This window comes from Scleropages formosus, chromosome 24 (assembly GCF_900964775.1).
Source record: "Scleropages formosus chromosome 24, fSclFor1.1, whole genome shotgun sequence".
In the NCBI taxonomy this organism is placed as follows: domain Eukaryota; kingdom Metazoa; phylum Chordata; class Actinopteri; order Osteoglossiformes; family Osteoglossidae; genus Scleropages; species Scleropages formosus.
This window is the reverse complement of record NC_041829.1, coordinates 13,317,198-13,586,728: the sequence shown is the minus strand read 5'-3', so window position 1 is coordinate 13,586,728 and position 269,531 is coordinate 13,317,198. Positions and strand designations below refer to the sequence as shown.

The following is a 269,531-nucleotide window of genomic DNA, read 5'->3' as shown; positions in this document are numbered from 1 at the left end:
GGAACTCGAAGGGGAAACGACGGGAAGAAAGCCGAAGGGGCGCTTAACCAGCCGCCGTTCGGGGCCCCACGCCGACGGGAAGATGTCATTGATTATCTTCTATCGGGCTCCCCGCTCATCTCAAGAATGCCATTAGTGTCACCGTAGGTGTCGGGTCCGTTGAGCAGATACATCACTTAATAAAGCAGAACACGGTGAGATTATCAAAATTTGGGGGCAGCCTGCTATGTAAAGTCATATAACTATAAGTGTGTCCAAAAAAACAAGACAGAGTTCTTCCATAAATCACCTTGCGGAGACACGAGCGCCGAGCACCAATCGTGAGTGTCATTTTACCAAAGGACGGGCTGTAGTATATGAAGGGGATGATTCAGTAATATGCTATTTGGGTAGATGCTATTGTAACTTGCACTACTGACTACTAGTTTGAGGTCATTAGACCCTCGTGTCCAGTTTTTCTCCAGATAAAAGCTGTTCTCGGTGCTTTCATAGCTAATTCAAAAGGCAATCAGTCTTAATGGGTGAATTTGAATTCAAAACAACCTTCATGTTATTAGATTTAATAAGGAGTTAAAAACACTTTATAAATTTAATTTTACAGTTTGGAAAAACAAGACGACGCATATTCTACACAAGATCCTATGCGTTTCAGAAATAGAGGACTATCGGATAAGCGATACCAAAAGGCTGTTATCTCCGGGTAGTTTTCTTATCCAAAATTACGGGGCACCTGCTTTTAATGTTTTTTTATTAAAAAATCTTGATGTACTCTGTCGGTAACTCTCTGTCAAAATGGCCTTTTATGCTGTGAGTTAGGAGCATATTACATGAATAACATTTTTTTTAAAAAAAATCAAGTAACTTGACATAGAGTTCACCTAATAATTCTAAAATTAAAAAATTATTCTAAAAATTAAAATTCCTTTGGAAATTAAAATGTTTTTAGAATCGTTTAACACTGAATCCCCTTCAGTACTGAAATTTAAAACGGATAAATAATATATTAGATGGCTCGACCCCGTTACGTACAAGACATTTCATAATAAAGAGCAAAGTTGAACGTCATTTATTTATTTTCGAAAATGACAAAAAACTGACGATATAAACCCCTCCAGACTGATGATAACCTGCAACTGTGTGCAAAAAACACACTACAATATCATAAATTGGTGCTGAATGTAAAGTATGTCCTCTTTTCCAAATAAAAGCACACACTCTTAACCAGAGCAGCTATATATTTAGCTTACACTTATTTAACGTTTACCCATTTATAGTACGGTATAAAGGTACAGCACCATCGCGCCTCTTGGAATTCGAACATGATACCGTGTCCGCTGATCACAAATCCAGCTAGTCACTCACTGTAAAATACACATTAGCTACGACACCATACTACAGGCATATTTTTTTAAATCCGGTGTGTAAGCAACTCTTTTGTCTAAATACGTTCAGATTTCTTTACCATTTTGCATTTCTCAGTCGCTGGCACCTTGTCGACAGGTTATCTAATTAAAAGAGAACTAACAAACATCCAAACGCAAGTGACAAATTGAAATAAAAAACTGACAACTACACTAACACCAGGCCCCATGTGAGTAAAGCCCTGAATGACAATCTCCATTTATTTTTGGCCCATGCGTAAGCAGATACCATCAACGTGACACATCTCGAACCAAAACGTACAGCACATAGCAAAATCTCCACTTTCTGAGGCCCGGCCCACGTGGAACACTTTCAGAAACACAAAACAAGTACGTCTTGCTTTTCTCCTACTTTTTGTTCACGTACACCCCAAAAAAATGCTTCTTTGAGTAATAGAAATAAGCATTTTTGTCTACATAAAACTGTCAGTCTATAACATTATCTAATTATAATGATTTAGCAAATCATACACAATACTGCGGAAGTAAAAATGGTGTGCGATTTGGCCATGTCATGTTGGCACAAAGCCTTCCACTGAGAGTGTTAAGTTATAAAGAGCTCCCTTGTCATAAGATCAGTTTTCTAGAAAATTCTCTGTACAGCTGGGAATGCCACTCGGGGGCACGGCTGCCCTCGAAAAAGAGGCACTGTTTATGTTATGCCAGGTTTAGGCAGGCATGTGTGAAACCATTACCAGGATTATCATTATTATTACATTAGTTAAGTTTACTTTCTGGGTAAGACTCAACATAATCTGTAATTAAACTGTTTTCCTCAGTTATGCTGCATTTACTGGCCGCGATAAGTATTTTGGTTTCCCGTTCTCTTGGTAATTACCCGAACTGCGCAAGGTGAGAATTAAATAGGTCTACATCCTTGTTTGTTGACCGTCAGCTTGGTCTCACACTCAACCCCATAAAACACACTTTAAAAAAAAAAAGCAACCGGCTCCTTCATACCTCCACATAAAATACTGGATTATAGAATCCATTTTTGCAACAGCGGCATCTGTTGACTGGACAACACATTGTTTTTAAAATTAAAAAAAAAAGCAAACATTACATAAAGCCTAAGCTCAGTAAATAAGTATATACTGAACCGCACCATTCGTCTTTAAGCAAATCAAAGGCATTTTAAAAGGTTCTATAAATGGCAGCTGCTAAGATTTTGCCAAAAAAAATCAATAACTCTAAAAAAAAAAAACTACACATAAGAGCAAATTTTGATTTAAAATGGAATAGGTGTCTTCCAGATTTTGTTGTGCAGAGTACAAAGATATGAAATATTAAGTAAAACATATCTACAATAAACTGGTTATAGTAAAGTCAAGGACTGCAGTACGTGTGCGCACTTTTAGATGGAGTCGCGCACTGGAAATATAAGAGGCCATAAATGTTCTCTCACTAGGTCATCATGGGAATGACAAGTTTATAGGTTTTCATGCACTTTGAAGAGAGACCACTGGACGAAGACAGAGACCCCAGTGTTGACTACTTGTACACGGCACCTGTTGGACAACAAATTAAGTTGTACGCAGATGACGATAAACTAGGACAGATTTATGTGCAGTTCATCAAAGTGGCCCCAAGCAATCGTGAGGAACATATCATCATTCAGGAGATTCGTTCCGAAACAGTAACGCGCGCGTTGGCCAAAAAAAACTTGCTAGGTCTGAAATTTGGTTTCGTTCATAAACGGACAAGTTATCAAATGACTTTCAGCAAACCAATACTTCATCTTACGTGTTTGACGAAAATCTTGCAGCGCCACCAGTATGCCTATGTGACACCCATTCACTTGTCGCTACCGTGAATGTCATCTGACGGAAAACGGCGAACGAACAAATTTGCAATAACTCTCAATTCCCACACAAGATAAAAATTACAATTTAAAAGCGAAGATATTTTAAATTACCGGATGCAAGCCTCTAATTTCAGCCACGTACATATAGTTTCTTTACCAGGGAAGCATTACATTGATGCCACTGTATTTCTCTATCTGGCCTTATCATAGTGATTGCTGGAATATAACAAAGTTGCAGAGCGTCAAGGCTCTCTGAAATATCTAGTTTTTTACTGTTGTTTTCCCTGTGAGTGAGCCAGGCCTTCAAGCTTGCAGTCACATGAATGACACCAACCAGAGGTTACAACTAAAAATAATAGCAGGCTCCATTATCTATCGAATGCCTTTTGATACTTAGTGTCATGTGTTTTGATAAAGCTGTTGGTATTTTGATTCCTTAAAATATTTTCCAAAGGACAGGCAGCGAAAACCAAAATGAGTCCTGTTCATTCCCTCCGCCCCACATTTAAGTAAAATTTTTAGGTATAAAACCAATTACCCCCTCAGTTGAGAAGGGCTTTCGTTCTAGACAGAAACAACCGCGGTGACATACCAGATGTCAGCAACAAATCTGTGCCACACTTATCAGCATTCTTTGGTTATTACCACTCTCTTTGGCTCTAATGAGGCCTACAGCGCCCATTTTTAAATTACACTGATGACACATAACAGTGTTTATGGCCTGAAAGGTCATTAGCGTAGGCCTCCAGAAAAAATAAATCAAATTTTGTGTACTGAATGCTGAACAGACTTGCTGAATGTAAGATAAAATCTCACAGATGCACTGTTAGTAATTTTCACCAAGTTAGCAAAATTTTATTCACAATGTCCATCACTTTGTTGGACACTGTGACTTGGATGTCAGAAATTCTACATTCAACATTCTGAAAGTTTAAAAGCCATGCAGAAGAGGACACTTTTATTCAAACTACATGATTTGGCATACAAAGTTTTTCTTTTTTGCCTCTGAAGTCTGACTGCAAAACTCATGTTTAATTTTTTTTAAATATTTTATTAAACTTGTCAAATTAAATTTAAATATCATAGTTTGTTTAAGAAGGTACTAAGTCAATTTTATCCCACAAAGGGCAGTAAGAACAACACGGGCTTAAACTGGCGTCACTAGTTTGTGATTTAGCGCCATCTATTGGTGGAACCGCTCAAAGTGTCCTTGAACCGTCGGTTTTCAATAAAACTACCACTCAACAGTTACTTTTTCATTTACATATAAAACGCAGAAGTTAAAATAGATAAAGTGACACAATCCTTTATTATAATTAGAGATTTTTTCTGAATAGATTTTTTTTTTTCCCCTCGAACCACATATAAATTATCTGCGGTCAAGAAGAACCACCTTTCACTTACACTGGCTGGTACTACAAAAATCAGTGTAAGACTTTTTATAACCAAACTGATATTTACATTAAATCATTATCTGACGAGCGTAACTTGATTATTTGTGGTCTTTTTTGAAGAGCTTTGATGATTTTCCTGTATCCACACTTACCTGACCACACACAGTGTCCGTTTAAAAACGTAATTTCCGCACATCACGGCTAAGAAAAAAAGAAGCCATGTTTCAGCACATCTAATACGGACCATTAATACTCCACAATTACAACAAAATTCTCACTCGGCATAAAATAACTTACTTGAAAACTTCCTTCAGCGCCCAACCACCTTCGCTTGGTCGAAGCGCGAAGAGGTCACCGCTCTCTCGCTCGCCCGCCCGCTTTACGCGTCTGCTTTAGTCGCGCGAACGTTTTAAAACGCGCTTCAGTTTGTAGCTGGAGCGAGCGCGCGCTCACTTACTCACGCGCCGCTGCAGCGCGAGCCCGACAGCGGACAGCTCAAAGCCGGCCTTGTCAACTGTTTTACGCTGGTAAAAACAGCAACACAAAATGTAAAAAGACAAAAACCCAGTTTCAAAACAAAGGCAGAACGTTAGGACAGTAATTTTAAGAATTTGTTTATTACAACAAGATAACATGAGATGAGAAGATACAGTTAGGTGTGCACTTTTGACTAGTTACATATATTTTTAATGTCTAAAACAGCGAAGGTAAGAAAGACAGTTAAAAGCAAATAGGAATAAGAGAACCATCTGCAAAAGGAAAAAATTCACAGAACAGAAAACTGGTCAGACAAGGCAAGGGCCGCTCTGCCACAGGTGAAATGGAGTTTGCTGTTCAAAAGAAAACACAAAAACCAAATTGCTTCAAAATGCCTCTGTGGAGGACTTTGTTAACTGTTCAGCTGCATTTTTAACGGCTCAGCTTCGGTCTAAATGGAGCCCTTTATTCCAAATATGCCTTTTTGTGCCAAAAGTCTTATTTCTTTGAGAAAAAACTTAAGCAGATGTTAGTGCTTTCAAATCTGCAAACGATATACGAACAACAAGCTACTGTCTTTCTGTCAAAAATCTGTACAACACATGCAGCAATATCGAAAAGGCAACAGTTGAACATTCTAAAAGAGTGATTACAAAATGATTTCAACAATAAACAACAAGCACAACATTATAGCCAGGAGCAAATAAGTAAAGATACCTCTGGGTGGTTTTCTTTGACACATGACTACATTTTACACCACTCCTCACCAGAGCCAATTACGTGTCAAACCTCTCAAGTTAGTTTCATTAAAACTCATATTTATTCCCATTTTATCAACTCAATATGAAAGCAACAAAAATTACTGGAAATAGGGAGCACTGGGGCACAAGAAAAATAACAGCCAATCGAGCTTGAAAGAGACAGACCAAGAGAAGAGCAGGAAGGTTATCCGTGAGTAGTGTCATCCTCCACAAAGTCCTTAGCCTGCTCTGCTGATATCACATCGATGTGGCTCACCTGCAAAAGAGCAAAACACATTCGCTTGCAGTGAGAGTAAACAACATTTTGACAATGAATAAACTGGAAATGCTCCTCACCTTGTTTCGGAACTTGACTCCATAAAACTTGTCGGCAGACTCCAGAAGCTCAGGTCTGAAAGTCGTCGTGATGAACTGCGCATGTCCAGCAAGTTCCACAATCATATCTGAAAGACAGGGGTTGCGGGGGGGTGTCATCTAAAATCCATTACATAGGACTACTTTAATGTAAGATCAGCTGCCCCAGACACTGTGCTAACCATGTCCTTCCATTTACTCCATCACCATAACAAGGGGTTCAAAGAGACTAATGGGAAGGGAAGAAAACCAGACGAGTAAATTACCAGATACTGCTTTCCTGTGCTGAGCATCCAGAGCCTGGTCAATCTCATCAAACAGGTAGAAGGGTGCGGGGTCGCACTTCTGAATGGCGAAGATGAGGGCCAGTGCCACTAGGGATTTCTGTCCCCCAGACAGCTGTTGCATCTCCCTCATCTCACCCTGCTTCCCAGTAAAGGACACCTGTGTATACACATGCACAATTATCACCCAAAAATGGGACAAAAACATCAATGGATACCTGACACTTGTACAGCAAACAAACTTCAGATACTGGAATAAACATTCTTTACAGACAAACTGAAAGCTTCTGAAGTGCTCAGGGCTTTTAGTGAAACAAGGTGGGCTTCACCTGAAGTGAGTCGCCCACAGGATTTAACATTAGCAGGTGTCTGAGGTACAGACAAAAAATGGAGTAAAATATGTTGGCAAAAATTAGGCTGAAGAAACTGGCTGTTGAAAAATTACTTCTGAATGGTAGTATGTCACTTGGTTAAACAAAAAATGAATGAAGTCAAAGTTGCAAGGAGGAACATCCCATACAGAAGCTCCATACCCTAATTCCTACTCCTGTGAACTGGTCAACAGAAGGCACACTGCTCTGAGACCCTGAGCCCCTCTCACTGTCTGCTCCACCCTCTCCCTCATCCTGCGACTGGTTCCCTTCAGCATCTCCTTTCTTCATCACCAGCGTGGCCTTGCCCCCAGGGACGAGCTTCTGAAACACCTCGCTAAAGTTCTTGGACACCTGCGTTTCAGGGGAAGACGCAAACAGGTAAGCGGTTAGGGATCCAAAGCTACAGGAGCTGATGTTATGCATAAACCAACCAACCTGCGCATCTCAAAGGGTGAGCTGCTGACCACTGCTTTGGTAAAAGTATATAACAAAGATCACAGTGAAACAAAATACAAGTCCTTATTAAGGATTACATTTACCAAAGGCATTTCCCTAATCAAAACATTTAGCTGAATGATTTTTACTGGATTAAATCTGTTTACCTGTTTAAAAGTCAGCTGTATGGCCTCATACTTCCGGAGCTCCAGAACATTCATCAACTCCATTATGGACTTATAGCCCCTATCCAGCTCATCTTGCCTCTTGATCAGCTTCTCCTTCTGTTCAGAGAAGTTGACGAACTGATCCAGGGCTTTCTTGTTTACATGGCTGTACTTCTTCAGTTCTGTGTTGCACTGCTCAAGCTTGCGGAACAGCTGAAAGAACAAGAACATCAACAATGATAAAGGGAACAACTTGCGGAAGATGCAGCTTCCAGACAATCCGAGGCATGTCCTAAACTGAGCGGTCTCACTCAACACCCCAGCAATCAAGGCAAGTTGTTCATTACCTGCTTGAGCGTGAGGGTCTGGTACTTCTCAAAGGCCTCTTGCGGGAGTGAGCCTAACTCCCGGATCTTTTTCATACACTCCTCCTTCTTCTTAAGCAACATGCCCTGTCGGTTGGTCATCTTCTCCAGCTCCTTGGTGTCATGGTTGATAGCATCGTTTTGCTCCTTCTCAATGTTTTTCCAGCGCTCCATGCTCTTCAGGTGTTCCTTGATCTCAATTTCTGTCTTGTCAATGAGGGAATCCAAGTCTGTGGACAGCAATTTACTGAACATTTACTTCACAAGAAACCCCATTAAGAGCTTGACATGAAAAAAAAAAGAAAAAAAAAAAAAAAGTTGGGAAATTGCCTTCTGAGCGAGCCATGGTATCCTTTATGCGCTTGTTGATTCCATCAAGTTCAGATGTTGTTGCTGTGAGCACAGTGCCTCCCTCTGTCTCCCTGAGCTCGTTCAGCTCCTGGATGGTGAAAAAGCCCAAGTTCATGGGAAACCCAGAGCAGCCAGACACAGAGGTAAAAGGACAGCAGAGCTGTAAAATGTCACAGTACAATAACACACCTGCTCAACTTGGTCCAAACGTTTCCGCAGGTTTTCATTGAGGTACGTCTCCACTCGGGTCATTATCCCCTCCAGCTTGATTCTTTCATTTAGTAACTGCCTGTTGTCCTAAAACAAGTGAAGAATAGCCATTAAAAATGTGTAAATTTGTGTGTTTCAGGGGAAGGTCTAAAAAAATAACAATGCCAAGTTTACAAAATAACACTGACAGCACAAGTGAGGGACACCAAACTGCCCTTATTCTAAAAATTCAAGTTAACACTTCTTCGGAAGTTACATAACGAGCATGAGTAATCACAGATCTGCAGCAATCTATACAAACAACCCACTACAGAGAAAAAAACCCCATGCACAACAGTGATACTGTTTAGGTTACACTACAGCGATGACGAATGAGAGGTTTGAACCATGAGAGGTCGAGCTGGAAATGTCTTGTACATCGTTAATAGGAACAGGCCACTTCTCTCCAAGGGGCTGCTACTACATATAATGGCAGTGTGCAATCAGCCATTGGGGTAAATACTTTCTATCTCTGAGCCTCCAAACCACTGCCACCATGCAAGCTCACCTGCTGCAGCTGACGGATTTCATCATTGAGGTCATCCACTCGCCGCTGGTCCTCCAGACTGAGCTGAGACAGAAGATCTGTGCCCAGCTCAGCCTTAAGAGACTCGCGCGTTGACTCCATGGCATGTAAGCTGGCCTCCAGGCTTTGTAAGCTCCGTTGCTGAAAGGAATGGAGACGTCATGAAAAAACTGTTAGTTTAGCTGGAACAGGAACCTGTACAATGTCCAAGCACTTGGGTTTGCACAGCTATAATCTCCTGAGATGCAGTAAAAAATGGTTTTCCCATTTATTTCTTTTCAGCAAGCCATGCAACCCATACACCCAAAAAAGGTATCGCTTAAAAGCAGAGTGCTCTATATATAGTGTGTTGAGGCTCAGAATTGTAGCTCGTAATTTGACAATTTTAAAAAAACATATGTCCTCTAGAGTGGACAAAAATGAATGACAGGGTCTTATGAGGATTATAAACTTAAGATTTCCATAGACTTGTAGGCAATGTAAGGTATTACCAAAGACAAACTTTGAATGCTTCAATGTATGCAAATATCCACATACCAAAATAGGTAGTTACAAATACTTGCTTAGCACGGCATCAGTTTCACACTTTGATAGGCACACAAATGTCTAATCTCTTAAATAGCACCAGTTAAAGGCTATTTAGGATGCATTCACTTCCAAGGTTACACTTTACCTTCGGCATGAATGTTTTCTCCGACTGTTGTCTCTTTTCTTTCAGCATCTTCATCTCTGACAGAATGCTGTCACGAGAGGCCTTGAATTTCCTCTGCTGTGTCTCAATCTGCTGCATTTGATTCATTAGCTGATCAATCTCGTTATTGATACGTTCAAGGTGCTAAGGAAGTCTAAAAAAAACCAATCACTTCAGTTTTTCAGGGCTAAAATGTGCAATGAAGCTTTTAAAATCATGTGTTTTTTGCATACCCAAAAGACATCCTACTCAATATGCAGCACTAAAATGTTTTTTTTTTGTTATGCATTTACTCTATTTGTGTGCAAATGACCTCAAAGCCATAATCAATTCAGTCATTGTGCAAACAAATGTAAAACACAAATGTAGGCACACAACAAACAGCAGTCAATCAAACAAGTACAAAAGGACAACACTTCTTGCTCTGGCTCCATGTGTGGAATTCTTTAGGTGAAGCAATGACCACCAATGCACCCGTTTATCTGAAAAGGCTTTAGCTGGCTAACAGAAGACAGAGATGTTTGACAGGTTTGCTATACCCCACCTGCTGAACGTGCATGCTTTCTACTATTCCTCTCCTAAAGCTCAGAAAAAAAAGGCCTGTCCATCAACGGCTAACAGCTGACCAAGCCAATGACTCACAAAGATGCCCTTTGTGACAGCTACTAATCCGATTTAACAGAAGGGACCCTGGCATTATCTGTGCCAGCCTCCTGCTCCACTATACTCAGGAGACTTAAAGCACTTTAAAGCCACTGTTCTCCCAATGGGCTGGGATGACACACTTGTCAACATTTTTTTCTTACTCCCTACAGTAACAGAAATCGTGACAGTTGCACACTGCAAGTGGAAAAGTTACAAAGAATGCAGCAAAGGATATGTTCAATGTTCCTGCGCAGATTTTCATTCAGCTTGGCCTCCAGCTCACCCAGCTCCTCTTCGGCCTTTCTCATGTCCTTCTGGAGCTCCAAACGAGACTTCCTGGTGTCGTAGTAGCCGCCTGTGAGGGCACCCCGGTGACTCACCTGGTCACCTACAGGGGAGGGGGGGGGGAAAAAAAAAAAAAAAAAAAAATCACATCACCTCCAGCCAAGTAGCAATAACGTGCAGAACTCTACCAGAAAGGTCAATTAGGCATTTGTTCTCACTGACTATGTAAGGAATTAATCCATTCTAACATCATGGATCAGGAGGTGGTGTAGTGATTAGAGACATTACCTTCCCCTCAAAGGGCCCACGTTCCAATCCCACTAACAGTGTAGTACCCTTTAGCAAGATTCTTTTCCTGAATTTCTCCAATAAAATAAACCAGCTGTATGAATGGATGACTTACTGTAAGCAGTTTAATATAAAAACCTGACATTGTATGTTGGTTTAGAGAAAAGAATCAGATAATTAATATAACATTTGTGATCATTTTAGTAACTATCACTTTGTTCACTGATCTTAAACAAAAAGACAAAGCGGAACTAATTCACACCTTCTAAAGTGATGCAATCCATAGTGAAAGCCCTGGCCAGCTGAGTTGAGACCTCCATGCTACGACAGATGAGAGTCTTTCCAAAAACATGCTTGAAAGCCTTATCAAATTTCGGATTGTACCGCAGTTTGCTGATCATCGGGATGGCATCCTGAAAACATTAATATCAGTTGGTTATGCTTTATTCACAAACCTGACTTTACAGGTCATTTGCAAAACCAGAAACCAGAATACTGGATAAACCCAACAAAAATTTTTTAGGAAGATGCAGCTATATTATAACAATGTGTGTTCTTTGCTCAACACCTTAATATGCACTAGATGCTTCTACTAAGCTGAGCCTATAATAATACTGACTGATAGCATGAGCAGCAAGTTAGCTATAACAATGAAGACAAACTCAGCCATATGAGAGAGAAGCAGACACCAGTGCTTTCACTGCTTGTAAGACCACCATATGCTATTCAGATGAAAAACAATTCAAATGAAAACTTCATAAAACAGACATGTTTAAGAAACCCAAGAGTAAGAAGAAAAGTCCTACGTTTGTCTCTGGGTAGGCTGTGTCTCGAACATCTAATTTGTTGAGTGGCAGGAAGGTAACCTCCCCTGGAAGGTTCATCTTATTAAACTCCATCAAGATTTTCGTGCTGACCTCATCAGTCTCCACAATGTGGTAAAACAACCTGAGCGTAAAACATAGCAGATATTTCTCAAATGCCATCAAGACCCCATCCCTGCCAAAAAAAAGACACACTTAAATTCTGGCCATCTTACCTGGTCCCTGCAGTCACCTCCACACAGGTGTAAAAAGCTGGTTCACACTCAAAATTGTTCATGACAATTCCATGGTAGCCATTGATGACATGCTGGTTAATTCCCTTCCTTCGAAAGTGCTCCAACACTTTGTTTATGCTGTCAATGCCATTCAAAATGGCCTACAATAACAAGAGGAAATCATTAATAGAGTATCAAATTGTTATCGATTAGCTTTGAATATGAATGACAAAAGCTTCATTCTCCACATCATTGAGTCATAATGCAAATCTGCAGTGGACCCTGAAACAATTACCAATTTCATTTGCATCTTTAAGGCACAGGAAAAAAATATAAGATCAAAAGAAAACTATTGGCTCTCAATTTAAAATAATTTCAAAATCATTTTTAAAATCATTATATATGTGTATGAATCATATTTAAAAACTTCCAGGCAAAAGAAGAGCAGTTTGGGGATTTTTCCATCAGAGTCATTACTTTAGACCCTAGTGGGAAGAGATATTTCTATCTGTGAATGCTGAACAGTTCATATTTTTAGAAATCTCATTCACTGAATCCTCTGGCACTGCTAAGAAGAGACAATTTTCTTTTGCAACATTCCTAACAACACCGTCATCACTTCCCAACTATTTACACCGAAGCCAGTAAAACTGTCTCAGATAGTGACGTCACCTAAATATAAACGTTACTCCTACAGCCATCAACACCAGCATCACTGCCGCCCCCACAACACAGCAGTAAGGAGAGGCTGACCTTTCCGGTGGCTGCCCGCAGGAGTTGCTGTTTCTTCTCCAAGTCCTCCCGCTTTGCTGCCAGTGCCTGCTGCTCCGCATTCTCCTCCCTCCACAAGTAGCTGGGGAGAGATGGGGAGGTCGGGACTGCAAGGTACAGCTGATGCACGCAATACTTGCCCCAATCCACAACACCCTCCGCTTTTTGCTTTACGTGCCAGTACAGATCCGTCATTTTTGACACCACCTCTGAATCCAACTAACTCAGTAGTCCCCCCTTGGAAAACCCACTTTTTTTTTTCCTTTTAAACTTTAACCAGCTCGCTGGGGGCATGTGCAGTCTGTTGTCCACCCCATGTGCCTTTCAGCATAATGTCAACATTTTATGCTCTGCACAGACCCACGTCAGACATTAAATGCCAGAAAATCATGAGCAAACAAGTAATCGTGAGATGTATTACTCAACAGAAAAAACACCCCCCCACCAGGGTGTTTAAGTCACTAAAACACAGTACCCATTTTATACACACTTACTTTCTCTCACTCTGAAGCTCATCCTTTTTATTCTTCACTTCATAATACTTCTTGTCCAGTTCCTCAACTCGAGTCTTCACCTCATTCAAATCTTGATCCAGTTTCTGAGGGGTCAAAAGGACCAAAAACAGAATTACCACACAAACAAGACAAACAAGCGTCATAACGGACATCATGTGCACACTCGACTCCTTTCGTACACTGTACTGTTCAAGGTTCCTCTCTTTGTTAGCCTCTGTGTCTTCGAGGTCTTTGTGGATGGCAGCAATCTGCCGTTTCTTGTCGTTGATAGCCTGGTCCAGAGATTTGAGCTCCTTCTTGATCCACTTGTCTCGTTCTTCCTTGGAGGTGAACTGGCTGCCACGTCCCTGTTTGGCATACAAGTCTGTCCTCTCCTGTGTAGCCTGGGCCAATCTGAGTGGAAGGAAAGTAAGAGCATGGGCTTATAAGAAACAATACACTCAATTGCACACTGTCCAGTCACAGACACATGGCCATTTACTCGATTCAAGGGCACTATGGATTGTAAGACGTACCCTAGGTTTAGAGAGCTATGTTCATGAAAAAAAAAGCAACACCACCACAGGAAATTAGAGAAATCTTGAAAATTTTTCCCTAATTATTACTGAAGCTATAAATAACTTAAAAGTTATATGTAACAATGCAGAAAGATGAAATTCAAAAAAAAGCTTATTCTTCAATTTATTTATTTCCTCCTCACTACTGGCCTGTGAACCTTCTTCACAGGCCGATTCTTCTGAATGACTACTGGATTCAGAATTGCTGATGTCACTGTCTTCCCACAAAATATCACCCTCTATGCCAAACTTAGGCTACATTTAACACATGGTACTGGGAGTGGACATAACTGAAGCAATAAATGGAGTGATGCACATCCAGCTATGTCAATGACCCTAAGATGCCATCAAAAATGTAAGTCGCATTCCGGTTTTCCAGTCATTAAAATTTGAGGAAAAAAAAAAAAGTGCAATCTTTGGATCGAGGAAATACAGCAATTCACAAAGCAAGACAGACAAAAATGTTACAGAAAAACAAAGACACTTTTCAGCAATTAGTTTTAAACAGAGGTAAAGAGCAATTCTGAGTTTGTTACAAATAATTTAACACAATCTTATCCTCAGCTCTTTTCTACACTTTACTGCAGTGACATTGATCCATATCTTGAAGCTATAAATACACACAAACATACACACACACACACACACACACAACCTTGCAATGCCTCTTTCTTCTCGCTCCTTCACGGTATTAAACTTCGGCTCAGTCTCTTGCAGCTCCTTCTGTTTCTCTTCTATTTTTTCCAGAAGTTTCTGCCTTTCCTTCAGCAGCCGTTTCTAATCAAACAAATCAGGACAAATAATCATGTGACATGTCTGGCAGAATTTTCAGGAAATTGTATTACTTGCACCAGTGTTGCAAAGGAGTTTATGCACCAAAAAAAAAGCATTAGAACAAACTGGAGGGATTGTTTAACTTTGCTTTTGATAAATAGATGCATGCAGCCAATCAGTGAATTCTCAGCTAAACAATTAAATGATATTTAACCATGAAAGCCAAATGACGTGTTTGTCTCACAGTCAGATGGCCAATTCCATCAGGTGGCAGAGATCCAATTTCCACAAACCTCCCTCATGCTCTACCACCATACCCATCCTATACAGCCTAGTTGTCTCCTCTGACAAGGCCCCACCAAAGAATGAAATAAATAAATATATGCAATGTGGCACAGTAATGGAGGGAATTCTGCCATCTCAGCGCACTTGATCCGGCGCCCAAGCGGCAATGACGCAGACAGAGGCTTCCGCACCCTCTGTTCGCTGTTCCCTGCCAGCTCATCCTGCAGGTCCTTGGCCTTCAGCTCCAGCTTGGTCCGCTGCTTGATCTGCTCCTGCCTCTCGGCACTCAGCTGCTCCTTTTCTTCCTTCATGGCCGAGATCTTAGACTTCAGCTCCCGGACAACACGCTCCGTTTCCTTTAGGAAAAGGGAGAGTGTAGTGGGGTAGAGAAAGCAGAGGAGTGAGGTTGTATAACATCTCCCGATGGACTGGGGTGGGTGGGGGTGCAAATACATTATCACAGAGCTACAATGACTACAGCCCCCTTGACTACAGCAGTGTATGGTAACGGTGGCCAATAATCATGCCTTTCTCAAAGTTTCATCACTTACCTCCACTTTATCCCTGGCATCCTGCTGGGCATCACGCAGCTGCCTTGATTTGTCCCCACAGGTCTCTCGCTTAGTGGACAGCTGGAAAACACAGAAGTGTGGACAAACTGGATTGTGCATTACAAAAAAAGGCAGCCCTGCGAAAGGAAATGGGCAACATTAGAAACCTACTTCACAACTTCCAAACCTAATAAGGGAAAGCCCTGCAATACCTCATCCAGCTTGGCACGCGTCTCATTCAGCTCTTGATTGTAGATGGTGTACTCCAGTGCCCTTCTCATCTTGTCCCACTTCTGGTACTGAGCCAGCTCCTCCTTCTCATCCTCCAAGGTGTGCAGGCGTTCCTCGATATACTTCAGAAGTTCATTGATTTTCTCCCGCTTCCCCTCTGACAGGAAAGGACCACCCACCAGGTAAGTCAGAGTCCACTCACCAAATACACTGGGATTTATGCAAAATTTATCACGACAAACAATTCTGCAAGCCCAAAAGATGCGTCCAAGAAATTAGTTTCCACTGCAGGATGTTATGGAAAGTTCTAAATTTAGAGTTGTCCAACAGAACAAGTGAACTGATTAAGTAAGGGCCAAGGACAACAATTCTGACCTTTCCAGTAATGCTGAGTTTCCATCAAGCACAGCATTTCTGTTTATGCCACATTTACCTGTTTCCTTCATGAGGGAGATGCTCTCCTCTTTGCGTTCGTCATACACCCGGGTCCCTGCAACTTCCCTCAGCAACTTCAGACGCTGAGAGTCAGGGGCCGTAGCCATTTGGTTGATCTGGAAGGAACAGCCATAAGGACATATCAGCAAAAATTACAGAAGTACAACTAATCAAATGATGCATCAGTTAATTTCTTAAAACAGAAACATGGTGAATGTAAATTGATTGAACAGAAATATTTACTGATCCCCTCACCTTTCCTTGCTTCACAATATAATACGGATTACTGCGGGAAAAGCCAGCACTTTCCAGGAGATTCATTACGTCATTTTTCCTAGAATAAAGACAGTTCAACTCACTAGTGTACTTGTCCCCTCTTTGGGAAAAAATAATTTTACATACATTCCATCTTACAGCTCTTCTTTCTCTGTATACCATCCTTTTATAATAAACTGGTGTCAAATAACCTTCACAATTTAACTCTCACAAAATTCCCATGTTCACTTACGTCACCATTTTCTTATCCAAGAAGTACTGGTCTTTTTTAGCTCCAATCACACGGCGCAAGGACACTTCTTCCTTGTCAATCTGACAGGAAATGCAATATTCCATGATTAAATCACAATGTATTTTATATTTCTGACTCCACATTCACAAGAGAAGGATGTATTCCTTATGCACATGAAGAGTTTAACGGTATAAAGGTATGTCATCGAAGTTTACCGGCAACCTGTTGTCAGAATTGTCAAATATAATTTCCACAAAAGCTGAGATGACACGGGGACCAGTTCCTTCCTAAAACAACGGGAAAAGTAAAACAGTTAATCACACACAGATGAAGAGCATCACAAAAAAAAAAAAAATGAAACTGAGACACCCAAACCACTCACATGGAGCAAGGCGAGTCTCTGCTCTGGCCGAAGGTGGCTGAACTCATCGCTGAGCACAAACTGAATGGCTGTGTGAATACAAAACCAAAGTTAGGCCTGGAAAGAACACAACACATTCAAACGTGACATGTATACACATACATTATAATAACAATCAGAGAAACATGTATGCATTTTTACATGCATATGAAGACATGCTGATATATGGGCACGGGTTCATATTTATAGTTAGAATTCATAAACTTCAAAGTTCATACTCACTGCTCATGCGTTTGACAAAAAAAAAGATAGTCTTAGACACCTAACACATACTCCAACTTCCTAACACAAAAAAGAGGAGCACTTACCATAGAAAAAATTACTTTTTCCTGATCCATTTCTGCCAACTGTTAATAGAAACAAAGAGGCCACAGAATGAGACTCAAAGTTTTTCATAAAGGTGAAAGGACACCTATGATACTTTGACTAAACTCACCAATAACATTGTGTTTCGGACTGAACGGATCTACGACCGTTTGATCCCGGTAACTTCGAAAACCCTGGATAATGACCTGTCAAACAAAATAAATAAACAGTTAAACAGACAGACACCCTAACCTTCATAAGAATGTGACAATAAATTCAATTTGCTTTCTCCATCAGGAACAACAGCCGGTTCAGTATTCAGGGCCATCACCACGCAGTATGAAGGTTCCCGGTTCAAGCTCACACACACGATGTCTTCGTTGATCAAGGCACTTGCCCTCAGTTGACATGGTAAAATTTGAATCCAATGCAAAAATGTGTAAATCATTACAAATATGATTAACTGCAGTAGCCCGAGACAGTGTGAGACAAAGGTTAAAAATATCAGAAAAAAAGATTTCAGGCTCATAATGAAATGGTACTGCCATGTCTAATATGAGGCATCATGCAATATACAGAATCATATTTAATGTTGAAAATAGCTCCCAAACTGAACCTGAACTAATTAGCACAAATTCTGATTATATCAAATAATATATATATATATATATATATATATATATAAATAATATCCCTTTTCGAATGCAGGCAAGATGCAATTGTCACGTAAAAACAAACAATTGACAATGAATAATATCAACATTGAGGGGCGTGATCATGAAGGGGAGACATTCATTGCAACCAAAGCTGTAAAACTACACAGTATGATCTAACAGGTCAAATTACACATGTTCAAAATCCACTAATTACATACAGATTAAGGGATATAAAAATATGCGGGGGGGGTCATTGACATTAAAGAGACTGCTTTTTTTTAATAGCCAAGTATCATAAGGGTCAATAATAACTACAATGTGATCTGATATACACGCTGAACATATATAAAAATAGAAACGTGGCAATAATTTACGTAGATTATGGAAATGTTGTACTTAAATTTCTGATTTTTTGTTAAACTCTTCTGGTCTTGAAGCGGGTCGTCCGTGAGTTTCCCAGCACACAACACACACACAGCAGCAGCAAAATTGCTAAGAGAGCTAGCACGCTACTTTATGAAAACTCGCCTTTCACAGTTTTTTCAATTTATACACCCCGTGTCTTTACTTGCAACTGTAAGCAATTTTAACAAGAAAGTATAATTTTCTGCGAATAATTCTCACATGATAATCTCCAGAGATAGCAGGCTTCGCTAGCTAGCTGGCTAGCTTGTTAGCTTACCTGCTTAATATACATGTCTGCGCGATGTTCCTCAAACCGGTATTTAGGAAAATCCCTCTTCCTCCACGAAAGGGAAGAGGGTGAAGTTATACACGTGGAGTTTTATTTAACTAAATGCAACACATTAATTTTTAAAATACCAGAAAATATTTTTCCAACTGCCGACACAAAAACAGGGACAAAATTCAAAATGGCGAAGGGGGCGTGGCTACACGACGTAAAAGAGACTTACCAAAACAAGGGTAACACCAACTTTCTAAGTATTTATCTCACGAACTGAATATACGCAAGAGTCTTTTAATCTTGTATTGATTCATTTCAAAATTTAATTGAATATATAAAGTTTAATAGTTCATGGTGGGAAATATAGCTGAGATTTGTGGACTTTGTATGATTTCTAGTAGACCCCTAATTGAAAAGTTGGTACGATCCAGGGGTAAGAAGTTAGGCGCCAAAGCTTACGGAGTGTGTTCTACTGTAACAGTCACCGGTCTAGCGGGACATTGCAAAAAAAAATGTGAGGTTATTGTATTACAAAAGTTGCATTTTTCTGCCATTTCCCTCGATCCATATTCTCGTTGTGGAAATTAAGACGTTAAAATACGGGTTTGGTCCCGTTTCGGCAGGTCCGTCCCGTCCGTATAAAAAATAATGCTCATTTGAATTAATAATAATAAATCAAATAATTATATTTAAAGTTGTTCCACAGAAAAATTACTTGTAAAAATTTGCGTTTGCGAGCTAGTCATTGTTTTAAAAACTACAACCTAATAATGACTAGAGTTTTTAGGAATTCATATAGACAGGTGTGAACCACATTTTTTTTTTTTTTTTTTTTTTTTAATTATGCTGTTTGATGATTGTAGGCCTATTTTTCCGCAACAGACGTATGGTTATACTCTTCAACATTTATTTCCGAAGAAAAATCTAATTCAGACATGCTGCACCAAGGAAGTTATACTGTAAAGTAAAACCTCGGTGCAGTAAGTAGGTAACAGACTAGGTTTCCTTTTGACTTTCATGTCTCTTTCTCTTAATGTAATGCATAAATTGCACTTTTGCTGAGATGTACGTCGCTTTGGACAAAAGCGTCTGCTAAATGAATAAATGGAAATGTAAAGCGGTGCTGACGCACAGTAAGTAAATGTGAATTGAACACCAGAATACACATGTGCCCTGTGTGGGATTTGACAGTTCTGATCAATCAATCAGTAGCTCATCACTCCATTCTCTCCATGGGTCCCTATCTCTACATTTATTCAATCAGCTGATGGTTTTCTCCAAAGCAACTAACGTTGAGCTAATTAAAATTATTTACCCATTTATAGAACTGGCTCATTTTACTAGAGCCATTTAGGGTAAGTACATTGCTCAAGGATACTACAGCTGGAAGTGAGACTCAAACCTGCAACCTTTGGGTCTAAAGACAGCAGCTCTAACCGCCATGTTACCAGCTGTCTTCGGAGAGCTAATCCAGGGTGCTGTCTTTCCGCCGGTCCATCCCAGGTGTTTGTGAGCTTTATGAGTCAATGTGTGCATGGAATGACAACAGGTTAGTCAGCAAGGTCTGCGGAAGGAGTGCTTTCGGCATAGGAGAGACCTCCTGTGTTTATGACCAGTGTGGAGGAGATGAGCCACACCCCATCGCCTGCGGCTCTTGTCGTTACTGCATAATTTACACATTAGACCTACCTCTTTGCTTCCCTAAAATGATTAGTGAATGTGCCATCTTTCCCATTTGCGCTTTGTATGGTTTTGTGGATGCCGTAGTCTATGCCCTGCATTTGCAAAAATTCACTTAATCTTTTTTTTAAACGATGTGGTAAGTTCCAGAAAACTCTCCACAAGTTACATAACGTGTGGAGTTAATGCAGACTACGAAAATTGTTACACCGTCATCATTGGTAATATTTCATGCAATAGCCCACCAAAATGAACAGAATAAAGCCCCAATCAGAAACCTCGTACAAAAATGTTTGTCTTTTATTACATTTGTGTTTTTTTTTTTTTTTTTTTTTGGAAGAGATACCAGGACAAACTTTGAAATTACCATTTTTTTTATTTGGCAAAATTGTGTTGACAATTCCACTGAAATGTTAATGAGAAAATAAATTAATGCCTGCCCAAATTCTCAACAGGCAAAGATCACAACATCAAGGTAAGGCAGATATTGCTGTTTTTACTAAAGAAACAAAAGGCAACGGAGTCCGTATGAACGTGTTAGAGTTCTTTGTCCTTAACCCTTTCATTCTTTATCTCAGTTTCTCCTTCAAGAAAATCCAGTTTCCCTGTTCTGAAAGTGTGGACATGAGATGAACGTCCTTCTTCAAGTATTCGGAGACCAACGGGATTCTGAGCGGCAACATTAAGGCAGCGCAGTTATGGGATTTAGCTTTAACTGGTGGACTGGTGACTGAAGGGGCCCAGGTGCCAGGAAGGCATTGGGAAGATTAAACACTGAGGATTCAAAGTTTTTGTTGAAGGTGAATGACACAGTCTCTTGGCCACAGGGGGTGGCAGCAGCAGGGGAGGAAAAGATTTCAGTTTCAAACTGGAGCAACTGGCCCATAAAGCCAAAGTTCGGAGAGATGAGTGTCCGCTTTTGCTTGATGAAGTCGAACGCTTCCTCGAGCTGCAGTCGCTTGGTTTTCATGATGTAGGCCATGCAAATGGTGGGTGACCTGGAGATACCGGCTTCGCAGTGGACGAGGACCTTCCCCCCAGCCTGCTTCACACCATCTGGAGGACAAAAGTGAGGGCTTTTGTGAGGACATTGCCACTTTGTACCCACCACCAGACACCCATTCACCTTTCACTTTCGTTTTCCTTGTTATGCATGTAGCAGCACATAACATGGCTGTCATGTTTGTGGCCCGAGTGCTGACATTTCCTTCTTGATCAACAGTTCCTGAGAGCCACCCACCTCCTACAGCCCTCCAGCAATCATGGAGTCATTTTCCATGACTGCCTGCGGTCCACCTACATCAGGCCTGACTCACTGCGTTCCAAAGGCAGCTTATCGACACCGTTCATCACTTCGAAGCTCTTTATCCCGGAACTGATTTGTACTTTGAGGATCTATCCAAGAGCAGCTAAGTAGGTGATAACTATCGTGACCTCAGCTCACAACCCTAGTACCACTTGACCAACTCCTGAGCCCTCCGTTGGCAAAGGCTACACAGCTAATGTCTCAGCAGCTACCTTATAAATATCGAGCAAAGTATTTCTTTCTGTGTGGAGCTAAATGTGATTCCCAGTGTTGGTTCACAGCTCCTGGACTGAGCCACACAGCTCAGAGATGCTCCATGTCACGTAAGGCCACCTCAGTGTGATTATCTTTTCTGTGTTAAGTCTATGAATAGTTCACATCCTATATTTGTTTCACTATTACTGGAGGTCCAAGTCTTTTTGCATTTCCTATTTTATTCCTTTGCCTATTTGTCTCTTGGCCAAATGTTCACCTGCAGAAGGTGAACAGCTATTGGCACCACCCAGTCCCGGGTCCCTGCAACTGCACTCAGCAATTAGGCACAGAAATTACTAGGCAGAGCCTCCTTCATTATGTCTGTTGTCTATACCTAGAAGTAGTAAATGGCTCTTTTCTTGGTTTGTAATATACCCCCTGCAAGTTAGGTAAGCATGGGACCTTTGCTTCCATTAGATCCACAGCAACATGAGGAAAAACTGATATTTGTAAAATTTGTATTTTTCTAATGGGGGGGTGCGGTGGCGCAGTGGGTTGGACCACAGTCCTGCTCTCCGGTGGGTCTGGGGTTCTAGTCCTGCTTGGGGTGCCTTGCGGCGGACTGGCGTCCCGTCCTGGGTGTGTCCCCTTCCCCCTCTGGCCTTACGCCCTGTGTTACCAGGTTAGGCTCCGCCTCCCCGTGACCCCATATGGGACAAGCGGTTCTGAAAACGTGTGTGTGTGTGTGTGTGTGTGTGTGTATTTTTCTAAGATGACTGTATCTAAATACTGACATGGAATCCAGGTGTAATTTTCTGAGCAGTACCATTGTATATTCGTGCTGCGATTTTATTAAATAAAAACACAGACAGTTTATTTCTTCATCCATCCCTCAGAATGAAACCACTCAGTACAAATAACCATGTGGAACTGACCAAAAAAAAAAAAAAAAAAAAGTTGTTACTTCAGCACAGTCTCCCTCTGAGCATACATCAAAGATTGAAAAATCAGAGTAAAATGGTTAAATAAACATTTTAGGCAGCATATATAAAATGTATACATTTAAAACTGGTTCTCAGTAAAAGCCAGAGCAAGAATACCTCAACAACTGGACACTCAAAGGCAAGACAGCTGGAGTCATATGTTTTTCTATGACTATACATTGCTGCAACAGTTTCTTCCAGAGCACTAAGACAGCTGTGGGGGTGGGGGGTGCTTACCGATAAATTCAATAGCCTCCTGGAAATGGGAGTGAATGTCTGCTGTATGACTGTCCTCCACCGGAATCCATTTGTAATTGAAGTGACCTTTGGATGGCTCCGTGTCTCTCCGGGACACATTGAGGAGGGCTGTGATGTGAAGGTCGCCGAGATAGTCCTGCCTGGAGGCATGGTAGGCACTACCGAGGTAGAGGAAAGGCAGGATTTCCACAGGCTTCCCCTGGACAACAAAGGAGGACAAAAAGGACTTAAGAGCCATTTTTAAAAGTTAAAAACCCTCCTTTTCTAGTCCTGTTCTTTATTACCGTTTGTACAGCAGAGAACAGCCAAAGAAAATTATGGCAGGAAGATTTTATTTCTAGCAAAATCTTTAAACAGTGATCTTTCACAATAATCATGGGTTGAGACTCAATCGCACAGAACAGATCAGTCATCCTTGAGACATGTAATGGAGAAACGCCGCACTCTCCAAGAACACATTCACACTGCACTCTTCTTCTGGCAAGACATATTCTGAAGATAACCTGGGTGGGTTGTGGGTATAGCGGCGATGGCAGTACTCGTGCGACGTAGACAGGTCAGTGAGCTTAATCCATTTACGGGGAAACAAAGAGCGAGGCTGTCGTTTCGGTGGAAGTGGAGAGCGGGTTGAATTTAGGACAAAGCTCAGACGCGACAGGTGCTTATGTGTGCGCTCAAAGCATCTTCAGATGAAGAGAAGCCTATGACTCACAGGGATGTGACATCACCTTATCCCTCCTGCTTTGAGCCAAAGTACAGAGTGGAAACTGTCAGTCGTACGCATATTATGTCACAGTACGAATTACACGCGGGCCAAGTAAACCAGGCAAATGCTGCGTATATTCATAATCCTGTAAAAATGCTTCCCGAATGTATTCAGAAGAATTTCCTGGGTGTGCCGTTTTTACCATTATTTACTTTCAATACATCCTTATTATGATTCCAAGGAGCTCCGACAGCCTACAGATAAACAAAACAGATCTACTAACTACAAACATGATTATTCATATTTTTTTGTTACTGATATTTTTCACACCCTCACAAATAAGGTTTCCATTGTTAGGGAGTGTAAATTTCCTTTCAAACTGAGATTTACATAACACGGACTATATGAAATATTTAATAAGTGTCAAGTGTTTTTCAGGCCTGAAGTTGGGAGGTTCTGTTCTTAAAGGTCAACCAGCTATGGGTGATGCACTATAAATCTTATTGTACATCATAGTTCCTGTTTAACGGGTAAGGTATTTATTCAGGTGTGAGAAAACTCCACAAAGTAATCAGCAATTTTTTTTCCCAGGCTGTAAATGTCAGTTATTTTAGAAATGCTGTACTCCAAAGTGTGTAAGAGATCACGCAGATGAGGAGTGGTGGGAGAGGAATTTGCTGCCAAAGGGGAAGTGGTCACACCGAAACTGGGCTGGACAGAGGAAGCGCCACGTCGCTCCTTTCCGTACCTGATCGTAATCTGGCGTGTGCTGGGCGCCGAGTTTCTCACACAGGTTCATCCCCACCATTTTTTCGCTTTCAGTACCGCTCTGCGGGAGGGGTTTCAACTCTGTGCAGAGTTCAGGGTACTGGGAGTGGAAGTTCTCATATCCTCCTGTGGAACGAAAGCACAGAAAAGGCCATTCAGTCCAGGCTCTTTAGTTGATAAGGCTCTGATTTGTTGTGCCGTTTCCCCTTATTATTACAACACAGAGAACACATTGTTGTGGCCGGTTTATCTCCCAGGCTGCGCAGTCATAACAGGATCCCAAGATCCAGAATGCGGCAAACACAGCTTGCAAAACCCACCTTAATCTCGTTTCTTAACATCTTAATTTTATTATCCGAATTCCCCTCCCCTGGCTTTCATTCGGCCCACGCCGATCAAAAAAAATGTGCAATTTCTGATGCTTAAATAGCTCCTGTGAAAAGAGCCATGGTAACACCCAGCAGAACAGCTCAGAAATACCCTCGGAGCTGAAATCCGAAATACTGCAGCTACAGACAGTCCTGGCAGCTGTGTGACCACAGTCCTCTCGGTCTGAGTCATCAGCACCACAAGTTCATCTCCTGCAGCTCAAACACGGGCTCCTTGTACACACTCTCCATGCGGTTGCCACAACAAGACCAGTTATCTCAGCGACCGACACCGTGATGCATCCCTCCCAGATTACTGTCCTGTCAAAACTCCAGTGAAAATATTAAATTCATGTCAGCTGTGGAGCCCTTGAGCAAAGCACTTACCCTGAGCCGATGCAGTAGAAACTGCACAGCCGTATCACAAATAAATAACTGCACAGTTGATTATTCGGCGTTATTACTTGCTTTGGACAAAGGTGCCCACAGAATAGGGAGATGTTAAAAAAATGTTGTTATTTAAAGTTTACCAACTACAGTAAAGGCATGATTCTAATCTTTATTTGGCCCAGTATACACATTTTAATTGTAACTTATTGCAAATGGCTCAGTATACTACAACAATTATGTCAATTAATAAGAAAGTTGCTTGATCAAGATCTCAGATTTAAGATGGACCAGTTTATTAATCATAATTGAAACAAATTATGACAAACCCACAGCCTGATCATACTCATGATGAATCTTTTTTGGTTAGGATCACTCCCTTGGTTTATGACAGAATCACTCAACTGGGTTAACTACTGGATTTTGATAAACCGCTTAAAGAGACCCTGACAAACGGGAATTACGAAAAGTAGGCGGGTGGTGATAATTATGAGAAAACTGACAGTTACGATGATGATGAGCTTGAGGACAAAACTAGCAAAGGGCGGATGCGCTCACCTTTGAGGAAGCAGATGTTGGTCCCGCTCGCCAGGTGCGACAGCGTGTTGATCACTATCTGCGCGATGCTGTCCTTCTTCAGCTTCTGCCAGTGGGGCGTCCGGTCGTCCAGCGCCACCACGGCCGAGATGCTGCCCTCGCGAAGGCGGTACTGCGCGCGCTCGTCCGGGATCACGAAGTGGAGCGGCACGGGACCGCCGCGCGACCTGCGCACCACCACCGAGTTCAGGTTCACGTTCACGGACCCTTTGATGCTCGAGTTTGTGAATGAAAAGTAGGGGCGACAATCCACAACGAGACAGCTCCCACGTTCCTTCCTTAGGATTTTTTTAAGACGGCGGCAGTCTATGCTTTTCACCTTCATATTGCCACTCGGTCCTCGGCGGATAATACTGCAAGTGAAGTAAAATGAATTTCACGCTGGTCGTGTGGGCCAGAACAACGGGACCGCGTAGCGCGAGCACGACTACATTTCCTCTAAGGGGATTCCGGCGTGGCAAGCTTTATATGAATGGAGCCTCCGGCTTATGACGTCACTGACCATATATGGACTCCGGCGGGGCGTGGTTCTAGCAACGCCCCGCCCCCTGCCCTCCTACTCCCCGCCCGCGTTTGAATCAACAATTAGTCATAACAAAACCTGCAGGTTTCATGGCGGTATCCCACAGTCTTTGCATTTCAAAGAAGTCCTGTATAACCGCTGCTTACTTAAAAAAAACAAACAAACAAAAAAAAACATTAATAATTGTGATGAGCAAGAGTGTAACTATCCATATAAACGGACAGTTTTGACACCCATTAGACAGATGACTATGACGTCAGGATTCTGACTATCACAGACATGTTTTAAAATTTATTCACAACAACGTCGAAATGTTTCAGCGGCACAAATATGTTTGATGGATTTTTAACAGTTTTCACCTTCTGTCTCTACGGACGGATGGATGGATGAATGGAGCTCCAGCCTGGCCTCCTCTTTAGGCTCCTGTTCCATTTCCGCACGTTGTAATCTGATAATGCGGTTTAAACAGGTTTACAAGGAGGACATTCTGCGGAAGTCCACCAGCACCAGCACGGGAATATCTCTCTTTAAAGTGGTTAAAGCACTGACACGGCTCATCGACTCTCTACAGCCGAACACGTTTGTTTCCTACATGAATTTGATTCTCTTTGAAGCGTATCTTTTTTTTTTCCCTAAACGATCGAATAATGAGCGAGAACATCGCAGTGCGACGCCTGTTCCATCCTGTCTGCGACGAAGTCCATCACGATGCTGCACCTTACTGTTCATGTACCTTACTGCATTTCGTATACCATTTCGCCCACTGCAGTTTTCGGGTTTCCCTCCAGGAGGGCTCGCGGCAGCGGATGATGACAAGAAAGAGCGGCACCTTGTAATACCAGGATTAAGAGCTGCAGGCCGCGTGCCACGGGGCTCGGGTTCAACTTAATCCCCGTGAATGACATCACTGTGGTGTGGGCAGGGGGCACCCATATGCTTCACCGTCGCCTTAAGGTCGCCGCACAAGACAAAAATGGAAGTGAGCCTTTAATATCCTGCATAATTACTTATTCATTATCACGTCATCACTATTGTGTAGGGATAACTACTTTACCCCTTTTTGTTTTGAGCTGAGGTGGTTAAAGTACGGAGAGATTTTTTTAATGGTCTGACACCTTTCTCTAAAGCAACTTACAATGTTAAGATAACTATAATTATTTACCCATTTATACCGCCGGGTAATTTTACTGGAGCAATTTATGGTAAGTACCTTGCTCAAGGCTACTACAGCTGGAGGTGGGATTCTAACCTCTGAGTCCAAAGGCAGCAGTGGTAAACCACGAAACTACCAGCTGCCCCTGACACGTCCCTGTAATGCAAAATGAGCCTTAATTCAAAATATACAGGGCTCCATTAATCAAACACTATCCTGTAATTGTGATACGCGATATAATATAATTATTAACGACTTCAGGCGCATTACTGGGTTTGCGCTTGTCTGCGTGTGTCTGGTAGACGAAGAAGTCTCGTCTTCTGGTTAGCGTTTCACAGACCGACATCCCACGCACATTTTGAAGTGCGTCCTGTTCAGAGGCAAGTTATTAGTAGTTGTGCGCTCACCACAAGCCTGAAGGTGTGGCTGTGTGACTAAACGCTGTCCTAGATGACTGTGCTGCCCGTTTGCCCTAGAACAGCTCACGTGAGACACGGCCTGCGCGAAAGAGCGAAATTCAACCTCACCGGTGCGGACAACGTTAAAACGCCGAAGAAAATTAAAAGCAAAGCCGAGAACGTGATTGGCGGTGAAGGGCGTTAGATGGTTTTCGAATACCCAGCGGACAGTATGACAGCTGGCCCTCTATCTGGAGTTCAATAAATGAGTGCTCTCGGCCTGCTGTAACCGCCTAGTGTAGGTAAACACAGCCGTATCTCCCTTGTACAGAATCCCCCACTTGGAGTATTCATGGTTCCTTGCCAACCAGTTTGGACCCACTGGTGGGTGCCTGACAGATGGTGCTTACATATCTCAGATGCAAGGAAAATACACAAACAACCACACACACACACACACACACACACGCACACACACTGAGGCCTGATTGGTCATGTGCTTTGGACTGAACGGTCTCACAAGATGTGTGCTGAGCGCACGCTAGGATTATATTTGCGCTGGAGGACCCTGTAACAGTGCAGAGAGGGCACGGGGATGATTTCCCTTTGTGGTGCATCACGGGGCAGCGCGTGTGTGTGTGTGTGTGTGTGTGTGATGAGCAGCTTCCTGGCTGAGCTGTACATTCCGCAGGCGTGTTCAGATTGAGAGGAGACACAATGGCGGTTCCCCTCTGCCTTTGCAGGTGCTTCCTGATGCAATGAATGTATGCAGAGAGGATGCTAAAATAGCCCCAGCATTTCCCAAGCAGATAAAGATTACTTGCCTCTCCGTGGTTATTGTCGGCCATTGCGTGGTTGAAGAAGAATTTCCAAATAATCTGAGGGACTGTACAGTCCAGGCAAAGCAAGACATGTAAAAAATTCCGGAATAATTCCTCCTGCGCCCTGTCATGGGCTATAGCTCCACCGAAGGTGTACCGTCTCACGCCCTGTGTTTCCGGGATAGGCTCCGCTGCGTTAGGACAAGCATTATTGGTAATGGATGGATGGATGAATGGAACATATCTCTATATACAGTATATAGATATGTATACTGTATATAGAGTAATAGAGTATGGGGGTGCGGTGGGTTGGTCCAGGTCCTGCTCTTCGGTGGGTCTGGGGTTCGAGTCCCACTTGGGGTGCCTTGTGACGGCCTGGCATCCCGTCCTGGGTGTGTCCCCTCCCCCTCCGGTCTTGCACCCTGTGTGCCGGGTTAGGCTCCGGTTCCCCGTGCCCCGTCTGGGGCGAGCAGGTTTGGGTGAGCCTTGCTCAGGGTTACTCCATCCATCCATCCATCCATCCACTGTATATAGAGTATATGTACATTTTGATACATGACAGTGTTCTCTGGACGAAAAAAAAACCCTGTTAACAACAGTAAATTCCAAGGTGAATTAACGCAGGACTGAGTCAACATATTTCCGAACGACACTTTTCCATATTGAAAAATAAAACAGAAAGAAATGTGTCTACACTCGCAGCCCCCAAGTCGCTGCAGGTGGTACGATCCTGTGCCCTGACTCACGGCCCATCCATGCCCACCACCGTCATTCCTATCCAATCTACTCATGAGACCACGCTGTCAAGAGCTGAGCCGTCAGCTGCGAACGGCAGAGCCACGGGGCAAGGCCGGGCTCCGAGGGCCCTCGTTTTCCCGTGATTCCAATCATTTGAAGCACATTAAGGTTGGGTCCCGGAGGGAGAGTGTAGCCAGGAAGGTCTAGTTAGGACTTTGCAGTTTGGAGGTGTCATCCCTGCTTCACACCCATAGCAGGTGGCTGACCGGTGCTCTAAAGTGGGGTGTTGCCAGCGTAAAAGTTTTTGTTCGTAGTCGGGTTATAGCCTCGTGTACGCTGCTTCTCAAGTGCTGACATCTTCTTCTCTCTCTCTTTCTCTCCACCTAACTGGGACACATGTTCTAGCGGTCTGACAATGGGACAGATTTACATTTATCTGATCCTTTTCTCCAAAGCAACTTACAAGGTTAAGCCACCTTCAATCACTTAGCCATTCGTACATGTGGGAAATTTTCACAGGAGCAATTTAGGGTAAGTACCTTGCTCAAGGGGACTTCAGCTGGGATTGGAAGCTGTGCTCTAACCACTATGCTACCAGGTTCCCCCCTGTTTCCACATATAATTGTATCTGGCATGCACTGTATGTGGTATGTTAACGTAATTATAGGTTGGAGATTTTTAATACAGTATATTGACATATTATACTAAATGATGGTCTGTTGATAATTCCGAAATCTTTCAAAGTACTGTCTCGGTTTTATTTATTTATTATTGACAATGTAGTAGTGTTTTGTAGTCAGGGTCTATGCTTGTTTTTCTCTTTACATATGCAGGATCTTAGTGATTAATTCTCTTCTGTAAAATAAAATTTTAATTTGATCTGAACCCATGGGTTCATATTGTTGTGGACAGTGGGCTAGACAATGGCTGTCACATTTGTTAACATACACACATACACACACTGCCTGACCTCTTGTCCAAGGTGGGGGTCACGGGCCAGAGCCTAACCTGGCAACACAGGGCGTAAGGCTGGAGAGGGAGGGGACACACCCAGGATGGGACGCCAGTCCATCGCAAGGCACCCCAAGCAGGACTCGAACCCCGGACCCACCGGAGAGCAAGACCCAATCCAACCCACTGCACCATTGCACCACCACACCCCTCCCCACATTTGTCAAGTTACTCCCAATTTTATTATTATAGTTTACAAGACATACTACTGGATATTTCCTTTGAGCTGTTTAGATGCCTTAATCAAGGGTACAATAGTAGGGACCCTCCTGAGTGCTGAGGTGTCCGAATTGAAGATGTCTTTAACCATCACAGTCCTTGGTGCTTAAAAAATGAATGTCATAACAAATTCTGCTGCTTCTGATTAATCTGTATGGAGCTGGCCTGTCCTTCTCCTGGAGTCAAAAAATACGTTAAAGCGAAATTGCCTGTAGTGTGTGTGTGTGTGTGTGTGTGTGTGTGTGTGTGTGTGTGTGTGTGTGTGTGTGTGTGTCTGATTGCTCCATGATAAACTGCTGTCCTCTGCCACATACCCTGTGCTTCCAGGCCAGGCTCTGGACCGCCTTGCACTGGACAAGCGGTAATGGATAACGGTTGGATGGGTGAGTTATTGAACTTTCATTAACACTGTGCTACAGCAGCTTAATCAAACTGATGTTTGCTGTCAGCACTGCGACACAAGTCAAACATGGGTTTTCTCTTTAAATTCGTTCCCGCACAATGCTGAACAGAGGGGTGTGGATGGAAACTCCCGCATGCTTCTCTTTACTGTCCTGTCAGCAGTGGAACCAAGGGCAGGCATTCGCCATGCGTCATACCTCCTCAAAACAAAACCTTCGTGGATCCGGGTCATTTGCCTCCTTTTCCCACCTCTTCACACGTTTCCATAGTAGTAAGACGAAGCAAAGGCTGCGAGGACGAATCCGTCGTCGTGATGATTTAAGTGAGCCGGAGAGGACTGAATGCGGTAAAGGAAAAACCTGGATGCAACATAACCCTCATATGATCATAGCTGGATCATTGACGGTAAACCAGGCTGTGTTTACCACAGGGTACAAGTGCATCATGGAAAGTACCAAAGTCTACTGTAAAACCTGGGGTTCTCCCTAAACAAGTGTGTCCAAACAAACAACACTAGTTAGTACTGTACATTAATGCGCTCCATTTACCAGCCACCTTTCTCTAACGTGAGGGCCTCACTCTAAGGTACAACGGTGCGAGAGCAGTTTCCAGCACTGGGTTTTCAGCTGCAAGGCAGCAGCTCTAACCTCTAGACTACCTGGTGCTTGAGGCTTTCATTATAAACACTTATCTAGACATCTGAGGTTATCTAGATGACCCTAACCATAACCCTAACCCTACCCCTACCCTTAACCATAACCCTAACATAATTTATTAAGAGTCTGCATCAATTTATTTGCTTGGCCCGAGTACCATCTGCTTATCCTCGAGTCACTTCTGTTTTTCCTGATTAAAAACTTAATTACAAGGTATTTTGAATTAGGAGAGTGCAAATAATTATATTTCTTTTCCAGTGAAACGATAACTCCTGTACATACATAGTCGTACATGAGACAAATCTAGAGATGGATTTACAGTATCAACGTACGTAGTTTTGAGCCATAACACAGGAACATTGTCACATGCTGCCTTCAGCCTGGGTCTCACGCTCACAGCTTCAGGTATTTATAGAATCCGGTAGATTGTTCGGCTCTGTTGTCAGGAAATTCCTTCTCTGGGCTCGGGTGCGAAGGGGAAGCTAACTTGGACCGCTCAGCTCACTTGTAATTTGAAAGAAAATAGAAAAGAGGCCAAACGTGTGCAGTCGCCCTCTCCCCACCCTGCGCGTACACAGTACCACCTGCCTCCCCCCCGCCTCGCCGCACGGCGGCTGACGTCTGAGCGCCCACCCACTCCCGGCATACGTCAAGGTGGGCTGCCGATTCGCTTTGGAAGTTTCCAGAAGCGTGGGTCACCGACACCAGCTAGTACGCTGCCATAAGGAGACTGCAAAGGATCAAGTAAAAGCACGGTTAATTCTCCACAGATGACCACGAGGTACAATGGTTGTGCAGCACACGTTCACACCGCGTTAACCCAACATCCTCTCGCTGAGGAAGCAGAAAGCCACGGCAAGGGCAGGTGACTGTGGCGCGAAAAGTACCATTTATTTACACAACTCACCCAGCAGCCTGTTGGTTAACACTTTTTTAGCTGCAATATCAGCAGCATCAATGACATTATATCCATTAATACGTAGTACAACAAAGCCAAGGTAATGAGCTCATAAAAAATACGACTCAGATTGGCCGCACCTTGAGATTTAACACGTTTCCCCAAACCTGCGGTGATGATGGAGTAGTGTCGGGTTTAGAGCTGCTGCCTTTGGATGCGGAGGTTGGAGGTTCAAATGCCCCCTCCTTGTGTAGTACCCTTGATCAAGACGCTCACCCAATTAGCCAGCTGTATAAATGGGAAAAGTTATTTTAAGGTGCTTTGGAGAAAAGTGTTTTTGTTCGGTGAATAAATAGACCGAGGAGTCGGATTCAGAAAGGAGAAGCTTGACCTCATTCGAAAATGTTCAGTATGATGAGAAGGACTGAAGTGCCGTAATATATTCAGGACGTTGCGTGTTATGCAGCTCATTTGCGTGACGGGGGTTTTGCAAGGGACGCGTTCGTCTCCGTACCGTCGGCCTTGTGCGACTTTTCGGCCGCGGCGTTCGTGCGTTTTCCGGCACATCTCGGCGTGCGAACGCACCGTCGCTCAACTCCCACACCTCGGGCCTCCCCCTAGTCGCCACGGGGACACCTGAGCGGAGAACCGTTTCCATCGCTGAGGTTCATCCTCAGCCACTGACCAAGCCCCAAAAAAAGAAATCAGGGCACCAAGTAAGAAACGATAACCCGATGAACAAAGAAGGGAAGAAATAAAAATAGGACAAGGGTGTTTATTTATTCCACGTCCCTGTTCTTACGTTAAAAAAGACAAGCAAGTGGGGCGTAAGAGGCGTAATTGCAGGTTTCTGGCCCATGAGTCGCTGCAGCAGCCAGTGCACACAAGGAGTTAATGTGGCGCTTGGCGGGAGGCCCTGGGGGGAGCACGCCTTTCTCTCGGATGGGCCGAGGATGTGAGTTTAGTCATCCCTGCTGTCATCTTACACCACCACCCCCCCCCACTTCCCCCCACCTCCCCACCTTACCACCTCCCGCTCATTCACCTGTGTGGGAGGCACAAAGCCAAATCCACTCAGCTGGAATCAAAGGCACAGCGGCCTGTCGCTTGCATCAGTCTCCCCCCTCCGCGATAACACACACGCACACGCGCACACAATCTGCAGAAATAGGTGGGGGAAAGCTTGGAGAGAAGAGAGGCTTCACAGAGGGTATGGAGGTTTCGGAGGATGCAATATAGCCTACGTCAAAAAGGTCTGAATGAAGCAGATCGCACGCAGTGTGAAACATGCACGAAGGGCTGTGTGACTGCTGGTAAGATCACCGATGCATCTGCGAAAATTATTTTATTATATTCATTGGTGAAATTGCCCTCTGAAGACATGCAGCCGAAAGGCGGGACTCCGCTGCAGTTTGATCGTTGGGTGAGAAGAGTACGGTCATCACACCTCGACCGTTCAAATTAATTTTAGCCAAGAACGTGGGGAGGGCTGTGAAAATGTGGCATCGCTTGAGACGCGCTTTTTTTTTTTTTTTTCTTTAAGGTTGCCCTGCCTGACTTCACCATGCCCTCTCTTAATGACGCCTCTGGAGAGCGTTGCCTGTGTAAGTGTGTGCGCATCTGTGAGTGTGTGTGTGCGTGTGCACTCGTGTGACTCATAGCCATTGCATTTCTGATCTCAGTTCCGTTTCGGGGGTGGGGGTGTGGCTAATGACTCTTTCCCCTGTGGGCACTGCTGCTCTGGGCTCCGGAGGAGAGAGCCTGTGGCGGGGGGGGGCTGATCTCGAGGAAGGCTGTGACAAAAGGAAGGTGACATTTCCTGTAACCTGACACTGCCCTGCTTGTTTCCAAAGCAGTAGAATCCGCACCGTTGAAGCCACTGCCGCCTTTACACTAATCATGCCTTCCCTGTATATTTACCTTTATATTAGAGAAACACGTCTTCCTGACTAATCTCATTTATGTTGAATATTAATTTAGTCATAGGTTATCAACGCCCACTTGTTTAATCCAGGGTCATGGTGGTCCGCAGCCTATTCTGGAGACATAGGGTGTGAGGGCAAGGTAGATCCTGGGCAGAACACCAGTCTATCACAGGCCAATTAGACATTCATTCCCTCACACACTGTCTGAAACCACTTGTCCTAAGTGGGGTTGTGGGGAACTGGAGCCTAACCTGGCAACACAGGGTGTAAGGCTGGAGGGGACACACCCAGGACGGGACGCCAGTCCATCGCAAGGCACCCCAAGCGGGACTCGAACCCCAGACCCACCAGAGAGTGGGACCCGGTCAATCCCGCCCCACATACCCACATAACATGGGCCAATTCTAGCGACCAATTCACCTGATTTTGTCAATATAAGTTTTCCACTGAGCCATTGAAACGATGAAATATATGACGATATAAATATCAGCACAGTATCTTCAAATCCTTGCATCCACTTAAATCCTTAAGAGCGAGTAAAAAGTCATCATATCAAGGATCTGCTGCTCCCCTGAGTCTTGGGCAGAGATCCCTGAGGGTAAGACAAACCGAATGCAGAAGGGCGTGAGTGGGCGCACACACGACACACAGCAGCAAGGAAAAAAACCCCGGTCATCCTGTTGGATCTCAGACGCAGGCTATCTAGGCCAAAGCCACCTCTCACAGAAGGGCAGGGAGAATAAAGGAGCAGGACCAACGTGATGGAGCACTGCTGATGGTCTCTGCTTGACACTGACAGCGGACTGATGCCTTGCTGCTGGTGGCAGCCTGTGTACCTTTAATACACTAATTTACCGTGAACGAGAGGGGAGACGGTCTCGCCGCCGCTCTATTCATTCTCACATCTTAAGGAAAGCATGGAAAAGATCTGGATGTGTGATTCAACCACTTCAAAGCAAATTGCAAGCCTGAGTCACATTGGAATATGAGTAACATCACAAAGACAACAGGGCTGGATGGCACTGCCCTGGACCAATCAGAGAGGGGCAGCAGGAGCTGCGGACCAATAGGATGACAGGGCCACTCCCACTGGGGGCGGAGACTTTTTAAAAACTTCACAGTCACGGGAGCAAGAAGAGGTGAGCATCATGTCACAAGCAGGCAAGACCCAGTCTGGGATGCTGCAGGACTCCAAGAACTTCAGTTCGACTGAGCCGGCTGGCGATATACAAGTGCAAACGTCTGCTAATTCAAGAGAACAGATTCCGTCCTTTTCTTGCCACTTATACCACCGGACGCACGTTTCAACCCTGTACCTCTGAGCAACAGGCACACATGAACTGCTGCACAACAGTCTGTGGTATAAATAGGCAAGTGTAACACGCAGCATAATGCACTAATTAAAGGTCTCACGGACAGCTTTATTCTATTAATTTTTCTTTATTTATTCATTTAGCGGACACTTTTTTACAAAGCAACTAAAGTGTTTTTAATGTTTGTATCCCGAGTTACTTTTCACCGCCTTAACTGTTCATATATCTGGACAGCTTTTACTGCAACAATTCATGGTTAATTATCTGAAGAAGGGGCACGAATTAAGTGATAAAAATTAGAATTTGTAAATTATATGTTAACGTACGGACAGTTCGCTGACACTTTTTTCCAAGGCAATTTGCAATGTTAAGCAAGTGTGAATTATATAGCCACTTATGCAGCTGGATAATTTAATGGGAGCAATTTGGCATAAGTACCTGGCTCAAGGGTACTACACGTAGGGCTGGGATTCAAACTTGCAACGTGTGGGCCTAAAGGACATGGTTCTAACCACTACTCTGCCAGCTGCTCATATATGTCTATCTACTGTATATCCATCTGCTTCTCCGCTGCATGATCACAGCGGTCCAGAGATCATCCTAGAAGCACAGGGCATGAGATAGGTTACAATACAGACTGGACAATAGCCCATCAAAGGGCAACTACATACGCACTCAGTCACTCACACCTGCATCTACATAATCATACACACATACTGTAGATATGCATACAGATAAACTTCATGCGATGAGATGGCAAAACGGATTAAGCCCAGAGCAGAGATTATACTTCGTCATGCAGAAACATACGCGCAGGCATCATCTTTATGTTTCGTATTTATCCGTAGATCCAAAGGTTACCCTGACTGGCTAGATACCAAGTCAACGCATGATGCTATTGTTCATCACACTGATCATAAGATAAAACACCTCCCACAACACAATGCTTTTCAAAAATAAATTACCACATGTATATATTTTTTCTTCACTGTGAGGACGAGAGCTCGCATGGTTCCAGTGAAAATCTTAAAGCGAAGCGAAGCTTGGCACTGTATGTCTGACTGCCAGCCAGAACTTCAGGGGCAGATCAGACAGATGGAGCGTTCTGCTCATCGCAGGGGTCTGGGTGGAGTTGGACCTCGTGCTGCCAAGGCACCCCCTGGTCTCGCACTCGGCTCCCCGCTCCCCCCGGTTTAACCCTCTTGCGACCGGGCTTTGCTCCTCCCTCGAGAAATGCGAGTGCAGATCCTCTGTGGAATGACGCCAGCATCCTCCCATCCGCCAATCACCGGCGGCAGCTGACTCCTCCGGCGCTGCGACGCCGCTGACGTCGCCAGCGTGGTCTAGATCGCTTTGAGTAAACGTGACGACATTTCCCTCGCAGCCACAGGAGGAACCATGGTGGGTAACTGGCAGTTCATCTGTAGCAGATAAACCCACACTCCCAGGGCCCTAGAAACTCACTGTGTTATTTATGAGTTTAAAATTAAGAGTTACAGCACATCACGCTGCTTGCGTTCTCGAGATAGCTAATTTTGCAACATGTGTCATGCGTCGTCGTGGGCTGCTGTGCCCTGGGGGGGGTTTCATGTCTGTGGGCTCCTTCTCAGTCTTTAATTAATTTCATAATTTGGAAAGAAAACAACTCCCCTGGGATTTTTGCAGGGCTCACCACACTTCTGACCATTTTTTCCCACGGATACCCCTAAAAAGCACGTCCTTTTTTCCTAAATGATAACTTTGATCCGAAAGCTGCGCGCTGGCACACAGGGAAAGCAAGCAGACCCCGAAGCTCCGTTACAACACAGCCGCCCATTCGCGATATAATGCAGGTCTGTTCATCTGCAGTCCTGGAAGGTCGAGTCCAGGAGGCGTTTTTATTCTAAAGAAGAATATAATTAAAACGACTTCATCTTAGTGTTGTAGCGAGGGCTGAAGCGCCTGCTGGACGTGGCTCTCCGGGGCAATATTTGAGTAGCTTCAATCCAGGAAAAGGTAAGGAAAGTTGAGAGGGAACCCATGGTCTTTGGATGATGGAGAAAATTTTTGAAAATCCAGCTAAGCTTTTAGCATTTAGTCTCTAATGGCAAAGATGGACTCGCCAACAAATGAGGTCCCATGTGCTGACTAACTACACTTATCCCTTAGGCTATATAAGGAGTCTCGTACAATAGTTTATGAAAATAGTCTTTTTACACACACTGTGCTTTTTATTCTCCGTAATAGCATTTTTATCCACTACATGGTCATTTTACTTCCACAACAGGTATTTCACTCTGCACAACCAGTATCAGACACGCCTGGTATCTCAAGCCCAGAGGTTTTCTGTCCCCGAATGGCGTCAGTCCACATGTTTTCTGGCGAAATCGTGTGTATTAACCTCAATGCTGTCCTGGAAACAGTGAACTCTAGTGTAAATAAAGTCTTAATCTAGCGCTCAAATAACGATCGGCCGGTGTCAAACGTTTCGTAGTGATGCTACACTGCATCTCTAAAGGCAGGGTGAAGAGCGTATGTGTGCTTTGCGGAGTGAAAGACATAGGCAGTGATCCTGTAAACTTTATTTTTTACATCTAAGCAACTGTGAGCTAAACTATTGAAATGTCTCCTTAGAAGGTTGAAAAGAAAGTGCAAAAGGCATTGGGAAAAGGCGAAAAAAGATCAATCGTAATCAAAAACATAACATTAACAGTTAGAACTCATACTTCTTGCTGATCTTTTTTTCCATTGTAAATAATGCTTATTCGATGCCCTCACAATGGGAATTTGCCCAGTGGGATGATTTTGCAGGAGGAACAAACCCGGTATCATTAGGGACAGGTGTATTTGCTTTTTTGAAGAACATGAAGAGACTCCACTTTTCCTCAACACCATAAGTGAGACATAAGTAAACGAAAGCTTCTTAACATCCCCCCCCCCCCCCCCCCCCTTGTCTTCCATCACTTTTCCCTCCCTGATTTGGAAGACCGTCTTATGATGCGATGCGGTCGTGCGTCAGGCTGCTTGCAGTCGGTCCCATTATCTGCTGTGACACTTAGACAGGACTAATAACGCCGCCCTCGTCCAGGCTGCCCAATTTCAGGTCATCTTTCCATTACGCGCAGTGACGGACCCATCACCGAGGTCACACCAGGAGCGCAACACAGGGACGGCGATAGCCGCTAACACATTCTCACCCAGCGACAAAGAGGAAGAGAGACCTGAGAGATCGAGGGAAAGTAAACATCCTCAGGCAGGAAAAATAATTAGCCCTTAGAAACCCGACTGCAACATCTCTTCACGCCGGTCTGCCTGGTTCTGCCATATAAGCGATAGCGGCCGGAGAGGAAGAGCGCAACAAAATTAGCGTTAACCGTCAGGCCAGTGAGTCATTTTGAAAAAGGTTTGCTCTTGTCTTCTGGGATTTCATCTTCCTGAGGTCACATCTGCAGTTCCTTTCCAAGAAACGACATGGTCAGCAGTAACCAGTTCCAACATGTCCACGACTTAGCGCAGCACAGCGTTTTACAGTAAAAGAGCCTGCGAGCCTCTGAATATGAAGGGTATCAATGACAGACAAACGAGCTCAAGTCTTTCCCTGCTTTTGATATTGTTATTGGCAAATTCACAGTGGTAAATGTGGACATTCTGCGACAGAAGGACCGGGGGACACGATACCATGACTTCACCGAAATGTCTCATGAACAGAGACGAGCGGTTATGTTTCATTATGCGCGGAGAGCTGCGCCGCGACGCTATGACACGGCTTTATTAATCACGAAATGAATGAACGGACCATGAGATTTAACTGGCTGACAAACGCAGCGGGTTCACGGGTCTTTGTCTAAAGATTTCGACGGCGATGACGACGACTATCATCATGACGTGAACACTATGTTTGCTAACAGATCACACTAACAAAACGCTGTTCGGTGACACGTCCCACCCTCTCAACACATTTCGCGGCGCACATGTCACAAAGCGGAGTAATGCACTACCCATATTTAGTTGCGCAAAACCGTGCTCAGACAATGCGGGTGTTGTAAGGGTCACCCTCGTTACTGGTCCGACCCCCAAAGCAGCACTTCCTGCCCGCCCGGGCGGCTCCAAGCGCCAGGCCTCTTCGCTTCCTCCCGGACAGGAAGCAGGAGTCACGTTGCGCGTTGGCCTCACAGGAAACTCGTAATGAAGCCCAAACAGACAAACACTCTGGATGTGCCAGTTGAGGTGATGTGTCAAGTCAAGCAATACTGCCAGCGTGTCCAACAAAGACCTGAAACGTTACCTGCGAAACTATGCGTTTCGAACCGCTAACTTCATACCTGTATGTATGGATGAGTGACCCAGTGTGAGTAATGTATCTAGCAGTGTAAGTCACCGCGGTGAATAAGGTGTGTGGGCTCATAACACTACATAGAGTTCGTTGGAAGTCGCTTTGGAGAAAAGCATCTGCTAAGTGAATAAAAGTAAATATAATACCCACTTTCTTTGTCCTTCGGTGTCTTTTCTGCATCAATGTAAAGTGTATTTCTTTGTTTCGCCTACCCCTCCCCTCCCCCTTCTTAAAGTAATTGCTCCCCTCCTTTTTTTAATAGTATTTCCTCCTTTTTTAGTATTTACTCCCTCTTTTACTGTAGTTATTGTATTTATTGTATTACTGTAGCTTTATTTATTGAAGTTTTAGAGTATTTATTGTGTACACGTTGTTTTTACGTTTGACTCTCTCAGCATCGCTCAAGAATTCCTATGTGCCCGGACCATGTGTACGTGTACAAATGGCAAATAAAGTTCTATTCTATTCTATTCTATTCTGTTTTGGACTGGAGATCGAAAAGAGACCTGTCATACAGAGCAGCAACATTAAAATTTCAGCCAACAGGTGATGTGAACTTTTATCACTCATGAATAGATGTTTTGGATGAGTTTTTTTTTTTAAATCAGAAATGTTAGGAGTGCATGTTCATAAGCGCCTCTGGTCATATCCTGTCATGCGTGAGCACGCATGTGGGCGAGGAGGCATTTTCCTTTAGTTTCTTGTCTCAAAGACATCAGAGTGAGAGTGAAACTGTTGGTTGAAAGTACTGTTTGTAAAACCGCTTGCACATCTGGGCATGACGGGCGGTAAATGTAAGAGGAAACGCGTAGATGTGTGGGAAACTCGCAATGGAACAGACGGCAGACACACACACACAAGCGTAGATACACGCCCAGACAGAGGTGCGCGTGCGCACACACACACACACACACACACACACACACACACACCCACACGCATAGAGAGTGAAACATACAGGACATGCATCTTAACCACAAAAAGAATGAAGGTGTCAGATGCCAGGCAGTAACAAGTCTGGTCATGTCACACTGTATGTAAAATTAATGTCAAAAGCATTGTAATAATTCAACTGCAGTGTGTGTGGAGCGGGGCAGTGACAAAATAAGGACATCAACTTGCAGAAGAGATGTCGTAAAGCAGTATCGAACCAGAGTGTGCCGTAATGAGGAAGTAAAGGCAAAAAATAGATTTCTAGAGAGAGGAAGGGCTTGAAAGTGTTGACAATAACATAAATAACCTTTCATGACCCAGAGCCAATGTGAAAGAAAGCTTGGTGTAGCACCAGTCTTGGGTCGTGATTAAGGCATGAGGTCCTGGATCTGGGTTCCATTATGCCCGTCGTTGTGTGACCCCAGGAACCCGTCAGGATCCCATGCGCTACGGGTGACGGGAGGGCACAGAACATGCGGGGGCCACGGGGGGTCTGGCCTGCAGCACTATTCCCATGTAATCACGCCCTGCCCGCCCCTGGGCAGCAGTGATAATCCAGAACCCATCTGCTCGCATTTACCCTCCCAGTCCGGACGGAAGACACCCCGATTCCCCGGTGTATAAAACATCGCATTTTACATTGGGGTCAATGAGTATAGCTGTCGGGAGCATGAAACGTTAAGACAGATTTCATGACGGATGTTGTTCTACTTTAACAGTCCTAATAATGGTAACAATATAAAGATGATGCATAGGAAGAAGAATTTATTGTTTACTCAACAGGAGCATTGTGCATTCCGGGTGTGGCAGAACGGAGCGGCGTTCGGTTGACGCCTCGGCGTGTCATCGGCCTGAAATGCCCGCCTTCCCCGCGCTTTGGCAGGAACTTGCTCTAAACGTGTGGCTCCGTGGCGTGGGAGCAGGTGTGCAGGTTCCAACGGGAGCTCCCAGGCCTCTGACTCAGCGGCGACCGGCGGCTCGCTGCGCTAACCCACCCCGACGCCATCGGAGACGGGTCATCGGACATCGCGAAATTGAGCCCCGACTCCCCCTCCCACCCCCGAGACAAATAAACAAGCAGGTCGGAAAGTGTGCCGTCCCTTATGAAGTCTATTCTGGGTTCCTGTCTTCTTGCGCGCATAACCTGGATGAAAGGGGTGCGGAGGAAGCCCACGCAGAACCCGAGGGCCCCCCTGCACACCGAATACCAACACATCCGAGTGTGTCACTCTGCGGTTGAGTCCACACATGAACGCAATGAATCTGCGAAGGCTGTCAAGATGACGCACGTCGCAAACAACCCCATCGCAGCTCAGCTGTGGCTTTAAAAAAGCGTATTGGTTGCGCCTTCCAGTTTGACTAATGCTACTGAGTGTGAAACAGCACTTTTGACACACTGAATATAATTACGCATCACGCACACTCCGTTATCTCATTTTTCCAAGACCGTGAATTCAGCACACACATGCGGCACTGTAAATGTAACAAAGGAAGCTCTGAGCAATGAGAGACATGAACCATAAAGTCATCTTTTGCTCCACATCTCTCAATATGTCACTCAGAATCACACTTGGAGCCACTTACAGTAGATAGAATGGCTACATACAGCATCTCCTGTCCATCGCAAAATTTTCAGCTGATGATGTACCGGGCAGTAGGTGGCGCACTGGTTATGGGTGCTGCCTTGCAATTGATGATCCCAAGTTCCAAATCCCTGCTTCTTGTACAGCACCCTTGATCAAAGTATGTATTTTTTATTAAAATAATGATTTCATAAGCAGAAATTACCCTGCTAAATAACTCAAATAATTGTAAGTAGCTAAATGAACGAGCCTAATATTATTAGATGCATTGGACAAAATAAATGAATAATAATGTATGTTATGGACATCAGTCGTTCACCATAATCGCAATATGAAAAGCAATAACATCAAATGCACGGTGTTCTACTGCTTTCTGGAAATATATTTCTGTGAAGACTGCTGTTCTGAATAGGGGTAAAAAAATTTTTTATTTGTTTTAAAATTTGTGTTAGTTAAGAAGAAATATTAGCAGAAAATGGACAGTTTATATCCCAGGAGGTGGTCTGCTATAGCACTCTAGAGTAAAGCACATAATCAGCACTGCCCAAATTAAGGAACCACAAATATAAATAGGTGAATATCATACTTGGATAAATGATATTACAATATTGATATAATACCACTGTACTGTTGTTCACATCCTGATACTGCTGTAGTACCCTTGATCAAGGTACTTACCCTGAAGTGATACGGTAAAAATTGTCCAGTGGGTAAATCGGTGTACCTAGTTACTTCACAAACCTAACATTGTAGGTCACCATGGATAAATGCCCCAGGTATATGAATAAATTGCATTTAAAAACCAGAACAACAACACAAAGAACTTCTGAACTGAATGCATATATTAAAATGTTAATAGTCCAATTTTAGCCACGACGCGCACATTCACGCGCTCACGTAGAAACACGTAGACAGACGCAGACACAGAGGTCTGTGGAATAACCGAGGGGCTGGAGTCACTCTGCTGAAAAACCTCACAGATGGTGCCTCTTGCTTGTGCAGCAGCTGTGACTCACACCAGCTCATCGCAAAGTCTGCACGTCCCCCTTGTGCCGAGCCATGCAACAGAATGGGGTCGACCGGAAATGCACCCTAATAAGCCCCCCGTTCCAGATGACAGCAGCCCGGAAGAAATAGGGCTTGGACCAAATGAGGCGATGGCACATGAGGCCCACTCGTCAGAGCAAACACAATCTATGTTTGGAAATGGGTCGACATCCTCTCCTAGGGGGAAATCACTGCACTACGCAAATATCCTGATGAGCGCCGGACACCGTGTCTCATGTCTAAGATGAACAGGTGTTCAGTGCATCTCCAGCAGCTAAACAGAGGTGTTGTGCAATGTGTGGGAAGAGCTTGTACGGTCAAAGCACAAAGGCTGCCATTAACAAGGCGTCCAAGGCCAGAAGAGACCCGCCTGGTTCCGGCGAGACATCTAGTGCCAATATGAATACAGGTGCTGAGTCGCTCCCTGGGTAGCTAACAGCACCAATACCAGCTCAAGTACTTGCGCCAGTTCAGGTCATCTAGCTAGGAAGAGTGTCCATCCATCCATCCAGCCATCCATCCATCCATCCATCCAGCCATCCATCCATCTATCCAGCCAGCCATCTATCCAGCCATCCATCCATCCATCCATCCAGCCATCCATCCATCTATCCAGCCAGCCATCCATCCAGCCATCCATCCAGCCATCCATCCATCCATCCAGCCATCCATCTCACGGCAATCACACATACACTTACACATACAAGCAATAAGAGGGCAATTTGGAGTCACCAAAGTGCACAACCAGTACAGTACATATCTTAGAGTACATACAGTATCTGTCATAGTGTAACGGAAGGAGCGGGCAACCTTGTATTCCAAGGACACAGGTTCAGATCCCACCTTCTACTGAAGTTCCCTCATCCCAAATCGCTCCAGTACAAATTACCTCGCTGTACGAATTGGTAAATCCTCATAAGCAGCTTAACGTCGTAAGTTGCCTGTGAGAAACGCATCAACGAAATAAGGCAATGCGAAGAGATTTTCCAGGACCTTTTCCCAAATCCAGTTTTTATGGCACAGGAAAGGGGTGACATTTTTCCATTTTTCACTGTACTTTTGGACTGCAATTCTTCAAAGCTGTTATTTAAATGTATTGCGGCTCTTTGGGTTCGGATGCGGCGAAGAAGGACGCACAAGCAGCGTTCATTAGGAACATTTATTGGAGCACCGACGCACAAGGAAATAACGCTCTCGGTTCGAGGACCCCTGTTCCTCAGCCTGCTTAGCACCCCTCAGGCTTTCTCCTCGTTCTCCTGCTCAAACCCACAGCAATGCGGGTCGTTACACTATTAATCGAAATGGAATGAAATATAAATGAAATAACAGGTTTTGATGCATCTCACTAGAAAGCAGTAACAAGAGCAGCAGGTAGCAGTCAGAGCTGCTGCTTTCGGACCCAGAGAACCAAGGTTTGAATCCCATATCCTGCCGTGGGACCCTTAATGAGCTGGCTGTGGAGGTACTCAAGTAAAAAATTACTCAGGGTGCACAGGTGGCCGAGGGGGTTGCAGTTGCGGTAGCGCAATGGGTTGGCCTGGGTCCTGCTCTCCCGTGGGTCTGGGGTTCGAGTCCCGCTTGGGGTGCCTTGCGATGGACTGGTGTCCCGTCCTGGGTGTGTCCCCCCTCTAGCCTTACGCCCCGAGTTGCTGGGTTAGGCTCTGGCTCCCCGTGACCCTGTAAGCGGTTCAGGAAGTGTGTGTGTGTGTGTGTGTGTACAGATGGGTAAATGACAGTAACTTGCTTCGGAGAGACTAGTCAGCTAAAGGAATATATATAAAGCCTTTCTCTAATCCTCCATCTGGTTCCACAGGGCCATATTTCAAGCAAAAGAGAGACGCATGAGAAGTGGAGCAAACATCTCCGCATAACGAACACAATCACACGCACATTTCCTTTCTCCTTCAGTTCATCTGCTTCGCATTTGAGAATGGATTTTTAACTTTAACCAAGACAAATCTGAATCGCCTTAAAGCAGCATCGGACAAAGGCACCAGCTGAGGGACTATGCAGTGATCGCGAACAATGTAGTCGGCGTTTGCGCTGTAATGCGAATATTGCGACTGGTAGAACGGGAAGTGGACAAGAACGTACGAATGGCCATCGTGAGGCATGTCAGGGAAAGTTGCAGCAAAGTAGGGGACTGAATGCTAGAGATGACTAAAGGCAAGTGACTCAAAGCTGAGGTCGGCAGCCCATGAGACAGCGATCGGAGCGCCAATCAAGACGGCACTTGTTGTTCTGAGGGATTGGAGGGGAGAAGGGCCCATATCCTGTCATGACGGGGCACGGTAATGGTGAATCACCTCTCCCTACCTGAGCACAGGCCACTGCGCTGCCTGAGGGCAGCGGCTGGACAGCAGAACCCTCCATCTGAGTTGAGGTGTGGCGGCTAGAGAGCTCTCAGAAACAAATTATCTGTATACACAAAGGGGAAGGATTTCTTTCATTTCAGTATTTTACATTATTGAGGTTCCATAAACATCCTTTCTTTAGCACTTTTCTCCAAAGCAACTTAGAATGAACTCTATGTAGTGTTATCAGCCCACACACCTTATTCACCGCGGTGACTTATACTGCTAGATACACTACTCACAATGGGTCACTCATCCATACATCAGTGGAACACACTCTCTCTGTCACTCACACACTATGGGTGAACCTGCACAGCATGTATTTGGAGTGTGGGAGGAAACCAGAGCACCCAGAGGAAACCCACACAGACAACATGCAAACTCCACACAGATTGAACAGGAATCGAACCCACATCCTCTCGCACCAACCAGGCAGTGAGACAGCAGCACTACTCGCTATGCCACCCTAGTATGCTCACAATAGTTGAGTAAGACAATAAGAATGTCTATGTAATATGTCCTGTGTACACAGTAAAATATATGGCTTACATAGACTACATAAGGAATACATAGATATTGTTGTTCTTTTGCTATGATGATATTTGAGAGGTTTATATAGACACTGTGACTAATGGGATTATTAGTCCATGCTAAAGGTTTTGGGAAAATATTTAAGCCTGTGCGTATTAATGAATCAACAGGTGCCTAAAACCCCAGGGAAGTGGTACTTTCCACTTTCACGCAGAACTGTGACATCAAAGTGAAATTACAACCGCAGCGTATGAAACCGAAAGCATGAAACATGACACGGCCTTCCTGGAAAACCCATTTAATGTTTTTACTGTGTTAGGTCACTGTTATAAAAGTAACCTGAAAGTAATGATGTGTATTGATATTGCCATTATTTAAATAATATTCATCACAGTCCTACAGAACTGAAACAACTTTTAGCAAATTCTTTCCTAATTCAATTTAGCAAATGCAGAAACTGTCAGTATTTGTCACTGATGACCCAGGTAAACTAACTGCGAACTTAGTGTTTTTTTTTTTTTTTTAAATATTAAATACTTGATGTGTGTGTATACATACATATATTATATGATTAAAGACTAAGGTTCATAGTATATAACATGTCTATACACACAAATAGATATATAATAAATGTGCGTGTGTGAAATTATTACAAAATAGTATTATAATTATGTTTATATACAGAATACATCATAACTCGGATTATTCTAGCAAGAGTTATTCTAGCTTTATTTCTTTCTTGAAAACATTACTGCAGGTGTCACACTACATTTTTGCATTATTATTACATTAATACATAGTCTAATGAGAAAGTAGACACTCCAGAATACATTTTCTGTTAATACTTTGTACAATTAACCCAATTCTCGAATTGACGACGCAAAACGATGGGCAGTGCACGCGCTCCACCTGCAGGACTCACGTGGGCGGCGCTTCCTGCTGTCCCTGCCGTGTAAGTGGTGGCAGGCGGTCACGTGGTAAATCACCATGACGTTTTCGCTAAGGGGATGGGCGACGTATGGGGGTACGACGTAGCACTCGTGAAACCTCGCGAGATCCCATCTCCGTCTAACGAGACTTCGCGGGGATCCGGTCAGGCGGCGTAGGGAACACCGAGTAAACACGGCGGTTGTCAGTGAAAAGCGGTGAGAAACAGAGCGCGCGCGACGTTTGGGGTTCAGTCAACAGACGGCTGCTGAGTTAAGGTAAGAAAATGTGTGAAAATGAGAGGCGTGAAGTGGGGCGAATGTTCAAAATGGCGACTTGTTCGTCGAGGCTCGGCGTAGCGCAGCGGCGGGCCTGTGACGGCCGCGCTGAAGAGCGGTGAGGTGAGGCCTGCGCGGGGCCTGAGTCCCACAAGGAGGACGGTGTTCCGTGAATCAGTACTCGGCGCGTGGAGGTTTCCCTCGTGTGGACCGCACCTGTCACGAGCCTGTAGTACAGGGGGGGCCTTGATGAAGTGGGCGGTGCGGGAGGAACGGGCCGAGAGCCGAACGGCTTCACACGGCTTCGTTCGCTTCATTCACTCGCTCACTCACTCACTGCGCGTTTTTCGTGCGGCGACGCGACGCGACGAGCGGAGCGCTGCCGTGATCCGCAGTGTGCGGAACGAACGCACTTTGACTTGGTTTAGTTAACTTGCGTTAAATAATTTCGTGATTCATTAGCGGTACATGATACGATGATAAATAAATGATTAATAGAAGATGATAAATAAAAAATCTCCATAGTTACTGTATCTGACGCCTGAGCCGGCGTGTCCCTGACAATGATGATGGTGACTTAGATGATAGTCCTTTCTTTCAATAACTTTTCCATTCCTAGATCTGAACAGTTTTTAGTGTAACAGTTCATGGTAAAGGTGTACTATAGCAGGGCGAGAATGTGAACAGGATGCCTTCGGAGGCTCTAACCGTTACGCCACCTGCTGGCCGTGCATCGGTGCCCTGTGTTGGACCGCAGGGGGACGGACTGTCGGTGTCTGACACCTCTGCGGACTGAAATGTGCGTAGAAGTGCAGCGTTGGACTTCGTAGTAATTTCATAGACTACTTTATAGCTGCGGTTTCCGGAATCCACGTGTCCTGTTTTTCCTGCAGATGTCCGACGATCTGGTGAAACAGCTGGCCAGCTACAAGGCTCAGCTGCAGCAGGTGGAAGCTGCCTTGTCCACCGACCCAGAGAACGATGACCTTCTTAAACTCCAGAAAGACTTACAGGTATGCATCACGTGGAATCGTTGATCCTTTTTTTCTTTCTCCTCGCTGAGCCAATTAGGGCTGCGCAGGTCCCGGGTTCTCCGGACGAAACGTCGGTCCATTGCGGGACGGTAGCACGTGTACGTTTACTTTTATTCATTTAGCCGACGCTTTTCTCCAAAGCGACTTACGATGTTAAGGTGCTTTCAGTTATTTACCTATTTATACTGTTGGGTAATTTTACTGGAGCAATTTAGGTTAAATACCCTGCTCAAGGGTACTACAGCCAGAGGTGGGATTTCAATGTGTGACCTTTTGGATCCAAAGGGAGCAGCTCTAACTACTACACTACCAGCTGTCCCTGTGTACACCTGTCCTTACACAGCAGGGTTAATTTGTTCCATTTGTTTTACTTGTTCTTTGCATTTTATTTTTCTCTGCCTTTCAGCCTTTCGCACAGTATTTTCAGTGTTTTGGGAGACATGTCGACCATTGGTGTTACAAACATTTGATATAAATAATGGGAAGATGCACTTGGGCTTAATATTAAGCAAACTAAGTTAAAAATGGTGTGTGTTTTTATGAGCTGTTCTAGTAGTTTTTTTTGTTGTATGGGAGCCCGTTATGTAAGAGGCGAGTTGTCTATAGTCTGTGGAAAAGCACTCAAGCAAGAATTTCATAGTACTTTGTACATTTACATTTATTCATTTAGCAGACACTTTTGTCCAAAGCGATGTACATCTCAGCACTTATGAAAATAAACCTTGAACTTGAGTGTACACACAATTATTATTAGAATTTCTCACACACACATGCATAGCCAGCGCAGGATTTGAGCCTGTGACCAGTTCCACAAGTGTGCCACTCAAGGGAGTAATCCAGTTAATTCTGCTTTAATTTTGCAGTAGGTACTGGTGAACAGGATTTTCCTTGCTGCTTTTACCATGGGGCCCTTAATAATGTGTGTTTTTACAGTTTTATAACAGAAATTACGGAGGTTTGCTTCTCTCGCAGGAAGTGATAGAGTTAACGAAGGACCTTCTATCAAGCCAGCCATCTGTGGCAACCACAAGTTCAGACAGCGCTGCTGTAGCCCCCGTGAGCCACTCGTGGGAGGTGGGAGACCACTGCATGGCTGTGTGGACTGAGGACGGACAGTAAGTGCTCAGACTGACCGCTGCCCTTTCTTACATTTCTCAGTATGATGGTAAGAGGCATATTACTGTTTTGTCTGATGTCTTCCGTCGATGGTTGACACGGGTGACCTGACTGTCGATGATGTTGAGGATAACTTTTTAAACACCTTATAGCACCACGTTATTCAGTTAGCAGTCAAGACCTTGACTTGTGAGATTTGCATGGGTTCAGAGGGAACACACACACACACACACACATGGATGGAGGAGGGTTCTTGATGATAGGTGTGGGAACCATTCTGTGTTAGCTGGTTCAATTCCAGCTTTTATGACTAGTTTTACATGTTGAAGTCTGCACTTCCATATAAATCAAGAGCTCAAATTTATCTCAGAACACTAAGGGGAGTAAAATGCTAAATTTGCTGTGTTGCTCGTTTGTAGTTTAAAAGTTGGGGACAAAATATGGATAGAAAAAAACAGGTGGAGTGTCGCACTCAACACTTAGAGCAGATCTGATCTTGGAAGTTTTTCCACAGCTCTCGTGTGTTACACCTGTACTCACCTGCTTACAGCCCTGATTCTTTGGCAGGTTGTACAAGGCAGAGATCGAGGAGATCGACAAAGAGAACGGCACCGCCGCCATCACGTTCCTGGGCTACGGCAACGCAGAAGTCATCCCCTTGCAGAACCTGAAGCCCGTGGAGCAAGGCAGCCACTCGGAAGAGAATGGCCTGAAATCCAAGTCCAGGTGAGGACACTTTCACAGCTCCAGGCATTGTTAAGAACAGCTGTTGGCTGGAATAGATTCATTTTATTCACAGGCAACATTAGGTGCACTGTCCAAGTTGTGATTTCAGTTAAGCGGTTGAGTGACTGATTTAAAAACAAAAAAAAACCCAAAACATTTAGTGGCCCCTGGACTGGAATCGCATGGAAAAAGAACAAGTGACACCTTTTGTTAGAGAGTTCTACTTTGCTCAATGTCTGCAGGAAGGCGCAGATAGCAGAGCTGAGGGAGTACAAGAAGAAGAAGGCTTTCAAAAAGGCGCAGAGGATGAAGGAACTGGAGCAGGAGCGCGAAGACCAGAAGTCCAAGTGGCAGCAGTTCAATAACAAAGCGTACTCGAAGAACAAGAAAGGCCAGGTGCGTAGCTGCTTGTTCTCTTGAAACTGCCACTCATATTACATACTGGACAATTCTCACGGGCCGGTGGGGGTGTAGTGGTTAGTACTTGCTATTATAGTACCCTTCATCAAAGTACTTACCATGAATTGACGTAGGAAAAATTAAACAGCTGTGTAAATTCAGTAGCGTGGTGCACAAGTCTTAACAAAAGTTGTCTTTGAGAAGCACTTCAGATCAAGGAGAAAAATTATCACTATTTATACCTTGAACTCATGCTTATTTTTTAAATTTGCAAGAGTGCCTATTTTCTATCGAATATGGCGTTAAAAAGGTGCTTTTGCTGTTGCAGGTAAAGAGGAGTATATTTGCGTCGCCAGAGAGCGTCAATGGAAAGGTTGGAGTGGGAACGTGCGGCATAGCGGACAAACCAATGACCCAGTATCAGGACACATCGAAATATAACGTGAGGCATCTCATGCCACAGTAACGGGGAGTCGGGTGCGATGCCACCGGTGCGCTCATGTTAACAGCGCTCTGCGTTAGTGAGATTAGCTGTAGGTGGCCCAGCTTTCTGTGCAAACGGGTTCACGCGAGGGGAATTGAAGCAGAAAAAAGTGGCTCGTGTGCGGGGAAAAGAGTCGTAATTTTTAACTATTATTTTTGTAAGTAAACATCCAGCCTAATAGAGGAAAAGGCAAAGCGATGCCTGAATACGTTTCGGCATTTTTGCTGGACACCCCCCCCCCCCCCCCCCCCCATTTTAGTGTCCAGTTTGAGGTCCAGGCTTAATGTGTCTCCTGGTGAGTCAGAACTCAACTGTATATTTGGGTTGATTATTGCAATAAACTGCAGAAAAGTTTCACAAACCCTGGAAGTAAAATTAAACAATTACACTTTCATAGTGGGTTTTTTTTTTTTTTTTAAATCAATACATCATATTCCAGTAACAACTGACAACCAGTTGGTTTTGGTCATCAGGATGTTCTTCAGCACATCATAAACTGGGTGCTTAGTTGAAAAATGTTCAGTCGTAGCTGTGTAAGGTAGATGGTAATGTTAGCTTCAGAACTATTTTTATGGTTTTGTTCTTGTATAATAAAGCAGAAACCCCATGCAAAGTAAGCATAATGAAATGCTATGTTCCATATTTGTTTTTTGTTGAAGGCACAGATTTTTACTAAATTAATGTTACTTTTAAGTTTTGTAAATTCACATTTTCTGAAATAAATGTTAAAATGTTCGCCTTTGTCTGCAAGCTGTCAGTATACAACAGTAAAAAGTGAAGCAAGAACAAAGTTGAGTTTCGTAATTGTCTCAACTTTCTTTGGTGCTTGAATGACACAGTAAAAGGATGTGTAGGAGACTGAATATGTTCAGTAGACAATTCCAGATAAATTAACATTTTTTTTTATCCAGTTTAGTATTTTAACATGTTAACTTTAACTAGCCATAGTTTCTAACTTTTGGTGCACAAATGACATTTTAGGGAATTGTGCACACCTGTCTTATATTTTCTCATGGATTCTGAAACTCAAACCCATGTTTAAAAGTTAGCTTTCATTTGTGTTCTTGTCAAATGTATAGGCTAACAAATTTCCCTGAAGACAGAACAAGTGATTCCCCCCCCCTTGAATTTAAACTGAAAACAGCAGGTGCACTTTGTAAGCATCATAGAAACAGTCCAATAGCTGGGATTCTGTAAAATGTTCTGAACAAAGTCCTGTATGTTTCAAAAGATGTTTGCCAGCACTTAAGGCCTCAGTGAAAAATGCAAAGTCTCAACTGCCAGTGAGTTGTTCTGAAGTTCAGCCCAAAAAATGAGCAACAGAACAGGGTTAATTACATGCAGCTGTTACCAGGCTGTATTGTTACACCGCAGTGCATTACTAGCCTCTTCGGCTCCAAGGCGCTGCAGGACATCTACGCCTGCCTAGTCCCTGCGGTGGTTAATACTGAACACACCACTGGTAAGTGTAGAGAAAAGATGAAATTAAGTTTAACAGCTCCCATCGGAGCGTAGTTATGAAATGCCGTTTAAACTGTGTACAAACCCCTCCCTTGCTCGGGTGGATTTGGTCCTTAATTTTCAATACGCTTCTCTTCACACCGAGGTCTCCACAAACAACCTGAATATTCTGTGGAAAAAGCAGCAATCCATCAAATACAGCTTATAACTATTAACTACAAACTATCAAAGAAGTTGCATCAAAACCCAAATAGACAAGAATGGCAGAAATTTAATAAAGTTGCCACAAAGATCACAATATATATATTAAATTGCATGAAGAGTTGTAATTTTTCCCTGTGTTGTTAATGCGTCTCTATATAGCACGTTGTGTAGTGTAACACACAAGGTGCTATGGAGAGACATATTAAAAATACGGGGGAGAATTACCACGTTTGCTGCCACAAGCAATTTTCCTCATCTTAATTTTAAACATACTATTTAATATTTCATTCATCTGATTCAGCCCATCACAGGCTAATCTTGTGTAGAAAATGTTTATTGTATTTTAAAATATATAAACGCTTACAGGTAGAACTATTAGATAATGTAGGTAGGACTAGACGCTGCTCTTTATGAAAGTACCCAAAGTCCATCACATTTTTCCATGCAAAGTGCTATTTTCACCAGCAGGTGGGAGCAGCGGAGCAGAGCGGCCCGGGGTGCTCAGCCCATGAATGTCCCATGACAACATGCTGGAAGATATTAGCAGTGTACAGTCCTGGAAACGCAGCAGACTACACTGAAAATACTTCCGCATTTTCATTTTGTACCGCAACTTAAATGCATGGACGGAAGTACGAAGGAGTAATTCTGAGTGCCGTTAGGTTTGCGGAGCAACGGCGCAGGAGAAGTGGAGCTGCCGATATGCGAGCGACAAGGAGAGCAGAGAGAGGAGTCAGGAGTGGAAAAGATTTATTTCAGCGACCCAACCTCCTCTGCCAGCGTCTATATCCCAAAGCTCATGCCACAGTAACACGGTAACTGATACTGGGCCGAGGAGGCTCCAAGACATAGACACGGTGCTGAGGGAACCATCAGAACAACGCTTCTTTAAAACAGGTTGTTCTCATAGTGCATTTGATAAAAGAAAAAATAAAATTCCAAATGACAAATTATACATGGGAAACAAAGGAAATCTGCCCAAAAACAATGGACTGTGTGGGAAGAGGCCTGAGCACACTATAGCACTGTCCTTTTAAGTCACCTTGGACAAAGGCATCAGCTAAATAACAAATAATAATAATTTGGGTTACTATCAAAAAAAGCTTCATTCAACATGGAAAATTATTTCCAATCAAAATCAATAATCGTAACAGTCCAAAGAGATGTTTTCAAGGTAATCATCGCAACAGGGCACCAAAGTCTCTCGTCTTACTGTGTTGATGAGGGATCATGTAACTCCTGCACCCTGAGCAGGACGACGGTCGGTTTCCACGAGTTAGTGGAGGCCCATTGTTCTAGAAGAGTCCGCCAACGATCCCACCCATCTGTGCTCAGTCACGGCCCGAAATGAGGCCTGTCCGAAAGGGCGGCTGTGAGATTCGCTTGGGGAGACATTTCAAAGGTCTGTCACATCAGCAACACATTATTATAGGAGGAAAAAAAAAATGCCTACATTATTCCAATTCATTAACAGTGAAAATTAAGTGTTACGGACAAATGAAAACAAACAGGAAAATAAGTTAATCTGTTTTGAGCAATGCTCTGTAAAGGGGTATGAGTTAAATAAATACTCATTTAAAAAAATTCTCATTAAAAAAACCCCAAATCTGGTGAAGTCTCTTCCACACACGACAGAACGCATCGGCTGCACGTTGAACTCAAAGGAGGGGAGGGGAAGTAAGGAAAGCCACGAGTGCATTTTGGGAAACCTCAAGCTGCAAGGTACAACTAGTGGAATGCTTCTCCTCTTGGAAATGAAAGCAAACAAAAAAGTGTAATAAATACGAGTGCCACTCAAATTCTGCAGTGATCAATAAAAGTCCTTTTCTAGCATTTTCTTCCTCGTGCTACGTCTTCGACTGAGGCGTTACTCCTCCTTTATGGCAATTACAGAAAGTGTGACTGTAACTGACGAACGCTTCAACCGGCAAAATTACCTAAGTAAAATATTGCCCGTGCCACAGACTGTCACTCTCAAGAGAATAAATCTTTCCAAAAATATAATTTAAAAATGCACAAACAAGACAAACGGCAAAAGAGGCAACACTTCTATCCATGGGTACTACTGATTTTTCTCCTTTTTTTAAATTTATTAAACTATTTTTTAAATTTTTTTTAAATTTTTTTTTTTTTTTTTTAAAGTATGTACAAAACGAGCAAGTTCACTTTGCTGTTGGACGGATGGACGGACACAGCCGCGTGCCTCTAGTAAAGGGAAAAAGAGCCAAAGTCGTCAAGACAAAATGACTACAAGTGTTATTGCTTCGGACGCACTGCTAGGAGGGACGCCTGCTGGACAAGGTCTCGTGGCACTGGCTCTGCTTATGGTAGCTGCGTGCTCGAACCCGCGTTACCCGGTTCCAGCAATTCAATGCACCAAACAACCCATTTTAATGGGAAGTGTGTGTGTGTATCTGTCTTCCTTCTCGACTCAGATGAGATGTCGCAGAACAGCCGCTCCAGACGCTTCTCGATCTGCTCGGCTGGGCGTGTTCCGCGTAGCACCGGTTCCTCTCGCTTCCGAGCACCGATTTAACTAATGAAACCAGGCTCAAGAGCCAAGGTGTGTCGACATGGCAAAGCTGAGCCGTGTTCCCACAAACTACGTGTCGAATTTCGGTTCCTTTTTCAGCAGAACGGGATGTGGCGCTGATGACCGGCTCAAAAAACCGAGTTCAGATCCCATTTGGATTCAAATTCTTGCATACCAAGAAAGTTTTAATCCAGAAACATGATTCAAATTAAACTAGATTTTTTTTTAAAAACAATCTCATGCCTCATTTCACATGAAAATGAGGGGTTTTCTTCCACATATGCACAATTCTGAAGATTGTACTGTTTTCTTAGTTTTTTCAGATTGATAGTTAAACCAAATGGTTCAAAAATAAACATGCAAACGATGTTTTGCATAAGCTCTAAAGACTAATTCATGAATTTGAAAAATGAAAGAACCCAAACTGCTGCTTAAAAAAAAATCCTTGCCACTGCCCCTGCGCTGCTTAAAGACAAAATGAAGAAGGGTGGCAAAGCTGCAAAAATCCGACTGGTTGGTGTCACAAAGGCCCGGTTCAGCAGGGATGGTCAAAGGAGGGTGTGAAGCTGGTTGTGTTGTGGTCACGCTGCGCGATGTAGGGGATGGGTTCTGCTTGGCTTGGACGTCCCCGGGCTGTGGACGCGACTCTCCTCCAAAGGCTGCCCCGCTGGCGGGGTTGTCGGAGGTGTGGGGCTGAGCCGGGGGGGCCTTCTAGGAGGAGGAGGAAAAGGCGAGTTTGATGCTGCAGCTGGAGTAGCCTTCGTCGCTGGCCACACTCTGCAGGCTGCTGTGGTCGTCCAGGTCGCTCGTGCTGGCTGTGCTCGCACTGTCCATCTCTCCGTTGGAGAATTCGGTGCTTTCCACGTCCACCTCGATCTCCTCTGTGGGACGCGACAGAAGCGCTTACAAGGTAACCCTTCGACTGCTGAAAACATTTAAACGCACAAGCTGCTGACTGGGGGTCTTGTGATGTTTTTTTCCGAAACGGCTCAACTGCGCATGTACTGCGGTGAGACGGCACATTTCTGACCAGCAGGTTGGGAGAATTTCCGTGTCTCGGCGGACACATTTAACTCAGCGCTCGCCCCAGTTGGGGTCACGGCCCTCTGGTGCCTATCCTGCAACCGCTGGCCCCAAGACTAGCAGGTACACCCTGGACGGGATGCCAGTCCACTCCAGGTAACTCCACAAACACACACGCTACAGGAAATTTACAACGTCCACTTAATCTCATGTCTTTGGAGTATGGGAGGAAACGGGAGCACCCAGCAGAAAGCCATGCAGACATGGGAAGAACATGCCAACTCCACACAAACTGAGCTAGATCGAAACCTACGTCCCAACTGCTCCGGTGCTGTGAGGTGGCAGGGCTACCTGCTGCACCACTGTGCCACCCAAACACATTTGTACGTGCCAAAGTGTTCCGAAAACGCCCATGGAGACAGTAGCGCTTTCTGCACACGTTCAGGGCAGCTATGAAAATGCTGATAATTCCATGTTCGGCCAACAGAAATGTTCACGGTGCGAATCACTAACCAGCGCTATTCATATAGCAAAGCTGTTCCCTGTGCCCCCGACAGTAAACACGCACACCGTAAAGGATGTTTGGGGGTTGGGGGGGGAGCTGCTCTCACCTTGGTCCGAGTCGGAGCGGTCGGAGCACAGGGCCGAGCCCACGCTGTTGATGCGCGTCCTCTCTGTGTCGCCCTGCAGCAGGTCCAGCTGCCTCTGCAGGTGCCTCTGTTCCCGCTCTAGGTGCTCCAGCTGGTGTCGGCTCTTCCGCTCCATCTCTTCAAGTTTCTGCGTAAAGGGGGAGGGGCAGAGCGCCTTAACAGTCTCCGCCTTTACAAAGGGTCTCACGGCTCGCGTTCAGGGTTAGTGCCGCTGAGCTCGAGCCGGAGCAGCCGCTCACTACTAAAACCTAGGAGAAGGGAGTCGCAGGCCACACGCCAGCACGCGCCACGCGTTTGGCACCCCGTCACCAAGAACCGAACGTAACGTTCCCCGCCGACTTTGGGAACGCTCGAGTATTTCTCCGTTTTCGCTTTTAAGTGCCCCTTCTGGAGAGGAGGTCTAAAAATAGCCACAGCAGCAGCCGGGAACTGACGGAGCGAGAGGGAGCCCAAGAAACGAACTCCCGTCGTTCTTCCAACTCCCCGAGCAACTCTCTGGCCACCTTCCGAGCAACCGCTGCGGTTTGCCATTTATAGTTAATAATCCCATGAACTGTGTTTCAAAGAGAGAGAAATGTCCTTAAATAACTGAAGCCAGTGCTGGGATGATGCAGCTGTGCCCGGAACATCTCTACCTGTAACTGGGACACATTTCAGCCTTGGTTAACAGCACAGCGATTTTTCAAACACGGCAACTACTAAATGCCCAAGAGCTCAAGTATTACTCCCAACTCCCCACCCCCACTCCGTTCTGCTGCACACGGGGCCGGGCGGGGCTCAGTTCTAGTCCCGTTTCATTATTCAGCTGCACTGAACATGGCTATAAATAGCTGCAGATTTAGAGGACTTCACAAGCAGTGATTGCTGACATTTCTGCGCGATGGCCGAGCCGTCGGGCTGGGGGGAGAGACAGGTTTCGGACAGAGTGGGCCAGCGACCGGGACCTTCAGCAGAACCACCACACAGCTACTAGTACATAGACTAATAACCTATTGTCTCCCTTTGGGGGGGGGGCCACTTGCTGGTTTATCTAAGCCCATTGACTGCATGGGTGCGTGTTCACAACTGAACTGACATGAACACGGTACTGAATCGCAGTACATCTGCATCATGTCGGTCTTAATCAGCGTGAGGAAGACCAGGAAAAGATGTACCCAGAGCGTGTGACACTGGATCTCACTACATTAATCTTGCCATGTTTGTCTCACGTCACGGCAGCACTTAGCAGCAGAGCAGTTCGAACCGTCACCTCCCACTTGAAGGTTCCAGGTTCAAATCCCACCTTCTACAGCCTTTATTAAAGTACTTACCCTGCTGTATAAATGCGTAAATCAGTGTAAATAGTTTAGCGCACAAACAGCACTGTACCACAGAGATTTGTGGTAATAATAATAACGGTAAAGTGGGTGTAGGTCCACGCCATACACACTGCTTATGGGGGAGATGTGTCATAATAATAATGGTAAAGCGGATGGTAGGTAAAGAGCACAAGGTTCCCTGTGCTGAAACACTGCGTGAACAAAACCTTGTTTTATATGAGAGGTAAACAAAATTCAGCGCTATATGAATGTGCAGCACTCCATACAGACTGTCATTCTAACCCCCCCGACCCTCAAGTTCCCCACCAGACTAACAGAACGCACTCGGTGCCCATCCAAGCATCCAGGTTTACCAGTGTCAGAGCTCACGCTGTTCTCCAGCATGGCGGCAGGTTCGAGGCCACAAGCTACCTTAATGTGTGCTTTGGCTTTGTTCAGTAGTCCCAGGGTCGTGTGCCGGTTGCAGTCTGGTCCCAGTGGTATAAGTGTCTTCAGTCGCTCCAGACACAGTCGCAGGTGAGCTCGTCTGCAACACAGCAAAAGCAGTGGCGCAGTCAGGACTCAGGCTCTGCACGAGGCCCTGCTACATTACAGATGTTCTCACGCGAAGAGCTGCATTAATAGAAGTGAGGAGGAACAGAACAAAAAAAAAAAAAAAAAAAAAGAGGACGAGACACCGAGAGCTCCACAGCACCCTCCTCTTGGCCTTGTTCTCCAGCAGCAGTGCAGGAGGGGACAGTGAAGAGTGACAACCCTCTTGTCCCTGGGACTGCGCTGGTGTTCAGGCTCCCTGCAGAGTGCTGTGTGCTCCCACCCTTTAGCGTGATTCGCATTTGGGAATACAAACACACATACAGACGCGCGCGCACATGCTTGTTGCCATCATTACGGTGCTATCGTGTCACTCTGTTGTGCCGTGTTGATAGGGACCTGCGTGTCTGGGTTCAGGATGAGTGAGCACACATCACCTCTTATCAGCTTGGCTTCCAGACACACACACACACACACACACACACACACACACACACACACACCCCCCCCCCCCATGGTGCCCAGCTCTGTGAATCTTGGTGATTAATCGCCTCCTTTTTCTCTGTGGGCACACACACAAGCATGTATGTGATTGTGACCCCATGACCGGCTGGTATGTTCCCAGCATTTCACGCTGCTTCTACTGATAAACATGACACACACACTGTGGGCCTCTTGTGCGTCGCCCCTTCCTGCAGATGGATGGACCCCCTTTCGCTGCTGATAACCCCTGATAACCTGGGACCCCCTGCTGACCTCAAACTCTCTCCCTCTTTTCAACCAATCATCAAACTCCTGAATTACTCTCACACATAAACAAACCAGTAAAACAGTTTACTGGATGCTTCCTCTTTCCTGCTGCTTCAAGGACAAAGTGTGGCCTTCTTCATGGCCCTTCCCTCAGAAGTTAAATCACTGAAGACTACTTGCCCTTCGCTGGTGTCAAAGTGATGTAATTTCTGACCCCGGTCCCAGGAGTCTGATAAGAACAGAGTAAAACAAAGCCAAAACAGGGTCATTATAGATCTCATTTCATTACTATAGTCCAGCAGCACAAATTGGAGATAAAAACCTTAGGGTGACAACACACACTTTCTCCTACAACAAACCCAAAAATGATCCCCTATTGCCCTCCACCCTGCAACAATGCAGATTTCCACATTATATCACGTTCTTGCTTCTCCGCTAGAGCAGCTGCGAAAAGCCGTGCGCCTCACACTCCACACTAGCCAAGGACCCAGCGTCCAGCACTAACCCCCTGCCCCACAGGGCCCCTCCGGACCACGGCCCTACTTCGTCCATCTGACTGAATGCCTAGCGGCAGACAAGAATTAAAGTTTCACTACCGCGGCGGGGGATGGGAAGGAGCATCGAGACAGTCGGCTCACTGGGACTTCCTCACACTCTCTCTCACACACACACACACACACACACACACACACGGCGCAGGCGGCCAGCGGCCTGTCCAACTGCGCTTTGCCAGTGAGTCGACAGAGGGTGAAACAATAATTCAGCACACGTGATTCCAGTGTGGTTTCTCCATCGCTGAGTAGCCTCCCTGCGCCCGACGATGCTGGAGTGGAACACCACCCCCCACCACGCGTACGAGAGATCCGAGACTCGACCCACCCCCACGCCGTGCTGCAGAGACAAAGCCGGGCGGCCGAGAGCAAGCCGCTGCGCGGGAGGCTTTGAAAGGCGCCCTTTGTCGGGGTCAGTGTGCCGTGTGCATCTTCACGCAGGCTGCCTCGCATCACAGGTTCCGCCATCGCTTTCATCTTCTAAGGGCGAGAGAAAGACCGCTGGGCTCGGCATGAAGCGCAACTACTCTGCCCGCGTGGCTTCGACGCTTCTTAAATCTGCATTCCAGAAAAGATCGTTACTCTTCGGACCTCATCTACTTTCCCCATTAACTGCACGCATGGAATGAGGAAACGACGGGCAGAGCTTGTCAAAAGCAGGGCACAATATTTCCTTCTTCCTTTTCCATCGCAGGAATGTCAGTTAACACTTCTCTATATTGTGTACTGACCAGAGTGCATCATCAGCACAGCGCATGAGAGAGGAGAGCAAAGGATGGTTTCGCAGGAGGCCCAACGTTCTGAATGAAAGCAAAGCACCATCCATGCAAGTAATTTGTGCGCTCCATTTCCAGGTGTGTGTAGAGCCTACAGGTATGTGATGAGGCTGCTCTTCACGCAGTTCAGAAGCACACAAACCTCATACTTGGCTGTGCCCCTGCTTGCAAAACCCCAATCACTTCCCCTCACAACTTGGTTCAGCTTTAGATTAAGTGAAAATAAAAGACTCAGGAGACCGACAGCAGAGCATCAATGCGGTACAAAACTTACCATCTGATTTTTGTGTCTCGCTCATCAAAAAAAAACACTCCTGGTTTATAAACAGAGAGGCGGAAATGGTGGAGCACCCTTGTATTCTTTCCCCTCTCCTACACGCTGAACACAATTCGCCGAGTTCTGCGTAACGCTGAACGCACACACACGACATACACTGTCACCATCTCTGTCTTTGACAGTTGGGCTCCCCAGTTGCACACATCTTACACACAATGGGCAGCGCTGTTCTATACCCAAGAGCCCACGGGCTCGTCACGCGGCAGGCCTGCAGCGTCCGCGCTCCGGTGCGCTTCGCGTTCATTGCTTCTATTCTGCACCCCTGTACTTGGGAGTGCCTCTTTGCAAATACCGTGTTCCTGCTGCTTTAACTTCTCAAATGTGCATGAAAATACAGCTGAGGTTAAGGATGGTTTGCCTGAACCCAAGCAACTGACAATATTAAATGTATAGCTATTTATACAGCTGGGTAGTGTTTTGTTTTTTTCTTTTCTTTTCAACAGCAGTGATCACTGCTATGTACCTTGATCAAGTGTGTTACAGCAGGAGTGTGGATTCACACCTGGATCCAAAGACGAACCGCTAAGCTCTCAACAGCCCCACGTCTTCCCTACTCGACGATATGAAATCAGAGGGCACATTACCCCAAACATGAGGAAGCCACAACATCGTTGTCGGAGAGGAACACGAGGACAGCAGGATATTCACCCTGAGGACGGGCTGGTTTAGGTGTGTTTAGGCACTCTTTCCTCCCCTTTGACACCGGTAAGCAGCCTCAGGAGAGCCGTGGGCCAAACTAGCAACCAGAAAACGTAAGCCACTCGATTCTGGAGAATAACCTTCCATTCCCCATTTACTGCCCGACTTATCGCACCAGCGGATGCCTGAAAGCAACTTCAGAAAAATGCAGATCTTTTGAAGGATAGGAACTGCAGTGGCGATCATCCATCAAACACAGAGCAGACCAAGAGAAGCCAGCGATCAGGGGATACCCCGACCGCAGCACCGAGGAATTCAAACAATGCGCCTGCAACTTTGTCTCGCGAGACCTTCTAACTCGACGTTGATTCGGAGGTAGGGCTGCCGTCAAGCTGAAAGGCCATAAAAAGCCGAACTACCTATGAACACAAAAGGATTTTATACTTTTGCAATTTCCAGTATGTCAAAAATGAGCACAAGGAAATGGATGAGCGAGATTTTTCTTCTCCCCAAAGATCCCCGGAATTTGATTCTAAAAAACATCCCACCCAGATGAGTTGTGGTAAAAGCATGGCGCAGTAATGTGCTTCAACAAACAAGTAATTATCGCCCCCGTGAAGCCAACTGCGCTGTGCGCGCAAACCGGTGCCGAGCCGCATGCCGATGCACAGCCCCGGTGTTGGGGTGCGTGGGGGATGGAGAGGGACAGGAGCTGACCGTCATGCCGCAATGTGGATTCACTTGACGTGCGAAAAGTCTTCGGTCCGATTTGCAATGGGGGGGCACACAAAGAGCAGACCCTCACCAGGCACCAACGCAATCAGCAGGAGACACCATGCTGAAGGGGGTGGGGGGGATAGTCACGTGTGTCGCCGCATCGTGTGATGTGTGGCATCCAGAATGTCAGAAATCTGCTTCTGATGGTTTTCCTGCCTCACCCGAGAATGAAAAAGCTCAGGATTAAAATCTTAAAAACCACGTCTCTGCCCAGAAATACATACATACAAACAAAGCCCGGTGCGAGCAGATGTGTGCTCTGCAGCGCCCCCGTCATTCCCTCCCCCACTGCCACTCCAGTACAGCCCACTGGTATCTAATGGCCATCTAATCCCTGCTTCCACTCGTCCCTATGTGGGTAACCAAGGCAACCTGTGGCAAACTCCAGGTCCCGGCACTCAGCCGGCGTGTCGCTGTGCGGCAGCGTATGGCAGATCAACGGGGAACATCCCAAGGACAAGGCAGATGCGCACGCGGTCCAAGTCTCTGGGCCGATCCGTTCTGGGGCACGGCTCCGTCGTCAGCGACCGCACCCGGAATCTTGGAGTCCCCTGACTCAGTCCAGAGCCTCGGGTTCCGATGTCTTCTCTGACTGCTCCACAACACCCGGGCCTTCAAGCTCATGCCGTGCTGCCAGGTTCCGGGAGATTAGTCCTGGTCCCCTCAGCGGGAACAAGCCCTGACACGTGTGCATGGCAGCAAAACATCAAATCCAGTAAGCCTCTTTTTCGAAGCCAATAAAAGCTTGCGAGGTGTCACGTTGTTGGGAACTAACGGTTCCTGTACACCAAGCAGTGTCACACCATCCAAAAGGCACTCCCCGCGGACACTGCAAGCTCCTTGGCGAACAATGTAGAAAGGGCTTTCTCCTCCTGTTCCTAAGCACGACTACCCCAGAGCTGGCGTAAGGGAATACGGCGTATTAGCAGGATGCTCCACAGAGACATCTACATGCATACGCTGTCTGTCTGCACCCCTCACAAACAGCCACTGTGGTCGCATGTATGCATATATCTCAAAGCCAACAAATAATGAGAACGCAAGCTTCAGGAACCATACGGGGCACGGTGAGCATGAGCCATCAAAATGTTGGCAGTTTTTTTCTTTTTTTTTTTTAAATTAAAAAAATAGGGTCTAGAAGCATGCCAGGAGGTGAATGTTACTGCAATGGTTACATAATTTGTTACTTTGGGGATTTAATACTGATAATCAGTGATGTAACAGTGTTGGGACAAAGTCACAATCAAAATATGGACAAACAGTTCAAAGAACCCAAAGGAGTGCATGTAAATATGACATATTCCTTCTCTTAATATAATGCATGAATTGTACTTTTGCTGAGATGTACGTCGCTTTAGACAAAAGTGTCTCCTAAATGAATAAATGTAAATGTAAATTAGATGGAGAAAAAAAAAAATAATGAAGGCTCTATGAAACAGTGCAGGTCCTGCAGAGCACACAGAGAACTTGTGGGTCCGAACCACATGAACCCGATCCCACACAAGCCAAAGGGTCTTCCAGAAATGCTGCTCCGGAGAAGGGCATCGGAGTGAGGCCTGCAATCCACACCAATGTGAGATCTGACATCTAACAGAGCTGCATGCAAGCAAATATTAAGAACATATGGGCAGCACTGCATGCAGCATCAAAAAACAGAATGGTTAATAAATTTAAACACATTCCACAGAGCAAAAGACTTCTACACATAGGATGCTTTTATCCTGGTGGAAGGAAAGGGTTGCACTGTGCAATTTTCAGGCCCACCATTAGCCAAGCTGGGGAGGGAGGGAGGGACTTAATAAATGTTTACGTTTACATTTATGTTGACACTTTTTCATTTAGCTGATGCTTTTCTCCAAAGTGACTTACAATGTTAAGGTTACAATTATTGCAAGCTTACAGTTATTTGTCCATTTATGCAGCTGGATAATTTTACTGGAGCAATTTAGGTTAAGTACCTTGCTCAAGGGTACTACAGCCAGAGATGAGATTCGAACCTACAATCTTTGGTTCCAAAAGCAGCAACTCTAACCACTAAGTACCAGATGTCCCTAAATAAATAAATAAATAAAGAAATAAATGCGGATGGAATATATTCCAAACATACTCATCTCTCCCTTGGAAGAGACGAGAGCCCTCCCTCTAGCTGCAAAATAATCCCACAGGGCACGATGGCTGCAGTGTCTTAACAGCAGAACTCCATCAAAAAAATTCGGAATTCTTCTGTGGCCATAACATACAAAATAATGTTTACGTTTTTAGATGTCGCTCCGTTATCGAATAAAAGGGCCATTCTGTACTTCTCCCTGATCCTAGAAATCTGTGCAAACTGGAAACAAACGGCAATCAGTTTAAGGGAACCTAGATATTCAATCCCATTACAACAGGCCATATCCTGCTTTGTAAAGTGAGCGCGTAGTCTTACGGGGGAATCCTGTGGGTGACCCGATTAATCTGTTTTAACAAGCCAGCACCCGTCGAACGGAACCCTGAGCCAAAGCAAGGGCTATAACACAGCAGGGAAATGGGGAGACGGCTGAAAACACCTGGATAACCTGGGCGACGACTCAAACCGCAAACAGGTAAGTACTTTGGTGTCCAATGGATAGCGGCACGGTGGGACAAAACGCAAAAAAAAAAACAAACACTGAACCTGCGCGTGCACAGCCCTCCCAACACGGTATCACTTCAAGAAGACTAAAGCACCTATTCTGATCGCCTGCGCTCTGCTTCACCACAAGCCACAATCAGCACACAATTTTCACAGCTTTACAACACATGGCTTGAGGAAAAAAAAACGCAAGCAAAAACTTCTAGCAAAGATTAATAAGATATTAAGATGATATACTGTCCGTTGCAAAGCAGAGCCCGGATTTCATGAGGCCGACATCTTGGGAAACATCAGCCATGGGCTCATCTTCTACTGAGCTGCGTATATATTGTAAGAACCCCCCCCCCCCCCCCCCCTTTAAAGATAGCAGCAGCCTTATCTTGCAAAGTCCTCGTCTTTGCATGTCTCGTGATCCAAGCCAACAGGGCAGCGGCGCCCGGGCCGGTGACACCCTCCGAATTCAAAAAAAAGCTGCTCTTATTTAGATCGAGGGGGCTGATGAGCATGAATTGGTTTCGCCCTGTGCACCACAGAAGGCTCATTCCGTAAAATGCAACAGCAGGCTTGCAGCAGCGTTTAAAACAGTGGCTCACTTCTCCTGTAAAGCGCTTGCGTTTGGTACGTAGCCTCTCTGATAGAGAAAACTGGTTAGTGCCATGTGCAATTGCCCGGGGAATGTATAGGCTCCGGACCACTGCAACCCTACACTGGACAAGCTGCGATCGACACTGGAATAACAGGACAGCTGGCACAACACTTCAGAGCCCCTGAAGAGGGTAAAGCTAAAACAGTCAACTAGTTGATTCAGCACAGAAAAGCTCAGGAGTCTCCCTGTAACCGAATCGCCCGAAAAAAGGTGACACTTGAGTGGGTCAGTGATGTCACCCCTCACCGAGTGACGTCGGGCCTAAGGGATCAAGCCTGAATGTCAAGGCTGCATTCCAAGGGTGGAACCAGAGTCACTCCACCCACTCTTATCATTTACAAACTGCAGGCATTCAGCGATAATTTCTGTCTGCAAAGTTCTCCTTAAAGGGTAAAATGCAAAAGGGGCAAAGGCAAAGTCTTTTTTAAACTATTTTCTCAAAACAAAACAGCATTTTGTATTTGTTTAATCAAAGGTCTTTTTAGATGCAGGAAAAGGAACAGACTAAAACAAGCATCAGTACACTAACAAGCTTATTGTTGTAGTCGAGAGAATTTTAAAATGCATTAAAATTATTTCAAATACAATGTGTTGAATCATATATCTGGGAAAAAAAATAGCACTGAAAAATATCTGTTATGCTCATCAAGTTTTACGGGAGGCCCACACCCATATATTTAAATTCGCCCATGCCCTGCAGACTAGGAAATGCCCCATGTTGGGCAAAATCGTCATTTAAGACCTGCTCCCGCTTGGGTTATATAACATGGTAAGGACATCTGAACTATTATCTCTGGTTTCATTTCTCTCTGGTTCTTGTGCACCTCCACCCCCAGCCATACTGTAACATGAAACCTTAGCAACGGCACCACCTCTGCACGACCCAATGGTGGCATGGCTGTTCGGCCAGGGAGGCGAGGCCTTTGGATTAGCAGAACCAGGCCACATTTTACTTGTACTTTCATAACCTGTTGCTGCAGAGATATCTGCCAAACACGGAGTCACACGTGGGTTCGTTCATCCCGCCCCGAGGCCCCACCGAAGTTCTTCAAACTTCAAGCGTGACATCTCGCATCAAGCGGAAGATCTCGGCTACAAGCACTAAGCCACTTTTCAGGAAAATCCAGCCAACTCACCTGTTCTTCTCTAGCTCATTGTGTGTGGACCTACAAGGGAAGAAAAAAAAAAAAAAATTCTCAATTTTTCAGTTCAAGAGCAGACTGCAAAAAAGAAGCACACAATAAGTTAGATTTGCACATCACACGTCGACACATTTGTGCTCTGATCTGATGAACGGTGCACAGAAAAGTGGGCCGGCGACGCATATTCGCCATGAAACAAGTTGACTGTGATGTGAAAGCCCCCTCCTGGGGCACGAGTAAGCAGCGAGGTGTAAACAAAGAGCAGCGAGTTGGCTGCTTCTCTACAAGCTGTGCTGTATGGAAACACAAAGAGAAATGAGCGCTCCCAACGGCTATGGAGACCGGGGCTCTCGCACCAGGGACCTGTTATTTCCCTTCACCAGTCTCTATTAATACCACCACCACCACCACCACCACCTCCTTCTCCTCCTCCTCCTGGTCCTCCCCTATCCATTTTTTGGCTGCTTCACATGACTGACCTGAAGGCCTGCTTTGTTATACAAAAAAGGATGTGCAAAGCAGCGACATGGACTGACTGACGTCTTTATCGTCTGCCGACCGTAACTGTGCGCACCTGATAGAGAATTACCGTAATCCAGCTCTCATTTTTTACCATTTGCAAAAAATATCTCCTCTGGCAACAATCCTCTTTTTAATTAAAGTAAACAAAATGCATGTGTGTATATGCTTTTCACACTAAGCTACATTTTATAATTATTTATTTATTTAATTTTTTTGGTTTTGGTAGTGGGCTCTTTGGTAGGTTTCTCAAGCTGCAGCATAGAGAGGGGATGACGTAGAAAAATGGGGAGGGATCCGGGTGTGAGCCCACCCCAACTGAGCTGGGCACCACCACGTCACCCTTTCTTTCCAGTCTGCGACTTCTCCCTTCCAAAATGAGCAACTACAAAGGCAGGACAGCACATTACTTATATATATATATATATATATTAAAAAAAAAGCGGATGCACTGGACAGCTATTTTAAAAAAAACCTTTTTACACAAAAACAGACAGAAGCAGGACAAGCCTGATGAGCTGTCTGAATTCCTCATGCACCACCATCGTGGAACACGGTAATCAGGAGCGGCGTGACTGGAGGAGGAGTGATAGAGATGGTCACCCAGAGCACCGGGCGGAAAAACACACCTCTTTTTCGGGGCTGAAATACGTATCCCAAAAGTGCCATTTCGCTACGAAATTCAACACAGTTAAGGCACAGATGATAGAAGTGGAAGACTGTGCCAATGTGCGGACAACTGGTATCACAGGACGTTCTACCACAAGGCCCTTGTTGACCCTAACCTAACTGTAGTACGCCTACGGAGCACAAAGTAGTCCCAAAACACACGTGCGTTCCCGTGTCATTATGCCAATCCCCGCAAAACCCGGTGACGTGCCCATTTTAATTATCACTCTTCGAAACCTTTACGAGCGCATCGTAAACATCTCTCTGAATTATTCACAACCGTGTGCTTCATTACGGCACGAGTGTTGCGACGTCATACTGCACCGTGGTAAAATGGACTGCAACTTAGAACAGCAGCATGGGAGGGTGGAGGACCGTGTGTTTACATGTGATTTTATAGACAAAGCACAAAAAAAAAAACAAAATGTCAGATTTATACAATTACACTAACATTCTGGTCTGAGACACTGCTGCTAGATCTGCCCCAGGAATTGTAATAACTAATTACTGCAATAATTGGTCAATGAAACATAAATGTCACTTTTATGCCTTATATGTCACTGGGGGCGCCATGTGGCATACGTACTGGTAACAGCTGACAGACTTCTATTAAAGGATCTGGGTTCGAATCCCAGTCCTGTCATACCCTTCATAATGTCTGTATCCTAAATTAACAAAGGAAAAATTACCCAGTCCTATAAACAGGTAAATCAGGGTAAGTAGCTTAGTGTATAAATTTCATGTTTTGAGTTGCTTTAGAGAAAAGCATCAGATAAATTAATCATTACTACTATCATTATTATTAGTAATAATAACAATAATGTAGCAATAATACATTTACTATTATTATTGTTGTTATTATTCATATTAATAATAATAAACAGCAGTTTCAATGCTACTTTCTCAGAGCTTATGATAAACACCACCAGGTCATAACCAAGCACTTTGAAGTAGCCTATCAAACACATTTGATCATTTTAGTAACTGACTCTGTACAAATCCTATCAATAACTCGTTAATAAAATGGGAAACTTCACCATTCTCAATGAACACAAAGTAAATGCATATCAGATCCTGCAGTTTGTTTTCATGTTACTGCTGAGTGTCCCACTACCCCACTATTAATATTGCTCACCATATTTATGGAAATATTTCTGATGGGTTTTTTTCCCACATTCAAAGCAATAGCAGAAGACCTAAATAAGAGAAGTCAAAGGTGTGTGTTGCATGGACAGAATAAAGATTGTGTGCTTTATGTACATTATTCCATACTTTCACCAGTTTTCTGTAGATTTTTCACCTGCTCTGTGTGTGTGTATTTCTTACCTGATACAGGTGTTTTTAGATAATCTGTGTTGTTCTTGAATTTTATACGTTTATTGTGTATTTCTATGTCCTGGTGTATGAGTTATGTATACTTTCTTCACCTGCTGTGTGTGCGTGTTTTGTATGTGTCTCACCTCTTGTATACATTTGGGTGTACGCTACATGTCCTTTGCATGGAGCGTGTGTACAGATTGTGTATTCTGTGTATATGGTGGCACAGCGAGTAGTGTCGCTCTCTCACAGTGCCGGGGTGATTTGAGAAGATGTGGGTTCAATCCCCACTCAGTCTGTGTGGAGTCTGCATGTTCTCCCCGTGTCTGTGTGGATTTCCTCCGGGTGCTCTGGTTTCCTCCCACAGTCCGAAAACATGCTATTCAGGTTCACCCACAGCGTGTGAGTGACAGAGAGAGTGTGTTCCACTGATGTACAGATGAGTATCCCAGTGTAAGCAGTGTATTAAGCACTGTAAGTCACCTTGGTGAATAAGGTGTGTGGGCTGATGACACTACATAGAGCTCATTGGAAGTTGCTTTGGAGAAAAGTGTCCGCTAAATAAATAAATGTACATGTCCCTCACTGTGTGTATGTTCAGTGTGTGTGTGTGTGTGTGTGTGTGTGTGTGTGTGTGTGTGTGTGTGTGTGTGTGTGTGTATTACCCACCTGCTGTGTGTGCTGCCCCCGCCACTGTGCCTCTTACTGCGCAGTTTACGCGGGTGTCTCAGGAGGCTCGCGCTCTGCACGGAGGGGAACGAGGACGCGTAGCCGTGCTCACACTCTGCACAGAAAGGGAGACAAACACACTCAGTACTGCCGCAATACCCCCCCCCCAAACACACACAAGCTGCAGAGAGAGGAGTAACACGGCTCTCAACAGGACCTGCGTGAAAACATATCAGTCGGAGACATCAAGTCCTGGGAGAAGTCAGTGTCAACGGAGGGGAGCCGTGTGTGGAAGCCTGTGTGTGTACGTGCGAGCCGTACCTCTGTCCTTCCTGTCCAGGTACTCGGCCGCCTCGAGCAGCCGCTGGATGTTAATGAGCTGCACGGCCATCATTGCTGCGGGAGCGAGCGAGCGAACGGAACGGTCGTCCCGACGACTTGGGAAATGCGGCTAATAAAAACCCGTACTATATTTCCTCATAAAATACAGGACAGTCACAATGTCATTGATTCCACGTTCTCCCTTATCTCTTCTTCTATGTACAGTACAGCTAAACAAGTAGAAAATATTCCTAGTACGTCGACGTCAGTTTTACTCAAGTTCAGTTCAGCTTTAAAAATATTTGAATAGCAAGATATTAAAATATTCAGTAAAATAATAGTTACATGTAGTTTTTTAAATAAACTCTTTATTTAATAATAAAAAAAGTGTATAAATGATATATAAAAAGCTTTTTCCCCCCCCCGAAAGCCCAAGTGCCTTCACCTCCCCGGACGCTGGCTCCACTCCTCCCCCAGTTTGTTTACCTGCTTCGCACAACCAAGGGGCGGAGCCAGGCCTCGGCACAAAGCTTTATGGGTTATGAAGTTTTTTCCTTTCAGCTATAAAAAGGAAACCGGGAGCAGGAGCCAGGCTTTATGGGAAATGGAGTATCATAGACGGTCCAGAGTTCCAGACAAGCATTAGTACAAATAACAAAGAAATAACCTCTTTCATTTTCAGGGTAATAATAAAAACAATAGTAGTAATAAAGGCAAGCACAGGATAGTTTAAAATGACTTTAAGAAATTGATACTATGTAGGCTACATACATTTGCACTGGATACAATAACACACCATGACATTTTTTGACTCTCAATGCTTTGTATTTTTGCAGTGCATTTATATTTATTTAGTAGAGGCTTTTTCTCTAAAGCAACTTACAAAGGATACCATATAGTGTTATCAGACCACACACTTTATTCACCAAGGTAACTTACACTGCTAGATACACTACTTACAATGGGACACTCATCCATACATCAGTGGAACACACGCTCTCTCACACACTATGGGGGAACCTGAACAGCATGTCTTTGGACTGTGGGAGGAAACCAGAGCACCCAGAGGAAACCCACGCAGACATGGGGAGAACATGCAAACTCCACACAGACAGACAGAGCAGGGATCGAACCCACATCCTCTCGCACCACCCAGTCCTGTGAGACAACAGCACTATTCACTGTGCTACCATATTTATATACACAGAATACACAATCTGGATCTGGATTAGTCAAATAAGCTTTGGCACGTAGGAGATATCATAACTTTATTCCTGGATCATGTACTGTTATTTTGCAATTTATATGCAGTAATTATATCTGTAACCGAGCGTTCGCACACATATCCATAACGTCAAACTTTTCAAAAAATTTACAACATGATGATGCATGCCCGAAATAACAATCACTTATAAAAGTTGTGAAGTTTAGTGCTGCAAAAATTTTTCGAACGGTCATATTTACGTCCAGGGGAAAAGCTCCTATTAAGAGCACATCCTACAAATCCCAGAAACCCCTAAAACTGCGCGGATTTTTGAACAAGCAGAAGCCAGGCTCAGCAACATATGACGTCACCAGTAACAGCCTGTTTTATTGGACTAGTATGCCAGTAAATACGGTCACCTTTCTTTTATTTATCCAATCACAACGTTGGAATGTGCTCCATGTGGAAACCATGTGAGTACTCCTGCAGAGACCAGGAAGTAGACTATTATTAATGCAGCGCTACGTGATTTCACATAATGTAATTAACGGTGGAATTTTATTATGGGCCTTAGATTTAAGTACATTGACCACGTTTCAGCAACATGCATTGCTACAGGTTATAGAAAGGGTTCGTTTAACACTTTGTTTACAATTGTATTTATTTATTCCTTTCAGCGACGATGACTGGTGAACAGTCTAGTCTTAGTCTGGACAAGCACAAACACGTCTCAGACGTCTGTGTGACTTCAAATGAGCGATTGAATAGAGATATGAGTTGCCGGGTTAGGCTCCGGTTCCCCGTGACCCCATATGGGACAAGCGGTTCTGAAAATGTGTGTGTGTGTGTGTGTATTTAAAACAGAAACGTGATGCACCTTTACTGCAGCACAGACCACGAGCCATTTTGTATCAGCTGAGAGAATGATTCCAGCAAATGTGGGATTTCAAGTCACGCTGCACATCTGAGCAATATTGAGAATCAAGGGCTTCAAAACTAAGAATGAATAAACAAACTCTTGCATTCCATTTCTCTTGTCCATCAGAGAAATACAATAAACAATAAAGCACTCGATGAGCTAGTCAGAATTGCATAGAGCTTTAAAGATGACCCCTCCATAAAACCCTCTATAAAGAAATGTTAATTGTTAAGCGTTAATTTATAATTTTGCAGGCAAGCAACAGTACTGATGGACAAAGGACAAATACACCCCTGAACGCTATTTTTCCAACACCTACAGGCCTTTTTTTTCTGGACAAACGACCTGATTCATGACCCCCAAGCTACAAATTCTTCTGTTTTACCCTGTGTTGCCATTTTTCAAACGCTTATATACCTAAATAATAATCTTTAGGCAGAGTGTTACACCCGTCCAGTGTCAAGCTTTTGTGCCAGCTGTCCCCATTCTTTTCAATCACTCCTGCAGCACGAGCAAAAATAGGTCAAAGTGCTAGAAGGAGGTTAATAAACTGCCACATCTTATAGGATTTCTCCCCTTTTTCACTGAAACACTGCCCCCCCCCCCCTTTCCATGAAATCACCTGCGCGGTGGTCACTCGTACCCTCATCTCCTGTTTGTTTTTGCAGAGCCTCTGCTCTACTAAGCGACAAATAAGATTAATTTTGATTTTAAAAAGGCATGCTTTTTGGGGGATTAATCTGATGTGCGTGTGTGTGAATTTGGGGGGTTGGGAGGTGAAAAAGACAGACTCATATAATTATATATATTATTCAGGAAGAGCTGGAGGACGTAATGATATTTCATGATTATGAGATCCCCCATGTGACACTCCGTACATTATTTTACTAAGGTATGCTTTTAGGTAGAAAACACACATATAAGATCCGATCGGGGATAAACCAACATGGACAGAGTACCTTAAAGGGACGCTTAAAAGCATTGCTTGTTTTAACTGAAATATAAAGCAAGGTAAGGAACGATCAGTGCTTTTTAACGCGAGGAGCACAGCAGTGAGCGGTGCGCGTTTTTCTTCGGGTTTTTCTATCGCAGCGCAGCGCCGTGTGTCGCACATCCATCCATGTGCTGCTGCTGCTGCTGCTCTGCCTACTAGTTGATGGAACTCCGTCCTTTGTTGTCTGAGTCTCTCCGAGTCCCACTCCTGTTTTCTCCCTTCTCTCTCTGTTTTGCGTGTGCGTGCGTGCGTCTGTGTGTGTGTCTGTCTGTGACTGTGTCTGTCGGGCGCGCGCCCCCACCCCCACTTACTGCCGTCCCTCCTATCGCTGTTCTCTATGAAGTCCGCGGCCTCGAGCAGGACCTGCACGTTCCGCAGGAAGGTGCCGAGCCGGTCAACGGCGGGTTCCACGCCGGGCTCCACGGCGCTGAAGACGTCATTGAAAGGACACCCGGGCATCCCTGCGAAGCGCTGCGGGTCCTCAGAGCCCCCGCACCCGGCCAGCGCGTCCCTCTGCGCCCTTTCGCTGCGCACCATCCTTATTCTGCGCGTCCGTGTTCGTCTTATCTCTTTTCTTATTATTGTCTCGTGCCAGAAGGTCCGCGACGAGCTTTTCTCCTGCGCGCTTCGCTTCGGAGGGGGGGCAATAAATGAATGAAAGATGCGGAGCGCGCGGGGACGGGGTCTGCCACGGACGCGCGCATGGTCCACGCACCCGCCGAGTGCATGCGCGTCTCTCTCTCTCTCTCTCTCTCTCTCTCTCTCTCTCTCTCTCGACAAGTGCAAAAATCCCGAGCATATTCACTTTGCAGTGCGCATATAGTCAATTCCTACCCGATTTATTTTATTTACGTAACACTTTATGTGTAATTACTGTTACTGCTGAAGACGAGGGCAGAACGACGTGTGACCATTTTTCAGCGCTACATATTTCGCATAGTTACCTGTGTGTGAGAAATGTGGGGCGCGAGCCCTCGCTTTCTCCACTTTCCTGACGAGAAAATGTTCCGCGCAATGTCGGCGCAACCATTATTTCAGCGGTTTGACCGCTCGAAGCTTCACTTTGGTCGGACGGGACGGGACGGGATGCGACGGTCGGTTGTGGAACCGAAGGCGCGTAGTAGGCGGGGCGGCGCGCGCCACTCACAGCGCTCCTCGGCGCGCGGCGCGGCCCCGCGCGGGCGGCGGATGCTTCAAAGGGACACCGGCGAGCCGCAGCGTTTTGATGTGAAGTTCACGCGGAGCTGGAAAGTTCAGCGCGCGAGGGAACCGTTGAAACGCTGGCCGGCGTCGCTGCGGAAGGAAGGAGAGCGGACCGCGGAGAGACCTCTGGGGCTCTCTCCAAAATAGTACATGATGATTTGCCAGAAAGACATACACAAAAGGTCTCCGGGAAGCCATCCAGTTTGTACTATATCTGTTAGCCAGCTCTTACATTTGTGTGTACTTAGTTTTGAGGTTCCAAACCACTGAGCCTTCCTTACGACTTTGAGTGCTTTGCCATTGGAGAATAGAGTGGATGTCGAGGAAAGATCGGAAAACACAGATCTAGGCCTTGAGGACATGGATGGAGTATCCGTGTCCTCCCGTAGCATTTCCCAAATGAATGTCCGTTTAAGGGGTTAAGAAAACACATGCCGGTCTTCCGTGCAACGGGCCCTGCAGACAACACAAGCCGCACCAAAGAAGACCACGTACCGCACCTTCCACAAATCCCAGTTGAAGTTTCCATGAGTGCTGGGGTCCATAGACAGTGAAGATGGATGAGGAAAAGGGGGGGGGGGGATTTATATCGGTACATAGATGTTCATTTTCCTGTTTTGAAACATCCACCTTTGTTCCTCAGTTTTTCCCCAATGTGGGATGGTCCAACACCACACACACAGTCTGAAACCACTCATCCCAAGTAGGGTCACAGCAAGCTGGAGCCTAACCCAGCAACACAGGGTACAAGGCTGGAGGGAGCAGGGACACACCCAGGACAGGACACCAGTCCATCACAACAAGGCAGGACTCGAACCATAGACCCACCAGAGAGCAGGACCTAGCCATGCCTGCTGCGCCACCACACTCCCCGTCAACACCACACACACACTTTCTGAACTGAAGACACAGGCTGAAGGGGAAGGGGACACACCTAGGACGGGACGCCAGTCCATCGCAAGGCACCCCAAGTGGGACTCAAACCCCAGACCCACCGGAGAGCAGAACCTGGTCCAACCCACTGCACCACCACCACACCACCACACCCCTTGCCGTCCAAAACCAGCAACATGTAAAAATGTTTATGGGCCCTTTGTAATGTGATGCTTCTTGTGTGATGTAAGAAATGCTATTAAACATTAAACTCTTGATTACATCATACATGGCTGTCCTGACATTTATTGGTATTTATAGAGCACTAAAGGTCACAGCACAGCCATCCGAAGCCTTTGAAAACATATGACCTCAGCATGTTTTACATTCTCTAGAATAAGCTGAAAAAGTTAAAAACAGAATTGCCACAGTTGTTAAATTACATATTAAAAACAAAGTGAGCTGTCAGTAAAGCACCATGCTTTCAAGCTCCAGAATACATCGAACTCATCAGAATGTGTAATCACTGGAAGGTTTTTGTACAAAATGTAATAATTCAGTAAGAATTCGATCATGTAGCACCCCCAAGTCTTTCTGCAGCCGATTTCAGATGAAACAACGTAATTCAGAACTGCGAAACTACTGGAAAATGATGTTATAATGGTGAAAGATATTTAACAACTGTGTGAAATGAGGGGTGGCAAGATGGCACAGCAGGTAGTGCTGGTGTCCCACAGCTCCACCTCACTCTGTGTGGAGTTTCTATGTTCTCCACGTGTCCTCGTGAGTTTCTTCTCACAGTGCAAAGAAGTGTATATCAGGTGGACTGGTGATGGACGTGTGTGTGTGTGTGTGTGTGTGTGTGTGTGTGTGTGTGTGTGTGTGTGTGTGTGTGTGTGTGTGTACCCTGCCTCATCTCCAATGCTTCTGGGATAGACTCTGGATCATCATGAACCTGAATTTAATAAGTGGTTGATGAAAACTGAAAAAAAAGGGTACAGACAAAACAGCTGGTTGTGTAGTGGTTAGAGCTGCTGCCTTTGGAGCCAAAGGTCATAGGTTTGATCCCCACCTCTGGCTGTGATACCCTTGAGCAAGGTACTTACCCTAAATTGCTTGTGTGAAATTACCCAGATAGGTAAAGAATGGTAAGTAGTTTTCATTTCCTATTCACTTAGCTTTTCTTTTCTCCAAAGTGACTTGTCACGTTAAGCAACTATTTACCCATTTATATACCTGGGCAATTTTACTGGAGCAAGGGTAAGTATCTTGCTCAAGGGTACTACAGAAGGAGGTGAGATTCGAACCTGCAACCTTCAGATTCAAATGTAGCATCTCCATATTTTATGCTTTGCTTGGGGGTCATTTTATCCATTGCAGAGTAAAGTGGAAACCAACGGCTGTATGGTCATTGTGGCGTGTTTGCCTAAACACGGTAGAAAAGGCAGATCAAACTTCGGACCAGCTGGTTCCAGGGGAAAGGGCAAGACGATTTCCTTTAGCAAGCCTCAAGAATGGTATTATTATTATTATTGCAGACTTTTTTGTCCAACCTAACGTGTATCCAAATGCAGCATGTACTTTTAGAGGAGCAATGACAATTTGTCATCATGTTTCCACTGAAAAACCACAGATACGCATGGATTGTATAATTCGAGTGTATTGCAAACCTGACGTATTGCTTTCTTTTTATGGCTTCTGCAGCTCACCGTGACACAACACCCACGCGATGGACCATAAAGCCCGCCGGGTGATAATTCTCCGAATTCCTCAGTAAACAGAGGGGGCCCACCAGTGTAGTTGTGTGTTTTGTAAGAACTGAACCAGATGTTTATCTGCCTGTAGTATCAGATGTTGCTCTGGCTGCTTTTGTGCGACGCACTTGTTTTTCACCCAAGGAAAACTTCCTGAGTGTTATCTTGGTCACGCTATTTTCGCTCCACGCCCTCCTCCCCCTTCCCTGGAAGGATACGTCCATCTGAAGTTCCCCTCCGCACCTCGAGGACCGCTGTCCCAGCTGTGTCGTTCACGCCAGACCAGACGCCCCCTGCCGCAGCCCGGAGGCTTCCGGAGACTTCTCAAAGACGAACGTCCGACCCGTCTCACGCGCTCCGGGTCGCGTTGGGTAGCCGACCCCTCCTGACCGCGGTCCTCCTCGCTTCGAGGCGCCCTTCGGCTTTCCTTTGACCATTGTTTAACTGCTCCCAAGGAGAGCCATCTGGTGACAATGGTGTTTAAAAAAAACGGCCCGACTGAATGCACGTCACCTCCTTTTAATTAGGGTGGAACGGTGAGCCAGGTTCCCCCCGGCCGCCCTTTCATTACCCACGGGCCCCAGCCCCGTGAGAGGTGCTGCGTCTCCCTGTCGAGGTGCTCGGGTCGCTCGCCCCCGGGCCTTGCCCCTCGATATCGAGCCGAGCCAAATGAGCGCCGCGGCTAATGGTGCTGTTACTGCCCTTCTAAATTAGAGGGGACGAGGAAAAGGGCGATTAGAGGGAGCGGCTTGGAGGAGCAAATGGCCTGATGGAGGTGACCTCAGCTCCCAAAAACGGTTTCCTGGGCAGCCCTTGCGTCTGGCGGCCTGGAGACACTGTAATACTTCCGTTTTGTCATCAAACGTTACCAAGGCGGGCGGGGGATGGGAACGACCCTTGCGTGTTTTTCACAGAAGCGTGCCGGAGGGCCGGGACCGGGACCGTGACCAGGACCGCACCCGCTTCCGGGGCTTCTCAGCCAGTCAGCCGCAGGCCTCCAGTTGGTGCGTCGTGTTGCACCTCTTTCTTTTCCCGTTCGTGCAGCTGGACTACGGCGTTCATGCTTTTGTTGATTTCCGGAACGAAAAATCAGAATAATTAATTTTATGCAAAGCATGTCCAAAAAATTATGAGTTAAGTGTGTGTGTGTGTAAGTGCAATAATGTTCTGATGTTGGCACTAGTGTACCATCAGCTGTTTCCTCTTGGTTTCCTGTCTCGTGTTCACGTTGTGCAGCGGCAGTGCAAGAATGACTGCCAAGCCTCCTCCCTCCTGCACAGCCCGCAATGAACCCTTGTTCTATCGACTCGCCGAGTACAGAAACTGTTCATTGCAGTAAATTGCCTTGTTTGTTTACCATTTTCTGCTCTTGTTTTTAACATACTCAGTGCTAACATATTGAATGTTCGTTACTGTCTACTGGACGTAAGGAAAACAGGATGAGTTTCTGAAACGAACTGCCTAGAAACAAACCCAATAATGGCCTCGTTTAGTGTTTAATAGTCATGAGGTGACTCACACGTGTGTATCTGGAGCGCCGTCTGATGGCGTAATGCACGTTTGTATTGTTTTCTGACAAACGCGTCTATTAAATGAATAAATGTAAACGTGAGTGTTTTATATTGTGCTGAAATCATATGAAGTCAGTGATAGTTACATAAGTGTTTTACAGCAGTTTAGTGATATTTGGGTTTTTGGATGGGCTGGGAATGCATCACTATTTTTCTACATTTAAAAGAATGGGAAATACATTTTCGGCATGTGAAATTTCAGTATCTGTACCATTTTTGGGAACGAACTGATCTCGTAAATCGAGGGAGCGCTGTGCTTTTCTTAACTGATATGAAAACTTTCAGGCCGCGGTCACTTTTTCACCCAGGGTTTCCGCGCAATGGCTTATTTCTGGTTCATGAAATACACACACACACTTTCTGAACCGCTTGTCCCATATGGGGTCACGGGGAGCCGGAGCCTAACCCGGCAACACAGGGCGTAAGGCCGGAGGGGGAGGGGACACACCCAGGACGGGACGCCAGTCTGTCGCAAGGCACCCCAAGCGGGACTTGAACCCCAGACCCACCGGAGAGCAGGACCCGGTCCAACCCGCTGCGCCACCGCACCCCCCTACTGGCTCATGAAATAATGGCAGTAAAATCAGTTATCTATTATCATCAGGTTCCATTTATCCACTGTTAAAACTTGGCGAGGACTAGAGGGTTAGTTATGTCCTCGTGCATAAAACCTCACAGCGCCGAGACTTTTTCACCTCTCTTTATGCATATACTGCAGCATTACCTACATGTACTAAAGTTACTGCTAATAACATTATCAGCAAAGGGCTGCTTTCGTGGCGCCTCCGTCTCCCCGGCCGCGGACGGAGGGCAGCGACGTCTGCTAAGCGGCCGCCTTTGCGAGGGTCCTCCCACTGACTCCATTACTCCCATTATGAGCGAGACTCCCAGTGTGCAAATCTCATTAGGGTAAGATGGCGCTCTGCGGGAGCACGGAGAGCCGCCTTCAGAGGCTCACGGCTTAAATATAGACCGGCGTTGCGCAGGATTGTCTGCGGGGTACGGCATACTCCCCCACCGTGCCCTGCGAGTGAGCGGAGTCCAGATGAACGGTCCAAATTATATGAGGACTTGTCATATGAAAGATTCCTTACGTAACAAACGTTCATAAGTACAGATGATACATTTCAGAGGTACAGAATGATGCAAAGGAAGCTCGTGCTCTTGGGTTTGCTGGCATTTCGTTTCTGCTGTTTGCTCGCCCTGCCTTTGAAAGCGCATTTCTCTCAGTAAGCTGGGTGTTAAATAACTGGAGCTCATGATCCGAGGGGTTGTAGGTTCGAGACCCAGACGTTTGTTAACGTGAACCGGTTTGGTTGAACACGCAGCTCGTTTCACAGGATCAAGAGCTATGCTGAGCTAAGGAAGAGAACGGTGAACACGAAGCTCCGGGGAAACCCTTAAATACAGTACCAATGAATGAGGCCAAATCACGGTGATGTCAGGGTTGCTTTCCACATCGTCGGTATGACATCATCGCGTTTGCTGGCTCTCGCCCGTCCGCTTGACCCTTGCGATGTTTTAATTAGCCTATTTAGCCGCAGAGGGCGAGGGAGCGATGCATCGTCCCCAACCCCCCCCCCCATTCAGATCAAACCACCCCTGCCCTGACAATTTGGCGCGAATTGGAAGGGGGGGGGTTCAGCCGCGACTAACAAACAGCTCAAAACCTGCTGGCGCGAACAACGAAACTGTCCGTCCCTGCTTTTTATTGATGGGAATTCGACGTTTCGGAAGCGATCCCCCGAAAAGCGGAAAACGTGTATTTCGGTGACGGCATCTGGATTCACAGCTGGAATTCCTCAGGTCACTGCTTCGCGCTTCCGTTATAGATGAGCCGCGTCGGGTCCAAACGGACTCTGGCGATACGAACATATCTTGAAAAACAGATGAGGATTGTGTAGCTGGGTTTGCCTTTCACTCCGTGCGTGCGCGGATGGGACGCCCTTTTACACAGGGCTCCTCTCGTTTGCGCACAGCGATGAGGCGTTTGGCGGATTCTTTCACAAGGACGCCGCCGGCCTGTCTGATTCCATCGGGCCGCAAGGCCCCGTTAATCCCGGAATCAATCTCGCTGTCGGGGCTTCTCGAGAACTACGCTTTTCACAGCACACACACACACACACAGAGAGAGAGAGAGGGGCGGGACGGGGTCGAGGATGATCCTGACCTAGAACTAGGTCTTGTATTCGTCCCACCGCCCTCCCCCACCCCAGACAATAAGGGGCGCTCCGTGCCACGTCCACCCCCTTGTCAGGGCTAACAGAGGGCCTCAGTCCACACGCGCGTCACTCGGCTCTCCTGCTCGACATCTGCGCGCTCTTCTCGAAGTCGTCCCTCTGGCCCCGGCGTGGCACTAACGCAACTTTAGGTGCGGCTTCTTCCCCCGGAGGGGCGCGGAGGGAATGGCGCTCCGCAGGGACCCGCACGCCGTTACCGTGGTAACGTTCCGGACGCGCGGAAGATGAGCGCGCGTTACCCGTGGTGTGCGTACCTGGGATAGAACGCGAGACGGAAGAGCGAGGTCGCGTCTCTTTCCCGCTGTCAGGCCGCGGTGCGGAAAGGACGGTAATCCGCCCGGCTGGTTCTCCAAGGATTCGTAATCCAGACGGGGGCGTGTGCTGCTGGGGGGAGTCCTGGCCGTGCGGATCGGTGGGGTTTCTCTGTGTGCGCGTGTGTGTGTGTGTGTGCGCGTCTAAAAGAAAGAAGTTTACATTCGATGGTGCGGCCGCACAGCTGCAGCAGAAATAAAAGGCGGCCGTGAATGGGGTTTATTTCTGAGCTCGACGTCCCGCCTTTGACCGCTTAATAAGTCATTTTCTCGCTGCAGAAAGGGAACGGCGGGCTGAAGGGACACCCCGTTTCGGGAGGGGGGCACTGCGCTGCGCGGGGGCCACTGCTCCAGACAAAGGGTGCAGATGGCTGGATGGCTGACTCGCCATCCCCCGCCCCCGCGCAGATGTGTGTGTGTGTTTGTGTGTGTGTGTGTGTGGGGGGGGGGGTGTCACGGCTCGCAACGGACGCCCCGCTGCAGAGCTTGTGTCAGCACCCTGCGAAGGGGTCAGCGCAGAGAGGCCCAGAGTGGGGCGCAGCGGCTGCCAAAGTCAGTTTTAGACCCTCTAACAGCACATATTGAACATAAATTAATATCACTATGGACCCTTCCTTCAGCACGTGTCACTTTCAAAAAGTATCAGTTTTATTTCATTCAACACTTCATTCACATTTACAACGGAGGCAGCAGGTGGCGGAGCGATGAAAGCCCTTGCGTTACAACTAAAGGCTCCCGGTTTAAATCCTGCTGTAGTTCCCTTGATCAAGACAAGAACATTTATTTATGTAGCAGATGTTTTTCTCCAAAGCAACTTCCAATGAACTCTAAGTAGTGTCATCAGTCCACACACCTTATTCACCACGGTGACTTACACTGCTAGATGCACTACTTACACTGGGTCACTCATCCATACATCAGTGGAACACACACACTCTCTCTCTATCACTCACACACTATGGGGGAACAACCTGAACAGCATGTCTTTGGACTGTGGGAGGAAACCAGAGCACCCAGAGGAAACCTACGTAGCAACAGGGAGAACACGCAGACTCCACACAGGCTGAGTGGGGATCGAACCCACAGCCTCTAACACCACCGAGGGGCTGAGACAGCAGCGCTACTCATTGTGCCACTCATACTATTAAGTACAGAAGAGAGCAAAGCTTTCTGCTTCATGGAAGCCCACAATCCTAAATCTTTACTTCCCGACATGATTACCTTTCACACCATATACCATGTAAGCATTTAAATTCATGCTATAATCAAGGATTCATAACCACGTTAAGTCACACTAGGGACGACTTATGCGGGGGCAGAGCAGCAGAGATGAGCTCTTCACGTTTGCGGAGCGGAAACGGGGTAAAGCCTCGTCCCCATTTACACACGCGAGTCGGGCTGCCTCTGCAACTTAGCAACCCCCCCCCGGCTCCATTCTTCCTGGGGGGGGGGCAAGCTGTCGGGGGCGAAAGGCCTGGGACTGTCTGAGGCTGTAATGCACGGGACTCCTGATGGGGAAATGTGCTCCGCTGGGAGGGGGGGCGATCGCCCGCCCAACGACTCCAGCCCGTCTCCATCAACGCATTGTCCCAACTCGTGTACAGCAGCACCACCACCCCCAGCTCGTCGCCATCGTGACCCCGGCAACCTATTAGCACCCAGAATCCCCCCCACCTCCATCTGTATCCCCACCCTGCTCTGTTACTTCTTAGAGGCTTTCTCAGAGGAGCTCATGTCTTCACCCCCCACCCCCATTGTCTGGACTCAATTGTTGCGCTCTGTTATGAGCTTGGGGGGAGGGGGGGCCTGTTGACATGGTGCACGGCTGCTCAGGCACGAAGTCCCAGCATGCCATCTGGCTCTCGGGCTCCTCCCCCACCCCGCCGGTCCTTCCTTCCTCCTCCACCCGGAAGATGGAGACGTGGAGGTCGGGAGCGAAACTATTTTCGCTGCTACAGGGTAAATTGCAGTTTCCCCCCCCCCTTTACTGTGGTAAGTTGACGCTGGGTGGGTGTCGGGGAGGACCATGGGGGACGCATCACCGTGGTTTCCCCATAACACCTAGTTTTGGTATAAAGGGACCTGTCAGCATCTTACTGCTGGAATACATTTGTGAGAATGACACAGTAGTTCTCCCACTCTGCCACTTTTAGAGGGTTTTGAAACAAATAATGCACTCGATTTTCTAGAGACACTGACAGAGGCCACATGGGAATGAAGACCATGGGCTCTGTTTTGGACTCAGTAATTGGAAACAGATTTCTTCTTCGCCCCCTAGGAGGTTGGTGTCATCCTGCAGGCCCAGCTAGCTGCAGTACCGCAGGGCACCTGAAGAGGCAGCAGAGCTGAGCGAGCGCCCATCTGGAGCTGCCGGGTCATTGTTCTGACACTCGCAGCAAGAGGTTGTCTGGCGAGCGGAAGGTCACACGTCCCGCCCACCCGCCCGCCCACCGTCGTAGGCGTGCACGGTTTCCCACGTACCGCTTCCGCTCCCAGAGCCACAGAAACTCCACCCACTGGGAATTAAACGGGGGATACAGGCTCCTATTTGGACAGATAAACCAAAATCAGGACAAAAAATATACCCAAAACTGATTATGTAGCCTTTGTGCATTAATACAACATGCTTAACGATCGCATATTTCGGACATTAATGTTCTTCTCGGAAGTTACGCATATCTACGCCCTTCGCCGCAATCGAACGGAAATCATACGTCCGCTCTTACCTAATTTGAGGAATGTACTAATGCAAAAATAGACCAAAGACCCTTTGTGTTCATACGCATTTAATATTTGAAGCTGTAGGACTACACAGTGCCATACTTGTATCACATTCATTTTTTACGCAGGTACCACACAGTTCAAATGCAACGAGAAGACATTCAGTTCCATTCACAGGTCTACGCACACACGTCTTTGCTGCAGGTGGGATTCAAACCAAGTGAACACTGCACCACGTTATTATTCTTCATGCACACTCGAGTGCTGAAAGAAGAGTGCGCTCCTGGATAAAAGAGAACTCAACAAATTGGAAATGCTGCCTGACACACTCCCACCCATTTTTTTTTTTTTCTTGCATATTTCATATATTGCCTCTGGGAGAGATCTGTTTCAAGGCACAGTGGCACCCTTTTGTGGTAATCCTCAGTCATAAAAAGGGCGGGAAAAAAAAATTGAGGGGAAAAAACGTCGGAGGGAAATGCACCATTTTTCCATTTGTTCACCTCACTGGTCAAAATGAATTAAAAAAATCCCATTGTTGTGGCAGATATTTCTGCTGTAGTTTAACCCCATCTTCAGGGCCACGGCCCACACTTCAATCCATCCGCCATGGGAGTGAACGGCATGGAAATGTAGATTTGATAAGCTAAGGCTGGGATTCAACCTTCCCCTCGCACCACATTATTGAAGTGACATTTTATTGGGGGGTGAATAAAATAAGTGTAACACCAGGGACAACAGGACCAGCAGACATGGTACCAGGTGGTGCTCAAGTTCAAGGGGGTCGCATGTGTCCCGGGATCTTATGGATCCCGGGCACGTACGTCAACACGTGACCTCAGAAAGCCCTGGAACGTGTCACGGCCCACGTACACATCACAACCGCAAAGGAACGTAATGCTGACGTGATCATACGTTTCCCTAACAGCACTTTTATTTGGCTGATTTCAAAAGTAACAGTCTGAGCCTCAAATGGACCCACAACCCTCTCCAACCCATAAGACTACGGATAAAATACAAATCTAGTAGCGCAACAATCAGATATAATTAATTCTTAACGTTAAACAACAGTTACTATAATGAAGGGATTTCAACTAAGGGGGCCCATTTATAGACTTTTCGAACAATGCTATGACAGAAGGAAAAATCATCCATGACATACGGTATAGAAAAGTTAACACTTATCCAGCCCCAAATTTTTGTGCTCCTGACCAACTGAAATAAAGGGGAAACGAAAAAGATTTGGTGCGGTTCGGCAAAACGCCTGAACACGCAAAAAAAAAAGAGTACCATTAGTTGAGTTCTCCTTCTGAGAGCAGCGCCTTTAACGTCACAGACTTTAAAATATCACTTTTTGTAAAATACAGATTTTATTTTGTGAATTTGCACAAATTAGCAATACATCTAGAAGCAACTCCATTATGTACCCATTTACATAGTTTCCACAGGTCACAGGTAAAAGCGCGGCTCAAACTCACATGCCAAAGCGGCCTTAGATAGGAAAAATAAAAAAAGTCGGGGGGAAAAAAAAAAAAAAGGGCCATTAGTCAAACAAGGTGCAAACATCAGAAGAGAAATCAAAGCCAAGCGCATTCAATTGGGAGCAGTTGACGCCCATAAATGGTTAATGGTTAAAAATCTAGTATTCAGGTAAAAACTAATTTTCAAAACATACTGTAATGCAAATGAAGAAAAAAATAAGTATGTATCAACACAAAACTGGTATGAAAATGTACAAGAGTTAAAACATGTTAGCAGAGGGTCTTCTCAGACAGAGGGAGCAGTTGTTGGGATGTCCCCCTTGAGAGAAGCTTGTGCCCTTGCGTAGCTTTCCACCGTCTCTTCAGTCCGGACCCGGCCCAACACGAAGCTACATGCCATTTACACGGCTTCAAATGCACCTCTTTCGTCACGTTTAATGCAAACACTTCACATTGCTGGTTGGGATATTAGTCTCTGGCAGCTCTGGAGGACGACGGACCAACTAGGCCCCGTGTCAGATTTCGCTCGAGGGCAATTTCTCCGTATTTTTTGCGACTCTCCAGGTTATCCAGAAACAAAAGAAAACACCAAGCTGCAGGTGCGATGAAATGGGTTCCTGTACATCCAAACCAATGTAAAAGCTGACAGAAGGGTTACTTTAGCAAGGGAATATCACGGGAAGGCAGGTGGGCAAGTGGGCGGGGCAGGAAGAACCACTAGGTCAAGGCCAAGAGAGCAACACGGGCGGCCTTATGGCGGACGCCATAGTGAGCCTACGGGGAACTTCTCAGGAGGATGGCCGATCGAGCCGAGGTTTGCCGCACGGCTAATTCGTGCGCGATGACGATGCCCAACGGGAAGCCGACAACCACGCAGGCAGAACCCGCGTGTCATGGAAAAGCATGGCTTAAAAAACTAAGAGCGTGGCAAGGTTCAGCTATTTACCACCATCGCGGCTCCGTTTCCAACGATCAGTTGTATTTTTGAAAATTTGTGCCTTTTATCAAAAATAAAAAGATCATGTGTTCTTATGCTGGGAAGCAAGTTTTTTTTTTTTTTTTTTTGCAAAATATTTAAATTACAAATATAAAATTTTATTGTAATGCACAAATGTATTCCATTACCCGGCACCTCACTTTCCAAAAACCTAACGGTGTATAACCATACCCTAACATACCATCTATGCTTCCTATCGCAAACCTTTTCCATCATTTCCTCCTTCATTTGGTGAAACATCTGCATGTACAGCTTTCTATATACCACAAAAAAGTGCAGCAAAATAAAATAAAAAATATAATTAAAAAATCTATAACCACTTTAGTTTTATATATCTGCTTTATATAGTTTTAGTAATCTGAGCTACAATGCCTTTTTTTAAAATCAACACTATATAGTTTGAGAAACCTAGCATCATTAATTCGTCAGCGGTATAAATTTAGTTTCTTGCAAAACATGCTTAACATCTGTATTCACGTCTCTGTAAAAGTATAGACTTGATTATAAAACAGTATGGACTAACAGAGTTGTGTTCGATTCATAAAAAAAATTTATTGTGATGACTCGAGAAAAAGTGAACAAAATCAAAAACGTTAAAGATCACGGTCACTAAAACGTGATTCCCCCCATTTTCTGTTTGGCAAAAAAAGGAAAAAAAAAAAGCTCCTAATTGAAAAACTGCTACATGGGTTTTTAATGAAAAAAAAAAAAAAAAGAATCAGTGCAGAAAGAGGAGATTGCGTGGATACGACGCAGGCAGGGCGTTCGGGGGTTCGGGTGGTTCGGCCTGCGGAGACCCAAGTGTAGTATAGACCCATTCATCTCGGGGGAAAAAGGAAAAAAAAAAAAAAAAACCCTGTTATCTACTACAAACAGTTTCCAGTGTGGCAGGCTGTTCAGCTGCAATCCGCTACGGACCAAGTGACCAAAACGTAAATGGAAGCAGGCCATAAAATAATAAAAAATAATAATAAAAAAATAAACAGTAATCGGGCTGAGTTTTCCGCAGTTAAACGCTGTGCAGTTAAATGCAACAGATGTGTGCCGTGTTCTCTCAGCTACGGCCGGCCGACGGCACAGCGGAGGCGCCACGGAGACGCCGAGGCCTCCCTCGCGCCCGGGGCTCGGCGGAGCGGCTGGAATTCGAGAGCCAGTTTTTTCAGGAAAATTCCTACGTGATTTTTTTTTTTTTTTTTTTTTTGGTTCACAAATTTCTATTCCTCCCAAAATACAAAAAACAAACAAACAAAAAAAAAAGGACAGGAAGAAACACAGCACCCCTGGATAGAGATGATATTAACCTCGCGATCGATTTTACGCTACGCGTTCCGTTTCTTTCCCAAATGTGCAGTGTCGTTTCTAACATAATAGTTGGTTTAACAAAGAAAAAGAAAGAAAGAAAAAAAAAACAGACAAGACAGTACAGACAATCTAGACCAACAGCTCATCTAGGCCTCAGCCTTTTCTTTCTTTTTGTTCTTCTTCAGGAAGGAAGGCGTGCGGAACTTCTTCTTCTTCTTGCTAGGCGACTTGGACGGGGAGCTCTCCGGGGAGAGGGCCTCCTCGATCTTCTCGCCACCCTTCACCGTAATCTCCACGCTCTCCGCGCTTGTGGTCAGCTGACTGATGCGCTTGCTCAGGTCGCCCTCGATGTCGTGCGGCTCATCCTTGCCGTTGAGCAGCGCACCCGTGTGGTTCTCTGCGGCGGGAAGACGGATTGCGGCGTCAACCTGTTGGGTCGCCTTATAATTGCACATCTCAACTACTTACAGTATGTATGAAGCTGGTCATTTGGAGAAAGGTGTAAAATCCCTTTTTGTTTGACTTACACGAATGTTTTAAACCTTAAAAACAAACTAATATAACACCGTGAGCGGAGAAAATGTGTTTCGCATTATAGCCGCTGTGGTCATTAAGAGAGAGGATTTCCAAAGTGAGACTCACGAAAGCGCCGATTCTCCCCGTCTTTCTCCTCCACGTTTCTCCTCCCACGTGCTCAAGACCACAGTGACATCAATCGCCCCCCTCAATAAACGCCCATAAAAACAAGAACTAACTCGAAAAGCTACTTTCAGGGGTTTTCGGCACGGAGAGGTAAGCATCTGACTTGCAAATAAAAATATTAACAGCCAAACATTAATCCGTAGCCAGAGGAAAAAGGCGAATTCCCTTTTTCCGCTAACAACAAAACACATTGGCTCCTCAGCTCACAAACTGCTTGCGATTAAAACTTAACTTTAAACTACCGAAAACAAAAACGTCACCTCTGCAAACTCCTAGGGAACGCAAACTCCTGATCTTGTTACTGTTCGCCGACACTCGGGAAAACCTAACGCCGGCTGTAAACGCCGTGGAAGCGAGTCGAACTGAACGAGTCGCGTACTATAACATTTGGGTGCACTTTACCCCCATCTACTGGCTGGATATGCAAATACAGATCATTTTTGCTCAGCAGAAGAAACATTGCATGAAACACAAATGTGAAAATGTTTGATTCAGAAGTCCATAACTCGAGAGGCGGTAAGAGAAGGAGCCAGCGCATCAGGTTAAGTCACAGGAACGTTAGTGCATCCTGGCATAACGCGTATGCGGGTCCTTCGTAGCCGTCCGCCCCGGACACAGAACACGACATTCCCTCTGGGGTGAACAGAACGGGAGCTCCGGGACTCCGACACGCACCACCTTCTCCGATACCTTCTTTAGCCGGAGTGGTTTGCGGCGTCTGAGTTTGCGACACAGACCGCGAGAGAGTGGAGCCGTCGTCGGAGGTTAGCTCGTGCTCGGCATCTGCGAGGGGGTGAGAGTTAAGTGACTGCACAAACACACAAAACACACGCACGCAATTAGAGGTCATGCGGAACAGCTTGCTTATGACACGCATTTCGAAGTGTTAGTCGGTCAAGGGGCACGCGTCACATTTAAGGACGGGGTTTGCAGTGGGTGTTACCGCTGTCAAGCCGCTCATCGCTACCGGTTATGCAGATGTCACGCCGCTCACCGCTAGCCTTACGTTAGCGGGTCACCTTCCCACCTCGACTCCATCGACGCCGTGTTGTATGACGTAACAGCCCATCAATTTGGTTGCCTTCTGAAAGATGTGAGGCTTTTGCACCTGGTATTTCTCTCCCTTCCTACGATGCACTGCACTTACACAATTCAACATTGGCGAGCAGTACTACCTGCAATATTAAAACGCTGTTTGGTTGGGGGATGATCTGACAGCTAGACTCTAGCAGTAATCGTTCAAAGCGGACGTCTGATACTTCCGCACGGTGGACGAAAATGGGCTGTTAGGAGGTGTGGGAGCCCATCGGGGGGGGTGGAATGGAAGTTCAAAGCGCTGCAGAGCTCTGCTTGATGGCATAAAACTGCTGAAGCAAAGGAAGGTTGGGCCCTTTGAGATGGAAGCCCAGACATCCGAGGACCCTGTCTGATGAAACCACACAGGCATTCCATGTCTGAGTGGAGAGTGAGATGTCGTAACACATTTCTGAAGGGGCGGGGTGGGGGGAGAGCCTTTCTTTCGCGCGTTAATAGTTACGCGGATCAGAAGAGGCTGCTGCGGAGCCGAGAAATGCAGCGTGCAGCAGTAACTCTCGGAGCGCTGTCGGAACAAAACCAACCCCCACCCTGCCCCCTGCACGTGTCTGAGAGCGGAGCCTTTAACCCACTGCCCTCCGCAGCTCATTGATCTCTGGTCGGAGGGCCGCTCCATCATGCAAGATAATTAAAATCGAGCGGGCTGCTGCGAGCGACAGGCAAGTGCGGCTCGGCCTCTTAAGGGATGCGCGAGTCGGTAAGGGCTCGGGGACGGGGCGCTGTAGCCCACGGAGCGGTGCTTCCCGGCGCCTTACCCTCGATGCCCAGCTGACGGCGTTCCACGCTCTTCTTGTATTGTTCTAGCTCCGTCTCAGACAGCTGGCTGAAGGGGTTGGGCGGAAGAGGCTCCATCTGGTCTTCATCGGGCGGCGGCACGAAGGGCTGGGGGGTAAGCAAAGATGCCGAAAGGGTCGGCGCGGCAACAACCGCGCAAACACGGCGTTACAATGCAATGCACCTGGTATCGGAGAGAAAGATCACCGCACATGTGGACGCAGACATGCAAGCGGGCAGAAAAGAGCACCGTTCTGTCCAGATACCAATAAAAACAGCGAGGATGCGACTGGCTTCAGTCAGACATCGCGGAACCAAAGTACTCGACTCCCTGCCACTCGTCGGATGTTACAGACGACCCTCTACAAAAAATTCCCGGCATACGCATTATTTACAGACGGCGCTTTTATTTGACGTCCGACATACGTAGTTTTTGATTTACGTAAGGGCTTGAACAGCGGTTTACTTGCATAAGTCAAGGCGTGTCTGTATTTACCGTTCCCCTCATTTTTTCCTGCCATTTTCAGTACCAGTCAGACGGCCCTAGCGCTGCTCTCTTGGGATCAGCTAAGCGAACTGGAGGCCTGCGCTCCATTCTGAACGAACCACGTAAGTTGGGTCCGCCGACGCCCGGGCGGCAAACTGTCTGCTCCGCAGGGGGCGCTACTCGCACCGGACCCAACGGAAGGCAAGTTAGCATCGAAGCAACAAGTATAAGGATCGCAAACATCTTTCAAAGGGGTGAATTTGCACATCGGTCTTGCCGGTGGCTGACGCATCGTTGACGGAGCACGGGTGCAACTCTCCAACTGTTATACACCATACACCTCGCCCTCCTCCCTGTGAAACGGGTTAAAAAATGGCTTCTCCGGGCCGCCGCAACAGTAAGTGAGTAATAACTCCCGCTTAACTGTTACGGAATATCGTTAACTACATCTCCGGGATGCGCTTCCGTCCAAATTAGCAAAGACTTAACTAATGACATTTTGCGGTAATTACATTTCACTGGAAAGACAGACACGCCACTTCAGCAAGGACCGCTGTACGTTGATCGCGCAGCGATGCGACGGCACAGCGGAATCCAGGGACGCGTGAACGAGGGACGCGCACGACAGCCCACACGAACGCCGCACCCAAGGAACAGGGTTCAATTACCTGAGCGTGGTCCTGACCCTAAATTAAGAGAAAATTAAGAGCAGGTGATGAAAATGGGAGAGAATGAGTCTCGTCCCTCATCTTCCGCAACCTTCTCCATCACTAAGGGCCGGCGCAGCGCAGCTCCGGTGTGTAACCAGCTCTGTTCGATGTTTGCTATGAGCGCCACACAGTGGTCTTTGGCAGTATTACAACAGCATCTTTCAGACCTCAGCATTTTTCGTCTCCTCTTTTTTGACATTTAACTTGTTCCAAAAGAGCACGCAAGCTCCGGACGTTATAAATATTTCATATTATGCTGATTTACGGTAAGCTGACGGTTTATCATTTGCTTAACACTGCTAGACTACTTTTACCGTAACAAAATACACCATAAAGATCTCCAAGAGGGTCTGTAGTAATGAGTCTTTGCATAGTGAGCATAATTTACAATTTAATAGGGCAGATCACACTTTCACTAACGGATGAAAAAAAGTTGGTTCAGGGGATTCTGAACAAATAGATTTGCTCCGATGCATGATGGAAAAATGAATGGATTCAGACCGTCTGACATGAAGAAATACTCACTGGCTTTTTGTCCACCACGATTCCAGCCAAGAGCTGAGACTGCGGTCCGGCCGTCATGAGGTCATATCTGTTCTGCTCCCTGATCTATAGCAGAGCAGAAAAAAACCAGAACAAAACCACTTTAACCAGATGACATTTGCTTTGACCATAAGTCGGGGTAGGAGCAGTCAGCCAGCCGCAAACTGAATCATTCAAAGCCCAATGTTTGCGGAGCATCATCCTGGCAGAAGAGAAGATGCCTAGAAATTATCAGAGTAACCGGTAAAGAACTGACAAGGACTTTACGCGGAAAGAAACTGCTTGAGGATAATAATCACAAATAAAGAACAGGGATGTCAACTGAAGCCTGCAGAACTCGCACCAGCCTCTTCATTATCAGTCATTACCGGGATCTATATTTAACACGCTGATCAATAGCTTCAGCACGGGTCAATGCCGGTTTGACCGCAGCGTTTCCACACAAACGGCACATTATATAAAACCCCAGTAGTGTGGGCACAACCCTGAGAGGTCACAGCAAATGTCCTATTGGGGTTTCGGTGCTCTGCGCCGTATGCATGCTTGCCGTATTTTCATATGGTGTCAAATGCAAAAGGAAAGACTGGTCGATCACCATGTGCCTGGATGTAGGACGAGTGCGTCTGCAGATAAGAACGTTGCCTGAAGTCACTTAACCTGAGCACAAACAGTCAATGCATCTTGTTCAGAAAAGAAACTCTGGACAGTTACACTGGACCTGGGTTGATGTGTGTAAACAGTGGGAAGTGAACCAGGGGCTGTATGAGTAGCAAAAAAAAAAAAAACACCACGTGCTTTCCGTCGCCTTCACGTCCAGAGTCGGAGTATGGGCGCGGTCACAGCACGGGCGGGACTCGTGACACTCACTCTGTTTCGCTTCTCCAGCACCTCGCTGGGATTCGTGTTCAGAGGAACGAACTGATTGGGGTCCTCGATCCTGATGGGCGTGCCGCTGCTGTTGCCGGAATCCTCGGACTTCATCCACTGCGAAACGACAGAAAACGGGAAAACTCACAAATACGTCCACGCGAGTTCCAGCCAATCTGCAAATATGCCAGCTGCCAAAAAAGAGTGCTTAGGGGACACAAGAGAGCAGGACCACATACACAGCTTTGAAGTGCAGTTTTGTCATGTTCCATAAGGTGGCAGTGTAGTGTACGAAAAAAAAAAGCGCACCCCACCCATGGAGCCTAGTTATGGGTTAGCATCACAAATCAAATTACATCATAAATGAGCTGCACAAACAAATTAATCAGACAAGACCGATGCTCCAGATGAGTCAGTACCACAGATGGAACAACGAGGTAACAGAGACAGGCCAACAGGGGGGAGGAGGGGAAAAAAAAAATAAAAAAATTCTTGTTAAAAATGAATTCGCTGCTGGAGAAAGTTTGTGTTGTAAGTCTGTGGAGAATTGCGTCACACCTCAGCATTATTCCTTCCCATTACTAAAAGATCTCAATTTAAAGACACGCTCAGATACCACTACAATACATATGTTGCCAAGTTTGTTCTTTTGCGTTGGACTGCATTAAGAGACCACGCAACCATACGCTGCATTTTAAAAATTAAGAAAGAATCACTGCAGGAAGGCCAGGTGGCACAGTGAGTAGTGCTGGTGCCTCAGCTCCTGGGGTTTCGAGTTTAGACGCCAATTCAAATCCAGCTTAGTCTGAGTGGGGTCTGCATGATCTTCCCTGTTTCTTTGGGTTTCTTATAGGTGCTCTGGTTTCCTCCCACAGTCCAAAGATGTTTCAGCCGAACGTGTGACTGAATGGATGTGCGCAATAGTTCTACATTGCTCAAGTGGTTTCCTTCAAAGGATGAAAATGTGTCACTGAGTTAATACAACTTATCCTTAATGAGAGGATCACAAACATGGTCCGGCGCTGGACTCGGAAACCATGTCCTTCTGAACCAGTTTGAAATGGTACGTGTATGTTTTGAAAGGAGTTACCCACAAATCAAGCTACATTATTTGGACCTCGAATGTTTAACATCAGGACTGAAAACACAAGAGATCAGATTGGACTGTGTGGAATGAGAGACCGTGAGCCTATAAAGATCTGCTTTCGTGGGCTTCGATGTTTAATCTGTTGAGTTCGGGTGGGTCATTGCACGGATACATCTCAAGTACTGGGAACATTTTTAGCCACCAAATGGACACGACCATCCGGCTGCCTTACTTTGGTCCGGGGGCTGCTGTCTTCGCTGCCAGGGCCCTCGGCCACGTTGACCTTGGTGTAGCTGTTGGGCGAGTTGAGCCAGCGGGTCTTCTCCCGCTGCTGCCTCTGGGCCAGAAGCCGCAGGGGAAGGCGAGCAGCCTCGTCGTCGTCCAACATGAAGGCTGTAACGGTGGCTGGGATCTCCACGTCGCTCTTGTGCCGCGGCTTCTCCCGCACAATGGGATGCCGATAGGCGTAGCCCGTTCGGTAGCCCTGGCGACCAGAGGAAGCTCGTCATACCTGGAACCTACCAAGAGTCCAATTTCCATCTCTCTTCTACCGCTGCATGCTTACACACACTGGTCCGAGTTAGCCGCTTCACTTTGGCCCACATGACTACTGCACTCAGGGCTACAACCACATTTTTAATGAAATCTATTCCCCACATTACTGCACTCTGAAAAATATCTAGCAACTCTAAAAAGTTATAACCATACAGAGCTAAAGATGTTCTCTAGGAGAACTAAAACGGAGCCTCGGCCAAATCCCTGACTGAGTGCAAAACCCTGGACAAAGTGTGTTGGATTGCGAAGCCCAACACCTAAAGAATACATTTACACTTAATCATCCAGCAGACATTCTCCTTCAAAGCAAAGTTCATTTTACAACAGACAGAGTTACAGATGCCGCTGTACGACTGTTGAACCGCAGTCGGTCTGTCTAATATCAGTGTTGTAGCCGCCACACACTGCGCAGGTAGTAGGAGATCTGGAGCGAAATGAGTCTGAAAGATGCGTTTTGAGACCCTACAGGAAAATTGAGTGGGATTCAGCAGTTCTGAGACAAAGATTACCATATTTATCACCGAATGTACGTAGGTAGCACTGAATGAGGTGGAAGATGACAACAGGAGCACTAGGGTGGGCACCCCGACTCGCTCCGAACCCGAATACCATCTGGAGATGTTTACTTTGAGCACAGAGATCAAGCGAACGGAGGGAGAGCATTGGAGGGGGAAAGAGTGCAGAAGTTTGGTTGACACCAACCTCCTCGAATTCACCACGCTCCGAGATTTATGTCAGAATTTCCCCGAAACCCAAAGATTCACTGTGACCCCACAGGAAAACTTCACCCTCACTAGACCAAAGGGACACAGGAAAGAGCGAAAGTTTAATTCCCCTTTATGCAACCAAGGCCACTGTGCAAACAGCTCCTGAGCCTTTGTTTTATAATCCAATTTCCTTATCAGATGCTTCTACCAAAACAACCACTGGGCTGAGGCAGCTGGATTATTTTCAGGGAGGGAATTCAGGTGAAGTGACACTTCAACATTTTGCCCAAGCTCTTGCCAATTACGCTCGCAATTGCTCAACACAGACAGGCCCGTTTACTCTCCTCAGACACACTAGTTATTAAAGTTTCAATCACCTAAATCACGGCTGTGGCTCCTTAACCACTGCCAACTCACCAGGTTGTCCAGCATCCTCATGAGGGACTCGAATTCCAACTCTCCCACCTTCCACTTGTTCTGGCTGCCCATGTTCACCCCAGCCAAGGCAACGCCGTGAGTCTTGGGCTTATGCTTCTCCATGTCCAGCACTATAAGATTGTCCATTCCTCCAGCACACGAGAAAGCGTTCACCTAAAGCAAAACACACAATAAAAACAAACGTGCATCAAACTCCTGGGGGTAGGGGTGGGACAGGAGGACATACCAAGGACAATATTACAGGATCAAAGGCCATATTCCCCAAATCTTGCTTTATGCTGATTTATAGAAATTAAATAGGCTTTGCATGGATTATTGTTTTGTTTGCTTCATGGCCAGGATGCAAAGAGCGATTCCGTACGCTTATTACACAGAGGAGGCCCCCCTCCTCCCAACGCACTTGTGTGCGATTTCCCCCACATTGACAAGCCACAGAATCCAATTAACCCACTTCAAACTAAAATGACTCGCGTCTTGCTGAATTTCACCGCAGAAAACGTTCATTGCCGCATTACGCAATAACTGTGCTGTTATATAAAAGAGGAAATCGCTACTTTCGATGTCTTTAAAATACGCGTTCTTCCGATTCACCAAGTCCAAAATGCAGAGATGCTGAAATTTTTGACAGTAAAAAGGAGTTTGACAGTTCATAATTAATGACACGCCACCGAAACGGAGAGAAGACGTGGCGATAAAAACACTGAGAAACACGAGTGGCGTGGCGGGCTTCAAGTAAATTAGCGAAGTACTTTCTCGCCGAGCGCTGCGTCAGAAACCGTTTCATACGTTTCTAATTCGCGTGCGTCAAACGCACGCGGTGTCATTTAAGAACGCCATCAATAGCTCACGGCCAAAGGGGGAAATGGTAACGGTCAAAGATTTTTAGAGCAGGGAGCAAATTCACGATTAAAAGTCAGACCTTGTTTTGTATCCGTGTAACTGCTGGTAAAAAGTACCTTTGTGAGAACACAGATTAACGTGCGGCGCAGAAACAAAAGCGAACGATCGGACGAAGTTGGTACGAAGGCAACGGTGTGCGAGTGTGCGTTACTCCTATGGAATGGCAGTGCACGGACAGGCCGCCCGTTTGTGACGATCGAAAGCACACGCGGACGGGAACGGTCCTCAAATTACGCCGGTATGACTCAACGCACCGCGAGGCTCTGTTTACGGTACGGTACACCTGCATGCAAATTCGCATCGTCGCCCAGGAAGACGACCAGCGTGACACATCTCTCAGTTTTACACTTCGTCCAGGTACACAGTTATTCCACGCACATCACCTAAGTATTATTCCTACAAACAGTGGTTCCTGTTTTGAAAGCTCAAAAGTGCAATGTTACCAGTTCTTTAACCGTTGCATCGCCTGCTGCGGTCAGAACTGTCTTATGCTACATTTAAGGAATGCTTAAGGTAACAGGTAAATGAAATGTAACCGAAGTACAACGTAGAACCAAATGAGTAAGAGTACAACGTTATATACGTTGGCTTCTTAATGTATGAACACAACTGGGACCAGACATCTGTTAACCATTTTCATCATTAAAGAATGTAATACCAAGACATTTTTACCCATGAAGTCAATAAAAAGTTAATAATACAGATGCCCCTTTACCCATTCATGAGTCTGGTTTTGTAGAGATCATAAACATAGCTATAATAAATAAAAACACTTAATTATGTATCATTTGAACTTCTGGCTATGTTAAAAGCTTTTTTAAAATTGTGACTTTCTGACACTGATTATTTAACACCGAGTGTTGACTGATTCATTCCATAAATGTGCAATTTTCCTCGTGCGGTTTCTCCGCGCCAACAGTGAGGAACGCCAGACGCAACCTGTAAACAACGTGCGAGTTTGTATAAAAGCAGCTGAATATCTCCAATCAGCGCTATTGTCTATCGGGGGCCTTGCGGGTAAACACGGATCATTTTCCCTCCTCTCCAGACAAAAAAAATGTTTCTAAAATCGGTTGGAAGAAATTGCTTTAAATGGTATGGCTCAAATGTTCAAAAATTCATCACTTAATTATATGCAAGACAAAGAGCCGCTGCCAGTTTATTTTCTGAAATGTAAATATTGCGTTACCTGGATTTCACAGGCATACTGAGCATTGTAGATGTAATGGAATGCCTCCTCGATGGTCTCGCCAAGTGCCACCACGCCGTGGTTCCTCAGGACCAGCACCTGCAAACACCCAGCGATCCCAGAAGAGGTTACAAACGTGGGCACTCCTTGAGATACCCGGTGAAGCCCTGGCATGGCACAGGGGCGGTACTTACCTTGGCAGAAGGACCAAGGGCTTTCTGCAGCTCAATGCGCTCCTCCTCCTCATCCAGAGAGCCGTGGTAGTTATAGTAGGCAATATCTCCAAGGATAAGAGCCTCCTGGGAGATGGGCAGGATGCCACATTTCATTGAGGAGACCTGCAGGCAAGGGGAAGAAAGAGCACGGTAACTACTGAGGGCACTCTGCACAAATGCAGCTTCGAACCAAACTTAAAAAAAGGCGGAACACAACAGGGGACGCTCAGCATCCTCGTCGGGGTCAAATACCAAACGAAGGATGAAGCTGAACTCAAAGCAATTATTTAAACTGGCCTATTTAGGGCTGTTTTACAGAAGTCTCAGTTCAAATCAAATCCCTCTCTCGCCTTCACAAATGCTCGTCAAAGGGAAGGCTTTCTGCACTCACGGCAGCTGCGGCGGGGGTGCGGATGTGGACGACGCATCGGACGTCGGGCCGCATAGAATAGATGGCCGCGTGGGGGCTGAACCCCGAGGGGTCAATTCTCAGGTTGGTGGAGCCCTGGTCGACGATGTCGCCGATGATGTTCACCTTCACCTGGGGGAGCAGAGCACAAAAAGGCATGGTGTCTACTTCCTGTAGCGTAAGCTACTTCCCCGTCAACAAGAACAGCCTCTGGAACCGTGCTAATATGAACCGCACGCGACCGTATGCAAAGCTAACATAACGAGCACAAGCGCCTTACAAAGCCAGCGGTGCAACGTGCACAAGTGTTAAAAGCCCTGATTTCTATTGAATCGATCCGAGTTAAGCTCCCGAGCCAAGTTTTACAACTACGGTGGCTTGGAACGGATCGGAAACCGCAACACGATTCCAGTTCCTTCGACACTTCAATACCTGCTGTCCAACATCTGAAAATGCAACATCATCGCAGCACAACAGCTTCGTTATTGTTGTAACCAATAAATAAGTTTTTTTTTTTTCTTTCAGAACCACTTGTCCCATATGGGGTCACGGGGAACCGGAGCCTACCTGGCAACACAGGGCGTAAGGCCGGAGAGGGAAGGGGACACACCCAGGACAGGACGCCAGTCCGCCGCAAGGCACCCCAAGCGGGATTCGAACCCCAGACCCACTGGAGAGTAGGATGGTGGTCCAACCCACTGCGCCACCGCACCCCCTCAATAAATAAGTTTGGCTGTTAATTTTTACCCGAAAATAAAACCCTCAGTGAAGAAGTTTTCCTAAAACACCCGCACCAACTCCGTGCTGCTGTGTGGGTAACAGAAACCCCAAAAGGGGTAAAATCAGTAATTGTGCAAGAGAGGGGGAGAAAGCACAGTCAATGTCATTAGCTTGTATTTGCTCTTGTCCCCCTTGGAGTGGATGTAATAGTACTGTGCATCTGGCCTCCTTTCTCTGACAGCTGCCGAAAAGCTTCACCGCTCAATTATTCTCCGATTTTCAGTTACTTTCCCTCCTAATCAATTGCTCCAAATAGCTTCCCGCTGCCCCCTGACTGAGCCACAATTCATCTTGCCGATAGCGGAGGTTAGAAAATTCACTAAAAGCATTACCGATGGCAGACTGACAGCGGCAGGAAAAGAATACATTTAAAAATACATTTTTTAAAAACAGTAAAAATGGGGGACCCTTTAAGGGTTGCCTCACTGCACGGTCACGGTCTTCATAAGTCAGCATCTGCAAATGGTGTCGGTGAAAGACTCCACCGAGGCGCAACGTGAACGGCCACAGATGAAGCATAGTACTAGTGTTGGGGCGTGTAAGGGCGGGTCAGGAAAAGTGAGGTTTTTTTATGAAAAAAGCTCTCTGGTTAACATAAGAATCAGTTGTATTCTTTTTATTAAAAAAAAAAAAAAAAAAACGAGAGATGAACGGACTTGTAACATGGGATAGCCTCTAATTTTGGCTCCGCTCCGAAGTCCCACAATTTTTAGACTATCCCCCATATTGGTTTTAAGTAACTAAAACTGAAAGATTTCAACACGCCTTGTTCCAAGGACTATCCAAATTTTTTTTCCCCTCAAAAATCTCTTGGAGGAAGACAATAACTAAAAGAGTCCCCAGTAAAAAAGACCGATACAGAGCACGTAATCAAAGATTGTCGTCAGGGGACACATATCAGTCTTCCGACGAAGAGGAAGAGATGGGGACTCGGGCCATCCATTCTGCTGCCAACCGTAGCTGCTCACCTCCAACGGTCGATTTGGTACTTTGGATGAAAGAGATAAAGCGCTAAATCCTATCTGGTTGGAGAAATGTGGAAGTGGTATGGAAGCTAAACTCGCAAAGTTGGACGACCTTAGCGCTGACCTCAAAAAAGTCTCATCCTCCATGGCAGCTACGGAAATAAAACTCACCCACTTAACCAAATACACTACCAGCACTGAACATGGGATCTCTGCTTCGGAGGAGACGGCTGAAATAAGTGCTGTCTCAATAGTTGTTCTGCAGTGAAAAATGGAGCTGCAACATGCAAAACTGGACAAAGTGGAATATAAAAACCATCTTAATTTGGAAACTGGAGGACTAAAGGAGAACATGAAGGGAAACACCCTTCTCATATGATTTCCACAGCAGGAACTACATTCCTGGATGGCGCTGCTGGCCAATTTGTCTCTCATTGAGCTTGATTTCAACTCCCGATTCCCAGCATGCGCTCTCACCCCTTATACCAGGTCCACCAGTTCAAGGACCTGTCATCTACCACCACATTTTTGGCTAATATGAAAGACAGACTGGGTCATTCAAGTTCTTGACTGAACTCAGTTTTTTTCCTTTTCTATTTTTACTCTTGTCTCCATTCTGAGCTCTGTGTCTTTGCTGATTTCTTGTTTAATTATGAACTTTCGACTAGGATGTGGCACAATGAGTAGTGCTGCTATCTCACAGTGCCTGGGTGGTGGGAGAGAATGTGGGTTCAATCCCCACTCAGCCTGTGTGGAATTTGCATATTCTCTCTGTGTCTATATTGGTTTCCTCCCACAATCCAAAGACATACAGTTCAGGTTCCCCCATAGTGTGTGAGTTTCACTGATATATGAGTGAATGAGGTGTGTGGGCTGGCAACACTAGAGAGCATTGAGTATAAGTTGCTTTGGAGAAAAGCATCTGCTAAGTGAATTCATTTGGCTGAGACTTTTCTCCAAAGCAACTTAGAACATTAAGGTTACAATTATCTCATGCTTACAATCATTTACCCATTTATACAGCTGGGCAATTTTACTGGAGCAATTTTAGAGTAAGTACCTTGCTCAAGGGTAGTACAGCCGGAGATGGGGATCGAACCTGCGACCTTGGGGTCCAAAAGCAGCAGCTTTAACCACCACACTAGCAGCTATTCCTAAATGTAATGAATAAATGTAAATGTGGTGGTTTATACTTTATATTTTACCTAAGGTAGGCTCTGGAGAGAAGGTGCAGTCAGGAATGCTTGGTTAGGTAATATACCTCCTTAACATCTGTGCGACAGCAGCAGCAAAGGGCTGGTTGACAGTTTGAAGGGAGGATGTGGGGGCCTGACACATTTTTCCTCTTTGTTAAAAGGATGGTTTTGGTCTCTATGCTTCCTGCTTCACTGGGTCATGTGTTATAGTTTTTGAAAATGATTACCTGGGACATCACCAGTAATAAGTAGAATGGTTTGCCCAGCCCTCTGAAATGAAAGAAGTCTTCTCAGTGACTAGCAGAAACTGATCAAGCCTTGTTATCCTCATTTCCTTCAGCGTTTTTAAAATCAATCAAGTCTCCATCTGGACCAAGGAGAAGGCGTTTCCGTTGCACCAGGTGTCTTATTCACCTTACAACACAGTTGGAATGACAGGCAGCAGATATCAACCCACCCAACTGAGCCCACGAAGACTTCTCGCATGTCACGCTGAGAGTGGCTTGGACGATCTTGAAATACACACTCTGCTCATAATGCTGTTTATGGCTATTTGAGGATAAAAGACATTCATACTAGTTTTCACAAAAAAAAAAAAACCAAACAAAACCTCGAGGAAAACTTCATAAAAAAGCACTCATTCTTCTTGTTAAAGTGATGAAATAGTGGAAAGACAGAAAAAAGCAAAACTATATTTCTTCCTGCCCAGAGGATAGCGCGTTAAAAGAAGCAACCACAAAGTAGCTTTAATTTTCTTATTCGTTTCCTTTGACATATCTGAAAATAAATGCTGGAAGGATGTGGTTCTCCTGAGGATGTCACACCTTCCTACGAGCTGACTCTGCAAATGAAGTAAATACAGGTAACTCCCAAGCAGCAAAAAATAGATGGGATAGCTGGTAGTGTAATAGTTAAAGCTGCTGCCTTTAAACCCAAAGGTTGCAGGTTCAAATCTCACCTCTAGCTGTATTACCCTTGAGCAAGTTACTTACCCTAAACTGATCCAACAAGAATTACCCAGCTGTATAAATGGGTAAATAATTATAAATCCTGGCTCAGCAACTTTCCCAGCTGGTAGTGTAGTGGCTTGAGCTACTGCCTTTGGGTCCAAAAGTCACAGGTTTGATCCCCACCTCTGGCTGTAGTACCCTTGAGCAAGGTACTTACCCCAAATTACTCCAGTAACATTATCCAGCTATATAAATGGGTAGATGATTGTAACCTTAACACTGTAAGTCACTTTGGAGAAAAGTGTCCAATACATGTAGGTATCAGAATGCATAAAATGGGGAAAAAAGGGAGTAAAATTAATGTTTCTCAGAAGCATTCTTTGCCCAACATTTCAGTCATGTCTGAGTGTGCACACGCTTACCGAAAGCATGAATTTTAGTTAATTCAAGTGTACTTTCAGTCGGACTTCACTAACACTGCTGATTAACTGCAGCGCAAGCGCTGCTGCAGCATGACCATGTCTGCTCCAGGTGCTCTGAAGCCCTGCCCCCCCAAAAAAACCAAAAAACAAACAAAAAAAAAAGGTCGCAGGGCTACGCTGCTGCAGAAATTGCAGTGGCTTGACTGCGCTTACCAGGTTTGCTGCCGTCGCTTCAGCAAAAGACAAGCCCCTGGGGATGATGAGAATATGGTCCTGCTCTTTGCTGACCCGAACCTTATACAGGGAAAGGAGGGAGAAAAAAAATAAAAGCTAAGGTTCAAGAAAAGAAGCATATGTGCTCACATCACCAGGCCCATTGCTGGAAGGAAATGCATCACCACTTTGACTGAAGCAGGAACACCAGCTGCACCATTTCCCGTCCGTATCTCTTTACAAAGATGTAGTTCAATCTACGGAGCACATCCTTTGGTACCGAATGTCAGTTGTTGGAGAAAATCGGATTACGAACAAAATGAGGCGCAGATGGTAAGATGGTGTCAGCCAACGGGACGAAAGCAGCGATTTTTCAATTTCCACGGAACGCTGGTGTGCGTTTCGAGGTTGAAAACCAGCCCTGGGGGGTGCAGGTGATGGCAGGCGGGCTTACTGTGATGTATGAGCTGGCGAAGTGGGCCCAGCTGAAGAGATCCACCAGCCGATAGAGACTGGCCAGTTTACAGCGCATCTGCTTCTCGCCCTTGGCCAGTGTGGATGACTCCACACCGAACATATCGTTGATTGGCGTGACCATCCCCATGCCTTCGGGAGACAGATGTTACAAATGGAGAGGGGGGTAAAAAAAAACATCAGGAGTTGTTTCAACTTTTTAAACCTTCAGGAAAGAAATCCTCTGGTTCCAACAATATCTCCACTGAGAGGAAGTACCGTCTTGGACAGCAAACAGCATACTGGCTAAGCACAGGGAGTTCTGACCTCAACATTGCTGGATTCAGTTCCAGGAGTTGAACACTACATACGCAAATTCCTCTAGTGCAATACCAAGATGGTGAAATGTGCCAACTTCTAAGTCATTTTGGATAAAACACGTATTTTAACATTATGTCAAGCCGACGATCAAGCCGATTGGCTCAAGAGTACCGCATGGCAGCAGGGGTTGAAACTAAGGACCTTAGACTCCAAGTTGACAGCTCTAACCACTTTGCCGTCAAGGTACAAGTAGATTGTAGACTGTTTAGACTCGTAGGTCCAGTGTAGTTAAGAAGCCCTACATTGAACTTTCATGTGTGGCAGGTCTGTGCTTTCCAGCTGCTGTTAACATGGTTAAAACATGTGGTTTGTGCTCTTCTGAAGGATGTCCCATTAAACTGTCTAGAGAGAGAACGTAACCTATCCACGTATAACTCCGAACTCCACACCCGATTTACACCACGACTCTCACAAGCTGACGAAAACCATATACATGAAAGAAGAAAAACGAGGACAATGAACCTCCACTGCGGTTTTAAATGGAGAAATCCGTCGGGTAAAAATATGAGCAGTGAGGTCATGTGGCTAAATGTTTACTAGATGGATTTCTTCAGTCAAAAACAAGAAGACAATTACAAAATCGCAATGGTTATTTAGCACACATAGAGCACACAGCCTAAATTATTCTAAAGCTACTCCAGAAAGTCTTCTAGTAACTGTAGATACATTTATTTTATTTAAATAAACCTTTTCGGCGCTGCTCACAATAGAAATCTATATCCTTTCTCATGCAGCAATACCGATATGGCACATGTCACTTTGTCAAAAACAGATTTTTAGGTGCAGAGTGTTGAATTTCAGCCGAACCTGAGTGAGGAGTAGGGCCGTAGAATTACAGTCCCATAAATCATCTTATGTTCCACATTCCGATGTCATGATTGGAAACACATTTTTACAGGAGGAACCTGAAGTCAACAAAGGAATAAGCATGCGGGCAGAACTTTTTTTTTTTTTTTTTAAATATCTGTGTTTATACGCAGAGTTCTTTTGTCTACCAGAGCAACGAAACAAAACACAACAAAGTGTGTTTGTGTGGAAGCATCTCCACAGTGACAGTGACACTTACTGAGGGGGGAGGAGGAGAAGCCGGCTACGGAGCTGGCCATGAAGAAGTCGGCAATCTGTCGCAGGGCCAGCAGGCCCGTTGGGTTATTTCCCTTCTTCATCTGCTCTTGGATGAGACCCTCCAGCTCATCCTTAAAGGCCTGTGAAGCAAAAAACGGAGAAGTATGGTTATAAACACATATCCCGGACCGATAAATATCTCCTGGATCGCCATTTCTAAGTTGGCCTGTAGATCTGATGTGCCTAGTACAGCCCTCAGAGTAGCTTCCAATGTATGGTCTGGCCTGCACAGCCTGCGTATCAGACAGGGAAAAGCCTTCTCACCTAAAAGAGCCGACATCCGTTGCATTGCTTAGGGCAACTGAGGGCGCATTAAGACTGTTTTGTGACCGAGTGTGCGCTGTAATCTTCTGCGTGTGCACAATGTAGTACCTCTACAGTGCCCATCAAACTGGACTTTTCTCCGAAAGTGTACTACTACACCGGGCACATGTGCAGGGCGGATAGACAGTCTGAACTCTGTCAGCTCACTGGAAATGAAGGGCTCGATGAAAAACCCATCCGGTTGTTTGAAAAGCGTGGGCAAATCTGGGTATTACCGAAGTGATACTTCTATCTGAAGGGGCATTACCAAGCCAGTCAATCCCTAGCCTTTAAATGCTTAAATAGATGCTTGCCTTGGGGAACTGTGTGATTTGGGAAGGAGGGTGTGAGGCAGTAAGTGTGGGAGGACTGAACCTGGTGGAGAGATAGTGAAGGAATGCCAGCACAAAAAGCCAACACACCACTGGGAGATAAGCATCGCTCTCTTAAAGGGATGGTAAGCATTTTACAATTTGGGTAAAGGACACTTGAGGGATGACCTGTCAATGGCAGTTATAGTTGTTGTTTGCTGCTGTCCCTGACGTTTTGGTGAAGTGGTTTCGTACTTTGAATCCTCAACAGCAAATCCAATGATGGGGGTAGGAAACTGTAGAGCTTGTGGTCACGGAACTCCCTACAGATTTCTGCAAACTAAAACCCACCATAAGCTTTCAACTTTGAAGGACTCCAGAATTTCCCACCAAATAGGCATAATCACCTTATATGGCTTGTTCCGAGTACACATAGTCATCTTTCATTAAGAGGATTTGTACAACAGTGCCTAAAGGTCATGGACCCTCTACAGCTTATTATACTTGCAAGCGTTTTTGCAATTTATGGAACTAGACTATGTTTAAATAAAGGGACAGGTTGAAACGGTTAACTTAAATTTCTATACTGACAATTTGCCGTGTAATTTTTAATTTGGCCATTTCTGACAAATTCAGGAAGTCCTCAGTTTATCTCAGAATTAATGAATCATGACTGCAAGCTCTCCAACCAGATGGATGATGGAATTGCATCCAGAGAACAACGATCACACTGACCATTTCAACGTCCATCTCACAATGACCCTTTTCTATAAACAACATATTTATAGCAGGGATTGGGAGCCCAAAGTAATAAATCAGTTAGTAAAACTTCAGAATCCGGACACAGAGGCCAACATGCAGCTTTTTTTTTTTTTCTCAGCAGAGTGGATGTTTGAAAGCCCCAAAGGCACGGAAAATTTGCTAATGGCTGATCTGTGCTTGGACACAACACTGCGATTGTTAGTTATTAATAATGATTTACAAATCCATAACACTGTACTTAATTAGATATCTTTATTTTCAAAGATGATTTGTTAATCTCCATTCAAGGTGCCTTAAGACAATGATTCATCCAGTTATACAGCAGGTATCCTTATTATATCAATTCAGGGTAAGTACCACAATCAATGGTACAAAAGCAAGACAGATTTAAACTAAGGACTTCAGGATTGAAAAGCGACACCTTTAACAACTACACTACCTACCGTTGAATTTATTTATTCATCACACACTTAAAAATGTATTTGTATCCATGCATTAGCGTTGTAATTACCTAAACTGACATTTGACACAATGTAATCAAGCTACTGTACTTTGTTGAAAAATTATAACCCCGCCTATGCAGATCTAGTGAGGAAGAGGAAAAAAACTACACCTATAGCTTTAGGAGCTATTTCTGGGTGTTGTTTTGAAACAGCAGTTTTTAAAGCATGACGACTGTCTTCCAAGCATGGCATTGCCACCATGCATGAACAACGATAGAGGAAATCCAGTTATTTACACTTTCACAGTTTCAGAAAACAACATTCAATCCACCGCACAAGCAAAAGAAACAATACACGACAAATATATGCGAGTTACTTTTAGAGACGGCAGTCCAGCAATCCAGGCATTATTAAGCCACATGCTGGGCTTTATCACCATCTACACCATTCACAGGACTGAAAGCCAGATATTATGATTACCCACATAACTTCAGTTAAAAGCCAGGATTGTGCAACAGAAGATAAGGAGTAGCACTACTCCGGACAGACATTTTCATGCAAAACACATGCAAAATTCTCTCCTTCCTTGGTAGGCGGGGTTATGATATTTCACCAAAGTTCTCTTATTCACTAACTGTTGCTACTCTTACGACATGTTTGAAGTGAAGTGGCTGGGGTGGTGTGGGCAAAGGAGCCAAGTTCAGGCCAATATGGACCAACTGGGTGTGGGGGTGGGGGTGGGGTTGGTAAACTGGACTGAGCCCAGGCTATACTGTAAACCTGTCTGGGATGCACTATAAATCACATGCTTCACCCTCTTCCCCGTGCCTCCCGCCCCTTCCAAATTCACCACTCTCAGCACCCTGCTGAAACCCAACCTGATAGTGCTGTGCCCACCAAATACCCCCCCCGGTGCACTGCAGAATATACACCAAGACATCTTCGAGTCATTTCGGTGTGTGCACAGCGAGATCATCCATGCGGAAAAGATACCGTACCACTCCCTTCATGCGAGGACAACTCTGACTATGGATCCATGCGCCATCTTTCCCGGCTGATGCTTACACGTCCATGAGAGAATCTGCCTTCCAAGCAGATTACACACAAATATTTCGGCAGACAAGATGCAATTTTAATATTTCAAGGAAACATCACATAGCGGCGCAGACCATCCACCAACCACCGTGTGCACAAATGTCTTTACGTCACCACTGCCATATTAGCTCACCTTTGCTAAACAAACATACAAAAGACAAAATTACACACTCAAATTGACAAACATTTCTATTTCTCTGCTTACCTAGAAACACAACTAAAATCCTGTATAAATTTGGTAGCAGAGTAATTATTTTTATAGCAATAAGTACTACTTAGTTGAACTGAGCAGAACTAATCTTTCGAAATTTAAAGGGCTACATATTTTATATTGGATGCGTTCTCCAGATTTGGTTCTGTAGTCATATATGCTAGGTTTATTAATAAACAGGAGTCCATATCAAGTTTTATAGCTCTCTTGTCATAATACAGTATAACATTTAGACTATGAAAAGGGTGGGGAAATCACTCAGTGGCTCAGAGTGGTCCGTTCAATGTTCTGCTCAAAGTCAGACCGCAAATGAACGGCTACAGAAATGTCTTGCATTCTAAGTACAAGTCTCGGTGTCGCATGCCTACCTATTTTAAATAGTTTAGCTATTTAAAAACGACAAGCCAAATTTGTTCTAGAACATCTCAAGTTTTCATGGGCACCTGTTTTTCTGGAGTTTATATCAATGAGCAAAACCAGTGTTTGATTCTTTCATGAGCGGTGTCAAAATTCCCGATGATTAAAACTCTTTGTACCGACTGTAACAGAAAATAATGATTAATACCCTTTTAATTTTAATGGGGGCAGCCGGTAGTGTAGCCGTTAGAGGCGTTGACTTTGGACCCAAAGCTCTCAAGGTTCAAAACTTTCCTCTGGCTACAGAACCCTTGAGCAAGATACTGACCCAAAATTGCTCCAGTAACATTACCCAGCTGTATAAATGGGTAAATAACTATAAACAGATAAACATTGTAAGTCACTTTGGAGGAAGGCATCAGCTAAATGAAAAAAATGGACCGCTACCTTTTAAAAGTAATGCGTGTTATGCAACGGTGCAATAACACACCAAATACCGATTGAGAGTAAATCAGAATGCATACACAAATGTCCTCAGGAAAACCAGGTGTCTGAGAACCACCTAGAAAAACAGCAGCCAGTAACGTAAGCCCGAAGACAGCAAAAACAGATACGGCCTCGAACAGCACCGCGCGAAGGGATTCGCGCACGCAGCGCGAAGTCGACTCCTGGCGTTTGCGTCGGGCGGTCGTGCGAGAACACGCCGATTTGAACACGGAGCGGGTCATGCCAAAACTGTGGCAAAGAGAGCAGGAGACAGAGAAACCGCAGCGCTGCGAGCGCTTATGCTCGAGTGCCGTGCCTAAGCCCATATGTTTGCTGCCTTCTGCTGCGGCCCCCGATAATCCCACGAGAACACGTGTTTCGCCCTTCTGGCACGGGGCACGCGCTGCCGAAATCGGCGGCTACAGCGACAGGAACGACGCTGCTGTTACGCCCCCGTTTATCTTTCCGTTGACGATGACGCAGGGCACCAGGTCAAAGGGGCTTCGTCACGCTGAGCACGCTCATCGGGGAGAGATACGGCCAGGTGGAGCCTACAATCGGCGCGCGGAGCAAACTGTCCTTTTCGAAGAGGGCCTCGGAGATTGCAGAAGAGCAGCAGGAGAACCCATAAGTGTTGTGCGGAAGGAGCTCTCCTGAAATCTAACACAGTTCAAGTATTAAAGCTGCAGAGACAGGCCCGTCTGCACGCTTCGTGAGCGGCGAGTTAAAGCGGAGCGCCGACTGACGACGGACCTCTATCCGAGCTGCAATTATGCGCCGCTTTCAAATGGGCTTCCCGAGGGAGGCTGTCTGCAGCGTTTCCCAAACCCGCCAAAAATTCATCACTCCTGCAAGAATTTACGAGTCCGCTATCCCAGTAATTTTCTTTCTGGCGAGACGCATACTAACATTTCCCAGCCATACGACACTTCGAAACACGCTCTGCGCCGAGTCCGCCGTGTTGGAAGAGCGTCGGCTTCACGGTGCTCCGCGCACCCTTCTTAAAATTAGGCTGACTTTAAACACAGGCTTGTGACGGAGGCCTGAAAGCAACATGTCATTTGGGGGCTCGCCGTGAGGTAAACACAGCGCCGCAGCGTAAGGAGACGACGAACTCGTACAGTCCGGTTAAGATCTGAATCAGGGGGATGTTTTTGTTGTTGATCTGCAGTGGGTGAGTCAGGTGTGAGCGAGATCCTTTCCTGGCGTAATGGGTTGGACGCGATCGGCCTTCACCCTCTGCTATCGGGCCCCGATCCAATTTAGCGCGGTCGTTTTTAGCTACTTGGCATGTGCCCCTGCGATTCCGACAGTGCGGCGTACAGCAGAGGGGATGCGTTTACCACGAAACCCACACCAAGCACCTGATGGCAAGGAGGGCTGGCTGAAGGAATGTGGTGGACACTGGAGAGGGAGCAAATGGAATGTGGGACTTGACTCAAGTGTTGTCAGACACATGGTGAAAGAGAGACGGTTATGCAAATGTGTCCTATAGGGGGCAGTATGTGTAGTACAAACAGGCATTTCCATAAGTTAAGGGGACGGGTACTTGCATCCGAAGAACCGGCATCTCCGCAGCATAAGTACCCCGATTCAACATATAGTTCATCATCACATGACCGGTCTAATCGGGGAGGGGGGGGGTCAGGCCGTTCTTATGTTATCACTTTGTTTTTAACTTTTCTGATAAGCAGAAGGGGGTGTATAACAAAGACTGGTACCATGAAAATACTTTGCGTTAAGTCTTCAGAACCGCACACTGGAAAATAACTTGTTTTTTTTTTAAAAAATGGAGTCGTTCAACAATTTTGCTTTCACCCTCCAAAATTTCGGATATGTATTTTCATAGCCCAAACCCACGAGAGGCAGCACGGACGAGCAAACTCACGGGGCTCTGCAGGATCTGCGTCACTCTCTTCTTCTGCTCCATCATGTTGAAGTCCTGCCGCAGGTCAGGCGACATGTTGCGCAGACGCTGATACTCCGGGTCACTTTCGTCGATGCGGTCAAAGTAGCGCTCCTTGCTACCCACGCTGGGCGGGGGAGGGGTCGTCACCACCCCCTGGCTCGCATGTGCACTCATGCTTCGCTGCTCGTCCCTGGCGCTTCACCTGTAACGAGATACCGAGGGCCGGCGAGCGAGCGTTAGCCTGGGCCGCGCCTGTGTTTTGCCGCGGTGTATGAACACACGGTCGAGCGGGAAACGACTCGCCAGCAAAAGAGCCCCCGATGGGACCCGCCGATACGACAATCAAAATTAACATGACATTTTGCATCCACTTTGGGTTGAGGTGGGGTGACCACACCATCACCAATGAGTGTTATCGCTTTAGTCGCCTGCAAAAAAACGCTGAGAACGAAAGAAAAACGCATCAGAATCAACTACCGATGCAACGCAAAAAGCAGTGGTAGAGAAAGGAAAACAGGACACGTAAATGGCTATATTTCAGAAAAAGGATTTACTAGACTGATTATTTAGGAGCTCTGCTTTTGTGTTTTCTGTCAGTGTTAACAGGACAAGGCCACCTGATGACAGAGCTGAAGGGGGGAATCAAAATGCCGTCCGAACACAGTCCGTTCGCCCGACGGCTGAAAAGATGGTGGCGGCGGCTGGTGGGCCGCGGAGGGGCGGAGGGGCTCGTTCCTCCGGTCGACTTTCTCTCCGAGATCGCCTTTTATCTAAACCTCTGGGAACTTTAATTGGAGTTCGCCCCCCGAACCACCCGAGTCGTCTCGGCAGAGTTGGTGGTCTCAGCCCAGAGCAGAAATGCTGAGAGAAACTCAATTGTGCAAGGTCCATTGTAGAGCCGCTCTCTGGAGGTTAAGCCCCTGGTGCTTTAAAGGGCAACGGCAAAAAACACCGCGGTCCACCAGATGGTGTCTTATTTTGAACTTCACTGAGAAAAAGAGGGGCGGGAGGAACAGACTAGGTTAAACAAATTAATAAATAAAAATAAAGGTTTGGGGATTCATTCTCGACTACGCAGCATTTTGCCGAAAGACAAATTCCTCAGAGGTTGCGGTTGAAAGCTACGCGCAGCTTCCCTCTCGTATCGTGTCTTTTTGTCCCGGCGCCAGCCGGGGGAGGTTCTTTGCTTTGCCGCGCGTTGCTAAGCTGCTCATTCAGGTCAAATGCCACTTAAAGAGGTTTCAGATTAGCGGACGTGCAAACCCGGGCTTGCGTTAGCACGTTGGCAACCGCGGCGGCGGCAGTGGATTCTTCCTGCAGCCCAAAGAATCATTTCCTCCCCCTGAACTTCAGAGGAACTGGCATTACAGCGAGAAACAAACATCTGTCTCTGTGAGATGTTGCAATGAAGAGGCTTAAACTTAACGGGTCAACAACACCAGAAAGGGAAATGATGACCGATAAGATGTAGGCGGGGGGATGCTACAGAGGACAAGCTAGGCAAGAAAGGAGCAGACCCCCAATCCAGCTGACACACAACTTAACAGTGTGTCATGGAGTGTCGAGGACAGCATACACGCCGCACGGTAAAGTAACGGGAGCGGCAACAACTTGTCACTTCGCACAGGTGTGCTTGTGCTGCACCTGTTCTGTCAATAAGAAGCCGCTATCAGCAAAAGCAAAGAAACGGTCATCCGTTAATTTAAGTCACGTCAACGTCAACATGCCCGTGTGTTGAGAGCATCCATTTGCAGCGGAAATAACCAATTAATAACCGTGGTGCGGTGAGAGAGCTTCTGCATTGCCTTACATCATAAATGGGTAACTGCGCACACCACTTGCGAGAAAACCAACAAGTACGCTTGACGGATACCGAAATGTCTGGGATTTCATCCTGCAGTTTCTCAACCTTCCTGACTGTGAGGTGAAGGCTGGCAGGTTGAAAGGAATGGACAAGGGAATTAGCTCATTTGTCAACTTTTTTGGCACCACCTTCAAGAGATTTGTTTGTACAATGCAAATTAACCACGTGAACAGTAGATACACCAAGGAGGTTAACAGCAATCAGCTGTACATCATAAGTAAATAAAGTATTTATTCTGATGGATTCTGACAAACTTGACCGGATGTAAATAGGACCCATAAAAACCAATACGTAAAACACAAATACGATCCAAGGGGGGGGGGGAGCAACATTCCACAATAAAATTTAACGACGACAGCCCCTTTGTTTAGCAGAGTTATCAGCAATCTATTTTCAAGTATGTAGAGAAAGCGTAGAGGAAAAACACAGAAAACACAGAAGACCCCAGTTATCCTGCCCCGGTCACAAGATTCCCATTGCGTGTTAGTTCAATCAATGGCTTATTGTGCGGTACCATTAGCGGGTTATCGGCTCCTTCGAGAAAAAGTTCACAAAATCGTCCCGACGCAAAGATTCACTGCAAAACTGGCTGGACCAGACGCCTAAAACCGGAACCCCGGAGAAACTCAAACAGGCCCGTTTTAAACCCGCACCGATCGAGCACCCCGAAATCTCTGAACGAGAATAATTTGGCTGAAACACAAAACAAACACAAGCGATCTTCACGTGCACAATTATTTTCGTTCGCAACCTTTACCCCGCCTTCATCTCGACCGAAGTTGCTTCAAGGAAGCCTCGTCTTTTCTTAGCCGCCACCCCTATAATTAGCCCGGAGCAGTTTTTAGGTCAGGTTTCAAACCGAATGGCAACAATACCAGGAAAGAATCCATTCTAATTATAGACGAGAGTCTAGTTCGGACCACGCCGGACAAGTGTGCATGCTGAATAAACATTTGAAGTAAAGGGTAATGGAGCAAAACCCAGCGTGCGAGAGATAACGCCACACAGAATTCGCAAGTCTCGAAAACAGATGCAGGGCTCCGATTCTCCCCAATACGTCATCGGCAAAGGGCCGGCTGGGATTGGCATTAACGCACCCTTCCGGCCTCCAAAAACCCCGATGACGAAACCCTGCCGGATCAAAGGTGTTCCACGGTCACGATCTGGTCACCTGGAGGGAGGTTTCCGAAGAAAAGCCCCGGCAGCAAAAAAATAAATTCCAAATACACGCCTGGACTAAGTGGGTGTGACGGACACAGCGGCGCATAAATGAGATCTGCACCTCTTGCATATTCACCGTATTCCTGAGCACAGGACTCTGCAAATGCAAAGTGCTGTAAGGTATGACTCCTGAATATGAGTGCATTACCCAAAACCAGCTACCACAACAGGGAACCCTTGATGCATGGGAAAATTATTAATAAGGAGAGGGGGAAAAAAAAGAAAAAAAAGAAAAAAGGACATTTAAAACAAACCCCTGGCTAACAAACTGAGTATCACATTGACTGCCTTTGAATACAAAGAGATCATTGTGTGCTGCACTTGAAGAGTAGGGAACACGACGACTGTTGAAGAGTGGTACTGTACAGTCCAGGAGGACCGCTGATAGGTCCGTTCGTGGTACTGCGGTAATGTTACTTCGGCTTAAGATTCGAGCGTAATTCAAATAAACCCGAAGAAAAGTGAATGACCACACCTGTTCTGCGTTCCCTCTGAGGCTGTCATTGAGTCTACAGTCCCAGGTTGCGAGCCACGGTCTCCTCCGCTCCCACGTTTAACATGAGATCCAGAATGGCGGGCAAAAGCAAAACCCAGACCGGTTCATTCAGTCCTCCCTCTCGCACATCCTATTCCGTAGCATGAGCGCGCCGCCAGATAAGCGCTTTTGGTCTGCTGAGATTCCGGAGCGACGAGCTCCGCTGGGCTGGGCTGCGCTCCCCCGGCAAAGGATTTCAACAGCTGTGTGTGTGTGTGTGTGTGTGTAAGTGAGAGAGGTGGAGCGAGGGAGGAATGAGTGTGGGAGTGTTTGTGTGAAAAGAAGCTAAGGCATCATGTGACTTGAGTAATCCGCCCACCGTCGAGCGCTCATTGTTGCACGGCCAATGGAAACGCCGACACCGCCCATTGGGAGTACAGTTAAAAGGTCAGTTTTTCTGACGTCAATCTCTCTCCGCCACACTGATATGTTTTTAACTTTCCCTACTGAGGGGATAGTGTAATCCTGTTTCGAGGGTCTTAAATATTACATGACATTACACACACACCGTCTGAAACTGCTTGTCCCGAGCAGGGTCGCGGCGAGCCGGAGCCTAACCCGGCAACACAGGGCGAGAGGCCGGAGGGGGAGGGGAAACACCCGGGACGGGACGCCGGTCCATCGCAAGGCACCCCAAGCGGGACTCGCTTGGAGACCCCAGGCCCACCGGACAGCAGGACCCAGCCAAGCCCGTCGCGTCTCCGCGCCCCCCTTACACGACATTATTTCAAGTCAAATGCAAATTGTTGAAATTTAAAAACACTCTGCATTTCCAGACTTTTTCAACGATAGAGATTAAGAAATTTTATGTACCGCACATTCAATTAATTCAAAACCTAATAACAGCATTAATAGGTCTCAAACAGGAATGATTAGTAAAAACAAATTGACCAGTGTAAGTAGTTGGGTAAGTCTGATTGCCCACATTTCCTCTTGTTGTAATGTAGTGTATTGACAAACCGCCAGTTAGTAACACATCACTTCCTCCTTTGCTCTATGTCCATCAAAGCCAAGTGGGTCCCTCAGCTCAGACAAAAGGGGGGGGGGAGGAGAAATCCATTTGCCAAACATCTGAATAATTAATAAGCATTTTAAATGACAGACATTTCTTTTATTTTTTAGCTTATTATAAATCCACATCATCTAAAACAGTGATATTTAATCACATTCATTTCTCAATTCAAAGCTCCATATGGAAGAAGCAGAGCAATGACAAACGGCAACACTGCCTAGATTTTTTTCATAAATCCAATAAAAGACAGGTGGCGGGGTAAATCATACAGTAAAACACAAAGATTATTTTTTAGGTAAAGTAAAAGAAACCATCTGAATCGGAATGCTAGAGGTTACAGTTTAGCCAAAGGAACTTGTTTGCGGTTAGTGGGCGAGGCATTGCGGGTAGCACGGATGGAGCGGTGATGGAGCGGGCACGGCAGATCAGAGTGCATCAGCACCACGCGCCCTGTGGCGCGCAGACAAACCGGAAGAGCAGAGCTCCATCAATATTTAACCTGAACCACCGTGATCTCTTCACAGCCCTCACCGTGCGTCACAACGGCCCAGCGCTTGCTTATCTTGGAGGAGAGATGTGTGCACGTAGAGGCGCCTGCTGGATAAATGGCCAAGTGTGATTTGTGGATGAATAAGTGACTGGAGAGACAAGCAAGTGTCTTCATGTCACGGTTTGCCGACGCCAACTACCAAGATGAGGGCTAGTGCCACACACACACACACACACACACACACACACACACACACACACACACAACCCCAAGGTTCACAATACTAGTGACGCAGGCTGTGGCACACGGAGCTCTCCACCTGGCCAGGTTCACATGGATGTGTCAGAGAAGTGACATAAATGCCTTGTTAGGGTATCGTTAAATTGTCAAGGGTACGTAACCACCAAGCCATTTACAGCTATCATTTTCAACATAATGAGGCGGAATAAATCAGCGGAATGAGATTGAGGGTTCACACAATTCACGCCATCAGTTCAAGTATAACACTGACACCGGATGCAGTCAATAGTACGAGGGCTTTGGAATGTTTTTGCCGTCGTCCTCCAGCTCCGTCTGTGGCCTTCAGAGTAATTATTTAGACAGGAGAACCACACCCCCGCAGGCACTCCTCATATAAATCGGTCGCCCGCTGAAAGACATCTGTAGTCCGGGACTTTTGCGACCATCATCGCCCGCTGCTCTCACTGAGCTGTCATCCTGAACTCAAAGCCTTCAGAACCTCAAACAGAGCCATAGAAATGACTGCAACCCCTTTCATACCAATACATTTCAGTAGCTTTTCTCTGGAGGTCTTCAGATATTTCCTTTGAGAGTGGCAAGATGTCCCTCTGTCAGTCTCTGTTTCGCTAACTTTATTTTTTGCCAGTAAAGATTTAAGTTGTTGAAAATTTCATTTGATAGGGCTGGAACAAATCAGGCCTGATCATATTGAATGAGACTAATTATTACCTTAATTAGGTTGAATAAAAGTTAGGAGGCAATTGTTTTCTTTTATTGCACATTTCATTATCTTCCACTAGGAAATTACATAAAAACAACGCACTTAACTCGATTAGCTGGTTGTAATTTGTTCATGAAAACTGACTCGACATTGCAAAACCAGATAATCAAATTACTAAATCCATTATTTCTTATGGGCAAAAATTCCAGTTTCTCAAGCCTACCCCAAACGCACCCAAAAAGGATGCCTGTTACCAATCCCACAGCAAAAAAGTTGTGACACATTGAAACAAAAATGTTATTTCTTTTTTTTTTTCAATAGGTGCATATAGTTATGGTAGAAGTAAAGGAGGAGGGACAACGTCTTCATCAGTCTTTATTTAAACTCAGCCCAGCAAGGGGAGAAATGGAGAAAATAGTCAGCTAAATTAAATAATAAAAGCATTGAACCTGCCATGTCAGTTTAATATTAGACAAAATAATCTATGGCTGTGATTAGTTGAGAAGTTAATAGGATGTTGTTCACCCATGTACCTTATTCTAAGCATGTTTAGTTATGTAATTTACTGTATTCAATATTTATCTTAATTATTCCCACAAATGTTTATTCCATATTCCTTTTGGTGCTGTTGTGCTGAATGACTTGCTCTAAACCTACAACCAGGGAGGAGAGTTGTGTTGTCAGGACGGATCTATGTAGGGTTCGCTACGTAACACGTGTGGCTGTACTGTCTGGTGCTTCTTTGTCAGGATCACACAAAGGACAGACAGAGAAGTAATGTGATTGTTTAAGAGGCAAAAATTACATACCCAATTATTTGCTCATTGTATGAGAAAATGGTATATGTTATTATACTGTATGTATTATAGCAGTTATTCATTGTACATGACCCATGTATGGGTGTACGCTATACAGTTGTGCCCAGCTGTGTTTCACACTACACTGCGTCATTGCTCAACCAGGAAACAGGAACACACAATGAGCACTAACAGCTGAGGGCAGCTAACCCGTGTTCTTTACATTTATGTTCCCTGTGACAGCCACACTGCAGAGAGCAGCCTCAGTCGGTTATTTCCTCCACAGGGAGCCAAGGGACAGTGCCAAGTGGCTTCATCTTAGGATACTCATCTGCTTGGGATACCCTACAGCAGTCTTTTGAACGTTCAGATAAACACCTTGTTGCCAAGTAGGGTCAACCTTGTTATGACATCTATATAACATCTGCAATAAACATGGGAATAAAAACCTCCCATTAAGTACTAAAGGTAAACATAAAGCCACAGCATCTATGTCTCTCAAGGTTGTGGCAAGGGGGTAAAAACTCCAAGATATCAGTCATCAGGGTAGCGATGGAGAAAATCTGTTGACAAACTCCACAGTGATGGCATCCCAACATGAAAACTCCGGTGCTACAGAGAATGAGGAGGAACACTATGATGCAGTGAGAGTTCACATGGACTCAATGAACAATCCCAAAAAGGGAAGCCATAAAGATTAACACTTAAAGGTCTGGCTGGCTTCCACGGGAAAGCTTCGGTGGAATAAAATTCAAAGAACACAAATGGGCCTGAACGTAAAACACTTGGCCTCAAAGGCTTAGGTTCCCAACCATAAAACAACCTCCCCACCCCTCCAGGCCTAGGAGTCAATCTCTCACTCAAAGCTAATTTCTTAATCAAGTGGTCATTAAATATGGGTCACTTACACACAGACTTGAAAAATGTTCCAATTGGTGTCATAATTCCAGAAACTATAGCCATTTTCTCCTCTCCAAAAGTTGACATGAATTACATACTGATTGAAAACATTTTCCCCATTTTAAATCTTGAAGTTGATGGGTTGCTGATGAGTACTTTCACTTAGGATGGAGACCACGTTTCACACAAATAACCCAGACTATTAATTCTTTGATTAACATAAGGCATGTCTTTCTAAAACACAGCTGTGTATACCTAACATTAGTTGTATGTGAATAGCATATGCAAGACACACTGTAGACTTCAAACTGTCCCCTAGACATATAAAACTAAAATGATGCACGATAACCCACATTTACTTCGGCAATCCGATTGACAAACCAACGTCAAACGAATTCACCCGTCAAAACATTAAGGATTTCAATTTCAAGTTTGGGCTTCAAAACCAAACTGTTACCATGGTGATAGGAAATCATTTAGAGAGGCTTGACTGGCTGTGTAGCAGTGATACTTCTATTAGAGGAAAGCATGTCATGAGTTATCTCCAAGGAGGAGCACCTGTTGCTTAAAAAAAAAAAAAAAATCTGTAGCTGAAGGCAGATGCAAAAACAGAATTCAGAGGGATTCTTATACCACGTTGGAGGACGGCAACAAAACCTTCAGTGGGAGTTAATGTTTAATTATATGTTCTGCTTTTTATTGCCCGGAACACTGCAGCCACTGTGCAGCCGCGCTTGTGCCAGCCCCTCAAAAGTGCAATAACACACACCACACACACACCCACACCCACACCCACCCTTGTGCAACAACAGAAAGTGCTGCTTGAATGTTCACTCTATAGTTTGCTCTTTAAGATTGAGGAAGGAGTGGAGCCTCAAGTTCAAGCGAGAGTCACATTCTTCAGTAGAGATGCCGGCAAAGGACACTTCTTTGAAAAATACCACCAACACCCCCATGTCCTCATTGAAGGACCACAATGAAATCAGGTGCAGCTTTTTATAGATTCGATATAAAGAGCACTCCGCAAAGAGACAGACATAACCTGAACACTATCATGTTAAGGTGGAGCTTATTAGGATCTTTCAGTGTGGATCAAACACAAACCACATAAGTATCTGGATAAACACAATGGAAAACCAAATGAATACTGAAAATAAAATAAAAAACAGAACACAATACAATTACTGGCGATAATATGCAAACAGAACCTCACCGTGCAGCATTTACATCTTTACTGTAGAAACAACAGTAAGCTTTTGGAATTTGGTTTTTAAAGTCCACAGAACAAGAGGTAATGCAAATACATACACATACAGGTTCCAGCAGGGTGAAAACACACCACCGCATACTTCAAGACGCACTACTAAATAAACCAGTGTGCTTCAACATAAGGAGGAGTTTGCAACATCTCCTGTACATTCTGACCTCTAGGTAAATGTTGACAGTATTGTGAATTTAAAAAAATGACAAAATATGCAATTTCTTTTCAAATCAAGTATGTCCATATAATAAAAATGGAAGCCAAAGGTGCAGCAGTTTCAAAAAAATATATTTTATCTCCTCAAGCTCAGTAACATCTCATAGCAAAGTATTCCTTGCATGCATAAAGCATATCCAAAGAGACGTGGTACACACACACACACGAACTGCTGCAGAGATTTGGCTGCCCTATACTGTAGTTTTAGAGAAAAAGGAGGGAAAAAAAAAGCATAGTCAAAGTTAAGCTGCAGGCATTGCTAGGCATGTTGTAAAATTAGTAAAATGTATTTCAGCTTTGCCCAACATGTTTAAGTTCAACCTGAACAGCAGGAAAGAGTCAAGGCCATAGGAAGCAGGAACTGTGGTTAACATCACTAACACACAAATATCACTTCCTGAGAAATCTTTTCCTCCCCAATATAAAACCCTCCTCCCCCAAAATGACCGGATGCACCTTAACGGATAAATGAGAAACAAGAAAACGTATTCTTGGAACTAGAGCAAGAGGTTTGTCATAATGCGCTGTACAGAAAAGACTTAAAGTCAGCACCCATATCACCAATGTGAAGGTCTGTTTTGCATGAGCTTATAGAGTTTGGTCATCGTTTCAATTTGGTGGTTAACATTGTTTTTTGAGCCTGGGTCTCTGCTATATAGGAAGCTACTGTTTTTCGGTGTAAGAACATTGAAGAATCACTTGAAACAGTGTTTTTGTAGGACATGATTTGCTTATGAATAAGTAGTTTTATCCTTACTAGTGGTGGAGAGGATCCTGTATGCTCATTCACACAGAGAAAGTACTGATTCATATAGTGAGAAATTTTACGACATACATTTTGCTCTGCGTCACATTTGCCTTATATATCAATTAAATCAGTATTGCTTTAAGACAAAGAGGTGCATTGTGCAGAAAGGGAGCACAGTGGGGAAATTCAAGCTGTAACCTAGTGATGGCCTATGAATAGTAAGAATATCAAAAAGACATCTTGATGAGAAAATTAAAGCATAAGCTTAGGTGCTAGAATCCCAACTTTATACAATCAGAAAAAAGGAAAGGGCAGCTCTTAAACTTTTCAAAGCAATAAATTTAATCCGCACAAAACTTGTATTGCAGCAAAGTACCTTCATCAGTGTGCAGGTACGTTACATAAAGAGAGACAACTATACAGTGTACTGGGCAAATAGCTGGATATGGAGTCTTAATTGTTAACAGTGTCTGAATTCAGACATTGAGTGGCAGACATACAAAGGAAACAAGAACAGAACCTTGATGACCATAACAACTTAATAGATGAAAAAAATAAAGACAAACAGAAAATAAAGACATTTTACTGAGCCCATTTGGTGATTTGGTTTCCTGCGCTTTGAATAAAGAACATGCATGTTGATTAAGGCAGTTAGTAGAAATGAGTCTTTTGAGCAAATTAAATTTATTGCCTCAAAGTTTGAACATGCTGCTATCCCATCGGTTTTTTCTAGCCATCTATAAACTGTGTAAAAAATTTTTTTAAACTGTGTACCAAGTAAATATAAAATATGAATACTATTTACACTATTTATAGCAAGTAGTGAACAGGAACCAGAAGTCATGTTGAGCAATGGCATCTCTCTCAATTTTAATCCCTTGACAACAACAAAAAACACAAATATACAGATCATCATTTATGTGTCCATGTCATTTTGATGGGAACAAAAGAAAAGCTGCAAAGCAGATTTACCATTGACGTTTGAGGATCAAGGACAAAGCAGCACGTGAATTTGTAACACTGTTGATCAGCACAGAATTACATGGCAAGCATGTAATTGTCATAAATAATTAGCACGTGATTCGTAAAATTCATGGTTCATCACTGAATGAGAATTTTTACTGCATTGGGATTCCTGCTAGTCTGGCCAATTTTGGCTGCTCTTTTAGAAGCCAAACTCAACATGTGGAACATGAGAATGTAAATAAACAAAAAAAACAAACAAATATTAAAGCATAAATAATAAGGGAATTAGGGTGGAAACGAAAGCAATAAGCTAAAGAGTCTGGTTACAAATCAGCAATGGCATGAAATCCAACAAAGATACTGTCTAAATAAACAAGTAGTAAACACTGTAATAAACATCACAAGGGGAACCTTCAGCAAGAGCTTGGAGGTCTTCTGAAGAACGAAGTACAGCTGCAAGACAGCATCAGGAAAGAGAAGACAAGACGATAAGATCTTGTCACAGCTGGACCCTGGCATCAAGTGAAACAAAGACCATGCACTGTACCACCAAGTTCCTGGTCTCTCCATTCATACCATGCCTTTACATTATTCACACAATAGCAAATTACTTTAACTTAAAATACTTCAGAAAACATATCCAGCTGCATGTTCCCAGATTGGAATCCTTAATGACAAACTAGTTACTGTTCAACCACTTGGTGCAAAATTGCAATTTGATAGGTGAGGCACGGACCTTATGCGGAGCAAAACTGATTAGTTCTCATGAAGAATTCAACCTGCTAGCATTGACAGAAAAAAGTAGTAATGGGAAAATTTATTGCCATCGAATATTTAGAAGGTCAAACCACCAATAACCTGACACCAGTAAGTTCACAACAAGGAGGGGAAAATCATACCCTCATCAGAAAAATGGACTGAAAGCCAGAAGCTGTATGAATTATTAGATTTAATCAATTCAATTTAGTCTTGGAAGACTATTGAGGGGGGAAAAAAAACCCCCCACAGACCTCAAATCCTTGAGCTATGACCAAAAACCTCTGCACTGGGAAAACTTCTATTGAACTCTGGAAACAGGTTCAATAATTCAAGGAACTAGCTCCTTGGGTGGGAACCACAGTCTGGACCACACACTCCACTGCTGTGGCCAGTCTTTGGAGACCCTCAGCCAAGACAACAAGTTCATTCAGGCCTCAGAATGCCAACAAAATGGAGCCAACTCAATAAATGATGACAACACGCTACATTGTAGGGCTCTGCTTTGCTAGCAATGTTCTGTCACTGAGGACAAAATGAGGAGAATGAAGGCAATGCACTCATTCACTAAGCACTGAGTACTTTTGTGCACCCAGGAGTTGAGATTACATCCTCCAAAGCTCCCTTTGGTTTTTCTGTGAATGTCAAAAACTTGAAAGAGCTGTAAAAGTGGTTTGAGAAATCCTGTGGGTAACAATAAAAATCAGCCAGAGTAGCTTATTAAAAATGTTTATGATTGAAGTAAACCTAACCACATCACTATCACAAACTTACAAAGTACACCACTGGGAAGAAAAAAAAAAAAAGACAATGTGACTTGTTCTAGGAGCCCCCCCCCCAGCCTTCGTTTGGGAAAATAGAAGTTCAGGGCAACACTGACCCATGACAAGCAGGATACCCTAAAATAACAACAAATGGGTAAGGGGGAAAAAACACCACTTTCATTTCCCGGCCATGCAAAATATATATATATATATATCTGTATAAGGAAAAGGTACAACTATATTATATATATAAGGCATGCCCGAAAGTCAAAGTGTCCTGACAGCTTTTGCCTAGGATGATTCAGACTGCCACACAGTACAGCTTTTATCCTGGGTGAGATGGAGGGGTATGAAGAAGACCGAAGGGGTCCCTGTGAATAATCTTTTCAACAATGCCAGGAAACTGCATGGAGTCTTAGAGGTAAGCTGGATGTGGGACGTGCGGCCGACAACCAAGAGCAGAATGTTTTCACTGCAGAACTGTCTGACAACCCCCACCCTAGTACCAATACGCCCCTTCCTCCCACGTTCCCACATCTGCACTGTAGTTGTCAACTCCATGGTTCCCATGGAAACCTAAAACAAACACCCAAGGCACAAGCCTCTTCCTCATGGAGTCAATAAAGGGTGGCCCTTTGAGAGCAAAGGAGGGAGGGTCTCCCTGGCCAGATGTTTTACGTTATCAAAGGAGGTACCTTTCAGAAAAGGGACAAATATGTTTGGATCCTTTATGAAAGACAATAGATCAAAAAAACCACAAGCTCTATCTGCTGTATCTTTCAGGATGGAATAATCAAATTACTTTACTGCTCAACATCTGAGCTTTGCCATTATACATGTCCCACAAAAATTAATGAAAAGCTCTAGAATTAAGTAATTCAAATGTGAAAATAACCTGGACTTACCTCTCAAGAGTCTGGTTTAAAGGTGAACCCTGTGGACAAACCCCCTGCAGAGGACAACCACAAAGCACACAGAGCTCAAGGTAGTAGAGGGTCAGATTTCACAACAGAAAAACTGGTCCTCTTGTCCCACAATTGGGAGTTTCTCAAGAAATAAGAGAAACCATGCAGAAACCATGCCCAGCTCTCTTCTTTTCTTCCCTTGCTGCTACAGGTGTATCCTCTTGTATTGGTGTCTGCCCCTCAGACATCTCTGGCTGAATGACTGATCAACTACAAGTCAACGTCACCTTTAAACTACATCCACGTGTCGGGAAATCTAGCAAACTGAAAAACCCCCTCAATCGTAGCTCTTATTTTCTCTGGGTTGTACAATACCTTGAAGCATGCAATACCAATGTCTGCAAAATGAATTTAGGTATGCTTTTTTGGGAGAAATTAAACCACTAAATACTACACAATGCTAGCAATCCAGAATGGAATAAAGCATAAAATTAAACAATGAGTGTCTCGTGCACTGTGAATAAATGTTATTTTTTAAATAAAGAATGGAATTCAAGTTTAATTCCACCTTAAGAAATGCCAGCTCCACCCAACTGACGTTAGACATTGTGATATATCTGTTGTCACTATACTGGGAGGCAAACATAACAGGGTACTGTTTGGCTAGATTTCAACATCAATCCTACCAACCAAGCTTTTCCTGAAGTCTCTGGGAATGAAGGAGTAATAAATCTTAAGACTTTACTTGTCACCACAAGAAGAAGGGTAAGAGAAAAAAGTACATTTAACAATTCATAACTTGTTGGAAACAATGTACTTTCACACTGTACTCACCTGGAGAAAGTTTTCTAATCTTTAGGGCTTCAGTACAAATGTTTGAGGCCTACAGAAATCCTGAAATCTATTAGGACAGGGAGTGAAAACCTCTAATACAGTACTATGACAGCAAGTCTGAGTCTAGAGCCTACAGGATGATTTTAATAAGGAAATATGCTGCTGTATAAATTATTAAAGATCAAGACATTCAAAAACAAAAAATTAGTTTAAGAATGACCTAATCACATCATCCAATGGAAATTGAGACCATCACGGCCAAGGTTTTAGAGAACTCCAATATCCCTCAGACATTCAGTCCCAAATTAACCAAAGAGATACACTGGAAGCTCAAAAGGTAGAGAACAGCCTCGGACACTGTAAAAGTTCAACTGAATTGAAGTCCACCGGAAACCCCATCAGCATTTCTCCCACTAATTGATCACTGTTGTGAAGGACCCTGGGATGCCGTAAACCAAGATAAAGTGTTGATCTTATGGGGTGCCGGAACTGTGGCATAGTTCAAGGGCTCATATGTTGTACTGGACCACTCTCAGTCCTGGCATTGGCGTAATGATGTCTATTCAAGCATCCCAAGCAGAGCATGAATAATGCACAAAAACACATCCCAGAGATGGACTCTACACATTTAGCATTAAAAACTCGTTGGGATTCTAGCTATATCACTGAAAATGAAAAAGTTTGGAAGCCATAACAAAAGGTTTCATGCACCAGCTAGAACACTGTTGGCCTGATTGCTGCCCAAATTGTGGGGGGTACTTGGGGGTTTCAAGCCCTCTACTGGAAGAGGAAGCAGTCCTGGGGGCTGTTGGCTTAGCTACAACAGCTGCTTCTGAAGACTTCTAAATGTCCATTGTTTGCCAGTTGCTCGAAGAGACAAAGTGAAAAATGGCACTTCCTGACAGGAAGTGAGATCCCATGAAGGCCTCTGGGCCTCAGGCCAGGATTCTCCTCTCAACTGGGACAGCGGGGAAACGAGTATCTAGTGTGTGGGTTGGTTGGGCAGCATCCAATTGGGGGTGGTGTAATGGTCAACAATAAAGGACATTAAGAACAGTTAAATTACAGTTATTACAAGATGACACACTCATTTGCTTAGGAGAGATCTTCATCTTGCAACTGGAAACAATCATCCACTTACACAGGTTGATGTTTACTGAAACTATGTTTCTCAGTGTTCCATTTGCAGTTTCTCTCTTGCAATGTGCTTGCCACTAACAAATACCATTTGATACCAATATTTTTGCACATTTTGAACTTATCAACCAAACCTTTGGCACTAGTCTACTTCTTATACCAAGAAGGGATTGAGATATTATGATCCCCTCAACCTCAAGACTCAGCCTTGGACTAGTGATGGCTCAATTGCAGAGGGGATGGGGATAGAACACTACTCCTGTTTGAGAAGGCTTGAATTCATAATTCAAACAACACTGAACCGCAAAGAAGGACAGTCTGAAGAGCTGGGGAGGACCTTAAATCCTTCCTGTCTGGGTCAAGGCTCAGAAGGACCACCCTTGCTCACTTTTGACCCTCAGACTGGCTCCCTTCCAAACCAGCCCTGCTAAACCTCCCACACACTGTGACTACCCTGTGATCTTCTGGATGAAGTCTTGGGGGGGCGAAATTCCCTTGCACGTTGCTTTAAGCCATAGGTCCTGTCTTCAAATTAATCTTCCTCTTTCATCCCTATTGTGAGGACAGAGAATTAGTTTAACTCTCCACTTGTTTCCTTGTCCCACCTTCAAACCAGAAAAGGATCCTCTTGTTGTCACAGTGCTCCACCTGAAGTCCACAGTGAAAGACTGAATGCCTTTTCTTGAGCTCTACATCTGAACAGATAGGACGTGCATTGCTGCTTACCGCTGATGGATTTGGGAAAACTCATAGCTGGAAAGAGAAACCTTCTAATCCTTCCACATCAAGCTTGACACCCAGAACTAAGAAGCCCTGCTTGCCTTAGTAGGCCCAAGAGTTGAGATGGTGTTCATGAAACCTTCTCTCACTTAATGACTATGACTGAAGTTCTGCTGAGGGCCATCCAATTCAGTTCACTGCTAGGCAGACACAATCAGGGTACTTAAGACTTATCAAAATTCCCCATTTGGGAGCTGCGTTAAGACCAATATTGCTTCAAATGTGTAGACCCCTGTCAGGACTCAAATGACTACTCAAAATGCCTTTTGATTTTAAAAATACAAATGTGATATTGTCTCTGTGAGACATGAGTGCAAAATTCATCCACAAAGACTACACAAAGCACAGTAAATGTTATGCACACAACAAAAAAGTGAAAAGAAAGTCCCAAAGCAAAACCTACGATTACTGCAGTTTTTTTACAGGACAGTTTGAAAGTCTGAAGCTCACTTCAGTTAAGTAGTTAAGATTATACACATCGAAAGCAATTCCTAACGAAAGCATGCTGTTCAGGTGGCATGGAGGGTCGCGATGCAAAGCCCTCAGAGTTTGGCAGCAGTGCAGTGATATCACAGAAGCTTCACAGGTTTTAGTTACCTCACCATTAATCTCATACCTGCTGCAGCAGGCACAATTACAGGAGACTCGAAGTACAGAAGCCAATCTTGCAGACTTTCACAAATAACCAGTCCTTTTAGAGGCATGGGAAATTAATATTATTTCAGTTTTGCAGACTGATACTTGATCTATGTGGAGGGCATTTTATGAGATCCACTTTAATGTCTGGCCAGGACAAGCCTGTCCATGACTTTCCTGCTTCCATTCAGAACGGTGCAGTGCTGAAGGGTGTGAAGACTTCACGGTGGGGGAGGGAAAGAAGTTTTTTGCTGTAAAATGAACACAAACGGCAACTCTTGTAAAGCACCTTGCTTTCATGGCTACTTTTGGAGTACCACTCCCCCAGAATTACATACCTACTTTCTGTTTTAAAAATCAGTCTCTGAGACAGTGCGTGGGTTTTGGGTTTAGACCCAGTGAAAGAATCCAACATTTCCACATTTTGCAATCCAATACAGGATTTATTATTCCTGAAATTGAGATAGAGCAAGTCTGCTTTTCAATAGGCCAAACTTCCTGTTGGGTAGGAATCAAACACTAGGGATTTTTTTTAGTTGATTAAAGGACTTTTTTCATTATGGTGCTGAAAAACAAACAAAAAGCAAGACACATTAACAGCAAAGTAAATAAAAAAAAAAATAAAAAATAATTGTTACCCTTGAATACAAGGATAAAACAACTTCAGCCTCAGTGTGAGAACTTATTTGCTCAACAAGGGCATCTAAAGTCAAGAGGAAGAGAAATTATGAGGAGGGAAAAAAAAAAAAAAAAAAAAAAAGCATGACCTTAGGCTTTGGATTCACAAGAAAGATGTCCAGACACCCCTCAGCCATCCAGGGCAAATACATTTTTCTGTCTGCCTCAATGAGCTTGTGAAGTTCTCAGAGGACATCCAGCATAATTCAGCCTTAGAGTGAAGGACAGCGCAGCATTCCTGGTGTCAGCCAGCACGCGGAAAAGTAAACAAGCGTCCACATGTCAGATAGGAATTTTAATCACTTCCATAACTCCAGGTTGCATGCCAAACTCGAGGGGCGTTCTGGGAACCACATAACAAATGTGCAACGTATTGCTTTAATGAAGAGCCTTAACTTCTGAAGCACCTAGCAGATGACCGCAACAACCAGAACAAGACTAATAATTTCTATAAAGTACACAGATCATCAGTGCTGCTCCTGATGTTAATTCCATACTTTTAGGTTCTGGTTTAACATGCATAAATTGCAGAAGAACCCCGTTCTGGTGTCCTAAATATCGGGTTGCCGGGGATTTATCGGCTCTGGGACATCTAACGTATTATTATAAAATGCCATCTAAGGCAACTGTGCCACATGTACAGAGGCTGAAATGGTACCCAAGAAGGATTCTACGCAACAAATCTTGGTCCTTTCAAAGCATTAACCAAACAAAACTCTTGTGTGCAATATGTGGAAAAGAGGAACGTTTTTTGGAAGAAGACTGATACAAAACTTTCAAAAACCAGAAACCTAGAACTGTAACACTTAAGGTTTCTAAAAAGTTTCCAAAAGGTCTTTCTACAGGTAAAAAATCTAGATCATGACTATGAGATCTGCTCATGAAAACAGAGAGCCAACAAATCCTGGATGCTAATACTATTATGAGCATCCATGATGAAAATCACCTAACCTCAAGCCATCCTAAGCAATTATTATGAATTAAATACATAGATATGGCTTGATGCATTAAAGGTAAAGCCATTACAACTTGACTTATGCACACCACAGCATTATTTAAAAAAAAAAAAAAAAAAAAAAAGCATACTTTTCAGTAGATCTTCTGAATGAGCGATCGAAGACTGTATTTAAGGACATGCCTGGAGGCATGGGCAGTGCTGCAAGCCATCCATCTTGGCCTGACAGCAAGTGAACCTGCACACCAGGCAGGAAACTGAGCCAGCATAAAATCAGGTGAACACTGCTGAAGTCCCATCTACTTGTGACAGCGGCAAAAGCACACTAGCACATTTACATTTCAATAGACATTTTACAGTGATGAAAAACACAAGTAACAGAAGAACATTGAATGTAATAACAGAGATCAGTTGATCACTTAATAAAAAAGAAGGTACGGATATCAATATGAGTAACCAGTATCAAGAGCAGCACTCATGAAGCCTAGGGTAAGAAAGAAGTAAAATCCCATTGGGAAGTTCTACTCATATTGAAAAACCAAATGTTTCTACAAAGATACTTGAGAGAGGTAAATGGAGAGATGGGCTGGGAATGGAAGGGGGGGGAAACCACACCCAAACATACAGAGAATAAATGTTTGGATTTTCGACTTTTCTTGGATTTGGCCTCTATTTTTGTTTTTCTTTGTCCCCCCTCGCAGAACAGCTGTGGAGGAAATGACAATGCTAGGAAAAACAACAGCCAGCGTGGCTCTGCAGTTAATAACCCCTGGTCCCCATCTGGATGGTCCTAGGGAAAGTGTGGGTGTTTCCACGACCGATGCTGGAGAGGCGTAGTGCGAATGCTAGCCCACACCCATCCAAGCTCTGATGCAACAGGAATCCATGTAAGTTTCTGGGGAACTACAAATCCTGAATTAAAACCAGGCCTGTTGGGCTGTGTCACATGTCCCCCACGGCGGGTCAGCGGCTGCTCACAAGGACGTCGACCGGGTTTGGGCCTCTTCGTTCCTCCTCAAATCTGGGAACCGAACGCTGCTTACTTTTTCTGCTTGTAAGATGGCTGCATGTTTTGTTTGGTCCTGTCTGTATGCAAGATGATGTACTCATCTGAACTACTGTCCGCTTGCCCTCCTGACAACAACAAGTAAAGTCTCGCTGTGCTGTTTACCATGCCAATGGCATCAATAGCTTTCCACCATACATATGTAATATATTTAGAACAGGACAGAAGAGCTTATATAACTGTACATCCAATAACACTGGCCCAAAAAATTGGCCTCTTACCACTCAATGTCAAAATGTCAGTTACCCAACTACAGAACTGTCTGATCATCTGACAGTCACACAAAAATACAGAAGCAAATGCAGGTCAAGACACTGTGACCAACATTTACATGTGTACTAAGTAAATATGCAGTCCATGCAGTTTTGACATTTCAGAAGTATTATGTCGAACTAAACCAATTCAAACAGTTCATATTCTCGATGGAGGCCTTTGGATGCTCATTTCCGCCAGGCTTCTGTTCCCGGGGACTCACGGCAAGCACATTCCAAGTGCTACAAAGAAAGCAGATATGGAGGCCTGAGGGCAGTCCAAAGGAGCAGCTTTCACGTGGCAATCACACGCGGCTCGGCTCGGCAGAGGTACGCTACGAACGTCGGCGTTTGGTGGGCCGAGGACGGCGTGCCGTCTGCCTCAAAGCAGTCTTCTACGCACAGACACCACTTCAAACTAGACACACAAACAAGAAGCCCACCCACCTTAGAGCAGTCCCACATTAAAACTGAACTTGATTTACAGCCAAAAACCTAATGGCTCGAATCACACAAGCTTGTTATAATAGCTTTGCGAGCAGCCAGAAGACCTCAGGAAGAAAATACTAGTAGAGAATATGGATTTTAAAGGTAGAACCTCTGAAAAGGGAACACACAGTATCCTCATGATAAACACAAACAGCCTTTGCACATTATATGCATGAGTCTTTTAAATGATGTAACTTGAGCAAAATTTGAGCCTCTATGAATCCAAAGAAGCACCCTGGCTCATTGGATAAACTGTGGGCCAAAACATATACATAACACTGAGGTCAGCCACTCCGCACTCTACTTATTGAAGAGGAAATGGAACATCTGTCCTCTTCATACTCATGAGGTCAACGAAAGCGATACCCTTCCTCCCACATCCTCATCCTCCAGTGGTGCTGCTCTCCACTTTGCCTTTTTCCATTAGCGAGGACTGCGAATGTCATATCTATTGGGCAGGATGTCCTACAGAGGAAACTGTGACATAAGTAGAGTTGTGAGATCCAGGAACTTCCAGGAAAACAGGTCTCCGAAGGCCAGTTCTTCCTTTAAGCATTGTATGTGCCAAAGCATACGTCAGAGCATTGGTTTTCCTATATATTGTTTGACCTAATGTCTAATACACTTAGTTTAATACTGCCAAGATAAGAAAAATAGTTTTTTCCCCCAGCATTTGAGACATTCTTAACAAGTGTGAGTAGTAAATTTGTCACCACATCTTCTTGGACTTTCTGCAGCAATTCCCAAAGCCGTAAGGGACTTGTCAGATGCTTTAATTTCAGCATTGTCTTCTGTCCAGTTCAGCTCATGAATATATTGGCCAGGTTGCCCCAAAAAAACTTAAGTCTAAAAGTTAGACAGCCATCAGCCACTAAAAAAGGATTCTGAGTAACACCACACAAACATAAGATTACACATGAAGACAAGTTGCAGAAAATGTCAGAATTCAAGTTTATGAACAAAGAAATTCTGAGCTGCAACTGCAAAAACGTAGTCAAAAAAATTGAAGGGCACTGAAGATCATTTAGTGGATAAAACATGACCTTTGCCACAGTGCCTGGTGTCAATCTGTAGAACCACACAAGGGAACGATCATGTAAAAGAAACAGATGTTGGGACTTTTCTTATATAAAATACATTTAAAAGATATGGGCTTAGTGTTATACCCTTAGTCAGATAAGAGGCCAGCATTACAAAGAGCACTTTCACACTCAGCAGAAATATCTCCTAGTGAGAGAAGTTCAAAGAAAAAAAAAAAAAAAAGGGGGAAAGAACCACAGCAAGTTAAGGAGGTTGTGCAATTTCCTCAAGATCAAGTCTGCAGTTGACTGTCCATTAAACAAAGACGTTGAATTGATACCCTTTAATAGAAAACAAATGGCATCTCACAATTAATTTTCTATAATGATGGGAAAATGTACTTCCAGGCTACTTAGAGGAAGTTACAGTCCTGCGTTACGGTAAAAGTAATTATCAGACTGCCGTGAAAGATGCTTTGTTAGATGTGCCCTGACAGCTGTGGCCCATTAATTTGCGGAGTATCCTGTCGCTCCAACCTTGGAACGGGCTTAAGGAAGTACAACTATAGCAGTGAAGACTCACGGGAGCAGCTGCGGTCAAGGGGCAGTTGGCAGGGGGTCGAGGAGTAACTCTGCCCACCATACCAAGCACAACTGTGGTCAGAATCCCCAATGGAGCAGATCCTCTTAGGGGGTTTGCACTTAGAGGAAAAACCCAGAGATACCTGTTCATTACTCATAAATCTTAAACAAACCTCATAGACAAGTGGAGCTTCAGTGTGCTGAATCAAAAGATGCCGTGTTTAGTGCTGAAATAACCAAAAAGTGGTTTTTCCTCTTCTCCCATCTTGCGATGGTGTCACAACAAGAAGGAAACTGGTCCAAGTCTAAATCAAATGATCAATACCCCCCCTTTGAAAACAGCATCTGAGGGAAGGGGGGGGGGAAGAAAAAGAAGACCCCGAGAAACTTGTCAGCTACACCAGCAGGAATCTGTAGGGTTGTGTCCAACGACTGGCAGCACACCATTCAGCCAACATCAAAATGTGGAGCATATTTTATGCGCAGGCGACAAACCACAGACAAACAGAGTAACCTCCATCTCGCCTGCTCCCTTCCCCACGGTGTCTATCTGAAACCGCTCGACTACGATTTGCGCATCAAATGAGCACTTTTAGTACCACAAGCATCTCAAAATCCCAAAACTGTCTGCAGGATTTCGAAGTGCTGCTCACATCTTTTTTTAAGAAGGGGTTTTTAAAGCAAAACTGCACAGAAGAAAACACACACACACACACACACACACACACTTTCAGAACCGCTCATCCCATACGGGGTTGCGGGGAACCGGAGCCTACCCGGTAACACAAGGCGTAAGGCCGGAGGGGGAGGGGACACACCCAGGACGGGACGCCAGTCCGTCGCAAGGCACCCCAAGCGGGACTCGAACCTCAGACCCACCAGAGAGCAGGACTGTGGTTCAACCCACTGCGCCACAACAAAACATTTGGGCAAAAAAGAAAGCACTGCTGTAAATGAGTTCAGAGTTGATACTAAATTTTGACAGTGAGTACTATGCTGTCAAAATTAAACACAGAAAATTCACCCTCCCAGAGAAGGGAACTCAAGTCGCGCAGGGTGGGTGGAACAGATCAAGACTGTGAAGGATACAGGGACACACACACACACACACACACACACACACACACTTTCGGATACATTCAGTGAAAAATACAATGAAAGATTAAAAAAAAAAAAAAAAAAAAAAAAAAAATCAGTGCACATCCTAACAGCTGCCCAGCTGAAAGCAAACAAAACAAAGCACTCTTCCTGCCCCGGGACCCCCGACACAGTTCAAAGCTTAAAGCAAACAAGCCGCATGTACAAAATGGCGCTTTTCCTTCTCAGGAGTTGTGCTGAGTGACAGCAGCTGTGACTTCAGCAGCTGGATCCCTTGCTGCAGGGTGACATAATTGCAGGCAGCTCGGCCAAATGCTAAACCAAGGCTAAGGAAGGAATTGCAGTGGCGTGATGTAAATAAGGGCGGTAGGCCAAGCAACCAACGATGATGGCCATTTTGATGTCATAGTCCTGGGCGACACAGACCCCCAAACCAACATCACGCTTCATTTCACCTTTAGTGGTTACATGCTTTGCACCTTTTTCAGACTGTATATGTAACCCCAGTCTGTCTGGCAAGGGGCATCGTTACGCTGACCGAGATCACGGTGGGCTCTTTCCCGAAACCTGCCCACTGCTACACATCAATTACATGCTGGTTACTTTTATGTTACTCACTCCCTGATTGCTAACAAATGTGAACACCGAGTTCCAGCTGCCAAGTTAACATAATGGAGCCGGGGGGGGGGGGGGGGGGGGTAGCGGTACTGAAACGAGGTAGCACTCCTTTTCTCAAACACTTTTCAGAGTCACTCCCTTGGATGAGAGTACCATTAAGTACAGGGTGGGGCGTGATCACAAAACAGGGCTGGTGCATGTAGAGTATGACAGTCGACTTTGTATCAAGCTGCTCATCATTCATTCATTCATTCATCCACCCACCCACTATCAATAATTGCTTGTCCAGTTTGGGGTCACAGTAAACCAGATCCTCTCCAGGAATCACAGGGCGTGTGGGAAGGTACTTCCTACAAGTAACAGCATGACAGCACAATCACACACACTTACTCATGCATGCACTCACTACAGGCAATTCAGAGTCACCAGGTCATTTAAAAAAAAAAAAAAAATGTCAGGACTGGGGGAGGAAACAGGAGCACCACATGCACATGGGGAACAAACGCCACAGACTGGGCTGGATTCAAACTCATGTCTGAACCCTCACTCCAGAAACTGTGATGCACCAACTCTAGCCACTGTGCTTCTTCTCAGACATGACAAGAAAATGCTAAAATACCAGTGGGGATGTTCTCAGGACACGACTAACAAACTGCTAGGGTAAAGACAAGAGGCCTTCTGACATTTAAGCGATGCAGTTACCTGGCTTCGTGTAACATCTAATGACCCGGCATACAGTGCACAACAAACCGACATCTACAGCCGCTTGCAGGGCCAAAGGGGGAGGGGACACACCCTGGACGGGATGCCAGGCTATCACAGGGCACCCCAAGCAGGGCTTGAACCCCAGACCCGCCACACAGCGGGCACTGGCTAAACCTGCTGCGTCAGCACGCTCCCCTCTTACAGTGCACAAATATTCTTAAAACAGAAACGTCAACCGATTTCACCTGTGACACCACCATCCTTATGCCAGGATGTTAAAAACACTCTGGACAGGTGATTTCTAAGGAACTTCTACCAAATGAGTAGAGCGTAAGGAAAACACTCAGAGACCCTAGAGGGTAAATGCCGTCACAAATCGGTCCTTTCCAGAGAGAAACCTCAAGGACTGAAACAATTCGATGCTTGCTGCCATATTAACAGTAACCATACAGCTCATACACGGCGCAGATCCAACTACAGATCCAATGCATCCTGCGCGAGGATAGATTCCTTCACGAGGTGGTGCCACTTGGAATCGCATCCAAAAAGGGGAACACACACAGTCAAATGCAAACAAAAGCAAGCATGACATAAAAAAAAAACGCTGCTTATACTCTTATCACCTCTTAAGTACTTGACTGTGAACGGAAACCTAAAAAAAGACTAACCGTATCTTTGACAAGGGCCACTCAAGGAGCTGATGTCCAGTGGTTTCCTGGCCAGAGGGCATGGCAAGTCTCCAGCGGGACAGTGGATGTACATGTACCTTATGCGTAATCAAACCCGAGCGGCAGCGCCCCTCTCGATTTGCTGCACCTCGGGTGCAAATGACAGCAAACCTGACATGCCACATTTTAAGTGCATATAAGACCAGTACTGGGTTCATGTCCTGCCAAGAAAGCTGCATCCAGGGACACAGGACAGGTGTCCTAAAGATGTCTCTGATGTGGGGGGACCCCAAAAAAAAAAAAAAAAAATTGTCTAATGGAGACTACATACACAGTGTACACTTTTTATGCTTTTGTTCAGCCCTGGACAACATTACGGGATACAAAAAAAAAAAAAAAAAAAGGTTAACTAGGAACTGGAGTATTAATGAAGCTTTAGGAACACTTCAGTGGGTTTTCAATTCATTTTACAGTAACTAGCGCAATTCACTCGAAGGACGCAGGTTCAAATCCCACTTACCAAGAATCACAGTAACTAGCTTGTTACACAAACCTAAGCAGCTTCTGAGATAAGTTCCAGTTTACTTTTACACGTTGAAATAACCAGAGCCCAACAGATAGTTGGATAGATGGATGGTTGTCCAACTGTACGCTGGAAAACGGTTTAACAACCACAACTCAAGGTGACGAGAACGCTCACCCGCTACTCATCGGGAAACTTCTGCTGAGGTGGCGTTTCACATACCACCTTCTCCCCCCCCCCTCCTCCTCCTCCTCCTCCTCCTCACTGTGACAGCTCTGTTGAGAGTGGATGGGACCTGCTTGGCTCTGGAGAGGGACGGGAAACTGTCTCGCTTCGTTTCCCACCCTGTCGGCAACTTGTGCTGCTTTATCTCAAGCAGCGGCTGTGGGGGTCTTTTTTTTTTAAGGGGTGGGGGAAGATTATCTACAGGGCACCGAACGCAGTCCGCAGCGAGGGGCTCTTCGTGTCAGTGTGCGTGTCGCGCTCCGATTAGAATTTTCTGGCACATATAAGAGTGACAGCAGCGGAGGCATACCTCCTGCGCTCAGTCCCCTCCCCCCCCGCTGAAGTAAAAGAATCCAGAGGTGGAGGACAAGTCAGCTCCCTACCCCCAACATCTAAGGAAACAGACCTGAGCCTTTCAGCGGTGTGGTTTCTACATTTTGGTTGCCACTGCCTTCCTTACGGCCTTCAGGGTGCACACCCTGCGGGCCCATTCGCCCTAGAATGAGTCCGTCACCTGCACCGCTTCGCTGCTCTGAACACAAAACGTCTGCTGACAGACACAGAACTCTGGAAGGACCCTTCCCCCAGAGACCTTTCACTAACAACTTCAACAGGAAGACCAGACAAAAGGCGCCTGGAGCTCTGCCCCCTCCCAAAAAAAACCACACACACATCTGCAGTGACTTCAACTTGCTGTGATAACACTCCTAAAAACGATTACAGCGTAAACACACTGAGCTCTTTAATCCAGCACTGCACTGAGCAGAAGCCGCAAGGACCATCAATAATCCTATCAAGCAAGAAATCACCGCAAACACACACAAAAGTACAGTCCCACAGTTACCTGTCAAAACATACAAGGCAAAAAGACATAGTATGCCTGTAATAAATACTTTCTGATAGGTCTATATAAGTGTCTTATAGAGGATTACTGTTCAGAGGAGAAAAATAAACTATAAAAGTATTTAAACACCAGGTATTTACCAGACAATTAGGGGTTATCAGCACAACCTCCATAAACACTTAACTCTAATAACTACCTGATCACTAACCATATGACCAGAAGCAAAGAAGTCTGGAAATAATCCAGGTGTAAAGATCCAGTTTTGCATATTTTAAATAAAATAAAGTAAAACTGGTTTTGAATCCTTACTCCTGCTGCAGTACTGCTCAAGGTAACTATCATGACCTGATACAGTAAAATTTGCCCAACAATACAAATAGGTAACTCACTTAAACTCAGTGCACAAATTCAACATTGTAAGCTGATTTGGACAAAAGTATCAACTAAATGAATAAAAAATATTAATCTGTTAGTCAACAATGTAAAGTACTCAAAAATGTTTGGCACTGAGATGTGTCACCCGGTAAACAAGTTTTTGGACACTTTACTTCAACAAGGTGCATCCAATTTAAGATGGAATTAAAGCAATTCCAGGAACCCATTTAAAATATTATGCAAAAAACACCTGCGGCGTACATCAGGCTACATTCTGAGCTGCAATGTCCTCATTTCAACATAACTCAAAAATACATGCAACGCAACAAACTCAAAAGGGGGAGGATGGTGCAGGGCAGCATAGTGGTTAGAGTGACTGCCTTTAGACCCAAAGGTCATGGGTTTGAGCCTCCCCTCTGGCTGTAGTACCCCTGAGCAAGGTACTTACCCTGAGTTGCTCCAGTAAAATTATCTAGCTGTATAAATGGGTAAATAATTGTAAGTTGCATTGGAGAAAAGCATCAGCTAAATGAATAAATGTAAATGCAGGAAAAGTACTTTTCAATGAGATAGAGAATTCATCTGTTTGCTTTTCCAGTTTCAGAAATTCACCACAGTGCCACATCTGCCCCACAGAGAAAATATGATGGCTTAACACTTTACATCTTTATGAAGGACATCAGAACACGTGCACAAAAAGTGACCTGTGACAGACACCACCATTTCACACGAGCGTAGCCTTCGAATGGGATTTTAATACAGTTGTGTTTTTGCACTCGGGTCAGTCTGTTAACTGGGCTGAACAAAGGTAGGTTGTTGACATGACATTTAATTTACATATCAATGGCTTGTTCTCACAGACAAATCCAGGCATCAACTGATTTATGGCCATTTGGGTTTTTTTTTTTTTTTTTTTAAACACATTTATTAGAGTTGCATTGCAAAGGCCAATGCCATGACTCCAGCCAAACAAATGTAAAGGAATAGGTCATCACAGTTAACAGAGCAATTTTATGTAACATCACTATCTTTGAGCATCACTTTTAAACCAGTTTTTCAGACTGTATGTTCAAGTTGTTCAACGAGTTCAGCATCCCCCAAGTTTTACAAGTAAACAAACTTTTCCAATGTATTATTGTGATTATTCTTTGCTTATGCAACATGTTGCAAAATTTTCTGGTGTCTGAAACTGGCTGAGAAACAGATTCTGATAATGAAATTACACGACAGACACGGCGGCAATTAAGCAAAGGCGCCTTATATTCAGCGTGCCATTGTATGCACTGCCGAACGTGACATAAAAATGATACATGCTCTAAAGCATGGAAGCCAACAATTTCTTTGATTTGCGGCCTCTCCATAAGTGCTGTTTTTCCCAAGAGCAAACCACATCCATAGCAGAAATTATCCTATATGAATTGCTGACCAAGGCAAAAGCAACAATCTTTAAAGAAAAAAAAAAACTGGACAACTATTTTCCCCCTCTATATATCCTTCATGGTGACATTCTGTATGTGCACACCAGCCGAAATTACAACCTCCATAAATTACCCAAGAGGCAAATGTTGAACATTTCGGCCATGCCAAAACGAGTCTCCGTCCATTCGCCGAACACAAAAACAACTCTGTTCCCTCTGACTGGCTGAGCTCTAGCCAATATAAAACACAGCAGCACAGAAAAACACCTCACTGCAGCTCACGAATACAATCACACACCTGCTGGAAAAAACTGTGTTCACACACATCTGCAGAAGGTAGTGGTCTACATTTAGAAGTACACATTTCACAAACCAAGAGACTTTGAAAGCTGCTCTGTATCTCTAAATATGGGGGGAAAAAAAAAAAGGACTTGGAGGATTGCTTTGGTAATGCTTCAGTGTGGTAAAGTATTTTCCCAGCATGCAGAATTCCTGAGACTCTCAACTCCCTCCACCTTCTTGGTTCAGAAAAGGGCGAGTGTGAGGTTTTCCTGGGCGGACTTGCTTGCGGTTGAACTTGAAATTCCCCCTATGGTGTCCGTGTGCTTGCTGGGTGTGGTCACAAGGGTGTGTTTAATCACAGATGAGTGTTATACTGATCTTTAAAAGAGACAGCACCTACATCTGCATCAGCACCTCTACCAACTGGAGAGTGATTTGCCAAAGTCAACCTATAGCTGGAGGCTCATATCCCATGCAGAACATGTAATGACACTACACCCAAGCAGATGGACGCAGCTGTACCAACTCAGAGAGAGAAAGAAAGAAGGAAAAAAAAAAAAAAAAGTCACGTGAATAGGTACATGGTGTATAGCGTGATTCAGTACAGTTTGCCATAAAGAAGATTAACGTGTTGTTTGCAAACAAAGCCTTCGCAGACCATCTGCGGCACTCACACAAATGAAAGTAGTTACGATAACAATCAAAAGTGCTTTGAATATCATACAGTAGGTCTGCTCTTTGGCTCATGACAGCGAGCCACATGTTGGCCTACTTCTGAACATGTTGGGCCAGCGTTACAGCGCTCAACAAAACGTAAGAGGGGCCAGTAGTTCGTCTGGAGGATGAGGAATAGTTGGACTTCTACTGCCCCACACTCCACCTTGAGGGAGTTGCTTCTTCTGCTTGCCTGCTTATCTCCTTCCCAGCGTGACTTCCATTACACCTCTTCCTGGTTTGGCAATGAAGTGAAGAAGAGGTAGGTAATAGCACAGGCCAAGCAAGTGAAGAGAAAAATGTAAAGGCTTGGCGTTCTATACATTTCTAAGTATATTGCTCCAGGTGAGGATTGTAGTTTTGCTGCTACAAAATGAAGAAAAAAAAATCCCAAAGGCCCATAACTTAACGCCACATTGCAGGTCAGTATATTGTTGTGTGTGATGCTATGCACAGCAGAAAATGGGCAGGAGATGGTACAGTGGTTAGAGCTATTTACCTGCAGCCTAAAGACCCAGGTTCAAATCTCCACTGTTGGTGCAATTTCTTAAATCAACGCACTTACTCTGAATTGATATAGTAAAAAATTACTCAGATGTATAAACTGGCAAATAATTCTAAGTAGCTTAATCTACTGCTCTAATATCCAAGTCTTCTTTGGAAAAGGAGTCAGGTTAATGAATCAGTGTGAATTTAAGACCAAATTCATGAAAGATGACAGTTTCCATAAAAAAAAAAAAAGTAATAAAATGGCACTAGAAGTGAAATCCCCCAAATCTTGTGGAAGAACACAGCAACCTAACAAGTTCATGTGAAGTACTATGTTACTGTGGCCATGGTATGATTCTCCCTAAGCAGCCAAGCAAAGTATAGCTCGATCTCGCATATCTCTTGAAAAGGTCTCATAGACTTCAGGATCTCAGCCACATCAAAGTCATAAAAATAAGACTACAGGCTTGTTGCCACCAAACACTCACATAAATAGGGTCTTATAGTAGGGTCAGCTGGTACTGTAGTGGTTTCAACTACTGCCTTTGGACCCTAAGATTCCAGGTTTGAGTCTCTCCTCCAGCTGTAGTAACCTTGAGCAAGGTACTATCCTAAATTGCTCCAGTAAAATATTACTCAGCTATATAAAGGGGTAAATAATTGTAAGAAAATTACCATTCTAAGTTGCTTTGGAGAAAAGCATCAGTTAAATATGTAATGTAATAAAATGAACACACGAGGTTCAAATTAAATAAGGCCATTTTGAAAAAGCCTCCCTAAAATACTGGGGTTTCACAGCAAACAATGGTTGCAACACTTTTCCAGAAAGGTTGCCAGATGTAATCACTGGAGATATCCTTCATTCTGATACAATGGAAAAGTGTTAAGACAACAGTTATTAGAAAAGTTAACATTACATTTCTTGCCAGAATATGAGCAATGCAAAACGAAGAGATGAGGACTTTCAGCATTTCAACAGAATATCATCACCACCCTTAACAGGCCAAAAAACAAATTTGTTTTGATTTTGACCCACAGCTTTCACCTTAGATTTGTCATGACAAGTTAAGGAAGTCCTCCATTTTCAGATTTACTCCAAGTCATTTTACTTGTGCATTTATCACATACTTTAATCCAAAGTGACACACATACAATTAAAATACAATTTCAAACTCAATCCATTTATATTTATTCAACTGGCAAATGCTTTTCTCAAAAGTGTCTATTTTTGGGAATCGCTCAGCCAACACGCTCTGGTGATCTGGAGCCAATCCCAGCAAACAAAGTTTGAAGGCAGGTACACTGTGGATGGGATGTCAGCCCATTGCAGTCGTCACAGAATAGAATTAAACAGCCAAATACCAAAAGCAACTGATGTTTAAACTGAAAACTGCTAGGGGAGAGGGGGAAAAAAGTACAGTTTCATAACCAGTAAGAAAACAGTATACTAGATGTATTCAAGGCCGCCGAAAACTTGGTTGTTCAACACCAGTTCTACACCGACCCTGAATAAGTATCACTCCTTAGAGGGGGAACACACTGGAAAGGGCTCAAAAATCAGATGATTTTCCAAAAGCAAACATGTTTTCACTCTTAGAGGGTTTTGTGAGATTTCTTATGGAGCCTTTCGAGTTTCCCCCACAACGCCTGCAATCAGCGAGTTAAAAAAGGTGATCCGTTTGAACCAAAATGACAGGAGTGGGAGCCTGACTAGGCAAAGATAATACATTACGGTGCACACAGAAAGAAGCCCTTTTGTCCGCACCACCCCAGCCCCAGAGAGGCTAACCCCCCTCTCTTCAGCAAGGGCCCTGGCAACCCTGTACTGGTCCCCGTGCCCAGTTGACTCGACCAGGGAGGACAAATGAAGCGGCTCTTTGAGCTGAATAGAGCAATGGACTGCCCTGACACTGCCAAAGGGGCCAGACGCCACAGTGTGTATTCGGGTCTCTGAGTTTCCCAGCATCCACTGCACAATGCTCTCATTTGTGGTCCCTTGGGATGACAAAAGGCACACTCACTGTGGAGGTTGAAGGCGAAACACAGGGCTCTCCCCTTGGTCTGTCCAAGCGATAACCGCACATGGGAACTACATGTCACCCCACTGCTCTCTTATAACGCTCAAAAAAAAAAAAAAAAAAAAGACATTAACCTTCATACAAGGAGTTTCCACAGCTGGACAGGTTGAGGCCCTGCATGGGAAAACTGTAGAGAATGGAAGGAAGTATTTGCAAAAAGCCCTGCACATGCACAACCTCTCTACTTTGCCTTGAAGGGACCAATTCTTGGGGCACAGAAAGAAAGTGCATGGAATGTGTCTCTGGAAGGGAGTGTACCCCAATGCCCTGCCTAGTTCTACAGCCACTTGCCAGCACTAAGGCTTGTAAACAAGTGAGACAACCACAATAATCAGAGCCATTAGCACTGCTGACGGGAGATTTCCAGCTGTTATTTATCATGGGAACAGTCTGGTTGATGGCGATTTTAGCGGCCAGTGAGGCCATGCCTGATCAAGCCAATGCATGCTTTTTTTTAAATCCCCCATTCTGCAGATAAACACAGCGGGCTCTCTGTTCGGCATTTTACACGACTGAGGTCATTCTCAGACTGTGTCAGTCTGCAATCCCCATCGTCCTTTTATAAGCCCAAGCGGTTAAGAATGAAAGGGGAGAATGGGATCAGAATTAGATTTTACTGATCCCACTTTGTGCGAAAACAATCTTGCTTAAGGTGGGCAACCGCAGGAGAGAGACTGTGATGCAAACTCAGAATTCCTTCTGAGAGCTGAGAATCCAACTCCACACTTACTTGCAAGTGATAGACTAATGTAACAAGCCCCTGCCAATGAGCCCTGCCCACTGTGGGTCCCTCCCACCAATATCATCACCTGATTACTGACTCCAGCAGTACAGGTGACTTCCAAAGTCACCAATGGAAAAGCTTTGATATAGGGTCATTCTGTTGCATCGGGGCCACCAAGGAGAAGGGGCAAAAGAAAGGAAAAAAAAAAAAAAAAACCATAGGCACTGTAATTCATGCTGAGCAAGTTATTCCACATTCCAAGGGTGGGGTGTGTGAACTGAAGCCTTCGGGGGACAGTCTGGCCCAGCTGGTAAGACACTTAGCCGTGTGGCCTCCTCCTCCACCCGCAAGCACTCAAGTGGACACGTGGCGTCACAAATCGCGGCACCCAGCGCCTTCGCAGCCCCCCTGGAAAGCTCAACGGCGGCACTCCCCTGCAGACATCAGTCACATCAGACTGTTTATGGAGGAATGGAGTGAATTAATCGCATGAGACAAGGGCCTCAAAACAAGAGGGTGGGACTCATTTGGATTCCATCTCACATGTCACCAAGGGATTCCAGTCACAGGCCCTGGCTAACTTACATCATCATTCCAGGATGATAGCCCCAAGATGTTGGATTATTTATTACAGCACGCTGCTAGCTTGCAGAATACTACGTCCTTACACCGTGTCCAATAAAGCTTTTTACATTTGCAGACACCTTCTGCTTAAGACAACTGGACATGTTTACCAATTCATCTTGGGATCAGTAACTCACTCCAAGGTACAGCAGAGTTCTCCTTGGCCACAAGTTCAAGCTTTTTTTTTTTTTAAAAATCACTACTTGAGGCATTTCTCATGGCACATGATCATAAAAATAATCAAGATTTCACATGATATCACAAAATAAGAGGCAAAGGTGACAAATGATTTTTAAAATACATTTATATTGTACATGTTCCCCCCAAAGTGTTCCATGAAATTCTAAATTTACATTTACTTATTCAGATGCTTTTTTCCAAAGTGACTTCCACTGAACACTATGTAGTGTTATCAGCCCACACACCTTATTCACCAAGGTATGATGTACTATATTTTCATGAAATGTACTCATCAGTATAAATCCTTGCAGGCATCTTTTCAGTGCTGCAAAGCACACTGCTTAAGAGGTAAAACGGTAAAAACAATAATGTTCCTAATTGGTACTGTAACCATGAGAAATCTGTGGAGAGAAGAAAACATTTAACTACTGCAAATTTTGGAAAGATCAGCATCATAACAAATAGCGTTTTAACACTTTGGCTTAACGCCTTTTTAATGATTATACAGTCACTCTGAGGATGCGAGTTACATTTGGAAAGCAAGCAAGGCACTTGTCATCAGTCAATGTGAGACCAACTGTTCGGCAGGGGACTAGAGCTGGAGGACATACAGGAAATTTCAGCCTCAGCCTGTTGAAGTGGCAATACAAGGACAATGACACTGGGGCCCCTAAATTCTGCTGAAGATATTAACATTGACGCAGCAATATATCCACTTGATGTGCAAAACCATCGCGGTATCATTAGACAAGACATCAGGAGAAGCATGCTGGATTATGCATATTAATAAGATCAGAACAATTTACAACTTGAATTGCGACTGATTTTTAATCCTTGTCAAAATGTTGAAGGTGGAGTAAAAGCAAGAAGAATTAATTAATGTCATGGTACAGCAGTTAATGTAGTCACCTTGCACTTGAAGGACCCCAGTTCTGATCCCTGCTCCTGCTGTAGTACCCTTGACCAATAAAATTACCTTAAACTGAAACAGCAAAATTAACAAGCTGTATAAGCAGTAAATAAGTAGCTCAGTATACAAACCTGACATCGGACACAGTCAGTTAGATAAAGGTTAATATTAAGGGACTAACAAAGGGTCAACACAGACAAGCAGAGCTTTGTTTTTGGAGAATTTCTGTGGGACTCGTGTTGGTCCGTGTACGTTGCGTTCATTTGTTTGATTCAAAATTGAAAAATAAAATGCAAATCAGGTCTGTGTACATTGCAGAAAAATGAGAGAAACTGCTTTTTATTGTTTCTGAGCACACGAAAAAAGGACTTTATTAATTTTCTTTTTGCTTAATCACACAAAGTATAGAAATCAAAATCTCACAATACCAAATATGATGAATGAATCACACATCTCACCATGCTCTACCGCCACTAGCCAGCTAGAACTTCATGGTGCTTTTAACAGCTATGCTTAATGAATAATAAGATTCTTAAGTATCACGTGAAAAATCCTGCCGATTTTCCTCGGTGGACATGTCATCCTCCCTTACTGTCACTCTCTTGCGGCTTTTGAAAAGAACCTAGTGATCCATATTAACGTATGAATAACTTGGAGCGAAGCCAGCATGTTCGATGAAGCCACTGATGGATTATGTGCGGTTTGAATTACTAACCCATACCCTGTGTCAAGGTTTGTTTTGCCAGCTGCATTATGTGACACATCTGAATGTTTCCAACAGCAAAATCAACTGCCCAAGCCTGCACTGATTTTTGGTGCTTTGTGCATAATGAACTGTCATATTTAGGCTTAATGTTATTCAACACCCTAAAATGAACATCCGGAGAGAATGTGAAATAACTGCAAACCTTCACAAACAGATAATAGTGCTTTATGTCAGATGTTCAAACATCTTCAGTCCATATCGCTCACAAAGACGTCACCAGAAGACTGCTGAAAAAAATGCACTGCTTTTTAAAAAAAAAGAAAAAAAAAAAATTCCTGACTGGATGGAAACAACTTAGCCATTCTCAGTTCACCCTGAAAGACACCACACAAATTGTGTGTAAGGATACTAATGCTCACACATTTTAGTTACGTTTAAAGGAAAAATTTTCTACACTTTGTGAGTTATTTTCTTAAGAACGTTAAAAACATTCAGTAGACTTACCTTCAGCAACCTTTTCTTTCCACAGCCAGCCTCTATGTCTTCCTCACCTGGAAGAGACAGAATTATTCTTCTTTTTTAATTACCCTGCCAGCTAGAAGCCTTTGAGTCATGGGAACAAAAGCAGATATTGAAATAATCATTCATAAAAAAACTGCTTCAAATAATTTTAAATTAGGAACAACAGAGAAAGGGTCCGAATCAAAAATATTTTAATTTAAAAAAGAATCCTGGTCTCATTTTTCAGTTTTGGGAGGGTAAATGCCTAACGGCTCAAAACATTATCAACACATTTGTAAACTGGAAAAAATCTGCCAAAATAACAAACAGCAGGAAAATCTGCAGTAAATCAGTAATACTCTCGCATGGTAGCAGAGAGATAAAACTACAGGACACACAAATATAAATGCACACAGGGTGGGCCGGTAAAACCGCCAGTGAAGAATGTTTCCACTGCCCTTGGACGAAGGGTTAGAGTGACTCATCCGGCAGAAGTCAGGCCTCCCTTCCATGGGGATAGGTGAGCAGGACCCATATGCTGTTCAATATCATCTAAGGGGAAGGAAAACTTGGAGGAACCCAAGAGGGGCCAAGGAGAAACAAAGAGGGACTGCAGTCCTCTGAGCTGCACAATGTCGCAAAGTAGGCAGTAGACCATCAAACAAGCATGATGTTTCCAACAGAGGAACAGGACCGTATAAAAGAGTCAATCGAGACTGGGAACACACAAGTGTTGCTTGGTGAACTACAATCCACTCTTACCAACTCAGAGTCCAACAGAACATTTCCAAGTGCAAAGCCACCCAAGTCGCTTTGCCACCCAATTAAAAGCTGTACCACCATCATTGCTCAAGAATTAACACACACACTGTCTGAAACTGCTCATCCCAAGCAGGGTCACGGCGAACTGGAGCTGCTAATGAAATAATGCATAAATTAGTGAAAAATGAATGCTTGAGGCGGGGGGGGGGGGCGCGGTGACGTGGTGGGTCTGGGGTTCGAGTCCCGCTTGGGGTGCCGTGCCTTGCGATGGACTGGCGTTCCATCCTGGGTGTGTCCCCTCCCCCTCCAGCCTTACGCCTTGTGTTTCTGGGTTAGGCTTCGGCTACCCGCAACCCTGTATGGGACAAGCGGTTTCAGACGGTGTGTGTATGCGTGTGTGTGTTCCGTTGACTACACATACCTTAACTTTGTAGAACCACAATGCTAAAATGTTGGGGTTGGATTCAAGCTCTAAATTAGGATTAATATAGCAACAGCTGCAATTAAATTTCTCTGATCTTAGTTTCTAACACCCCCAAAGGCCATCTTAAAAAGCCTGAAGTCTATCATGGTGTAGTGACATTGTTTTGTTTCCATTTAGTAAAAATCAGGTTTTTTTAAAAATCTCCTTCTGTTTCCCTGGGGAAAGTGGGATATTCAGAATGAGATCTGGTAATAATGGGCAGATGCATTCCTTAATTAATCTGAGGACATGGCCCCAAGTTAGCAGACAAGCAGTTATGCAACACTAGTCATTAGTCTGATTTTGTCAGACAGCTCAGAAAAGCTCAATAAAACTTGTCTCTGTGCTTTATTAGTCATTCATCACATGGATTAGAAGCGAATTTGAAGCTAGCCGAGTTCTCGTGCGTCACCTCTACAAGCACAATCCTCTGTCAAAATCCTGTCTCCTTCTGTCAGGTTGACTGACAGGTTACTGTATCCCCATCAAGACAGTTTCTGTTCTGAAGCCTCTGAAATCTTCAGAAGGTACTGAAAAAGTTACCCCTTACAAGTAATACTTAAATAAGTCACCAGCCCACTGAAGCCTGAATGACTTTGTCAAAAGATAACATAATGTATGAATTATAAATCAAACCAACTACACACAAGGTTCAAGTACACAAATGATGAGGAAAATATAGTGTAATTTTCCCAACATAGAGCAACATGAATCATATAATGGATTTACCAGGTCACTGCAAATTTTTTTTTCTGGTCAAAGGCACAAAATGAGGCACTAAAGCATTATCTAATTATACTGTAGAACCAAAGAAGACTAACTATTCATAAAATACATATGAAGCTGAATATTACGAACCTTCTCAAACTTTCAGCAAAAAATTCAATCAATTCCAGAGCACATTACTAAGGGTGAAAATGTGAAAAAGCATAATTAGCAGCATTTAGACAAAATCTAGAAAAACAGTGCCCCTCTTGTGTTGCCGCTAATAAAAGCCAACCTTGATTCTCCTGATAGCAGCAGTTCTGCTCCAGCTGCAGTGTTTGCTGAAACTGCCTGGGCTGGTTTCTGTTGACTCTGCTGGATCTCCGGTGTCACCTAGCATGCACAGCCATTCTTTTCAAACAAAGTCCAGCGTGGCATGGTCTGTGCTTGGCAAACACAGCAGTGACAGCACAGATCTCTCCCCCCCACAAGATGTGGCCCATCTCAAAGGGCTTTTCCCAGATAAATCAGCCACTTTCATAATTATGACTGAGAGGCAGCAGGCAGAGAACTGAGAGAGCTTTGAGAAGAACAAAATCTGTTTGCCAATAAACTGTATGACTGCAAGCAATTATCTAGTTCACAAATAATTTTAGTGGACATTTTTGTTAAACAAGACTTCATTAACAACTTATTCAATAAAGGAAGCAGTGATCTAGAATAACGGGCATCACAAAGTTCAAGGAACACTACTTACTAGTCTATGAGGGAAATTCAGACTCACCAAGTTACCCAAAACATGAAAGAAACCCACAACATGCAAACTCTGGATAGAGCTAGGGGTGGATTTGAACCTACAACCCTGGGACTATAAGCTTGCAGCACTACAGACTGAGCAACAAATAAACATTCCTGATATAAGTAATCCTAATCCTCTGTGCTTCTCACAAAAGGCACCAAGTAGAGGTCTACTTCTCTTAGAACTAATCTTTCACCACACACTCAAACTCCAAACCATGTAACACACACACACACACACACACACACACACACACACACACACACACACAGTCTGAACCACTTGTCCCATACGGGGTCGCGGGGAGCCGGAGCCTAACCAGCCAACACAGGGCGTAAGGCCGGAGTGGGAGGGGACACACCCAGGACGGGACGCCAGTCCGTCGCAAGGCACCCCAAGCGGGACTCAAATCCCCAGACCAACCGCAGAGCAGGACCCGGTCCAACCCACTGCGCTACCGCACCCCCCAACACCCAAACAGTGCGGCTAAATAAATGCCCAATGTGGTTACTGACAACGGGGGGTGCGGTGGCGCAGTGGGTTGGCCCGGGTCCTGCTCTCTGGTGGGTCTGGGGTTCGAGTCCCGCTTGGGGTGCCTTGCGGCGGACTGGTGTCCCGTCCTGGGTGTGTCCCCTCCCCCTCTGGCCTTACACCCTGTGTTGCTGGGTAGGCTCCAGTTCCCTGCGACCCCGTATGGGACAAGCGGTTCAGAAAATGTGTACGTGTGTGGGTACTGACATGAATCACAAACACACCAACAGCTGAACTAGCCAGGTCACTGCCACCACTACATGTTCGCAGAGAAGAGCCTGGTGAATGATTATAACATGCACATAGAACAAAAACACTAGTAGGATGATTAATCATACATTTAAAAATAAATAAAAAAACTGTTCAGCTTTGGCTGCCGACAGCATCTAAATTTTAAACACGGTCATGAGTCATGTGAAACACAGCAATAGAAGTCGAGAAGGCCCGTCAAAATATTTCTGGTTACGCTAGCATTATCTACCTGCTGCCTACTTCATAATCTCCATTACAAGCTTCCTGGTTCAAACAAACCATCTAATACAGACTGCTGTTTTGAGAAGGAGCTAGCTGGTGGTTGCAGAAATGCAGCATCACTGGGACTCCTCAGTAACAGTTACGTGCCACGACCGCACCATCTGGCAACCCAAAGGACCCCCCACCATGCAACTCGAAATGTGGAAACCTCCAGATGGACACATGACTCTGTCCTGCTGTAGTTTTCTCCACATGGCTGCAAATTCTCACAATTACAAGAACAGCAAAAAAAAAAAAAAAAAAAAAAGAAGATTACTTCAGTGCTTGTCACACAGATTATTTGTTTCACTGCAACAAATGCACTAAAAGAAGCTGCACTGAGATGATCTGCTTGTTATTCCCCATCAGTGATCGGCTTGTCTAGGGGCTGAAGGTTTGTCAATAATGCCATCTCTTCTGTAGATCATGAGACCCAAACTTTTTTCTTTTTTTTTTTTTTTTTTAAATTGACTTAAAGCTGTAAACTTGCATTTGTCGGAGCAGCATGTGGTCGCACCACAGGCAGAACAAACCGCCTATCTGGCCTGAGGCACCCCGCGGAGATAAGCACAGCTGAACTGGGGTCATGTTGAGGTCGTGATCAGCCAAAGCAGGAACAACACAGCTGTGTTAAAACTCATGCTTGCTCCACTAACCACTCCTCTGTCATGCAAATGTCAACACCAACACCCTTCAGACGCCCTTTTACCCGTGTTATCCAAGCGCTCAGAATGACCCGAAATGATACCATTACCTTCACGTTCACAATAAGCCATCAAGAGACTGTTTGTTCACTATGGGAACCAACAGACCACAGCTATTGAATGACACAATTGATTCATTCTCCATGGCTATCGTAGGAAAGCATGTTTTTGATAACTTTTGTCCTTACAGCAAGTTATGAAATATCAGAATCATGCTTTGAACACGAGGTAAAAACCCAACAGTGTTTAACCAAACAACCACACGGTAATCACGTTTTTAGATGCGATGAGGAAATATTTACTTTAGCATACAGAAACAAAATTTGAACAGGGAAGCAAGAATAACAAATCTTGAGGGAAAATTCCTTTAGCAGTTCATCCTTTTACCCTGGTAGATGGGATACCACAGCGCCTTTGTACCACTTGTCAAACTCAGTAAATTAATTTTAAAACATTCTTTTAATCTTGATATGTCAATTTGTCAAACTTGGAAATCCAGGGGAACATTTTACAAGTTAAAGACCTTACTCAATAAGAGCAGTGAATGAACTCTTAATACTGACTGTTCTTACTATACCAGTCAAGTCAAATTCTTATAACTTGAATGGGACCATCTCAGGAATGACCATATATGAAACAAAGGCCAAGCAGATGATTCTGAAACTTCAATTCTGGTTTCAACACTTCAGCCATGTCAACCTGCTCCGTTCGCTTCTGTGCCATTGAAAATGAGATGCATAGTGCCTTTCTGAGGCTGGAGGCCAAACTGTGCAGACATAGTTTAGTGAGGCGAGCTGTCGACTGTCATCGGTCTGCTTCCTATAGAGTTCATGTCCATGTCCATTTCGCTGTGCTCAGTGACCCATTAACATCATTTAAATTACTCTGGAATTCGACAGCACCAATAAGTCCACTATGTACTGACCTTTAAGGCACAGTACAGCCTGACATGCTTGAAGGCTGTAAATGAAACGGATAGCAGTTGCTGAAAGACATTTGCTTCCAGTTTGATTGACTTTGCAAACGGCCTGCTTCCTTCTTCCCCAGCACCCCCTTGATGCAAGTGTGGATGCCATGTAGGGGCATGTCCATCACTAACCCTGAAGCTGGCAGACATGGAGGATCCAGCTGCAGATGTAATTAGCATGGCCTTTCCACTGCCTCTCTGGGGGTCTGCTCTAAATGAGAGTGCCTGGGTATGGGAGCAGCGGGTGAAGGTAGGATGGCGGGTGATGATGATGTACATGGCATGAAGATTGCAGGACCTCTCTCCCAGTTATAAAAGACCTTGCAGCATGTCATACATACCATCAGAAGTCTAAGAGCTCCAAGGCTAGGGCAATCCACTGAGAGACTTAACACACATACCAGTGTAATGAACAATGCTTTAGACCATGTAAAGGCCATGGTTCATCCAACACAACTTGCGTTCGATGCATGGCGATCTCATTACACACATATTCAAACACTACTGTCCTCGTTCAGCTCACATTTCCAGTAACAGATTTTGGTATTCACCTATTTTCCACAAAATGTTAACAGTGCAAATTTCAATTAAAACTTCAACACACACACACACACACACACACACACACACAGTCTGAACCGCTTGTCCCATACAGGGTCGCGGGGAACCAGAGCCGAATCCGGCAACACAGGGTGCAAGGCCGGAGGGGGAGGGGACACACCCAGGACAGGACGCCAGTCTGTTACAAGGCAGCCCAAGCAGGACTCGAACCCCAGACCCACTGGAGAGCAGAACCTGGTCCAACCCACTTGTGCCACCGCACCCCCCAAAACTTCAATGCAGTATAACAAAAAACATGTCAGCTGTATAACCTGAAAATAGTGACAGTGTTGCTTGATTTAATATTTATGCATGCAAACACAAACAAAAATGTTTTCTCTAAGTGCTGCAGGAGATTCAAACAGACGTTAAACAGAGACTATAGAGACTTGTGGCAATGCACTTCCTTAGTCGTCTCAAGAGACACCAGCCTGTTCCATAGTGAAACAAAATGCATAGCTCACATAGACAGTGAACACCTATGGAAGTCATTCTAATTAATGAGAATCTGTTTGCACAGTGCCTGTATACATACAACCATTATAAAAATACCAGGGTCACCTATAATCTCCTAATATTCTATATTAAATGATTCAATACATGTAATATTAAGAGATGTTGAATGTGAATCAGCTTTATTGATAAACTAGGCAATAGAGTCAATTTACATTAACAAATTCAGCATGTGACGTACTTTAAAGGCTAATGTGTATCCCTAAGAGCTGCAATGCCATGAACAGGTCTGTCAGATTACAGAACAAGTGTTCTATGTTGTCAAACACACACACACACACACACACACACACACACTTTCGGAATCGCTCGTCCCATACGGGGTCGCGGGGAACCGGAGCCTACCTGGCAACACAGGGCGTAAAGTTGGAGGGGGAGAGGACACACCCAAGACGGGACGCCAGTCCATCGCAAGGCACCCCAAGCGGGACTCGAATCCCAGACCCACTGGAGAGCAGGACCTGGTCCAACCCACTGCGCCACTGCGCCCCCCATGCTGTCAAACATTCAGTTTTATATTATACTTAGAGACTACTGTGCTGTAAATGATGCATATTAGTGTTAAAACTGTCATAGTGTGTGATGGTTTGCTTGCCATTATGTAACAACAGCACAAATATCACATAAACACTTCCTTACAAATGACACACAAACGCAATAGATGTTTCCGAGTCTCTGAGTTCCAGAGACTTTTTTCTACCGAGCCGCAGGAACGCAAGGAAAGGCTGATGTTTAATGACGTCCTGAATTACATAAAGCAACACAATGGACTTTGGCCGTTTAGCCGGGGGTGCGGTAAACGGCAGAAGAAAGGAGACATATTTACAGCCGGGTATTTATGTCCTCATAAAACACCAAGAGTAGGGGTAGCTGACAAAGCAGCCCCACAACCATCCTCTTCCTGAAGCATAAGGAGAGGAATGCCAAGTTTAATCCAAGGAGAGGAGGCAGCATATCTTGCATACCGGCAAACCTGGTCATGGAACCACAGAGCTCTACGACTCTTGCAAAGTGACACCAGAAAGAAACCTGCCAGGCGCAATTTGTCCATAGGGTACAGGACACTACTCACACCTGCAACACAGAGATCTGTCATCACCTTCCAGCCTGGCTCAGATCACAAACTGCTCCTGAAACACCTGATGCTTTAGAAGCGTTTAAACTCGGGATGTGTGCTAATATACTTAAAATAAAATTTTATTTAAAATACTCTTCATAGTAAGATTCAGTAGCTATAGGCACACATCACATCAAGTTTAGATTTTTTTTAAGAAGTATTACAAATTCCACAAAAGAAGGCAAAAACTCAATTATCAGTTCTCAGCATTTAAACCCTGGCACCTCTCGTGCTCTCATGGCACAATAAGACCCAGTAACCAGTTAAAAAAGAAAAAACAAAGGCTTGATATCTATGCAAACTGCTTTCCCGGCTCAAGAATTTCCCAGCGCTGGAAAAAAAATGTTCAAGTTTTGCTGCCAAATGCTGGACCTTCAAGTCCTTCATGCCATGAATTCGAGGCCCCTGACCCCCTCCACAAGGTTCTTCCAACGGCACAAAAATATCTGCAGTCTCAGAGCCAAAGCACAGCACATCACTAATTGGAACCAATATAACTGTAGTCTCCTGGGAACCTCACACAATTTACACAACAAAGCCATACGTTAAAATCATCACTTTCCATTTTTCCCTCAATGTGAGATAACTCATACTTTCAGATACGTTCTAAATTGAGGAATTTGTGGGACAGCAATATGGAGATTAAACAAAAGAACATGGAAAAAGAAGGAGGGGGAAAAAAAAACACTTTTTTTCCCCAACACTTCGAGAGCAAGCCATGATGACATTGCAGAAGAGATCTCTTGTCCAAGAAAATAAATTTGGCTATGCAGGGACCCAGGCAGGATATGCACAAGTAAAGGCATAGGAACAAGATACAGATGAGTCCAAAAGGGGGAAGAAAGAAAGAAAGAAGTAGAAAAAAAAAAAAAACCATCCACAGAAGAAAAACAACCCTCCCACATACAAAAAAAAAAAAAAAAAAAAAAAAAAAGATCACTGATACAAACCCATACACACAAACAAGCCTGTCCTCATAACGAAAGCCCCTCTGGTTCCCAGACCCAAAGACAGCCCTTGTAACTTTCTAAAGTGAAAAAGACGTGCGGCACATGTTTTCGATAAGCCTTACGAGAGGTATGAGGTAATGATGAAGTCATGCTCACCCTCTGGAAAGGTTCAAATAAGAGTCTGAGGCCTTCTACAAACAAACACTTAAGCAGCTTCATTCACATATCCTCGTCACAAAAACGTAACACAAAGTATGGTGTGGCACATCGCTGCAAATCTTCCTGCCATTTCAAGACGTGGCTTTCTGGCACAGGCTCAACGCAGGACTTCAACCTTAGCTTATAATTTCCAGTAAAACAACTTTTGAATGGACACACTGAGTGGAAAGAACCCAAAGCAAACTCTGACATGTGCCCACACTTAAATATTTCTTTGAAGTTCTCAGTTAGTATCCAGTTAAGTCAACTTCACACAAGGAACGCAGAAAAATAAATTACTCGATGACACTGTCCCTCCTCTTAAACTGTTACCAGCAGACTTCCAATTTCTGAAGGGCCAACAGAATTACTTCCGATTAGTCAGCGGACATAAATACAGAACAAACATGACCAAAAGGCTGCAGAAAAGGGGATTCGAGTCATTGGCAGCAACTCCAATATGACTCAATTCCTTCTCAAGCTGGATCAACATGACAGAAAACCATTTTGGAGGAGACCACTTTTGTCCGTCTCTTTTCTGAACTTCAAGACACGCTCAATAAAGAAGCTCAGACAGCAAGGGAAGGTCATCTGTCTTGATTTAAAAATTAAATCAACCTAAAGGGGCACCAAAATACCAATGTTTCTTAATTTGTGAAAGCAACATTCCAGAAGTCATTCATACAGAAACAGGCAGATTGTAACATTGAGGAACTGAAACAGGTTAATCAAACCCAAATTAAACTTAAGCTGAAACATTGTCAAACCTATGACGCTATGTTTTTAACAGCAAGGCTCAGAACCAGAATACTGGATGGACAATGACTGTCTACAAAGCTAAAGCTCTCAACCAATTAAATATTCCAAAACCTTTTATGAATGCCACACTGGGGGTGGCGAAAGCTATTCTAATGAGGTAACAAAATTATGAATAACAAGGACATTCTTTAATTTCAAAAACTCATTGGCCACTTCACAGAAAAGCAAGTTATACATTTTTTACCTGATATGTTGTACCTAGAATTCTTCTAACATCCAATGGGGGGGGGGGAGAATACTGCAACTGCAGTCAATATCAGTGGGCCCACATGGTAAGACAAGTTTCAGAAGTATTGAATTATCCCCACCATCCACCTCTGAAACAGATCTCTCTGCAAAGCAAGCACATGTAAGCCAGGAAATTCTTCCAAATACGCTAATTAAATTCAGCATTAAGCAACTGACTGAAGGAAAATCTCAGATCAACATGTTTGACAAGGTTTAGCCAGCAAAAAGGTCATCATGGAAAATATGAGGGATTTTTAAAAATAAGTTTACTGGACTATAAGAATAACTTCCAGCATATGCATGTGCTGACACACCATGCATATACATTTACTCATTTAGTTGATGCTTTTCTCAAAAACAACTTATAATATTAAGGTATTTCCAATTATACAGCTGGGTAATTTTATTGGAGCAATTTAGGGTAAGTACCTTTCTCAAGGGTACTACACCTGGAGGTGGGATTTGATCCTCAAACCTTTGGACACAAAAGGCAGCTGCTCTAACCACTACACTACCAGTTCTCCTTGTATGCAATGAGCTTGACTAAAAGATTGCAGTATAAACTTTAAAGAGCAGTTTTCTTGTTGCTTGAGAAAGTTCTCAATTGCACTACTATTACATTAGTTACATTTTTTGCTTTTATTTGGCAAAAAATGAGTCTATTGCCTTGCTAAAAACTGACCTCCTAAAGCAATTTAAAAAAACCCATGAAACCAAAAACTCTGAAAAGCACAGAAGCACGATGCAACTTCTTTACTTTTAGAATACAAAATAAGAGCAATTTTCATTGATTCATTGTCAGTCATTAATTCACCATTCTTAACCAAAACAAAAAGCGATTACATGATTCTTAAAAGGCCAATTCATTAATTGATTATTTTCTGGACTCAAATCAAAAGTAAATCTCAAGGTTTTATAGTTTCCCTGACATGACTTTTCTGAATGAGGAATATTTAACTGTAGCCTTGACATTAGGTTGAGGTTTTAAGGGCAAAATTGTTTAATAAGCACTGCCACCAAAATTATGTACTGGCACGAATGGTGTCTAATTCTGGCTTGTCATGACTTCACAACCCACAATATATATATACCCAGCCAGCTTTTAAATTGTAGGCTATGAATACATTTATGATTTTTAGAAAAGAACATATTTTCTTGTACAATTACCAAGCACTTTAAGATTTCCAAAAACTTAAGCTGTATAATCTAAGGCTATTATGAGGGTCGGGATGTTGAATATTTTCTTATGGTGTCTGATAAAACATTACATGGTTTACACAGCTGGTTTGCTTTTGCACATTACAAACCAGAAAATGTAACAACGCAAATGTTGTTAAAAGCACACGAATTGAGTCATTTCAGAGTTTTCAAACAAAAACACTAGATTTTTTTTTTTTTTTAAACATTTATGCTATTTGTATCTTAAGTTGCTTAACACAGCAGAATCTTTTGGACAGTCATTTGATATGACCTTGTTATTGGCCTGAAGATCTAGCAATGGGCTGACTCACCTGCAGTTAAAGAACATCAAAATGAACTGCTGGATAACAGTGGCCTCGAGGTGCAATTTCTCACAGTTTCTGGGTTGCGGGTGTCAACAGGGGGTTAATTACAGCTCAATCTTTGCAGTACTGAATGTTCTCACTGCTAGAATGGGTTTCCTCCACATGTTCATTTCCTCTCAAGGTCCAGAGAAATGTGTTTTAGGTAAACTGGTGCTGCTAAATTCCCCATCAGTCTATCTGCATGCACAACTGCCGTACGATGGACCGGTGCACTATCCAGGGTGTACCCTGCCTCACCCCCTAGCCTTCTGGGACAGTGTAGGGTTGCAGTGGTCCAGAACCTAAGGAAGAGATTGAGATACATGAAATGGGGAATGGCAGAAGACAGCAATCACTTGACTCATAGTTAATACTTAGAAATACATCAATATGGGGGTTTGAGTGTCATTTAATGGGCACTGTGAAAACAACTCAACTCTGTGTTTAATGCTACATATCAAACTGGCCTTAACATACGATACATACTTGGCACATCTACTCGCTTCCTCTGGAATTAATTTTCGCAATTTCACCCATCAACTATTGATAATTTCTTTTCAAGAATGAGCCAAAGCTCCTTCCAGGTTTCTTCAAGCGCACACTCCGGGATGCGAGCCAAAGGCTTCGAGCCCCACCTCGGCACGGTTCCTGCAGCCACAGTGGGAATGTGTCTGGACAGATAACCGGATCCTCTTGAGAAAAATTACGAAAGGAACCCCATCTGGAACCAAACACCGATATGTCTGTCCACTAGAACACACCAACTAGTTTTAATCAACCTTTCATCTTGATGCGTGTGTGTGGTGAGGGCCACACCACTGACCAGCAGCCATTTTGGAGCATAAGCACTAAACTCGATACTTTCCACGAAAAGTGAATAGTTCAGCAATCCCTTCATTCTGGGAAGCTTTATATCCTCATATTTCTCTTTACCAGACAACCATAGTTATGTAAATTAAAGAAAAACTACAGGAAACCATTTATTTTCCATCGCATTTATGTTTTCGGACCACAAAATTCTGACCAGTAATTAAGTAAACTTTGCCTCTGTTGATCTTGACTTAAATCAACCTTGACAAAGGCTGGGAAGGTTGAGCAAAAGAATAAACTTAAAAAAAGTACCAGTAGAACATAAGAAATAACTTTGTAAATACTCAAATTTTATTAGAGTACTGCATCATAAATATTCACTCAAAAACTACGCTTCTCCTCGACAGCTACAATAACCAAAGAGACACTAAAACACAGAACAGAATACTGTCCACCTCAATTCTGAAAGGGTGATACAACACCAGAGAAACAAACTTCAAATGCCCCACATGGTTGACTCCACAATAAAAAGAGGTATAATTTTACCTGAAATATGCTGTCATCTCAATCCGTGAGCATATTTGCAATCGCACGCTAAAGCCCCATCAACCAAATTGAGGATGATCCCATTGTGGTTTTCACAAAGTACAGTAAGTGCATGGCACGGGGGGGATTTACACTGGCAAGATGTCTCATTTTGACTTGTGTGTTGACTGATCCAGCACAAACCCGTATGCAATGAAAACTTTTTGCGACACTGAAATATAAATACACCAAACGGAATGTGCTTAGAGTTCTGCAAAACTTTTGTATGATCCTTCTTTCATCCATGATCAATAACTGCGAGCCTAGTGCAAGGCTTTGGTGGTCTGCAGCCTATCCCCGAAACAGAGGGCATGAGGCAGTGATTAACCTTAAACTTATATCTGCGGGTGGAAACCAGAGCACCTCCGGAGCACCTGTAGGAAATCCAAAGAAAGGAAGAAGATATATCAAGTCCATACGGATTCAGATTGGGTGTGTCGAACCCACGGCCCAGGAGCGATTACATTTTATTCGTTTAAGAGACGCTTTTCTCCAAAAGGACGTACACCTCACAGAAAAACACAACGTCTGCATCACATCGACAGAAAGAGAGAGACTTAGATGCACACACGATTCTACAGCACAGTTCATTTACTAAATTAAACTTTCCACCATACAAAGCGAGTTATGATGCCCCAGGGCCACAGACTGCTCAAAATTTGTGCACACAGTTATGGTAAATGACATTTTCTTCGCATGATGTATACAGCTCAAGTGACTTGTGTGAAAAAGTGAAGAAAAAAAGAAAAAGAAAAAAAGGCAGCAAGAATACACAAGCATCCCTCGGGCTGCATCACGTCACACTCAGCTTCCTTAAGCCTTTAAGGACTTCCTCGCATTACTTCAGCCACAGCAGCAGCACAACAAATCAGCGGTGTCTCGCCATGCATGTCAAACAGAAGTAAATACACTCGGAGTCTCCGTGGAGCAGGAAGGTCTAGCGCTGGAACGACGGATGATCCGATCGATGAGTGACCGGCGACTGTCACCGAGTACGAATGACACACAGCGAGTAATTTAACGTTTAAAAACGTGCCTGACCCGTGTCGTGTGTGTGTGTGTGTACCACCGATCCGAGTGCAGCACATGACATGATGACATGACTTTACGTGGAACCAGGCGAACGCAGCTGCAGAAGTGCCGCAACGCTCAGTGAGTTTCTCGCCGCTCTTCGTTTTCTTCTCTCCGCATCGGCGCGTCCCAACGCGCCCCGCCTCATCCTGATCTCGAACACACACACGTAAATTGCGCTCATACACGTTGCTGCAAGAGTCGGAATGCGCTTAAATCCGGTACAGCACGGCGCACGAGCTGCACCGGCGAGCCGAGGTGGCCACGTGCACTGCAGGCGCGCCATCCCCGCGTTCCACAACGCGCGACGCGATGCGGACACGCGGTCCCGCCGGACTGCGCCACGCACGCGGCGCGCCGGCTCGCGCTCACAGTCACACACACAGTCACACACCGCGCGAGCCTTCGAGGTGCTCGGTCATCGAGCACGACTGAACTGAATACAAACGTTACAACGCGGCGCCGCGATGTACTGAATCGCAAGTGAAAGGAACGATGCTGCAGCAGCACACGTTTTAGCGATGTGTGACTTTCCCACTAAATAAATAAATTAAAAAAAGCATGTACAGTCCACAGCCTGAGTCACCGGTGCAAGTCACAGTGAAGAGTCGCAGCAGTGCTGCAAAAACAAGCCAGAACTAGTTTTATTATAATCTACTACTATTAGCTACTAGTAAGCACATCGCGTCGCCTCAGAGCCAATAAAGTGCATTTAAACACGTGTTAACGCCGACAAAGGTGAATTACCTGAGAGAATCGACCAGTTATAGGACGAGCAGCCTGCTGCACGCGCTGTGCCTCATTCAGCCCTCGTGCCCGCACTACTCCCCGTCGCGAGCGTTTTGAATTCAGGGCTCACTATTTGGCAGGAAGTGGCCGCTGCCTCCCTACCCGTTCACCCCTGCGTGTCACGCGGGGATCACTATGTAGCAGCCCCGTCTGAGGGGAGGAAAAAAAAAAAAATCCCCCCGGCGCTTGTCTTCTTCATATCACTTTGGGCTCTAATTTTCATTTATTCCAGTATGACGCCTAATTTTAGGACCGATTTTTTTGTTGTGTTTGAACAGTATATCGAACAATACTTTATGCCAGCTGAGAAATTAAATTAAAGCGCTTATTTACTCAGTTCAGTGACCATTCAGGTACAGTTCGTCCCTTCACTTACTTTACTGCAGATATATGGCACAGAACTTAAGTGGTAGTTCGGACAAACCGCCTGTCTCCAGGTGGACAACAGTGCGGGTCAAATTATTCGAGGGGCGCCGTGGAGCCGCTCGTAAGAGAACGAGCCGGTACTGGCAGGGCCCGCGCGGCGTCGGGCCAGTGGCAGTGCGAGGGACAGCAGCGCACTCGTCCCCGAGCATCGCCCACGCCACGCGCACGTCGCCCCCTTCACTTACCCCAACGCCCCACGAGAAAGAATCGCACAGGTGCGCGCTTACCGGTCACTCGCAACCCGTATCCCACACCGGGAGAGTGAATCTCGCCGAGCTCCGGGCGCGGCGCGCTCTCCCGCAATGTGCGTGCGTGCGCGCGCGCGTCCCGCAGTGGTGCATCACACCGGTGCTGAACGGAGGATTAAAGCGCCTCCAGGGAGCAGCGACGAGCGGGCAGGAGGGAACTCGCGCAGCCCTGTCACGTGAACGCGCCCGGTCCCCATTAATGCATTAAAAAGTTTAACGAATGATGAGGACGATATTAAAGGGGGTGGGGCGGTGTGTGTGTGTGTGTGTGTGTGTGTGTGTGTGTGTGTGTGTGTGTGTGTGTGTGTGTGTGTGTGTGTGTGTGTGTGTGTTTTGGGGGTTTTGCCGGTGTTCCTCAACTCGTGTCTAGACAGTTACTGCATTGCTGCGCGTGCTCACGTGTCCGTCTCGCGCCTGTCCTGCGGACGAAGGGGGACGCACGCGCAGCCTCGCCGCGTACGCGGTCCCTTATTGCGGCTCCCGCGTGCTGCTGGGGATCCTGCAGAGAAGTGACCGGTAACACAGTGACTTTGTCGCACGCGCTTGGTGTGAGATCTGCTGAATTGGCGCCTCTGCGATGAACTGCAGTGATTTAGTTACGAAATATGTCAGATTTGCATACTTAGTCCCAAATCAGTAAGGATGCATCACAGCCCGGCATAAATGATTGTCACCTGGCCTGCTTAAGTAGTGCAAGAAAGTAAAAACATAATAATAATTGTAATTGGTGAGGGTCCTACTCCAGTCATTCACCCACTTTTGGACAAGAGCGCCCTCTACTGGCCAAGTGTGCTTTGCACGCATTACCAGGGTTCGAGCCACACTCCTCTGCATCATCTCTTTTAGACAGAGTTATTGTCGGGGGTGGTGGACCTCACATAACAACACTGCAGTTCCCACTAGCGCCACCAATAGGTAACATTTGGACAATGTTCAAAAAATGATCAGAGGAAAGCCTCCACTGTATTGACATCCGCCAGGGACTGCTCTGGCACCCACCCCACCCCACCCCACCCCACCCCACCCCACCGCATCCCTATCCCTGGCTCCACCGGGGCCTTTACTTCTGCGTGTGCGGCACTGCAGTGTGTAAAAGGCTTTATGGCAGAAGTACAGTGGATGCAGAGTCGGGGGTTGTGGAGTCTGAACCCGACAACCTCTTCACAAACAAATTATTTATTGCTGTTATTACCGCTTGCTTAGCTCATGCTTTTATGCAAAATTGTGTGCACTTTTGCTGATGCTTTTCCAAGGGCGGCAGCAAATCAAATTGTTAGAAGGCACAATTTTTTTTTTCTACAAATGCTGTGAAAAACAAGGTATTTCCACTCGCTGCACCATTTACCCTATACAGAAAACTAGAAAAAACTGATATTTAAGCAAAATAACACAATTATGTTTGTATTATATGGAGCTAAGGCAAATGAAATATGATTGATAATTACATGACTGAGTGATCTGATCTGAAATACACACACACACACACACACACACACACACACACACAGAGAGATGGTAGGAAATCTAATGTAAGTGAATTTCTCTTGACCCAAAGGAGGCAGAGTTGTTAGCAGCCTATATTCGAATCAAATTGAACTCTCTGGTTACAGCCTACAAAACAGTCAGTGGGATCACCTACAAAACCTGGTCACTCACTACACCCCAACCAGACTGCTACGCTCCTCCACCTCTGGTCCAAAATTAAAAGTGCAAAGCTTTTCAGTTCTGGTGGTGCAATGAGCTCCCCCCTCACTCAGAACTGCTGAGTCTCTCCCAACATTCAAGGCTGTCAAAACACATCTTTTTCAGACCCACTTCTCTCCTGATCTTTTTGTCTGCTCTGTAAATCTCCACTGCATTATCAGTTAAAATAATATAAAATACAATTTCCTATCAGTTCTATACAAAGCTACTGGTCTGCTGGTAATGGCACCGGACCAAGTGACTGTACATCATCAGTCATGCGTGTACATCTCTGTCTTGCCATGTGTCGGTGAAGTGTACTTCTGTTTGCTCTGAGTTGTGAGCCACTTTGCAGAGAAGCCTCTGCTAAATGAATAAATGCAGAATATGTCCAAACAATAAGTCATACAGACTCGTGAGCATTTATTGACTTGTTATTGTCATTTAAACCACAGGATGTCGCCAGTGAGCTGAACAAGTTGTCATGGCAGCTGGGCAGCAACAGTTGTGTTCTCTTTTATTCTTCTAGCTGATGCTGTCCTCTAAAGTAACATACTACTATTTAACCCTTTTTACACCTGGGTAATTTTACCAGAGCGATTTATGGTAAGTACCTTGCCCAAGGGTACTGCAGCAGTAGGGAGGATTTGAACCTGTAACCTTCAGATTTCCACTGCACTGTATGTACTGTATGCCTGTGTGAAGACAGACATGATCAGTGTAATGAATGTACACACTTTTTTAAGACCACAATATCATCCCCGTACACATTGGTAAACCTCCCAGCGCAGGAGGGAAATGTAGAGATGTCAACTAACTACAAGTGCATGTGAATGTGTGAGGAAACCAGAGCAGCCAGGGACTTGAAGCCACATAAAGACGGAGAATGCGGACGGAGATGGAGCCCCATTTAAAGCTGTGGCCTCGGAGCTTCCAATCAACATCACTCCCAGTCATATTATTTGTATCCATCGTATCCAGTGACACCACCCCCAGCTGTGCTGCCCTTGAGCAAGGTACTTACCCTCATTTGCTCCAGTAAAAGTACCCAGCTGTAGAAATGGATTAATAACTGTAGCTACCTTAACAGTGTAAGTTGCTTTTGAGAAAAGTGTCTGATAACTGTAAATGCTTCTGTTGCATTTATTCTGAAAGTCCAAAAGTGTTGCTGTCCAGCTGAGTGTGTGTGTGTGTGTGTGTCTGTGTGTGTCCATCCAGTCCAGCCAGGGACCGTGTGGCACAAGAGCAAAGATGTTGCTCTCCCGATTTGCGGGTCTCACTGTTGTCAACCCTCCGGTCACCGTCCCAGCTCCCATGAGGTATGGCCTGTGACACGTTCAGTTGGCTGGAGCCGCAGGTGCGATGGCTCCAAACTGGAGGGTCAAACAGCGGTCCCTTCAAACCAAGACCCACTGTCCAGCACTGAGAGCCAAGGTGCTGAGCTGACTGCAGAGAGCTCTTTCATCATGCTGCTGAAGAAAACCATCTTTTATACCATGCAGTAGGTGGTGTAATGGTAAGAAGTGGTAAGAATGGTACAAATCCTGCTGTAGTACCCCCGATCAAGGTTCGTACCCTGGACATTGCTGGTTAGAGAAAAGTGACAAATATATACGTAAGCATTTGATTTACATTTATTTATTTAGCAGACACTTTTCTCCAAAGTGACTTCCAATGAACTCTATGTAGTGTTAACAGCCCACACACCCTATTCTGTAGATGCACTTCCTGCAGCCTCACTAGTTGAACTGGTAATTTGCAGGTTACAGAGAAGGTGTCTATTAGGAAAACCCTTACAGAGCCAAGTACTTAACCATGAACTCACTTAGCACAAATTACCCTGCACTGTAGAGTGTTTTAAACTATTATTTTAAAGTTTTTAAAGTATTATGTTACTATATACTTTATTTTATTATTATTTTTTTTAAGTATTAAGTTTTTAAAGTACTATCTTAAAGTTATTATTTTAAAGTAAATCGGTGTGAGTAGTGAGGGTGCGGTGGTGAGATGGGTTGGACCAGATCCTGCTCTCAGGTGGGTCTTGGGTTCGAGTCCCGCTTGGGGTGGCTTGTGATGGACTGGCATCCCGTCCGGGGTGTGTCCCCTCCCTCTCCAGCCTCGCGCTCCGTGTTGGTGGGTTAGGCTCTGTCTCCCTGCAACCCTGTATGGGATAAGCAGTTTCGGATGTGTGTGTGTGTGTGTGTGTGTGTGTGAGTAGCTCACTGTACAAACATGACACTGCAAGTTGGTTTGGAGAAAAGCATCAGCTAAACAAGTTTGGAAAAGAAGATAAATTTTTTTTTGTGTTATTATTTAGATCATTTCAGTTACATTCATTTAGCTGATGCTTTTTTTCCAAAGCAACTTACAATGATTTACCCATTTATAGAGCTGGGAAGTTTTATTGGAGTAATTGATGGTAAGTGCCTCACTCAAGGGCACTACAGCAGGAGATGGGATTTGAACCTATGCCATTGGGGTCCAAAGGCAGCAGCACCAACCCCTACAATACCAGCTGCCTTGGCTGATGCTACCAGTTATTACATACAGGATGTAATGAAAAACCATGGGACAGTGACACAAAGTATGCGGAAATTCCAGAAGAAGATCTGAAAGAAACGCTGATTTGTTCTCACAATGTCATCATGGTGAGCAGGATTAGTGTGACGCTTTGAATTACGTTTGAAAAATGGGTGACATTATATCTGTAAATGATATCATTATTTACCGCATTAAAACCTTAATAAAGAGTGGCCGTTTTCCCTGCAGCTGAGTCGATCTTATCTTGGTCACTCGTGGACCTGTCTTGGTTTTCCGTACGTCTGAGATGAACTGTAGAGACTGACGTGTGAGAGGCGACGGTGCGTCGCCATGACTGACACTTCGTTTCGGATCTTATTTCAATATTTTCTCGCACTCGCTGACCGCTAAGTGACAGAAATAAATATCCATTCGCTGTGGTCGGACACCTGCTCCCGAAAAGCCGTTACCGCGGTAACTGGGGAGTCTCGGGTGCCCATCTGCTGTGCGGTTTTGGGGGAAGCATCTCTATCAGCGCAGTGCTTTTGTGAACCCTGTGGAGACCTGACCGTCAGGTGGCGGTGGCCCACCTGTACAGCAGAAGCGTGGCGTGCGATCGGTCGAATGCTCACAATCGGAACCAGTAATTACCCAATGGCTCAGGTTTCTTTGGAGAAGGATCATGGGGATGATTTTGGATGGATGACGCGTCCTTTTCTGTAGAGGACAAGAAAAGAATCTTATGAAGGACCCATCGGGCAGCAGACCTTCTGCACATGACACAAGAGATGATGAGAGGAGTGTGTGTTGGGCTGTGGGCTGTGGGCTGGTCCCTCTCACCTTCCTCTGTCGCCCTGGCGAGCCAATGGGAACCGAGGGTGTAGTCAAGCGGAGAGATTTAACCAGCTCACCATTACCTAGCAGGGTACAGGTTGCCGGCGAGCGCTGCTCTTCTGCTTGAGCTGGACACAGACATACGTACACACACACACACACACATGCACACACAGAGGTTACACTCATTTACCATTATGTGCCTTTTTCTGGCTCTCCTCTTGTTGAATCTGTGGGGTGAGTAACTGCTGTTTGAACAGTGTTTTATTGTGTGTGTGTGTGTGTGTGTGTGTGTGTGTGTGTGTGTGTGTGTGTGTGTGTGCTATTAAACCCGCTCCATTGCCTTGTGCTCACTTGCTGCACCGCTAAACTAAGCAGACTTCAGCAGCGACTCGGGAGAAGCGCTGCTTTACACCAAACTGCAGTAAATAATTAAACACTCGCACTCAGTCGCCACATTTAAAAAAACGAAGCGTGCAACAGGAAGAAAACTTAAGCAGCTTGTGCTCCTTACTGATTCATCTGACGCTGCGCAGAAATGAATTGCCGCTATGCAATAATATATAATACATAATGTGACGCCTATATTGGGTGACGTTGCCAGTGGGATGCTGTCATACAAGCTACCTGCACCTCAGTTATGACATATTTACTTTAGCATTTGAACTTGCTTTCAAAAAACTTGCCATTCAAATCCTTGCTTGACTCAGTGGAGCTTCATAGCATCCTGTCAGAGCAAACTTGTGCCTCCTTCTCACACCCCTTCAGGGTCGGCTGACTGCGTGGTCTTTCAAGCAAGCGTGAACATGGCTGGGCTGAGCGGGCTGGTGACCTTTGACTCCAGGCTGCAGACTGCCACGGTAAACGTCACGGGGTCTTGCGGCTCTATGACCCTCTCGCTGATGGAGTTTCCCGTCATGTACGGCCACTTCTCAGAGCCGTGCCGCACGGTCAATACCGGCGCCAAGGTCTTTGCCTTCAATATCAGTGAGCCTGGGGCTACCGCCAACGTGTCGGCCTTGTTCAAGGAGCGGCTGAGTCTGGACGATCTGTCCGTGGTGTTGGAAACGTGCAATGCCACCGTGGCCTGCGCCACCATTCGGCACGCGGGGAAGACGAGGACGCGGCAAGTCAGATTCTTCGAGCCCGTGGCCGGAGACATGTACGTCCGTCAAAACGAAGGCGAGAGAGTCTCAAGGGTGCTGTCCAGCCTTGTTTCCCTGCAGGGCAGATCTAATGCAGGCACCGTTGAAGTGTATGTGTCTCAAAGCTTGGCCGCCAGCTGCAAGGTGCTCCTCGACACCGTGAGGCCGTCCACTTTCGCACTGCTTGGAGAAGTGGCAGTTGGGTCCCCGGTACAACCTCTGAAATCACGTCTGGACGTTCCCAGTTTCAGTGAGAATGAACGCTTTGTCCTTCTCAAAGTTAGGGAGAAGTACACGTGCGCCGAGGTGAGGGAAATGGAGAAGAAAGTCGTCAGTGCCTTGATTGACATGAAAGGAGCAAAGGGTTTCTTTGCTTTCAGTCAGTTTTCCCCCTTCGATGCCACAGAGATAAGGGTGAATCTCACTAACCTGAGACACATGGTGGGACCTTATCACGTGCATCTCTTTCCACTCCCTCAGAGAAGGACTCCGCAAGAAGACATCTGCAGCAATGACAATGTGGGCGGTCACTGGAATCCATTCAATATTGATGTTAAAGACCCTTCCTACCCCAAAGCACCAGGGGCAACTCATGACAAGTATGAGGTTGGAGACCTCAGTGGACGACATGGATCTTTGGTAGACACCAACAACTTTGAGGCTACCTTCATTGACTGGAACCTGCCGCTCTTTGGGAAGAACAGCATCGTTGGTCGGTCTGTCGTGATCCACATGCCCAATGGTACAAGGCAACTTTGTGGTAGCATTGGTTACCCAGGTGATGTGGTGGTGGCAAAAGCCACCTTCAAAAGCCCTGTGGTTGGAACCATCCTTTTCACTCAGCTGAAGAGCAACTCTTACTCTGATGTTTCCATTTTTGTGAATCTAGCTTATGGGAAGTCATCCACCACAGCCACTCACGGTCATAACTGGCACATCCATGCATACCCCATCAGGACGGAGACTGATGATGATGCTAATCGCTGTTGGAGCACAGGGGCCCACTGGAATCCTTTCAACATCAACATCAGTGACAGCAGCTACACTCGCAACTGCAGGCCTGACAATCCCTTTGCCTGTGAAATCGGAGACCTGACCGGCAAACAAACAACCCTTAGTGTTGTACCTGATGTGGGAAAAATCCAGGCAAAGTATTTCTTCACTGACTTAACATCCTGGGTGAACGGGACAGAGTCCATGATTGGAAGGTCGGTGGTGATTCATGGTGCAGGTGGCGCCCCCAGCAGGATGGCCTGCGCGAATGTCACCGATGCGCACTTGGTGCTGGCTCAGACGACCGGCTGGTTTGGGGCAGGGAAGTCTCGAGGCCAAATCCAGTTCTTGCAGGGACCCGTGGGACAGACATCCATTAATGTATCTCTGTCGAACCTGGATTCCAAGGCCAGCAGCTTCCATGTGCACATCCTGCCCATCAAGGCCAGCGGTGACCCGTGTTCAGATGAGAACATAATGGGCCACTTCAACCCACTGGCTGTAAGCCAGTCCACTTCACCAGCTCCTGGCACTGGCACTGTGGACCAGTATGAAATTGGTGACATCACTGGGAAATTTGGACTTCTGACCAACCTGACCCAAGTTCAGAAACAGTACATAGACAACAACATGCCTCTTTCAGGGCCGAACAGCATAGTTGGACGATCGCTGGTCATTCACTACCTCAACGAGTCAAGGTAAGTGTGACTAATGCATGAAATCATTTATTTAATCCCTGCTGTGATCATGTGTGATATATTCTAAAGACATCTTTCCTTTGTGTTTTAAGCCAATGGACTTAATGACATTAACACACTATTTGTTTACTGCATGTCGCTCTTGAGAAAAACATCTACTAAATGAATGAAGTGTAAGGTAAATGTAACACCGAATGCATCACAGAACCATTTCCAAGTGTTGCATTATTATCAGCCCATCATTTGACATGCAGATCAAAAGTTCTTAAGTTTGGGACCAACTGCACAAAAACAAGTGCAATTCAACCAACTAAAACACTGAGTAAATGCGTTAAAAGGCATCTTCTAAATGCCCGAAACATCATTCCCTGCAGGCATCTGAAATTTGTACCTCGATGTATTTTATTTACACACTGATGCTGATCCTCTTATATGGTATTGAGATGTGCGGCTCTGCTGCCTAATGGGTTTTCAAAAGGTGATCCGTGTTAGTCTATTGTGCTCCTCTGCTGTACCTCTTCTGCTGAATGAAAACCAGCCCCACCTTAAGTATGGCAATTAAGTCATTATGATATTGAATATCTGGAGCCTGGAACAAGGTTGTTTTTCATGTGTTATGCAACATATTCTATGACTTCTAGAAGGAATAGCAATGACATGTATACACTGCAAAAAGGTGGATATCTTTCAAGAGAACTGTTTGATATTTGATTATCTGATTATCTCATTTGTCTATCTATTTGATTATTTCATTTATTACATTTATTATGTTGAATCATTCCCTTATCAAGAGAGAGAATTCCTGGTACTTCCCAGTAGCCTCTATTTTATACAGTACATCCATGCCTGTTTATTGTTTCGGTAAGAGTGTTGCATGACTTGACTGGCAGACCCATTTCCATGTATCTTCCATGTCGCGGAATGTACTGCAGAATGCAATGTGCCAACATCGTTGCAGACAACAATTCAGATGGACACTGGATCCAAGCCAAGGCTGTCTTCAGTGGCGCCGTCACGGGAACTGTAACGCTGGTAAGAAACAAAATGCACTACAGTGTATTTTAGGAGACTGCAGACCTCAAGATGTTCCTGAAGGGTTATCCTACATAGCACATTTGCACACTACCACAGGCACACTGTTGGAATTTGGTATCTGAGACCACTTGCTGAGGTTAGTCCTGAAGGAGCTGTGTGAAGCTGCTGGTAGGGATAGTTGGTAGCTTTAATTGAGGAAAGAGCAGTTTAGTTGAGGCTGCAGGTTGTAGGGTGGTTAGTAGTGGTTCATTAAGGCAGACAAGAGTGCAGAGGTGGCGTGCAGTGGGGTGACCGTAGAGTAGTGTGGTGGTGATGAACGGTGGCTTGCAAGGTTGGTGTGTAGTGCTGGTGGCGACCGGGTTTCTTTGTGTGCTGGTAATGATTAGTGCAATCTATGGAGGGTGGTGGATCCGACATGCCAAACCAACTGTGCCTACTTGACAACCCCAGTGATGTACTCATGCTGGCACCCTGTGAGTTTGTGTGGTGTTTGGAGAGGAGATTAAATCCCTTGGAGCTGAGTTGTGGAGATTTATGACGGTGCTACCAGATGTTTTTTCTGGGGCTACATGTGCAAGGTGGCAAGGTTGATCGAACCGGGCTTACTGTACAGTCCTTAGCATAAGCACAGGGGATGTAACACCTTATTCTGTGTATCTTAAGGGTGGAGTGCCAAAAACATTACATTTACAGAACAAATTCCCTGTAGAGGAAAAGAGAATGTGACCATTAACATACTTGTTTCGTGTTTTGGAAAAGCCGCTCAGAGTCTAAAATATGTTCATAATTTACAACTGCCAGGAAAACATGACGCTTTTATGGGGGTCCTTGAATTAATGAGCCCTATGAATTGTAATGCTGGAGTCCTAAGTGGGGGAGGGGTCGGCGTGTGGCTTAGTTCTTGGCATCTTCAGGAGCAGATGGGGATGTCACATGAAAGCTGCTGCTCTGCTCTCCCTCCAGTGAAGGTGGTGGGACTCACAGTATGCCATCGAATCTGGCTGAACATTGCTGAGTGAACTCAGCAGAAAAAAACAGCTTTGTTCGAAGCATATATGAAGGACATGTACTTACACACATATGTGAAGAAGCATCACTTTTTAGCACGAGCAGCACGTGAGGTGGTGTAGCCACTGGTCAACACTGAGTTTACGATCAGGAGAGAAGTGGCACGATTCCACTCTATCAGGGGATGGTGCGGTATTTTCTAATAATTGCACAGTGGTCATACTCCTGTTTGCTTAACAGAAATAACTCAAAGCAAAATTGTGCAGTCTCAGCAGACCTTTCGAGATGGCAGTTACAGTGACAGCATTCTAGAAGTGGATGTACGCATTTCACAGGACCTTGATGTGAGTATTAACTTTTCTTATTTAATTTTGACAATGCAACAAAAATGTGAAACAGAAAGTATGGTTCTGATAACACAGCTCCCAGGGTTGTGTCTTGTTGTCTCCATTTGTGCCCTTTGTGTCTTGGCGCTAAGGTCAAAGAGGCCTTCTGGTACATTCACGAGGGCCCCACGGATGAGAGAGATGTTCAGTGTGCTGCAGTGGGCGGGCGCTTTAACCCTTTTAACATGAGTGCAGAGGTGAGTTTTCCTCTACTGCTTTCTGGTCGTCTGCTGGTTATCCTGGAGAGATCACCTGTTCCATAGTGAGGACCGGAAAACCCCACTGGATGATACCTTATAAAAAGTTTGCCTGGCTTGTCCAGTAAAAAGGTGCAGGATGGGTGAGAACAGGAGTTGTGCCTGTGTGGTTCCCACTGTACAGCTGGGGGAGGCAGTGTCATGATGTGGGGCTGCTTTGCTAGTGACTAAGTTGCTCATCTTTCCCAAGTACATGGTAAGTTCAACCAGTGAGGCTGTCATAGCATAAAGCAAATGCTTTCTGTTCCATCAATTGGGCCGTCCTTAATTTTTCAGCAAGACACCAACCCAAATCACAAATCAAAGTTGTTTAAGGATTGGCGAAGAAGGGACGCGAACAACAACTCAGATTATTAACCAGGGTGTAAAACACTGTCAGTTATGAAGGAAACTAGTTTCATTTCCTTCATTTCATTCATTTCCTTTGCTCTTTAAGCCTACATCATGCATTTGACATCAGGCCATTAAGTTTGAAGAATGAAGATTGTGAGGCTAACATTGTGTGAAAAATTGCACTTTTTAATGTTTGGCATTTCAGACAACAAAGTTATGCGAGTCTTGCGATTTCTTCTTGTGATGTGATTTCGTTCGAAATGTCCTTTCGAAAAGCAAAGGGCTTTTATTCAGTGCTTTGTTCCTCCAGAACACCAGCTGCTCAGCAGACCACCCTCTGAACTGTGAGGCTGGAGATCTGACCGCAAAGCACGGCGCTGTGAAATTGACCGCGAGGCAGCTTTTCACAGAGACGAACCTTCAGCTTGCTGGGGATTTTACGGGTAACACAATGGATCGTGAACACCTGATGTTTAGTCGTGGCTCTCATTTAATTGTAATAGTTATTGGTGCGCAGTTTAAAATGTGTTTTTCAGCTTTACAAATGAAATACCTCTTTCAGAGTTATGTTTTATTATGGTTTATTATGTGTCAGGTCAAATTACATGATTGTTTGTTGCTGAACTCAATTTGAAGAATAAAAGGATGGATGAATGGCACTGGGGAGCTGGGCATGGAAGCCCTGCAATGCTGCTTTTGTTTCCCTGTAGTTGTATACAGGTCCATTGTCCTCCAGACCAGTAAGGGAATCCTGGCTTGTGCCAACATCCTGCCAGCGTCTCCGTCGGCAAAGCTCATTTTTCCCAAAGTGGCCTCATTCAGCAGGTGAGCGCTGAGAGCAACCCATGCATCCGTTTCAAGAACCACAAAAAGGAAATGAAAAAGGAGGACGTGTTTAAAAGTTTTGCAGAAGTCATATTTTTGTGCCAGTTGAATAATTGTTGGAATAATTCTTTGCAAATACAAGTATTCCCCATTACACAGACCTCATTTGTTCCTTGAAAATGGGCCGTATACCAAGAATCTGTAAACCGGGAGGGCTTTTTCCATTGCTTCATGGGTTCCTGGACTTTACACACATGCCTAAATATTTCCACAAATACCCTCCAAACACTTAAAAACAGTATCAAGAAGCAGTCATCAAAAACATTAAGAGGATAAGATATTAAACATAATCAAAAAGAAAATTAACAAGAACTAAATTAGGACAGAAATTTTACTTTTTATTAAACTACTGTGCAGTAAGTACACGTAAACATATGAAAGACACATAATATAAATGTACTGTGCAAATACAGATATTTACTCATTTATTTATTTAGCAGACACTTTTCTCCAAAGCAACTACCAGCAAACTCTATGTAGTGTTATATCAGCCCACACACCTTATTCACCGCAGTGACTTACACTGCTAGATACACTGCTTACAATGGGTCACTCATCCGTACATCAGTGGAACACACTCTTTCTGTGCCATTCACACACTATGAGGGAACCCGAACAGCATGTCTTTGGACTGTGGGAGGAAACCAGAGCACCTGGAGGAAACCCATGCAGACACAGGGAGAACATGCAAACTCCACACAGACTGAGTGGGGTTCGAACCCACATCCTCTCCAACCACCCAGGTGCTGTGAGACAGCAGTGCTACTCACTGTGCCACCATATAATAATATGAATTCATTTAAAAGTCAAAACAATTTTTAAGATATGAACGGACTCACATTTTTATTCTTCTTGGAATATCTGCTTTCTGCATCGGAGCAAAACTAACACATGCTGTGCGTTATGTGGGTGAAGCTTTTCGCTCTATGGCTTTCCTGTCACAGTCCCCACAGCTAAGCGGGATACTGTCCCTTAATACTATTGATGTTCAACATGTGAAATATATTAATTTCCATCTGGGCACTGGTTCTAAAATGTAGTCTGTTGCTACAAACATAAGTGGTGAGGGACTTTTCTCCCTGCTGCGGTCTGGGAAGCGTTTTCGCTCCCTGAAGGGCATCACAGAAAGAATGAGGAGGAGCTTCTTCCAAATATTGCTCAGATTTTTTTTTTCATACGTCAATGCACACATTGCACTTTTTAATTTAACCTTTACTATTGAACTCCACATACTTTTATCTTACTTTATTTTATTATTTATTCTATCCTCTTTTCATCATTTTACAGTCCTCATATTTCTGTAGTGTGTTTGAAATTTCTACTTTATTTGTATTGCCTTATTTATCTGTACTACGGACAGTCGGAAAAGCATTTCACTGCACGTCGTACTAAGTATGGTCGTGTATGTGACAAATAAAACTTGAACTTGAATTCCAGCATTGGTGTGGTTAAGGTTCACTTCCTCTTTTTTCCTGCACAGATTTCAAAAGAAATAAAATACAAATCATTAAAATTAGGTACTCAGCGATGAAGTGAGTCTCAAGGAACTTTTTTTGGTTTTAGGTTCGACTTCCGCAGCAGGGTGGCCGGTGCCCTGGCAGTGGACCTCTGGAGGGTCACCATCTTGCCCGGGGCACTTTCATATGAGGCTGAAGGGAGGTGCCAGCAAGTCAGCTTCCTGGTTTCAGGTAGTGTTCAACGTTCCCCAAATCAACAAGGAAGAAGAGAGTGCTGTTTTTATTCCTCTTTTTCCATTTTCTGCCTCTTCGCTTTATTTATATTTTGTGTAGAAGATGCGTTACTATAACACTTCGATACGAGATTGAACAAAACGAAATATCGACCGACTGATACCGCTTGTCCTGAGCAGGGTCGCGGCGAGCCGGAGCCTAACCTGGCAACGCAGGATGCAAGGCCGGGGAGGGAGGGGATACACCCAGGATGGGACACCAGTCCGTCACAAGGGACCCCAAGCGGGACTTGAACCCCAGACTCACTAGAGAGCAGGATCCAGCCAAACCTGCTGCACCACTGCACCCCCCAAAATTAATTACATGCGTACACTGCCTGAACCGCTTGTCCCATACGGGGTCGCGGGGAGCCAGAGCCTAACCTGGCAACACAGGGTGAAAGGCTAGAAAGGGAGGGGACACACCCAGGGCAGGACATCAGTCCGCCACAAGGCACCCCAAGCAGGACTCGAACCCCAGACCCACCGGAGAGCAGGACCCGGTCCAACCCACTGCGCCACCGCGCCCCCCTAAAATTAAATAAAAAAGTTAATAAAATAACAACAAAATGCTGAATATTACAGCAAGACAATATTATATAATTTAAATTATTTAGTAGCTCATGGCTGTGTTTCCTTTAACACCTTTATTGTAACTATATATACACACACATTACTTCGTTTAGCTGACACTTTTCCCCAAAGGGATTCACAGTGTTAACATACAATTATTAACCCATTTATACAGGTTGGCAATTTCACTGGAGCAACTGAAGGTAAGTATTTTGCTCAAGGGAGCTAGAGGTGAGATTTGAACCTATGACCTTTGGGCCCGTATGCAGCAGCGCTAACATATAGACGACAAGCCCCCCCCAACAAGGTTATACACTTGGATACCTACTGAAATACTTTAACTTGCTTCCAGTCTAGCAGGCTATGTATTAGCCTCAGTAATACAAATCTGGGCACAAATCACCTTTCATATGCACTACACCACCTGGTTCCCTTGGTTTACCAATAATAATACGTAAAAAGTAGCATTAAAACACATTAAATATGTACCCCAGCAACCACTACTTGTGGACCATGGTAGCATAGAACCACATAGCGTACTGCCCTGTGGGAGGTTACTGCGGTGCAAAGTTTAAATCAAAAAGGGGTTAAATGGTTGAGTGTACAGACTTATTATTATAACAATAAATATTTGAGTGGACTGAAGTGAATTCTGGGTAAGTGTACTTATGACCCAACATAAGGTAACAGGAGACTGTATAGTTGTGTCATCTGATAGCTCTCATGGTCTGTGGGTGGTTTCAGAGGCAGAAGCCAAAGATTTGGAGATGGGAGGAAACAAAGAGAGGAAACTGCGGAGTCTCATAGGGACAGATTCGCGCACAGATGGGAGGAAATAATGGACTAAAGCGGGACTGCGGTGGAACTATTAGTGATATGGTAAAAGGATGCAAACGGGTTGAGTTTATATAGAGTAACGAAAGACAGCACTGCCAGATTGTACTTTCAAGCATTCCCTTTTGCAAAAAAAAAGGTCTGTGAGGATAAAAAAAATAAAAAAATCTTTGCAAACAGATGGAAGTAACAAATATTACATCCATTTGCTTTAACTTCTGTTGCTACCATTTGTCCTACATACGTTTGGCAGCAACATGAGTAAAACCAAATGGTTGTTTCTTTAAATTCCTTTCAGACGAGTCTGCATAGTAAAGACGAAAACAGTTAGTATATTATGATGATGACACCCTGACAAGTGTCTGTGGCTGTATGTCTACTTGGGTTGCATTCATTTGTGCAAGTGCTGATTTTCATGTCTATACTCTTTTATTCTTCTCTTACCTTCATTGCTCCTCTTTGGAGGGAATCTCAAGGTAGAGACCACTTTAGACCCACCACTTTTGCCCCAAACAATGAACCGTTGAAAAGCCCTCCACACACACATACACACGGACAGACATGGACACAGACACACACACACACACACACACACACACACACAGAGTAACCCGATGCTGCGGCGTAGAGACTGAAGATCTGCCGTTCTTTAGTCTGAATGAGTGAAACGGGAGAAGTGTCCGCAGCAGCGTTGCATATAGCACGGTACATCACCCTGCTTCATCCGCACTTCTCCCCAGCAAAGTGACAGTTTCAACTCAGCCCATGTAAGACAGGATGAGCCTTTTTGTGATGCGCGTAAAGTTTTTGTTTATTTTGCGTGATTTGAGATGGGTTACATACAAGAAAGCAGTATTACGACTGGGGACCCAGTGTATTATCACTGTTTATTGATAACGGCTTTCATTTCCTTTCCTTTCCTCATTCTCCAAGGCACTCTATAAGAGTGAGGAAAACAACTCAGTAACTCAGTAATTCAGCATCTCAGTGTATCTGGGCTTTTTCTACACTCACTGTGAAAAATGCTTTCATAATACATTTAACATATGTTGGTGACCAGGATTATAGCGTTAACAAGTGGGACACCTGTTCGTCGTACTGGTGGACTGATGTGTGACCTGGAAGTTGTCTTTAAATTATAACAATAGCGATGCTAATCTGTGACCAGGCAGGGGAAGACTTAAGTTACAGTACTCGTATAGTTTTACCATGCAGAGATGGTGCAGAATGAAGGAAGAACAAAAGAATTACTGTGATACAGGGAACGTCCAATGTAATTAAAATACTTGGTAACCGCAGTGGTCTGGAAATAATCAAGGTAGTCGTCTTATTTGAATAATGGTGAATAATGGTTTGACAAGTCAATATTTACTGAGTGTCTGTGGTTGGACTGTAGACACTAACTGTCTGTCCGTCTGTCCTTTTCAGGGGACGTGAGCAAAGAAGCACTGAATTCGGTTCAAGATAGTGACAGAATGGGACAGTTCACACACTCGCCAACGTGCCGCCAGAGTAAGTCATGATGGATGGCTTTACGTATGGGAATGTGTTTCCATCCTACTACCCTACTGGGATGTTTCATATTAAACAGTTATTGCAGAGGAAAAGACACAGCTGTACTGCTGATATGCTTTTCTGCATTGCTTTCATAGTACAGTAGAAACATGTATTAATTAAATATGTTATGAAAGACCCTCGCTCACCTAGCCTAGTGGCCTGCGCTTCCAAGATAGGCTCTGGACCACTATGACCCTGCAACAGGAAAGTGGTTATTGATAGTGAGTGAGTGCATAACACTGCCCATCAATAAAGACATGATGTTCATCTGAAAAACAGAACTGGGAGCTGTCACACTTCACAGTACCAGTGGTAAGTTTGAGTACATCTGGGCAGCCTGGGCAATAGTTGGGATAAACTAGACAGAAGAGTCAAAACACAGTAACCCACAAGTATCCCAAATCTCAGAGAAGCGCCGCAGAACAGGAAATGCCTGAAAATCGAAAAATAGGTTCCAGCCATTGTACTCAAACTTTTGACTGCAACTGCATCAATGGATGAATTAATGAGTTAATAAATCATTTAGATCCCACAGGGAAATTCACTTTGGTTGCAGCAGCATACCCTTTACAAGATACTTACATGCACGCAAGTAAAAAAACATATAAATAAGTAGAAAAATTAATTTTACAATTTGGAATGAGTTGTAAAATAAATAAGTGAATGAATAGGCGAACGTATTTAAATGCAAACATTAAAAACACGTGTGAATGGAGGGAGGAGTGGATTGAAGGGAAGTTGAGTATGGAGAAGTACTGTAGATTTGGAAACGCTTCTCACCACTGATTGCACATGTTCCCTCTTGTTTACACAGGTGACAGTTCTGGACAGCACAGGGTCTCTGGAAAATTGCTCCTGGTTCTGATGATGCTCGTGTCCCAGCTTCCTCTGTGTGCCCTTCTGCAGTAATTCTCATCATCACCTCTGCCATCCTCCTATAACTGTAATCACCAATTAAGCGGTGGTAAAATAAAACATTAATGTGTTGGACTGTACCTTTGAATATATGCTCACATTTTCATCATTTTTTGTACCTCAATACTTAGCAGTTTTTTATCTGGCAGTCGAAAAGATGTAAATATTTCTGAGATAAGTAAGGAGTCTGTGTGTATGTTTATTTTTATGTAACGTTAAAGAACTGCACATAAAAATTCAAGTTCACAAATAGAACTTATGGACATTAAAAACACAAGAGCTGACTATTGTGGGTGCTACCAGGAAATTAAAAACAGTTTCTGGAGTTATTTCTGAATTCTGATAATGTCAGGTTTGTACATGGTCAGCTGTGTGAGTGCTGTTGCAGTGCTGTCTGCTGCTCTACTCTTTGAGTTCTTGTTTGGATAATATTTTAAGACTGTCTTTGTATAACAGCATCATAATATCCATTGTCACAGTACCACAGGGATCAATTATTGTTTTAATGTGACGTTCGTATAATATCATTAAATGATAGTAAAACCCAGAGTACCTGTACGCTATTTTGAAATCATTATCCTTTGTACTTTTACATTCTACATTCAACTTTTTTTTAAAACTTTGCCTTTGAATCCAAAAGGTTGCAGGTTCGATTTTCACCTCCAGCTGTAGTACCCTTAAACAAGGTACTTACTCTAAATTGCTCCAGTAAAGAATTGCCCAGCTAAATAAGTGGTTAAATCGTTGTAGGTAGACTAACTTTGTAAGATGCTTTGGAGAAAAGTGTCAACGAAATGAATTAATGTAAATATGAGAAAAAAAAAACATTTATAAAAAATGCATTTGGGCTGTAAAGAGATTATTAAGTACAAAATAATTAAATTAAAATGAAAATACATCTATTTCCAGGGACTTTAATTGATGAGCGAGCCCTAACGGCAGGTGACCAGACTGGTTATGCAATAGACTAGTTGTTGCTACATTGGAGATACTGTGTATTGCATAGATAAGACTGATCTTTGATTTATTACCCAAAAGAAGAGAAAAGGGTTCAATCTGAGCACCTGAGACTTAATAAGTGGTTCCTGCACTGCCACATCTAAACATGCAGTTTGCCTTAGGTATGGGGTCCTGTTGGTTAAGAACATGGACATGTGCTCTGAAGGTTTATGGCTCAAATCTCAGCGAACCTCTCAAATATCCCTCTGTAAACTAACAGCCCCGTTTCAGTTACATGAACTCATAACAGTGAACGATAATAAAGCATTTGGGCAATAATGTTAATGAAAGGAAGATGGTCACGGCAGAACATGGCACATATTTCTGCGATAATTCCTAGTTTAAGTGCAAATATATTTTCAAACAAAAGGAGCGCGGAGCTCGCATACGCTTTGTAACCGTGTCGTTCTGTCGACGCGTCACCGGCAGCCCGCACGCGCTCCAGACTGGACCAATTAGAATCAGAACAATTGCATGACATAATCAGAAAGGAGTAGGCGGGGCAAACCCGTCGCACTCTATTGGAGGACACTTTGGGTCACATGACAGCTGACGTCACCGTTTAAATGGCTTCCTACATGCCACTGAAATAACCCAGAGCGGCGCTGAAGTAATCAACATATTTCGTCCTGATTACATTGGGAGTCCAGTGAAGACAGGTATATCTTGAACTTTACTGCGTCACGCAATGTTGCATTTCTGCGCACAGATGTGTGTCCTTCCAGACTACACAGCGGGACGGCTGAGCCTGGTGTGCATATATTATGATTCCCGGTGTTTCTGGTATCTCGTGACTGACTCTGGGTTTACATTTTCATTTAAACACAACTAATGGATTTCTAGATCTGTGCGGCTCAAAAACCATGATCAAGAGTAACTACCCGGCCGGGAAAGTGACTTTGAATGAAAAGTTTGTAACTAGCTCCGAGCTGCCTAACTAATCGTACATGAGAGCTTGCTGCACCCTAATTTCTTGTCAGGTGTGTGGTAAAAAGTAACAGCGATGATACAAAATTTACTTCAGATGAAATAACCAAATGACACCTACTTAACGGTCATAAAAAGGAAAGTTTCACTCGATAGCTGTAGAGCTCATATTTTAATTCACGTTCATTAATTTACCAGATGAGTTGGTGTATATTTAAAATTGAGAAATGTTTGTTACAAGCACGATCAATTTGGCTTCAGGTGACCGGACTTAACGGTGAGGAAGTTTGCGGAAGTGCTCGAGCTGGGACCGGAAGTGTGTTTAACTTCAAAGCTACCATCTACTCCACAGTCAGAATTGCCAGCCGGGCTAGTACAGTTAAGACATCCCTCAAGTTATTCACAGCTAGGCTCTAATAAATTACCTCGTAATACTTTTTCTTAACTTTTAGTGACAACAAAATGAGCACTAAACTGAAATGAGTGGAAATAAAGTTCCTAGTGTTGAAGAACTTCCTGTACTGATTCTTGACTTCTTCCTCCCGTAAATGTGAAGTGTTTCTCATCTTGTTATCGTTCCGCAGCCCCAGGGACAAGCTGTAAATGCTCTGGGAGTGGCTGGAATTAAGGTGGTTTCACACTCTTACTCCGTTTTGATGCAGTTTACTGACATCTGTCGACTTGGTGATTAAAGGTAGCTTTCGCTCTCGTAACGAAAGGAATTTTACGAGGCCGCGCTCTACAAAACCAGTAAATCTTCTCCCCGATACCTACAAGAGCCTCTCGCTCGCTATGCCCCGACCAGACTGCTATGCTCTTCCATCTCTGCCTGCTTGGTCCCACACACAAGATGTCCAAAATCAAAAACCCAGAGGTTTTCAGTTTTGGTTCTGATGTGGTTGATTTGCTCTCCCGCTATCCTTCAGGACTGCTGAATCCCTCACCATATTCAAGAAGGGTCTCAAACTTCACTTTTCTTGGGCTCACTCCTTTCCTGATGTCCTATCTGTTCTACAAACTTTCATTGCATTATGTGTTTAAAAAAATTTTTTGCCCCATCGATCCCATATACAGTTATCCACGCAACGTATGCTGGCAAAACTGTGGTTTTGGACAAGGTGACTATTGCTTGAGAATTGCGTGTCTCTCCGTATCTCTCCTTCCGTTGGTGAAACTTTTGTTTGCTCTGCGTTGCTTGGAGAAAAGCATCTGCTAAATGAATAAATGTAAGTAAGTGAAGAATAACCATTTAAACCATTTTAAAGTCTAAACTTCCTTTTCGATTTATTTTAATCTTTGACAAATTACACTGAGTGTGCAGAACGTGAGGAGACAGTGTAGGATGTAACACGCAGTGAAGTGTGGCTTTGTGTCCCAACCGTTTACTAATAAATAAATAGCTCAAAGTGTGAGTTATAGGCTCAGTAGAATATTTTCTTGTGCGTTTTGTCTTGATTTGCTAGAAATTCTGAAGGTCACCGTGAAGTTTTTTTTGTGCGAACGGTACTCTTTAGGAATTCTAACTTAAAACCAAACTTTGAGTGAAACATTATTCAGGTATCCAACAATGTTGAGACATGTAACTGTTCTGTACATATCAGGTGAATATTGAGGCTGTCCAGTGCAGCAATATTTTTTTACGTAAACATGGTGTCTTGAATTGATTTTCTTTTAGAAATGGGGGTTGGCAGTAATACTGAGTAAAACTCTTGAAGGAGTGAAACCATGTTAATATGTAACTGTAGCCCTGTCAATAATTTTCCAGGTCAGTTTTTTATTACACCTGAAGATTAAAGATCAGAACATGCATGAATTTTCCATTTCTTCACATATCCTGTATCAGAAAAGATCATGAAACCAGGTAACTATATTTCACATTTTCAGGTATATTTAGGAAACTCCCTTTTGCTCGATATCTGACAATATAATTGATATGCATTAATTTTTGATGAGGACTTCGTATTGTCATTGCAGAGTATTTAATAGAATTAAATGAAATGTAGCTCAAATCACAATGTGAAGAAATGAGTAGTTTTACTTTTCCTTGAGAAGTGGAAGAGTAATTACTAATAGTGACAGTGACTTGCGCAAGAGAATACAAGTGACTCATATTTACAACGAATGATATCAGAAACTAAGGGTTCAACGTGAAGGAAATTCCATTTCTGGGAATTGAGAGGTTTTCCGGATTCTGCTCGCTTGTGTGTCTTGTGTATGTTCTCGCGCTCGTAATGCATGTTGTAAGACCTGGGGAAAAATTGTTTTTCAGATACTTTACAGTATTGGCACCATCATTTTTCAGGCTCTTCTTATACAGCTTTCCTGTCGTTCCAAGCGCTTTAACTAACCCGACTCGGGCGATCTTGTCACCACCATCTACTCTCACCCCTCCGACGAAGAAGCTCGACTCTGACCTTTGGCCTTTCCTCCTAGACTGCAGCGGCATGTCGCCAAAGATCACGCTGGAGCTGCTCCGGCAGCTGAGGCAGGCCATGAAGAGCAGCAAGTACGTGAGCGAGCCCATCCAGGCGTACATCATACCGTCGGGGGACGCGCACCAGGTGAATGGCAGTGCAACATTTGAAAACTGGAATTTGAAACTGCTGCGGTGCTCCACTGGTACAATAATAGTGAAGTGTATCTAGTAGCCAGTATACATCATCTCTGCCTCTCCCTGTAGTGTTTTAAAAATGAAATGGAAAACCCCACTTTGTCATTTTATTACATTTATTCACCAAGCTGGTGCTTTTCTTCAAAGCAACTTAAAATACTAATCTACCTGCTGTTATACATATTTATACAGCTGGGTAATTTTTACTGGAGCAATTTTGGGTAAGTACCTTGCTCAAGAGTACTACTTCTGGAGGTAGGATTTGGACCTGTAATCCCTTTGCCCAAAGGCAGCTGTTCTAACCACTAGGCTATCTGCTGTCCTGCTGTAAGTGTCTTCGTTGTGGGGGGTGTGATTCATGCTCAGAGAAATCGAGAGCTCTGCTGGTTGGGGATCTTCCTTGCTTTTTTCGAGTTGAATTTACCCCCTGAATTCCGTTTTGCAATGGCAACTGAGGAACTGTGTTGGGGAGATTCGCGAGGGGGCTATTTACTCACTGCTCTGGTTTCCAATCATTCTCGTTTTCTGGTTTCTCAGAGTGAGTACATCGCACCCTGCGACTGCAGACGGGAATTCATCTCTGGATTCAATGGCTCAGCAGGTATGGTGCAGTACCCTGGGAGGTGTTTATTGGTGTGTGTATTTCAATGTACCACAGGTGCACTTTGACACCACTGCAAAAGTTCACCTGTGACAGTGCAAAGTTAAAATACTTATTTTTACAGCGTGAACAGGTAAGTAATTAATTGTTCATGTCATTGGAAGGGCCTGCAGGTATCTCAGACAATACAGGGCATGAACCTGTAACCTTAAGGTGCTGTCTGCAGTATCCTTCTGTAATGTATTGATTTACTGCTGTAAATTACCCAGCTGCGAAAATGAGACAAGTGTCATCTGCTTGGCTTCCTTCATCCGTCATCTGCAGCTGATCTTAGAGCTTGGCCAGCGTGACTGTACCCAGCTGCGCGCGCTGGTTAAGGGTGAATGCAGACACACACAAGTGCTTGTATGACATCTGTTTGGTACATAATTATTGTGACAAATGAAGACACTGCTGTTTTAGATGTATGAAATAAAAAAAAAAAATAATAAATAATCCGGTCAGTTATCATGTGCAGTCAATGTATTAACTATGCAAATGTGTCCTATTAAAAAAAAAATATATATATATATATATATAGTGTAACTGGATTTTTTTCCCCTAGGCTGGAGATGGATTAGGTTACAGAACTTTCAGTGAAAAGAGAGCACTTATGAAACTGGACTCCAAGGGCCTGTTCCAACAGCCTGGCACTTCCTGAAACGGCACATAGGGCACTGAAGGACATGCCTTTTAAACTGCACGTGAACTTAAATGTGAACGTCATACGTCGGTCGTTGCATTCTGTAGATCTTCAGCTCCGGATGGGTTGAGTTTGCATCCTCATTTTTGTACAAACTCATCAGCATGTGCGTTACGAGTGAAAGGGCCAGTGTGGTTACAAAACTGTCCTTTCATAGTGACTCCTCAGTTTCTTTGTAGAATTTGGTTTTATGTCCAATGATACACAAAACAAGGTTTTTTAAAAAAAAAAAAAAAGTTTTATCAAGGCAATAATCTCTTCTATACTTTCAAGTCAGCATTGAAGCCACTGCACACAGTTTTATGCTCAGTGTTTGTGGTCCATATGATGCTGATGCTGGCGAGATGCACATTTTGACGCATCCCTTTTCTAGGCACCGCTATTGTGACAGAACAGCACGCAGCCATGTGGACAGATGGACGGTACTTCCTTCAGGCAAGCCAGCAGATGGACAGCAACTGGACCCTCATGAAGATGGGTAACTAGCACAGTGTTGTAAAATACATTGTCACATGGGCTAATAATAGTAATACAGTAAAAATAGTAATTTTTGAAGCCCTGGGGTTGAATGTGCATTTAGCTATTTAGTTATAATAGTAAATGGTATAAAATGGTTTAAAGCTGCAGTGTTTTGGATTGTTGCTGTGGGTAAAATCTCTATGTGGAATTTCTCAGGTCATAACAAGCTGTTTTTTGGCCTGATTTAGCTTGGTGTCTTTGTGAGTCCATGTGCAATCTGTTCTGCAGGCTTGAAGGAGACCCTGACTCAGGAGGACTGGCTGATTAGTGTTCTGCCGGAGAACTCCAGAGTGGGAGTTGACCCCTGGATCATTGCGGCAGGTCAGCTCTGTGACTCCGTGTGCGGTTGGTGTCTTTTGCACTCATTTACTGGTGTTCTCTAGGGGGATAGTCCTGCTGTTGCCAAGGTGTTTTTCAGAAGGTCCAATTTCATTTTAGACCAGTGGAAAAGCATGGCCAAAGCCCTGAGTGGTGCGGGACACTCTCTCGTTGCTGTGCAAGAGAACCTCATTGATGCCATTTGGGTGGATCGTCCAGCGAGGCCTAGTACGCAGCTCATCGCTCTCGGCTTGAAATACACCGGTAAGTGTTTTAATAGTAGCATTATTATATGGGCGGTGCAGTAGCGCTGCAGCTGTGGGCGTGGATTCGATCCCCGCCGTGTGGAGTTTGCAGATTCTCCCCGTGTCTGTATAGATTTTCTCTAGGTGCTCTGGTTTCCTCCCACAGTCCAAAGACATGCTCCTCAGGTAGATTGTACAAGTGACACAGCAAGTGTGTTACACTGATGTATGGATGAGTAACTCATTGTAAGTGGTGGGATATAGCAGTGTAAGTCACCTTGGGTGAGGAAGGTGTGGAATGAAAACACTAAACAGTGTTCACTGGAAGTCGCTTTGGAGAAAAGTATCTGCAAAATAAAGTAATGTAAATGTAATTATATTGATATTAAAATTACTTATGTTGATAAATATAAAAATTAATTCCTTATATTGTTTGAACATTAATTCCTGGAATTATGTTGCAGGCTTGACCTGGCAGGAGAAGGTTGTAGCCTTAAGATCAAAGATGTCCGAGCGAAAAATATCCTGGTTTGTTGTGACGGCGCTGGACGAAATTGCCTGTATGTACGATCCTTGCTTTTCACCTCTTAAGGAAATGCAAGATTGAGGTCTTTTTAAGGACTGCACACTTGATTCACCGTTTTTAACTCACGTTTTTTACTCAGGGCTTTTCAACCTCCGAGGTTCAGACATAGAATACAACCCTGTGTTTTTCGCCTACGCCATTGTTGGGATGAGAACAATAAGGTAAAAGTGACAAAAGATGTAGTCCTTCTCATGGAACACTGTGTTTTCTGTGGGACGCTGATCTGATATTAGTTATGGCATCGCTTTCTGTAAGGGCTTGTTTATTTGGGGCTCCTCATTTATTTCAATGTACACGTGGTATATTTTATGTTACTAACTGGCATAAAACTGGTTTTGAAATGACCAACGTGATTATGCGAGGGTGACTGCCAATCATCCAATCACAGTTTAGATAATGTAATCCCTGTGTTCCCATTGGTCAGGCTCTTCATAGATGAAAAGCGCATGGTCAACGCGGATGTACGGGAGCACCTGCAGCTGGACACACCCAGCTCTTCGGAGCTGAGCATCCAGCTGGCCCCATACGAGAGCGTGCACAGCGAGCTGTGTGCTATCTGCGCCGGCCTCGGGCCCAGAGAGAAAGTGTGGATCAGCGACAAGGCTAGCTGCGCCCTCACCGAGGCCATCCCCAAGGTGCGCTCTGCTGCGGCTTGTACCCCACTGCCGCTTTCCACTTGGGGGTCTTTCGTACGTATTCTTTTACAGAGCAACACTGACCAAAGAAAAAAGCACAGAATCTCCATATACTGTACGTGTTAAATTGAAAATTAGGAGGTAGGTAGGTAATTTTATCGAGTTCTCTCATTGTAACTTAATGGAGATATATGTTTCACACAGTCAAAATGTCAGTGGCCAATCTGTACAGTCCTTTAGGGCAGCTGATAGTGTTGCGGTAAGAGCTGCTGCCTTTGAATCCAAAGGTTTCCGGTTCGGATCTCACCTGCTGCTGTAATAGCCTTGAGCAAGGTACTTACCCTAAATTGCTCCAGTAAAATTGCCCAGCTGTATAAATGGGTAAATACCTTAACGTTGCAAGTTGCTTTGGAGAAAAACATCAGCTAAATGAATGAGTCACTAACTCCTAGAATCAAAGAAATTCTCAAATTTTTGGTTTTAAATATAATTATAAACTGAAATATTTTTATGTCACTTGTAGGTCCATAGGTCTCTTATTCCTTATACTCCTCTTTGCCTCTCCAAAGCTGTAAAGAACCCCACAGAGATCCAAGGAATGAAGATGGCGCACGTAAGTTATGACATGAACTGTGCCAAAGGGAGGGGAGGAAAGAATTGTTTTTCATTGAGTAAGTATATTTTTTTGAACAGATCAAAGATGCGGTGGCACTATGTGAGCTGTTTGCCTGGCTTGAGAAGGAGGTACGTCTTCTGCTTGTTTTATTTGCATCACAAAGGCTGTGAAACATAATTGCTCTATAGATTTTTGGATACAGAGGTATGATCCCTGCCATACCTCTCCAGATTCCCAAAGGCACAGTGACGGAAATATCTGCGGCTGACAAAGCTGAGGAATTTCGCAGGTAGGTTCCCTCGAGTCTGATTTCCTCCAGATCGAGAAGCCTCTTTATACTACGTACCTTACATGCTTATATAAGGACAGCTGGTAGCGTAGTGGTTAGAGCTGCTGTCTTTGGACTCAATGGTCACAGATTCAAATGTCACCTCTAGCTGTAGTACCTGTGAGCAAGGTACTTGCCTTAAATTCTTTCAGAAACATTACCCAGCGTATATATGGGTAAATAATTGTATGTGGCTTAACATTGTAAGCTGCCTTGGAGAAAAGTGTCAGCAAAATATGTAAATGTAATATGTTTTGATACTATATGAATAATGAGTACAGAAATTGTTCAGCCATTTCATTTACTGCCTATCAGGATTTATTTGTACTCTATTGCCACCAAGTGGATATTTTTCAAGACATGCCCAATAGTTGTTAAAGTCCATTATTACTCTTAACCATTGTTTATCTGATTCTTTTCTTCAGACTGATTTATACTGTAAGGTTTGTATGCGAAGCCACATAATTAGTAATTTATTGACCCTTTTATACAGCTGGGTAATTTGTGCTGTGAGTAGTTTAGTGATTAGCTGAGTGGGTGGCCTCAGTAAGGGTGCAGCTCGCCTTGTTGCTCATCCGTATCTTTCCTTTGGACTCAGTTACAGGTTTGAATCCCACTTCCTGCTGTCGTACCATTGAGCAAGGCGCTTACACTGTACTGATACAGTAAAAACTTCAAAACTGTATAAATGGCTTATTAATTGCTGGTAGTTTAACATTGGCTTTGGAAGAAAAGTTGCTTTGGAGAAAAGCATTATCTAAATGAGTAAATGTAAACAGTACTACATCGAGGGCTGGATTTCAGCCTGGGACCTTCCGATGGACGGCGACAGCTTCAACAGCTCCCTTTTGGTAGCATTTGTACACACACAGCAGATCTCTGGACATACTGTACATGTGTTCCTATTGTTGTTGTTTGTTGTAATTGCTGCTGTTATTCCGTAGTCAACAGCTGGACTTTGTTGGCCTGAGTTTTCCAACCATTTCCAGCGTGGGACCAAATGGAGCGATAATACACTACCGGTCAGTATATGACTTTACTCTTGCTGAGGGCCATCGGTATTAGACACAAGATGGATTTTTTTTTTTTTTTTTTTCTTGTTTTGGTGCATTTATTCTAAATATCTTGCTCTTTGTTGATCAGTCCTCTCCCAGAAACCAACAGAACCCTGACACTTAAGGAAATTTACCTTATTGATTCTGGAGCTCAGTACAGGTATATATGCTGCCATTTTTCACTTATAGCAGTTACAAATCATGGGGCTGAATTAATTCTATTTTTGAATGTGATTTCTTTGGAAATGATGAAAATTGTTTGTTTAATACAGTTTGTGGACCACAGTGTTTTCAGTCTGTACGTCCATCTGTGTGTAAAGGTAGAAATGGTTGTACTCTGTGGGAGCTGAAACTTTTAGGTAGATGTTTTTGATAGTCAACCACTGGATATTGTGCTGTGTGTGTGTGTTTATGTCTGAGTTTCGCAGAGAGTATTTGATGGTGACAGTCACAGGTTGGTCATGTTGGGTTTCCAGTCAATGAATGCCAGAAAGTCCAGTTAAAGGATACTGTTCTCCCCTCTTCCCAGGGATGGGACCACGGATGTGACCCGAACCGTGCACTTTGGAACTCCTTCAGCTTACGAGAAGGTACTCGGAACCACTTGCTAGACGTCGTTTAGCAGGGCGAAGCTACAGAGAGACCTGGTGGGGAAGCTGCAGGCCAGAACGGAGCGGCACCGTATGGCCCATCACGGTCACTTTTGTACAGCCTCTCAGGGCTTTGTTTTCCATTATTTTGGGTTTCTGACAGTAATGGAAATGCTGCAGAGTCAGAAATGTATACTTTACTTACGTTTCTGATTCGTCTTTCCCAGGAGTGCTTTACCTACGTGTTGAAGGGCCACATAGCAGTGAGTGCTGCCATATTCCCCAATGGAACCAAAGGTAGGGCTTGGATGATATCACACACCCTTAGAAGAAGCTCCTTGTCTGTTTTAACATCTAGGAGTAACAGTGTTATGTTGTACAAGGTCTAATTCACCAGTGTGTTCAGCTGGAGAACCGCAATGACACGTAACTGGGTCACCGCTCAATAATACGATGGCATGCTGAGGAAAGCATGTAGCAGAAACGCATCACCACCGGCTTCACCAGTAATATAATCACAGCTGTAGGAGCTGGAAATTGGGTTCCGAAATACAAGTGTGTCTGGACACTACGGTAAGTTGAAATGCCACCTGTCTTAACACTCCCTCTGCTGTGCTGTGTTCTGCCCTTGGTAGGCCACCTGCTGGACTCATTCGCTCGCTCTGCATTGTGGGATTGCGGCCTGGACTACCTTCATGGGACAGGACACGGGGTGGGGTGCTTTCTTAACGTACACGAAGGGCCGTGTGGAATTAGCTACAAAACGTTTGCAGACGAACCTCTGGAATCTGGAATGATACTCAGTGATGGTATGTAAATTTTTTGTATATTTACATCGACTGCACTTTATCCCCCCTCCTCTTATTAATCCCAAACTTGGCTATGCAGCAGAATAATTACAGTACGTTTAGTTGATTTGCATATGATTTTACTCAGACCGATTTGGAACGCTTACAGCGTTAAACATTTGCCTGGTTATGGATACGGTACTTGTTCAAATCCTGTGACCCCAGCACTCCTATTCCTGAGATGTGAGCCCAACACTTTTCATTGTTTAGCCGGTACTCTCTTCCTGTCAACACAACTGGTAGCATAGTGGTTAGAGCTGCTGCCTTTGGACCTAAAGGTCACAGGTTCGATTTTCCTCCCTCTGGCTGTACTACCCTTGATCAAGGTACTTACCCTAAATTGCTGTAGTAAAATTACCTGGCTATATAAATAATTGCTTTGGAGAAAAGTGTCAGATAAATGTAACAGCATGTCAAAGCACTGGAGCCGGTAGTTCAACATTTCAGTTTGAAGAGTTGAATAAATCTGAAGGGGCTCATTTTTAAGCTGAACGATTCAGAGATATTTTCTTTGGCCCATCCACAATATATGTTGACAACTTTTAAATATCTTTGTTAGAGCCAGGATATTACGAAGATGGGTCCTTTGGCATTCGCATTGAGAACGTTGTGCTGGTGGTACCTGCCAAACCCAAGGTAAATGACCGTTAGTTTTTACCATCACAAGTCCTTTAAAAAGAACTATTTCTGAGGTGCTTCAATTGGTCTGTCTCCTTTAGTACAACTACAGGAACAGAGGAAGTCTGACTTTTGAGCCAGTTACCCTGGTCCCCATTCAAGTGAAGATGATCAACACAGAGATGCTCACTCAAAAAGAGGCAAGAGCTGCTACACCAAACTGTAGTCTGCATTTCTTCAAAAAGCCCCTTGAATAATTTGCATGCTTTAGAGTAAATTATTCTTTTTAATGCACTTATTGTTAGATCTGTGTCCTGATTTGTTCCATATGTGACCCATGTTTTATTTTATTTGTTCTTTCTGCAGCGGGATTGGCTGAACGAGTACCACAGGCAGTGCAGAGATATAGTGGGGGCGGAACTGGAGCGTCAGGGGCGCAAAGAGGCCCTTGACTGGTTGATCAGAGAAACTCAGCCGATTGCTTGAGAAGATGGGTCAAGCGATTTGATGAGAATCCCATTTATTTAATTAACATGTTAAACAGAAGACTTTGACCAGCAGTAATTTTTTGCCCTTTTTTTTTTTCCCCCTCCCCTACATGAGGTTCTTAATCTTTCTGCAGTTCTCTGTTCTGTTTAATTTATGCTCATTTTGTAAAACCTACATGTTCTCAATGGTTTTTAGCAATGTGCTTCAATACAGTTCAGGTTTCAAAACAGTTGAATGTTTTTATTCTCATGCTGTGGGCCGAACTTCGTGAAACGGACACCTGCGAGGTGAGTCGTTCTGTCTCACGTACATCCGCAATCTGGAGGATGGTGTCCCAGCAAATTCTAAATCCTCCAGAAGAGAGTGACTCATCTATTAATAATCCTCCATGTTCTTCATCGGCTCATCTCCATTTCCACATCAGTCTAAATTAAATACTTGCTCTGATCTGGAGAGCTGAAGTGATTTACATTTATTCATTTAACAGATGCTTTTCTCCAAAGTGACGTACATCTCACAGAGAAATACAGTGATTTACTGGCACGTGTTAATGGGCATCCTTATGTTGAACTGTTCATATTTATTGTATACAAAGTTTTAGTTTTTTTTTTTTTAAAATTTTATTTTCAGACTGTAGTGAACTAATTGGAAGAGCTTCCAATATGTAGTTTCCCCAAGTTCCAGTTGTGGGCTCTATAGAAATGTAATAATCTATAATTACAAAGAGACATCCACATGTGAACATAGGTATATGTCAAAAATACTATTCTGCAGCTGCTGCGTTGAGCGTCATTTACTGCACAAAGATTTCATTCTTCTGTCATTTGTTACTAGAAGGAATCCTATTCAGCTGATGAGTAGAAATGGTTTGATGGGTATTTAAGCCTTAAGACTAACTAACTTGTTTGACTATTTGTAGATGTTTTTTTTTTCATGCTGTAAAAGAGGTGATCTTACAGTTGCATATAAAACATAGCTGGACTGAGGATCACCCCGTCGCTGGTGTCTCTCTGGGTTTCCAGGGGTGTGTGTGCTGCCTGCAGCCCGCTGTGGTCCCCCTGCAGGGTGGTTTTCTTGCCACTGTTATCCTCAGCATGTACAGGGTTATTGTATATGAAGAAGATGTGCGCACGGTCTGCCGCTCGCTGCTGGGGCCATGGGAGCAGGGAAAAAGGGCTGCGCAGTGAGGGGTTTTTCCTCGCTTCTCCAACGGTGCCCTCGTCCCCATGCTGATCACACCCCACCATGCTCTTGTACTCCCTGGCCCTTCTCCTTTTGCTTAGGGGCAGCAGTAGAGAGGATCCAAAAAGTGTTAGGGGAAACATACCACAAACAGGGGACCGCAGACTGAACCGTAGAGAAACTCACCACCTTCGCCTATGGCAGGAGATGCTGCAGAAAAGGCTGCTGAAGGTGAGGATGCACAGAGCCAGGGAGGTGATGGTGATGTTGAACACCTTGAATTCTGTGGGCAAAACACTATGGTTAAACAAAACCAGAGCTGCTTTCAAGAAGTAGTTTTTCCATTTAATAATTTTAATTTCCATTTACTAGTCTTTTAAATAAATGTATGAAACACATTAACCGAATTCAAGCAGCCAGCCTATCCCCAAGATAACACTTGATAAGATACATTGATTTAAATTCAGTCAAGCCTAGTAAAGTTCTGAGCACATCCTGGGAACCTTGACTTCAATCTGCGGTGGGAATACATATTTTTGTTCCACGTGCCACCAAGAGCAACATATTACATTAAATGAAGCTATCACGTAAATGCAGAGACTATTATTAGCCCATGTGGGAGCAAGACTGTTCCATTCAGAAGTCAAATATTATTTTCTGTCTAAATGCTTTAGCTAAAGCCCCATAAAGTGTTTGTTCCATTCAAGCAGCGGGGGCCATACCTTGATCAAGGGTGCTGTAGCGGTACTAGGAGTCGCATTTGAATAACTAGCCTAGTTATGCATCGCTGCCCTTAACCACTATGATACATCATTTATGCCTTTTTGTCTCCTCCCCCCCCCCCCCCCCCAAATGATGAAATCTTACTGCAGTGCAACAATAAAGAAAACATGTCCTTATCAAACTGTATGCTAGGGCAGTCTTAGTTTTATTTCTACACAAATTTCCAGACTTCAGCTGAAATTCCTCACTTTGATCCTTGTGCTCTCTAGTCATAGTGAGCTCTGCTGAGATCCAAAGTGTTCCTACTCACCATGGAGGGCATCGTTCACAGCTTGGTTGGATGAGTCCAGAGTAGCGGTTCCGTTCAAACTCAGGTCCGCCTGGAGTTCGCTAATGTTCCCGGTCATGTTGCTGTCAATTTTGCCCGGCTAACTTAGAGAGACTCTCAACCCAGATCTTTCAAAGGCCTGGGACCCACGTGACCCAACTGGCTGGCATGGGTTGCCCTGGAAACGTCCCTTTTCTATTGTCGCCCCTCTAGCACCCTGTCTTGTTGTTTATGCAATTCCTACTCAGTCTTTGACAGATCTTGGACAGAAAACCCCCAGGAATACATAATAGGAATGGAGAGAATAAGAGGTTCAAGACTCAAGGCCGCCGCTCGCTGCTGCCTCCTGTCTGTCCTCCTCGGCCCGTCGGCGGAAGTCCGGTTGAGAAGCGTTTTGCTCTGCCTCTGTTTGCATTACCAGTCATCCCCTTTGTGCCGCATCGCAAGCAGAACGGCTCTCTTGGGGGTAGTCCGCTCTTTCTCGTGCACTGTTTTTGTTTCAGAGCCCATAAAGCTGCGCCATTAGTGAAAATGCTCATGCTGCGCTGGGCTCCCCTGTTAAATTCTGGACGAAGGCCTCCAACGAATGAAGAACAAGCTGCAAAGGTGTGCAGCAAAAGCAGTTCAGAGGTTTCAGAAGTGATTTACAACTTATTTACAGTTCAGATCTTTGGCACTTCAGCTTGGGGGTTGGGGGGGACTTGTTTCGCACGTGATCCGAAAGTTGTGACTGACACTGATGGGACTCTGCATATTTATAAATGAGCAGTCTTATTGTTGAAGCCTCTGGTACAGTACTGTGGAGAAAGTATAGTCAGGGCCCCAACAGGGCGGCACTTGTCCAGCTTTTGTGGTTAATTTCACACTTGAATGCTGCTTCAAAATGAGGCAAATTACTCACACACACACTGACTGAAACCGCTTGTCCCGAATGGGGTCGCGGTGAGCCGGAGCCTAACCTGGCGACACAGGGCGCAAGGCTGGAGGGGGAGGGGACACACCCAGGATGAGACGCCAGTCCATCACAAGGCACCCCAAGCGGGACTTGAACCCCAGACCCACCAGAGATCAGGTACAAGCCAAACCCACTGCACCCCCAGGAGGCAAATTACTGTAAGGGAAAAGTAAACTAGGGAGTTTCCAGTTTTACAAACTCATATGCTAAGTAATGTTGGGCCCTGGGCAACTTCATGCATGTTGATAATAATATGAAACTTTAATAACTGTGATCATTGACTGGGACCAGAAATCCTGCACTCGAGGTGCGTTTGATCGTTATCTAGGTTTTTATGTGTTGCAAATAAATTCTTATGTGGAATTTGTTCCGTGGGAAATTGGATCAGTCCCACTGCTTATGAACAAGAACATTTTATATAAATCTGGGTAATTTTTTTTTTTTTTTTTTTTTTTTTTTGTGCACTAATTTCTCTGTTGAGTAGCCATGACTATGAAGACGGGATGTATTTAAAAAATTCAGCCACAATAAGCTGCTTTTAACCTTTCCAAAATTATTCACTGCTAAGAGGCAGACTTCCCACATGTTTTCTTCAGTCCTATTCTTAGTTTCTCGCATCCTTAATTTTCCACAGTAACATTCTTAACCTATAGATAGTTTTCCCCTGCTGACATGTGAGAAGCAGCCTTTAATCCTCTGTTCCCCCCAGACGACTCTTCCTTCGACCCCGAGGACATTTTTGACCCCTCTTTGGCCAGCAGCCCACGGACAGAGAGAACTTGGCTACAAACCTTCGTCTGGATCGGCACTTTTATCACACGAAGGTAAAGCATTCCTGAAAGACGCTTCGTATCCCCAGCCTTCATAACTCGGTGTCTCCCTGTTGTTAACTGCTCCTCGTGGTCGATGTTGCAGTGGTCTGGAGGGTAATCTGGAATCGCTGGGTGCAAGGCCGAGGGGGTTACAGACTGGATAGGGCGCCAGTCCATCTCTGGTATATTACTTCAAGCTTTAATGCAAAAAAAAAAAGAAAGGCAAAGATGTATGGGGGGGTGCGGTGGCACAGTGGGTTGGACCGGGTCCTGCTCTCTGGTGGGTCTGGGGTTCAAGTCCCGCTTGGGGTGCCTTGTGATGGACTGGCTTCCCGTCCTGGGTGTGTCCCCTCACGCCCTGCGTTGCCGGGTTTGGCTCCGGGACCCCGCATGGGACAAGCGGTTCAGAAATGTGCATGTGCAAAGATGTATGAGAACAATACAAATGAATTTACACTCAGAATAAACTGACATGGTTTTTCACAGCATGTGGTCTGTACAGCTGGATATGGGTTTGATCCCCACTCACTGTGCGTGAAGTTTGCATTTTCTGCCTGTGCTCACATTGGTTTCCTAACAAAGACATATTTCAGGTGGATGAATGAGTCTAAATTGCCAGTTGTGTGTGTTTTTGTTACTCTGCTTTGCTGTATGAATGGGAGGGATTGGGGAGTGTAACGTGTCTAACGTTGTGAGTCTTGAAAAACATGAACCAATGAATAAATCAATAAATCTTAATGGTTTTAGCTAAATACAGTCCTAGTTAATAATTTAAAGTCACTTTGGAGAAAAGATTTGTTAAATGACTGAATGTAAATGTATCTATGTTGTCCTGCTCAGCTGTCAGGAAGCACAAAATCCAGATTTGATCCTTGTAAATGCACAGAAGAGCCTTAAAAGGGGAGTAGAGGTTTGAAATGAATCTCTTTGTGAAGTTGCATTGTGGGTGTCCTTTGAGGAATCACTCTACCATCATTCTGTTCACACTGAATGGAATGAGTACAGTATCGTGCTCTTCTGATACACTGATTCCTCGTGTTATAAATGGTTGGGTTGCACATTCTCAAAGATAAAAACTATTTTCCAGTTTAATTCCATTTTTGTCTTCAACCATTATTGTCTGTGAAATGAACACAACTTGTGTTCGAGCCAATAGATTTTATCTATTTACATTTTATCAGTTGCTTTTCTCCAAAGCAGCTTACAATGTTAAGATTATAGTTATTACAAACTTAAAATTATTTACTCGTTTACACAGCTGGGTGATTTTACTGGAGCAATTGAGGGTAAGTACCTTGTTCACGGGTCCTACGGCTGGAGGTTCGAACCTGCGACCTTTGGGCCCAAATGCAGCAGCTCTAACCACTACACTACCACCTGTCCCTTATAGATGTGGTAAAACAAACAAAAACAGAATGGATGTGAGGAATACTTTAATTCAATTCACTTCCACTGTGATTATTAGTTCATCTTGAATGTTTAATTCAAATCGGTTAACTGGTTCAGTTTTCACAAGTTGATTTCAATCAATTTATTTTTGGGGGGGGAAATTTTGATTAGTATGTACTGTCCGTATTCATTCAGCAGATGCTTTTTCTCCAAAACAAAGTGTGAGATGAGGGTGAGGAAGCTTCTCCAGCAGATGTCAGGCTGACGCCATGTAGCAGAAATGGACCATTTGTTGACACTATCCATCAACCTACATTTCCCTCTATTGAAGCAGGGATCGACGCACCCTCAACAGGTCCGTGATACGAACAGAACAATTAATACATCGTGTTATTGATTAGCCCCTGCTGCTGTATTGTTTTGGAAACAATATCAGTTTTAAAAAAAAAAAAAAAAAAAAAAAAGATGGTATCATTAAAGCAGTCAGATTCTTTTAATTTCTATTTACATATGCGAAACATCTGTTTAATATTTCATAATCACATTAAGTTAAAGTTATGCTAAACAATTTACGTTTGGGGGGCCTGTGTACTCTGTGAACATGGTAATGTTTATTCGACGGACAAGGTTGCGTACTCCATGCCCACACAGCACTGTGGGAACGATGTGCTGAAAACGCTACCCGGTCGACCGCCTTTCCCCCACAGCGTTTCAGTAATTAAAAATATTTTGACTTTCAAGGCAGGTAACACTGTGGCGCTACAGCGGAACATATGAGACACAGTTTAAATTGTTAACTTATTATATATGGCAGGTGCAGATGTGTATAGTTGGAATGAAATCCATACGGCCAGATGAGTTTGGTGAATCACTGCTGCCATTTCTCTCCTGCTGGAGGAGCTGTGAGGTCAGGTGAAGCGAGGCTGGCCCTTCATGTGGGAACGCTGCCTGCGAAGGCAATAGGCCCTGAAGTCTAAGTGGCCTGCAAGGTTGGCTGAGCTGCAGGAATTATACCAACATGTTAAGATTTTGTTTGCGAAAGACCGCTTTAAAACCGGTCCAAGTATTCCGGGTGTGCTGGAGTTCAGATTGCCATGAGATGGAGAGGCATTCGGTGTTTGAATGTAATGTGGGCGTGCTGCACTACTTGTTTCTGGTGCTTTACTCTGTTTTACATTTACATTCGCATTCATTTATCTAGCTGACACTTTTCTCCAGAGCAACTTACAGTACAATGTTACTTGGAAATAACCTACAACTATTTACCCACTTATAGTGCATAATGTGTAAAGTTATAGAGCAGGGCAATTCGGGGGATGTACCTTGCTCGATGGTATTGCAGCAGGAGGTGGGGTTGAAACCCGCGACCACTGCACCCCCTGCTGTCCCTGTGTCCCCTGTAGTGTATATGCTGCACAGTTATATACCTCAAAAGACACACAAAGCAAAACTTTCAGCTCAGCTTTCAGGCATGAGTATTGAGAACTCACGTTCTGTGCATCTTTTATGAGCCATATGTTCTGTGAAACTAATATTGCAGATACAAATATACTTTTTTCAAAGGTATAAATGTCTTGCAAGAAATCATATCTTGAAGATGCACGACTTATGCATAATTTCAAAATAATACTATATTGTCCGTGTGGATTTAAATGTCTCGGATTCACAATCTATATTTTTACACCATCATGATGTTATTCAAAGACTTAGCTTTTTGTGTGACAACGCAGTTCTAGAACAGGTATAAAGCCCACCATAGGATAGGAGATAAGATGGGTTGCACTTAGCAATTCAGGGGTTTGTGCAACTGAATATTTCTGTAGCTGTTCAGGTTGAGCACTTGTGCTAAAGCAGGTTAAATGAGATTCAGGGAATCGAATTTGCAATGAGAGGTATGGTGGTGCAGTGGGTAGAGCTACTGCCTCACAGCTCCTGGACTGTCGAGTTTCCACTACACTACATTTAATCGCACGTTTGAATCCACCTCAGTGTGTGTGTGGAGTGTGCATGTTCTACTCTTGTCTGTGGGTTTCTTCCAGGTGCTCTGGTTTCCTCCTACAGTCCAAAGACATACGGCTGAGGTGAGCAGGATGCTTAAAATGTTCTATGGTGCGTGAAGGTGTGGGGCTACTATCTGATGGACTGGTGTTCTGTCCAGGGTGTGCGCTCTAGTCAGGAACCCTGTGATTTTAAGATCCAGACTGCTGTGACCAGAAAAAGTGGTTAACAAAAGTGAGTAAACTTGTAGCCTTGGGGATAGGTAGGCACATCCAAATCTTGAGCCACTATGCCATCTATTGAGTAACTGCTAGTACTGCAGTGGCAGGCAGTCTGTGCGGGTCCCTATAGTTTTGCTTTTGGTTTGCAGCTCAGTCTTAATAGGTGGAGAGAAATGGGAGTGCTGAGACCACCCCATCCATTTAGGATCAAGTGTCACAGCCTATCCTTCTTGTTCTATTAAAAGAAGAGAAAAAAAAAAAGTCCCAAAAAAGTCTGAATGTATTGAACTCTTTCAGTCAACCTCTGTTTTAGTCCGACAGCAGTGTGTGTGGCCAGTTGGGTGTTCTGGGGTCCAGATTATAAACAGACTAATGATTACTGATTGGCTGATACTTAGAATGTCAGTCTGATGGGGGGAAATCAAAGTTTAAAAAAAAAAAAAAAAGAAGCTCATTAGGATGTCAGGAATTAGAAGCCCAAGGTAACACCCTGAAACAACAGCCATGGGCTTGTTGGAGGACAAACAAAGGTGGGAGGCTGGGAGGGGGGGTTCACATTAGTAGGAAAATAACTCCCCATGCTGACAAAGGGTCAAATGGCCATCTGTCACCGAGGGAATTAAACCTGAAAGGAAGCATCCCGATGGAGGGAGAATACGGGGACCGGAGACACTAAGAGCTCCTCATTGTTTAAGGCCAATCAGCACTCAATGAAATTGTCAATGGTAACTGACCTTGCTCTGCACTACATGATGTTTCAATTTAAAAATAATAATAAATAAGACTGACAAACCACAGATGTTTACAATTTGGTGACATGGAAAGCCTAGCAGCAGTGATCTGTAACAGCCTGTTTATATGGCTGTAGAAGGTCTTCAGCTGGGCCAGATCCATGTCAAAAGGGATTATGATGGATTAATACCATACCTAGCCACTGGTGAGATATCTCACATTATGAGGGCGTACAAAACAGCTGGACTGCATTTCAAACGCTGTTCTGTTAATTTCGCATCGCAACACATCTTCCTGCTCGGTGAAATCCTGGAGAGCTGGCACCATAACAGGAGCACAGAATGGAGAACTGTGTCGTTTTCAGTGCATGAAGGGCAATAAGGGGATCATTGATACAAAGGAACACTGCGTAATACTTTTGAATGTCATGTTATGTGGCGAAAACACATGTTATAAATTAGTACTGTGGTAAGGGGTCTGAGACCATGGTTCTCCTTTAAGTGGAGCTATTGGTTTCATGTACACCATGCATATATGGCATTAAAATATAAAAGAGAATACACATATGTCACAGGCAACAGCAAAACACTGCTATGACAGACTTGGGTGAGTCTGATCCAACCACAAAGAGGTGGTAAGTGGATTTTTGGGTTCAACTTGATTTCCTAAAATCATCCAAGCTACCACAAGTGTAGTAACTATAAAAGAAACATGGCCTACCAGATGAGACACAATTTTTTTGAAATAGGGAGAAGAAAAAGAAAAAGCCAAACCAGTCTCCAAATCCAATGATTCTAACCACATTCACAACTAAAAAAACTTCATATTTCCAGCTGTCTTTCTTGTGATCGAGAGTCTTCATTATTGTTCATCGGCCACACATGGTGCTCATTTTGTCTTAATGAATCTTCCCTGAGGGGGGTGTAATTTCAGGTAATGCATATCATAGCACATTTACATTTATTCATTTAGCAGATGCTTTTCTCTAAAGTGACATGTATCTCAGAGAAGAATACAATGAGTAATCAATGTAAATACTCATTCTTAATTGACCATTTGCTGTGTACAGTCCAAAAAGAGAAAGGTGATATCTCTAGAGAGATAAAAAGCATGAGTTTGCAACCTTATAGATAGAGAGATAAAAAGAATGAGTTTGCAACCTTATCGATAGAGAGAGAGAGAAAGTGAGATTGATAGAATGAGATTGCAACCTTATAGATATAGAGAGAGAGATAGAATGATTTTGCAACCTTATCGAGAGAGATAAAATGAGATTGCAACCTTAGAGATAGATAGAATGATTTTGCAACTTGGATAATAAGTTTGCAACCTTACAGATAGATAGAGCGAGAGAGAGATAGAATGAGATTGCAACCTGATAGATATAGAGCGAGAGATAGAATGATTTTGCAACCTTATAGATAGATAGATATATAGAGAGAGATAGATAGAATGATTTTGCAACCTAGATAGATAGATAATGAGTTTGCAACCTTACAGATAGATAGATAGAGAGAGAGATAGAATGAGATTGCAACCTGATAGATAGATATAGATAGAGCGAGAGATAGAATGATTTTGCAACCTTATCGATAGATAGATAGATGGAGAGAGAGAGAGATAGAATGAGATTGTAACTTGATAGAGAGAGAATGACAGAATGAGTTTGCAACCTTTTGTTGGTGAAAACTCATAAAATTTGCATTTCAAAGCTCAGACGTCAAAGAAGAAACTTACACCTCATGCAACACATGTCAATTCTAGCTGAGAAGCAGTGAACCTGAAAGGACCCCTTTCTTCTTCTCCCAAGTGTTTTCTAGCGGTGTGTCATCTGTGGTATTATTACATGTATCCTACAGGGATAACATGAAACAGAGGTAATTAGGGCCATAAAGCACGCGAAAAACCAACGTGATGAAATGCAATTGCTTTCTTATGCAGAAGTGTCATTTTAAAGCACGGTTCACTGTTTGCCAACATGTTATCTGTAGCCTGAGGACACTCAGCATTATATTTTCACTCGTGTGAATTTTTACTTTGTTCATACCTCTGTCACCTTGGAGAGAGGATGCATCCGCTTCTTTTGAAATCCAGTCCTAGTTTTATAACAAATTTCCATACCACAGAAAGAGTGTTTAGGTCCCACTTTTATTTAAAAAAAAAAAAAACAAATTGGCTTTTATTATATAGTGAAATAATGGATACCCCATTTCTGTAATTACTAATGCTGAAACAGTCAGGTACTGTTGGATGCCTTGGCTATAAATCCTGTGTTTGGACAAGCCATCGCTGTAGCCCTTTTCCTCTGTGTCCTTCCTAGCACTCGCAAGATCTCACAACTACCACAACCTTCCAGTTCTGGGTATGAGGTGAGAATATGATTTTTGAATTCTTCAGCAGTGGTCTCATCACCTGTGTAATGGAGGATCAAATGTTTCATTGCTGACTTCAACTCCTGGACTGCATTGATAGTGATTAATTGGAGCAACGGTCTACTCAGGATCATCTTCCAACAATCAAAAAATATTTGGTTTTATAATACTGACTGAAAACCTGGACTTGCGGCAATAAAGTGCTACCTTTATTACCTGTCTAATACAACACACTGACCCTTATAATATGTCATATGTAAGCACAATACAAATTTTGTTAACTTTGATTCAAATGCAAAAACTAATATACTGTTCAGAATGAATGCATTCGGACATGAAATATCATAATCATCAATAAATCTAGACCTTTCCTCTCCAGGGCCAGCTATGTGGAGTTCCTTCATTTCATATGTATTTGATATCAGTGTCTGGGCAGCTGGGAGTGTAGTGGTTAGAGCTGCTGCCTTTGCTGAACCAACGGGTGCTGGTTCAGATCCCATCTCTAGTACCATTGAGCAAGGTACCTAAGACTGTTCCAGTAAAAAATTGCCCACCTGTATAAGTTTGTGAATAATTGCAAGTACCTTGTGATTGTAAAATACTTTAGAGAAAGTGTTAGCTAAATGATTAAATGTGAGATCTGCTCCTCAAACAGCAAAATACCCTGTTGGGACATGGCTGAGCTCTCTCTACTGATCTGCAGGAGCAGCCCTTCTAGAAATAAATCAGAATTCATTACACTAGTAGCTGCATAATTTTTTTTTTTAAGTTATCAAACAGAGAACATAGTATATGTTTATTGAGTGCATCGCAAACAAAGATAAAAGTGAGTCTGATAGGGATTCATTTTTGTGACCCTTCTCAATGTTGAGAGGGATTCAGCAGTCCTGAGGGAGAGAGGAATGTCATTCCACCACATCAGAGCCGGAACTGAAAACCTTCGGGCCTTTGATTTTGGACCTCTTGTGTGTGGGACCCCCAAGGGAGCAGAAGAGAGGATGAGTCTGTTTGGGGGGTAACGAGTGGTCAGGTCATGTAGATTTTCTTGTGCATTTGTAATTTGTCTATTGAAAGCTATTGAATTTGCACATATATGTATTTTTATATAGATTTAAAATTTGTTTGTCAATACACTGATCATTTTCAGGTTTTTTTCCCTTACTTGTTTCAATCATTGATGGATGACTGGTTTGCCTTTTACCTGGCACTGCTCACCTTCCATACTGTTGGAGGTGTAAATAAACCAGACAAACTTAGTAAATCCTGTTTGGCTGGAAAGATACATTGCTTGCTGTGTGATGCGATATTCACATTTGTTCATTTAACGGGCACTTTCCTCTAAAGAAATTTAAAGTCTTAAGGTACTTACAATTATTTAACCATTTATACAGCTAGATAATTTTACTCAACTGATTGAGGGTCATTACCTTGCTCCAGGATACTACAGCTGGAGGTGGGAATCAAACCTGCAACCTCTGGGTCTAAACGCAGCAACGTTAACCACGGTACAGGCTATCCCTGTATGGTAGCTCACATTGCTTTTGGGAAGTGCCACTGATGTGGTGTGGCAAAAAGACATAACTGAATCGACATAAAGACCTGACCAAATGGCCTTTGAGGCGTCCAGGTCTTGTTGACGGCTCGCACTACCCCCAACCTCCTAACCTCTTCGCTTACGACAGTGAAAGAGACTTATCTAAAGTTGTATTGGCATAGCATATGTTTTGATGTTTACAGCCATCCCCTTTTCAAAGGATGGACCTGGATTAAAATCCCTCCTCCTGCTATAGTACCCTTGATCAAGGTACTTACCATGAACTGATACAGTAAAAATGACTCCGCAGTATAAATGGGCAACCCGGTGCAAATAGTTTAGAACACAGTTCTAACACTGCAAGCTGCTCTAGAGAAAGGGTTCAGCTAAATGAATAAATGATAGCAATAAAAGTGGAGCGGGCTGCTAATGGTGTCTCCTTCTGTTTGTTCGAGCCCTTCACGCTACTGTGGTGGGCGGAGTCTGTGGCATGTAAAGCTGACCCACGGTTCCCTCAGATTCCCTCTTCTCGTTGAAGTTTTTCATTAGTTGTACTCGCATTGTACTAGAAACTATAAATTGTGCAACTTTCCACAAGGCAGTTATTGTACACTATTTAAGACCTGCACTTGGCGTAGCGTTCCTTTGCTAAGCTCCGAATACCTCCCTTGACAAAGAGCGTGCGATGAAAAAACAGCTGTCAGAGGCAAAACAAGCTGATGCGTATTTCATTTTTTTTTTTTTTGTCAAATCTAAACTTGTTTGTTTTGTGACACTGATTACATTACTGGGAGTTTAGCAACATTCACCCTGAGGCGCCATAACAGACACCTATTCAGCGCTCGAGACAGTGAAATCCTCCTTAAAGCCGAGAGCTTTGTGAGAACACCAGAGCTGTGAGCAGACAGCATGACGATGAAAGGAGTCGCATTTGATGAGTCCAAATGGTGATCAAACCCCTCGATATGTCACAGCGCTTTAGTAGGGAGCTTCGGTCACGTGCCTTTTTTAACAGGGTCATGCTGGTGAAGGGTTTGAGTGAAAGGCTTGGCTGCTCATTCCACAAGTTACAGAATCAGGATCCTTAGGGGTCAACAGAGGGACCCTGCTGGTGTTGCTTTGAGCAGCGATCCATCCATCCATCAGCCTATTGATTAGTTGTTCCATTGATCCATTCATAGATCCGTCAGTCCAATCCGTCATGCATTGATCCATTGATCAGTCCATCCATCCATCCACCCATATTCTCCTGAAATGGTTACATATCCAGCACAAACAATGTGTTGGGTAAGTTGTTTTGGTTATCTGCTAAGCAACTGAAATGGGAGCAAAATAATAAAGCACCATCCCTTGGAATGTGTATCACATTCTGGGATGTTGCAGGTTTTAAGCTGCCGTTTTACTGCGCATTCCATCATCTAATGTTGGACTTTTAGGTGTCATCACTCATCTTCTTGATGAAGAGAAAGCAAACAGGAACGTACTTCACTGCACCTGTAATGATGCCTTCAGGTGGCAGTGATGTCGACATGTTAGTTATTGTTACGAAAATAAACATTTGCAGTTCATGCACTGCTTTTGCACTCTACACTTAACACATCAGAACAGATTTCAGTTACCAAAACACCTAGATCTGGGCATGTGCTGACTAAATACCAATAATGACAAAATCAAAGGATTAGTAATGCTCTACATCAGCCCCTGGATGAACAGTGAGTTCTTTACACATGCACAGCTAAAGAGACAAGAGAAACGGCACGGTGGTACAGCTCCTGGGTGGTGCGAGAGGACATGGGTTCGATCCTCGCTCAGTCTGTGTGGAGTTGGCATGTTCTCCCTGTGTCTGCGTGGGTTTCCTCCAGGTGCTCCTGTTTCCTCCCACAGTCCAAAGACATGCTGTTTAGATTACCCCATAGTGTGTGAGTGACAGAGAGAAAGTGTGTGTGTTCCACTGATGTATGGATGAGTGACCCAGTGTAAGTAGTGTATCTAGCAGCGTAAGTCACCTTGGTGAATAAGGTGCGTGGCCTGATAACACTATATAGAGTTCATTGGAAGTTGCTTTGGGGAATAGCATCTGTTAAATAAGTAAATGTTTAATATATGAAAAGATGCCAGATTTTGATTTCTTTGACAATACAGTAGTCTGAGCATGTTTATTTAATGTACCGCTGACCAATTGCTCCCTTATCTTGATGAATTGCTGTAAGGAGGGAATTTTGGATGACCCTCAACGATCCCTCTCCATGTACGTATTCGCGTTTCCCCGCTCAATGACAAGGAAGTTTTTACAGTTTGATAGGAGACGCTTCGCAGCCCCCTGAGAACTGCCCGATCGGTGCGCCGGTCCGCTGCTATCAGCCAGAATGTCCTCATTGTTTTCTTTATACTTGTCTAAACATACATTACATTGAGTGTGATTAACTTCCATGTGGGGGTGAGAGTCTGCTTCAATGTGCCTCTGTCCTGACATGCTGAGAAACTGTGCATCACTGAAATATGTCCTGATAGGGGAAATAGACAGATATGGATACATTAGCTTTCCTTTCCACTAGTGGGAACCCCCTTCCCCCGTTGCCACCCTGCTGACAGGTGAAAGCTAAGACAATGGGCTTAGAGGAGAGCTAATGCACCTTGATGTTTGGGACGTGAGTCCGGAGCCACAAGAAAGCTGGACCTCACAAGGCGAATTCTCAAATTCCACATCCGTTGGACCATTGGTTCATGGTTCATGGTTAGTTTTTGGTTAAATTCAATTCAACTCATTTATTTTTCCAGGGTTTTCTCACCAAGGCGCTGAACAAAATCTGAGATACAGTACAGAATACTACACAAACACAGTAGAATCAGATAACTGGCAGGTGAGGAGAAGAAAAAAAAACTCATGCTGTGAAGGACGAGTAGAAAAATAAACCTCTGGAGGTCCAAGTACCAGTAGCTCCTGCTGGGCATTGTGGTGATAGAACACCTGTGTGGATATGTCCAATATGAAAGACCAGTATGTCTATGAGGCAGTGATAGAGCCTGAGGAAGGTAAGGTAGATCTACAGGCCCTCGCTGATGATGAAAGTAGGCTGTCATCAGCTCCTAAAGGTAAGTCATCTTTGTAGGAAGTGGCGGTACAGCGGTGTCACTGTGGATCGAACCGGGGTCTGGGATTTTCATGACTTTTATTGAAGTCAATGAAAGACAGTCATGTTGGGTTTCATACAAGGTCAAGTGGTATACTGAAAAGTGGTTAAAGGACTCAAGAGCCATCACATGGGTCATGGAATTTTTTCTTCACTCAGGAACAAGCTCCATTCAAGACGTACCTTGAAGACTATGCATCTAAAACAGGGAATGAGACTTATGAATTCTTCTGGACTTCTTCTCTTAGGACATTTCTGCTTGTATTGTTTCAGGAGATCCTTAGCTCACATAATAGTGCCAAGGGAGACTAATGATAAAAGCACTTAAGATTTTTTGTCAGTAGAAACAAAGTGCTACCAAACCCATGTTTCAGGGCTAAAAGTAGAACACTGTCTCCATTTGGCAAAGTGGTGTGGTACACACAGGGTTCTGAGAAACGTTCTTCTTGTCTTCCATCAAACTGTATTTTCAGCTCCTCTGCTGTAATTTGTCAGCAAGTGATTAGTGAGAAAGAGCATTTCATCATGTTAATGCCCTGGGGGTTTAGTTTCATGGTGGACAGAGACGCCCTGCAATCGATCATCTTTATGTATGAAACCTACATTTGTCTGCAATAGAGATAAACTGTCTTTGTTGAGAAACAAAAGTATGAGAACCTGTTATATTCAGAAAGACGGAGGTATTTGATATGTGCTTTAAAAGGTCCCGAAAGCAGGAATTGAGCTTTTTAAAGATCCTTTCAAACACTAAAGACAGGAAGTTTTTTGACCAGTTTGAACCAATTTAAGCAACAGTGGACTTTGCTCTGTGACGATTAACTGGATGAGTCTTTTTTTGAGTCTCCTAGTGCAGTGGCGAGAAGATGGAATTCTCAGAATTCAGTGAGGACCACGGTACACCACTGTCCCCTCACCCCTTCTCATATTCAAAATACTACAGTATATCTTCTATACAAGTATGATGCAGTGTATTTCAGGGAAAACATACTTGGCCTGCAGTGCTTTTGCAGGATTTATGGTGTTTATTGTGTTGCTGTGAACACTGTAAGAGACACATAAACGCAAGAGGCCTTGTATAACATCCCAGCCAACTATCCTCTACTACCCTGTACAAGTGTGTCGTATGTCACATTTACCTGATGCATTCTCTGAAGTGACTTTCACTGTTAAGGTCACAATTATTTACCCATTTATACAGCTGGGTAACTTTGCTGGAGCAACTTAGGGTAAGTACCTTGCTCAAGGGTCTTACAGCAGGGGAAGGAGTTGAACCTGTGACCTTTGGGTCTAAAGGCAGTAGCTCTAACCACTGCATTACTAGCTATCTCCAAAATGTTGCATGTCATTTTGTATGAAGTCGTTAGCTAAGTAATAAATAATAGTGGTCATAGTTATAATGCAAAATCCAGGTAAAATCCATGAAGGAAAACAAAAATGACACAAACTAGCACTACAATGTTCCAAATGGATTTGATTAAGTGCAGCTCACTGAGATTTTAATAGATTTTTTTTCACTTTTTAAGGAAAAATGGTGATTTTACTGACATGTGTAGACTTGTTTGTATGAACCTGCCACTTCTAATATGTGCTACCACGTCTTTGTCGTGTTTTCATGATGAGAAAAAGCCACAGAAGCACTGTGTTCTTTCAGCCGAACATGTCTGTTATGGCTTGGGTGAAGCACTAGCCCTGCTTCAGCCAATAATCCAGTTATGTTGCACATTTTGCTGTTTTTCTACTGTTGATGGAGATGGAGAAAGATGAAGGACCTCCTGTAAGCCTCCAGTACCGTGTTTTGGATGAAGAGAAAGCAAACAGGAACTTACTTCACTGCGAGGATTAAAAGCACCTCAATCCCCGTGCCTCTATTTCCCCTACATTGGGTAATTTGTCAGAAAGTGTTATTTTTTTTAGCCAAGAGTCATGATTTTTTTAATGACAGGCCAGAAATAGCAAAGTTCTACTGTATTTCTGGCCTGAACATCTAGCGCACCATATTGAGCCAAACACCAGAAGTGCAATAACATACCTGCTGGTGGAAGTGCTGGAAGCTAATGAGTTCCATACTGTCGATCAAAAGTGCAAATATACATATAAAACTCTCTGTCTCTGGAAACAGTCATCTTGGCCACTACAATCAATAAAAGAAACAATTTCTAGAACATGGGAACAGATGGATTTATGGTGTTCATATGCTTTACATGCAGTGTGTCAAATTTGATTTTATATGCGATTCAAGCCATGCTGTTTTTGGTGGGGACCGTGCCCAGATCCTGTCCAGGAGATGGAGAAATGCCTCTTGGCTTTGTCCCTGGTCAAAGGGAGGCCTAGTCATCAATCTCAAGACCCTACAGCTGCTTTTTTTAGCGCTGTCTTGCGTCATTGTGATCCAGGATATGGGTCCTTATTTGCAAGCAAAATTGCATAAATTTCTGGTCAAATTCAAGAAAGAAAAGTTCAAATAAGGCTGAAGGTTCTGTAAGTGCATGTACCAAGCTTAATCTTAAATACAGTAATTTTCTTGCCAATGTTACGCTGTTTGCTTCAAATTGAACATTCAGACCGAAAATAAAGGCTCTGTGTGAAGTATAAAGTTGGCTTTGCGGTGATTCCCCCCCTTTCGTTAGCAGATTTTTCAGCAGTGGAATCAACCTGTTAGATGTGGGAACTGATTTTGGCATCCACTTGATTGCATTTAGCAGAGTTACCTTGTTGAGTGCCTGCAATACACCGGTATTGTTACATTTGCTAAAAAACAAATTTATGTTATGAACTGTTAAACTACCAGTTATACATATTTTATTGTCTAGCACTATATCCATCCATTCATCCATCCAGCCTCTGTCAGTAATCCCTTGTCCAATGCAAGATTGTGGTGGTGTGGAGTCTACTGCAATACTGTTAAATACAGCAAATGAGATCTGCTTATAAAGAAGGCTGTAAATCTCCACCATGGATCACTAGTGATTATTTTGTTTAAGTATACAAGTCAAACTTGGACTTGATTTTCTAAAGTGTTACGTAACTCTCTAAAAGGCTAATGCATTACTTAATTTAATGAAATGGGATTTCTCAGTTGGCAGGATAACTTACACCAATCATGCAGTGAGAAAGTTTCTCCTGTCTGCTACCTGTTGGACAGTCCAGGACGTTGTCTTATGTTGACCAAGAAGTCAGAGTCGCAAGAGTCCAAAGCCTATCCTAGAAGCACAGGGCACAAGGCTGGTTCGAGTACAATGTGATTGGGATGCCAGCCCATCTCAGGGTGGCCACAGACACACATTCACCCACTCCAGTCACCACTTCACTTGAAACCCACATTTTGACTTTCAGAGGAAACCCACACAAGATTTTCAGAGAACATCCAGACTGGGAAGAAGATGCTCAGACTGAGCTGAATTCAAACCTTCACCCAAACAACTCAGGAGCTGAGAGGCAGCAGCGCAACCTCCTGTGTCAATGTGCCGCCTAGACTAAGAAATCACACCTCATAAAATACCCTGCTGCTCTAAGAGCCCATTACTCTTAGTGTCCAGAAATCCTTCGTGGATTGTGTGTGCTTGAGAAGACCGAGAGATGGGATCAGGTGAAGGGAAGGGTCACCAGGGGGTCTACTGGCAGGCCCGGTGCCCCCCTCCCCGGCTCCCAGTTTTGGGATGGATGACTCGGAGCCCTTCCAAGAGGGTGATGGCATCCTGCCCAGACGTGAAGTGCCCTGTCAGCTGCCAGACCACCCCCTCACCTCCGCTAATACCTTTCGGGGCTTCTCTAATGGCCTTGTCTCTTTGCCGGGGCCCTGATAGAATCTCTCAAGACCTCAGTTCATGCTTGAGGGCCTACGGGCCCTGTGCGGGAAATGTACACCAAACTCTTCTCTGAGACCCCTTTTGAAATGGTCCCCGGGTCCGCAGGAAGAAAAGAATTCGCCCCTCCGAGACGCAGACGTAGAGTTAGGAATTTGGCTGGCGACGTGGAGCCGTATTCCTTTTCAGATGTTTATGTGGATGTGCCAGGTTGTTGCATTGTGCTGCCCTCCCTTTGGAGAGGAATGCAGGGCAGCCTGGGAGTGCATCGCGCACTGCAGCCCCTTCTCAAAAACCGCTCGGCTCAGCGGGTTCGAGATGCTCGGGACGCAGATGTAGAGGGCACGAAGCGCCCGGCTCTGGCAGAGCGTTCGAAAGGGACGCACAGATCAAACAAAAGCCCCATCACAACCACGTATCGCTTTCACAACACATTACACACATCGGCCTGGAGTGGCGATGCTGCTCTCGCTCACGTTCCCTTTGTTTACTCCATGACCTCATGGACGCGCCTTGCCGCGAGACTCGGAGAGAGCGAGCGCAGATGAAACAGATCGCAGGTCCTTATGATTTATGTTACAGCCGTTTCACAAAACGGAGCGGCGGCCGGAACAGTTCTTGCAGCGCGGCAAGAGCCTCCCTCACGAATTAAAAAAAAAAAGAATCTAATTGAAAGGAGACATTCTGTGCTTGCACATTGGACCGTCTCCAAAACAGTTGTGGGATAACTTTTCCCATCATCATTTCCCTGAGAGAATAGAATCAAACTGCCACGTTTGCATTATTTGACTTGACATGTTTATTCCATGTTGCCTGGATGAAGACAAAGGGGGAGCGAGAGAAATAACACACAATTATGATGAACAGTGAAGCAGTGCTGTTTGTGCCTCTGCGCTCAGTCCTTCCTCCTCGCCCGTGCAGGTTTCCCTGAGTCCCCAGAGGGACCGGTGTGTGTCCACCCACATGTGGTAACATCGCTAACCATTATGTGCTCGAGCCATTAACCAACGAGATCCCCTCTTCGGCTTGAACACACACTCAGAGTAATGTCAAGCAAATCACTGCAGCGCAAACAGCTTCGGTTCCCCTCTCCACCCACACGCAATGTCTACAACCGCTTGTCTCGAGCAGGGTCACGGCGAACCGGCGCCTAACCCGGCAAGACAGGACGCAAGGCTGGAGGGGGAAGGGACGCACCCCGGGCGGGGCTCGAACCCCAGAGCCCCCACGTTGGGCCCCGGCCAAACCCGCTGCGCCCCTCTCCACCGATCTTACAGATGCACTTGCTTGTTTCTTGGGAACGAACTATGTAGCAGAACCCTGAAAAAACGGAAAGCAACGAAAAACAAACAGCTACGGCGAAACTATACGGCCTGGAAATCGAAGGGTTGGTGGGAAAGAGGTTCGGGGCACTTGCTGGGACTCTTTCTCTCAAGCAGGGAGCTTCGGTGAAAAAGCCTGAAATATGGTGACTTGAGATTTTTTTTTTTATTACTGCTCCCACTGTGGAAAAATGTGCCCTCTGCGTGCATTTCCATAGAAAGATGCAGAAAACAGTGCGACATCCGCTGTGCGGACGAGTACGCTTGTTCCCCCGTCTCTGTTTCCCACCTTTTGACATAGTGCAGCGACATGGGAAGTATGTGTGCTCTGCTGTGTGACTGTAACTAATGGAAAGGGGAGAAAAAACACACAAGATCCATGTAGGAAACCACCATACGCACCCTTTGAGCACGGAAGAGGGCCACGTTGATGTACTAGGATATGTTTTCGGTAATCGCGCGGGCTTTCCCGAAGCAGCGGCCCGGTTCCACGCCCGCTGCCAAGTAAAACACCGAAATGACTCGCGCCGCGGTCTGCGGTGCCGTGAAAATGTCATCGGAGCATGAACAGGGATGAATAGCAGCGCCGAGCGCTGTCTCCTGGGGTGGTGCTGGTCGACGGGCTCGTCTCGTAAATTCCTGCCAGATGCGAACGTGGAAGAGTTGCATTAGTGGCATAACGGGCATATCGATAACAGGACAAAACCCCGCGCTGTACGCGTCTTTGTGAAATACATTCACATTTATTCATTTAGCAGATGCACGTCTCATAGAAAACACAGTTTGTGCATTGCATTAGGAGAAAGAGACATAGCTGCAGATGAGTGACTCTTAAGAGCAATTAGTTTCCTTCCCCGTAAGTTACATGAACTTAAGAGATGATGGGTGAAGTGAGTCTGGAAGAGGTGAGTTTTAAGACCCTCTTTTAATAGTATTTTTCTATTTAATAGTATTTTATCAATTTTAAGAAACATTTATTTGTTACATTACTGTTATTATACATCCAGCACGCTGCAGACAGGCACACACTAATGTTTATTAAAGTCAAAAGAAAATTTTACTTTTGGATTTGGACTCAAGAATAAAAGCAAAAAAGGACCAAAAACAGTATATAAAAAAATATACATACATACATACTCTCTGAACCACATGTCCCATATGGGGTCGCAGGGAACCGGAGCCTAACCCAACAACATAGGGTGTAAGGCCGAAGGGGGAGGGGACACACCCAGGATGGGACGCCAGTCCATCACAAGGCACCCCAAGTGGGACTCGAACCCCAGACCTACCCGAGAGCAGGACCCAGTCCAACCCACTGCACCCCCCATATATATATATATATATATAAAAAATTCAAACCCAATCCCAGAGCTGCACTGCAGACAGACCGGCATTTACATAAACATTTACATTGACATTTATATCATGCAGTGTCCTTTGAGGTAAATGTTGTAACTGGAACGAAATGCAAATTTCCCTTTTCGTACTTTTTTATTGTTGACAGCATCCCTAGAGGTTTGAACGCAAGAATGGAAACACCACATGAGGAAGGAGTTTAACTTTGAAGTAACTTACCACAGTTAGAAATGCAGCTGCAAAGGAAAGTTTCAGTAGGTTGATTGCACTCTTTAATATAATAATGTTACTTATTGTGCGCTGCTGTTCCACTAATATACACATATGTAAAGTTTAAGTCTATTGCAAACATTAATATATTTTCATACCCAGATCTCAAGGGAACCATATCACTATTTCACTCCTGCCATAATGAAAAGCAACAAGCTTCTAAGTATTGAGAGTAATACGTTAATGTCTCTCCGGCTCAGCATGTGTAGAATAATGTTTTCTTTTCGGCTGTAAATCATCTGATTTACCATGTTTCCGAATGCGAGCGGTGATCTTAGCGGTGACCGAGTGCTGTCTGAGGCCCGCGGTAGGAATCGTTAAATACGAGTTTTATTTATGAAGGACAAAGAGCCGTACTCTGAGAACCGCAGCGCGAAAAATAGCTGTGAAATCAAGCCTTAAATCACGAACTCGTGCTGGAAATAAACTGCAAAGGGGCGTCCTAATGGTTGACGTGAGAATAAGCGCCGTCGTCCCTTATATAACCTCTGTGTTATTTATTAGTATTATTTATTAGCCCGGTGTATACCAGATTGACCCACGCTTCATATATAATCCTCGAGCTGACAAATGGATCGCGAGGAGGCTGAGCGGATTCTGTAAAACTCCCCGTGTTGTACTTGCACCGTGGGGCACCAGGGAAGAAGCCGAGTACTTTCCTGCCTGTGCGCTTAAGGAAGTTTAATGCTGTGGATGTAACACCTGGTGCAGGTGCCTTGAAATTCTTAAGGCTAAGAAAGGCTGCTTGATAGCGTAGTATTTCGTGTTGCTGGTGTGGGATCCGAAAGATTCCGGTTTGAATCTTGCCTTCCACTCTAGTACTCTTGGGCAAAGTACTTACGCCAGATTGTTCCGGTAAAATTACTCAGCTGTATAAATGGGTAAATAGTTGCAAGGAGCTTAACGTTGTTGAGTTGCTTCGGAGAAAAAGGGTCAGCTAAATATACGTTTGAATTCCAAGGTCATTTACACAGTTAATTTTCCAGTGATGCACCCGTTTGTACTGCAGGGTATTCTTACTGCATCAGTTCGAGGCGAGTACCTTAATAAAAGGGCACTGGAGGAAAGTGTGATTTAAAGCAGGAGACTTCAGACTGAAAGGTGACAGCGTTAACCGCTACGCCACCTGCTGTCTTCCACGGGCATCACAAACATTCCTTACCATCTTACTGGCTTCCGTAGTTAACCCATCATATATTTCACATGTTCTCAAGCAGGCAGTATGTCATTTGACTGAACTATTTTAATGTGCTTTTCCTGTGTCGTATTATTATTAGAAGCCTTAAAAAAATATGGCGATACTGTAAAACACCTGAAACAGGTGCTCATATGCAAACTTGTTGGAAGGAAGCTCCCAGCTACATTTATCTGATGCTTTTCTCTAAAGCAATTTACCCATTTATACAGCTGGGTAGTTTTACTGGAACAATTTAGGGTAAACACCTGGCTTACAGCTACAGGTGGGGATTGAACCTGCAACCTTTGGATCGGAAGGCAGTAGCTCAAACCACTACTCTACTCACATGAGTAATGTGAATTATCTGAAAATTACAAATGAACCATCCCTGGGCTGTTGTGTACTTGTCAGGGCTCTAAAGAAGAGTAGAAGGGCGGAGAGTGACGGAAACCGGTGTTTACACACCTCATGCGTACTGGATGATGAAATATGAAGGCTGTTACACCAGTCCTTTCCAGGTAGGAAATAGGAATCCTGCCAGCGCACCGACTCAGCAGGGGGCAGCATGGACCTTCCATTCATGCATCGAAAGAGGACGAACGCGATGGCATCCGAAACGTTTCCGTGCAGGATCGCGCACCTCGGACTTACCGCAGCCAAGTGACATCTCGTGGGTTTGACTGTAGACGAAGCCATAAACCCTGTGTAGGTGTGTGTGTGTGTGGATTAGGACGCGTCTGATCAATTGCCTCTTGTGGTATGAAAGTTTGATTCTAAAGCTTTGCTATGCCTGTATGCTTATGTATTACCGTGTCTAACTAGTGAAATGGCCCAGGCATCAGTCTGGTGCCAGTCTGCCCCTTTCCGTGTCAGCCTGTTCCCATAACATATCGGGAGGAATACAGATTTCCGTAGTTCCCGTGAGACTCTAATGAGAATGATAACACCGGCGACGGTCGGGAGTGTCCTCATCAAAGGACGGGAGATTGGGGGGGGCACCTTGACCTGTCTGGGATGATGAAACGAAACATGCGTCTCACCACGCTTGCGAAGAACCGCCCTAGAATATGTACAAATATCTGCTCGTTTAACTGCCGGGGCGTGACTCTCTCCGGGAGGCTCACCCATGTGCGCGCTTGAATAAATGAACTTTTCCGCAATCTGACTGTCTTGCTGAACTGAGTCTTTTCCTCCTACCGCACTCTTTGCACCGTTTCGTTTTGGATGGAGGGACAAAGTGGGTCCGCTTCGCGGAATACTTTCATTGCTTTGATCTACAGTTTGAAAACTAAATTTATAGTCTACGTCAAAGTGTTATGCCTAATAACCATAAATTCAATATTCCCTATGACTCTTTTGGGGTGGTTTTCTAACGGATTGGCTGGCATTGTGGGTAGAACCATCTGCTGGATGTCGAAGGATGTGGGTTCAAATCCCCCCTCCAGCTGTACTGCCCTCCATCAAGGTACTATCTCTGAATTGCTCCAGTAAAATTTACCCTCCCCTAAAAATGGAGAAATCAGTGTAAGCAGCTTAGTGTAGAAACAGCACTTCTAGTTAATTTGAACAAAAGTGTGAGGTGTGTAACATCTAAAAATAATCATTTTTCATACATCCGGACATACCCCAATGTGCACGTTCAAGCCTAACATTATAATTTCCTTTGGAAAAAAGCGTAATGTAAATAATGGCCAATAACAATTGCATTATTATAGGCCGCAATCCTAACCCTTCGTGACACATGTTGAATATTCATAACCGAAATTTGGGTTCAATATCAAGCTCAAAGCAGCAGCAATAATTGGACTTATGGGGTCTCAGCCTGCAAACCCTTGTGCCCTGTTCCTTAACCACTAGACTGACAGGTAAGCACAACCTAATATACAGAGATTTGAGGGGCAATTAAACGTGATACGCAACACGGCGCGCAAAGATTAACACGGATTTAGCGGTTTGTTGTCTTGACTGTCTGACTTCATAGCTGCGAAACTGATCACAAAAGGAAAACCTCATCCATGATTTGTTTTCTTATTGGTTTTTTCTTTTTTTTTTTTTTTTTTTTTTTTTTTTTTTTTAATACTACGTTCCGTTTTCTGTTTCGGCCCCGCTCGCCCATATCTGCATTCCCGATCTCTCGCCATTGGGGGCCGATGCGTGTAATCTAAGAGCGAACAATGACTCGTCTGTTCTCGTACAAATATGCTATTTTGAACCACCTAAGTACGGTATTTACCATTAAAAATGATTAATGTGAATTATCTGATAAAATTCCTGCGCGCTGCCGCTTGCCGGCTTTCCTGAAACTCGGAGCTGGGCGTTCCGCCTCCCGCTTTACCCATCGAGCTTTAATTGTTATACGCTGGACAGATGCCATTCACGTTGCCAGCGAACACAAACAATGCTCCACGAGACTTTGAAAGGTGTCGCGGGAAGCCGAAGGCCTTTGCCAGCCGGGTCCTCCCAGGCGTTATTGTAATTGCGCCGATTAAAATACGCGTTTAACTGTTGCACGGTGACGCTTCATATTTTACAATTCAGCGCAGCTTAGACTGTTCGTGAATCATTTCCACACCGGGACAAAAAAAATGCAAACAAATTGTCAGCATGTGTCACAGTTTTTGTTTACTGGGCTCGTCAAGTGTTTTGGTAGTGGACTCCCCCCCCCACCCCCACCCCCGACCCCCCATGTGCAATGGATCGGTGACCTGATGCATTTTTTAAAAGTGGGAAAGAAAAGACACAATTTGCCGTGCTCCTCGGCTGAATTTTCCAGTGCTTGGTGACGTCTGTCCTCATACGTCGAAAACATGGTTTTACCAGACCCTGGACATACTGTGCTTACACAGGTTTACTGCTGCAGCCTGGAACTCGGTTTTGCTTCCGAATGCTTACATTTATGTCCCGCTTCCCTGCTTGTCTATAAATTTAGGTGCATTTCTATTTGTGTCATTTTGCAAAGTTGTCGATTGCTGTTTTATTTGATTTTGCTGGACAATGTATGACTTTCACTCCTTATGTCATCTCAAAATGAAAACAAGAAACAGGACAATTTCTCGAACGTTGACCGTATCGAGAAAGAGATGCTGGGTTTTTAATGGTATTCTTTGTGTTGGAGCCGCGAGGCGGGTAGCGCTGGAGTCTAGTAGCTCCAGGGCTGTGGGTTCGGACGTTCATTTTTTGTCTGTGTGGCGTTTGCTTGTGTTACTCATGTTCGCTTGGATTTCCTGCAGGTGCTCTGGTTTCCTCCCACATTCCAAGCCAAGTGTGTGTGTGTGTGTGTATGATTTCCCTGTGATTTTATTAATGTCCTCTACAGGCATCCTGCCTGTGCTTCCAGGATGGGCTGCGCACCACCACGACCCCTGCAGCGGACGACTGGTTACTGAGAGCGCATGGAGATGGGCGTGACTCTTTCGGCTTTACGCAAATCTCTGCACCTCTCAGTCCTCCTCGATAACTGCAGCCGCACCGTGAACGGACCCATGACGTGAGACTTTCTCGATCTCTCGGCCAAAATGAACTTGGCCCTTGTTCTCGCCCTCTTGCTCTCCGTTGCTGTTTTCTTTGAACGAGGTCCAAATCCAAGGTTCTCCCCATCGGTGGTCCCGTCCTCACACGAGAAGCAGCGGCCCCGGCGAGAAGCGCGTTAACGAGTCTCCCTTCCCTCTCGTCTTCACTCGCCCGGGACACGGGGGCGAAGGCGGAGGGGATTGATCTTGAATGTTGTCTTCGCATCTCATCTTGGCCGCGGCAGATGGATTCATGTCACGGAGCCACAAGGCTGCAGAGCCCTTTGACCGTTTCCAAGAAAGCATCCTCTGTAACGGTGAAATCTCTTTAATGCACGTATTAATATGATTAATGAGTTACATCGAAGCGCCCGGTGCTCCGCATTCCCCTGTAACGGCGTGCTCGTTTGGGGAACACTTATTACCAAACCTTTAATTCAATCAGGGAGTGTTTTTCTTCGTTCCCTCCGAAGGTTTTCGGTATTTAAACAGCGAGCCCCGATGAGTGGAAATCAAAAACATCTGAGCGAACCTCAGGCAATTTCCAAAGACGGAGGGGGCCGCAGAACGGAACTGACAAATAGCGCAGGGCAAATGGAAAATCAGAATAAGTGGAGAAGTTAATATCCCATTAGGTGAAAAAATGTATGATATATTTACTTTTGAAACAAATATTCAAAGACAGCAAAGTAAACGAATTCACAAAGAACTGCCTAATAATAATAATTCTAATAATAAATCTCAGACTTTGACGAACACTTCGACGACATTAAAACGCGGCGTTAAAATACGCGGCGCTTGTCGGCTCGCATTGGAAGAGCGAACCAAACACCTACAGCTGCCTGCTGGATCTCAGTGATCTAAGCCCTGTTTCTAGAAAGAGCACAAACGCTGAATTGCATCAGCTGTTAAAAGCGATTAGCTGGGGGTCCCTCGACACCCATAACTGGGAAACAATAACCGCGTGCAGAGCCGATCCTTCTCTCTCTGAACTCCAGCCTCTTGTCCCCTATTGTGTTCTTGCACCAGACGGACCGAGACGGGGATCCGATTCAGACGTCCGCCGACGCGGAGAAAGAGAGACGCCGACGCGCTTTGTCTCTCGGGTGTCAAGGACGACGCGGACATTCAAGGGCCGAGATTGATCGCTTTCCGATTGCGGCATCGAGCCACGCATCCTCGACGCATTGAGCCAGACCGCAGCATACCGAAATAAGCGAGCGATCTCGTAGGATGTCGCACAATAAGCACGGGCTTTGCCGTTCGTCGGGAACGGCTCGAACCCGGCGGCCTGGCAGCTCGCCACGTCGAATTAATGTGCTGCGATGGGAGTTTTCCACGAAGGAAGTCCCTTGTCGTTCCTCTCCTGCTCGGCCCGTCATCTTGCATAAACTCCTCCAAATTGCACTGATGACGGGGAACGGGCGCGAACGTGCAGCCCACGGTTGAGAACGCGAAGGAGGCCCGCGGCAGTGAGTCTCGGAGCGGCCCGAAGGGCTCGGCCCGCCCCACGGTTTGCCGAGAGCTTCGCCCCTTTAAGCTCCGGGGCATCCGGATCCGCAGGGCTTCTACCCTCTCCGGCCCACGTTAAGCCGCAGCTCCAGGCCGTCCAGAAAACGTCTGCCCGTCTCATCACGCGCTTTATAGATCATCCGACGATCTGCTTCTCGTCGGCGTCCCCAAACGCGCCGCGTGCGCCGAACATTAGAGCCACGCCGTATAACACAGGGCCGACAGTGCGGCATCTGCACGGTCGCGCAGCGCTGCGGATTTACTCTGTTACAGTGTTTACTTTACTGCAATCCTCAGGGTGAATCTTTACGCCACGCCTGACACCGCTCTTTAAACAATCGGTTTAAAAATTTTTTTTCCTCGTACCATTCTGCATAAATACTCGGGCTTTGAAAAATGAAGCCGACTTAGAACGATGACAATTAAACAGATGCGACGATTTGGAGGGTTTAAATAAGAAAAATACACACAACCGCTTTCGGTGAAGCGGGATTTTCTGGAATCTGGGAACAACGTGCGGGAAAGGTCTGGTTCGGCGCGGAATTTAGCTGGAGTGCTTTTCTTGTCAAGAGGGAAACGTAAGAACTGGAGGGCCAGATATCCTTCGGTGGGGAACGTGAAACATGAAACTCCGTAATGGAAGAGGAGAAGCACCTATATATCTCGTTCTTTGTGTATATATAATATTCATATATGAATTTACATGTAACATTTATATATATATATATGTATACATAACAAATGATAATTCGGCATATTTAGAAACACTTGTGACGAAGAACGTTTGAGAATAACACACAGTTTTCCACATAGCGGGGGGTTTTAATTGTTTCGTATGATGATAAAATAGCAAGAAATGTCATTAGTTGGAAATTGCATTAACGTGCAGAACAGCAGAAAAAAGATTTTTCTACCGATGCGAAGAGCTAAAGCCATATGATCGAAATATGTAAAGAAATGAGTTCATTTCTCAGATGAATAATTTCTCAGGAGTTTTTCTTGCGTGCGAAATACTAAATGTTGCTTGGTTTCCTGAACACTAAAAATATTTCAAAGAAAATACCAAAGATATTTTGTTATTTTTAGGTGATTTTTACACTACAAGAATGTATTTAATCTACATATGCAGTTCTTTGTATTATATGTATGTTTCCAGTTAGCTTAGTTTTATGTCCCTCTTCAGGAGAAGCAGGTCGATGTGCCTTTTAGTGTCTTGTCTTTGAAATGTGGTCATAAAAAAGGGGAGTGTTTCTATATATATATATGGATTAAATTATTCATAAAAATATTACATTATTTTAAAATATAAAATGATTATTAAAAATAAGAAATAAAATTAAGAAAGCTTTTAAAATCCTATGGTTTAAAAAAGTTATGTATATACTGTATATATACACAAAACTTTTTTAAAGCAATTATTTTTTAAATAAGAAAAAAAAAAATTACATCCTTGCTATACATAGCTTTGCTGTCTATATATACATATATATTTGATTTTAATTTGTGCACTGCTGTGACAGTTACTCAGGGTGTCTCACAAGACACTTGTTTTTCATACATTTACATTAATTCACTTAGCAGACACTTTTCTCCAAGGCAACTTCTAATGAACCCTATGTGGTGTTATCAGGCCACACACCTTATTCACCATGGTGACTTACACTGCCAGATACACTACTTACACTGGGTCACTTATCCATACATCAGTGGAACACACACCCACACACACTGGGGGAACCTGAACAGAATGTCTTTGGACTGTGGGAGGAAACCAGAGCACTCAGAAAACCCACACAGACATGGGGAGAACATGCAAACACCACACAGACTGAGCAGGGATTGAACCCACATCCTCTCGCACCACCCAAGTGCTGTGAGACAGCAGCACTACTCACTGTGTCGCCATGCCACCCGTACTTCGTTCTTGGTTTAGGAAAGATTGTTTTATCATACAGTAATCAAACTGGTGATTCAACATAGAACTGAATGTATTTTCAAATTTCAGGGAGCTTGAACTTCTCAGACTTTGATGAAGTGTGGAGCCAGGCCTGTGGAGAGAGGTTTACTTTTGGGTTACCCTGGAGTCCTGTAAGTCAGTGACAGTGTACCATGGTACTCAGGCATCCATACAGTAAGTGCACCTGACTGAGGCTTTCCGGGGCCCTCTATTGGACCTAAAAAAGCCATTGTTTAGCCTCCCCCTGGAAATGATGTTGCCATCCCATATGTACTGTAGGAGAGGAAATGAAGAGGACATGAAGTGTGTGGTTTAGTTTCAGGACAACATGATGTCTTACTCTCATCACCAAGTGTCCCTGAAACCTTGTTTTTTTGCAGAAAATCACCTCTGAAAATAGTATCTGCGTTCCAAAGACAATAAATGACTGACCGCATGCATCTGGAGTTCAACCGTCATCAAAGATTGCAAGGAAACATCTTTTAGTCATCAGAGAAGCTGGGGTGAGATGGATGAGAGAAGGTCAGGCAGATCCTCTTACACAGACGGCAAAGAATTTCCCTCTAGAGGTAAAAAGCCCTACACTGGATTCTGAAAACATAAAATAATTCTACATATGGTTCATAAAAACGGTATTAGTCAGCTAATACTGTATATTTAAATAGATACTGTTTTTCACTGGAGCCCTGCACCGATCAGGCCGTTACCGAAGTTTCCGATAATGATGGAGGGATCGGCGTTTTAACGGTACTCGGTGACATAGATACAATTTGCTTATAGACACAAATGCATGGGAGGCTTAAGCGGGTGGTTTAGCTGTAAAGGGAATAAACGAGAACGTTGCCAGGTTGAATCACAGAAAACACGCACATTAGGGTATGTCTAGATGTATGAAAAATTTATATTTTCACCTATTATATGTCACACCTTTGTAATATGAATTTACAACATTTGTTTGATTAAGCTGTTTGAAATTATTTACGTGTTTATGCAGTTAGGTAACTTTTATTGTGTTAATTCAGAGTACGTGCCTTGATCGGTGATCGTGACCCAAACCCGGGTCCTTGGGTTGCAAAGCGACAGCTCTGAGCCCTACGCCTGTCCTATCGGAAGACGAAAGCAAAAGTTCGTAGCAACGGTCCCCGAGTGCCTGAACATGAGGGTTGTAAGAGGACTGTATTTATGGATTATTTGAACCCGTGTCTCATCGTTACGTGGTCACGTCCAGAATGATCGTCAGCCCTCTCAATCATAGTACTTAGGACCTTCTCAAGTGTCCCACAGACACTGCTGGTCCAGGGTGCAAATAACTAAAACTTTTCCAGCTAAAGGACGTGATGAGCCCCGTCTGGGAGTTGTCGAAGCTTCCTCTAAGGACAGCAGGCTGGTGTCATTGACTAAAGGCTCACTTACCATATATTTACCCTGCGAGGTCAGAGGATGGTGGTGGGAGGAAGAGGGAGTGGAGCGGCCCTGGTCAACGTCTCCGTCCCACACGCTTTCAGGAGGAAGGGGAACTGCAGTAAAATCACACACGCGAACGCAACTCGAGCTGAATAATGAAAAACAAATATTTTTTCACACTCAATACCCTTAAATTTTCTTTTTAAAGTACCACACGCTAGGAAGGGAATATGGAGACCGGGTGAGTGGAAGGAGCGATCTTTGACTCTGTACGCGACACCGCATTCCAAAGCCGTCGTCTCCAGTGCGACGTCCGCAAGCCGATTCGTCCTCAACCGAACGTTGTGAAGGACTTTTTTGCTGCGCAGCGGCGCAAACGTTACACTTGAATGACATCCTAAATATTAAGATACGCAGAGATTTTGCTACAGTTTTTGGAGGGATTTCAAAGCAGTTACCATGTGAGATTTTGAACATAATCTAAAAATCCTACAGCATGTAAAGAAGTTTTTAAAAATTATATATATATGCATGAAAAATAAAACGCCAGTTATAATTTCACTGTGAAACATATTTTTACTGACTAAGTTCTGAGTCAAAATAGATATGGAAAAAAGAGAAAATAGTGACGACTGTCCTGGAGAGTTAATATTTAAACAAGATGATTTCACTGTATAATACTATATTAAGACTGTATTAAAATTGCAATAAAATAAATTGTACCGTGTCTAAATAATGTTTAAATTTAAGTTTTGGCCATTTTTTTTTACTGAAGATTCTGTCTAACAGTAGGGCGAAGCAGTAATTTGCTGTTTTGATTCAGCGTTTCTGCTAAATGAATAGACAATACAGCACAAAAGCTGTTAATATAAAAATATTTTAACTGGTACTTGAAATATACACACACACACACACACACACATTTTCAGAACCGCTTGTCCCATACGGGGTCGCGGGGAACCGGAGCCAACCCGGCAACACAGGGCGTAGGGCCAGAGGGGGAGGGGGACACACCCAGCACGGGACGCCAGTCCGTCGCAAGGCACCCCAAGCGGGACTCGAACCCCAGACCCACTGGAGAGCAGGACTGTGGTCCAACCCACTGCACTTGAAATATAATTTTCTGAATAATTCACAGTCTCGAAAGGCTTTTGGGGGTAGCAGTGTGTGGAAAACCAGGACTTTTTTTTTGTGCTGCAGAGCAACTACTTGGTACAATTTCAAGTGCATTAAGTTATGCTTTTACACCTCTGTAATTCGACAAAAAAAAAAATTGGGAATTAATATGTGATCATGGATTAGCAGATGTGGAAACCGCCAGCCGGACTGACAAACCGCTCCGTTCCGACAGCGCTGTCCGAGGGCCACAAACAAGCGTACGCCCCGGACCGTGCCAGGTCTTACTCTTTTTCTTCTCAACCCTTTATTTTGCCTTTAGAAAACGGAGATGTTCTGTCTGGATGTGGAGCGAATGTTGCCTTCCTATGATAATGTGAAAGCAGCAGCGGAGAACAATGGAGACCTCATTTGGAGCGGCTTGTCGAGTGGCGGGCTGCAGCAGCGCGCCCCCTCCCCCGTGCCGTAACGCGCACCCGCGTGGCCCCGGACGTTCTCCGTGCCCCAGACTCTGGGCTGGGATTTCGCTGCCGGGCAGACGTACCGAAAACAAATGCTGCGGAGGGCGAGCCGCCGCTGGACCATCTCACGGAGACGTTCCGTGTGCTGTTCCGGGGGGGGCGTCGGCGCACGGTTCTCGGACCCAAGTGCTACAGCCGTTTAATATTTCACATTTCGCTGTATCTCTAATGCCAATTTCTCCCAGACTCTGGGGGTCAGCCCGACATGGGGAGGTCTTTAACCTTCGCACCATACGTGGGTCCAGGTGGGCGTAGAAAGAAAAATTTGGAAGAACATTCGACTTCTCCGATTTTCCAAACTTGCCCGAGAGTCTGGAAATTCTCTGGACTCCATCGAGTCCTGATTTTATAGGATTGTAGGTGTTTCGGTTCATTTTACGTGGCATATCCTTCATCCGGGAAGCATTTATTTTTTCCATGACAAATACCGGTAAGTGAACAGTGGTAACTGAACCCTCCACACTCCACGCAGCAAATTAACGCCGCTATGTGAGGAATAGGTATACGGTGCCTGAATCAACTCGAGAAATGAGCTGAAGCTGCACCGTAATCTATTCCTCATATTTATTTTGTCCTAACTGACTGTCTGATGGGAGGTTTACCCCGGTGGATCTTGTTAAGTAGACGTGGCATGTCTGAGCAGATCCAGGTGTCCCGTGTTTCATTTTACGAACCGGGTCGCCGGCCCGGGTCCTGCGGTTTCGATTGAATTACGCCACTTCAGGAGAGCCGGGGGCGGGTTCGGTGTCGAAAGCAAAGTTAGCTCTTCCACCCCCTCCTCGTTCGCACATCCTTCTCCTCCCAGCCAGAGGAGATCGCTGAGCGCACGGGGGCGTCCGAAGCAGGCTGACAGAGGGCACGGGGGGTTTGACAAGTTCCAAACGGCGCAAAACAGGAGGAGGCGAACAAACGAGCAAATTAATATTGTCGAGTGGAACGGCACAACTTTCGCAAATGGTTTTGCCCAGAAAAACGTGTTTATTTTCGTGTGTTTCGTTCGTGATGGAAGATGAGGCCTTAGCGTCGATGCGGGGCTAGCGGATACTCCACAGGTTGGGTCCTGCTGTGGCATATTGATGGCGGCGCCTTCCGTGCAGTGGTAGCTTTAAAATACGAGCCTTTTTACACAAACATTTAGGGGGAAAAAAGTGATTATCATTGTGTTTTTGTTACCTGTTCAATGAGGCCCATGTGGATTGGAATGAAAGTGGGAATGAAAAAGAACACAAGCTGCATGACTGGCCCTGAGTTTTGGAGAAAGACTACCTAAATACACACATATCGCTCTAAGCAATTCCGGAGTCCCTTGCGTCCTCCTTCCTGTGCCATTGGCCGCACTGGCCTCGCTATCCATTGTTTCTGGACTGGCAGCGCGATCGACCCAACGTTTCAAAACCCGATAGCTGTCGTGTCCTGAGCGGCAGGCTGTACGAACCGTGAGCCGCGCACGAGGTCCGTAACGGTCATCGGCACGCTTCGCGAAGGGTTTTATTTTCCCACATGGTCTTCATAAATTAATAAAATGGTTTTCACTCCTCAGCGAGCCACACAAAGCTCTCAGCGCCCATCCAGAGGTGATAAAAAACAGCAGACTGTTGAAACGTGTGACCTCGGTGGCTAAAAATCAAACTGTTAAAACAAACCCCTAATCGCTAAATCTGCCAAAAGACAGCAACGCAGACTGTAGCATAAACAGCCCTATATGTTATCATTTTAAACATGGAAAGTATCATTGTGAATAACACCTTTACATTGTGAAATTATGATTTTCTGTATTTCTCTTGATCAGATGAATTCTATTATTATTTCAACTCAATGACAATGTTACGTTTTTCATTCTAAGCCGATTGCAGTGATTCATCCTTTTATAGAGCTGGTAATTTTTACTGTATTCATTCAGGATAAATATCTTCATCAAGGATACTACAGTGGGAGGTGGGATTCAAACCAGGGTCCCAGAACTACAGGCAATGACTCTAACCACTACTCCACCTGCTGCCCATAAATATAGCAACTTTCCATTACAATTAGCTGTAACATTTAGGGCTGCCGCCTTGCATTTGAAGGAGGCAGCTGTAACTCCTGCTCCAGCTGTTGTACCCCTGATCATGGTACCTACCCTGATTTGATATGGGTAAATTCCTGTAAACAGCTCAGTGCACAAACACAACATTGTGAGCCACATTGGGGGAGGGCTTCAACTAAACGGATAAACAATCTGAATCAAAATCAGAAAGACTTGACTAATTCAGAGCAGTAGATGCTGCAGCAGTTTGCCCTGGTGCTTCTACACGCGTTCACTATACACAAACCCAGTACGGGATGTGCGGTAATCTGGGGTTGGATCCTACGCAAAATACACGTTTAACAATAAACAAAACATCACAGCATACCTATTCATAGATTTAATTTTCACCTGAAATTGTTGATTAATATAGTGTTAAACTATTTATATAAACATTGGTTTAACAATGTATCCAAATAAATATATGTATACATAAATAGTTTAACATTATAGCAGCAGTTACGGTTTGTTGTAAATAATATACCATGCTGCAATTACATGTTGACAACACACACAATCTGAAACCTCTTGCCCCATACGGGGTTGTGGGGAGCCAGAGCCTAACCCAGCAACACAGGATGCAAGGCTGGAGGGGGAGGGGACACACCCGGGATGGGACGCCAGTCCATTGCAAGGTACCCCAAGCAGAACTCGAACCCCACACCCACCAGAGAACAGGACCCGGCCAAACCCACCGTGCCACCGAGCCTCCTCATGTCGAGAACATTTTTTAATTTTAAATCCCAACAAGCAAAACATTTAATATGTGCGGAAGCACGGGGTTTGGTTTAGAGCGCCTGGGTGGCGCAGTTAGTGGACTACGGACATCCCTGGAATGGCCTCGTCCTGCAGAACATTATTCATCCTGATGCAGATGTTATCTGTAGTAACAGAAAACACAGAAGGCGTCAAAAGGTGAACGGGCCTTGTCCTGGCAACATAAACATGTCGGCTGGGGTGGAAATGTTTCGCGTTTTCTGATATCACATTTACGGATCTGCAGCCGATGTTCGGCGAATGCAAACATGGGTCTGGTGAACAAAATGTGACTTCGTTACTGGTCCTGGGCTGTCAAAAGCTGACATACAAATTCTCCGAGAGTTTGCTGAGAATGTATGTGCCTGGCTACATTATTTTTTTTTTTTTAAATAGGCACCTAGTGGTAAATCTAATTTTCCTGAACATTTCTCTGTCCGAGCTGAAGGAATGAAAAACGAAGCGGAGCAAGAATGCGTGCGAACAAACATCTGATCCCTCGGGATTCTCCAGCGCTTGTCTGGATTCGGTGAGACACGTCTCGATCCCGCACGTTCCGGATCGCCGGCGGTCAACGCGCCTGCTCAGATAAGCGAGAAAGAAATCCGTCGAAGTTCCTTAAAAGCTCCTCGATTCCGTTGCTGTGAAACTGTCAAAGGTGCCTTTCCGTGGTTTGGGAGGGACAGTTTTTACCACGGTTGCTTCCAGCATTCCTTGGAGCGTTAAACGAGAACCTCGCCCAGCACTGTCATCACAGGAGTTTACGGGGGTGGCGAAGTGATGCCCGCTGCGTTTCCCTAAGGCCACTAAGTGACTCCTCTTTGTAAGCTCTTGAGCCTAAGCTCGGGGTTTAACCCTGCAAGTCCTCGCCGTGCTCAGGGCTTCTCGCTGGTTCACACGCTGACAAACACGGTGCCTCCGGGTCCCGGTGCAGGTCGGTGAGGTTAAAACCCAGCTTTACCCACAATTTGTTAAGTTTGGAAACGGTGCGGTCAGCAGGTAGCGTAGTACTTAGAGGTGTTGCCTTCTGTTCGGAAGGATCTGGGTTTGAATCCAAAATTCTGCCGCAGCTCCCGCAATCAAAATACGTACCTTGAACTGATCGGACACTGAGCGGTAAAGATGTGTAAATAATTGTAAATAACATGGTACGCATGCCTAACACTGTAAGTGCTGAGAAGTTGCAGATTATTGAACGAACAATAACATTAAACTGCAACCACTTTTAGTACTAAGTGACCCTGAAAACCCTTAGTGGTATTCATGGAGAAGAATAGAGGTTCCATGCACACAGTTTACATTTATTCATTTATTCACTAGGCTGACACTGAGCTCCTAAGCGACTCACATTAAGGTATTGACGACTTACTCTTGTAAGCAGCTGGGTAATTTTTACTGTCGCAATTCAGGGTAAGTACTTGGCACTGCAGGAGGTGGGATTCAAAACTAGATCCTTCAACATCTAAAGGTGGTGGCTTAAGCCAGTACATGACTCTGAATTTAATACCTTCATTTTCCCAATTTGACCCTTTTTCAGACCGGTTATTGACGTTTCCTTTCCTTATTGTGCTCATTTGAAAGTGACCGAGTGTCCAAACCGCTGGTAGTAACTGACCCAGCTGCGGAAGTGACAGCACGGTGTCAAACGCACAAGTCTCTTTGATTTATTACAAGGTCAGACAAGGTTGTGCTGCTGGATGGGATGGCCAGGCGCATGTTTGGTAACACGTTCATGATATATGGTTAAACCAACATTTCAGGCCCATAGATCACTAAGGGAAGCGCTCAGTCAGTCTGAGGCTCCTGCGATGAGGAGCAGTCCTTTATTTGTCTGCTCTCGGGACACAGGCCGCAGTGAATCAGACTCAGGTTTGTGTATTTGTTGTTGCCCGCTGGATCAGCAGTGAAATATGACCGCAACTTTTGTAAATTTAACCTTCTGCCTGCGCCTCCCCACACACGCTCACACGCATACAGGCTTCTTGCGCGTACAAACACGGTCGCACGGACAGGTTATTTTATCAGCACGGGTCACGAAATAAGGCTTTTGCGTCAGAAACAAAAAGGCTGAGGGCTGACTTGATGGAAAGTGAAATAATGGATTTGTTTAACATTTATAACCATGTAGAGCAGATGCGAACGTGCTCCGACACATCCCCAGGTATTAGTGCACTTTGTGGCCGTATTTATTTTTATTGCGCTGGACGTGAGTAATAGAAGCATTTTACAAAAAGTATATGGGGCGACGTACCATTAGGGCCTTTACAATAATTACAATTGAATGGAGATGAAGAACAACAACCCTATAAAAATAAACATTAAGCTGCCTCGCTGGCAAAGCGTTAAATTTTATACCATAAACTTATCAAAACACTAAGCATGTTAACAGGTTTTAAATTAGCAATGTTTAACTGTCTAAATGCTTAAAACAATCCCCCAGTCCGCTCTCCAGCTGCATAAATATGACTTACGGAACCCAGAGGGAATATACATTTCATATCGCGTTCGCATTGCGAGGAAGGTCCTCCGTCACTGGAGTGTAAATCAGGTCCCCTGAACTGGGGGATGCCGCGTTTGTGGAAAAAGATCTTTTGTTCTGCTCTATTTTTATTTGAAAAGTTTTTCTTTACATTGGACTCTGCTTAGAGGAATTGGAATCGGATACGGCGTGGCCCTTATTTCACTTTGAAAAAAGCCCCCGTTGGACAGTGTAGAACTTATTAATGTAAGGCTTTTGATCACAGTACAAAAGTCTGTTGAAGGTTATCCACCTACTCCTGGTTAAGCACTGGGATACATCATTAGGGTATGTGTTCAGTTTATGGCCTCGCACCAATAATCTATCCATTTTTTTTGGGGACAGCCAGTAGTTTAGAGTTGTTGCCTTTCATTCAATGGCCCTGAGACAGAATGCCAGCTCGTGCTGTAGTGCCGTTGAATTTGTATCAAACATTGCAAGTCAGCCTCAGCTACATGAAACAATTATAATTTTCAAATCCTTCTATAAGCTTCTAGTTTTTAAAGGCAATTTAACCTGTTTTCCTCAGATCCTGCTCAACGATTTGTCTCTGTGCTATTTTTATTGTTCATAAGGTCAGAGGTTCTCATCCTCAGATTAACCTTTCATGTTGTAAAGTGGTGTTCTCAGGAAGTTTACGACCACACGCACAATTATATCATTTCCTATAACGCCCTCACCCATGTGCAACATGAAACCTGCTTATTGGGGACAAGACTTGGCTGGGGGTCCATACTGGGAGACCCTTTCCAAGCTCATGTTACACAGACCAATGCGCTGGTGTCAATCAAAACCATAATTCAGCCTCAACACCCCACCCACCCAGACTGCCTGGTCCTTCCCTGAGATACATCCACAGATAACGGCAGACCATCGATTTGTGTCGAGCCAGATGTCTCTGTCCATTGAGGATCCATATGTGCCGTCTGACTGTCTGTCCTGGGTCAACTTAGTTTCTACAGGAGCAGGATTTTTGACTCTAAAATACCGGCCAGAAGGTCAAGCAGTGTTCATAGGCTTCCAGGTCCAAATACAGGGAGGGGAAACCGCTGAGGTATTCTCAAACACGGTATTTTAACACCACAGCTTCCAGCATGGTCCCCTGGCTTCACAGTATGTAAAGTACTCTTTATTCAAGCACAGACTTTCACAGCCAAGGGTTCACAAAAACACATTTGCCTCATTTGCAACATATTACAGTGTGCATTGAAACCCGGGTTCACTGATTACTCCAACCTCATTTTCTGCTAGTGTATTAGACGGCGCCGAAAGCATGTTGCATCAATTAAAGAATAAGAGGAGGCTGTCCCAGCCCTTTGACCTCTTTGTTTCTTAGTTGATGTTAATAGGATTTCCACATGAGGGAAGGACTTGCTCCAGCTGCGATTCTGAAGCATCCTTTTTTACTAAAAACAAGGTAACATCTTCCAAAAACTGAAACAGTGTCTATTTGTGTGAAAAAAATGACATTGGGTGCAAGAGTAAAAATGGTGTCGAATTAAAAAACCCATTACTTTACATTCACCCTAAGCCGCTGAAAACAGCACCCAGATTTGCACCTATGAAGAACGCTTTTGTTGCAGAAGTCAGGGGTTAACGGAATTCTGTCTGTATCCGGAGGCGATGTCTTTTCTCTCCCGTGAAGAGCTCTCCACAGTCTTCTCTCTGTTTTCTTTTGCATTGAGCAGCTAACAAGCAGGCCTCAGCGCTGGGTCCCTTTCAGCGACACCCTCGCACAACCGGGCGGGCTTCTGTGCCATTCTTACAAGTTAAAAACCCCCTCGGTATGCTGTTCCCAAAAGTGAGAATACCTGTCATCTTCACCCTTTCTCTTCTCTTGAAAAACTTCATTGCGAAGGAATGAGTTTCTGTGCCAGGAGTTTCCAATGATTCTTGAAGTAAAACAAAGTACACAATACATCTATATTCTATTTTTTTTTGTGCCGGGGGGCCGAGTGAGTAGGGGGTGCAGGGGCAGACTCACAAAATTCCCCTTTGCCCATTGGCCCCTTAATCTCCAGACATTAGGACATGACCAGATTTCCAAATTACCTCTGAGCTGGGCAGAACTGACTCGTGGGCTGAAAACCTCTCAACGTTCTCCTTTTGTTTCAGCCTGAGCTATGTGCAGAATGCAAATTGCTGCATCTGAATAGTGGCCTCATGTGCTAAGTTTGCTTTTTGCTTGCTCACAGTAAAAGATGCCCCATGTAATTACAAAAATAAATAAAAATGGGAGGGGTGGTTTGTTGCCACTATGACCTTAACGTCTATTAGTTAGTTTGAGCCTTACTATGGCAAATGTCCATTTGAATGTACAATACCAGTCAAAAGTTTGACTACAACTGATTAAAAGCAGACTTGCCTGGGCCTAAAAACAAAGATGGGATGTTCGAGGGGTGGAAGTTGGCCTTATGAGCTGATGAGTTAAAATTCAAAATACCTTGGTCTATCCTTCGAGTTTTTACAGTATAAGATGTAGGGAGGGTGAGCACATGAGCTGCATCTATGTGGTTCCCACTGTCCAGCATGGGGGAGGCAGTGTCATGGTGTGGGGCTGCTTTGCTAATGACTGAGTTGCTCATTTTTACCAAGCACATGGTAATTTCAACCAGTGAGGCTGTCACAGCATACAGCAAAGGTATTCTGTTCCATCAGAGTTATGGCCACTTGGGCCATCTTTCATTGTACAACAGGATACCAACCCCCAGCACACATCGAAGTTGAGCAAGATCTGACCAACAAGAGAAGCGAGCAACAGCTCACACTACTGACCTGTATTCACAAATGTAAATTATGAGAAGGAAACCAGCAAGTGTACTCAAACTTGCGAATGGTGCTGCTTTTTTAGAGATCTTGACAATTGTTAATGACTACGTTTCCGTTAAAATGGGTTGTGTAATCCGTGATGGTGTGTGGGCCATGGGTAGATGGATACTGGGTTCTTTCACTGATTACTGCAATCACAATATGAAAAGGCAACTCTCTTGTTTACATCTGCAGGGGCTTTTCTGCACAAAGAAATAACATGTGCGGTCCTTCGGTTTTAACCACTGAGACATTTGTGTGTTGGAGGATCATGATTCGAGGAGCTGTTTACTCTGATGCTATTGTTTTCACTGTTAGGGCTTCAGTTGTTTTATGAAGACTTCAGTTGGGGGTTCGAGTCAGGAAGCCGAGGGAGTCGGTCTGCACTTCTTTGGACCACGAGAGAAGTTGGAAAGGATGCTCACTGAGGGGTCAGCTCAGGCCAAGTCTTTAAAAACGTAGAATTGTATTACAACCTGCAAAAGAATGCATGTCATATACCAGTCAGTTATCTATCAAAGAGAAATCGGGCACAAGCCACCAGTTATAGCCCTAAAATTAACCATGCCTCCCATATTTCTTTATGATGAAGGTCAAGTTTTATCATAGATTCTGAGCCCTTTTCCAGTAAATGGAACACTTCTCTACTTCCTAAACATTTTTAACCCACATCTTGCAGACTGTGCATTCCTCAAGCAGCTCTTGAGTCCCTATGTGTGGATCGGACACACAGCTGACATCTCCTCTCCCATCCCATTACCCCATCGGTGAAGGACAGATGTCTCACTTGAGTTCATTGAAAACAGAGTACTTCCTGGGTAATCTGATTCAGATTTAGAGCAGCCTGTTCCACGGCTGGGATACGACTTCCCTGCAAAGCCAGGTCACGAACCCAGAAGGGCGTAACTGAAACCCTCAAGCTGCACCACACGCGGTTCTGTCCGGGTTCTGTTTTTCAGCACGTGCCCGGGATCGATGGGGGACTGCTCAGTATCACCTCAAGAGGGTTGGTGGCTGCCGGTGGCCGAAGTGGGTATGTGCCACCCCCCCGGGACGGGGACCAGATGAGTACTGTGATTCACGAGGCTCGTTAACACCAAGGTAAAATAAACAGCTGCGCAGATTGACCCCTCGGTGGAGCAGTTGCTCCCTCCATATTTCAGCATGGCTGACAGGTGCTGATGGATATATGCTAAGATCTACCTGTGAGACGGACGGTTCGGACTACTTTAATCGCCTCTCCTTTCTACTGATGACAAATTACACACACAGAAAAGTGAAACATGCAATAAACTGTCAGGTCATAACAAGGAACATCAACTCACTACAGGGCCTTAAACACATTCACATGTGGGACTATTTATTCCAAACACTTAACCAAGAAATACCAATTAATATTGTAACTGATTTATGAGTACATTTTTAAATTTATTTAATAATAAGTGCTACTGATTCACTAGCCACTGGATCAAGTGGATAGCGATGGTGCTTCTTGGCGTTTGTACAGTGTGACTGGATATGATCCCTTCTCTGTCTGTGCAGAGTCCGTATGTTCTCCCTGCTTCCGAATGACTTTTTCCTTGGGTGCTTCCGTTTCCTCCCACAGTTCAAAGACAAGTGTTTCAGGTTAATTGTTGACTCCAAAAATGTCCGTACTGTGTATTTGTGTGTGTGTTACATTGCTCTGGAGTACAGACTGGTGAATGATTGTAGGCAGTTTAATGTTTCTGTCTGACACTCTAAGTCATCTTGGATGAAGGTGTCGGCTAAATACTACATAATAATCGCTGTGTGTTGTTTTGGAGAAAAACATCTGCTAAATAAATCAATGTAAATATAATTATAACACACAAGACTGCGGATACACCCAGGCTTAATGTCCCTAGACTTGTGAACAGACCCCAAGGGGTACCTGCTATATAGATTCAGCGTTACATTTTAGTTGGGCTTAGCTGAGTGCTCTGCATACCGTGGTGTAAAATTACTGTTCCGCAACCCTTTGACGTCTTTAAAGTACCGTGAAACATAAAAACTTGATGCTTAATTGCTCCAATAAAAAAAGAGCAAATGTTGCCTAGCTGTAAATGGTCTGTATGCCAAGGAGCTTAGTGTACAAGCCAAACATTGTAAGTGTCCTTGGACACAGGTACCAGCTAAATAATAATAATAATAATAATAATAATAATAATAATAATAATAATTTATAGTTTTTGCACTACATACTTAATTTTTTTAACCTCTCGGTTCTAAATTTTTTGAACCCCATTTTGCTCATGGGAACATTTGGTTTTGTACTTCCAGGGACGTCAACCCTATGCAGAACCCCATGAAATTGGTGCTTGCTGGCGGTCCTTCAAGGTCAGGGCCTTCAGGTCACCGAAAGTGCTCTAACGTTCTGCTCAGGTGTTTTTGAGGGCTTGCAGAACATACACAGCACCTGCCGTCATCGGCAAAGCTAAGATTCATGCCTGCAGTGTTGAATTTGTGTCGCTCTGAATGACTTCCAGCTGGCTTTGAGTGTGGTTCAAAGATGCACCCTCCTGTGAGAAGAGGCAAAGCCTAAGTACCAACATTTCTTTGCCCCACCTCTGCCTTCTCGCCCAGCAGATGTTTCAGTTGCGGCATTCTTCAGGATTCAGAAACGCTGAGCTCTTGCCCTCTCTGCAGCCTCATTTGTCTGGGCGTGATGAGTTCTGACACCAGATGGTGAAGCTGCCCTCTCCATGTTGACTTTTCACAGACACAAACAAACCGGTTGAAGCAAACAGTGTGCAGCAGGGCAGAGTGTGAGTTACAGACATGGTCTCGTAAGCAAAATGCTTCCAGCTGATGCCACAAGAGGGGCTGTGCTGACAGACAGGCTGCTTACCCACAATGCACCTGGATTTAGATTGTACCGTCTCTGTGACTGATGGAGGAACCATGATGGAAAAGCAGTCTCGTTCACTTTGGATGAGCATCTGCTTGATACCTGTTGAGGACATTCCACATGGCCATTTTGCTATCTTTCCGCTGCCAAATGACCAGGTGGTCTGCCACGGTGAACACAAAGAGAAATCATCCCACTCCCACGAAAAACCATCTCAGGGAACTGTCCCAGCCAACGGCTTGAAGGAGGTCACCAGCTATTTAAAGCAAATGCTGTCTGCCAACATATCTGCACACACTTGGGATCACTGCAAATAAGCATGATGTTTATACTTACTGAGATGGAAAATAGTGTTTACATTTTTTTACCCAGCGTGTTAGATGGTGGGAATCAACCAAGAATTACCCCAGTAAACTAATATAACGCACAAATTGTATTTTCTATGAGATGTGCATCACTTTGGAGAAAAGTGTCTGCTAAATGAATGAATGCAAATGTACATGTAAACTGGCGAGGGGAATGAATCTCTGATTAAGAGGGAAATCGCAGCTTTCCTAAACCTGGCAGTACGGAGTGTAACGCTTTTGGAACTAGATGATCAGTTGTGTCGATGGATCATAATGTCTTAATGTTTTTTTAATGATCAGTAATAACAATAATACGCAATCTGAATTTGAAACTTCAGAATTTTTCATAACGGCCTTTTGTTTCTGACTGGGGCCAGTGAACTGTGAAAGTTTTGAAACACATGACAAATTGAATTATTGAGAGGGAAGAAAAATGGCAGCAGGTGGTCCTAGCTTTTCTGGAACAGAGCTGAGCAAAAGGTGCCATTTTAGAACCCACAATCAGCTCATTCGCTGTCCAGCGGCATAAATGGGGAAACACTTTGCCGAATTGTGCACTTTGTAGGTTGCTAGGGGTGCAACCATCTGCTGAGTAAATAAGTAATCTAGAGCCTGATCAGGGTGGGTGGGGGTGGGAAGACAACTATAGGGTTTAATGACAAAGGGTGTGAGATTAATTTCTAATGGAGCTTGGTGAACAGCTGTCTTCTGCAAGCTTCTTGTGAGGAGTGCAGTTGGAGTAAGGTGATGGAGAGATCATATCCCCCTGGAGTCATCGTCTTCCTCACCTTTCCCACCATTGCCACATCACTGTGCAGTACGCCAAGCCATCTAGTCAGCTGATCTGGAGATGCGTGGCGGAGGGAGGGACTTAATCCCAGAACGCCTGGCTTTTTGTGCAGCTCACCCGACACAATGCAACACAACGTGTGGCATCGCAGCACGGGCTCGTGAAAGAATGCCGCTTTCGCCGCAAAATAAAGAAAAAACAGAAAAAAGAATTTTGTTTTCTGCCGTGTGACATAGCCGATTGTGTGTTTGTGTGGGGGGATGGGGGAGGGATGCCAGGACACTCGAGGAGTACCGCAATGTCTCTAGCCACAACCATTAAAGGGTCTTAACTATTTGGCCAGTGTTAGCTTAACCATCTGTTTCAGTGTCCGGCTGGAGGCCTGTGAGCGGGGTCACTCTTCGCTTCTCGGCACAAAGCCTCAGCCACTTCAAAAAACCACAGCTAGGACCCAGCAATGACCGAGTGGCCCCGCAATGCCTCAATGAACCTTTTTTTCATCCTGGAAGGTGATCTATGTGTGCTTCCTCTACAATGCGTGTGGTCAACCAGAAGCTGTGAGGCTCGCTGATGGGCCGTGTCAGATGGGATCTACCTCGTTCAATAGAGATCAAATAAAATCCCGCACCCCAAGAATGTGGAAAGTTTTTTGCCCCCTCTCTGGGGATGATTCATCCTTGTTCTTGCAGACGATGAAAGCCTACACTGGGGTGCATAAATAGTCAAAGAGTCATCAAGTTTCTTGAAGAACGGCATTCCCGAAAAAAGCGCAGGCGCTTTGCTGTGTACCGGGCTGAAATCCTTTCCCCTGAATACTCGACACATTGCCATTGGCCCAAGTCTTTAATCAGACCTGGGTGTTTATCATCAGAGGGTATTTAGCTTATTGGGAAAGTGGTAAACATGCCAGTGCTGCCAGGGCAACGGCAGATCTGTTCCATCCAAGCTCGTCTGAGCTGTGTTCACTTGCATGACGACTATATGCATTTCATCTGTTCTTGTAAACTGGGATGAGGAACATGAGTATCATAAATAAAAAATGACAAAACACAACGAAATCTATGCAAGCAAACTGTTGGTCTGTTTTGTGTTGCTTTTGGTGTGTCACACTGTGTTATGAGCAAAGTTATATTAATGGGTCGCATCTGGGAAGACTTTATTTTTTGAATTACAAAAGGCAACAAACATTCCCTTGAATGCAATGGGCAGGCAGCAAAGGACTGAATCCTGAGAGAAATTAGCAGGTTAAAATGAAGGATTATGGTACTAAATGCTATTAAATGGCTCTTTAGGCCTGTCAATTTCCAATGAGATTCTTACGAACTGGCCCCTTTTGGCCAAGTCACCCGGCAGAGATTTCCAGCATGATGAAAAGTTTACTGAAAGCATGGTACAGTATGGGCAAAGGACAATTAACCCTGCAGATAGAGCTTAATGACCTTGTTCTTGGATAAATCTGCCCTGGAGATGTTTAGGCTTTACCAAGATCACACCTCCTTTTTCTGTGTTTCTGCCAAAACTAAGCTACACCAGCTGGCATAGGGTACTCACATGTTTGGGTGAAGCGAACACCCTCCTGTGAAACCAAGAACAACCAAAGGAAGAAGTTACGTCTCATTGAATGATACTGCACAATCACCAGCAGATTCCTCCCAACACATCATATCTTTGATGACTTTTATTACTGATTTCAATCGCGAACCTGTCAATGAGCGCAATGTTCCCGACAGAAACACAGAGGTAAACGACAGCCAACAAACCTTATTAGAGAAGCATAAGCGAGACACCACACACACACAAAAAAAATGTAGTGTTCATGGCTTATATTTCTTGCAGAGACTTGGGTTTGAATCCCTGCTCCTGATGTAGCACCTGGATGAAGGTATTTACCCTGAACTAAAACAGTGAAAATGACCCTGTTGTATAAAAGGGTGAATCACTCTAACAAGCTGAAGAAGTAGAAACTTGGCATTGAAAGGGAAAAGGCATTATACAAATTAACAAGCAAAAAAAGACAATAGGGTTCAGGGAAATGTTATGATTTAAGACAAAAGCGGGACACACTCACGAAGACAAAACGTTTCCTTCAGGCCTCGCTTTTAAGAAATACCATTTATAATTCTTTGGGAAAGGAGATACCCATTTGTTTACCCTTCCAATATGTGTCTTTATCAGTTGAGGGAAAGGTGCGGTGGTAAGTGGAAAGGATCTTGCAAAGGCTCCATTTGGACTGTGGAAGTCTAGCGGTAACACACAGGACATGATGTCTCTGCATTTTTCCCATGCTCCTCTGCTCCCCACATTGCAGGTGTTGGCTGGGGCACGGCCAGCGAGGCCGGTCTACTGCAATTTATGTACGATGAAGGCGTTGGTACATTGTGGGGACAACTGAAGACCTTGAGCGGCTGTCCTTCATCCGCCAATGGGGCTGAGTTCTCACCTAGTGAGAAGAGGACTTGGCGGGACAGAGGGGTGACTGAGCGGGCAGGAAGTTGCGATGAGAGGTGAATCCGGATGGGGACCAGAAACTACGTAACTCTCACCCTCCAGGGGCTGGGTGGATCTACCATCTGTGAACCCTCCAAACCTGCTGTGATGCCAGAGAGGAAGTCCACTCCAGGGTGCAGCTGAGCTTGTATGCCCTGCACTGGCACCAAGCCCCTATGTGTGTGTGTGTGTGTGTGTGTGTGTGTGTGTGTGTGTGTGTGTGTGTGTGTGTGTGTGTGCGCGTGCCCTGTTCGCAGGGCTCTTGCAGCCACATCATAGCAAACACTGAAGGTTTTCCATGAAAAACAGGTGACTTTCATCTGGGCTGAAACGTTGCTACCCCTGTTACTTGAAAAGCACAGTAATAAAACCATGACTGAACTCCTCTCTAGCCACTCAAACCACTAATATTTCGGAATATAAACTACTAAAATATTTTTTAATTATTCAAACGGTACTCAAAGAAAACCCATCCTGTCAGAACATTTCCGATGAGTGGTTTGAGAGCCAAAGTATTTTTAACCTGTGCTGAGTTTATCAATTTCCTGCTTGTCCCCAGATGACATGTTTCCGTAGTCAGAATTATGACGGCCGCACTTCACTGATCCACCCACCACCAGACACCATTCTTCCATCCCCTTTCATTGTAACTCCCGTTTGGTGAATGTCGATGTTTTTTCAATCGGCATTTCTGCGGTGACTGTGGGCTCCGTCCCTGAATGTAGTTTACTCCTCAGAGGCATCTCCTGACTCTGGTTGCCATGGGGCTGCCATCCAGGAGCAAAACACGAGCCAGAGTTTGGTTTTCCTTTGAGGGGATCTGCTGATGTCAGCAGATGTCATGAGGATACCACGTTGCTGTCCCTGTCTCTTTCATGACCAGCGGGTGTGAGGGATTGGGGGCACCCAAAGGTCCTGACTGCGGAAGGTTCTCAATCATGAGAGCAGACTGACTACAACACTGTGACCACAGACCAAGACCAAAGCAGTGCGACCTGACATCCTCACCTCTATTTTGCAGAGAACTGCTGCTACAGGAATTGTGGCTAATTTCTTCCTCACTGGGGCCTCTGGGTGGTAAATACCTTCACCTCACCACCCCCCAGGGGGCAGCCCCCAGTTGTCTAGACTAACTGTAGCCCCTCTGCTGAGTTCAAACCCTTAAAAGCGCAGGGATCAGCAGGACTCAACACGATTCAAATGATCATCTCCATAAACGTACTACAGGTGGCCTAAACACACCGCGGGAGTCTCCTGGTTCGTTCTCCTGCATCTGAGCGTTAGGCCAAAGGATGTTTTGTTCCCCACCATTTGCTTTGTTTTTATTCCGCTCTGAAGGACTTGAGAACCTGTCAAATGCATGCAGGTTGTCCTAGAGAGCTCCAATTATGGGATAAGCAATGCGCTCCGTAACAAAACGTGCGCTGGCAAAGAAACACAATTGGGGACAGAGCGCACTGCGGTTTGAGAGTCAGCGTGTTCCTCAAGCGTAGCCCCTTAATGAGCTCCGCAGATGGGAGGAGATCTGTGAAACAGGCCACCTTAAAACACTTCAGAAAGCTTTAAATGGCTTCGATTTAGAGAATTTAAAACTGTTATACAGCAAAATCAACTAGAAAATATGGGGGGGAAAAAATTAAATGAGTTCTACATACTAAAAAACAGTTTTGCAAAAAAAGGCCTTGCAGTCAACTGAAATTCTCTAAAATATATAATTTATTGCTATTTATTCATTTATCCGACACCTTTGTCCAAGCAACAGCTTCGTTAGGATTTATGAACTTATGACACCTTTCATAAAGGTGGTTTACACTTACTGAGTTCTCCACTTTTTTACAACACATTAATTTTTATTGTATGGGTTCACAGCAGAGGGCAGCAGGTAGTACGGTGGTTAGCGCTGTTACCTTTGGACCGAAAGATTGAGGTTTGAATCCCACCTTTATTTGTGATACCCTTTGGCAATGTACTTACCTGAAAGTTACTCCAGTAAAATTACCTTGCTATGCAAATAAGTGAATAATTGCAAGTACACACACACACACATTATCAGAACCGCCTGTCCCATACAGGGTCACGGGAGCCTACCTGGTAACACAGGGCGTAAGGCCGGAGGGGGAAGGGGACACACCCAGGACGGGACGCCAGTCCGTCGCAAGGTACCCCAAGCGGGACTTGAACCCCAGACCCACCGGAGAGCAGGACTGTGGTCCAACCCACTGCGCCACCGCACCCCCTTCTAATTGCAAGTAGTTTGACATTATAAGTTGCTTTGGAGAAGGAAGAGTCAACGAAATTAAGAAATTGTGAATGGATTGGTCAGGAGTACTACAGCAGGAGACAGGGTTCAAATAGGGGCCACTGAATGGAAGTTAAATGTTTCAGGAGGTACTGTATGCCTCTGCTTCCCCCTTTTCAACACACTAACAGGACACATCAGATACCGACTCACACACATTAAGCAAATAATCATGTGTCTGCTTTGAGATGAATTTGTGGCAAGAGGGTTCCAAGTTCAAACCCAAGATGTTGTTTACTTGAACCATGACACAAGTGACTTACATTTATTCACTTAGCAGATGCCTTTTTCCAAAGCGACTGCAACGAACTCTGCGTAGTGTTATCAGCCCACACACCTTATTCACCGCAGTGACTTACACTGCTAGATACACTACTGACACTGGGTCACTCATCCAGACATCAGTGGAACACATACTCGCTCTCTCTCTCACTCACACACTATAGGTGAACCTCAATAGCATGTCTTTGGAGTGTGGGAGGAAACCCACACAGACACAAGGAGAACATGCAAACTCCTCAAAGACTGAGCCAGGACCAAACCCATGTCCTCTCACACCACTCAGGTACTGCAAGACGGCAACACTACTCACCATGCCACCATGCTGCCCCTGGGTTGCATTAGTAAATCAGCTTGGTGCAATGTGATAACAAGTGAGGTCTTCTGGTGTAATGAAACGGAGTTAAAACCATCCACGGAAGATATTGTACTGGTAACACAAACCTTCAACCTTTAGCCGCTTGGTGTAAAGGAACGAACACAATGACTTGAGGTGGTGCAGAGATTAAAGACTGACGGAGGTAAACTGCAAGCCACATACTCCGAATGGCTTCAGCGAACATATACAGCTGTACCAACGAGGTAGGAACTGTAAAAATTGAGAGTTTTGAATAAAAATAAAGAAAACGACTTGCCAAGCAAAACGATTAACGGTAATAAAACAAAAGTGGCCACATTTTACACGGAGGTGCAAGGCCTGTGCCAGAGAGGAGAGTTAAGGGCCCAGGATGATGTCCCACCCCAACCCCTTTCTTGTAAACAGAGAACCCCTTCGGACCTGTGTGGAGTGCGGACATCAACACCAGCCTGTCGCCCGCCCGGTAGGGGGTGGTGCTGCTCCTCGGTCTCTCATCTGGAGCCGAGCAAAGCCGAGAAAAGTGCGGACACAAGTGCGAACCGATAGCTAAACCAGCTTCCTTGTGTGATTCCCAGCCCGCCCCCTGGCTCCACTTCAAGGAGCTCAGAATCACCCTGCTGTAGAACACCTCCTCCGCAGCGCACCTCCTCCTGCCAGCCTCCAGAGGACTCTTGAGATTATCCAGAGCAGCAGGTTCACAGGCCGACCTGGGACAAGCTTGACATCACGGGCAGGGCCATATTAAACCTAATCCTGTTTTTAATGGAACATCTCGAAGAATGTTGTTTGGGGTGTAGCTGTAGGAAAAAGGAGGGAAAATGTGTTTGTCTCCTACTGCAACTGACAAAATCAGGATTTGTATTTTGAAACCTGTAGCTGATGGTTCATATCCCAACAGGTGCAACCAAGCAGGACAACCTGAATTACTCCATGAAAATATCTAGTTGTTTAAATGGATAAAGTTACAACTTGAATTGACCGAGACGATATCTTTCCTCGATATTTATTTTGCATTTTCGGGTGATTGTTTTATGTTTTTGGTAAGTAAACAAACAGATTATTTTTTATCCAGGCACAAGCCTTTCTTCTGACATCACAGGCAGGGCCCTGTTACACCTAATCCTGTTTTTAATGGAACGCTTCGAAGAATGTTATTTGGAGTGTAGGTGTAGGAAAAAGGAGGGAAAATGTGTTTGTCTCCTACTGCAACTGGCAAAATCTGGATTTGTATTCTGAAGGCTGATAGCTAATGGTTCACATCACAGCAGATGCCACCATCAAGGTAATCTGAATTGCTCCAGGAAACCAAGCTGAATAAATGTATAACGCTACAACTTGCGTTGACTAAGACAATATCTTTCCTTCTTGTTTATTTGGTATTTCTGTCTGCTTGCTTTAGATGCTTAAGTAAACTTAAACAGATTTATCTGAACCCAAAACAACTTAAAACATCACAGTCCCAGCAAGCACTACCCTACTGATGTACAAGCACAGTAAACCTCCTCCATATGTACATTGTCGATATTATTATTTAACTCGGGCCTTTGTTCAATTACAAAGTTAGGTTTGTGAGCTACTTACAATGATTTACTCATTAATAGAGTACAGAAATTTTTACTGAAGTAATTCAGAGTAAGTATTTTGATCTAAGGTCCTACAGCTGGAATAGGGATTCTGACTAGTGTCTTACAAGTGCAAGGTAACAGTTTTGACAGCTACCGTACCCACAGTCATTTACATTTACATTTATAATGTCATTTACAGGGTGATTATATTTACAATTTACATTTACAATGTCCCCAATACTATGCATGCCATAATACGTAATATTATATATTTTAATAATAACAGGAGAAATAACAGCTCCTGTTAGGTGACAATTTGCAGATTAATTTTTCTTTTTAATGGGCACAATGATTGTTGCTGTAAGAGTCTGATTGCTGATTGACTTATACATTTGTTATCAAAAATGTATAAACACTGCAAATCTGCAACGGAGACTTCTGAAAAATTATTTTGAAATATAAGTTGGCTTCCTTGTTTCCTGCTTCCCTGGCTTTGTGTTCTTTCCATTTCAGTTGCATTTCAGGCCTGTTTGATGACAAGCAGTTTGCTTTGATACAGCTGTAGCTACAAAGCAACGAGAGACGTTATTTCGGTCAAGCGTGGAAGACAGAACACATACAGTGGAAAGAGACAGAAAAAAATAATAATCTGGGAACTTTACCAACGTGTTAGGAAATGTTAAAGAACACCAACTGTAACTGAGAACACACACATGTTATATTTTTTGAGAACTCAATGTCATTTTTTTCAAAGTTGTTCAAATGTGATGATATACAAGTCGGCCGTAACTATTTCTCTCAGCAAAGTGGGGGTTTTCTCACCAAAAAAGTTAGATGAGTTTATCCTGAACTGAAAAACGTGACCTTTTTCGTTAGGTGAAAAGTGGCCGTGGAATGTATAGGGTCCAATTTGGTCCGAGGTTCATCATTCCTGAAGTTTGTGGCTGGCTGACACTTAGGTCCACCTGGTCCACGGTGTCAGCTGGTGGTTTGTCACATGTGCATATAAGGCTGAAGGCTACTACCTCAGACTGTGTCTTTCTAAAGATATGTAATATTTTAAAATACACTCCTCCCCCAGTATTAGATCTCCTGATGTCTGGTTTTCTAATTACAGTACCTGACCAGCTACTATTAATTGCCACTTTTCATTAACTGGCCCAGATTTTCATTCATTTGGTCCGCAACACTTGGTCTGGCATAATCAGCTGAGACAACATTTGCATGTGATAGATAGAGACTGTGCAGATGCAGTGCATTGTGGGAACACTCTGTTGCAGTTTGGTACTCTGCGGTGTGGCTTTCATATCCACCTGCTTATTTGTGCATCCTCTTTTGTGCCATTGTGCCTGTCCTCCAAGCATTGGGTGCAAGGTTGTGGGTAGGGGTGGGGGGGGGTTAATCCTGAAATACCAGTGCACAGGGCAGCCACACACACAGTCTCTCATCCATTCACACACCATGGGCAATTTAGTGTCACTAGCCCACCTGGGCTGAATGTCTTTACACTGTGAGAGGAAACAGGAGCACCATTTATTGTAATGTGTTAAGGAATTTTTCCTTATATTAAGCATCAGTAGGGTGATATTAGGGTGAACCTGAGGGGGTTTGGTACAAACTTTAATAAAGGAATAAATCCTTTCATTATTAGAATTTTTGATATTTGTTTGGTTTTCAGGATTTAATTAAGACTGGCTGATGGGATATAAATGTATTTTACATGAATAATTATGTGGCCAAAAACGACGAGTGAGAAAACAGAAGAAACTAAGTATTCAAATAACTTACTTACTTCAGTACTTAACCTTCTAAAACATCTCCTTTTTAGTGTTTCAGATGTGCAGTTCTTTTCAGCTTGGAGTCAATCTGAACAGAGAACATTTAAGCCTATGAAATAAAATGATTTATACATCCCGTATGGTAATTGACCCACTGGCCAGCTAACAAAAGGATTAACTTGCAAGCGTTTGGCCTTGAAAGCTATTTGTAAGAGACTCCACACTTTGGAACGATGTCAGTTTGGAACGGTCCTCAGAACACACACACACATACATACACACACTTCTTGTACGCTGCTGAATTAAATGTCTGGCAAAACACCGGGGTCTTGTTCCGCCCAGCCCATTCAGGCAATCAGAACACACATCTGCTGAATATACACCAGACACGACTGGCTGCCATCAGCTCTCTGGCGAGATCACACCGCGGATCCTAATGGAAAGTTCCAGCTTAAGGTTAACCCAATTGTTCTGGGAACGAGTCGAAGCAAACGGCAAAGAAACCCAGCCTTTGTCTGTGGCTCAGTTCTCCTCCACACCTATTAGCATTTCATTCCACTCTTTTTCATTTCTTGGTTCTGTTTAATTTGCACAACATGTCCCAGAGTCTCTGTCAATGAATCTCTTTAACAGATTGTTTTGGTGCAGCAGGTGGCGTAGTTGTTAGATCTGTCATGTTACAGTGTGCAGGTCCTTGGTTCAAATCCCACTCCTGCTGTAATTCCCTTTATCATGGCACTTACCTAGAACTGATGCAGTAAAAATTACAAATCTGAATAAATTTGCTAATCACTGTAAGTTACTGACTGGGAAGAACACTGTATGCTGCAATGGACAAAGGTGTCAGGTAAATAACGAAGAAAATAATTCTATACAGGAGCAACCAGACAGTTCATAGAACTAACATCGAAATTCCCAGCTATTTATTTTATTTTTTATTTTTTACTTATTACGCATTTGTGAACAAGTCATGTTATAACAGTCTTTTACCCTACAAATAAATCCCATTTTTTATCATTTAAATATTTTCTACTTAAAGGGGTCTTTATGATTATTGAATGTATTTTTAACAAAATAATGTAGAGGTACATATCTTTCACAGTGTAACTGCAGTCTGCGTTTTCATATTTTTTATTTAAAGACTTTTCAAGTTATTAAATGTGTTTTTGAAGAAAACTATTTCAGGTAGACATCGTTAATGTTGTGTACTATTGTCTCCTTTCTGTTCCAGCGTCCGATTGACTGTAATTACATAATAATACAGCATCTTATGCATTTTTCACCATAAAAAAAATCATGCGGAATGTTTTGAATAACTTTAATATTTTGTGTGAAATATTTATCATTTCGGGGTACCCCTTATAAAGACCTTTAACACCAGACCTGGGGATCTAAGCGGCGCCCGGTACCACATGATTAACGACGTTTTCCACGACATGTCCCGTGGAAAGTTCTCCCCGCTCGCTCTTTCCGCAAAAATGCGCACCAGCAGCAGTATTAATAACGGACTGAACCGCAGCGCGCGCACTTTGTCCACCTTAAGCTCTGCGAGTGTGTGTGTGATCTCTACAAATTCGGCGTAATAATACAAGTGAAGCGGGGGCTAATTAATAACTGCGACTGAATGGGCACAAAGGAGGAATAACAGATGGAGGGGGGGGATATTGAACACTCCGTGGGATCCCCATTGAGCGCGTAACCCGGGGTCCTGCTGCGTCCCCAGCGGACAGCAGCGAGTTGCAGAGAGGCGGCGGCGAGCCTGGGTGTCCAGCCAAGTTTTTTTTCCCCCTTTTTTTTAATTTAATTGCGGAGGGGGTGTCGCGTCGAGAGCGATAGATCACCAGCAGGACCCTCCCTCTGGGTGTCCCTCCGGAGGGGCGGATTTAACCGTGCGCGCCGCGCTCCCGAGCCGCAGTACCCCGAGCCGCGGAGTCGCGCAGCCCAGTCCGCCGTCCTCCACCCCGTCATCATGGTTCTGAAAGGAGTCGCGCTGCTGCTGCTCGTCCTCGTGGCCCTGAGCGATCGCGCCTCGCCCGGTGAGTTCGGCGACGGAGGGAGGGGTGCGCGCGCACGGGGCAGCGCGCGTCCCCCGCGTGCGGGAAGCCGGAGGGGGTCGTTGCGTCTGCCGTTCAGCGTTCGCGTTCCGGCGAGGATCTCGTTGCACGTGGAGCGTTTGCGGCCGAACGAGCGGCGCGTTTGGTTTGCCCTGCGCTTCCCTTGTATCTATTACTATAAAAGATGCGCGAGTCGCTCATTGACAGATTTAATAATTGCTGAACGTGATGATATTTCATTACTACTCGTACGCGGGTTTTTAAATAGTGCAACGGTAGAGAACTGAGCTTATTTTTAATTAAGTTCAAATTGCGCTCAACTGCATGCTTACAACTTACAAGTGGTTAAGTATAAATAAAACGTTTATTAACGTTTGTTGGGGGGAGTGTTCTGCTATGTGGTATAATAATATTTCCATGAAATATGTCATCCGTTTAAATGTAGTGTTTTAAGTGATGTTTTCGTTCGAATAACTAAAGTTTCATTCTGTTCCGACATGAATTATTATCTGGCTGTTTGTTTCTCCAAAATGTATCCTTTTGTGAACCATTGACGCAGTGGTGGGTCAAACCAGGTCCGAATGCGCTGGATGGTCACTTAAAAGAAGCCTTTGTCACGGTTTAATATGCATTTTATTAACATTATAAAAGGGGCGGAAAGCGGTTCGCGCGCGTGAGGAGGAGGAGACGCGCTTTTTGGAAGAGAAATTAACTCGTTTCTCAGTTCATTTCTTCTGCTCCGAAATATGTTGTTGACGAGTTTTAGAAAAGAGTCTCTGCAGTGACTGGAATCCGCTGTATTATAATAAAATATCATCATCATATAAGTGTAACTGCAGGATTTCTCTTCTTTCTTCATTCATGTACAAACGTGACTGAACGTTTCCATTCGTCCTGAACGCGGCTCATCGGTGCGCTTTGCCTATAATTAATAATATGCTACATTATACTGAACGTTGCATTCATTCATACATATTTAGGTATTAAATTCAACATTGCATTTCCATATTCAGGTTTCATTTCTTTCATTTCTGATTGCTGCTTTCATTCTTTTGCAAGTTTATTAGGGAAAAATTGCTTTTTACTTAAATGGGTATAAAACAGTTTTTAAATTATGCGGCATTGATACAGATCTAAGTGGCGCTTTTCATCTCACAGTTTCTTTGAATTAATCAGCTGTAACTCATCTTCGTTTAGTATGTTAATACAGGCAATTGGGGAAAGGAGCTTTAATTTTTAAAAGTTAAGTATTACTGTATTACTTGAACACAATTACTTGAACTGACAATATCTGAATAGCCTGCATTTCTGCTACATTTGGTAAGATCACAGTCCTGGATAGATAATGTGAGACGGTATTTGTTTTATTTTAAGTTCAAGGTCTGAAGGTATTTCAGAGTTTTTGGCATTTTCTATTCAACGCGAGCCTTGGGCTGATAGTGGAACAGCCACTTTTACCTTCACACACCTTAAGAGAAGCATTCAGGTGCCTGAGTAAGTTTGACGAGAAGTAGAAATCTGGGCAGCAGATAGCGTGAGGTTTAAATCCCTGTGATAGAGAATTTGCTCTTGGTTGAAGGTGTGTGAGTGGCCCTGTTGTTGCACCTTCCACCATAAAGCTGAGAGCTGGCAACCTCAATTGCATCAGTAAACGTGTCCAGCTGTGCCTGTGTGTGGTTGTGTGACAGTGTAAAAAGAGCTCTGCATCTGCCTGCCGTGGTGGGAAACCTTTAGCTGGAGTTCGAGGCACAAGGAACATGCCCTTCAATCTCCTCCCTGGTTGTTGCACCCCCAGCGAAGCCCATCGGCATGTTGGAGAGGTGCTGGTGCCGCTCAACCCTGAACACGGTTCCTCAGAGGGCCATCCGGGAGCTCAAATTCCTGCACACGCCCAACTGCCCCTTCCAAGTCATGTAAGTATGGAAGCCGTCGGCACCGGAGGCCTCGCCCTCAGCCGTTGTGGGGAACCCTCGGAAGCTATGTTCAAGGCTGGGGGGAAGTCAATTTGAACTGGAGCTTTCTTGTGCGCGATACAATGCTTTCGCAGCAAAAGGAAAGGAGACGGCAACAAGGGCCCCCACGAGCCTGTTTTTGTTTTCCACAGGAAACAATAATAAAGGGTCAAAATGATTGGCCTTTTTATGGTCTCATGCCTCTGGCTCGGACCTCTGGCTTGGAGTTGTCCTCATCGTCACCCCGTTCCTGAAACAGCGTGTGAGGAAACAGATCCGATGAGGCCCAGACTCTGTCCCAAGTGACGGAGGAGTCATGGCGAGTACAGCACAGGCAGCTGAGCAGCTGGACACCAAGCATCCCCCGATCCCTGACCCTCGACCCCCCAGGCTTTGATTACCCTGAACTGCACAGATGAAAGGCAGCAGTGGCACAATCTCCTTGTTTACTCATGGTCTTAACTTGCTGTGAAGTAATTACTACCTGCTGACTTTAGTGCAGACCCCCGAAAGACCCAGACCCCGCATCCCCCGGAAATAAATTAAATAGACACACAGAGACTGATAAACTGGCAGGGTATCAGAACAAATAAGCGAACAGATTAGCCGTAGCAGTAAAATGAGGTCCATCTGTTTGAAAATGCACACATCGATCTTGACATTTATATTTAAGGGGCTGTAAAGTCTTTTTAATGTGAAAGGGTTGGAAGTGTTTTGCATCAGAGCGGTTTAATCTCTTTAATATGTGGCCTGTCCTGGGTAAAATATCAGCAGATCGTGGCAGCGCTTCTCCTCACGAGGAAGGCGTTTCGGTCGGTGTGTCTGCGCAGGGTGCTGTTGGTAACTTAAACATGACCTTCTGGCATGCGTGAAATCCACGTGCTCTTTGGGTTCAAGACCACCGGCTTACAGAGCTTCCGCAAGGTGTCCGATCGCCCGAGGTCCCAAAGCGAACGTCGAGGACGTTCGAGTTCCCCAAGGAAACGGCCTGGTCCTTCTGACCTGCATTTTGTGAATAATCAGACATTGAAACATTAAGTGTCACAGCCCGGTGCCAAATGGCAGATTAAGGCGATCCTTTCTGGCCAAAGCGTGGAACATCTGTTTGTAAGTAAACGAAGAAATTCCCCTCCCACGCCACTGACGTGAAAAAATGTCTGCAGTTTTAAATTTTCACCCATGGTGATAAGTTTTTCTCCTTTATTGACTAAACGTGTTGCACACATATGGAAGAGATATGTGCAGGATCGGTTTTTAATTCCTAAAGCCTACATGGATGTAATAAGTAGATGGTAATCCTTTAGCCGAGTCATTTTTTATTCTAAGAGAAAATATTTTCAACTTAAATGTGGCAGGGAAACAGCACGACCCGGATGGATTACGCCGATTTACTAAATTCGGTCTTTTAAATAAGTTTTGTACTTAAAATAAATAGTTTTTAAGTCAGAACATTACCTCTGCGAAATTAAAATGATTTCTCACCGTTTATCAGCCTCCACAAAAAATACGCCGTAATGCATAAATCCGTCAGATGTCTAACGTGAACATAAAACATGTTCACAAAAAAGGAGTGTGTATAATAACACTATTTAAAACCTCAAAGCCACAAGCGAAGAAAGACGGCAAGACGAGGAAACACACGGAGCTGTAAAACACATGGAGCAAACAAAGGGAAGACATCCATGCTAAAACCGCGGCGCTCCTGAAGAAGCCGCGTGTCGGCCTGTGAAGCGTGCGTCTGCTGGCAGCAGCTTGCACTTACATTAACGTTAAAATGGAAATAAATGTATATCTATAAAAAGAAAGAAAACCCAGTGTTTTGAAACGATGCAAAATTCTTGAAGTAGAGGGGCTGTGTGTCGAATGCGTATGTGCAGGGATTTAGGATGAACCAAGGATGCTTTATTGATGCTATATTTGATGATGAGGTTGTGTGTGTGTGTGTGTGTGTGTGTGTGTGTGTGTGTGTGTGTGTGTGTGAGACATGGAACGGTGAGGCTGAACTGAACCCTGTGTCTTTCTCCACTGCTTACCTCCACAGTGCCAAACTGAAGAACAACAAAGAGGTGTGCATTAGCCCAGAGACTAAGTGGCTACAGCAATACCTAAAGAACGCTCTTAACAAGTAAGACGTAACCTTTCTCGACAAGTAAGAAAAGCAACGGGTAACTGTGAGAAACATGAAATGAAATACACTCCTGTTTTCATGTGCGGCTCGGCCTGCAGTTGATCGTTCCTGCACCGGCGCGAAGGGTCTCTCCCATATGTGATGTACGTGCACAGAAAGTGCACGACTCATAATTATAAATACAAATTTCTATATTTACCATATGAAATATAATATATTCATGAACACCAATTTTTAATAACAGACTAATGTGAAGATTATTTTATATTTGTTCAGATGGTGGTCTTATCTAAACTGGCCTTCTAAATCCACCCATTCATACATCTTTCGCAAGGCTGTGACGGTATGGACCCGCACGGCGTTTGAACTGGCAAAGTTTTTTTACGAAATCCAGTTTTAACTCAATTTAAAAAAAAAAAAAAAAAATAAAACACATAAAAACAGGTTTTTCAAGTGATTCTGGTATTTCCGGTTTCCTGTTTCTCGCGTGTCTCAGTGTGTGGTTTTACCTGTGCGTGTGCTTCCGTTGGCTTGTACCCACCGGCCGGGTGCGAAGCTCAAGGCATTGCCAGCATTTCTCTTCGCCTCTGCTTTTTTTTTTTTTTTTTTGCCTCTGCTCTTTAGGCGCCCAGATCTCAAAAGTGGGGCTTTAAATGCTGCAAGATGCGGTTTAATGAGATCTGCCATGCGGTCGCTGTGGTTGGAAGATTAACCATATAAAAGACTCAAAGGCGTGCGGATAGCGGAAGATAACACACATGTTCATCAAGCGCAGCGGAGCTGTGTGCAGACAGACACTTTCCTATGCACGCCCCCCCACCCCACGCTGAACGTATTAGTGGGTTTTTATCAGTCTGCATTAATACTCACCGTTACAGTTAAATGAAAGCAAGGATCTGGACCTTTAGAAATCAGGGCTCCGAACAGCTAGTCCAATCAGCTGGGCGTAGGCAGTACGCTCGACTGAAAGAACACGAACGCCAACGGATGACCCGACATGTTTGTCTGCACACGTTATAGATCCTCCCTTCTGATTAAAGTTCAGCATTTAAACCATTCCAGCTGTTGCCCCGGACAGCGGTATGAAATTCCTGGCTGAGTCTTCGTTCATTTTGTGCTTTTTTTGCGAAACCCTCTGCCGGGACTTTTTTTCTGAAACAAAAGCGGTGGCGTTTTCGGTCCTTCGTTTTTATTTGTTGGTCCAGCTAATAAAATGGAGACAAACCAGGTTGGCCTTAAGCGTAATTTTTTTTTCCCATTTGGAAGTGCTGTGCTGTAAAAATCCAGCTACCGGTAGGGTGCCTTTAGTCAGTCCTGGAGCACTTCACCTCCCCGAGTCACAATTAGTGTAAATGAACAGCATCGTTAAAAGTGCAGAAATTGCGGCGCGTGATGTGTTTGGCTCCGAACGCTGGCGGTTATCAGACGGCGCTCTGGCAGATCTCATTTGCTCTGCCATGTTTCTCTCGATCACAATTATGGGAAAATATACAGAGATGTTTGGGAACAAGCCACATTTTTAAACGTTGGCGAAGCGTGGTGGAGGGCGTGGAATGTGGACGCAAAGGGTTATGGGTTCCCTGGTGGGTCAATGCTCATGTCCCCTTCGACCGTGGGCACAAATTCCTGTGCTGTTTGCTGACTGGGCCATTTACTAGGCAAATAAATGATGAAATTTTCAATAAATCATTTATAACTGGTATATTCTGAGAATGAAACATTCTTCTGGTTCACGTTAACCTGACTTGCTGTTCCGTGGTGCCACGCTAGGGGGATGCGATGGCACGGTTGCATGGTGGCGGAGGGGGTTGGCCGCAGCCTGCTCTGTAGTGGGTGTGGGGTTCAAGTCCTGCCTGGGGTGCCTTGCGATGGAGTGGCGCCCCGCCCGGGGTGTGTCCCCTCCCTCTCCAGCCTTACACACTGTGTTGCTGGGTTAGGCTCTGGTTTATCGCTACCCTGCTTGGGACAAGTGGTTGTCGAGAGTGTGTGTGCACACGTGGTACCACGCTGAGTAAAATTACTGGCAATGCCTTCAGTAAAGGCAGAAGAAGAGAATCTCTTCAGTTATTGCATCTGCTTCCTTGTGCCACTACTTTCCTTCCTAACACAGTAGTGTCTAGTTACACTTCTTGGCTTGTTCCTTATGTAGTCTTTTTCCCTTTTTCACACCCCCAGGATAAAGAAGACCAGACGACGATCCACTTAGGGACACTGCGGGAGCACTTGCAGCCCCCCACGCCCACCACACAGATACGTGACATGTGTTACTTCTCAGGAACGCCTGTCAAACCAGCACTTACTCACCCATCACATCTGTGCAGCATCGGGCTGACCTGTTGCGCACCACCATCCCCTGCAGACACTTTTCTTTCTTTAGTGCTAAGTGCAATTATATGTGTATGTTATACGTCTAATGTACATAAAATATAGATTATATATATTTTCTGTAGTTACAAGCAGTAATGGGACATTTGGAGTTTTTCCTTTTGTTGCAACTGGGTGCAAAACAACGGTGTTCCAACAACGACCTGGTCCGATTTGGGTCCATTTGACTTCTCAGGATTAACACCTGTAGGGATGACCACGTCTTGTCAGTGTGGGACGAGAAGGACCAATTTTACTACCACTACCAGCTTGCAGTCCAAAGTATTTTTCCTGTGGATGGTGTCAGAGGTGCACTGTTGATAATGTTCAGGGAATTATTAGAAGCCACGCGGGTATCAATGTGTCTTGTTCTTCTGTCGCAGTATGAAATGAACTTTTAAGACTTGTATGAACCTGTAAGACTTTCAAAAGAAGCCGCGTTGCACAAAAATTCACCCGGAAAATGATGGCGTTTATTTCAATCCCGATGCTACCTGACACGTTTAATTCTATTTCGCGATCAAAAAACAGTTTCTGCAATAAACTATGCAGGCATAGCCTGTTCCACCAAAATTTTAAACAGGTTGAAAATAACTAAAAACAGCAAGAGTGCATTTTATTCAAATTCATGCACTCGCTGTTAAGAATGATGCAAGAACTAATAGTGGTTTTAGGAATACGAAGGCTTATTGCCTCTGACACGCAGCTCAGTACTAATAATATGAAAGGATTGAGGAGGTTAAACACTGCAGAAGAGAACAAGAAAACTGAGATATAAGTAGCAATATAAATCAAGGCATTTATTTCAGTGCACTTAATATACAGTATATAGTGGACTTTTCACAGTAAGTTGCTGGACAAAGGGGTGTTTTCACCACATAGATGTGGTCATCTCAGGTCCTGTTCCATTGTGTATCTCTCTGACCAAACACTTTTATTTCAGCATTAATGTACAGCTAAATCTTTAATCTGTAATCTGCAAAATTTTCAGTGGTGGACCTACATGTTACACCAGTTTGACTCATTCATCATTTTGACAGAACCCTGCAAAATTTTTTGTCTATTTTGTATTGCTTTTTTCCGAGCAGCTAATATAGAATATACGTTTTTATTTTTAATGTTGTTTACAGAGACATTTTCCATATGTCAGTACAATATGAAGGTATTCCCAGAATGTACTGCACTGAACAGTATTACAGAGCAGTTTTTGGAAGTTCTGACCCTAGACAACCACTGTTTATGTTGGCTGGTGTTTGGGCTTTGCTGAAATTGTAAGCTAGGCCATGCACTGAATAATAGTTTTCATTTTCACACTAATTGCTGTGGGTTCAACACTGAAAAACATTTGGTTTCAGCTAGTTTCACCAAACACACATGACATCCATTTGAAATTCTGTTGTACTGTGTTAAAGTCAAGCACAAAAAAATAAAATTGTCCTTGAGAGACTAGAAAAAAGTACGACTGGGTGCTGGAAATAAAAAAAAAAATCTCAGCGCTCTAATTGCTGTTGGATGTAGTTAATAAGGTGATATTTGGGAACATACAGCCTGTGTTTGCAGTAACTATGTCACAAAACTTATCCTTTCCTCTGGGTTTCTCCTTGAGACTACCAAATTTCCCATACAAACACAATGGTGCTTCATACACGACTACGATGGGATCCTGAAATAGGGTTGTTTCAGGGAAAGGAAAAATTAAATGTTAATTTGACAACAGCGAAAAAAACGTAAATTAATCCCAAGAGGTATTGTACGGAGATGGAGCAGAGTACCGCAGTTGTTTGAGTGCCACATAGGAAGGTCATTTATTGTGCCGTGTCTGTCGTGTGAAATGTTAGCCATGAATGTCGGCTGGCAAGGCTGTTTGCTGAGCAAATTGAGCGGACAACTGCTGTCGTGAGAAATTTGGATTGCTTTCTCACACTGTGTCTAAATCACACACTGATCAAACTGACAGCATCAGGGTGGTTTCAGGTCTTTGCAAATCTACGCAAGGGTCGTTGCAAAGTCTTCTGCATCAGTACACAAAGCAGATTTCAGGCCTATTTTTTATATCATGTATTTATATCATTATTGGCTTTTTTCTCCTTCCTCTCCCACACAATGTGAAGAAAACCTCTTACTTTGTAAGGCAGCTTACACTATAAGTATATTGCATCTATGATGTATTTAGCTTTCAAACTGCATTTCACTTTGTATACCAACTCTGCATTAATACGTTTGAATTCACATAAATTTTTCAATAAACTTGGAAAATGCATTCTTTTGTGCTATCTTTTTTGAAAATGAAATTAGAAGGGTGATACTAATGTTTTGAGTAGTGAGAAACAGAAGAGTTTTTCAACTCTGCACATTGCAACCAGAAATGCCAGAAGACCAGCACCAGAAGAAAAACCAACCACAGTGTTCACAATGTGAACTGGTTCTCCTTCCACCCATCCATAGCACTTTTTGGACAAAAGCTAATGGTTGAGAATATTGCCACTGATTGCTTGTTGAAACCTGAGGTCAAACATGACCAGAGACATATGTCTAATCTAATGTGAAAGAAAACATTCCAGTGGTCCAAATATAATTTAATTAAAATTGCCACTGGACATTTCCCCGCTTTAAAAGGGAATACGTTAGAACAATGTTTCCAGGCCACCAAAGGAAAATAGTCAATGTTTTAACACATGCAGTTTAATAAATCCAGAATTACCAGTTCATTGGAAGACTGCATGAGAGACCTAGCAGTTCATTGCAAATCTGGTGATACAAATTACCTAGGTGATTAAAAAACAATGAACTGTATATACTTTTACTTAAAATAAAGAATTAAAAACTTGGCACTGCATTGCAAGACATATCAGCAAGCCTTTCACAAAGGAAGGGAATTTTTAAGGCCAACTGCCCAGCATATTAAAATCTTTCTATAAGGTCCAACATCAGCAATCCAGAATTGAGGGTTTGAATCCATGAATTTCTATTGTGCCATCAACTGCGCTGTAAATACCTGCAGCCAACACATGACTGCTAATTTTTACATTGAAACCATTAGCAAAATTGTTTGCCTAATGATTTGGTGATCATTTCATGCGTCTGTTGCCATGAAGGCAGCCTGGCAGTTGTGTGGTGCTATGAGAGAGATGTTCTCCAAAGTTCAACGCAGGGAACTCGAGAAGAGCTATGCCAAAAGTGCTGGAAGTCTTTTCCTGGTACGCATAAACCCCAGGTGACCAGAATAATCCACTTTCATCCCAGCCCTTGTATCTCTAAACAGCTTAATACAAGCCCATTCATTGATGATAATGAGAAACATGCTGCCCTGAGACTGTAGTCTTTCATGTTGGGAGACATTACCGTCACAGTCGGAGGTTGGTGAGCATTCCAGGAGCATCCAGCTCAAGTCAACCGGCAAGCTCTCATATCCTCCCTGTAACCACGCTCTTCTGAATGGCAACACGGTAAATTGAACAGTCAGCGCACCATGCAGTATTTAATTTCAGGGGCCCGGTGCAACAAGTTCTTCTAGAGTGAAAGCTTAAGCCTTCATATGCAGTAAAACCCAATATCCGAAGATGATACATCATGAGGAAGTTCACTGGGAATGCTAGACTGGAAATACCATAGAACGGTCAAACTTCAGAACGTCACGGCTTGGCAATGTTGAGTGGTTCATTTAATGGACTAATTGCTGGGGTGTGCAGACATGAAGTAATTTCTTTTTTACCTTTCAGACAGACATGTCCCAATAAAAACTGGGAATTCTGCTTGATTGAGAAGATATATGGTGGTGTGATTGTTTTCAGGAATATGGTGTTGTTATAGGGGGATGCAGTGGTGCAGTGGGTTTGGCCTATGCCTGCTCTCTGGGTCTGGGGTTCAAGTCCTGGTTGGGATGCCTTGTGATGGACTGGCATCCCATCCTGGGTGTGTCCCCTCCCCCTCCAGCCCTGCGCCCTGTGTTGCCGGTTTAGGCTCCAGCTCGCCACGACCCCGCTTGGGACGAGTGGTTTCAGACAATGTGTGTGTGTATGTGTGGTAGAATGGCTGGCAGCACTACACACTGAACAAGTCAGTGAACAAAGTTAATTTTAAATAGATACTATTATAGGGCATATAAATTGTAAACATTGCAAAAAAAAAGTTTCATAGAACTGAACAAAAATGCCATGAAACTGGACAAATTCTACATCACAGTCAACACAATGTCACTCAGAATCTCTTTGAATCATACCCTCACCTACACCCTGCTGCAGACTGGGTGTTGATTTTGAGCCAAGCAGGTCGACTTCAGCTGACCAGCTGGAAACCAATTACCTTCTGGCTCCTGGACACAGGGAGCACTTATCTCACAGCTGGTAGCCGAGATACACCAGTCCACACATCTGTGCCCTGCTACTCTGAGCTCAGCGGGACAGCACCAGCTGGGTTCCACCAAGGTGAATCTCTGAGTCTCAACTGGCAGATGGAACAGATCAGACTCAAACTGTAGCCTGAGTTACAGGACACAACCTGCACAGAGGAGTTGCCCCAAAACTGGCGCCTGGCAACCCGGTTTGAATATTTTAACTTGCAGGGTTTGAGGCTTGGCGGCTTAGAGTTATTTATTTTTCTTTTTTTTTTATGTTTATTTGCTCTATCATTTCTGTTTTGTTTGCCCTTTCATCCAAAGTGGGATACGGTCCATTGCTCAAGAATGAAGCATTTTACATGCCCACATTATTTACTTTCCACATTTGTTAGTTTGGAGAAAGTTAAGTGGCAGCTTTAGTCACCAAGTCTAAGCATTCGGTAGCATGTTCGGTGAGCGGTGGGTTGATTGCATAGAGCTAATTTTGCTACTCTCAAAATAGTGATGCAGACACACCACTTTTGCTTGCAAGACGCTCGGTATGGGTGTACGTTTGCAAGAAGGTGAGAGTATCAGTTGTCATTGTAAGTATATCGTGTCTCTTGAGGACTTACAACGTACATTGGGTGGTCTAATAAAAACAGTCAGTGCGCAGTGTTCATAAAACCATTCTTCAAGGTGGACAGGAGCTATCTTGAGAGCAATGCATGGTGTAGGGGGAACTCTCAGATCAGAGACAGCAGGTAGGGCCTGCAAATTTTTTAGGACTATGAAGGAGGGAAAAAATTTTAAAAGCAGACAAATAAGGAAAAAAATATGAAAAAAGCTTGTGAAACAGAAATGTAATGTGACTTTTGCAAAGCATAATTTGAGAATTTCTAGACATTTACGAAGGAAGTTTCTTTCTTCAGCTTCAAAATCAGTCGTGTGGTTTAGCCTTAGAATAATTTAAAGTGGATCATGTCAATTGGTGTAATTCAAGTGGCATTTACCCCTCTTTCTGCACATTTCAGAGTGAAGGTGCCTAACACCTACGAACACCAAAATTCAGTCCTGGTGAGCAAAACTCTATTTTCCTTGGGCTGAGACAAGATCTTGTTTCGCTCCATGTTAACTGTGCTAGGTTTTATTGTATTCTTTTTTGTTTGTTGTTCTGTTCCTGGAAAACCTAAAAAGAAAAGTGGCTGAAAGACGTTGGTTTTACTGCCTAAGTAAAAAAGAATCAAATGTATAAACAGGAACACAAGAAAGTTTGATTTGTTCTTTGGAAATTGTGGGAGCGATTGCGACAGTCAGTGTATTTGTGGGAAGCCCACTGGGCCGAACAAAATGTTCACAGTTCTAGCTACTACACATCCCTCGTGATCCACGGCTGTCTTATCAAAGGCAAGCTGTAACTGTAAACAGATCCGGAATTTTCTTAAATTCATCAAGTCAGAGGGCAAATGTTGCCTTAACCTTATAATGGGACGTGAGGTCACCATGCAGCTAGCAGACTATTGAAAACAGGTTGGCTTAAACCACATTTGGAAATATTTTTTTTCAGATCTGTACACTCTTGCTGAAAAGGGTGAATAGAGAGATTAGACCTTAGACTTTAAAGTCAGTTTTAAAAGTTTGGCTGCACTTGGAGCGAAAAAAAAAAAAAATCTAATGTTTGCTTTATGAAGCAAATTGCTCAGGAGTTTACGAGGCATAACACACGCTTTCTTGGTGACTTGGTTTCCAGACTTTCAGCTATAGGAGAAATAAGATAGGCTCATCAAAAGCTTCTCTGGAGAAAGTTTCGGTTTTCATTAAATATTCAAATATTATTATTTATGTAAAGAATTTTAGTACTATGGGTCGTTGCAGACAGACCTCTTCTAGAAACGCAGACGAGATTTTTATCATATGTGGAAAAAATTGCTAAACTAAATAAACCTTTCTCCTGAGTCCCATACTATTACAACCAATTTGTTAGAGGGGCATTTCAGGTCAGTATACTATAAATTAAACCAGACCCGACACCCTGCTGTAGACTCCGTGCTGCTAATTACTAATGTAAAAAAAGTCTTCAATGACGTTAATTTGCAGTCTAAATAAGTCCTGCGTGTTGCTAATTGCTCATTTGAAAGTGTTCTCTGTGTTGCTAATTGCTAGCTTGAAGGCATCCTCCACACTGCCAATTGTTAGTCAAAAGGAGTCCTTCATTTTGTTAACTGCTAGTGTGAAGGAATCAGCCTTGTTGCTAATGAGTAATTTGAAGGAGTTCTTTGTTATATTAAGATTTATTTTGGAGAAATCCTAAATTTTATTAATTTCCTCTTTGAAAGGATATTTCTTCTTTCAAACTGCTAGTTCCGAAGGAGTTCTCTTGTTTTACTATTGTAATGGTGCCAAGGGGCGCCAATATAGTTCAATGTCAATAGGTTCTATTAGTGTTTATTCATGTACATAGTCTTGTGCCCTGTTCTGATTGGGTGTTGTATTGCTTATCCTCAGTTTGCCATGAGGGGAATTCTGGGGAGTTCAAGGGGTGACCTCCTAACCGTTGTGTGGGATAGGGGGCTTAGAGTGACCTGAGGGAGCTCTCCAGTGGTTGGGGATTGTTTAGTACTGCCAGAAGCATCTTTGTTAAGGCTGCTACTAGAAAGGGATGTATATAGGTAATAAAGAGCGTATTTACATTTATTTATTTAGCAGATGTTTTTCTCCAAAGCAACTTCCAATGAACTCTATGTAGTGTTATTAGCCCACACACCTTATTCACTATGGTGACTGACACTGCTTGATACACTGCTTACAATGGGTCGCTCATCCATACATCAGTGGAAAACACTTTCTGTCACCCACACACTATGGGGGGACCTGAACAGCATGTCTTTGAACTTTGGATCTTCCTGTTACTCTGACTCCTGAGCCTGTTTCCAGTAGCTTCATGGGGGGGATGCAACACTGTATTTTTGAGAAATCCTCTATCTTACCAGTTACTTATTGGAAGAATCCTTCATGTTGCTAATTGCTAATTCATAGGAGTCTTGCATTTGACAAGTTTCAGTTGAAAGATGGAAATTTACTAACTGCTACTTTGAAGGAATCACAAGTGTTGCTAATGGATAGTTTTAGAAGAAATCACTGAAATCTTAATAAAAAATTAAATTTAAAAATTGCAGTGTGATTTAACTTCATAGCAGTTTAAAAATGGTCAAATGTATCTCCTGAATCATTCAAAATGTGTGTGCTATTTGCTGATCAATGTTTTATCATTCCTTTCTCAAGAAACAAACAACCTTGGTGATGTATTCTTGAAGAAGTAACAGTGATATCAGCATAAGTCTTCATTGCTCACCAGTTTCTGACCGAAGGGATGTTGGAAGGACAGAGAAGGCGGTTGGAGTTCATTGAGAAGGATTAGAGATGAGATGTTCATTGTGAAAGACGAAGACTTCTTTCTGTGGAAGACAGGGAGATCTGATCTCTGGGGTGGAGGACTAAAATCCACATTCTCAGCACAGAAGGCCGGCAGACAAGATGGTCAGTGTGGAGGAACATCAGACCTCACTGCGCATAGGGAAGCAATGGACTCAGTGCTCAGCACAGTAGACGTGATGCTCACTGTGGGGTCATGGACACACAGAGCTAGCAACGGGACACACAAACAAGAACCGCTTCAGCCTTTAGATTCATTCCACTGACCCCAGCAAACAGCACAGATTCCTTCAATTTCAGTGGAAGTAAAAAAAAAACATCAAGCAGTTGAGGGCAAACAGCCTTGTCAGTGAAAGTAAACACACGAGAGGTAATTACAAGGTTATTCCTGCTTTATTCAATCCAGCCCACAGGCTCTGGCAGGAAAACAGCACATACATTGCATAAGTGTTTTTTTTCAGCATTTGATGGGACTCCAGGCAATAAGCAATGAGGCGATACAGTTATCTGTGTGGAGTTATTGCTTGACAATTTACAAAGAACAGACTTTTAATTAAACCATGTCCTCTTGCGTATGAGGCTCTAGACTCGCATCTCAAAGCCGAGAGCACTCCTTGGTGCTTTTGCTGATGAATTGAGAGAAAGGCACAGAATAAAATCTGCCTGGTTAGAGCCGGGCATAATTTCATGGCATTATACCGTAGATGCATCATTTCAAGTATAAAGCAACATTTCTGTATTTAAAACAACTTATGTGATGTAAAGTTCTGATTGTGTTGTTTTTTTTGTTGTAAATCATTGAAGATATGTAATGTATTTTTCAAAACAACCAACTTAGAATGATTTATTCAATTATAAAGCCAGGTATGTTGGCACTGAATTAATTCAAGGCCTATACTTTACTCAAGGTCATGGAACAGGATTGAAATGTGAGTCCTTTAAGTGCAAAGCTTCACTTCAAACAACTACAATGAAAGAGGGAAGAGAGCAATGATGTGAAAATATAATGGTACAAGATATTGTTTTGGCTGAGCAGCGGTTTAATTAAAATTAGAAATGACATGATAATAGGAAGGTCCCTGCTCAAACCAGCATGCCCCAAAGCCACATCATCACTGACACTGCTTACGTATTTAAAACATGTTTGTCACAAACCTACACCCACGCATCAATTAAGGCATCAGAGGAGGCCCTGGGGGATGCTGGCAGAGTCTGAGGTGGAAGGTGGAAGCTAATGACACTGCGTTTATTCCTCTAATCCAGGTACAGTCTGGCACGGTTTGACCTCAGGCCAACAAAGGTACATTTGTTTCTTTTGTTGGTTTTTTCATTTTCACTATTCAGCTTCTCTGTGAGAACCACCAATCAGGACATTATGATGTTAACAGAGGGAACGGCAATGGCAGATAATTCTGGTGAAGATCACAAGGTTGTGGATGATGTTAAGTCTCCATTATCCCTCAGTGATTTTTTTTTACGGCACACTTAAGATACAGATATTTTGCAATCTGTCTGTTTGTCCAAAGACAAATTGCTTACGAGGTGGGACTGGTATACTTCAGATTTGACATTTTTCAGTCTGCTGCTGGAACTCGTCATAAGGATTGATTTTTAAGAAGAATTATGATGCTGCTCAACAGGACTTACACAGTGTCATAATATAAACTGACAACATGAAAATATAAACTGACAACATGAAAGTAAAAACAAACAAAGCAGATTAACAAGTCTGAAATCTATCTGCTGCTCATGTCCTAAAAAATTTGGCTTTTTTAGAAAAAATTGAGATGAATACCTTAATGCTCCAGTGCACTCTAAACTTGAGCATATAGCTTTTCATCAATACTTCAGAAAAACAATTAAATCAAAACAGTGCAATCTAGTCCAATTATAATTTCTCATGAAGAAGTCAAAAATAGCAGACCATCCAAAAAAAGAGTTCTTTTCTCTGTTCCTTTGGGGACAATAACTGTCCCACTGCATATAGCAAGGAGAAAATACTCCAGGGTTCAGAGATGTGTGAACATTTTGGACTGAACAAGAAACACAACTAATTACAGAAAAAAACCATTTAAGGCCAACACCGCAAAGCTTCTGAGTCTTAGGACCTCTACAGTGGGTCTTTGACCCTACAGTTGAAAGAAGAAAGAGAACAGCAGGCGGGTCAGAGGTTGTGAGACTATACCTTGGGCAGCATGGTGGATGTGACCCCCAGAGGTGCTCTTTGCTAAGGGTGAGTGACATATGTATGTCAAAGGGGAGGAGATTGTTTGCAATTTTATTGCACAAAGACTAATGGCTGTCGGGGGTTATGGCTCGGTCAACAGTTGTGCTTTCCTTGTCTTCAAAAATGTATGAGAAATGCTGGAGACTCCTTATGTTATATGGTGCGGTGATGGGAGCTCAGCTTAGTTGCTGGAAGCAACTGCGGAATAAACCTTAGATGCTCTAAAATCTTACAGTAACTCTTTCATTGTTCTAAAAAAATATTTAAAGTTACGTAACTAGTCAAGAGACTTGTTCATTGGCTCTCCTATAAGGGCGAAATAAATCAACATGATGGGCAAACATTTTAACGTTGAAAAAATAAATGTTGTACACGTCAATATCAAGAACAGTTTTTACTCAAGACTATTTTCTGAAGACAACACATTCTTCAGAATCACATCTGAAATTCAGTTATGCACCATAAATACGGCAGAAATACCAGTTATTGACTTCTGAAACTCAGCTAACACCAGGAGTTAAAAAAAAGCTTATTCATGAGTTATTCTGCTGTGGAGCTGTGTCATCTGTAAATAACTTCATCCATCATATGTACTTTGGGTACCAACTGGGAACAATTGTTCAGGCATGGTTCATCAGCTAAAACATCTGGCAACCTCATATGGCTGCACTGTTTGTGCTTTGTGAAACATGAATATCCCCTTTCTTTGCCGTCTTCCATGAGCATAGACTTTATGTATTGTTATTGTCATCATTAGCATTTCTATGATAGCTGCTTAGGTGAAGTTTGTGTTACACATTTACAGGTTGCTTACAGGTTACAGGTCAAAGATATGGACTTGTAGCTAAAGCCAACATGTTTGGTGATAGAATTCATACTTTGTTTTTCATAAAGGAAAAACAAGATTACATTTATCTAACGCTTTTCTCCAAACTGACTTACAGTGTTGAAGTTACACTTATTTAACCATTTATACAGCTGGGTAATTTTACTGGAGCAATATAGAGTAAGTTCCTTGCTCATGGGTACTGCAGCCAGAGGTGAGGTGCAAACCTGCAACCTTTGGGTCCAAAGGCAGTAGCGTTAACCACTACAGTACCAGATTAACTCCTACTTACTGAACCAACAACCCTCAAGCCCAAAGATCAATTTCTTAACTACACCATAAACCCAAGGGTATACAGGTAGCTATCCTTTCAGTGGCGTTCCCCATTCCAGTTTTGGGAGCATAAGCAGTGGGTTATCCGAAGCTCTTAGGAAGCAGACCTCCCACTTGAACCTAATGTAACATCCAAGTTAAGTCAACTGTGAGATTGTCTGGTAGCCTCTCCACAGCTGCAAAAACTATAATGCCATGTGAGATATTTCTTTGCCAAAATGTAGTGTCCTCTGAAAAAAAAAGATTTAGATGTAGAAGGGATTAAGAAAGGAACCCGGGCTATTTCACCACCTATGTGAGATGTCCTCATCCTTAACCTCTTTAATCACGTAAACTCATTTCTCCTCAACACTGGAGTTCTTGGAGCAAATCGTATTACATTTTGCTTTGGCACTTCTTTGCCATCTCAAATGGACATTCCGTCAAAAGCATGTTGAACAGATCTAAATAATGGAAATTCTTAAAAAAAAAATATTCAGGTGTTTCACTGTGGTATTAGAGCAGCCGAGTTTCCCCTTTAAGCAGAGAACAGATGGTTTCAGTTCATATAAAGCTCTTACTCAATTGACTCTGCAGCAAATTCCCAGGGCTAATTAAGTGGTGATTCATGTCAACTGGTTTTATTTTTTATTTATTGAAATACCTCTTTTAGCAGAGAGATTACTTTTTCAAAGGGAAAGCCTCTCAGCAATATCATGACGCCATTTTTTAGGGCTTTACTTGCCAATATGTATAGCGCCAGTCAACGTGGCACAAAACAGGACCTGTTCTTATCTGACATTACGGCAGGGATCAGTGAGTATTTTGCCTTTGTGGACATGAAATGGCGGAATGCAGGGTGTGTTGTGCTCCAACGTCATCACTGGAAGACATATTTATGCCACCCACACAAAAGTACCGGCCAATATGAAGCGAACATACAGCTCCCAGAGACCACACACCTACCCAGAAGACATGGATAAAGCCAGACAATGTATTGGGTACATCTGACACAATTTGTCTGCACACCCATCCCTCATGTTACAGGGTTATTTTGTTCTATGAAATCATCCTCTTCGGTTAATTCACCTTGTGAGGTGATCAAATTTCCATTGTTTCTTTGGGAAAAATTGTTGGCTCCCAGGCAAAAAACATTATTTCAAACTTTTTCAACCTCTCTAAGAGACATTTTAGTTATCTGCAACACAGATGCTTATGATATAATGAAACAAAGTTCGTAAGATCACTGCCTATGTCTTTCACTCAGCAAAGCAAGTAGACACTGCTCCAAATGAACTGTGCAACGTTACTGTCAAATGTTTGACGTCATTCGATCTTCGTTTCATAAAACTTTATTTACAGTAGTGGTTGTTGTTTTCATGGTATACCCCGGTACACAGAGTCCTCATTTACAGATTTCACCATAACAACCCTAGAAATGTTGTACCCATGTTCGGTGTATGGACCAACTGCTCCTGGTATTAGATAACCTTTTCCGGTGTTTGATGCAGACTTTTCCCCAATAATGTAGAAGTCATAAGCCAATCAGCCGCAAATTTTTCAACAACATATGATAACCTCTTCTTAATTTTGCTTTGCTTTTCCAAGTTGTTTCTTTATAGTTTTGAGAAATGTTTTCCTTTTATTTGTAATGTTCACATACCTCTTTACGTTTGAGAGGGGCCCCAAAAACTGTTCTCTTTTGGACTCACCTCTCCCCTAAGTACTTGATAACCGTGTGTGTGTTACTTATGGTTAATACTTTTTAATATTAATTTGCTTAATAATGGAAAACCCTGTATACAGCTACTCGTGTCATGTATACTGGTTTATGCTATGGTATGTGACAAATTGACTGCACTCAGAAATCACGTGTCTGCATCCAAATCTCTCCTTCTGTTGATGTAATGCACATTTTGTATTGTTTTCTGAGATGTATGCCGCTTTGCAGAAAAGCATCTTGTAAAAGAATACATGTTAATGTTCTGTATGTGTCATTTGTTTATTTACATGTACTTACTATACAGTAGTTTAGTAAATTATAACATTTCTGCCATAATTTAGGCTTTGTTAATTTCCTTCTTTATTTTTTATATCTTATCATCCTAATGTTTTGATTACTATTTTTTGAGACAGTTTTTAATGCTTGGAGGATGCTTGTGGAAATATTTGGGCATGTGCGTAAAGTTTAGGAACGTATACTTTTTTTCCAGTTTAAAATAATGGAAAAGACCTCCTGATATATGGACTCTCGGTATATGGGCTCTTCTCAGGAATTAATTACAGGAGGTCTGCATAACAGGGGATACTTGTATTTTGAGTTTAGTTCAAGATATCACACTGCGTGATGTTCTTTGTGAACTGGAGTACTCAGAAATAGGGCATTAGCTGAGGACAATGGCAGAATACGAAGATGACAGCTGAAAATGATAAAAGCAGTCATGCTGCATCTGCAGTAATAACGATATTTGCTAATTTACTTTAATAGGGGTCAAAGCTGCCTACGAGGTCATTTTGATGAGCTTGATGAGCCTGGGTTCATTTTTCCTTTGTATTATACAGACCAGACTCTCACCTCAACATTGTGAGTTCATCTCCTGTAGGAAATCACTTCCCTATGGTCTGATGTCTCGCTCAACTGTTCTGCTGCTCTGTCCGGTCATCACACCTCATCACACACACAGTATTATTCCCAACCTGAACACCTCAGCTTGTCCAAGAGCCATAGTTTCCATACTTCATGTACTACTAATACCAGTGTGTCATAAATTACATTCATAATTAACATTATATATATAAAAAAAAATCTTCTGGTCTATCAGTCAGTGATCCAGTTTGAGAAGAACCTTTTGACAATGAAATTAGGCAGATCTGGAAGCTTTTTAATTGCCTTTTACTCAAGCATGAAGTTAGGTCTGAAGGGAGAACAACTTCTTGGCAGACCCTTCAGTTTTCTCTCCTGGTCAATGATCGTGATGCGTCATGTTGCAGTAAAACGTAACATAACACGTGTATTACACAGTTGCTTTT

At 44.3% G+C, this 269,531-nt stretch overlaps 8 protein-coding genes across 19 annotated transcripts; 4 read left to right on the top strand and 4 right to left on the bottom strand.

The window, feature by feature from the left end:
- Positions 1 to 5,261: 5,261 nt before the first annotated feature.
- smc3 (structural maintenance of chromosomes 3) lies at positions 5,262 to 18,791 on the bottom strand. The gene is made up of 29 exons (XM_018726560.2): positions 18,603 to 18,791; positions 17,395 to 17,470; positions 17,267 to 17,305; positions 16,920 to 16,987; positions 16,753 to 16,824; positions 16,538 to 16,617; positions 16,285 to 16,363; positions 16,028 to 16,145; positions 15,576 to 15,751; positions 15,364 to 15,444; positions 15,004 to 15,168; positions 14,409 to 14,530; positions 13,376 to 13,589; positions 13,176 to 13,279; positions 12,664 to 12,763; positions 11,911 to 12,071; positions 11,678 to 11,819; positions 11,134 to 11,284; positions 10,534 to 10,686; positions 9,636 to 9,787; positions 8,945 to 9,103; positions 8,377 to 8,484; positions 8,167 to 8,275; positions 7,819 to 8,066; positions 7,472 to 7,684; positions 7,029 to 7,220; positions 6,478 to 6,655; positions 6,194 to 6,300; positions 5,262 to 6,113 (listed from the first exon to the last, which is right to left on the bottom strand). Exons 1-29 carry the CDS (start codon positions 18,615 to 18,617, stop codon positions 6,042 to 6,044), a joined length of 3,654 nt encoding a protein of 1,217 aa, XP_018582076.2. The 5' UTR covers positions 18,618 to 18,791; the 3' UTR covers positions 5,262 to 6,041.
- Positions 18,792 to 20,414: 1,623 nt separating this feature from the next.
- dusp5 (dual specificity phosphatase 5) lies at positions 20,415 to 26,285 on the bottom strand. The gene is made up of 4 exons (XM_018726575.2): positions 25,815 to 26,285; positions 24,482 to 24,627; positions 23,007 to 23,226; positions 20,415 to 21,341 (listed from the first exon to the last, which is right to left on the bottom strand). The coding sequence occupies exons 1-4, from the start codon at positions 26,176 to 26,178 to the stop codon at positions 20,968 to 20,970; spliced, it is 1,104 nt and encodes a 367-aa protein (XP_018582091.1). The 5' UTR covers positions 26,179 to 26,285; the 3' UTR covers positions 20,415 to 20,967.
- Positions 26,286 to 47,710: 21,425 nt separating this feature from the next.
- Positions 47,711 to 52,388, top strand: smndc1 (survival motor neuron domain containing 1). Its single transcript, XM_018726471.2, has 6 exons — positions 47,711 to 47,875; positions 48,769 to 48,888; positions 49,882 to 50,024; positions 50,593 to 50,751; positions 50,994 to 51,147; positions 51,479 to 52,388. The coding sequence occupies exons 2-6, from the start codon at positions 48,769 to 48,771 to the stop codon at positions 51,614 to 51,616; spliced, it is 714 nt and encodes a 237-aa protein (XP_018581987.1). The 5' UTR covers positions 47,711 to 47,875; the 3' UTR covers positions 51,617 to 52,388.
- Positions 52,389 to 53,787: 1,399 nt separating this feature from the next.
- Positions 53,788 to 74,845, bottom strand: mxi1 (max interactor 1, dimerization protein). 2 transcript variants are annotated; one of them, XM_029248848.1, is made up of 6 exons: positions 74,508 to 74,845; positions 70,759 to 70,873; positions 67,579 to 67,608; positions 59,236 to 59,350; positions 57,467 to 57,632; positions 53,788 to 56,713 (listed from the first exon to the last, which is right to left on the bottom strand). In XM_029248848.1, the coding sequence occupies exons 1-6, from the start codon at positions 74,731 to 74,733 to the stop codon at positions 56,544 to 56,546; spliced, it is 822 nt and encodes a 273-aa protein (XP_029104681.1). In that variant the 5' UTR covers positions 74,734 to 74,845; the 3' UTR covers positions 53,788 to 56,543. The 2 variants fall into 2 exon arrangements, with proteins under 2 accessions (XP_029104681.1, XP_018582085.1); XM_018726569.2 differs by lacking the exon at positions 74,508 to 74,845 and adding an exon at positions 71,080 to 71,246.
- A 13,328-nt stretch (positions 74,846 to 88,173) lies between these two features.
- On the bottom strand, positions 88,174 to 162,701 carry add3a (adducin 3 (gamma) a). Of its 9 annotated transcripts, none has more exons than XM_029248595.1 (17): positions 162,516 to 162,701; positions 158,575 to 158,909; positions 147,198 to 147,244; positions 111,669 to 111,891; positions 105,754 to 105,892; positions 104,308 to 104,459; positions 103,854 to 103,934; positions 99,310 to 99,459; positions 98,898 to 99,041; positions 98,704 to 98,802; positions 96,594 to 96,767; positions 95,147 to 95,398; positions 93,828 to 93,944; positions 92,943 to 93,026; positions 91,202 to 91,328; positions 90,027 to 90,134; positions 88,174 to 89,046 (listed from the first exon to the last, which is right to left on the bottom strand). In XM_029248595.1, the coding sequence occupies exons 4-17, from the start codon at positions 111,861 to 111,863 to the stop codon at positions 88,796 to 88,798; spliced, it is 2,073 nt and encodes a 690-aa protein (XP_029104428.1). In that variant the 5' UTR covers positions 111,864 to 111,891; positions 147,198 to 147,244; positions 158,575 to 158,909; positions 162,516 to 162,701; the 3' UTR covers positions 88,174 to 88,795. The 9 variants fall into 9 exon arrangements, with proteins under 9 accessions (XP_029104428.1, XP_018582016.1, XP_018582017.1 ...); XM_018726500.2 differs by lacking the exon at positions 162,516 to 162,701 and adding an exon at positions 161,821 to 161,893; XM_018726501.2 differs by lacking the exon at positions 158,575 to 158,909.
- A 5,647-nt stretch (positions 162,702 to 168,348) lies between these two features.
- Positions 168,349 to 180,099, top strand: cusr (Copper-only SOD repeat protein). The gene is made up of 9 exons (XM_018726478.2): positions 168,349 to 170,409; positions 171,342 to 171,441; positions 172,719 to 172,796; positions 172,931 to 173,035; positions 173,739 to 173,871; positions 174,139 to 174,253; positions 175,877 to 176,001; positions 178,878 to 178,961; positions 179,821 to 180,099. Exons 1-9 carry the CDS (start codon positions 168,380 to 168,382, stop codon positions 179,913 to 179,915), a joined length of 2,865 nt encoding a protein of 954 aa, XP_018581994.1. The 5' UTR covers positions 168,349 to 168,379; the 3' UTR covers positions 179,916 to 180,099.
- Positions 180,100 to 181,477: 1,378 nt separating this feature from the next.
- On the top strand, positions 181,478 to 193,198 carry xpnpep1 (X-prolyl aminopeptidase (aminopeptidase P) 1, soluble). 2 transcript variants are annotated; one of them, XM_018726400.2, is made up of 20 exons: positions 181,478 to 181,579; positions 184,281 to 184,408; positions 184,996 to 185,059; positions 186,175 to 186,279; positions 186,549 to 186,641; positions 186,759 to 186,902; positions 187,348 to 187,443; positions 187,549 to 187,630; positions 187,894 to 188,104; positions 188,628 to 188,717; positions 188,798 to 188,848; positions 188,951 to 189,009; positions 189,993 to 190,070; positions 190,192 to 190,263; positions 190,633 to 190,693; positions 190,921 to 190,990; positions 191,329 to 191,502; positions 192,101 to 192,177; positions 192,261 to 192,359; positions 192,526 to 193,196. In XM_018726400.2, the coding sequence occupies exons 2-20, from the start codon at positions 184,292 to 184,294 to the stop codon at positions 192,643 to 192,645; spliced, it is 1,863 nt and encodes a 620-aa protein (XP_018581916.1). In that variant the 5' UTR covers positions 181,478 to 181,579; positions 184,281 to 184,291; the 3' UTR covers positions 192,646 to 193,196. The 2 variants fall into 2 exon arrangements, with proteins under 2 accessions (XP_018581916.1, XP_018581917.1); XM_018726401.2 differs by lacking the exons at positions 181,478 to 181,579; positions 184,281 to 184,408; positions 184,996 to 185,059 and adding an exon at positions 185,666 to 185,866 and having other exon boundaries at positions 192,526 to 193,198.
- Positions 193,199 to 248,729: 55,531 nt separating this feature from the next.
- Positions 248,730 to 257,649, top strand: cxcl12b (chemokine (C-X-C motif) ligand 12b (stromal cell-derived factor 1)). 2 transcript variants are annotated; one of them, XM_029248877.1, is made up of 4 exons: positions 248,730 to 248,927; positions 250,741 to 250,858; positions 252,939 to 253,046; positions 255,201 to 257,649. In XM_029248877.1, exons 1-3 carry the CDS (start codon positions 248,861 to 248,863, stop codon positions 253,024 to 253,026), a joined length of 273 nt encoding a protein of 90 aa, XP_029104710.1. In that variant the 5' UTR covers positions 248,730 to 248,860; the 3' UTR covers positions 253,027 to 253,046; positions 255,201 to 257,649. The 2 variants fall into 2 exon arrangements, with proteins under 2 accessions (XP_029104710.1, XP_029104709.1); XM_029248876.1 differs by having other exon boundaries at positions 248,756 to 248,927; positions 252,939 to 253,022.
- The last annotated feature ends 11,882 nt before the right edge of the window (positions 257,650 to 269,531 follow it).

Bases quoted from the DNA above. Each gene is read 5' to 3' on its own strand.
- smc3 (XM_018726560.2), bottom strand. The intron at 15,752-16,027 runs GTAAATGTGGCA...CTTTCCTGTCAG, and splicing joins CTCCCTCATGAAGGAAACAG to AGGGGAAGCGGGAGAAAATC. The intron at 15,445-15,575 runs GTATTGCAGGGC...TGTGTTTTCCAG, and splicing joins CGCGTGCCAAGCTGGATGAG to CTGTCCACTAAGCGAGAGAC.
- dusp5 (XM_018726575.2), bottom strand. From the start codon at position 26,178: ATGAAGGTGAAAAGCATAGACTGCCGCCGTCTTAAAAAAATCCTAAGG. The intron at 24,628-25,814 runs GTGAGCGCATCC...TTCGTTCCACAG, and splicing joins CAACATCTGCTTCCTCAAAG to GAGGATATGAGAACTTCCAC. The intron at 23,227-24,481 runs GTACGGAAAGGA...TTTGTTGTCCAG, and splicing joins ACACGCCAGATTACGATCAG to GGGAAGCCTGTGGAAATCCT.
- smndc1 (XM_018726471.2), top strand. From the start codon at position 48,769: ATGTCCGACGATCTGGTGAAACAGCTGGCCAGCTACAAGGCTCAGCTG. The intron at 50,025-50,592 runs GTAAGTGCTCAG...ATTCTTTGGCAG, and splicing joins GTGTGGACTGAGGACGGACA to GTTGTACAAGGCAGAGATCG. The intron at 50,752-50,993 runs GTGAGGACACTT...CAATGTCTGCAG, and splicing joins GGCCTGAAATCCAAGTCCAG to GAAGGCGCAGATAGCAGAGC.
- mxi1 (XM_029248848.1), bottom strand. From the start codon at position 74,733: ATGGTGCGCAGCGAAAGGGCGCAGAGGGACGCGCTGGCCGGGTGCGGG. The intron at 70,874-74,507 runs GTAAGTGGGGGT...CTTTCTGTGCAG, and splicing joins CAGCGATAGGAGGGACGGCA to AGTGTGAGCACGGCTACGCG. The intron at 56,714-57,466 runs GTGAGAGCAGCT...CGCGTCCCACAG, and splicing joins CCGCTCCGACTCGGACCAAG to AGGAGATCGAGGTGGACGTG.
- add3a (XM_029248595.1), bottom strand. From the start codon at position 111,863: ATGAGTGCACATGCGAGCCAGGGGGTGGTGACGACCCCTCCCCCGCCC. The intron at 105,893-111,668 runs GTGAGTTTGCTC...TTTGCTTCACAG, and splicing joins CGCAGATCCTGCAGAGCCCC to GCCTTTAAGGATGAGCTGGA. The intron at 95,399-96,593 runs GTGAGTTGGCAG...TCTGGTCGCCAG, and splicing joins TGAGGATGCTGGACAACCTG to GGCTACCGAACGGGCTACGC.
- cusr (XM_018726478.2), top strand. From the start codon at position 168,380: ATGGCTGGGCTGAGCGGGCTGGTGACCTTTGACTCCAGGCTGCAGACT. The intron at 170,410-171,341 runs GTAAGTGTGACT...AATGTACTGCAG, and splicing joins CACTACCTCAACGAGTCAAG to AATGCAATGTGCCAACATCG. The intron at 172,797-172,930 runs GTGAGTATTAAC...CTTGGCGCTAAG, and splicing joins GCATTTCACAGGACCTTGAT to GTCAAAGAGGCCTTCTGGTA.
- xpnpep1 (XM_018726400.2), top strand. From the start codon at position 184,292: ATGTCGCCAAAGATCACGCTGGAGCTGCTCCGGCAGCTGAGGCAGGCC. The intron at 188,105-188,627 runs GTGCGCTCTGCT...TGTCACTTGTAG, and splicing joins TCACCGAGGCCATCCCCAAG to GTCCATAGGTCTCTTATTCC. The intron at 189,010-189,992 runs GTAGGTTCCCTC...GTTATTCCGTAG, and splicing joins AAAGCTGAGGAATTTCGCAG to TCAACAGCTGGACTTTGTTG.
- cxcl12b (XM_029248876.1), top strand. From the start codon at position 248,861: ATGGTTCTGAAAGGAGTCGCGCTGCTGCTGCTCGTCCTCGTGGCCCTG. The intron at 250,859-252,938 runs GTAAGTATGGAA...TTACCTCCACAG, and splicing joins AACTGCCCCTTCCAAGTCAT to TGCCAAACTGAAGAACAACA. The intron at 253,023-255,200 runs GTAAGACGTAAC...TCACACCCCCAG, and splicing joins CTAAAGAACGCTCTTAACAA to GATAAAGAAGACCAGACGAC.